The following is a 288,358-nucleotide window of genomic DNA, read 5'->3' on the forward strand; positions in this document are numbered from 1 at the left end:
TGTGCCAGAATCCTGTACCAGCTCCCTGTTTGTAGCCTGGAAAAGCAGTTGAGGACAGCTTAGATCATTGGGCCTCTACACCATCATGGGAGACCAAGAAACACGTAACCCCTGGCTTTGTATTGGTTCATCCCTGGCCTTTGCGGCCACTTGGGGAGTGAATTAACAGATGGAAGATCTTCTCAGTTTCTCCTCCTCTCTGTATATCTGCCTTTCCAATTAAAAAAAATAATAAGATAATCTCTCTGTATTGATATATTGATGTGCAAAGAGCTCCTAGCCACACAATCATGTGAAATAGGCAATATTCATATTAAAAACTTAAAAACACAAAATATCTACAAATCCTCTATATTTTCACCTCCAACTGATACTCACCTTAGTTCCATATGGATGGCAATTGCGAGCAGTTAAGAGGAGGTTTTTGTGGGTTGTACTGACATCCCACATGGCCTCCAGGTCTAGTCCTAGCTGCCCCACTTCCCTCCAAACCAGCTCCCTATTGATGCATCCGGGAAGGCAGTGCCTGGGCTCCTATCACCCACGTGAGAAACCTGGGAGAAGCTCCATGTTCCTGACTTCAGCCTGGTGTCCACTTGGGGAGTAAACCAGCAGAGGGAAGAGCTCTTTCTCTGTTTTTACCTCTTTCTCCATATGCTGCTTTTCAAATAAATAAATCCCTTTATAAAAAGGGACTTTTTCACTCTGAGATTTTTGTACATGGGTACTCACTAGAAGTTGTTTCACTAAAAACAAAGTGTATGAATAATTTCTCTTGAGCATTAACAATGACCTAGCTGTTATACAAAGTAGATGCAGGCACTGCCCAGTGGGAATGCCTAAATGTACACAATTTAAGGATCAATGCATTTAGAACTTAGGCACATAACTTCCAATAATCAACTGATCAGATAAAACTAGCAAATACAGTTTTTAAAAGGGTCAATTAGGATTGGATACAATGACCTTAAAATATTTTATACTTTTTATATTTTGTAACAGATTGTGTACATTTTTTAAAAGATTTATTTATTTACTTCAGAATTTGAACTGTTTGGCCCACATACTGTTTAAGGGCTGCCAAATCAGTTGGTCTATCCTTGCCAAGGAAACTGTGGGTGGGTGAGCAATTCAATAATTCTACAGTAAGCTCATTTCAAGGTTGATCATTTTATATGGCCCACAAATGATTTCCTAACATCCAATGGCCCTTTGGCAAAAACAGTTTCCCCACTCCGATTCACTTGAAAAGCAGAGACAAAGCAAGAGCTGTATTTGCTGGCTTGTTTCTTAAATGGCCACAAAGAGCAAGGTCAAAAATTAGGATCCCATAACACCACTTAGACCTCCCACCAAATAGAAGCACAAGCCCAGGTCACTGGGCCATTATCTAGGGACATTAGCAGGATGCTAGATGAGAAGCAGAGTAGCTGGGGGACCACAGTGTTGTGGCATATGGGGTAAAACTGCCACTTGCAGCACCAGCAACCCACTTGAGTGCAAGTTCATGTCCCAGCTGCTCTACTTCCCATCCAGCTTTTTGTTAATGGCCTGGGATAAACCCATGTGGGAGACTTAGAGGAAATTCCTGCCTCCTGACTGTAACCTGGCTATTGCAGCCATCTGGGAACTGAACCAGCAGATGGAAGACCACACTCTCCCTGTTTCTTCCTTTCTTTCCATAACCCCTTTAAAGCAATAACTAAATCTTACACAGAGAGAGATTATATAAAAAATTAAAATAAAATAAAAGCAGAGCAGTTGGAACTCAAAGTAGCACTCCAATTTTGGATGTAAGCATCTCACTAAGCCACAACGCTGGTCCCTAGTGGATTATATTCTAAAAGCTTATGTGTAGATTCCAGGTCAGAAAGCCAGAGCATTTTCTCACAGGAAAGAAAAACTGTTTAGATTTCCAAGTCATGATTTCTGATGTGCCAATTTTTTTTCATACGATACAATAGGAATACCCTAGGATGTGAGGGCGATCTGGCTGCGACATCTGTCACCCCATTGATCGCCAGGGTTGATTCGGCTGCTCTGGCTGGCAAGGCGCGTGTCCCCTTCCTCCCTCACCGCTCCATGTGCGTCCGTCCCTGCCGAAGCTGCGCGCTCGGTCGAAGAGGACGACCATCCCCGCTAGAGGAGGACCGGTCTTCAGTCAAGGGTGTACGAGTAGCTGTGCTCCCCTGCTAGAAGCTCCAAACAAGCTCTCAAGGAATACCCTGGAATAAAGGACCAAAGCATTGTTCAAAGGTTGCAGAGGAGCTCCCAAAAGGTAAGATGAAATTAGCTCTTAGTCCTAGGGGGCTTAGTGGCTGCTGGATCATCAATCTTTCCTGGAAGTCAGACTCTTAAAACAAGTGATCCAGCAGCAGCAAAGGATCAGCAAGTGCTTTGCTCTGACCATCCAGATTCCAAATACTAGTGAAGTACTGAATGTGAGAAGCTACTCAAGCCCAGAGACTGTGAAGACCCCATCAATTCTGCCAGTTTCTTTAATGCTTGCTATAACCTCACGGTCCCAAATCTTCTGTTGGATTCTGTATCCAACAATGCCCTGTTGGATCCTACATCTACCAATGCCCTACAACACCTGCTCCAACGCATGCAGACTGATGACTCCCATCCACCAGTCCTCTGAGGCCATTACATCCACCAATCCCAGTGGCTTCTTCCCTTAATACCTGCCCCCTTTCACTATAAAAGCTCATTGCTCCAGTCATTCTGACTGTCCTTGTTTCCTGTATGTGACTGCCCCTTCCTGCACCGAATGAAAACCTACATGACTCACTGCCTCTCAGCGTCTTGGATCTATGGCAGAGAACTGAATACTACTGAAAAGATCTAACGCTGAAGATTTCCCAAGTCTACATCGAGCTATGCTACTCAACATGCATCATCGAATAAGGTATTCAATCAGAACTCTCCTCATTGGTCAGTGTGAGGATTAAAGAGTAGCTAGCTCCCAGAGTTTTTGAGAGGACGTTTATATGTGAAATGAATAGCATTCAGCGTGTCTTCCATTTGTATTGGTTACAATTATGTTCTTTTATTGCATTTAAAAATATGTATTTAAAAGACAGAGAGAGATAGCAAAAGAGAGAAAAACACAGAGAGAGATTTTATCTACTGATTTAGTCTCCAAATACCTGCAACAACCTAGATGCTCCAAACTGAAGCCAAGAGTCAAGAACTCAATGTGGTCTCTCCTGAGATCAGATGAGACTGGGCATGTTCAGGGTGGTATGACTGCAGACTCAATGAGGTCCCTCACAGGAGTATTAGGGACACAGGTACTTGGACCACCGTCTGCTGCCTCCCCGGGGTATACCTGAAGGTGGCTGGATCACAGGTGGAGGCTGGGGGCTGATGTCATGGCTCAACAAGCTAATACTCTGCCCTGTGGCACCAGCATCCCATAGGGGTGCTGGTTCATGTCCCTGCCTCTTCACTTCCGATCCAATTCTCTGCTTATAGACTAGGAAAGCAGTGGAGGATGGGACCCTGACCCATGTGGGAGACCCAGAAGAGGTTCCTGGCTCCTGGCTTTTGATCAGCTCAGCTCTGTCTGACCTCAGCTCTGGCCACTGCAGCGACTTAGGAAATGAACCAGCAATTGGAAGATCTTGCTCTCTGTCTCTCCTTCTCTGTGTAACTCTGCCTCTCAAATAAAAAGAAATAAGTCTTTTTAAAAAGTGGAGGCTGGATTCCATTCAGGTACTCTATTTTTGCATGTGTCTCAAGCAGAGGTTGCACTTGCTGCACCACCATGTTCTCCTACTATGATTATTTTCTATTCATAAAACAGAAATGCATCAAAATGTCAAATACACATGATTTTGAATGAGTTTTTTTTTAAAAAAAGAATTATTATTATTGAAAAGCCATATTTATAGAGAGAAGGAGAGACAGAGAGAAATATCCTTTATCTAATGGTTCGCTCTCCAAGTGGCCACAACTGCTGGAGCTGAGCCCATTCAAAGCTAGTAGCAATGAGCTCCTCCTGGGTCTCCCATGAAGGTGCAGGGTCCCAAGGCTTTGGGCCACACTTTACTGCTTTCCCAGGGCACGAGCAAGGAGCTGAATGGGAAGTGGAGCATCCAGGACAGGAACCAGTGACCACATGAGATCCTGGCACATGCAAGGCAAGGATTTTAGCCACTGAGCCATCATACCAGGTCCCATTTATAATGTTTCTAGAATTTTGTCCTGATTGTGAAATGAAACATTTTTAAATTTCTGAATTTCAATAATCTGGTAGCTAGACAAGAGTAAAATCTGCTCTTCAAATATTTTTATAACTAATCAACAATGTGTAAATGTCTTTAAAAGAATTGGAGGACACCAGTGTAAAATGTTATCCATATCCATCAATAAAACTTTTGTGTCCAAAGAAAAAGTATATTTTTTCTTAAATAAAATAATTCTTTAACTGGAACTCTTAGTTATTGCCAAGTGAATTCCAAAATTGTGCATCTTGCTTTCTCCTTTTTTTCCTTGTGTTTATTCTTCATAATGGTTCTGTCTTGATCTTAAACAAACAAACACCAGAATATTTCAAAATACTGAACTGTCTTTCCTGGCAAGAAATACATCCCAAATGACTAAAACCAAAAAGGTCACAAGATGTTTCCCTTCATTTTGTCATTTGATCTTAGATATGCTGCTTTCGAAACACAAGCTACAATAAGTAGCTATTTCAAGACAAGACAGCCCAAATCTATCATTTCAAAGAGAAAATAAGTGGTGGGACATGGTATTCTTAAACTAGAACTTCTGAACTAAATGTTTTCCTTTGTTTAAAGTAATTCCATGAGACAAAGACTCATTAGGAGTGAAGCTGGCTTTAATGGCAGATAGGGAAAGCTGGCTGCCTCAACACTCCTCTTAACACCTTGCTAAGCAGCCTTGTCTGCTTGTTTGTGGGATAGAAGTTGCAATTCTTGCTCTTTTGAACTTTGTGGGATGGAGGTTGGACAGTCACGTGACTCAGCTCTGACCAATAAAGTATATACAGAAGTCTGCTTTGGTTGTCTCACAAGGCATTTTTAGAGTTTAGGCTGGAAACGTCTGTCATACTTTAAGCGTCCTTCTTCCTCCAGTTTCCTATTTGGAAGGCTCATAGGATCCCTGCAACAGAGCTGTCTTCCAACAACAAGAACTGGAGCCACACCAAGGCTTGGCTGAGCCACTGCCACGGCCCTGGAAGCTCACCCCTAGATATCCTGTTGCTTGGGGTAAATAAAACCCCTACTTATTTAAGTCTCTGCTATTTGCAGGCAAGCACACTAAACAATTGATCAAATTAATAATCAAGAAACTGCCCTGCTACCCAGAAAGAGCCATTGTTCTTTTTTTTTTTTTTCCCAGAGACTACAAAGCACCTGAGAAAAGATACTTCATCAAACTGTCCCAGGACAGTGTGAGAAATTTTAGTCACATGATCTGCCAGGCAAATCTCTCTCTCCTGTACTTAACTGCAGAATAAACTCTTTATTTTGCCCCCAGATTTTGGCTTTTTTCTTTTTAATTTTATTTGCAAAGCAGAGAGACAGAAAGAGAAAAGAACAGTGTTCTGTGTGCTGGTTTACTCCTCAAATGGCACCAACACCCTGGGCTGAGCCCGAAGCCTGGAACATGATCCAGGTTGGCAGATGGCTGGAAGGGACCAACACACTGGACCACCACCTGCTGCCTCCCACGGTGTGCATTAGTGGGAAGCTGGCCAGGAAGTGGAGCTGGGACTCCAGTATGGAGTGTGAGCATCATAACCATTGTACCAAATGCTCATCCCAGAATTTCCATTTTCATGGCAAATGACCACATAATTTCAGGGAAATTGTGACACAAGGATACCTTATAGAGTGAGCCTTTTTAGTTCTTTTTTCCTAACAAATAAAAAAAAATCCTTCATTATTGCATTAAAATATCACAGTGTAACAATTACACAATGTTTATCATTTGGGGGTAGGGGTGGGGTAAATGGTGAAAGTAATTGTATGAGTCTCTTAGAACCGAAGATGGCAGTTATCCAATTTCCACCACTCCCTTCTACACCCTTGTGCCCCTGGAGAGATTTCTCAGTCAGTTCTAATTTTTCTGATCAAAATGACTTCATTGGATCTTAGGCTGGTGAAGAGCATGTCAGTTTCCTCAAAATGAAAGAGAGTGTTGAATTATAAATGAGGTCTCCTGCCATGAGCGAGCTCATCAAAAAGTGAGTCTACTTCAAGGGCCCTGCATACCAACTGCATGAAAACTCTCATTTTCTTTGGAGTAAATCAGTAGTTGGTTACCCAATTGAGGGCAGAGGTCACTCAAGGGCTGCCCTGGGAGGAAAGACACAAGTGGAGGAAGAAAAGACCCTGTGAGACCACCACCTCCCCTCCCTCTTACATCACCATACGTGAGTCAGAACTAAGACAGAATTAAGGGTAAGAGTTGATTTCGTGGTTGACACAGAGGCACAACAAGCTAATCCCCCACCCTGTGGTGCTGGCATCCCATATGGGTGCTGATTTGTATCCCAGCTACTCCATTTCCAAGCCAGCTCTCTGCTAGTGGATTTAGAAAGCAAACGAGGATGGGACTTGGGCCCCTGTATCTGTGCCCGTGTAAGAGTGCCAGAAGAAGCTCCTGGTTCCTGGCTTCAGATTGGCTCAAGTCCAGCTAGAATAGCCTTTCAGGGAGTGAACCAGTAGATATAGGATCTCTGTGTCTTTCTCTCCTCTCTTAAAACTGCCTTTCCAATTAAAAAATTGTTCTAAAAAAAATGATTTCAGTACAAAAACATTTGGAATCCATGCATAGTTTTTTTAATTATACTCATTTTTCCACAAATTTCCTGAAGACTCCTTATGCTTAAGGGACTAAGACATCTCCTTAAACAAGTTAAAACAAAATACAGCAATAAATAAATTTAAATGTATTCTAGTATATTTATTATTTTTAAAATTTATTTTTATTGGAAAGACAGATTTACAGAGAGAAGAAGAGGAAGAGAAAGATATTCAATCCACTGATTCACTCCCAAAACAGCTGCAACAGTTGGAGCTGAGCTGATTTGAAGCCAGGAGCTTCTTCTGGGTCTCCCATGTGGTTCAGAGTCCCAAGACTTTGAACCATCTTCTACTGTTTTCCTAGGCCACAAGTAGGGAGCCAGATGGGAAGTGGAGCAGCTGGGACACAACTCAGCACCCATACGGGATGCCGGCTGCAGCGGAAAGAATTAACTAATTGAGCTGTCGCACCAGGTCCCATTCTAATACAGTTAATAAAAGCGAATTATGTAACTTGGGAGAGGTAGGTAATACATGAATTCATCGATATCCCATACACATTATATTTCACCTGAGTTAGCAAACAGGATCCATAAAGGCATCTTAGGTATTTACTTGACTGCCAGGCTGTTAATTCCTCTGTTGCATTAACTAAAAATAAGTGCAGCCCTTAAACTTGTATTTGTTTCCCAATCAATGTTTAATCAGTTACTTGACAGTATCATAAATGTGGATGAGTAAAGTTGTCTAATTTGTATACAGGAAGTTACTGCCTCTCTAGGTAGTTGTTCTCACGATTGCAGATGAGGCACCTGGGGGCTCAGAAAGCCACTCAATATTGGTAGCCTAGGCATGGGTATTGTCAACTTATCCTTGGGTGATGGAACAATTATCTGGTGTTTTCCCCAAATCCCACTAGGAGCTCTGTGGAAGCCTTCTTTTCAGCTCCTGTTGGTATACCTACAGCGATTGTCTTAGAGACCTTGGAGAGGGCTCTTTACTTCAAGACTGAAGCCCAGAGTGGATGTTTTGTGCAGCCCAGTGCTGCAGACACCAGTTGGGATGCCTGTATTCATACTGGAGCGTCTGGTTTCAAGTCCCCATTCTTCAGATCCCACTGAATGCACATTCAGGAAGCCAGCAGATGATTGCTCAAGAACTAGGATCCCTGCTGCCACATGGAAGAAATCTGTTGAGTACCCCAGCTTTTGACTTTGGCCTGCACCAGCCTCTGTTGTTGCAGACATTCAGGAAGTGAGCCAATAGATGGAAATTCTGTCTGCCTGTGTCTCTCTCTCTGTGTTTCAAGTAAATAAAAATAAAAGCAACAACAGCCAGCCTGAGACCCCAGTCACTCACCATTGTGCTGTGCTGGGTTGTATAAGGAGTTCTAGAGGATTCAATAGAGGACCATTCCCAAAGAAAAAGCATGCTTGCTGACCCAACCTTCTGCCTGACATGCATCTCCTGCTCAAGCTGGGCCAGAAAAGGCAGAAACCACAAGTGTGTCTCCCTTGTAGGCCAAGAGCAAAGCCAGGGCATCCCCTCTCTCAAGACTTGAAGTTCTTGGAGTGGAGTCACAGTCCAAGAAGGGAACAAATCCTCTCACTGTCCTGCAGGGATGAGTGGAGTCGACTCAGCACAGGGAAGATGTGCAGATGCCTTTGTGCCTCCAAACGAGGGCCCCGTTGTGCTACTCACATGTTTGATGTGTCCTTTCATGCTGGCAAGAGCAAAATGTCAGATTGGGAGGGTGGGTGGAGCCTGTGGGCACCACATGATTTCAAGCCTTGCTTTATTCCCAGCTCCTTCACAACCAGGGACATACAGTAGTGATCTCCAAGAAGTCCACACAAAGCAGGTTTTGGATAGAGCAGGCAAGTCACTGCTTCAGAATCGCTGGGTTTTAGTCCTAGCACCACATTCAACCCAGCTTCCTGCTGATGCACAGCCTAGCACACAGCAGGTGATAGCTCAATTACTTGGGTCCCTGTAAGACTTGGATTGAGCTCCATGCACCTGGCGTTCACCTGGCCCATCTTTGACTGCTGTGGGCATTTAGGGAGTGAGTCAGCAGATGGAAGAGCTATCTTTTTATCTTGGCTTCCCATCCCCTTTTCAGAAAGATTTATTCATTTAAAGAGATATATATATATATATACAGAGAGAGATCTACCTGCTGGTCTACTTCCCCAAGTGGCCACAACAGCTAGGGCTTGGCCAAAGCTAGACACCTAGAATTCTACCCAGCTCTCCTGTGTGGATGGCAGGGACCCAAGCGTTTGGGCCATCTTTTACAGCTTTACCCAGGAACTGGAAGCCGGGTCAGAAGCAAAGCAGCCAGGACTTTAGCCAGGGGTCATATGGGATACAGGGCATTGCAGGGGGCAGCTTATCCCTCCACACAGAATCCCGACCTCTCTCTTTCAAATAAATAAACCTTTAATGTTTTTAAAAGTTTGTGAAAAATGTCTAGTATGAAAAACTATGCCTGGGGTTCAAGGATTTTTAAAATATCATTTAATTATTTATTTGAAGGGAAAAGAAACACACACACACACAAAGATCTCTTGCCTATGGGTTTACTTCCCAAGTGCTATGAGAGCTGGGGCTGGGCCAGTTCAAAGCCAGGAATGTAATCCAGGTCTCCCCTGTGGATGGCATTCACCCACATACTGAAGCCAACAGCAGCTGCCTCCCAGGGTGTGCATCCAAAGGAAGCTGGAATTCAAAGCAGAGCTAGGACTCCAACCCAGGCACTTAGCCTGCATCAAACACTGTCCCTGAACTTGTCTTTAAATCTTGTGTTTCCAAGAACTTTTTGAAGTCTCCCCATGGGCTTGTCCTTTCCTTCTATGACATCTAGTGTGTATATTCTTATGTAAGGCTCCAGTGGTTTTATACTCAATAGCTTTTCTTCTTAGGTTGAATATAAAGGTCGAGGAGAGGATAGATAGATTTTTGTAGTGAGTGCACTGTATCAACAGCAAGCATTTGCTAAATGTTCCTAGTTCATAACCAAGAGGCTGAGTCTCTTCATTGAGAAAGTATTCATGCTTGACGTGAGCTAATGCCCCCAGTGGTTCAGAAGGCAAGTGGAAGCCTTCTTAGCAATCAAGAAGTGCCAAAGAATGCCTAAGGGTTTTGCTAACAAGGAAACTATACACCAACAAAAGAGGAAGTGGATTTAGAGGCCAGAAGCAAGGTTAGAGTTATGAGTGCTGCAGGAACAACCACAAGGAGTCATTCCAGCAGGGAGGGGTCTACAAGGCTACTCAATGCCAACCTGGCCACTAAGATAGATAGTTATGAGATAAGATAGATATGAGTCTGAACTGCTCCTTGGGGCCTCTTCTATGGCATTGGGAAGCACCCACTCTGGGCGGCGCTTGGCACCCCTGTGATTTGTCCCTTGCAAAACATATGTACATAGTTGTCTGTTTATCTCTAAATAAAACTTGGTTTTACTGCACTGTAATTATTGAATAAGCAAGTGTAGTTCATATCAGCTTCCTACACTACCCAGTGGATGCTTTTCTGGGGTTTTGGCCTATGCCAAAGAACACAGTTTCGATGGCAAAACTGTCACTTAAAATATTCGTGGCTAGTTCCCGTTCCTGAGAACAGAACCATTTCTCATCCTACCCCGCCCTATCAGGCATACAGTAGACACTTCAAGAATATTAGTTTCCTTCCTTTTTAATGTGATCAGTATAACTGGCAAGATGGGTTATAACTCGAGACATTAGTGCATATTTAAGCTTTAATAAATGTTTCCTGTAGGAAAGCAAAGGAAACAGCCTGAACTTTCAGAATCACTGGAAAAAAAAAAAAAAGCCCAGGAAGGCATTTAGTTACTTCGGCTTTACTTTTCCCAAGGGGATTAGCTGGCTGTCAGTTAAGCTTTCTTGGGACATGATGTGTTCAGCTATCATAAAATCAGTTCTGAGAATTAATTCCTTTTCAGAAGGAAATAATCTTTCAAGAAGTACCTATGCTTTTTTTTTTAATTTTGAATTTATGGTACAATTCCATAGGGTCTGGACTTCCTCCCTCCAACTTCTCACCTCCTGACTGATTTTCCCCATATTATTACAATAGTATAGTCCTTCATAAGCAGTCATAAGTCCACCATTCGGTTATTTAAGTGTGCCCTGACATTGCTGGTACAGGCAATGTCAGATATGTCCAACAGTTTCATTGGGAGTCCATCTTTGGATGTAGAGATGCATGCTGCATTGTATCTTCACATCTGGATATGATTGTTTCTATTATGCCATCATTATACATTCCCTTAAATGAGAAGCCACGAAACAAAGTCAACAACAGGTATGGAGTTAAAACAAAACAATTACAGCATCATGGAGTCAAAAAATGTGCCACTGAATAACCAGTGCATGGATGAAAAAAAAGAAAACATAAAAGCCCCTTGAATAAAATGATGGCATTGTGCAATCTGTGAGGCAGAGCTGAATTTGATAGGAGAAAAGAAACTATTTGGAAGAAATGAAAATAAAAACAAAACATCAAAACACCTATTCTGTGTGCTATATTTCTCAAGCATTACAGTTACTTTTTAATCTGCATCGTATATAAGTTTAAATACCATTCAAAAGTAATTTTAAATGACACTTTGATATTTGTAATCTTAGAAAACTAGCTAATTTTGCCTATCTTGGTACATCCATCTAGTTATATATTTAGATGTTCTGTTAGGAACTCCTCAAACATCAAAAAAGATAGGTCAATAAATATTTTTAAACCAAGCTGAGAAAAAGAGCAATCCAGTTTTGTTAGTCCTGAGAGCAAACATGAGCTTATCACATGTTCCGTGCATGAGATCATGGAAGTCTTTTTTTCTGTGTTTCTTCCTCTTTTTTTTTTTTTTTTAAGGCTTACTGATTTGTTTGAAAGTTAGAGTTACAGAGAGAAGAGACAGAGAGAGAGATTTTCCATTTACTGGTTCACTCAGTAAGTGGCCCTTCTAGGTCACCCCATGAGTGACAAGTGCACAACCACTTGGGGCATCTTCTACTTTTCCCAGGCCACTACCAGGGAGCTGGATTGCAAGTGGAGCCACCAGGACTTGAATTGGCACCTATATGGGATACCTGCTACATCCAACGCTGGCCCTTGAACCTATTCCCTTCCCTTCTCTTTTCTTCCCTTCCCTTCCCTTTCTTTTCCTTTCTGATTTATTTATTTATTTTTATTTGAAAGTCAGATTTTTTTTTAGAGAGAGGAGGGATGGAGGTCTTTTATTCATTGACTTACTCCCCAAATGGTTGTTATGAATGGAGCTGAGCTGATCCGAAACCAGGAGCCAAGAGCCTAGAATTTCTCCCAGGTCTCCCATGTGAGTGCAGGAGCCCAAGGACTTGAACCATCTTCCACTACTTTCCCAGGCCATAAGCATAGAGCTGGATGGGAAGTGGAGTACCCACGATACAAACAGGCACCCATATGGGACATTGGCAATACAGGCAGAAGATTAGCTTGCTACACCAAACTGTCAGCCCATCCTGAACATGTTTCTGATTAAAATAACAGAAGATATTGATTATATATACATTATATTAAAAATAGAGTGGATCCTAATCCCATGGTTAGGCATTATGATGCAGCTGATAAAACCACCATGTGGGATGCTTGAATCTCATATCAGAGTGTTGGGGTTCAGGTTCTGCCTCCACTTCCCTGCCTTCCCACTAATGCACACTCTGGGAGTGCTTGAGTCTCTGCTACCCATGTGGAAGATCTGACTGTAGTTTCAGACACCTGGCTTCACTTTGACCCAGCACCAAATGTTTGGGCATTTGGGAAGTGAATCTTTTTCTTTCTTTCTCTCTCTCTCTCTCTTAATTTTATCATTTTACCTTTCAAATACATTTCTTTAAAAAATAAATTATCTGGGATGGGAGTTTGGTCTTGCAGTAGAGACATCAGTTTATGATGCCAGGATTCAGCCACGGTGTGTCTGGAATTGTGCGTGATCCCATCTTCCTGCTACTGCAGACCCTGGGTTCCTGTCACCCAGGTAGGAAATCGGGATGGAGCTCCTGGCTCCACCTGCTGTGTCCCGGCTTCTAAGAGTGTTTGGAAAGTGAATCAACAGATGAGAGCTCGTGCTTCTCAAATAAGAAAAAAGAAGAAATTTTTAAAAATTACATCTAATCAGGCCCAAGTTACTATGAATTGATTAGCAATAATCACTTGTAAATAAGAAAATAATATATTTCAATCAACAAATATTTATCAAGCATGCATTACATACCTAGTATTATGCTAGGTCCTATATATCTGACCACAAATGAAAGCCCTTTTACTAGTTACAGAGCATATTCAATGTACATCAGATGATAGAATACTGCTACATTTTTGCTGTATGGAAAATATAAAATTAAAATTTAAAGCTATAAAAAATTACTTCTATCTTAAAAACAGATCAACCAAGAAGCCAAAGGTTATGCCAAAATGGAAACTCAGCTATAATAGCTTCTAGATTTATGACTGTCAAGCTATCTGGAAGCTATTCTCTTCTTTTAAAGTTCAACTAGTTAGAAAAAGCTCTCTCATTCCCATGGGGGATATTAGCAGTAGACATTGAGACCAGAGGCCGGGAGGAACAGAGTTTATACAAAGTGAAGCCATATGTCCTAGACAGAATCTTTATCCACATCCCTTGTATCCATCCATCTGTCATGTAAACCCACAGCACACTACAGTGGGTGGAGTGTATTTCCCTGCTCTTGATGTCACTCACGTAATTTGCCCTGATTACTGGAATATCACTGAGTATAATATGCACAGAGACTGAGAAGTCCTTCTGGTCTTGCTTCAGCCTCTGGTACAATTGGGATTGCTCTGAACAGTCTGCACCCGGAGCTGCTCTTCTGCCTCTCTTGGCCCCCAAGCGAGACACATGGGCAAGCCCTCCATTTGACTGAAGTCCAGAACCAAACAACGAGCAGTCGTTTTAGACTGACAGTCTAAACCAGAGCCACCGCAGTGGATCCACAGACAAGTGAGCAAAAATCCAACAGCTCATCTGGGAAGCTCCTGAGTGTCTGGGGCTGGAATATCACGACCTGGGGGATTGGGAGGAGAGCCACACCACTCCTGACCACACCAGGCAGCACATTTGTCTAGACTGTTAAACAGCAACTAATAAACAGTGTGAGGGCCTTTATGCAATTGCAGACAGAGACTCAACAGGCCAAGCAATTTGTTTAAAGCCTCTAATCGATGTAATAAACCACACCAATCTAGAGAATTATGGGATACAGGTGGGAGGCAGTAGAAAGTTTAGAACCAGGACCACACAGGAATAAAATAAGTCTAGTGCATCCCAGCCTTGTCTATTAAGTCACCAAGACTTTCACCTCCCGAGGGTAAGCTGACACAATCATTACATTTGAATTATTTTACTCTAAAAAAACCTACGGGACTGGCACGGTAACCTAGTGACTAAAATCCTTGCCTTGCATGCACTGAATCCCATATGGGTGCCGGTTCTAAATCCAGTGGCCCTGTTTCCCATACAGCTCCCTGCTTGTGGCCTGGGAAAGCAGTCAAGGATGGTCTAGGATCTTGGGACCCTGCACCCACATGGAAAAACCAGAAGAGGCCTTGGGTCCTGGCCACAGATCAGCTCAGCTCCAGCCATTGCAGTCACTTGGGGAATGAATCAGGGAACAGAAGATCTTTCTGTCTCCTCCTCTCTATATATCTGACTTTCAAATAAAAATAAATAAATCCTTAAAAAAAAACCCACAGCACTTCTCTTTTCCACTCTTCTTTGGCACACATTTTCACGAACCAAAGACTTTGGCTTAAGAAATTTAATAAAATGAGATTTTAGGGCCCAGCACGGTAGCCTAGCAGCTAAAGTCCTCACCTTGTGTGCAATGGGATCCCATATGAGAGCCGATTCTAATCCCAGTGGCCCCACTTCCTATCCAGCTCCCTGCTTGTGGCCTGGGAAAGCAGTAAAGAGCAGCCCAAAGCCTTGGGACCCTGAGCCATGCTGGAGACCCAGAAGAGGCTCTGGGCTGCTGGCTTCATATCGGCACAGCTCCAGCTGCTGCTGCGGCAGCTTGCGGGGTGAATCACCGGACGGAAGATCTTCCTCTCTGTCTCTCCTCATCTCTGTATATCTGACTTTCAAATAAAAAGTAAAAAAAATCAAATGAAATTTTAAGTGGTTATCAATAGAATTTGAAAGGCAAGCACAAAGACGTTCCTTTTTGCACTAGCTACTAAGAAAAGTACCAAAGCATATTTATTATGCAAATGACACATTCGTCCAAGGGGAGGAGGAATATTGTCACAGCCAGCTGTGTGAACGAAGGTTCCCAACAGTTCAGAGAAAAGCACTGAGGAAATGATTCATTTCATTGCACACATGTTACACGCAGCACAGAAAGGCCTGCAGAACTCAAAACAACCCATAACATAAGGTCGTCCTCGCATAGAGAGAGGAGAGCTCATTTCTAGTACAAATTACCCCGACTTTTGTTGATCTGAACTTTCCTGTTTTGGCAGTTATGTTGGGAATTAACATTTGAAAAGCATTTTTATGGGTATCCTGAGAGTAAGAAATTAAGCTGAGCTTTTAATAGTATCTTTTGCAGGACAGAGATCCCAACTCCAGTTCACTTTCATAGGGAAGAAAAATTTCTTGTTTGTGGAACAGACCAAGCTTGGGGTTATTTAGATCCTTGAATTGCTTGATCCAGGAGCTTCCCAAATGTAATCTGAGGTCAGTTTCCCGTAGTGCCCTGGCTCTGCCTTCTGCTGAGTCAGCTTCATTCTTGAGATGCATGTGGTAGCCTCTGGCAGCTCCAGGCTCACTTCTGCCTTATTGCTGCGAGTTCCTATAAGACCAGACAAGATCCCACAGCGCTGCTGTCTTCCTGTGGAGGGACACAACCCCTGCAGCCTGGGCCTCATGCTCTTGGGGCACACACTCTCGGGGCACGCACCAGCACAGCCTGACAGCTTTCCGTGGCAAGGGGAGGGTGCAGAAAGGGCTTCCAGAGGGAAATACCAGCTCTGGTCGTAAACCAAGCACTGACGTTGTGTGGACAAGGAGCAGAAAGTGTCTTCCACAACAGGAGCTGACACACAATGGTCCCCAGGCCATACCTGCCCTTCTGTCCATTCTTTTACAACCCATTGACAAATATTGGATTTTAGGTTTCACAGTGGCTAGAGAAAAGACTCAAAAGAATAACATGTGTGACACATGTAAATGAATTACTTTTAAATGTCAGTGTCCACAAATAAAATGTTAGTTTTATACAGCCCGTCTTGTGTTCTGCCTAGGACTGCTTTGGTTCTGCAATGGCAGGGTTCATCGATCAATGAGAGGCAGGCTAGCTGGCTGGCTGGCTGGGAGGGCCCAAGGTTTTCACTATCTGATGTACAAGGAAGAGCTTTCGGGGGCAGATGCTCTGGTGTAGCAGGCTAAGTCTCTGATTGTGTCATCAGCATCACATATGGGTGCCGATTTCAGTCCCAGCTGCTTCATTTTCTTTTTTCTTTTTAATTTTACTTTTGATGATGTTTATATCATTCATTAGGGTAGGAAGGATCAAGCGTTAGGGGAAAGTGGATGAGACTATTGTTTCCAAATTTTCTTTCTCATCTTCCTGTATCTAGGGGAGGAATATACAAAAGAAGCTATACCCAGGCTCCCAACCACATCAGTACCTGGGGATGGGAAGACAGCCAGCCACCTGATGTCATCCCAGGGTCCCGGTTTGGAGCATGCTCCGAGGGTTCTGCTCAAGTGGTTTTGATAGTTCTGAAATGCTGCTGATCTCACTGTTCCAAGGATAAGGAAACCCTTCCAAGATCCATTGGCTCACACAGTATACCTTAGAGTCTCCATTCACCCAGATATTTGCTATCAACACAAATTCTGTCCTCCATCATCTGCTTTGGTACCAGATGTCCTCTGCAGGCCCAATGGATTGCCATATCCTTCTTGTGCTCTGGGTATGCTGTACACTGCTCAGTCTAAACCACTGAGAAGGATCTGGCACAGGCACGCCACGGTCAGACCATAGCTGCTGCGTTTCTCTCCATGGTTGGAGTCCTGAGTTCAGCAGTTCAGTTGGGAGGATAACCACAGAAACCTCATCTGAAGTGCTCCCCAGACCTGACTCCTGTGTGTGCTTGCCAGTTTGGCATCGAGCTCATTCTGTCACCCACATCAGCCTATGCACATACCACTAGTAACAACTGCTGGGTCAGTTCTGTCTCCAGCCCCACCTCTTATATAAACCAATGGATGATATGGCCTAGCCAAATCCTGCCCACCACACACTTGGCCCTCACATACACCAGCAGGAACTATACCCTAGTCAGAGCAACCTCCAAGAACCCCTGCTAGGCCTGCGCAGAACTGGCTCCTGGGCTTGCCAGTATGTGCAGCAGACTGGTTCAATCTGTCCCAGATATCATTCAGCTTTTATACATGTCAATGGGTATTGAAGTCTAACTCAACCCATCCAACCCCACTATCCAGCTACCACCTGTCTAGCCAGGCTTACCCCCAGCCCTGATTCTCAGGCTCACCAGTGGAGCCCATCAGAGATACCCACAGTTTCCCTACTAGGCCCACTCCCAGTCCCTTATCTTGCACTCTCCAGGTAGTTCTGGTGTCTAGTTTTACAAGATTTGCCCCCCATCCCAGCATTCGACAGCTGCTGTTGCATCAAGCCCAACCTGCCTGCACTTACTCTGGCTCATGCATGCACCAGTGGATACACTCAGTTAGTCCAGCCTGGCTCTCCCCATACCAGCTCACATGCAGCTTAACAGGTGTTGTAGTCCTGCCGGGTCTGGTCTGCCTGTGGTCCCAGTTCTCACATTCACTCCTGGGAGCAGTGGCCCAGTGGAGTTGCCTGCCCACTGGCCCCTACCAGGCTCATATTCCTCACACCCAGGTCTCACAAGTATCATAGTGTGGTATGGCCCATTGCTGGAGTCCAGCTCCAGCCAAGTTCAGAACTCAAGAAGGGTACGTGGATTAGGAATAGAAAAGAAACGGACCACTACAATTCCAGGATCATAATGGACAATGCAAGAGAGCTGTCCAGCCTAATCTGCCCCATTTCCAACTCATGCTGGTGGGTACTGCAGCCTAGCCCAGCCTAGCCAGCTCCCAATTCTGGCCCTAATGTGAACTAGCTGGTACTGCAGCCTGACTTGGCCTATCTTTCATCTCGTCCTGGTTCTTGGATCTGCCAGTGGGTGTTATACAGAAGCAGTCACAAACTCTGGTACAGACTTTTTACATCACAGTCAAGTGGGTGTTTAAGGATAATCCTGCCATTTGTTTCACCTTAAAGCAGGATGTTATCCATCCTGACCCTGTGGTCAGGAAGTTCTCAATAGATGGTGCGTATCAATTAGTAACACATTCCTACTACAATCTTCATGGATCAGTTAAAGGAGGAAATGCATCACAGACAGAAGGAGGGAACTAAAGTTCAAGGATGGTCAATGAGGGCAGCAGAGACAGAGACAGCATGAATTGTAAAAGGCCCTTTTGCTAAAATGTTATCAGCCGCATCAACTTCCAAGCTCACATTGATAATAAAGACCAACTCCGCAGTGGCAGACAATGGCTAAATAGATTACAGAAATCTCAGCAGAGTTGTCTGGGTGTCCATGCATAGGGAGGTGGAAATGCCTTCAGGTGGATGCAGAGACATCCACCGGGCCCTGCCATGCAGTGGGAAATTCCTTGTGGCCCTGCCTGCAATGGAACATTACTCTTCACATCTTCATGTCTTCCATACCTACCGCACCAACACCAGCAGCCCACCTCATCTTGGCATTTGTCAGTGGGTCCTATAGCCTGGCCCGGCCTGATGTGCCCCATTTCCAACTTATGTTGGTGGGTGCTGCAGCCTAGCCCAGCCTAGCCAGCCTCCAGTCCTGACCCTAATGTGAACTGGCTGGTGTTGCAGCCTGACCTGGCCTGTCCTGCATCTCGTCCTGGTTGTTAGATCTGCCAGTGGGTGTTAAGAATTGACCCAGCCTGGCCAGTCCCCAGACCTGATCCCCATGTATACTGGTGGGTACCATAACCCGACCTGGTCTAGTCTGTTCCCAGCCTTGGTTCTGCACTCACCTGCAGGGACTGCGCATTGACAGAGAAGTTCTTGAAGCTTCTCTATCAGGTCTCCTCCAGCGGCAGATCTGGTGGGTCTTTGGCTCACGTTAACCCAGTCTAGCTCTTGTCCTAGAAGGAATAATGACCTTGCCCAACTGGCCCACACCCATCACAGTTTTTACCTTTACATGAAACAGCTCAGCCACACCTGGTCCACATCCAGACACAGCTCTCAGATGGTTCAGTAGGTGCCAAGACCTAACCCAGACCATCCTATACCCACCCTGAGTCACGAGCACCCACCTGGTACTGGAGTCTAGCCCAGTCTGGTGCACCCCAGACCCAGTCCACATCCATGATGAGGGACAGTGCAGTCAAGTCCAGCCCAGATTGCTGCCCCTATTCTGACTTACTTACTCTCCAGTGGGAGCCACAACCAAGCTGGGGTGCCCCTTAGCTCCCCAACGAGGCCTGTTCCCAGCCACAGATATTGGTTGCCCTGACCCAGCTTGGCATAGGCCATCCCATCTTGGCCTTTGCCATAGAATACTGCAGCCTAGCCTGTCCTGACCTGTTCCAGTCCCAACTCTTGCTGGCAGGTGCTACAGCCTAGCTCTGTTCTGTCTGCTCCCATCCCTGGCTCATGCAAACTAGCAGGTATGATAGCCTAGCCCAGAATGATCTGACTCTAGCTTGGCTCCTGCACATGCCAATAGACTAAGTTTTCCCCGGCCATGCCCAGTCCACCCACCTCCAGATCTAACACACATACTTGCCAATGGGTGCAGCTACCTTGCCTGACTTGGCCAACACTCAGGCCTGAATCACATGCTCACAGTGGCAGGTATGTCCCACCAGGGGAGTTTCCCAAGTTCTCCCACCAGATGCACTTCCAGACCAAGATCTCGTATGTGCCAATGGGTACCAGGCCCTTGCCCAGCATGGTCTGGCCCTCTCTGCCCCAGCCTTTGTATGAGCTGGTAGATGTTACAGCCCATCCCATCCTACTCCACACCCTATTCTTGGGTGTGCCTCTGGGTACTACAGTCTGGGCCAGTCCGACCTGCTTCCAACACCAGCACCCCAGAGTGTTGGAGGGTTCCATAGTCAGCCTGTCACCACCCTTCACTTCTTAAATAAACCAGAAGAAATCTCAGTTCCAAAGGGATGGGCCTATCTACCCCTCACAGAATCTACCCCAAAGCCTGGTTCTCTTATGTGCTGCTTAGTGTCATGGCCCAACCTAACATTACTCATCCTCTGTTCCAACTCTCACTGATGGGTACTGTGATTTAGTCCTGCCAGGTAGGTCCCCAGCCCTAGCTTTAATGCACATCGGTGAGCGATGGTTGGCAGTGATCCATGCTAACTTGCCCAGCTCCAGTCTACTATTATATACTAGTGCATCAGTCTGACCCATAAAGGTCCTCCAGCTCCCCTTCTCCAACTGCTTGGTCTCAACCCCCCTCAGTTACCTGCAAGTGCAGTGGCCTTATCAGTGGAAATGCCCCAGAAGTCATTCCTCAGCTGCAACATCCTCAGTGATCCTTGCTCACACACATCCCCTTGTCCCTTTTCCTGATCAATCCATAGTCCCTGTGCCCAGGAGCGTATGTGTCTCCCCAGCCTAGCCTTCTGAAGTTCACTCTTCTGGCAGAGTGGTATGCTGGCCTGGAGTTCTGCCCACCCACTGGGGTCCCAAGCTCCTGTTAGGCATGCTGACCTGGGACCTTACGCCTCCCCATATCCAACATCCAGGCCCTTTCAAAGTTCCTCAAGCTCAGAACATCAGCACACTATGCCAGCATGCTAACATAGGGCTCTCCCTTCCCCTCCCCCACCACCTAGGACCAAGCACCAAGCACGTGGGGAAATCTCCAGGCTCACTCGGCCTGCCTGGATGTAGGCTCCCAAGTCCCTGTACACCTGCTGGCTCCATCCCCTCAAACCCAGCCCAGCTTCAGCCACTACAGCCATCTGCAGAGTGAACCAGCAGATGGAGGATCACTCTCTTTCTTTGTAACTCTGCCTTTCAAATAAAAAAAAATACATCTTAAAAAAAAAAAGGAGGAAGAGGAGGAAAATATTTCTGACCCCTGCTCTCTTTGGTTAGACCTGTGTTTTATTTTTCTTTTAAGTTCATTTATTTACAGGCTCAGCGCAACAGTTCAGTGACTAAATCCTTGCCTTGCATGCACCAGGATTTGATTCCATAAGGGGGCTGGTTTGTGTCCTGGCTGCTCTACTTCCCATTCAACTCTCTGTAGCCTGGGAAAGCAGTAGAGGATGGCCCAAAAGCTTGGGACCCTACACCCACATGGGAGACCCAGAAAAGGCTTCTGGCACCTGGCTTCAGATCAGATCCAGCCATTCTAGCCACTTGGGGAGTGATCAGTGAACAGAAGATCTTTCTCTCTGTAAATCCTCTCTCTGTAGATCTGACTTTCCAATAAAATAAATCATTTTTTTTGAAGATCTATTTATTTTACTACAAAGTCAGATGTACAGAGAGGAGGAGAGACAGAGAGGAAGATCTTCTGTCCGATGATTCACTCCTCAAGTGAGCGCAACGGCTGGTACTGCGCCGATCCGAAGCCGGGAACCAGGAACCTCTTCCAGGTCTCCCACATGGGTGCAGGGTCCAAAGACTTTGGGCCATCCTCAACTGCTTTCCCGGGCCACAGGCAGGGAGCTGGAAGGGAAGTGGAACTGCCGGGATTAGAACCGGCGCCCATATGGGATCCCGGTGCGTTCAAGGCGAGGACTTTAGCCACTAGGCCACCATGTTGGGCCCAAAATAAATCATTTTTTTTAAAGTTTATTTATTGTTTGAAAGGAGAAGAGGACAGAAAAAGATCATGCATCTGCTGGTTCATTCCCCAAGTGACCACAACAGTCAAGGCTGGGTCATGAGGGAGCCAGGAGCTTCTTCAGGGTCTCCCCTGTGGGTTTATGGGCTCAAAAATTTGGGCCATCTTCTGCTGCTTTCCCAGAGGCATAAGCCAGGAGCTGCACTGGAACACGGCAGTCAAAGCTCAAACTGGTAACCATATTGAATGCCAGCACTGCAGACTGTTGCTTAATCTGATACACCAGGGTGCAAATCTGTATTTTTTATGTTTTTATTTGTTTTATTTTTTACTTTAGTATAACATAAGGTAGCATTGCTGTTGAATCATTTTGAGATCAAGGCTCTTCAGCAATTTGTCCTTTCAGAGGAAAGATTCAGTGGCATCCATAAGATACTGAAAGCAAAAATAACACCGAGTGCACATTTAATAAGATAGAGGAGACATTCCCATTAATGAGAGAATAAGGATTCTGACTCTAACAAGTACATTTTGCTTTTTCTTTTTATAAAACTGTATCTCTTTATATAAGAGGCAGATGGGAAGGAGAGAAAGAGAAACCTGTCTTTCACCTGCTAGTTTACTCCTCAAACCGCAGTGAAAGCCAGGGCTGGGCCGAACTGAAGACTGGAGCCAGGAACTTGACTCCAATGCAGGTGCCAGGGATTGGTGTCCTTGAACCATCCTCCCCTGCCTTCTCAGGTATATCAGCAGCAAGCTGGATTGCAAGCAGAGCAGCTTGGACTCAAACTGTTGCTCCAACATGGGATGGAAGAATGGCAAGAAGTGGCTTAACCTGATGTGCCACAATACCAGTCCCAAACAGAAGTACATTTTGGTATGTCTTGTTCCATAACCTCTAGATGTCTACCCATTGGATACAAATCAAGTAAAATATTTTTGAACCTGAGGAAATATTGTTGACATCTGCAGGACAAGTATTTAACTTTTTTTAGACATGTCAGTCTCCCAGGTTCTTTTCCCCTTCAAAAAAAAATCACCCTGCCCATAGCCCTGCTAATGAGTCATTTCTTACCACCTCCCAGGAGTGGCAAATCTATTGCTTAAACAATGATCTTTGAGCATTAAAAGATGTGATCTGGGCCTGGCACAGTAGCCCAGTGGCTAAAGTCCTTGCCTTGCATGCACCAAGATCCCATATGGGCCCCGGTTCTAATCCCGATGGCCCTGCTTCCTATCCAGCGCCCTCTTGTGGCCTGGGAAAGCAGTTGAGGACAGCCCAAGGCCTTGAGACACTGTACCCATGTGGAAGACCTGGAAGAGTCTCTGGGCTCCTGGCTTCGGATCAGTGCAGCCAGCAGTTGTGGATGCTTATAGAGTGAATCATTGGATGGAAGATCTTCCTCTCTGTCTCTCCTCCTCTCTGTATATCTTACTTTGTAATAAAAATAAATAAATCTTTAAAAAAAATTTTGTGATCTAAGCTGGCCTGTCACTTTCTGTGATGGTTAACTGTATATCTACATGACAGGTGAACTGGCTGCCTAGATATTTGGGCAAATGTTACTCTGAGCCTAGCTGTGAGGGTAATTTTGATGAGATTAACATTTGAGCGAATTATCTATCTTGTGGTTGGGCCTCATCCAATCTATTGAGGCATGAATGAAATGAAAAAACTGATCATGCAAATGAATGAGGATGTATCTACAGGTGGCCCTGGACTTTGCACCTACTGTCTTGGGGGTCTCCAACTTACCAGCCCACGTAGCACCTTGGGACTTGGCAGCCTCTAGATGTGGGTGATTTGATTGCTTATAAAACCTGCATGCTCCCTGTCACTCTTCTTCCTCTGGGGAACCCTCATGAACGTAGGTTCCTACAACTGCCATGATACGTCCCTGCATGCTGTGATTTAACAACGGAGATGAAATGTCTCATGGTACAGAAGGCTGCCATCAAGGCCTTGTCCAGGTTCTTTCCTTCGGAAGGCTTTCTAGTGATCCCAACCCATGCCTCTCTTCTAGTTTCTAGAGGCTGTGAGGAAGAAAAAAGGCAGAGGATGGACTGTGCGGAAGCCAGTGGGTAGCAGAAAGGCAAGCAGAGATGAGAAGTATCAGCGCAGTGGTAATGATACCCGAGCACTCGAGTGTGATGACAAAGTGCTGTCCCTGAAGCTGCCTCAGATACGCTGATTCTGAAGATGCCTGCAGGTATTAAATTTTGGTGCTTTTTATTCATGTCTGTTTGCCAATATGCATTTGCATTAGTTTCTATTACTAGACCTTGCTGAAGGATGCCTCTTTTATTTGAAACCGTATGCGCGTAATGACCATTTTAAAGATAAGTGTGGAATAAAATTTGTGTGGTTGTCCACTAGGGTCTGTGTCTGGTTATTCTAATTGATGGGTTTTTTTCTGTAAATACTGTTTGTAGAAAGAACTTCTTTCACTTATTAGAAAAGACAGACACCTGGAGAACTTTCCAGAATGATCAGAGAGAAGGAAGAGGAGCAATTGCTGCTTGAGCTGTGCATGGTACACATTCATTCTCATTCTTCCTCATTGGCCTCAGCCACTCACTGGCTTCAGAATAGGGTGAAATGGAACTGGTGTTAGTATAGGGCAGGTAAAACCAATGCTGGCATCTCACATGGGGGAGAGTCCTCGAGGCTCTGCTAGTGACTTAGAAAAACAGCAGGAAATGACCCGAATGTTTGAGTGCATGCTGCCCATGTGGTGTCCTGAGTGATACTCTTGGCTCTGACTTGCCTCAGCTCAGCCCAAACTGCTGTGGCCACCTGGGAAGTGAACCAGGAAGAGCTCTCCCGGGGGGGAGGGGGGTGGAGAGCAGGTGGTTGTGCGTGCGTGTCCCCTCAATCTATATCTCTGACTTTAGATAAGTCAGTAAATCTTTTTTTGTTAAGAATATGATGAAAAAAAATCAATAAGATGTTAGGGGATCAAATTGTATGCAATCATGGTAAAAGTCTTAGGGGAAACTAGTCTTGAAGTATCATTCTGACAAAAATCCAAAAAAAGGGGTGGGGGGCGGTTACCAGACTTCTCAAGTTTATAAAGTCTCTCTGCTGTGAAAAGGGAATTGTGGGGAAAAAAATAGCAGTGAGGGAAGATGGGACAGGACAACAATCAGTCCCACCAGTGAACATTTTTGATGTTTGGAATTTTTTTTTTTTGAGGGGGAGGAGGAAGAGAAAGGAAAAATCGTGTATAAGCTCTCACCTGCCATAGAATACAACAACAAATTACTTTGGATTTTGTGATGTCAATAAGCCAATTAGCAAATTCCTGTCCTATGATTTGTGAGGCCAGATGCATGAAATGAAATGAAATGAAACGGAATGGAACAAAACTCACTGGGCTGAGGTCAAGAAGTCAGCAGGACAGCATCTGTTCCAGTGGCTCCTGGGAGATGATAATGTTGCCATGCCTTTCTTCAGCTCTCAGAAAGCCACTCAGCCAGCAGTGCCAGGCTGGGTCCTTCCCTGTCTGCCTCTTCCTGGCTCTCTCTTCTTGTTCTCCTCCACCTGCAAGGCCGCTGGGATTACATTGGGCCCACCTGGATAGTTCAGGCACCTCTCTCCGCCTTCACATCAGCTGAGTAGCAACTCTGAATGGATCTGCCTTTTGGATTCGCAGGTTCATGGTGCATCTGGGGTTTGTGTATCTGTACCCTCTAAAAGTCACATACTGAACCGAGTGTGATGGGATTAGGATGGAGTCCTCAGGAGATGAGCAGGTAAGGAGGGCACAGCACTCACAGGTGCCATGAGTGCTCTTATGAAATGGAGCACAAGCTTCGGCCCAGCTGCCCTACGGAGACCCAGCAAGAAGGCAGCCGGTTGTGGAACCAGAAGTTCCTCTCCTCCAACACCAACAAATTCACCAATTTCTTGACCTTGGCTTTCTCAGCCTCAGAACTGTGAGAACTGGGTTTCTGCTGTTTGTAAGTCAACTAGTCTGCAACATTTTCCTAAAAGCAGTCTGCCTAGGCTGAGGCAGGGGTTATTACTCTGCACACCTCACCTGGTAAATTAACAACAGACCAAATGAGATAAAGGCTACAGCTGGCTTAGTGCAGTTCCGTGTCTCTGTGGCTGGGGATGGTCAGGGACTGCTTCAAGGAACAGGCAGGTTAATTCACGTCCTTAGAGCACAGATTTGGTTTTAAAAGTTGTATAAGGGAGTGCAGGGAAGAGGGGCAGGTGAGAGAAGGCATGAGGTCAAGGTGTACAAATGGAAGACATGAAGCACTATCAGGGGCAAAGAGTTCCATGCTTTGGTTGAAGTTCACACATTAGGAAGAAGAGGTAAATAGGTAACATGTTTGCCTAGTGGCTAAATCCTTGCCTTGCATCTACTGGGATCCCATGTGGGTGCTGATTCGTATTTCTGGCTGCTCCAGCTCTCTGCTCATGGCCTGGGAAAGCAGTTGAGGATGGCCCAAAGCCTGTGGATCCTGCACCCACATGGGAGACCTGGAATTGCCTAGATCCTGGCTTTGAATCTGTTACAGCCACCTGGGGGTGAACCAGCGGATAGAAGATCTTTCTCTCTTTATGTCCTGTTCTCTGTATAGCTGAATTTCAATAAAAATAAAATGAATCTTTTTTTTTTTTAATGTAGACAGAAGGGTTCGGTGCGATGGCCTAGTGACTAAAGCCTTCAGTTTGCAAGCACCAGGATCCCATTTGGACACCGGTTCTAATCCTGGCAGCCCCGCTTCCCATCCAGCTCCCTGTTTGTGGCCTGGGAAAGCAGTCGAGGATGGCACAAAGCCTTGAGATCCTGCACCCGCATGGGAGACCTGGAAGAGCTCCTGGTTTCTGGCTTCAGATTGGCTCAGCACCAGCCGTTGCGGTCATTTGTGGAGTGAATCATTGGATTGAAGATCTTTCTGTCTCTCCTGTCTGTATATCTGACTTTGCAATTGAAAAAAAATGTAGACAGGAATCATCATGAGAAGGACTGAGGATTTCAACTCTAGCCTCGTCCTAAGCTGACCCTAGGATGCACTGCAATATCACGATGGGCAGGTGCAGTGATATGATGGACAGCTTCAGTGCCATTAGGAATTACAAGCTTTTGAATAGAGTATCTTCCAGATGGAGTACCAGCAGATTGGGAAGAGGAGTGCAGCCAAAAATATCCCCTCAAGTCAACTGCAAGGAATGAACAATTTCTCTCCATTTTAAGCACATCTACCTATAGAAAAATCAAAACATTTACAAAAAAAATAAAACATTTTTCATTTTATATTTTTATTATTTAAAATAACATGCAAAAATATCTTACATGATGTGGCCTTTCCTCATAATGTTGCTTTTTATCTCTCTAAAATAAAACATTTTTAAAAAGATTTATTTTATTTGGAAAGGTAGGTTTACAGAGAGAAGGAGAAACAGAGATTTTCCTTCTATCTGCTGGTTCACTTCCCAAGTGGCCACAATGGCTGGAGCCAAGCAGATCTGAAGTCGGGGATCAGGAGCTTCATCCAGGTCTCCCATGTGGGTGCACGGTCCCAAGGCTTTGCACATCCTCTACTCCTTTCCCAGGCCACAAACAGGGAGCTGGGTGAGAAGTGGAATAGCCAGGATACAAACCAACGATCCTGGCATGTGCAAAGCAAAGATTTAGCCACTAAGCTATCACACCAGGCACATACATTTTTTTTTTCTCAAAAGTAATGTTATGGTGCTGGCACTGTGATACAGCAAGTTAATCTTCTACCCTGTGGTGCTGGGATCCCCTACGGGCACTCTTTTTTTGTCCTTGATGCTGCACCATCAATCCAATAATCCAGTGCTCTCTTTATGGCCTGAGCAAGCAGTAAAGGATGGCCCAAGTCCTTGTGGTAAATCAGAAAGAAGCTCCTAGCTCCTGCCTTCAGATCAGCTCAGGAAAAAAAAATGGAAATTTACAATGCCATGAAGTTAAATAGCATGCCATTAGATATGATAGTCTCCGTTACATAGTTACTATACATCCCCTAAATGAAAAGCCACAAAACAAAATCAACAACAGGAAGAAAAAAAAGAAAGAAATTAACAACACCATGAGGTTAAATAACATGCTACTGAATGACTAATGTGTCCCTGAAGAAATGAAAAAGAAAATCAAGAACCTTCTTGAAGAAAATAATGCTACTATATGATCTGTCAGTCATTGAAGAATTTAATCAGAAAACAGTATTTTGAAGAGATGAAACTAATATCAACAAAAAAATCAAAATCCATGACATACAGTTTCTACTGGTTTTTGTTGGTGAAATGTGTCTCCTGTAGGCAACCAATAGATTTTGTTTTTTTGTTTTTTAATCCAGTCTACTAATCTATGACATTTGAGTGATGAGTTTAAACCATTTACATTCAGAGTTAATGTGAATGGGTGGTAACTTTTTTTTTCTTTATTTTTGACAATCTTTTCATAGTTGATTAGGGTACGAAGGGTCAAAAGCTACAGGAAAGTAGGTAAGACTATTGTTTCCACATTACAAGTTTTTTTTTTTTTCCTGTATCTGGGGTAAAGGGGGAGATAAAGGGAGAAGTCCCACCCAGCCTCCATCCACCCCAGGTCCCTGATGTGAGGCATGCTCTGAGAGTCTTGCTCAAGTGGTTTTGATAATTCAACAGTTCTGAATTGCTGCCAATCTCGCCATTCCAAGCACAATGAAATTGCTGCAGAATCCACTGGTTGACATAGTCCACCTTAGAGTCACCGTTTGCCCAAATTTTCACTGCCAACACATGGCTGTGGTGGTTGATTGAGTTGTTTTGTCCTCTGTGCTCTATTGTGGTACAGGGTGTCCTCTGCAGGTTCTGATGGACTGCCACATCCTCCATGTGCACCTGGCTATGCTGTCCACTGCTCCGTCTGAGCCTCTGAGGAAGCTCAGCTTTGACACTTGCATTCCATGTCAGACCATGGAACCTGCACTTCTCTTCATGGTTAGGGTTCTGAGTCCAGCAGTTCAATTGGGGAGATCCCAAAAGAAACTTTGTCTGAGGTGATCCCAGTTCAGATACTTGTGTGTACTAGCCAGTACAGGGCCCTGCACAGTCTGTCGCCCCCCAATCAGGTGGTGGTTGCAATTGCTGTTTCCAGCCCTGTCTTCCATACGATCCAATGGGCGTTGCAGTCCAGCCAGATTCTGCCCAGCACACACTCAGCCCTCACACAAACCAGTGGGAGCTGCAGCCTAGTTGGAGCAACCTGCAATAATCCCCACCAGGCCTGCCCCTTGTCCTGGTTCTGTGCTTGCACATATGTACTGCAGACTTGTCTGGTCTGTCTTATCATTTTAGTAATGGGATGTTCATTAATTTAGTCTTCTATTGTAATTTTACTGGGATGTTCTTTGCATTTGCCTTTCGTTTTGGTGGGCACTATTCCTCTTTGTCAAGAGAACATCTTGAAGTATCATTTGTAGAGCAGGTTTGGAAGAGGCATATCCTTTTAACTTTTCTTTACTGTGGAAGAATTTTATTTTGTTTTCAAAGAAAAAGGAAAGTTTTTCTGGGTACGTTATCCTGGGCAGACAATTTTTAGCTTTTAGATTCTGGAATATGTCACTTCATTCACTCCCGGCCTGTAGAGCTTCCTGTGAGAGATCTCCTGTGAGTTTAATTGGCATTCCTTTATATATCAGTTGATTTTTTAAACATGCACATTTTATGATCTTTTCCTTATGTTCAATTGAAGAGAGCTTGATTATCATGTATGTCTTAGTGAAGATCACTTTGGTCAACCCTGTTGGGAGTTCTGTCCCCCTTCTGAATATTGTTTCCCAATTCTTTCTCTATATTAAGAAAATTTCCCTTATTATTTCATTAAATATATTTGTAAACCCAGCTTCTCTCTGCACCTTCTAGGACTCCCATAACTCTTATATTTGGCCTTTTACTAGTGTCTTTCAATTCTTGAATAGTTTTTTTTTTTTTTTTTTTTTGGCCTGATCCAGCTCTGCTTCCAGCTTTTTGTTTATTTCCTCCTGGTTACAGGAAATATCTTCCAATTCTGAGATTCTTTCTTCTGCCTCCTTCATTCTATTTTGGAGACTCTTCACTGTACTTTTAATTTGTTCCACTGTATTCTTCATTTCTGATATATCAGCTGTCATTTGATTCATTTCCTGTGTGACATATTCCTTAAATTCCTTGAATGCCTGTTTTATGTGCTTCTCATTGTTGATAAGTTTTATAAGAAGTGTTTTGAATTCCGTATCCCCCATTTTCTCAATGTTTTCCTCAGTTAACTCTGAGGCTGGCAAAGGCTTTTGCTCTTCTACAGGGGAGTCTTCAGTAATATTCCTTGTGCCTCTGTCTCTTCTTTTGCTCTTGGTTGTTGCACTTCTGGTTATCAGATTCTTCTCCTTGGGTTAGTTTTCTAAGCTCTGTTACCCACAGGTCTGCAATTCAATTTTACCTATTGCAGTTGGCACATGGCTCTTTGTTTGCAGTCACTTCCATTTGCCATTCCATCCAGCAAATTCCAGGTCTAGGTTCTTATGTTAGATGTCCACATTGGTCTTTGTAGCTCCAGCAGCTGACTCACCACTCTCTACCTCCTGTGATACCATGCTTAGGCTGTGCCATTGTCTCTTCAGCCATTCTCCCATTTCCGGTTGGAGCAGGTCGCAGGATTAGGGAGAAACCAGGTGTCCTATATAACTAGCTTGTTGGCGGTGCTGATCTTGCCGGAACATTTTGGCGATGAGGTCTGAAGGCTACAAGGACCTATTTTGACCCATACGATGCAATAGTCAGTATTATTTTCCTGTGGGACCAGTGCAATGCACAGAGCTCAGTGAGTTCTCACCAAGCTCAGCGTATGCGCAACTCACTGTTGTCCCCTGCAGTCTTAGATTCTTTGCCACACTGTAAGAAATGGCACCTAATGTGTCACTACTAGAGTTCTTGATCTGCTGGCCATCAGGTCCGAGGACTACCTGGAACTATTTTGGATGGAACCTGTAGAATGCCACGTTGTTGCAGTTTGCTGAACCAGTAATCAATAGAGAACTTTTGGGATCTCCCCAGTTGAACTGCTGGACTCAGAACCCTAACCATGAAAAGACAGAGGACAGAACAAGTCAATCAACCACCTCAGCCATATGTTGGCAGTGAAAAACAGGTCAAATGGAGACTCTAAGATGGACTATGTCAATCACTGGATTCTTCAACGACCTCATTGTCCTTGGGGTGGCAAGATTGGCAGCAATTCAGAACTGTTGAACTGCCAAAACCACTTGAGCAAGACTCTCAGAGCATGCCCCACATCAGGGACCTGGGGTGGTGGGAGGCTGGGTGTGGCTTCTCTCTCTCTCTCTCTTTTTTTTTAAGATTTTATTTATTTATTGGAAAGTCAGATATACAGAGAGGAGGAGAGACAGAGAGGAAGATCTTCCATCCGATGATTCACTCCCCAAGTGAGCGCAACGGCCAATGCTATGCCAATCCGAAGCCAGGATCTAGGAACTTCTTTCAGGTCTCCCACATAGGTGCAGGGTCCCAAAGCTTTGGGCTGTCCTTGATTGCTTTCCCGGGCCACAGGCAGGGAGCTGGATGGGAAGTAGAGCGGCTGGGATTAGAACCGGTGCCCATATGGGATCCCGGGGCATTCAAGGTGAGGACTTTAGCCGCTAGGCCACGCCACTGGGCCCGGGGCATCTCTCTTTATCTCCCCATATACCCCAGATACAGAAAAAAATATGGAAATAATAGTTTTACCCACTTTCTTGTAGCCCTTGAAACTTTTTGCCCTAATTAACTATGTAAAGATTGTCAAAAATAAATAAAAAATGGAAAAAGTTTTTTAAAAAACTGTGAAAATTGGGTTTATAAAAAATATGCATGGCTAATGCAATGGCTCAACTAGCTAAATCTCTATCTATACAGGGTACCAGCTCATGTCCTGGATGCTCCACTTGCTATCCAGCTCCCTGCTTGTGACCTGGAAAAGCAGTGGAATATGGCCCAAAGCCTAGGGACCCTGTACCTGTGTGGGAGACCCAAAAGAAGCTCCTGGCTCTTGGTTTCAGATCAGCTCAGTTCTGACCATTACAGTCAGTTATGGAGTGAACCAGTGGATGGAAGATCTTTCTCTCTGTCTGTCCTTCTCTCTATAAATCTGCCTTCCAATAAATATATATAAGTCTTTCAAAAGAATATACATAGATCTCAAAAAGGTTTGCATGAAAACAATTTATCTTTGAATTCCATTTCCACAGGCTTTATAAGACGCCCTTGCAGACTATAAATAATCGTGAAACACCCAGCATCTGAATATAGAAAAGCTCAAGTGAAAGCAAATTTTTCTCCCTCCTGCCTTGAACCTCCTGTCCTGAGCTACTCAGCTTGCCTCCCCAGGAACACCTGCTATTCTAGCACCATGGAGGTCCTTGCCGTGTCACACCCAAATGCTGGTACACTCCATGAACACCACTCTTGATCTCGCTTTTGTCACTCACCTCCCAGCTTTTCAGAAACTGCAGGGCCCATGTTCAACTTCACTTGGAAGTATTCTGAGATTTGCTTTCAGATTTAAAGCAGGATAAATTTGTTCTTTGCAGTCACCAATTCACAAGGAAAGTACGATTGGCAAAATTTCAATTACACTAGGCAGAATAACAAACACCACAGATGCATGTGGAGGAAGGAAGAGGAAAGCTGTGGGAGATTGCGTCTGGATCTTTGGCTGCTTGGCCTATGTGGAAGGTCATAGGCACATGGCACACCGTGCCCCCGACCATGGTTTCAACTAACCGAGCCCTCCACCTGGCCTGTTCACCAGGCATGCAGTGAGAGTGCTGGGCTGTATCCCAATCTCTTCTCTGTCCTTGGAAGAGCTGTGCTGGGACTTCCTTGCTAAGCAACCCAAAGAAGTCAGATACGACCTGCCAGCCACACATGGTAAATGTGGCCTGAGGCATACCTGCAAGTCTATGTGTTGTATGTGACCTGTGACTTGGTGGGAGGGTCCAGAGGGATAGACGTGCCTCCCAGTCAATCACAGTGTCATTGCTGGGTGAGAGGACAGTTAAGCAATGCCCTTCTGCCTTCCCCTTTCCCAGTCTAGGTAAGTTTGTGCTCACTTTACAGTAAATAGACATGCTTGATCAGACCATCTCCCGTGGATGAAGAACACCATTGCCTCGCCCTGTTGGTGGTTTCCGGGATCTGCAGGCAGGAAAACCCCTGAGAAAAAGCACCACCACCATCAGATCAGAGGAAAAATGAATATGTTTTTGGAAATGTCACCCAGTTTGCAGCTCAAGAGCAGAACATAGTATGCCTGGGGTTGCCAAGGAGGTGCTACTGAAGGGAGTATGGAACAGTTACCTCTCTATTCTGGGACAGGGCAGGTGCTTGGGCGGTCCCGTAGTAAAAACCTACATGGTAATTTTCCCTCTGAGCCTTGCTGTCCAACTAACAATATGTGGTTGCAAAATTCCTCCACCTCCTTACCAAGGAATTTGCTTGGACCTGCTTAGCGTGCTGGGCTAATGGCAGAGAGAATGGAGGGGACGCAATGGCCTGGAAGTGAGGAACTGTCCCATCTGCACTCCCCCCAGATTTCAGAGAAGGGTACCCAGATCCTACAAGATGACAGTAGCCCAGGCCAGGAGGGGACACAAGGCTTTGGGGGCACACTCCTGAGAGAACAAATATCAGGGAATGTTCCCCTGGTGGCTAAGAGTTAGACAGGACTCCCCCAATACACTGCCCTGGAGGGGTCCTTTCTGTGACTGTTTCCACATCTTTAAAATGTGGAAAGATGGTAGGGCTTCTCTACAAGCTCTGGTTTTGTTCAGTAAGAATGTGTGTGAAAGGCATAGAATTGGGCCTGGTGCAGTACGCTAGTGACTAAAGTCCTCATGTTGCATGTGCCAGGATCCCATATGGGTACTGGTTCATATTCTGGCTGCTCAACTTCCCATCCTGCTCCCCACTTGTGACCTGGGAAAGCAGCAGAGAAAGGCCCAAAGCCTTGGGTCTCCTGACCTGGAAGAAACTCCTGGCTGCTAGCTTTGAATTGGCTCAGTTCTGACCATTACAGCCACTTGAGGAGTGAACCAGCGGCTGGAAGATTTTTCTGTTACTCTGTCTTTCCAGTAAAAATAAATAAATCCTTAAAAAAAAAAACTTTATTAAAAAAAAAAGACATAGAACTGTGTCTGGCATATTCCAAGTGTGCGAACAAATGTCTACCCACCCACTGGAGTAGCGGTTTTCCAGGAGGCTCAGCACCTGCCCCTTGCTGACTCAGCTCTGCCAGGAATTCTTGTGCCTCAAGGTTTTGCACCTGCAGCTTCCTGTGTCGTCAATGCTTGCTATCCACAAGGTGCACTTTCTCACCACACCAGGTCTTGCTCAGATATTGCTCTCACAATGGGATCTGCCCTCCTCACCCAAGGACTCTGCCACCCTCCTTCTCAATCCCCTCCCCCTCTACGTTTTTATCACCATCTTTTGTACATAATATTTTTCTTTTTTTTTGGTTTGTTTACCTTCTCTCGCTCCCCCCACATGTACCTATACTATCCTGTGACGGCAGATATTTTTGCGTTCTTACTGATGTATCTCTAATACCAAGCACAGGGCTACCTACTACAGGTGCTCAAAACAGCCGACACCATGTGTAAATGATTAGCTTACAATACACCTAAAAATCTTCTATGAAGGCATATTTAGATATGAATGTTGCTTCAATTTTTGCTGAGATAAACAATTCTGTCATGAAGATTTATAAGTATATATGTCCATAGATATAACCATGTAAACATATATTTCCCTGTGCATGTGAATTTATCTAGAACTCTGGATTGTAAGCTAAGCACATGTTTAATGCACTAGCTATCATCCATGAACTCTCCAAACTAACATTTGTTTTTATTTCCTCTTGCATGGTATGAAGCTTCTATTTCACATTTGATTTATTTATCTGAAACAATGTTATAGAGAGAGGAAGAAACAGAGAGAAATATTCCATCAGCTGATTCATGCCCAAAATAACTGTAGTGGCCATGGCTGGGCTAAGCGGAAGCAAAACTGATCTGGGTCCTCTATCAAGTAAGCAGGGGCCCAAACATTTGGTCCAACTTCTGCTGCTTTCCCAGGTCCATCAGCAGGAAGCCGGAAGGACAGTGGAGCATCCAGGACTCAAACCAGTGACCATCTGGGATGCTGGTGTTTTTAACCCACCAGGCCAAACACCAGCCCCTCACATTCTTGGCAATGCTCAATTTCATCACATTTCAGTTGGTGCCAGTCTGAGTAGATGTAATTTTAGTTTTAATCTACATTCCTCTGATTATCTGTGAGTTTGAACATCTTTTTTGGGTACTTATTGATCATTATTATTTTCTTCTCTGTGAATTAACTATTCCCATTCTTTGTGTATATCTATCTATAGATATAGATATAAAGATTGATTCATTTGTTTGAATGGTGGGGTTGCAGAGAAAGAAGGAAAGACAGAGAGGGAACTCTTCCATCCAATGATCTACTCCCCAAATGGCAGTAATGGCTGGGACTGGGCCAGGAACCTGATATTCCATCCAGGTCTTCTAGTAAATGTCTTCTCCAATCTTTACTGTGTGTGTTTTTTTAAGATTTATATTTATTTTAATTGGAAAGGCAGATATACAGAGAGGAGGAGAGAAAGAGAGGAAGATCTCTCATCCCATGGTTCACTCCCCAAGTGGCTGCAACAATTGGTGCTGAGCCAATCCGAAGCCAGGAGCCTCTTCTGGGTCTCCCACATGGGTGCAGGGTCCCAAGGCTCTGGACTGTCCTGGACTACTTTCCCAGGCCACAAGCAGGGAGCTTGATGGGAAGTGGAGTTGCCGGGATTAGAACCGGCGCCCATATGGAATCGTGGTGCGTTCAAGGCAAGGACTTTAACCACTACACTATCACGCCTGGCCTGCAATCTTTACTGTGTTTTAACTTAAAAAAAAAAAAAATCAATTTCTTTGAAAGGCAGAGTTACACAGAGAAGAGATCGATCTTCCATCCATTGCTTCATTCCCCAAATGGCTGCAACAGATGGAACTGGGCCAGTCCAAAGCCAAGAGTGTCATCCAAGTCTCTTGTGGGGAAGGCCTTGGACCATCTTCCACTGCTTTTCCAGGAACATTAGCTGGGAGGTGGATCAAAAGTGGAGGAGCTGGGATTCAAAGCAGTGCCCATGTTTTAACTTTTTAGAAGTTGTTTTTCATTAAAACAAGTTGCCACTCCTTTCTTAGAGGCAAATTACCCGTGTTACTTATTAAAGGTGTTTAAAACTTTTTTTTAAGATCTATTTATTCTTATTTGAAAGGCAAAGTTAGCAAGAAGGAGAGAGAGAAATATCTTCTATCTGTTGTGTCACAACACACACAATGGCTGGAACTGAAGTGCTTGGGGTCTCCCACATGGATGCAGGGACCCAAACACTTGAACTATCCTCCGCTGCTTTCCCAGGCACCGCAGCAGGCAGCTGGATTGAAATTGTGCAGCAGTTGGGACTCCAACCGGCTCCCATGCAGCTGGAGGATTCATCTCCTATACCATGGTGTCAGGCCCTAGAAGTTTTCTTACATACAGATATTTAAAAATACATCCTTGGGAAGGAAGGAAGGAAGGAAGGAAGGAAGGAAGGAAGGAAGGAAGGAAGGAAGGAAGGAAGGAAGGAAGGAAGGAAGGAAGGAAGGAAGGAAGGAAGGAAGGAAGGAAGGAAAGAAGGAAGGAAGGGAGAGAAAGAAAGAAAGAAAGGAAGGAAGGAAGGAAGGAAGGAAGGAAGGAAGGAAGGAAGAAAGAAAGAAAGAAAGAAAGAAAGAAAGAAAGAAAGAAAGAAAGAAAGAAAGAAAGAAAGAAAGAAAGGTGTATTATTATCTTATACAAAATCAGTTTCCTGTGATCTAATCTGGAGCAACTTTTTTCCAATAAATAAGGGAGAACTAGAGACCTCTGAGCAAGGTATCGACATGACAGAAAAGAGCACACAAAAACGGAATAGTCTGGCCTCTTGTCATGTGGGGAATTTTACCTCCACCATCTTGAGTTTGCATAGTTGTTCAAATACTCTTAATTTGCTTACACAGCAGTTGCATTTATCACTCCATCTGAAGTTCTTGTTTTATCAAAACATTTGGCTGAAGTCATTCCTTTTGTGGCTCCACCATGGAACTTGGGAAACCCCCTTTCAGAAACATTTCATTGGGAATTCTCACGCCTAGTTTCATATGTAAAAGACTAGGTAGTTACAGTAGTCACATGATTCTAAAAGCTCTACCGGTCAAGCAGAAGGAATAGGATTGGGCCACCTTTGATGATCAACCATTAACTAGTAAGTACTTCAACTCTCCTGTGACAGAGAGGGAGGTGATGAGTTCAAAATTCCTTTCTCTAGACTGTCATGGAAACACTCTGTCTTATCAAGTTTGACCCTTTCAAGATAGGGACAGCAAGCAGGTGCTTCTAGAAACTCTCCTTCCTCCAGACTTAACTGCAGTCTCAGGTTGGGCAGCATAGGTGGTTTCCATGGCCCTCAACTTCCTCAGTGAGTTCCACCTGCAATTACTTTAAACTTGTGCTCATCTCAACACAACTGAAGAGCCTAGATTGCTGGAGTTAAAAGCAAGATTCTCTAAGCAGTGCTTGTTGAATAACAAATATAACTTATTCAGAGTGACCAAAAAGAATGCTGGGAGACCACAAAGTAATTCAACTTGAATATAGCTATCACTTTTTAAAGTTTCATAATTAGTGATATTGTTCCAATGAAATGAATTCATGAATGATTTCTAAGCAATCCAAATGAAATAATGTGAAATGCCTATGACAATATAAGAAAAACCATGGACACAATTTTAAAGCATCCAACTTAAATACTGATAGCTTCATTTGTGTCTAAGGAAAAATAATTTTATGATGAAATAATGGATGAACAATTAGGAGCAATGGTTTGTTCCACTACAAAATACTTACTTTCACGTTTTATCACCATCCTGTAAGCCTTCTGTTTTAGGTAATAAATTAGCAAAAATTACTTCCCTCTGTTGATAGATGCAGCTATTGAAGGACTTACTATAGGCTGTAAAGAGTCAAATTAGAAATCTAATTTTAATACTCCAGGAACATGTCTGGCTTTTTAAGTTTCTTTTCATCACGTTGTAATCAGAGACTGTGTCTTGGTTTTCCTATGCAGTTAGTGAACGTGTGAAACACTTGCTTTGCTTAGCAGGAAGCAAAGCCTGTCCAACAAGCTAGGGTCTGGCTTTCTCAGAAAGAATGACAGAGGCACTCCCATCCCCCACGGAGAGGCCAAGCGACGGCCGGCAGGGTCACGAAATCTTGGAGATGCACACGTGGAAAGTCTTAGATGCGCTGTATACTCTAACTAGCTTCACGTTAAGTAAACCTCCTCCTGAAAGTTGAAAACCTTCATGAATTTAGCAGTCTTTTTAAATTCCCACAAGCGCTCCCAGAACATCTTCCTCTATTCTGACTCCACGAACTGAGTCAACTTTGCAAAACTGGAAAACTAAACTACAACAGGTATTAGGAAAACACATACAGGTTTCCTTTTCCATGCTCTCCTCTTGCAGCGTGAACGGAAGAAATTACGTTTCATATTTATAAGTGATATCAACATTTAGGAAAACAAAAGCATGGGCAAGCGGAGGGGAAAGTCAACTTTTTTTGTTTTACTTTATAAAAGTTGAATGCATTCGAGAGGCATGATGTCAGTTAGGAAAAGGATGTCTTGTCCTATAGACCTGAAATAGCCGAGGCTCTGCTGGGACCAAAACCCTGAGCAGAGAATATAATCCAGGTCTCCCACAGGAGGAGCAGGGAGCCAGCGACTCTGAGCCAGCGTCATGGCCACCCAGGATATGCAGTAGCTGGGAGCTAGAGTCAGTCAAATGCACAAATGCACACTCCACTGTGGGCTTCCGGACCAGCATCTTAGCTGGGAGGCCGAGCATTGCCCTTGCCTCCAAGGTTTCATAAGAAAGGCTGTCAAGGAAATGTTTCAGTAATGTGCAGGGGGAAAAAAACAAAACAAAACAAAACCCGACTTTTTGTCTATGTCAAATATTAAGCAAGGTCACAATTATGAGACAGCATTCCCCCCTCTCCAGGGGAGAATGTTTATTTTGTACATTAATTGTACAGCTGGGGAGGACTGCAGGGGACTGTAGGGTAGCGGCCCCCCCTTCCCCGTGAGCAGCTCCCAGAGGAAGGAGTGAGGTGGGGCAGGGGGACTAGGCCGAGAGCAGCTGTTTACATGTGCCATGTGGGAATGCTGCCATCCCATCTCACAGTGCTGGTTCGAGTCCCAGATTCTCTGCTTCTCATCCAGCTCCTTGCTAATATACTTAATAAAGAGTAAGAGAAGGCTCAAGTTTTTGGGCCCCTGTCATCCATGTGGGTGACCTGATTGAAGTCCCAGGCTGTTGGCTTCTGCCTAGACAAAGTGGCCATATGAGAAGTGCCACTCACTCTTGCTCTCTGCCTTCCAAATAATCAATAAATAAATGTGGCTAAAATAAAATTATCTGACAATTACAGGTTATCTAAATAAGAAGCTGTGGTCTGGGAATGCATGACTGGAATTCAAGGCTAAAGGAGCTAAAAGATGACACTCTTTTCAGGGCTGATGAAGTAAACCCCTAGAGAGGACTCTTCCTAGCAGAGGAAACCAAACTCCTGTTCACCCTCTTCTGAGGCTCACCTGGAGTGGGCCAATATCCGGGGCATTGGCCGCTGCGACAGGCTCGCACCTGTGATGGCAGGAGCTTCCTCTTTTTGGTATAGGATCTGTCATGTGTTCAAACTCACACGTTCAGATTCTGGCATTTTCTCATTTTCTCTCCCTCCTGCTTGGGGGGCTCATCAGAACTTTTTTCCCAGCAGTAATTTAGACCTTAAGCATCTGAAAAATAGTGTAGTGTAGGAGTTGTGTGTGGTAGACGATAACATTGGGCAAACAACTAAATACAAAGCAACATAACACATTTTTCTCCTATAATTGACGATAGCTGGAAAGCATAATAACATCCAGTATTAGCTTCAACATGAGGCTCAGTGCACAGAGTTCCAGTTGCCAAAGAAGCTCACACGGGGAACAACTTCTCTGGAGGTGGAATGGCCACTACAAAACAAAAGCCTTGAAAAAGCACTTGCAGCTTCAACATCTCCATGGCTCATGGCTCTCCTAAGTAAATAAACATAAATGGCAGTGATGGTTGCACAAAGGCGCATCTGATAACATTTGTTAGAACAGTGAAAAGGCTAGAGTGACACCGGTAACTAACAAATAATTTTGTTACAACAAGCTACCATTATCATCATTAGTAAGGCTAAAGATTTTCAACTATTGAGTTGGAAATTATCTTTTGCTAGTGGGCACAAAAGCAGATTATAGACATAATGCAGATACGATGAAATTGTCCCTTTACCAGTGAGGTTTTTTTGGTTTTGTTTTTCCTAAAAAAAACTCATAGCATGGGCCCAGCATGGTAGCCTAGCAGCTAAAGTCTCACCTTGCATGCGCCAGGATCCCATATGGGCATCAGTTCTAATCCAGTGACCCCACTTGCCATCCACTCCCTGCTTGTGGCCTAGGAAAGCAGTGAAGGATGGCCTAGAGCCTTGGAACTCTGCACCCTCGTGGGAGACCCGGAAGAGGATCTGGGCTCCTGGGTTTGGATTGGCTCAGCTTCGGCCGTTGCGGCCACTTGGGGAGTGAATCAACAGACAGAGCATCTTCCTCTCTGTCTCTCCTCCGCTCTGTATATCTAACTTTCCAATAAAATAAACAAACATTTTAAAAACCTCATAGCCTTAGTCTAACCATGGCAAAACCACAAGATGCCAATAGAGAGGCAACCTGCACTTGAGCAAGAGTCTTTAAAACTGTGAAAATCATCAAAACAAGGAAATCTGACAAATCCTCAAGAGCAATCAAATAAGGCATGAGACCTGAAAGTTACATAAAATCCTGCATGGGATTCTGAAACAGGAAAGATGTATTCATCAAAAGAAAGGAAATCTGAGTGATCCACAGCTTTTACTCACTGGCCCACTGTGTGCAATGATGTGTCGCACTAGCATTAAGACTAATACAGATGATGAACACGGGGGCTCTGTAAAGTTTTGTGATTTTTATATGAATCTAGAAAAGCTACAAAATAAAGCATATTTGTTAAGAATATACTATGAAGTAGCTTTGCAAAGTGCATATTTACAATCAATGTACGATGAAGAAAATATGGAGGAAAATGCAGCAAGGTACGGATTATGCTCAGGGACGCTGAGATGCAATTTTTGCACGGTGACGTGGACTCTTGCAAGCCTGTATTTCTGCTTGTTAATTACCACCATGATCAAGCTATAGGACCTAGTCATCCATCCTTTTGCCTTTTGTGAAACAGTCCGTAGCTGCCAACCCCTACAACCTGCCTTTACCAGATGTCATGTAAATGGACTCACACAAGATGCACTCCATTGCTTACAATTATTTCTCCTCTAGAACAGCGGGTTAAGGATGATAATCCCCTTATTTTTGTTGTCTTGATTATCTTCATTGTTGAAATTCTTATGTAAACATTACTTTTGTAATTTCGATTAAAATAAAAATAAAAAGGAAGTGTGATAGACATTGCAACAAGTGAGAAGACAAAACCAGCAGAGGACATGCGAGAGAATTTTAATCTATTTAAGTTGCAGGATTACTTGACCAAGTTAATTATGAAAAGCAACGAAAAGTAGATTCCAGGATTAGAAACAGCTAGGCAAAAAAAAAGAAGGTGCTGGTGGAGATGGCTGTTTCCCATGCAGCAACACCTGGACTGGAGTCCTGGCACCAGCTCCTGACTCCAGCTTCCTGCTAATGCAGACCTTGGGAGGCCGCCATGATGGCTCAAGTAACTGAGATCCTGTCACCTGCAAGAGAAACCTGCACCAAATCCCTGCTGTGGCAGGCACTTGAGGAGTGCATCCGAGGCTGGGGGTCTCTCTACCACTCAAACATTTTTAAAAGGGATTGTAAGTTACTGGTATTGATTACATTGAAGCTGCTGAAATTACTCGATAAGGTGTTCTCATGCCGATAACAGTATCACTGTCCCCGCTGTCTCTGAGCAGTGCTTGGATAGAGTCACAGGGTGCCTGCAAGGACAGAGAAGGGCAAGTCGGGGCAGAAGTCACGGGTGTGGAGCTCACACTGTTCTTTCAGCTTTACTTCTGCAGCTAAGTTAGTGTCTGTCTGCTCTCCCCTCCCCATGCCAGCCAGGCTCCACACTTATCATCAGGCATTGTAACCACCTGTTTACAAACCTCCCTCTCCTTAGATTATGGACTCCATGACCCCCCTCCCTCACAGCCAGCCTTGGGGGAAGGTCCTTTACATACAGGAAAAAGAAGAGGCAGTACAGAGAGGTTCATTTTCCAAAGTATACGGCTTGAGCTAGAAATTGAACCCAGGCAAGCCCATCTGCTGCATAACATCGACAAATGAAGGTGTTTGAAATAGACGGAGAGTACATACCCAGGTCCTCTTCTCGGACAAGAACCACTGCTTGGCCACGAATTAGAAACACCTGTGCCATGGCCCTAGGTGCGTCATGATCACCCAGCCAAACCGCCTGCCTCCCCCAGGCGGGCTTTGCAACTGGAGCTTTTGCCTCTGACAGCTCTCCCGGTCTCTGAAACACCCTGGAGTAGATCCAATCACCCCTGGTTCCACATTTTAAGAATCAGAATTGGGAGTGTGAGGGGGATATGGAGGGCTGGAGTCAGAACTCTGTCAGACCCACATAAAACCTCAGTCCTCACTATTTCAACCCTGTTTTGGGGAGAAAAAGGAAGGTGGAGGGAGGGACCAGAGGCTCTTTCCTTTGCACAGGAGACAGGCATGTTGGGGGAGGGCCTTAGGCAATCTACCAGTGCCATGACTTGGTCGCTCACGAGCAAGTCGGGCTTGTCATCAATCCCAGCAATTTACAAACAGTAGAATGGGACATGGCTGCTCCACGTGCCTGCTCTTTTCCCTGCAGATAATCCTGTAAAGTTGAATCCTCTGCCCTTTTAGTTTTCCTTTTAGGTCTCAGCTCCTCCATTCCACTCCAGAAATCCTTACCACATGCCCACTCTACATGTATAATCTTTATTAACTATTACCCAGTGACCCTGGGAAGAGCCTTCTAGCCCTCTCTCATTCATCCTTTATTCCATTAACTCTAAAACCACCCTGTCCTGGTGAAGAAGCGCACAGGTCTCTCACGATAGAGTTCACTTCAGGGAAGGATCAGCTCCTCACTTGGAGAGCTACGCCAGGAGATCACAACCATGCCTGCCTTTAGACTAAAACCAGTCGACTCCTTCACCTTTTTCCCTGATGGTTCGTTCCATCCTTTACAGAAAGGAGTCTGGCGGGGTGGCCGGCAGCGAGTTTAGGCTGCTTCCAGTCCCACCTGCACGGAGCTGAGTGACTCAGGCCAGCACCTTTGCTCCAGTTTCCTAATCAGCAAAGGGGATCATAGTGGAATCCACCTCCCAGGCTTATTAGAAGAAATAAGAAGGCTGACTCTTACTAATAAGAAAGCATTTAAGATGACTTCTGGCCCAGGATAAAAGCAAAAACAAATACAAGTCCTTGATTTTTTTTCAAACAAGACGACCTAATATTTAAGCATATTTTTTTCTTTATTTCTTACTTGTTAAAATGCCATTACAGCAAATTTAAAAAGCTGTAGGGGGCTGTTGTTGTGGCATAGCGAGTAAAGCTGCCACGTGCCACAGTAACATATGGACACAGGTTGTTTCCTGGCTACTCCATTTGTGGTCCAGATGCCTGCTAATGTGCTCGGGAAAGCAATGAGGTATAGCCCAAGTGTCTGATCCCCTGGGACCCATGTGGGAGACCCAGAAGCTTCTGGCTGCTGGATCCCAGCTATGGCTTGACTGGCCATTATGGCTGTCTGGGGACTGAATCAGAAAATGGAAGAGATGGCTCTTTCACTCTCCTTCTCTCTCTCTTTCATAATACATAAAAACAACTTTTAGACTGAAAATACAGTATTTCAGCCACACAATATACTTTGACTAGATGAAGATCTGATTACCACCAAAAATATTATTTGATTGCAAAATTGAATTCAGAAATCTATTGCAAATGAAATTTTGAGGCATAATTTATCTAGAAAATAAAGAAGACTCCTATTTAGCATACTAGGCAAAAAGAAAAAAAGATATCCCAACTGATTCACTGGAACACTTTTTTAAACACTTATTTTATTTTTGTTGAAAAGCCAAATATACAGTGAGGAGAGACAGATAGGAAGTTCTTCCATTTGCTGATTCACTCCCCACATGACTGCAGCAGCCGGAACTGAGCCAATCCGAAGCCAGGAGCTTCTTCTGGGTCTCCCTTGTGGGTGCAGGGTCCCAAGGCTTTGTGCCATCCTCAACTGCTTTACCAAGCCACAATCAGAGAGCTGGATGGGAAGCAGGGCAGCCAGGATTAGAACCGGCGCCCATATGGGATCCCAGCACATGCAAGGCAAGGACTTTAACCACTAAGCTAACGCACCAGGCCCTCACCAGAATATTTTTAAAGTAAGATTTGTTTTGTGAACATTTCATCTCTTTCTATTGTTATAGCTGTGAGGCATCAGGCACCCTTGCCTGGACGTCCCAGTCAGGGGTGGGAGGCCCACGACTGCATCCATGCTCAGTATTTTGCCTTTGCAGCCACGCTCACAAGTGAGTGCTGTCAAACACGATGTTGTAAACAAATCAGCTGGGGTGGGTGTTATGGCACAGTGAGTCAAGCTGCCCCTTGGGATGGTTAAAAAAACTGGAGTGCCTGATTCAAGTGTTCACTCCTCTGCTTCTAATCCGACCCTTTGTCGGTACAGCAGAGTAGTAGATGATGGCCTGAGTACATTGGTCTTGTCACCTATGGGAGGGACCACAGTCACACCTGGCTGCTGGCTTTGGCCTAGCCCAGCCCTGGCTGCTGTAGCCTTTTGGGAAATGAACCAGTGGGTGAGTGATCTTTCTCTCTGCTTTTCAAACAAATAAATAAATCTGTAAACCACATAACTAGTTTAGGGTTTCCCATCCTCACTTGCTCTGCAGTTTGGTTTTTGAAGGTACGTTAGTCAGCTGAGCAGCTGGCATGGGCAGGTACAAAGAGCAGCAACATTAGGTATAGAAGGAAGCCTACACTGCCAGCTAGTTTTGTTGTTGCTATTGTTGTTTTGTCTCTCTATAAATAAGCACCATTTTGCCTTCCAGAGCTGGTAAATTGATTTGCTTTACAATGAACAATTACATATATTTGGAGGACACAGAGAGATGTGGAAACAGATTGCCCATCTGCTAGTTCACTCCCCAAAGGTCAGCCAACAGCCAGGACTGGGCCAAGACAAAGCCAGAAGCCGGGAACGCAGGGTCTCCCACGTGGTGGCAAGGGCCCACCTACTTGAGCCATCAGCTGCTGCTCGCCAAGGGTGAGCGCTAGCAGGGAGCTGTGTGAGAAGCAAGGCTGGGACTCACACCCAGGCCCCCTGGTAGGCGTGTGGGTGTCACACCCAGCATCGGAAGTGCTACACTGAAACACATTCCACCCAACCAAGCACTTGCTAAGGTTGCCAGCTTAGTATTTCAGGAAAATGCAGGCTTCTCAGTCACATTTAAATTTCAGATAACCAAGGCATGCTTCTTTGGTATAACTACGTCGCAAACATGGCATTGAGCATATTTACATGAATAAAATATTCATTTTCTGAAATTCAGTTGTTTACCCTCTGTTTAAACTGGCTACCCTCAGTGAAGAGAGATGGATCAGTTCCAGACATACAACTGCTCTCCTCCCGCCCTCCCTCTGGTTTTCATATGTTGAAGGAACATATGTCTTCTCTAAGCAAAATACTCCAATTTGGGGCCGGCAGTGCAGCGTAGCAAGTTAAGCTATTGTCTGCGACATCCACCTCCCAGGTGAGAACTGGCCTGAGTCCTGGTGTTTCACTTCCTATCCGGTTCCCTGCTGATGCACCTGGGAAAGCAGCAGAGCATGGTACAAAGCCCTGGGCTCCCACACCCACCTAGGAAAACCAGGACAGACTCCTGGCTCCTGATTTGGGGCTGGCCTACACCTGACTGTTGCAGCCATCTGTGAACTGAACCACAAGATGGAAGATCTCGGTCGCTCCCCTCTCTGTAATTTATCCTTTCAAACTAATACATAAATAAGTCTTTCCAAAAATACCAATTTGAATTTACCTCTAAGATTTTGGCAACTGCCAGAATTCAAGACCTACTGGTAATTCTCATTTGTGTTTAAATTGGGGAAGAAATCCACATTATAATTTTTTTTATTATTATCTTACTTGGCTTTTTAGTGAATCAAGCCAGAGAACTGAATTTCTAATTCTGCTATACTCTTCTCCAAACTTAAAGGGAATCTGGAGTATCAAAACCATTTCATATGAGAAAATACTGCCACCTAGAGTTGTAAGGCTGATATAACTACAATCCACCTGATTTGTGATTCTGGAATGAGAAGTCTGGGTTATGCTGGTTTATAAGTCTAGGTTATTCTGCCTCTTGCCATTCTATGAATCTAAGTTTTCCCATTTATTCGCTTATTTAAGAATATTTTTACGTTTCCGTTATATATGCCAGACAATATGATAAATGTTGGGGGTATAATTCCCTTCTTGAATAACAGTCTTAATGGGACAAGTAGGAAGATAAGCAGATATCACCCCAGGTACCCTTGCTTTCTTAAAGATTTATTTATTTTTGCTTAAAAGTCAGAGTTACAGAGAGAAAGAGGGAGAGACAGAGATCCACTGGTTCTCTCCCAACTGCACACAATGGCCAGAGCGGGGCCAGTCTTAATATGGCTGCATGGACCAAAGGCCTTCGGCTATCCTCCACTGCTTTCCCAGGTCATTAGCAGGGAGCTGGATCAGAAATAGAGCAGCCAGGACTTGAACCAGTGCCCTCATGAACTGCTGGCAGCACGTATCGAGGATTAGCCTGGTATGCCACTGCACAGGCTCCACTTTTGCTTTTAGGATTAAAATTCAATTAAATATAAGCCCATGGAGTAGGTGTTTGCATAATTTTTAAGATGTCTTTATTCTTTTTCAAAAAGATGAATTTGGTTTTTCTTTTTGGGGGGGGAAGTCAGATTTACAGAGAACAGAAAGATTTTCCATCTGCTGGTTCACACCCCCAAATGGCTGCAATGGCCAAAGGTAAGCCAATCTGAAGCCAGGAGCCAGGAGCTTTTTCCACGTCTCCCATGCAGGTGCAGGGTCCCAAGGCTTTACACCATCTTCTACTGCTTTCCCAGGCCGTAAGCAGGGAGCTGGATGGGAAGTGTAGCAGCCCAGACATGAACCGGCACCCATATTGGATTCCAGTGCTTACAAAGGATTAGGCAATGAGCCATCATTATGGGCCCTAAGATGTATGCACTCTTAACAAAAAGCCTAGTTCAATACCCACCTCTGGCTCTTTCTTAAAAAGGCACTGTTACAGACAGGAGAGACAGATCTTCTATGCTCTGGTTCCCACAGCAACCACCTCAACATTGGGTGGGGTGGTTTAGTCTGAAGCCAAGTCTCCCACAGGGGTGCAGGAGCCCAAGCACTCAGGCCACTTTCTGCTGCTTTCCCAGGTGAATGAGCAGGAAGGCGGACTGGAAGAAGAGCAGCGGAGTCTCAAACCAAGGCTCATGTGCGATGCCAGTGTTGCAGGTGGCAGCTTGGCGAGCTATGCTACAATTCTGGCCTCTCACCTCTAACTGTGACTCTGCTTGGCTGCAGTTATGGCCTCCTGTCAACCATGTGGGAGGCCCACCCACGCTGTACGATTTGGTGATGTGAACAGTGGATCAAAACTCTGTGTCTTAAGTAGATTAATACAAAGTTAAAAAGATTTAAAGTAGCCCATCTTTATAAGGTACAGAACTCTTGGCCCTACAAGATTGCAGGTGTAGCAGTATATCAGCCTAATCCTCAATCTATGGTGCTGGCATCCCATATAGGTACTTGTTCCAGTCCCGGCTTCTCCACTTCTGATCCAGTTCTGAGCTAATGGCCTGGGAAAGCAGTGGAAGATGGCCCAAGGTCTAAGGTCCCAAGGAGCATTTTGGGCCCAAGGTCAAATGCACCCATGTGGGAGACCAGGAAGAAGCTGCTGGATGGGCTCAGCTCCAGCTACTTCATCCATTTTGGGAGTAAGCCAGGAGATCAAAGATCTGTCTCTAGTTTTTTTTGTTTCAAGTAAAATAAAGAAATCATTTAAAAATACTGCAGGTATATAAATCTTATTAAAAAAAAAAAAAAGATTGTGGACCTGGAGCGGTAACCTAGTGACTAAAGTCCTCGCCTTGCATGCACCAACATCCCACGTGGATGCCAATTCATGTCCCAGCTGCCCCATTTCCCATCCAGCTCCCTGCTTGTGGCCTGGCAAAGTAGTGGAGGATGGCCCAAGGTCTTGGGACCCTGCACCTGCTCAGCTGACCCGGAAGACGCTCCTGCCTCCTGATCAGCAGCCACTTAGGGAGTAGTGAATAGTGGATGGAAGATCTTTATCTCTTTATAAATCTGCCTTTCCAATAAAAATAAATGAATCTTAACAATATATATATTGTAGGGTAGAAGGTGTTTTGCAATTTTCCTAGTCCCCCTGTACTCTAAGCTCCCAATTCAATATAGTTCAGTGTAGGACCACCATTTTGTTACACCCTGCTAGCCCCTGACCCCAAATAGTCTAAACACGTGCAGCGCAATCCCCTTTACCTTGATTTCCACAGTGATTTCTTTACGGAAACCTCTGAACTTGACACAGCTTATCTTTATTTTTGGAAACACCAAGCCATATATATATATATATATATAGCATGTGTTACTATATACATGTGTTTGTACCAATGCTAACAATTACAAATTGAGTGACATGATACGAGTGTTGGGTAACTCCAAATCCAACATGTAAGATTAGCACAAGGATCAAAGCAAAATGAGCACACCACACTGGGCCATTCCCAAAGCTGCAGGGGCATCCGACAGATGATGAGTATGAAAAATAAGACGTTGATGAAGAGTATTGACGTTTTATAGAAAAATCATCATTGTTGATGTCAAAAGCAAACCTGCATGCTTACTCTGTGGCGAAGCTTTAGCAGCCATGCCAAATGCCAGTCTGAAGCCTCCTTACACCTCACTTCATGCTGGCCTGTAGTGCTTGGGAGACCAGATGCATCTGGATAAAATTAGTGTTTGTCAGGGGCTAGGCTTTACTGTGACAGAGACAATATTATTCAGATGAAGCAAACAGTAAGGTAATCATCACAAGGAGATCCAGGCCTCACTGAGAGGCAGAGCACTGCCACAGAGTTAGCAGCACCAAAGTGTTGCCTTGTGCTGCTCTGTCTATGGGAATCATCTCGGATTACTGGATTACTGAATGCTAGTACAGATATGGAAAGAACACAGCAGGGGTCTGTAACTTTCCAATTTTTTTCCTCTGGCTTGGGACAAGGCAATGAACCGACCATTTCCTCCATGGGATAACTGTAGAGTTTGAGAGGAACTGTGATGCTGGACGCCACGCAGGACATTAAGGAGAGGTGAACACTACTTGTTGGAGAGAATTGTTTTATCAATGAAAAAACTTGACCTAATATTTGAAAATTGGCTTTGTTATAGATGAAGCTTCAACTGGGATTGAATTTAATGTCACCACATCACGTGCCAAGAAATTCTCTGCCTGATTGCTGCAGCTCGGCAGTGTGGCGTCAGCAGCGGTGTCACGTGTGACTCATCAAAAGCTGAGGTTCTAACAGCCTCCAGTTACGCTTACTGAATGATCTTGACTATGTTGACCTTGAAGTGTGGTGGCTGAGTTGTGGGAATGGCCTCAGGAGGTTTTACAGACTGCATGATTTAGTTCATGGAGATAAAAGGAAATCCTATCAGGCAGCTTGATGATAGCAACTGGCTGCTAGATCTAGCATTCCTGCTGGACCGACAAGCCACCTGTTAGAGCTGAACATCAATGGCAAGGCCGCAGCCAGCCTCGCAGCTCCTTGCTTGCAAATGTGAAGTGTCTGAAGCTAAATGAAGGCCATGCAACTTGGAAGGTGAAACATGGTGGAAGGACCTAGGCCTTCTGAAATGACCCTTACAAATGCTGATGACTGTGAGAGGCATTTTAATGCAAGATTCAAGGATATGGAAAGGGAATAAATGAATTGAGCATCTGCTATACTCCTCGATGCAGAACCCACGGATGTGCCTGATCACCTACAGCTGGAAATCCTTCAGCTGTCACACAATGATGAGCCGAGAGCTGGGTGCAGCCACCTCCCAGGACTTGGGGTCTACAGACGCTGCATGAGCAGGGCTGAACTTCCCACTGGGAGGAGGGCCACGCTGAAACAGGCATCCACATTCACCACCTTCCATTGCGAGCAGTTCTTTTCAGAACTTAACATCACAGAGCTGGCTCCGCTCCAGAGCCACGCAAATCTGGGAAGGCAGCTGTGCGTGGCACCATCATCAGTACCAGCTGTTATCACACGCCTCACCCAGGAGAAGTTCCCGCTACCACAGTAGGGGAGTGAATGAAACACTTTGTTAAATACAGCAAGCTAATTGTTACATTGATACATTTGTATGGCCTGTTAATGATGTTCCAAATATCCAAGAGGCCCTCAGCAGTTATGAAAGATGGGGAAAGGGTCTTGTTCACCAAAGCTCCCATTGGCTGAGCATCATCCTGAGAAGCAAGCATCTAACTCAAGTCAGTCACACAAGGTATGCTGCTCACGGCGACCGAGAGACAGGTGTTTGCAGGTTAAGGGAGATTCTGTGAACCTGAAAGCAGGACATTTCTTTCATGGGGGAATTCTCAAGTTCTAAATTTTAGATTTCTATCACTTCTTGGCCTTGTGGCCAAGATCAAGTGTAGTCAATTCTAGATTTCTAAAGAATTAGTGCTCAAAGTGTGCCCCTACAACTCTGTCTCGTTTGCCTGTCCCTGCTTCAGTACTATTCAACCATACTTACTGCACTAACCCTCTGCCACTCAAAGCACATCAAGCTTGTCTGTGTCTTTACACCTGCATTTAGAGGGCCTTGGCACTGTCATGCAGCAGGCTCAGCCAACACTGGCATCCTCAGTTACAGTGCCAGTTTGAGTCCACTTTATTTCGATCTGTTCCAGGGCTAATGCACTTGAGAATGCAGTGGGAATGGCCCACGTCCTTGGGGACCCATGACACCTGTGGGAGACCTGAGTGGGGTTTCACACTGCTGCCTTTGGTTTGGCAGCTGTGGTCACTGGGGAGTGAAGCAGTGGATGAAAGATCTCTGTCCGCCCCTCCTCTTGTCACTCAGCCTTTCAAGCAAAATAAATCTTAAAAAACAAAAACAACAGAACTACACTTTGGGTGTATGTTTCCAAGGATGATCCTTCCCCAGATCAGTCTATACTAGGTTGGTGCACTTCAAATGTTTAAAAATGCTTATTTATTTTAAAGTCAGAGTTGCAGAGAAAGGAAGATACACAAAAAGATTGTCCACTTGCCAGTTGCCTCCCCAGGTGGCCACAACGGCGGGGCGTGGCCAGATCAAAGCCAGGAGCCAGGAGCTTCTCCCAGGTCTTCACGTGCATGCAGGAGCCCATGCATTTTGGCCAGCTTACATTGCTTTCCTATGTGCCTCAGTGGGGAGCTGGAGCTGAAGTGGCACGGTGCTCCACAATGTCACAAGTAGCGGGTGTACCAGCTATGCCATAATTCCAGCCCCTTCACTCATATTTCAGGATCTTTTCAGGAATGCCTTCCCTGACACTCTTTCTGTGGCACCTGCTCTATACCATAGTGCCATTATGACCTTCAGTTGTAATCTCAAGGCACATGCCACTAAAAGCAATTTTCTTATTGTTACTCTTTCCTTTACTGAGACTTTAATATTTTTTTAATTTACTGGTTCACTTTCCAAATGGTTGCAATGGCCAGGATGAAGCCAAGAACTCCATCCTGGTGTCCCACACAGATCAAGCAGAGGCCTGAACACTTGAGCCATCACTACTGCTTCCCAAGTGGAGGAGCTGGGACTTGAAGCAGTGCTCTGAGACACCAGCACTGCAGGCTACAGCCTCTCACTGCATCACAGCGCTGGCCTCGGGAACGTACCTCTGACCATGGGGTTCTTCTCCATGCTGTTGGTTTCCTGTCCTCCTACTATGGTAGCTGGCCAAAACAGATATTCCAAAGAGCAGTCACTTGAAATATGAGCTCTAGGAAAGTATATCCCTTCATCATCTTACAGGTTGCAAACTCTAAACCCTACAGGGCTAAGGTGGCAAAGAACTTGACATCGCTTGGACCCATCTAAAGAAGCTAGCTACTGAAGCCAGCACAGTGGCCTAGCAGGCTAATCCTGCACCTGTAACATCGCATCCCAGACAGATGCCAGTCTGAGTCCTGACTGCTCCACTTCTGATCCTGCTCCCTGCACATCGTCTGGGGAGGCAGTGGACACTGGCTCAGTTCCTTATATCCTTGCACTCACATGGAGACCCAGAAGAAGCTCCTGGCTTCCACTGTGGCCATCTGCAGAGTGAACCAGTGGATGGAAGATCTTCCTCACTGTCTCTCCTTCTCTCTGTAAATCTGCCTTTTAATAGAAGTAAACTTCTAAATCTTTTTTTTTTTAAAGATTTATTTTTATTATTTTTTTATTGGAAAGGCGGATATGCAGAGAGGAGAGACAGAGAGGAAGATCTTCCATCCGATGATTCACTCCCCAAGTGAGCACAACGGCCAATACTATGCCGATCCGAAGCCAGGAGCCTCTTCCGGGTCTCCCGTGCGGGTACAGGGTCCCAAAGCTTTGGGCCGTCCTCGACTGCTTTCCCGAGCCACAGGTAGGGAGCTGGAAGGGAAGCGGGGCTGCCGGGATTAGAACCGGCGCCCATATGGGATCCTGGGCGTGCAAGGCGAGGACTTAACCACTTGTGCCACCACGCCGGGCCCGTAAACTTCTAAATCTTAAAAAACAAAAAAAAGAAAGTAGCTGAACAGCTTGAACCAGCTCTGACCCACTGCTGCCAGGCTTTGCTGCAAAGAGCAGTTAGCGCCTTCCCTTCATTGCTGGGATTTCAAAGATGCATTTTCTTTTTCATTTCAGTGTTAACTGTTAGCAATCAACTGAAGAAGTTAAAATAGTAATGTGATTATTATTTAGTAATCATTAATAAGAAGACAAGAAGGGATGAGTTAAGATGAAACACAGAATGAATGTTGACAGGATTGCTCCCTAGAGTTGTCTGCACGGGTGGGAATGGAAAACCAGACACCCCCACGAAACTGGGGTAGACGTGACAGGCTGGAGTTCAAAGAAGCCAGGTGCACGTGCTAGTGGTGACAGACCTCAGCACAGACCTGGTGGGAAACAGCACAGTGCAGACCAACGCATGCAATGCATGATCACTGTTACAACACTAAAGCCATCTGCTAGATTACGTACATAGCAAACACCCAGATCTAGTAACTAGGATTATCAAGACCTATTTCAAATTCACGTCCTAGGTATTTTTTTTGGGAAGGAAGGTGGTAAAGCTGGATGGGACTGGGGAGCACTCGTGGTATCTGTTGTGTCTTATTTCAGTTAAAATGTGAAATGGGATGGGGGGGGCGGGGACAGTTGCTGGTGTTGCGGCACAGCACGCTAAACTGTGACATGCAAGGTTGGAACTCCACACGACACCCAGTAGGCGTCCACATGACACCCAGTAGGCGTCCCTGCAGCTCCATTCCTGATCCAACCCTCTGCTAACACACGCATACAGGTGGGGAAGCAGTAGCAGGTGGCCCAGGGCTCCGGACCCCTGCTCTCCATTTCAGAGAGGGAAAGGGGGAGTGAACCAGTAGAAGGACAGTATCTGTTAGTGTGTCTCTCCGTTTTTCAAATAGTTTAGAAAAGTTTAAAAAAAAAAAAATGAAACTTTAGCCTAGTGGCAAAAGTCCTTGATTTTGCACGCGCCGGGACCCCTTGTGGCCACTAGCTGTAATCCCGAGGCTCCACTTTCCATCCAGCTCCCTGCTTGTGGCCTGGGAGGGCAGGTCGGGGATGGTCCAAGGCCTTGGGACCCTGCAACCTGCACGGGAGACCTGAAAGAGGCTCCAGGCTCCTGGCTTCCAATCGGCTTGGCTCCAGCCACTGTGGCCTCTTGGGGGTGGGGGTGAATCAACAGATGGAAGATCTTCCTCTCTGTCTCTCCTCCTCTCTGTGTATCTGGCTTGTCAGTAAAAACAAATAATCCCAAATAAATAAATAAATAAGTAAATCTCGAAAAAAAAAAGGCAAAAAACAAATAAAAACCCACCAACGTCTGCTTATTCTGGGTAGCAGGCACATGCGAATCGGCTGTGGACTTTTCTTTCCAAAACGTTGCAGCATTTAAAAAAAACGACTGAAGGAGTCTCCAGGAAATGAAGAAGCCGGCGGCGTTCCCCGTCGGCCCGCGGCCCGCAACCTTCCCCTCGTGGCCCCCGACGCGGGGAGAGGCATCCCGGCCGAGAAGGGGAACTCACGTCCTCCCCCGGGGAGGGCAGCTAGCTCTCTGTCACAACTCCTCTTCCTGAGAAGACGGGAAGAACTGCCTTCAGTCCTTGCGGTCACGGACACAGGTTCCTCGAGGCTCACAGCGCTAACGTTTTAAGATAAAGTCCAACCTGCACCGAACCGGACGGCCCAGCCGGCCAAGGCCGCTTTAGCCTTGAAACGACCGAGCGACCAATGAGAAACAATCAGGAAAAAATGTTGCCATGGAGACGGGCTGGTGTCCTCCGACAGCACGCTGGGATTTGTAGTCTTTGGGAGCGGACCCAGAGGGAGCCGGGCCGCTTCCGGGAAGGAAGATACATTTCGCGTTCTCGGCCCCACCGCCGCCCTTTCAGTTCTTCCCTGCCCAGGCACAGGGCCGGCGATGAAGCCCACGCCCGTCAGAGTTACAGGCTCGCAGCGGCCCAGCACGGCAGCCATGCGATGCCGTACGGCAGACCCGAGACGCCGGTGGGGCCGGAAGAGGAGGGGCTCCCGCAGTGCGCCCGGAGGCTCCGTCCCCTGCGTCACTTCCGTAAACAAAGGGCGCTGCGGAGGCGCGGGGGCGGGAGGGTGACTCGGATTGCAGGCGCGCTTTCGGCGGTGGCTTCCAAGGCCACCGCGACTTTGCAGACTGAGGGAAGGGACCGGGGTCGCCGCCTCCTTCGGGTATGTGGTGGGAGCTCTAGAAGGCCTGCAGGCTCCCCCTTCCGTCTCTTCCTGCTGCTGGCTGTGGTCCCAACTGGACCTGGATGAAGGGTCCTGGCCAGGAGGACTGCGGACTGGGGGTGAGGAGGGAGCCTGAGGGGCGCGCAGTGACCCTACCGGCCAGGACATGGCACTCACAGCCAGTGGGTGAGCTGATCACGTCTTTCTAGAACGTTCCTGGCTGCCTGGTGGATTGGAAGCGTTTAGGTGCTCCTGTGACAAGGGTTGGCTCCTCTCAACATCGTAGTTTGGACCGCTGTTGCGTTATTGGCCGTGCTTGATTTCTTGGGTTCCTTATTTTCACTTTTTTCTGGTGTCTGCAAATGTTGCAGGAGCGTTGTAAGATGTGAAGGCCATTGTGTTGGTATCACAAACGCGTACAGGTCCTTGCCTTCGTAAGAACCGGTCCCCCATTGTATCCATCCCATCATCTCTTCAAAGGCCATTGGGTTTGTATGGCCTGTTGCAGGGACTCCGGAGTGACTGTTTTATTACTGCTGACGCTTCTCGAAGGGACAGCTGCAAGAGCAGCTGTGAGTGGGGTTAGTGGTGTTTGCCTGAGATTAGGGAACCCGCGTTGGCTGCTTTCCAGAAAGGCGCTCATTTCTTCTCCGGAAGCCTGGTACCTCCAGCTGCGGAGTCAGCCTGAGTATTCGGAGCTCAGTAATCTACGTACTGCTAATAATGACCCAGACGATGGCAAATCATGTTTTCGCTGAAATTCTCTAGTATTTAGGAATGTCGGTAATAGGTCTGAATAGGTAATAGGTCTGAATCTTTGATTGATCACAGCATAACTAAACACAATATGGGAAAAAATGCTTCATACGACTCAAGCTGTTTATATTTTGATGTTGTAAGTAACTATATAAACATCTCACGATTCATGAGGAAATAGTTTTCAAAAACTGTTGAAAGACAGAGAGAAGCACTGATTCACTCCTCAAGTGACTGCAGCAGGTAGAGCTGGGCCACATTGAAGCCTGGAACTCTGCCCTGGTCTCCTGTGTGAGTGCCATGGGCGTAAGAACTTGGACCCCGGTCCGTTGCTTTACCTGGGGCACAGCAGGAAACCGGATCAGAAGTGGAGCAGCCAGGAATCAAAGCAGAACTCTGACAAGTGCAGGCTTAACACACTGTGCCACCACACACTGACCCTGAAACAATGCAGTTAATGTCACAGTATGCACAAATTTTAAAAAATGCAAATTGATCGCTTTGGAGATTGGTATTAGAAAAATAAAGTTGGCTAATACATGAAGGGAAAATTAGTGGCGTAAATCAACCTTTCATGTGCACCCCAAGGAAGAGCCAGCAAAAGTGGATGGAGTTTACTTTCTGATATGGGCAAAGCCAAGTACGTCTTATAATGTAGAAACAGGTGAGGGAAAGTGGATTGAGAATAGGCAGTTGGATTTTGTAGACATGGAACTTGAATCGGCCTCACACCCAGGCAGAATCAGTCACTTGAAAAAGCTTTGCTTGCTCTATGGATGGCTGAGGCCCCGGACGCTTCTGCATCTCTTCAAATCTAATCAAAATCTACTTCTTCCTGGGCGTTCATTTTGATCAGCATGTGCCATGGGCAGCCACAGCTGCGCCAGGCTGGGGATGTTAGGGGGCTGATGGGTGTATTGTTTGTGTAATAATGGACCTTCTGTAAGGCAGGACTTTGACATGTGTCCCTGATACCCACTGCAGTGCTTAGCTTGGGGGAAGAGTGTCCCTAAAGCTTTATAACTCTGAGCGAGGAAAGAAAATGCTGAGAAAGGAAAAGCTACCTGGCAGACAGTTTCACTGAGGGCCTCTGGGTACTCAGTAGATAGCATAAGGGGTCCCTAGGGCCTTCTCCAGCCACCCCTGCAAGCCTTGGCCCTCTGTGGCCTGTGAAGTGGGCCTTCGAAGCTGATTGCGCATGGCATAGCAGGTCTGTGTCATCTCTGATTTCCTTGTTCAGGTCTTGGGAAGCTGGCCGTGGGGCAGCAGGGAGCTGAAGGCGATGGAAGAGCGGAAAGCGAAGAGGAGGAGTCCCAAGTCTTTCAGTGCCCACTCGACTCAGGTCGTCAATGCCAAAAGAAATGCCCTTCCAGTTAGTAAAAGTACGGGCTTTTCCAACCCCACGACGCAGTCAACGTCACAGCGGCCAAAGTTGAAAAGGTGAGTTCCTCCCGTGTAGGTGGGTGGGACCTTCCTGAGCCGTCACTTGTTGCCTCCCAGGGTGGGTGGGGGGATCCAAGGCTTGGGCCATCCTCCACTGCCTTTCCCAGACCGTTAACATGGAGCTGGATCAGACATGGGGTAGGCAGGACACAAACCAGCACAATCACATGTGTTTCATTATTCAGTCTTTTGGTGTGCCTTAGTATGTTTCATACATTTGTTTGAGATTTTTGAACAACTGGTTCTTTTGGCTTCTGACTTGAAGTTGATGCTTTTGCTGAATATTAACTTCGGTCTTTTTTTTTTTTTAAGAATTTATTGAGCTAGTGCTCCACATTTCCTTCTTTTTATAGATTCATTATTTTTATTTGAAAGGCAGATTTACGGGGGGACAGATAGAAACATCTTCCATCCACTGGTTTACCCCCCAAATGGCCGCAATTGCTGGAGCTGAGCTGATCTGAAGCCAGGAGGAAGGAGCTTCTTTCCAGGTTTCCATGTGACTGCAAGAGTGCAAGCACTTGAGCCATCCTCCACTGCCTTCCCAAGCCATGAGCAGGGAGTTGGATGGGAAGTAGTGGAGTATCCGGGACAGAAAGCAGCACTTCTATGGAGTGCTGGCTCTTGCAGAATGAAGATTAGCCAACTGAGCCATTGCACTGGCCCCTGGTTTTTAAGGGAAAATCCATTTAACTTGCTAACAACAACAACTCGCAAACACACACACACGGCTAATCTAGAATAACTTGCAAAAATGTTTTAAGCTAACTACATTATCTTTGCAGGGTGATGAAAGAGAAGGCCAAACCTCAGAGTGGAGAAGGAAAGGGGGCCCAGACAACTCCGATCCAGCACTCCTTCCTCACCGATGTCTCTGATGTGCAGGAGATGGAGAGAGGCCTCCTGAGTCTCCTCAATGACTTCCACTCAGGGAAACTCCAGGCATTTGGTAAGTGGGAGATGGTTTTCATTGCTGTGAATCAATCTCTCTCTCTCTCTCTCTCTCTCTCTCTCTCTCTCTCTCTCTCGCTGTCTCTCTCACACACACAGATTGTTTGCATTGTGTTACACACATGGCAGCTTCCATACTCCTGTGTGTCTTGCTTTTCTCTCTTAGGCAGCATCTGATGGAAATCACGCCAAGTTGTCTGGCATAGCTATAATTCATCCTTTTGCCAATGGCTGCATGATACTCTAAATTATGAATATGTGAATAGATTGTAGTCTGTCCCACCCTTTCCCTGTGGAAATTGTGTGTGGAACATCCTTTTCATGTATTCTATACTGATGCTTTGTGTCCTTGGAGTGGATTTCCATGAGATTACGGAGTCAACGCATAAGGATAATTTTAATTAAAATCTAGCTTTAGCACTTTTTACTTTAAAAGACTTTATTTATCTGGAGGGCAGCATTCATCTGCCATTGCAGACACCCACAGCAGCCTGGGATGGAGCTGAAGCTGGAGCCAGAGTCTCCACTGTGGGTGGCAGGCATCCAAGTGCTTAGGCAATGATCTGCTACGTTGCAGGTGTGTTCGCAGGAAGCTGGATGAAAAGCAAAGACAGGACTCAATTCCAGGCACTCCGATATAGGATGCTGGAGTGAAGCAACAGCCTAACCCGCTCTACCACAGCCTCTGCTCCTGTAATTTAAATTGTTGTGGAAGTGTCCAGATTCCTTCCACCCTCAGCAGTTTGTGGAAGAATCCTCTACTCTGAATTTGCACAAGGAGTAGGCATTACTAGTGTTAACTTTTTGCCAGTGTAATTTTCATGTCAGTTCTTGGCGTAAAGTGAGATTGTTTTCTAGAAATTCCCTCTGTGAAGGAAGTTTGAATGTCCATTGGTTTGGTAAGCAGTTCAGTGGCTCTTTCCAGGACCCTGTCCCAGGTTCCTGCTTAAGTGTGTCTGCTTTTGTTATTGTCAGTAAATGCTAAGGGACCTTTGTATGTTTTATATAGTAACCCTCAGACCTTTATTGATTATTTATACTAGATTAATTGGGGGTTTTATTTATGGTTTAGTTAAGCTTACTTTTTCTCTACTCGCACCCGATTATCTTTGCTTTTATAGTCTCTGGGGATCCAGTCTGGGTTTCACTGCCATGTGAGAAGAAGTCATGAAAGGCAGTGGTTTTGAACCCAGCCCCTCCTCTGCTCAATGGTACATTCTAGACACACTCAGACCTGAGGCCGCAGCAGTCTGTCGGTCTTCCGCCCTCAGTAGGGATGACTCTCTAAGGGCTGGGGTTGCAGTGCAGCAAGTAAAACTGCTGTCTGCATTGCTGAATCCCATATGGGCACAAGTTCGAGTCCCAGTGGCTCCATGACTGATCCAGCCGATCCAGCTTCCTGATAAAGTACCTGGGGAAGCAGCGGAAGATGGCCCAAGTCCTTGGGCCCCTGCATCCCCATGGGAGATTGAGAAGGTGCTCCTGACTCCTGACGTCAGACTGGCTCAGCTCCAGCTGTTGTAGCCATTTAAGGAGTGAACCAGTGGAAGGAAGATCTCTCTCTCCCTCTTTCTCTCTTTAATTTTACTATTCAGATAAATAAATCTTTAAGAAACAAAAAAAAGCCCATGAACTTTATTTAAAAGATGGAGAGATTGGCTTACTAAGTTGAGGGAGGGGTACATTAAGTGCCTCCAGTCCCACAGGGTCCCAGGTCTTGCGTTCGTGGGGTCATTTCTCTATGCAGTGGCCAACATCCATTGTTAGCACTTGTCTCAAAGGTGAAGTTTTCAGAAATCTCTGAGCAAAGGGTCACAACTGCTTGCAAGTAGCCCCGGCACTGCCTGGAGCCCACTCGCCATCACTAGGAATGCCAGAGCACCTCATGGCCAGCCTATTGCTGACCTGCTGGGGAAGGATCCCAGCACTGCTGACCTGCCAGAGCTTCCACATGACCTGAGCATGCACCACTTAACCGCAGCTTCAGTCTGGAAGATTCCTTATCTTCACTGTTGAGGAGTCTAGATATTAGGCAAAAGCTGCTGGTATAACTTGTCCTTTGCTTTATAAAGCGAATGCCTCAAATGTGGAAGAGAAGGAGGGAGAGGGGGAAGTAGCAGCGAAGAGAGTGTGGTACTGGGGCAGGGAAAGGCAGAGAGATAGAGGGTGTAGTAAATCATTTTGTGACATTTGGAAGCCGCAGACCTGGGGCCATTCACTGACACCAGGGAGAGGCAGAGTTACAGTGAGGGTGAGAGACTGAGAGAATGAGAGATCTTCCATGCTCTGGTTCAGTCCCCAAATAGCTACAGTGGCCAGGGATGGGCCTGACTGAAGCTGCAAGCCAGGAGCTTTGGGGTTTCCTGGGTACAGAGGCCCAACCTGGACCATCCTCTACTGCTTTCCAATTATATACAAAACATATGCAGTCATTAAATAAAACAGATTTCTTTGAGAGCACTCTAGGTTTTCTCTTCAGGCTGTTGGTTTGATTTGTCCTAATCCTTATTAATGTTCTGGGATATTCTCCAGGAAATGAATGTTCCATTGAACAGATGGAGCATGTCCGTGGAATGCAGGAGAAGTTAGCCCGGCTGAACCTGGAGCTCTACGGGGAGCTGGAGGAACTGCCCGAGGAGAAGAGAAAAACAGCCAGTGACGCCAATCTCGATCGGCTGCTGTCTGATGTAAGGAGAGGTTTTTTTTTTTCCTTCATTCTTTATAAACAATTTTAGGTGTTAGTGCTTTAAAAAAAAAAGAAGCAAAGCTCACCTGTTTAGTCACTTTAAAGTGTATGTGTTTTTAGTTTACTCACAGTGTTGTGCAGGGAGCACTTTCTAACCCCAAACATTTCCATCATGCAGAGAAGAAACGCTTGCCAGTCCTTATCTGCTAGCATCCGCTGGTCCACTGTGAACTTGACAGATTTGCCTGCTCTGGACATGGCAGATAAATGCAATTCTGCAGTGTGCGTGTGTGCGCCCCAAGTGGATTCTTTGATTTAGTGGAGTGTTGTCCAGTTTTACCCGTGCTATTACTTTGTTAAAAAAGAATCGCATTCCAGGGAAATGCTTGTATTCTACAGACACTGGCAACTCTGAGAGGGGCATATCTGCACTTGTGCACATATGTGTACATGTGACGACATGTTCCGCCCCCAGGGCTGGGCCCTCGCTTTTCCTGTAGAACCAAGTTTGGTGTTGATCATCACTCAGTGCATGGCTGTCGGTATTGTCACCTGAGGCTGCCGTGGCCAAGTGCGCCATACCTGGAAGCCTCCACAGCCCTACTTCCTCTCATTTTGGAGGCTGAGAGTTGCAGATCGGGGTGTCCTGTTTATAATGGGCTCTTCCGCATTCGCATTGTGAGCCCCTCCATGGCATTATCCCCGAATGCCCTTTTGTCAGGATATTGGTCACAGTGCCTAGGGCCCACCCCAATGACATCATTTTGACCCAATGACCTTCTTCAAGGCCCTGTCTCCAGATACACATTCCAAGAGGCTAGGGCTGAGGATCAGCACATGCATTTGAAGATTTAGTTCAGTTCGTAACACCACATGTGATTATTTTTACAGAGAAGTGTTAAATTTTCCTCCTTAAATTCTTTTTGAAACAAATATAAGAAAGAATTGAATTCAGTACTCTTCAGATTGCATGCTCATGACAATAAAGGGGTAATTTCTGTCGCCTTTCTCTATCTTTTGAATAAGTAAATGTGAGAGAATTGTCCATACTTTATTATTTTTGTAAAGATTTATTTACTTATTTGAAAAACAGAGTTTGAAAGAGAAGGAGAGGTAGATCCTCTGTCAGTTGGCACTCGCTCCCAGATGGCCGGAACACCAGTGGTGGGACAGGCTGAAGCAGAAGCCTGTGGCCCTCGTGCGGCACAGGGATCCAAACATGTAGGCTATCTTCTGCTGCCCTCCCATGCACATGAACAGGGAGCTGCGCTGGAAGTGGAACAGCCTAGGCTTGAACTGGCCGTAACGTGGGATGCTGGTGCTGCAGCCACTCAGCCTGCAGCCCACAGCGCCAGCCCCTTGTCCCTACTTATTTCAGGCCTGGTATGATTAACCTATCAGTTATTTCCTTTTAGCAGTTCATGTTTGAATTTTATCCCTCTTATCAACTACAAGCTTCACTTGCTATAAATTTGGAGAAGTATCTTATGATAGGGTGAAAGGAACACTGATTTTGACATCACCAATCCTTTGGTGAACCCAGCATTTGCAGTTGAATAATAATTGGGTAGCACCGAATAATTTAGCTAGCATTTCTCCGGTTTGAGTTTCCCTTTCTGTAAAATAGGGGTGCTGTGATTTGAATGTTGTCCTCTTGGAAACCTCAGTGGCGACAGGAGTGAGACAGTCAAGAATGACATCTGTATAACAGAGGCCCAAGAGGGCAGCATTTGACACAGTATTTATATTGAGCTGCAGACATGGCATCCTTTATCAGAGTTCCTGGGTTCAAGTCTTATCTCCTCTGGTTCTGATACATACACATTTTTTTTTAAAGATTTACTGTGAATCTGACGTGATGGCCCAATGGCCATCCTTGCACATGCTGGGATCCCATATGGGTGCCAGTTCGTGTCCCAGCTGTTCCACTTCCCACAGCTCTCTGCTTCTGGTTCAGGAAGGCAGTGGAGGAAGGCCCAAAGCCTTGAGACCTTACACCTACAGGGAAACCCAGAAGAAGCTCTTGGCTCCTGGCTTCGAGTCAGCTCAGCTCCAGACATTGCAGCCTCTTGGGGAGGGAACAAGCAGATGGAAGATCTTTCTGTCTGAATCGCATTCTCTCTACAAATCTGACTTTCCAATAAAATAAGTAAATACAGTTATTTATATAGTAATTTGAAAGACAGTGTTATGGAGAGCAGTCTTCCACTTGCTGGTTCACTCTAATGTTTGTAATGACTGGAGCTGGTCTGTTCCAAATCCAGGAGCTTCATGGAGGCCTCACATGTGGGTGCAGGGTCCCAACTACTTGGGCTATCCTCTTCCACTTTCCTAGATTCATTAGAAGTGGGGTAGCCAGAACTTAAACTGACACCTGTATGGGATGCTGATGTCACAGGTGGTGGCTTTACCTGCTCTGCCACAAAGGAGGCCTCTGATCCTGCTGTTAATGTGCACCCTAGGAGCAGCAGATAATGGCTCAGGTACTTGGGTTCCTGGCACTCACATGGCAGATCCAGAATTTAGTCCTGGGCCCCTAGTTTTGGCCTGACCCAGCCAAACCTGTTCTGGACCATTTGAGTAATAAACCAGTAGAAGATCTTTGGGGAGAAGTTCAGAAGAGATTCCTTGCTAGCATTGTGGCACAATGACTTAGGCCATAGGCTGCAACAGTGACATGCCGTTAGATGGCCAGTTCAAGTCCCAGCAGTGCCTCTTCCCATCCAGTTCCATGTTAATGGCCTAGGAAAGTGCCTGGGTTCCTGTCACCCATTTGGGAGACCACGGTTGAGTTCCTGGCTCCTGGCTTTGGCCAAGACTAACTGTTGGGTCTTTCTGGTGAGTGAGCAAGTGGATGAGGGTCTCTGGCTCTCTGTAACTGTGTTTCAAATAAGTAAATATATAAATAAGAATATTTTTTAGAAGAGAGAGAATTAGAAGAATACATAAAGAAAGACGGAGAGGGCAGCTGGCACCATCAGCTCAACAAGCTAATTCTTTACCCTGTGGCACCATCTCATGGGTTCTGGTCTTTGTCCTGACTGCTCCACATCCCATCCACCTCCCTGGTTGTAGCCCAGGAAGGCAGTGGAGGATTGCCCAAAGCTTTGAGACCCTGGAACCACATGGGAGACTGGTCTTCGGATTGGCTCTGCTCCAGCTGTTGGGGCCATCTGGGGGGTGAACCAGCAGATGGAAGATCCTTTTACGTCTCTTCTCTGTAGATATGCCTTTCCAGTAAAAAGGATAAATCCTTAAAAAAAGAGAGAGAGAGGGAGAGAGAGAGAGAATCCCTTACCTCTCTGTCACCCTCTCTTTTCAAGATTGATTTTATTTGTTTGGAAGACCAAATTAGAGAGTTGGAGAGAGACTTTCCATCTACTGGTTCCCTCTCCAGATGGCCATAATTGTTAGGGCTGGGTGAATCTGAAGCCAGGAACTTCATCTGGGTCTCCCATGTGGGTGGAGGGTCTCAATCACCTGGACCATCCTCAGCTGCTTTCCCAAGAACATAAGCAGTGCTGGGTCAGAAGTGGGATTGCTGGAACTTGAGCCGGTGCCCATAGAGGATGCCGGAACCATAGGTGGCCACTTAACCCTCTCCATTACAACACCGTTACCTCTTCTACCCTGTAGAGACACAGCCTGGAGGAGCAGGGAATATTGTGATGTTATGCAGTGAGTTAAACCACCACGCCTGTATTCCAGAAATCCCATCTGGGAATGGTTAGCTCTAAGTTTCTGATCCTGGGCCTGGGGAGCAAAGAAGAGAGCTCAATTCCTTGAGGTCTTGCCACCCATGTGGAGAGGCTGTAATGGGGAGCGTCTAGCTTCTGGCTTCAGCCTGGCCCAGCCCTGGCTGTTGCAGTGTGTGGAATGAAGTAGCAGATGGAAAATCTCTGTCTCTCTCTGTTGACTCTGCAATAATTAAGTATGTCTTGGAGGGAAAAAGTGGCACCATCCTGTGAACAGAAGCAGGCCTTCACTAGGACACATAAGCTGCAGGCACCTTGGATTGCCCAGGTTTCACGGCCATGACACATTTCTGGTGCTTGTGAGTCACCAGTGTTTGATGTTTTCTTACAGCAGCCCTAACACACCAGGAAATGGTAAATTCTATTTCGTACTGAAAATGGAATGATGTGAAATACTTTTGTAATTCATAAGGGTTGTATATTACAGAGTTTGGTAATTATAATGTCTTTTTTTTTTCTTTTAAAAACTGCCATTAGAGATTTATTGTAATTATGTGTGGTTTTTAGGAACCCTTTGAAACTTACATTTTTATCATTTGACTTTCATTCTGTTCTGACAGTTGATTCATAAAGGCTAAAACACACCATAGTTACTTCTAAAATGAAAGATTTTTGCTACTATTGTAAATACTAAAGGATATTCTTTTCAAAATATTTAAAAGCATAGTTAGCAATTGCTGTTTGTGTTTAATCTTATGAAGTAAAATTTAAACTTATTTCTTTGTGTTACAGTTAGAAGAATTGAATTCTTCCATGTATCCTTTGTCTGTCAACAGAGCAAAATTTGGAATGTGTAATTTTTGGTGAATAATCTCAGTCATAATTTTCAAAGACGTCTTCTTTAGATAGCATGAACAAGGGCACACACGGTGCCATTTACCAGGGCCAACTCTCTCACCTTTGTTTTCCAGATGCGATTTTCTCATTGTTTTTGTATGCTGGAGTTTTATTTTTTATTTCTTCTGCTTTGCTTTGTATTTATTTAGAGTTTTTAAAGTAAATTAACATTTTTTTTTTTTCAAATCTTGGATTTGAGGCTAACTAGCCACTGAAAATATGGGGAAAAAACCAGTGTCATAATATGGGATATTTTAAGCACATAAAGTTGAAAAGTATCATTTAAATGCAGGCCTCAAGGAATGTTTACCTGGCTTGTGAAATGACATTTTCATAACTAAGTGTACAACATGCATTATTGGATTAGCTTAGGAAAATCACCAAGGCCCATGCAGAGTGTTCTGATGTTGACATTCTGGTTTCAAGCAATTGTTTATGAATGCTTCTGGATGTGTTTTGCACATGATGATGGGCTCAGAGAAGTACATGCTAATCTACTGGAGCCTGCCCTGGGAGGTAGCCGGTGTAATACTTCCCATTTTACAGGCACTGAAAATTAGGTTTGAAAAGGCTCATTATCTGTGGGATTCGTGTAAATTGTTATCAGCAACGACTTAGAAGGGGGCTGAGATTTGAGTTAAGGAACTTCTCTTAGAGTAGTTTCTGGTTCTTTGCTGTTTTCATTTTATTCTTATCTTTGCTTTAGATTCTTTTCTGTGCATAGGACTCCGAAGTATCTCCTATCTGTTTCCTGAGTTCTTGTTAAATATTTGCATGTTTCACCACATTGCTCAGGTCTGCCAGGGCTGGACTTTGTCTGTCACAAACAAGTCAACATGGCAGGACGCAGAAGCACAGACCGTGCTGTGTGGTGTCTTGGTAGGCAGCCGTCCCAGCTTGAGCAGGGTCTGGCGTCCTGGTTTCCTCATCTCTCAGGAATGTTCTCCTGGTTGTCCTCCCTGTCATCATGCTGGTGTTACCTGATTTCCCAGAATATTTCAAAATCCCTGAATGACAGGCATTGCTGATCCCTGAGCCTGGTTTTGAACATGGAATGGCTTTGCTCTCTCTCCATGTTAAGTTGTCAGGCATAGTCAGTTCTGTCTGATTCTTCCTTCAGTTCTCCACGTGGTCATTCCAGGCTCTTACTGGATTCTAGAACTTTCCAGCATTCTGTTCCAACTCCAGAGCTACACTGTCCAGTATGACGGCTGCTAGTTAGGTGGCTGTTGCACATGAGATGGGGCTAATATGACTGGAAATGTGCTGTGCAGGTAATGCACTCATTTGATTTCAAAGACTTAGTATGAAAAATAAAGTATTTTTATAATGACATATGTTATAATTATACTTTATAGGTTATGTTAAACCATACACTGTATATTATTAAAATTAGTTTTGTCCCCTTTTCTTTTTAAATGTAGCTACTAGAAACATAAAAACAGTATATGTGGCTTACATTATATTTCTTTTGGACAGTGTTCACTAAAATTTAGGCATGCTGCCATATTTATCTTACTAAAGCATCACTTTCTTCTTGCCACTCTAATTTCTTACAGTTTTTTAAACCACATAAAACCTTTTAAAAGTTCCTAATAATTTGATAACAACCTGCATAGTTTTCACACAACCTGTTACATCTCTTCATTTTCATTCTGCAATCATTACTCAAGCTGATCTTCTGGCTGTCTAAGAACACATTGTGTTCCTTCCCGCCTGTAGTCTCTGTTCAGATGTCCATCCTACCTGAAGTTGCTCTGGCTTCCCCTTCCAGGGATGGGGAACATGCGCTCTGTGGACCACATGAGGCCCACGAATCTCTTGACCTGGGCCTGTTGGTGGTACTCTGATAGATCTATAGTGTAATTATTTTTAAATTGACAATTTTGTGTGGCTCATGGATGATGTTACGAATATTCCAGTGGCCCTTGGCAGATAAAAGTTTCCTCACCTCATATTAACGAGTTACATGCAAGCCAATCATTTCCATAAAGTATTTCGTTAGTACCCTAAGACTAAAAGTCCGTTTCATCTGCTTTGGTGTGTGTTGATTTTTACACCTGTCTGTGATGGCTGTGATGTTTTTGTAACCTCTCCCAGATCTGTATTGCTAGCATTTCAGAAAAATTGTATTGAATAATTTGAATGGCAGATTAGGAAGAGGGAGAGGCAGAGAGAGAATAGTCCATCCACTAGTTCACTTCCAAATGGCCGCAGGGCTGACTGTGTCAGGTGGAACTCAGGAGCCGGGAACGCCCAGTCAGTCTTTTCTTACATGCCTGTAATCACCCCCTCACCTAGAAACTTCCTCTTGCTGCTTTAAAAATTATTCTCTTGGAACCTGGACATAGTCTAAATTCAGAGTGGGTGTCTATGCTACTAGTTGAATTGCCTGTGTCTGACATGAGAGTGCTTGGGTTTCATTGCCAGTGCTGGCTCCTGACTCCAGCTTTTTGCCAGTACAGGCCATGGGAGGTTGTGGTCCTTGCCTGCGCCGTGGGACGCCTGGAATGAGTTCCTAGCTCCTGGGGTTAGCCTACCCAACTGAAGCCTTTGGAACATTTGGAGAAGGAGCCAGCAGATGGGAGCTAGTACACTGTTTCTCTTTCTGTAACTCTTTTCCAACCATAGTATAATTAGCTATATTAAAAATTGTTTCACCACATCTAGTGTGCCATTAATAACACAGAAGGTTTTCCCTAGAGCGTATTTATTTTTTCCGGAAGTTCTGCCTCTTAGCTCCGGAGTGTGATTTGCAGAGATTTAAAAGCACTCATGGTGAATGGAAATCTTCTTAACCAATGCATTCAGACAGAAACTCCACTTGGCAGATGCGCAAGATGTTCCGAACACTTCTGCCAGCTAAGGTGAAATGCAGGGTGCTTGCTTGTGATGTGAAGAGAAGCAGCGGTCTTGACTTGTCCAGCTGAATCCAGTAGCAGAATCATCTTCCGCAACACCGAATTAAAGTGCTTAAAGTTCAAATGCAGGGATTGTTCTCACATACTGCTTTTAGTAAATCCAGCTTGCTGTCATTCACCCTAACTGGAGCCCTGGGCCTTGTTCAAGACTTGATCATGGGATGTGGTACCAAGGTCGTGCTGCTCTGCTTCTTGTTGCCTCAGGGGTTATACTTGAATGCCTTGTGCTGAGGTGTCTTGGTGGGGCTGAGGGATCCAGCCTTCCCGAGCTCGCCAAAGTCGTTCCGTTGTGGGGCCAAGTGGGTGGTGCCCAGGCCTTGGGCAGCCCGGTGTCGGTTTACTTGACAATCGGTACACGCACGCTGGTGTGTTCTCCAAAGGCCAGTGACTACAAAAATGTTCATTAAGTATTTGTGAGATTCGCTATTTTTTAATAAAGTGATCATTTGAAACTAGTCTGTGTCATCTGTTATGCTGAATGTGTATCATCTTCACTCTGGGACTACACAAGGGTTCAGCTTGCAAAGGAAATGTTTAAAGGCTGGACTTCTCAACTTCCTGGCAAACACTTCCTTGTGCACACCCACCTACTAGTATAGTGTAATGGAAGATTATGGGCTTCAAACTTTTTTTTCAAGATTTATTTATTTTTATTATGAAGATATACAGAGAGGAGAGAACAGAGGAAGATCTTTCGTCCGATGATTCACTCCGTAAGTGACTGCAACCACCAGTGCTGTGCCGATCTGAAGCCAGGATCCTGGAGCCCCTTCTGAGTGTCCCACTTAGGGTCCCAAGGCTTTTGGGCTGTCCTCCACTGCTTTTTGAGCTGGGGCTCAAACTGGTGTTCATATCGAATACCAGCATCACAGGCAGTGGCTTAACCTGCAAAGCCATGATACTGAGTCTCTATTGTAGATATTTTGTCCAAATGGATTTATTCAGCATAGTGGTCGTTTGTGACTGGCTTCTTTGGCCTAGCATGATGTTAATAGGGTCATCCACACTGTTGCATAGGTCAGCACTGTTGATGGTTCAGTTGTATTCCAGTGTGGAGACACCACATTTTGCTGATTGCAGCTCAGTCACCTATAGCTATAGATGTGCATGCCTCTGCTTCGTTGTTTCGAGGCCACAGAAAAACCAGAGACTGATAAGCATTGAATGATAGTTTCTAAAATCCCAATTTTAGTTATTTTTATTACAAATTTAAACATTGATCAGTTAATCTAATTGCTCTTTTTGTTGTTGTTGTTGTTTAAAAATGTAATTATTTGAAAAAGAGAGCTCTCCCAACTTCTGGCTCACTCTCCAAATGACTGCCACAGGCAAGGCTGAGGAACCCGGAACTCATTCTCTTTCTCCCAGGTGGATGACAGGGGCCAGGTACTTGGGACATCTTCCATTGCTTCCCAGAAACCTAAGCAGGGAGCTGGATGGGAAGTTAATGAGGATGCTCTGATAAAGAGATACTGGTGTTATAAAATGTTAGCTTAACCATTTCACACAATGCCTGCCCCCTTTAAAAGTTATAAAGTCTGGGGCCCAATGCAGTAGCGTAGCACTGGGATCCCATATGGGCGCCGGTACCTGGTGGCCTTGCTTCCCATCCAGCTCCCTGCTTGTGGCCTGGAAACACAGTCAAGAATGGCCCAAAGCCTTGGAATCCTGCACTCACGTCGGAGACCCACAAGAAGCTCCTGGCTGCTGGCTTTGGGTTGGTTCAGCTCCAACCATTACTGCTTGGAGAGTGAACCATTGGACGAAAGATCTTCCTCTCTGTCTCTCCTCCTCTCTTTATATCTGACTTTTCAATAACAATAAAATCTTTTTAAACAACTATAAAGTCCAAGCTGGCATGTGGTACAGTGGGTTCAGCTGTCACCTATAGCACTGGTATTGCAGATGGGCACTGGTTCAAGTCCTGGCTGTTGCACTTCCAGTTGCTCCCTGCTAATGCAGCTGGGAAAGCAGCAGGGGATGGTTCAAGTGCTTGGGACCCTGCATCGACATGGGCGATCTGGAAGAAGTCCCCGGCTCCTGGCTTTAGTCTGGCCCAGCCCTGGCCATTGTGGCCGTTTGGGGGGTGACCCAGTGGGCGGAAGCTCTGTCTCTCAATCTTTCTCTGTAACTTTGCCTTTCAATGAAGTAAATCTTTGTAAAAATCCAGGCACCAGAGCACTGTAACCAGCATTTAAAATGTCTCATTTGAGTTGACAGACGAGATTTGTCACAAGACATGCCTGTTTAGGTCGTGCAGAGATGTAGTAAAGTGAGTAGCTGTTTCCCGTGGGCTGGTGAGTGACAGCCGGAGACAGTGACAGCTCATACTCGCTTGTTTCATTTGTCCTTCATGTTAGAAGGATCCGTGTGGGTCACAGACAACAGAATTTTGGCTTATCTAATTGTTGCTTAAGATTTATTAATTAAAAGCAGCATTACAGAGGGAAAGATCTTCTTCCATCTGCTAGTTCATTCCCTGAATGGTTCAGCAGCTAGAGCAGGGCCAGGTCAAAGCCAGGAGCCAGGGCCTTCCTCTGCGTCTCGCATGTGGGTGCAGGGGACCCAACACTGTGGCCATCTCTGCTTTTCATTCTTCATTAGCAGGTAGCTGGGTTGGAAGTGGAATAGCTGGGACTTGACCCAGCGCCCATGTGGGAGAGCAGCATCGCAGACAGCAGTTTAATGTGCTGTTCCATAAGACTAGCCCCTCATCTGCGGTCTTTTACAATGCTGAAACATATGTTAAAGGAACAGGAAAGAAGCTGCTGGCACTAAAATAAACCCTCACTAGAATAAAAATTATTTCTTGTTCTATAGTCCACTGTAGAACAGTTTGAATTATAGATGATTGGAAAGCTTATTACAGAAAAGTCCTATAACCAAACCCTGCTTCCAGAGGCAAATGATTTAACATGTATGTACACTTGAGGATGCTTCCGAAAGTTTGTGGAAAATTGAACATTTTTGAGGCAAGAAGTTTTTTTTTTTCCTTTAAATTCTTGCAGTTCTTTTTTCATAGTACACATTTTCCATGTATTTTATCAAGCTTCTTCATTCTAAAGGATATATTTTTTTAAAGCTTTATTTATTTATTGGAAAGTCAGATAAACAGAAAGGAGGAGAGACAGAGAAGATCTTCCGTCCGATGATTCACTCCCCAAGAGCACAATGGCCGATGCTATGCCAATCCGAAGCCAGGATCCAGGAACTTCTTCCGGGTCTCCCACACGGGTGCAGGGTCCCAAGGCTTTTGGGCCATCCTCGACTGCTTTCTCAGGCCACAAGCAGGGAGCTGGATGGGAAGTGGGGCTGCCAGGATTAGAACCGGCACCCATATGGGATCCTGGCGTGTTCAAGGTGAGGACTTTAGATGCTAGGCCACCATGCTGGACCCACATTCTTCAGGACTTTTAAGATGTATTTAAAAATATTTATTTATATAAAAAAAAGATTATCCTGTTTGTATTGTTTTTCTGCACTAATTTTTAAAATATTTTTTGCATTATGAACAACTTCTTGTGGCCAAATAATTGTCTACAATTAAAATGGCCTTAAAAACTTCATAGTAAATATTAAAGGTATTTTGATTAGAACCATTAAAGACTAATTAGATTTTTGTCTAAACTAAGAGGTTTTTGTCTTTTCTCTTTGTTTAATTATGTATTTGAAAGGCAGAGTCAGAGAGACCCATGTGCTGTTTCAGTCTGCAAATGGGCATAAAGGTTAAGGCCAGGCCATTCCAGGCCAGGAGTCCAGAACTCAAGCCCAATCTCCACGTGGGTGCCAAGGACTCAAGTACTTGGGCCATCTCCTGCCTTTTTGTAGCCACTCAATAATGCTACATTTGACAGCAACAAGTATTAAACTTTGCTAGCAATTTGCTGAAGATAAACATGATAAATTATAAGAAATCCTGTGCTCCCCAAAACAGCTTGCTTGGGGCAGGCGATTGGCACAGGGGCTAGTGTTGGTCGCGCTGTCTACATCCAGTGTCATCCAGTGTCATGGTGACTGCTTCAAGTCCCAGCTCCTGAGCTTCCAATCCAGCTCCTGGCTAATGTGCACCCTGGGAGCCAGCAGATGATGGCTCAGGCGTAGGTACGTGACACCCTCGTGGGAAGCCCAGATTAATTTACAGGGTCCTGATTTCAGCAGGCATTTGAGGAGTGAGCCAGTGGATGCAAGCTCTATACCTCTGGATAAGACTGCTGTTGTGGAACCCTCAAGCACTTTTTCTCACTCCTAGTAAACAGCTTCTGAAGCAAAGCCCCCATGCTGACGGTATTTTAGGCTGGCTTCCCTATCCACTCTTCCTGCAGTCCCCCAGAGTCCTGCAGCCTTGCGTCTGCACCTCTGTCCAGCTCCGAGAGTGGGGACGAGCGGTTACTCCCCGAAGTGCACTCCCACTCCTGGCAGCTGGGGACTGGAGCGCAGGAGGGCGGCTGGGGCCAGGCTTTCAGACCAGCCCTCCAGGAAGGGCCAAGGCTGGCCTCCTCAGTGTTGTGGGTCCCCATGGCGACTGGGCTGTCCTCACCCCTCCCTGTCCCCATGTGGCGCTGCCAGGCTCCTGCTAACATTTCCGTGCGCTGGCCAAAAGGAGACGGCGGTCCTGCTGCCTGACCTGTCGGCTGGTTCCCTGAGGTAAAGCCCTTGGTTTTCTGGCTGCATCCTCTTTCCCTGCCACACGCAGCACCAGGCAGGACCGTGGGTCCATCTTGTACAACCTGGGAGGATCTTGGCAGCTGCTTAGCCAGGGTGGGGAGGCATGATAGCCGTGCCTGTAAGGATCAATACTCTTAAGATTTGGTCACTACCACATTGTAAGTATGCTCTTAAACATGTGTCTTTTTGAAAAGTAAGGATGCTGTGCCTATTAATAAACTTTGCCTTGGATGTCAGAACTGATTTCCTGATCATCCCTGTGAAAGTTGACGGCATCCGGTGCAGGTGGGTCAAGACCATCTTAGCCTGTTCTGCAGGAACTTGATCCTGTGCTCCTCAGAATCCTCAAAGATGGTGTTTGGAGACAATCCCAGTGCAATGTGAACCTTCCAGAACAGCAGCAGCAGCTTGCTTTTCCTGAGTGGAGTTAAGAACCCATTCTGTGTGTTCTAGCTTGACTTCTAGAGTTTTTGACACATAAATCAGACAACACATCTAAGCAAGTGAAAGTAGCAGCCGGTATGGTATTTTCCAACACCCACCACCACCTGTTCTGTCACCTTGATTCCCCATTGTTTCTTCATAGACATAGTGTAAAGAGTGTATGGGTTCATGTTGAAATTGAGTCAGATCTATATATGCTGTGAACTTTCAGTTTGACTGGAGTTATCTTTCCATGTTTTTTGCTGCTCTCGCTCACTCTTCGTGTGCCCCCATTCTCTTCTGCAGTGTTTGGAACCAAAGCCTCTTGGGAGGCACAGGTAAGGAATACATTTTCCAGGAGTAAGGAAACACATAATTATACACCTTGCTCATGTAAATTATGTCAGCAACCTTGTGTTCCTCTGTGCCAAGCAACGATGTCTGGTTTTGAGTTTTTGCAGCTGCTTTGTTTGCTGTAATGGAGCAGGACCAGGCTAGCTTGCAACTCTCTAGTTTGTCACCAGTCAACTGGTGGAAACAGAGCTCACCAATCCCTCATCCAGGAACTGAGGTAGCTCAGTGTGTGGACCGGTGACTGCCAGGCCAGCTCATCCCTGCACCTGGCTTTTGTTGTTCCCAGGAAAAATGCCAACTCTTTTCTGTCTCCTCTGACACATTTGCTCAACTCAGCCCTTGACGTCTGATCACTGGAATTCTGGGATTTCTCCCTACCAACAGCCAGTGTTTCAGAGGATACCAACTGAGTGTCCTAGAATTTAACTCAATTTTGACTCTGTCAGACCCCAAAGGTGAGGGACTCATGCCCTGGCTGTAACTTGTATTGCTGATGTACAGGCTATAAATCTGGCTTTACGGCCCCCTCCTCCTCGTATCTGATTCACCTGCTACAGCAACTCACAGAACTCAGGGAAGCACTTTACTATAAAGGACATGATCAGGTTCCAGTGCATTGGTGTTACAGGTAAAGCCACCACCTGCAATGCCAGCTTTCCATGCAGGCACCAATGTGCGTTCTGGCTGATTTGTTTCCCATCCAGCTCCTGGATAATGGGCTGGGAAAAGCAGCACAAGGTAACCCCAAGTACTTGGACCCTGCTATCCATATGTGGAGAACTAGAAGAAGCTTTTTGCTGATGGCTTTGGCCTGGCCTAGCCATGACCATTGCAGCCAGAAGGGAAGTGGACCAGCAGGTGGAAGATCTCTGTTGCTGTCTCTCCATCTTGCTCTGTAATTTTTACTCTCAAAAAGAAAAGAAAAAAAAAACATGATCAAGGTCACAGATACTAGGCAGGTGCCGAGATGCATAGGGACAGGTGTGTGAGAAAAGGTGCTAAATGCCCACGCCCTGCCCAGGTGCAACATGCTGCCTGCTACGCAGAAACCTCTGGAACCTGTTCTTTGGGTTCTTGTTATGTAGGCATGACCAATTCTATCATTGGCCATTGGCGATCAACTCAACTTTCATTCCTTCTCTCTTGCCTGGAGCTTTAGGTGGGGTTAGAGTTGAATGTTCCGATCCACTAATCACATGGTTGGATCCCCTGGCACTGACCTCTATAATTAGAGCAAACGATGTTCTGTTACTCAGGAAATTCCAAGGGACTTGGGGGTTCTGGGTCAGGAGCTAGAGTCAAAGATCAAATGTTAGGGGGAAAAAAAGATTCTCATAGCACCTTTTCTACAAAGGTCTTACGAGTTCTGTGTTCTGTGTCAAAAACAAGGACAGCGACCAACATTTATGTCTCTCTCTTTTTTTTTTTCTTATCTGTTGGGGTCCGTGCAGTGGATGTGGGGGACAGGAAGGTGTGAAGAGTATTGCTCCATTGCAGGCAGGGCCGCGAGGAACTTCCCGCTGTGTGGCAGGGCCCAGTGGATGCCTCTACAACCACGTGAATGCAGCTCCACCTTCCTTTGTATGGACACTGGACCACCCTGCGGAAGAACTCTAATCCATCCAGGCATTGTTTGCTACTGTGGAGTTGGCTTTTTTACTCAATGTGAGCTGGGAGGTTAATGTCAATAATAATGTCTTGCAAAAGGGCCTTCTATTATTCCTACTGTCCTGGCTGTCCCCATTGACCTTATGCTAATCAAGGGACCTGTATTTAGGCTTTTATTCTTTCCTTGATCTTTAGGTTCTGATTTTCTTTGTGATACAAGATTGAGTCGTAGAATAAGAATTGTAGCAGGAACTTCTGTTGCACTTAGGTAGAACAAATGGCAGTCATCCTTAGAAACACCCACTTGACAATGACTAAAAAGTCTGAGCCAAAGTTTGACTGTCTCTGTATAAATAAAGTGGACAGCTTTCCCGCATTGTCCATTATGATCATGAAATCGTAGTGGTACATTTCTTTCCTCTTTATGCCTCATCCACACACCCTTCTCGAGTTCTGAACTCATCTGGAGCTGGATTCTGGCACTTATCACTTATCTCATGGATTGTCACAACAGGCTTTTTTGTTGTTGCTGAGTGTGGAAGTTCCAGTTCAATTGCCCAAGTTCCTCGTTGATCTGCTAGTAGTGAGCAAGTCAGCCACACAACAGAAATTGTACTTCCAAATAAGTCCATAGCAGTGTCAAATGCTTAAAGCTCTACTCACACTATAGGAAAAATCCAGTGAAATTGTTAAACTTGACAGCCAATTACTGCCTGTGTCAGTCTGGAATATTTTTTAAAGGATTTTTTTTAAATTTATTTTTATTGCGAAGTCAGATATACCGAGTGGAGGAGAGATAGAGAGGAAGATCTTCCATGTGATTATTCACTCCCCAAGGGACCACAACAGCCGGTGCTGCTCTGATCTGAACCCAGGAGCCAGGAACTTCTTCCAGGTCTCCCACACGGGTGCAGAGTTCCAAGGCTTTGGGCCATCCTCGACTGCTTTCCAGGCCACAAGCAGGGAGCTGGATGGGAAGTGGAGCCACCAGGATTAGAACCGGTGCCCATATGGGATCCTGGCGCGTTCAAGGTGAGGACTTTAGCAGCTTGGCCACCATGCTGGGCCCGAAAGATTTTTAAAAAATGTTTATTTATGTTCATCTACTTCCAAGTAGTTAGGATGTGGCTTGGGACACCCATATCCTGTATTGGAGAACCTGAGTTCAAATCCTGACTCCAGTTCCAATTTCAGGTGTGTTCTGGAAGGCAGCAGTGGTGGACCAAGCACTAAGATCCCCATAACCTGGATCCTGGATGGAGATTTGGGCTTCTGCCTTCAGCCTGTCCCAGCCTGGCCAGTCATCTGGAGAGTAAGCCAGCACCTGGAAGGTCTTGGTCAGTCTGTGTCTCTCTCTGACATTTGAAATATATTTAAAAAAATATTAAGTGAGGGCATGCTGTTTTTGAGATTATGCCACACAAGCACTCTCACTTCCATTTTGGCTACCCTCCCCGGGTGAGAATGACTTCCTCAGCCGTTCTATGAGCTGAGGAAGTACCGAAAATGCTGACATGGAAGAAATCCTCCAACACCAGCAGGTAGAAGAGGCCCTTGTTCTCAAAGTCTGGGAGGAACTGAGTCCTGTCCCCGACTCCTTTTGTGAGCTTAGAGTTCAATGCTGCCAAGTCAAGTTTTGGGGTGATGACAGCCTCAACTGACCCGAGGACTGTGAGAGTTCCAGGACTCCAGACTCACAGAAACTGGGGGGCAATCAAGGGTTTGCTATTTTTAGGTCCCCAGAGTTTTGGAAATCTTTGCTACATAGCATGAAATGAAGCCCTCTGCTGCCTACCTTAGATGCACATGCTGTGATGGGCTGTGTTCAACAGTGAGCGAGGGAAAGTGCTGTGAGTCCCTTCCCCCTCTTGGAGGAAATTCAGCATGCTTATCAGCATAGGAAAGTTTCCAAAACATCCCACAAAAAAGAAGTGTAGTTAATGTTGTGCAGCCATTTCCCAACTCTCTTGAATCACAGAGCCTGTTTGCTGGAGACATGCCTGTTAATATCTTGTGTAATTATTCTTTGGAGAATTAAAGTGCTGGGATAAGAGAAGAAGTGATTCTATGGAAGAAGTCGGGATTGCCAGCCTGCCATTTCTTCCCGGTTTGAACATGTGCTCTTAGCTAGTTGGTGGGCATCATCTTGTGAAAAACATGAGTGTGGGAATATATGTGCACGTGCTGTCCCGCATGTGAGTCCGCCGGCAGAGACAGGGACTTTCTGCCGTGGTCAGCTCGTTGTGTAACTTGGTATTCCCTTAACACAGAGGGTAATAACTCTGCAAACTTGCTAAATCAGAATATTGGCTGCTAGAGGGATTTCATAGAACAGCAGCTGAGCATCTTAAGAAACAAAAGATTTGTTTTGGTTTAGAGCTCATTCAGAAAGAGGTATTATTTCCCACAATGCTATGAGGTTTTTATCTGAACAACACATTATCTCATGTCGTTTGCCAAGACACATTACTGTCTTGCTTTCTTCATGAGGAAACTGAGCTCAGATATTAAATTATAAAGCTTAGGTTTGGGGGATCAGACCGGGTCCAAATGTGGTGCTCACTATGCCATTCTGCCCCCACCCTGTAAACCTTCTTTCTTTTCTTTCCTTCTTCCCTTCCATTCTTCCAGGACTTGTCTGTTTAATAGAGTTACAAACAGAGGGCAAAAGATCTTTTATCTATTGGTTTACTCCCCAGTTGGCCACAATAATCAAGTCTAAGGCATGCTGAATCCAGGAACCTAGAGTTCCATTTGGATCCCCCACATCTGTGGCAGGGGCCCAAGCACCAGGGCCATCTTCTGCTGCTTTCCCAGGATATTAGCAGGTCGCTGGATCAGAAGTGGAGCAGCTGAAATTTGAACCTGTACCATATATGTAATGCCCATGTTACAAGCAGTAGTTTAACCAACTTCTCCATCAGCCTTATCCTTGATTTTATTTTTATTTTTGCCCTGAGGCCACTTACTGAGATGCTTGCCCACTAGAGATGCTCTGACTGACAGTCTTTATTTACACTCATTTTAACCTCAAACTCAACTGACCTTTCATGGGCCACGTTGATATTACTGGACTTCTTCATGTGTTGTCAAGAAGTCAGTCAGCACTTTGTGCATCCTAGCTTGGAATCTCTCTAAGAAACTCTCTGATTCATGTTCTGTCATCCTTATTCGTGGTAATGGAGGCAGAGGTGTTCCTGAACTTTCCACTGAGGCAAGACACAGAGCACCTTGCTCCTGGATTCCACTAGTCAGTCTCATCACCCTGTCAGTTTGTGCTTCTGCTCAGTTCCAACCACACTGCCATATTTTAAGTGGTATTGTGGCAAAAACTTACTTCCACGTACAATTTGTGTGTGTGTGATTGCTGACATTTAAAAAAAAAAAACCCATAATTAAGTGGCTTTAAAGCATAACTAGCAATTCCCTTGATTCTGAATCCCAGCTGGGCCCATCTGGACAGATGTTCTTCTCTGTGTGTTGCTTCCTGGAGTCATCCCTTTCTCACTGCCCTGGAGGGCCATCTTTGTCACAGAAGGGTCCATATATAAAACATGTATTTATGTTTACACATAATTGGGTCTATTTCCAGGCTCATTGATCCTTTCCCTTGCTTTGTCTATTCTGTGTCAATGCTCTATAGAACAAAGTTTGCTTATTAACTTATTGTTATTTCAAAGGCAGAGTCACAAAGAGATCACCACTCCAGTGGCTCATTCTTCAAATGCGTGTACCAACCAGGGATGGATCAGATGACAACCAGGAGCAAGGAACTACATCTAGGTGTCCCACGTGGGTTTCAGGACTCCAAGCACTTGAGCCATCACCCACTGCCTCTAAGGGTACACGTTAGCAAGAAGCTGGGGCAGAGACAGGAGCAGGACTTAACCCCAGGCACTCCATCCTGGGACGCAGGCATGCTGAGTTGTAACTTCACCCTCCATGCTACAAGGCTCACCTCCTCACTCCTATTTATACAGTTTTTCTTTGCATGTTTTGTGTGTATGTCCACTCTTATTTACATAATGTTTTGTTTTGCAGTGTGTGTGTGTGTGTGTGTGTGTGTGTGTGTGTGTGTTTAAAAGCCTGTACTATTCTTTCTAGAGTCCCCAATAGACTTGGATGTCTGGGCAATCCTGACTTCACAATACAACTTGGGAATCATTCCCACACTTTCTATACACATACACTCAGTGTGATTTCATACTTAGGTGCTGCGTAGATACAGAAATTGGTTCCAGGAGACAATGCTGCCACAGTAGCAATGAGAGCTGAGGCCTTCATTGCAACAGATCTTGGGGAACTGAGTCCTGCCACTGAATGAGTTCCAGGCCTTCAGGCCAGACTGCAGTGCTGGCTGACGCCTTGACTGTAGCCTTGTAAGAGACCTTGACACAAAGCAGCCTGTTATGTACAGACATGTAACCCCTCCAGACCCATGTGTTCAAGTCCTAGCCCCCACCTCCCACTGTGTGACTATTTTTCAGGAAAGCGGCCTCAAACGGGGCACTACGGATCGAGATCAAAGGGGTAGAGCCCTAATCTAAGCTAAGGCTGGCATGGAAAGAAACAGGTGCCTGACATTGCCCTCTCAGCTTGCCCGCAGGAGAAAGCTGTGTGAGGGCAGAGCAAGAAGGTAGCCCCCTGCCAGCCAGAAGGAGAATCCCCACAGAAACCAACAGGGCCAGATCATGGCTAGAAAGGAGGGCTCCTGGCTAGGCAGGGACGAGGAACCCTCCCTGCTGCAGGGGGGTAAGGAGCTCCAAGCCATGGCTTCTGCGCGCCATGCTGACCTCATGCGCTAGTCCTTGTATTCAAGGCTTTTTTATACTGTTGCAACTGATCCGCGTAATGAGAATTCTGTAACGGTGGAGAGGGGTAAAGTTTCAAGTGTTTTCTGTTGAGTCTCAATTAGAACCGTTGTCCAATTAATCAGTGAAAATCATTCTTTTCTGGGGCCCATCACGGGCACGTCCACTTTTACAGCCTTAAAACCCTTGACAATCAGTTTTCAAAATGGCTGCCTCCTGGAGGGACCTCAGTGCCGCTGGAAGTTGTTCGTTTGTTTCTTCAGTTGTTTTATTTTTTTAATATTTGAATTTATCTGAAGGGCAGAGATACACAGAGAGAAGGTAAGAGCGCAATCTTTGATTCTCTGTGCACCCTCTAAGCTGCTGTAGTGGCTGGGGCTGAGCCAGGGCCGAGCCAGGAGCATCGGTGCTCCTCCATGGGCGCAGCGCCCGAGCGCCTGCACGTCCTCCACCACTGTCCCAGGCGGGAGCAGACACTGCCAGGCAGCCCTCACGTTTGGTGCCGCTCAACTTGTTGGTTCTTCTGATTTACACGCCTTTCCTGATCCATGCTCCTCATTTTTCGTGAACTCAAGACGTGAGCCCAGCAGAGAAAAAGGAGTGGTAAGAACTGCAGGCCCCGGACACACCTGGATCTCAGGTTCCTGGCCTCTGAAAACCTGTGAAACTTCTTTTATCACTGTTATTTTCCATGAGGTGGTGTAGGTGTAGGAATTCCTCTCCTCCCCTTCCTGCCTCCCTCCTAATTGAGCTGTACACTCAGGCTGGGGAATTTTGTTCTGGCAGCCTAATGACTTAATACGGCACCCCTCTTCACTGTGCTTCACCAGCAGCAGTTTCAAGATAATACTATTTGTTGTATTGAACTGCTACATTGTGGGGCAATTTGTTGTGCTGCAATAGCTATTATGTTAGCCTAATTGCTTTCTCTGCATCCTTTTTTGAATTCCATTCTCAAAAAGTTAAGCAGGTCTGTATTCTTGGCAAGGAGTTATTGGCAATTTCTTTCCATTCTGTTAAAAAAAAAAATCTTTGAGAGAATATGATCTCTCCCATCCATTGGTGATGCATCAGTTTACTCTGCACTTGCCCCTAACAGCTGGGGATGGGCTAGTCTGAAGCCAGGAGCTCCACCTGGGTCTCCCACAAACAGAATCTTCCGAGGATGAGATGCAGCCCTGGGGAGCGTTCACAGCTGGGCCCCCGAGGTGTATTAACAAAGCAGCTGGGACTAGAAATGACACTGCAATATGGGATGCCAGTGTCACAGGTGACAGCTTAACTTGCCGTGCCACAATATTGACCATGCATGCCAGTGTCTGGGTCATTAATAGCACTTCCTGAATCTTTTTTTTTTTTTAATCAGCTTCCTATTTTTCCAGCTTAGTGAAATCCTTGTTTAGATCCAAATTTGAGTGTGAGTCGATGAGGACAGAATAACTACAATCATTTGCAGTCCATGGAGGTCTTGCACATGCTGCTATGGCGTGCCCTACGTCCTACATATTGACGCTGTGGTCGTTCTGTGTGTATCTGTTTTGTACACTTCTTGTAAATCCTTAATTCTTGTAGGGATGTTACTATAGTGGCTGCCTCCAGGTGATCTTAGTTATACATCTGTTGAAACAAGCCTGGGATTCCTAGACGTGGATGAAAATTTGCTAATCCGTCAGCTGGGAATTCTTTCCAGAAGACCCCAGAAATGGAGAGCTTCCACACCAGATTCAGTGCCTGGACTCCTTTTAAAAACAAGTCATTAAATGGACAGGTGAGTTCATACGCTACAATAAATGAAGTTTAATTTGTTGGGCTAATTTCACTGTTCTATATTGTCTCGTACTGCTGTATTTGGAAAGCAGGACCCTCAAAGAGTTTAGTTTTTGAGTCATAAAGAAGAATCCTGGGTTTGTCCCAAAGAGAATCTGCACTCGTGCCAGCCTCAGCCTTAGGAGAGGTTCAAGGTCGTCCTCCCCTTGAAGGTCCCTGTTCTGCCAAGCACATCTGCAGACAGGGATTTGCAAGAAGGCGCTTTGGGCCGTGATGCTATGGGAGCGCTCAGGCATATGTTTCTCCACTCCTGTCTTTTCTCCTGGACCAGTTGTACAGTTCCCTGTGTGTATGGACTACCCACCCTTTCAAAAGAGAATGCAGAGAAGAGTCACCGACAGGCAGTTGGCAGCTCAGCCAGGCCCTAGTAAAGAAACAAAACTGGAAACTCAGACCTGGTGAGGATTTGACCCCAGGTGGAGGAGGCTAGGCTGGGCTGGGGCTGTCCTGGGTGCACAGACTGTGAGCTTGTGTGAGCCAAGCTGAGAAAATCAGAGCTGCAGAGGACACTGGTAACAGTGGCTAACAGGCAGTAGTTAGGTACTTGGACGTTGGTGGACACTGTGAAGACCCAGGTCTGTGGGTTAAAGTCCTTCCTGCTGCACATGGTCCTGTGTGGGTGCTATGTATTTTCACGATGAAGTGTAGAGTCAGTTTCCCCAGGCTGCATGTGTGTCAGCGGGAGCAGGAGTTGGGGTCATCCGTCTTGGCTTTCCGGTGGAGCATCTTAGGCTTGTCTGTAATTATAGCTCCATGAGCCCATTCCACAAGCCCAGGCTTGTCCGTACCTGTGGATGGAAACAGCTTAAAGCATAAGGAGAGCCCCTTTACGAGCTGTAATGTGCTATGTCAATATTAGCTGTGAGGATCGTAGGAGATTGTCTGCTTAGCAACTAAGAACACACTGGCCTGTGCAGCCAAGTTATCTTTTCTTCTCTCTAGCTCTTTCAGGAAAGAGTTGCTCTTATAAGTCATTGGTTTGACCTCTGGACTAACAAGCAACGTCAAGAATTCCTGTGCACAATTTTTTCGCAGTGTACAAAATCACAGTTAAGGTAACCATAGCCATTTTCTTTGGTTCTTCGAAGCAAGAGAGTGAAATGTTATATAACTGTTGTGAATTTGTTTTCTTTTACTTTAAAGAAAAATAAGGAAATTTGTAACAGACTCTTTTGCTTGCCTGCTGCTGGAGGCTGATACAGCAGCCCTGGGGGCCTTAATGGCTTCATACCCTTGTGGGGCTGTTTTGTTTTTGCCAGAACTTGTCCGTGACTGCAGCTGGTGAGTTCTGAACATTCTGCTAGTATCTCAACCCCTCCTTGGAATGATCAGGCAAGTTGGCTACAAGTGAGTATCTGATAGACAGCTAGACACCTGGCTAATGATTGTTCAGTGAACACAGGGATCTGGAAAAAAAATGCACAAGATGTAACAATGGTAACAGTATTCAGGACATGGGCAAGACCTATACAGCAGCGGCCAGTGAGTACCAAGGGAATTTGTTCCTGTTCTGCCCCTGTCCACGGGTTGAGGCTATAATTTCCTTTCATATACTTCTGCATGGACAGTGTGACAGTTGTTGAAATTACACTGCGGAGCAGCCAGTGTTCCGACCAGGGGACACTTGCCAGCTCTAGAATGGAAAGGTTGCAGCACCCCGGTTATACCAGATCCCTTGCTAACAAGCATACAAATATCAATCAGTAGTTGTTATCAAAGCAACGGGTGGCGTGTTCATTAGCCGGAGGAATGTTAGTTACTTTGGTGAAAGTAAAGGTGTTTCAGAAATGTGCACTGAGATATTCTAAGAGGTCTCCCAGCACACCTGGAAATAATTGAGGGATACAGCTGGGCTGGTAGCAGGTGCGTGTAAGGATGGGTTTGCAGCTCTAGCCCCCAAACCATGGCCTGGTGTCAGTCTAGGGGGTTTCTGTGACCTGAGTCCCACCAAGAAGATAACAAGAGGAACATATCCTTTACCAGTGGACTGAGACTCAGAGGATGGATGGCTAGGACTTCCGCAAGCTTTCATAGACTCTAGAAGGGGCCTGGGCTTCTTCGTACATGTTTGCTTGCTGAAACTGTAGGTGTGGTATCCTAGGGCATTTGTCACTTTCATTATAACCTGGAGATGGTGTCGCTGGAGACACTGGCCTTCATAAGTAACAGCTACCAAAAAATGGTCTGAGATTTGTGCATGCTGGAATTAGCTTATTTTAGTTTGCAATGCCTGCCTCCCATTCTTTCTTAAAAGATTTATTGATCTTTTATTCAAAAAGAAGAATTAGAGAAAAAAGAGAGAAAGATCTTCCATCTGCTGGGTCACTCCTCAAATGGCTGCAATGGCTCAAGTAGGATTGATCTAAAACCAGGAGTCTGGAGCTTTGTCTCAGGTCTTCCATGTGGACTCAGGGTCCCCAGGATTTGGGTCACCCTTTTCTGCTTTCTCAAGCACATTATCAGGGAGCTGGATCAGAAATGGAGCAGCTGGGACACAAATAAGCACCTACACAGGATGCTGGCAATTCAGGCAGAGGCTTAGCTTACTACACCACAGTGCCAGCCCCACCCGTTCTTACATTTTCTTTTGTCGATACTTTTTATTTTTTGAAAAACTTATCTGAAAGCCAGAGTTACAGGGAGAGAGCGAGAACTTCCACTCATTGGCTCGTTCCTCGCATGACTACCATGGCCAATGCTAAGAGCCAGGCCTAAGGCAGGAATCGGGGTTTGGACTAGAAGTGGAGCAGCCAGGACAGGAACCAACACTGCTGCCTTTTCTTAGTGTGTTACATGCTGCACCACAGTGTCGGCCCTGCCCGTCTCGATCACTCATTTCTTCTGTCGCTGTCAGCTTCCCTTTGCATCTGTGGGGTGAAGCAAGGAAGGGGCTCTCAGGAATCGTCACTGGGAGGAAACCTACATCTTCCAGGCTCTGTTGAAAGAGGCTACAAAAACAGAAAAGCGATTCCTTAACCCTAAAAATCCTAGGAAAGGAGCGTTTTATGACAGCCATCGACTTCTTTTTACTTCAGCTTTGCAGTTTTCAAAATCAGAAAATAATAGACCAAATCATGTGTTTGTAACCTTTCATGCATTACATTCCAGGCTGACGCATCTTAAGCAAAGCAATTTTAGTTGCCACCACCAGAGGTCATCAGAGATCTTGTGTCCTTTGAGGCCCCTTTAATGTTGGGCCTGACTCTTGGTCAACTGAAAATTATCCTTTGTCTGGGATTCCTTCTGGGGAACAGGAATCTGGAACCAGCTTGTTCTGTGAATGCCTTCGTTTTGTTTGTTAATAGCTGACTTCTGCAGAGATTGCTCAAAACTGGCCAGTGCACTCCCCAGGCTGTGATTCTGGGGAGAAGTGTATGTGAATTTCTGGTCTGTAGGTTTGGCATCTGGAACCTATCTTTCGTTTGGTGGTGGTTTTTGTTGGTCAACATCAATCAGTTCATTCTCTAAAATCTGGATTAAGTCCAATTTCATTGCCATCTCTACTAGTGTCTGACCATGGGACAGAGGAACTGGCCAACTAGGTATGGGCAATCTAATCCAGTTTGGGCTCAATTTTAGTTAAATGTAAAAGCCTTGTTCATTGTTTTTAGAGTTGCTATGGTCATCCTTTCTTTATTGGGATGTAATTCATAGTTTTAGAACATTCGCAGAGTTGAGTATCACCACGACCTAAGTCTAGAACTTGTCATTACCCTCGAAATAACCCCCTGTCCCCTTGCAGTCGCTCCCTATCCTGTCCTCCCAGGTTAGAGCAAACTCTAATAGGCTTTGTCCCTCTTGCTTTTCTTATCCAGGGCTTTACCTGTAAACGGAATCATGTGTTATGTGATCGTTCAGAACTAGCTTCTTTCTCATTGCAATGTTTTCAAGGGTTATTTATTTTGTAGCATGTGTCAGTCCTTCTTTCTGTTACCAGGTAATGTGCCGTTGTATGCAGAGGCTGTATTTTATCTACCCAGTCCTACTTGATGGGCATGTGGGCTGTCTTCTGCATTTTGGCTGCTGTAAATGCTATGAATATCAATGTCCACATTTTTGTACTTGAATGTTTTTATTTCTCTTAGATATGTATCTAGAAGTGGAATTGCTGGGTCAAATGATGCCGAAATAATTAACTTTTAATGATTGTGTTTTGAGTCATGTTTATTCCTGTACTCTTTGCTCCTAACTGAATAAGCTTGTTAATAAATGACAGAGGTGATCAGTGACTTCAGTGCCTGGAATCTTTCTGTTAGCTGGGTTGTATTTGTGGAGTGCCTGTTTTTGGCAAGGTAGAGAGACCATTGTTGTATGCATTTTGTTTTCTAATTGGCAGGTAATTTTGTTTTCTTTCTGACAGTTGCAATTATGAACAGGGTATTGCCACATTGGTAGGAAATATGGCATCACAATTTTCTTTAGCAGTTAGATCTGATATTTTTAAATGTTTATGATTTCTATTGTAATAAGCTATTTCTATTGTAAAAACTTATTTTTAAGTTGTAGGATTTCCTTTATGACATTTAAAATGTTTTGGAAGGATTAGCTTCTTAAACCATTCTTCTGACAAGTTCTCCCACTCTGGGGAACTCTTCCCCACCCTGCCATTCTTACAAACCTCCAGGCTGGTATTGCCCTCCAGACACAATGCCTGGATGCCAGCAGGTCTAATGGTGTCCAGTGGTGCCTTGCACCTGCCACTTGACCAGGTTGACCTTTCCTGGGCTCCTTAAGGGAAGTTGGGCTATTTGTGTTGGTCACACTTAGAGATTACTGTTAGGAGTTTGAATCTTTCTCCTTGCCACACTGGTGGGACCGGTTTTGAGTTGCATCTGCTGAGCCTTACACAAAAACCTTTCATTCCAAGCTGGAGCTGTTCAAGCTTGTGGCCTTCCTGGTGGGTGGGGTAGCATAGCATTCATGCACCTGCATACACAAGCAGGGATGTGTGTCGTGTATGTATGTGGAGAGAGGATGAGTCACGAATGGCCCAGGAGGGAGTAGCTTCTGTTGTCTGTCTCCACGGAAGTCAACTGGAAATGGCACCGGAGGGCAGAAAAATGCTGACTAGTGTAGATTACAGAGAGAACACCCTACCTTCACCCTACTTCAATATACTTTCCCACCCCAGCCACTGAAAAGTCTCAGAGGAGGCCATCTTAGGTGCAGTTTGGTAAGGAAGTCAGTGTGTCACTCTACAAAGAGTGTGGACACTGGCTAATATAGCATACTGACCAGCTCCATTATTCTGAAGCATAGTCCCTCTGTGAGGTGCCTATTTCTGGGTGGAGATGGTGATGTTAGAGGAAAAAGCCATTGAATGTCGGCTGCTCAGCATGGCCAGGAGAGGAGTAGGGAGCTCTGCAATGGGATTGACGGTGGAGAAGAGAGCTGGGGCTTAACTCCAAGCACAGCAGGGGCAAGGGGAACTGATAGCCAGGGAGCTGGGTAGGAGCACCGGATGGGAAATGTCTGAGAAGAAATGAAGGAGAAGTCTGTCTAACCGACCTAGCAGGATTCCTGCATTAGATAGGCCAGTGTGCTCAGGCATCCCTTGAGGAGTGTTGGTGATAAGGAACCCAGTCAGATCTCCAGGGTGGTCATATGTGGCCAGTTCTTGCTCAATGGACTTTGCAAGTCTTGAATTCTGGGTTGCTGTATTTTAAGGAGTCATTTGCATTTTTTTGAGTGAAGATTTGGGGCCATGTTGTGGTACATCAGATTTAACTGCTGCTTGCAACAATGACATCCCATGTTGGCTCCTGTTCAAATCCCAGACTGCTCTGCTTTCAATCCAGCTACGTGAAAATGCACCTGGAGGGCAGCAGAAGATGGCCCAAGTACTTGGGCCTCCGCCACTCAAATGTACACGTGGATGGAGTTCCAGACTCCTGGTGTGTGGCCTGACCCAGCCCTAGGCATTGCCACCATTGGGGGGCTTAACCGAGGAGTGAAAGATCTCTATTTCTGTAACTCAGCCTTTTAGATAAATACATCGTCATCATCATTTTAAAAAAGAAATTAAGAGTGGTTGCTTGGGGGGGTTTAAACGGGTTCATCCAGGCTTGGAAGCAGGAGTTGCAGGCACTGAGCCCATGGGGAACCTCTGGTTAGCATCTGGTACGTATCTTGCTATCATTTCCAGATATTCCTTTGTCTTGGTCAGAGTGTGTTCAAGAAACAGTAACTGAAATGGAACTCAAAATCAGCTTGAGCAGATCATGGGAATTTGTTTTAAAAAATTATTTTTCTTTATTTGAAAGGCAGAGAGAAAATGAATGTCTTCCATCTGCTGGTTTGCTCTCTAAATGCAGTAGCCATGCCTGGGCCAAGCCACAGGCAGCAGCCTGGAGCTCCATCCAGATGTGTCCCATATGTGTCAGGGACAGAGGTACTTGAGCCATTCATTGCCTGCTGCCTCTTAGGGTGCTCACTAACTCGGGGTTGGATTGTAGGGAGTTTGATCCTAGGTCCTGCAGTATAGGATGTAGGTACCATACATTGAGCCCTGCCTGACCATTGTACCATCACTCCTCTCTGTTGAAATGTGTTGAGTTGAAAATTACTTGAGGGCATGCATCCATTCATTTATTCCCCACATGCCTCCAGCGGGTGGAGTAGGACTGGGTTGAGCTGCAACTGGGAGCTGGGAAAGACACCCAGGATTCCCTTGTGAGTGGCAGTTGCCTCCCAGAATCTGCACCTGCAGGAAGCTGGAATCAGAAATTGGAGACAAGTATTGAACCCAGGTACTATAGGTGGGACACAGGGTCTTCCCTGTAAGGTCAAATACCCGCTCCAAGAAATGGAAATCTGTTGGCATAGATCTAACTTGAGGCCTGGCTGGTCTTTAGGCCTGAACAGTGTCTCTCAACCCTTAAGTTCCTGGTTGTATTCTATAAGGCTAAAAACATTAGTGTGAGACTCCTAAGAGGAAACTATCAAACTCTTACTAATGATAGCATACAGCAACAGATGAATGCAGAGAAATAGGCCAGGTTAAAAGGTGTCAGCTCTCCTTGAATTAACCTTCAATTCAGTCCCAGCGAAGTCCTCAAATAGGGACCCTGAAAACTGGATTCTAATGGTAATCTGGAACAAAAAACAGACCAGAACTAAGCCAAAAAAAGTTGAAACAGGAAGTGTTTAGTCCAATGGGTGCCCTTGCAACCAAACGTCAGTGATGGCCAGGGCTGGGCCAGGCCAAAGCTGTGAGCTGGAGACTCAGTGCTGGCCTCCCACAGGGTGGCAGGACTCAGCTACTGGCTGCATCACAGGGCCTTCCAGAGTGAATGGGAGCAGGATGCTGCAGTGGGAGCCAGCTCTGGGATTCAGGACCAAGCTCTCTGGTGTTACAAATGGGCCTGTCTAGGCATGTGGTTTAAAAAAAAAAAAATTATATTTACTTCTAGGGTGTGTTTTTTTTTTCCTCCAAATGAACACTTAAATTTTACCTCTGCTATGACCTCAGCTTGAGTTTGAATATTTTAAATGTACCATGTTTGAGTCTATTTTGGGTGGTTTCTATTGCCTTTGGCTGTTGAGAGGAGAGGTGCCTTGTTTCATGCTGCCCTGTCGTGGTTCTGGATATCTGGGTTGTGAGGAACGCCTGCTTGCACCGTGTGCCTGTGTGGAATGTGGGCCGGAGTTGATGTCCCCCCAGGTCTCCTTTCTTCTTACAAGCCAAGGGGAGCCATGCGTTTGACCTCTCACCTGCTGGGATGGTGGAGATCTAGAAGCTTGCTGGTAGGGAAGCCCCAGGGCTCGGTTCCAGCTTCAGCTCTGCTCTCACTTGTCTGTCTCTTGTGGAGCTTGCTAATTTACTTCTTCATTGGTTTGCACTTTATCGCTGTCATTGCCTAGCATTTCTAGAAGTTAGAGTGCCCAGATTCCCTTTATCAGCTAGGTCTGCTGTTTTTCTGTAAAGATACATCATTTGTAGATGTATGATAATTATCTCAGTCACTGAGTTTGTTTCTCCTGGCTTTTGCTGCTATAAACAGCACAAAGATCAACATCCCTTAGCTGAAACCCAAGGCTCATCCTTAATCGTTGTATCGGGATCACCTCCGTGGAAGACGAATTGTTGGATCTCAAGGCACGTTTGCATGGCTGTGGGTGCTTGTCCCACTTGTCCTGCTTCTCCATGCAGCTCTGAAGTCGCACAGAACCCTTTGGGTCCAGTGGTGATTTTTTTGGCTTTCCTTTGGCATCACTGCCTCACAGCTCTGTTAAAATATGCACTGGGTACTAAAGCTGGACCCTGAAGGGCATTGTAGACCTTCACCGTGCCAGGTGGGGTTTGTAAGAACCCAGCAGGTGAGACTAAAAAGTGCTACTTGGATGACTAGAAGCCGGAACTTCTGCCACCATTCTTCCCCCGGCAGACTACTTCTCCAAGTTCTTATCCAGCCATTTCCCTCACAATTCTGACCAGAAATAAGGGCAGAGAATTAGATTCAAGACCCCTGTTACTTTGCTTGGTTATTTTCGCAAGGTACACATTGAACATTCAGCAGTACGGTGCAAGGCGTTATCATGAATTATTTAATGAAGCTGTCCCTGCTGCAATAAATGAGCTAAGCACATTTTGTTCAGTTTCTCCTTACGCGTTGTGATTTCTCTTCACGGATTTCTTACTCAGGAATGTTCCACTGTAGTGTGATGAGCCACGATATCATTACAGCAAAGTGTCCCAGTTCTGCAGCTCATGTACTGCTGCTTTATTTTATGTTACCAAAGGATTTTCCTCCTTTCTTAAAATTCATTACACTTGAACGTGTCCTCGTAGCACCACAGACTAGGAACAAATACAAAACATGTATCAAGGTTTACTTTGAAAAGTTACATTAATTTCTCACTTGCTTTGCTGGGGTGGAATAGTAGATGTTGGTGGGAAAGAAGTTTCTCAGAAGGAAAAATCTTTTTTTTTTTTAAGATACATTTTTATTTGAAAGAGTTAGAGAGGGGAGAGGGAGAGAGATCTTCCTTCTCTGGTTCACACCTCAAATGGCCACAACAGCCAGAGCTGAGTTGATCAGAAACCAAGAGGTTTTTTCAGGTCTCCCACATGGGTTCAGGGACCCAAGACCTTGAGCCATCCTCTATTGCTTTCCCAAACCATAGGCAGGTAGCTGGATGGGAAGTGGAGCAGTCAGGACATGAACTGGTACCCTTATGGGATGCTGGCACTACAGGCTGAGGATTAGTACACTAAACCACCATGACCTCCTCGATTCATCCTTCATGATTTTGAAGAAAGGAGAGAGTTTTATCTTTTTTTTAAAATTTTTGACAATCTTTACATTGTTAATTAGAGTTTTAAAGGTTAGTGAAATGTCTTGGAAGCATACTTTACAGTAAGAATTCTGAGGATAGCCCACAGGAGATGAACTGTTCCTGGTACTGGGATAGTCTCATTTGAGTCCAGCCTGTTCACAGGAGCTATCTGGAGCTGTCTGTCTTGAGTGCAGAACTTGTGGCCTATGGAATGCAGCTAACTACACTGTCTAAACCAGCATGGGGTTACAGCTGCTCTCATGTGTTTGTTCTCAAGTGGGATGTCAGTAAACTCTCATACAGCTGGGTTCAGAGGGGAGTGACACACGTAACATTGTGAGTCACAGAAGGCTCACTGAGGTGGTGTCTGTACATCTATAATAGGAACGAGTGATGTGGACCTCTCTTCATCCCTCATCTACTTTTCCCTACTTGTCCACTGATCAAGACCTACCATGTCCCCCATAGGATGAGTCCTGAGTTGATGAGCTCCACGGAAACATGAGTCACCTGAGTGAGCCCTCGGGAGGACAGAGGGTGGCTATAAACCCACCCAGGGCAAAGTTAGTGTCCTGATGTGTCTCCAGCTTTGCATTGCTGTAGCCAAGATGCTGGAGGAGAGCTCCTTGGGATGGAAAGGAGTCATGCTGGCTTACAGTTGTGGAGGTTCACACTTCAGGATGAGGCAGCACCAGCAGAGACGATTCAGAAGGCCGATCATTGATGATGAGCCTGGAAGCAGAGAGACTGCTGGACCAAATGCTTGGATAGGGCAGCCCTTTCAGGAGAACTGATTGCAGAGGGCAAACCCCTCAGCAGCCCGAAGACCTCTCCCAGGCCTACCTCTTGGATGCCACAATTCAATGAAGTCTCCATCCTTAATGCATCAGCCATCAATGTAAGGCTTCAGAGCTTGAACATATGCCTGATTTGGTAAAGACAATTCAGTCCTTACCACTCCATGTCTCCCATTGGAACAATATGAACTGTTGATCCATCAGTTAAGGCCAAGCCTGGCATGTGAAAGGAAAGTGTAATCTTTGCTCTTCTTTTGCCTACAAGCCCTGTTCAAGGAAAGCAGGGGAAGGAAGTCTGGAACTGTGATGCCTCCAGCTTGATTTTTATTCTTTAGGATACCTTTGGCTATTCATGGTCGCTTGTGTTTCCAGATGAACTTTTGGATCTCCTATTTCTGTGATTGAGAAAGTTGTGGGATTTTGATTGGGATTGTGTTGATTCTGTATATTGCTTTTGGTCATATGGATATCTTGATGTTGATCCTGCCAATCCAGAAACATGGTAAATGTAAGTTTCTCCATGTTTCAGTGTCATATTCTGTTTCCTTTTCAATGTTTTATGGTTTTCATCATAGAGATCTTGCACATATTTAGTTCAATTCCTAGGTAAGATTCCTCTCCACTATTTTATTTATTTATTTATTCATTTAAAGATTTATTATTTTTTTAAATTTTTATTACAAAGTCAGATATAACGAGGGGAGGAGAAATAGAGAGGAAGTGGAGCGCTGGGATTAGAACCAGTGACCATATGGGATCCCCGGCGCATTCAAATCGAGGATCTTAGCCACTAGGCCATGCCGTTGGGCCCCCTCTCCACTATTTTAAAGGGGACTGTACTTATAATTTCTTTCTCAGCCACGGAATTCTTTGTGTGTACTAGTGCCATAGATTTATGTTCATTAATTTTGTATCCTGCTACGCTGCCAAAGTCTCTTATGAGTCCCAATAGTTTCTTGGACTGAGTCTTTTGGTTCTCCTATGTAGAGAATCATTCCAGCTGCAAATAGAGATAATTTCAGTTCCTCGTTTCCGATTTGGATTCCTTTAATTCCCTTTTCTTGCCTAATAGCTCTGGCAAGGACTTGCAATACTGTATTGAGAAATAGACATCAGAGTGGACATCCCTGTCTAGTTCCAGATTTTAGTGGAAACGCTTCCAATCTTTTCTCATTTTGTATGATGCTAGCATTGGTTTTTTGTAAATTGCTTTGATTATGTCGTAGAATGCTCTTTCCTTATCTATGAAGTGGTGTTGGATTTTATTAGATGCCTTCTCTGAATTTATTGCCTTCTCTGAATCTATTTTATTTTTCAATTTGTTGATGTGGTATATCATAGTTATTGATCTGTGAATATTGAACCATCCCCGCATACCAGCGATGAATCCCACTTGGTCAGGGTGAATGTTCTGCCTGATGTGCTGTTGGATCCTGTTGACTAGTATCTTGTTTAGGATCTTTGCTTCTATGTTCATCAAGGATACTGGTCTATAGTTCTCTTTATCTGTTGTGCCTCTATCTCTCTTCGATATTAAGGTGATACTGGCTTCATAGAAAGAATTTGGAAGAATTGCCTCCCTTTCTATTATTTGGAAAACCTATAGAGCATTCAGGTCTGGGAGTATTTGCTATGGGATGAATTCTGTTTGGTCAGTGTTTCTTTTAGGAAAGTAGTGTGTGACTAGTAAGATCCAGGAACACTGGATTGCACTAACCATTGGCAGTTGGAGAAATTCCCAGTGTTCTCCAGTCCCAGTGGCCTGAGTCAGCTGAGTGGTGGAGGTTTGTTTTGCAAAAGCTTCCAATCAGCTATGAGATTGGTTGCAGATATCTGCAAATTCACTGAGTTTGGGGCTTCAGGGAAGAACCTGATTGCTTCCTGGATTTCTTCTAAACCTTCCTGCTGGAGCAATTCCTATTTAAATACGACCACAAATGTGGTGGCTGGGGGATGTGGAAGGCTTTTTTGAAATATCTACGGAGAACAATCTGGTGTTAAGAATTGTATTGAGTGATCAATTCATTTATTCATTCCAGTTGGTTGCAGGGCAATGAATTGACTTTTCTGATCAAAAGCTTGTAAAGCTCCCACAATAGGCTCTGTTAGTCTTTGATTTTGTGCACATTCAAGTCTCATCTGTGCTTAGGTGACATACAAGATGATTTCTTGATATCGTTATGAAAAAAGACATCACATTAAGCAATTATTATAGGATTTTAAAGGATTCTGCATACACACATATATGCATGCATACATACATACATATCTATCTATCTATATATATATCCACACATGCACTTGGCTTATTTATTTGAAAGGAAAACAGAGGGAGGTAAATAGAGACAGAATCTTTCATCTGTTGGCTCATTCCCTGGATGCCTTCGACAGCCAGGACTGGGTGTGGGCTGAAACCAGGAGCATGGAGCTCTGTCTGGGTCTCCCACGTCTACCCCGCGTACTTGGGTAATCACCTGTTGCCTACCAGGATATGCATTGGCAAGCAGTTGGGACAGGAAGTGGAGCAGTCTGTTATGGGATGTGGGCATCCCAGGCAATGTCTCAATACTGTGCCAAATGCCTGTCCCAGTATGTTTTAAAATGTCATTTTGGGGGCTGGTATTGTGGCATAGTGAATAAAACCATCAGTTGCAATGCTGGCTTCCCACATGAGCTCTGGTTTGTGTCTTGATTGCTTAATCTGCTATCTGGATCACTGTTAATAACCTGGGAAAAGAGCAGAAGATTGCCCAAATGTGTAGGCCCCTACCATGTATGTGGGAGACAGGCTGAAGATTTTGGCTTTGGCTTGGCTCACGCCTGGCCATCCCAGGCGATCTTCTCTCTTTCTATTCGCCCTCTTTGTGGAACTCTGATTTTCAATTTTTTTAATGTCATACATTTTTGGGACCCATATTGTGAAAAGCCACTGTCTACCACATTGGCCTTCTGTATGAAAGCTTTTTCAATTACTTCTTTTTTGTTTGTTTGTATTTAAAGAATTTTTCATCTTCTATTTTTCCAGGTCATTAGACAACAAGATCAAAAGGGGGGCATCTGGGACGTGAATTGGTGCCTATAAGGGATGCTGGAGTTACATGCAGTAACTTTACCCATTAAGCCACAACTCCAGCCTTAGGCTGCTTCATTTCTCATCCAGCTCAGGTCTTTGAGTCTCTGCTACTCATGGCAAGACCAAGATGGGGTTCCAGGCTGCTGCCTTAAGCCAGGGCCACTGAATGAACCAGTGGATAGTAGAGCTCTTTTTTTTAAAAGACTTATTTATTTTTATTGCAAAGTCAGATATGCAGAGAGGAGGAGAGACAGAGGGAGATCTTCCATCCGATGATTCACTCCCCAAGAGCTCTGTCTTCCCTCTCTCCATGTAAATCTGCCCTTCAAATACATAAATCAATCTTTTTTTTCTAAAATAGAATATCTTGTTTAGTGATTTAAGCCAAAAATTTGAGTAAAATGATTTCTGGGAATATACACATGGGGGCAGAAGATGGAAGTCATATAGCAGAAACCAGATTGGCTATGAATTGATGATTATTTAAATAGATTGGCAGGGTCAGAATAGTACTACTAATGTTTAAATGCAGCAAAGATCTTTTCATGGAAGAGGAAGTTGGCTAAATTTACTGTCAGAAAAACCTACACTAAAGAAACATCAAAAGAAGTTTTCAGACTAAGGAAATTGATTCCAGATGGAAATTTGGACTTATGAATGGGATGAAGAACACAGGGAGTGGTAAATGTGGAGGAGAAGATCAAATTTTAAACTTATTTTAGGATCAGATAACCGTTTAAAGTAAAAACAATGTATCCTGACATCTGTAATGTATGTAGGTGTGGTATATAGCAACAAAAACATAAAAGACGCAAAAGACTGTATGTTACAGTGGTTTTTTGGGGAAAAATATTTATTTGAAAAAATTAGAGGAAGAGAGAGAAAGATCATCTATCAACTGACTGACTTCCCAAATGGCCACAGCAGACAGGTGAGGCTGGGCTGGGCTGTAGCCAGGGGCTGGGAACTCATCTGTTCTTTCCTATGGGTTCAGAGGCCCAAGGCCTTGAACCATTTTTCCCTGCTTTTCCCCAGGCCATTAGCAGGGACCTGGGTTCGAAGTGAAGCAACTGGCACCCAAGTAGGATGCTGGCATTGCAGGAGAACTTTAACCTGCTATACAATGCCAGCCCCATATATTATTGCTGAGTTTTTAGATTTTATTTGAACGTTGACTCTAAGAAATAATGAAGTTAGACATACGCAGTACACTTTCTAGCTACAATTTAAAAAGTGCATGTCTCACAGAAAGCCAGTAATGGAGTTAGTGTGAAATACCAAAAGTACTTGAGTAATTCAAAGTGAGGCAAGAATAGAGCTGCGTAGAGCTGTGGTGCTGGTTCAGTAGAGAGGTGTGGACACTTGGACCACAGCAAGGTAGCTGGATTCTGGGATGTATTTTGGAAGTAGAGTTGACTGGACTTGCTGGATTGTTGAATGTGGGGAAAAGATAAAAGGGGAAAAATTAATGGCTTGAACAGACCAGTGTATTTTCTTTCCGTAATTGCTGTGAGTTTTAGATATCCTCCTATTCATCTTCCTCTTTAGAATGAATAATTGAAAATGGATATAGTATCTTTAATAACCTGGGCCTGTGTTATTAGGGCTCAGTTATTTTGCACAAGGAGGACTTTGGGGAAAGAACAATAATCAGTACTCATATTGAATGTTTGTTTCATTTTGCATATTAATGTTTTGAACTGAACTTCTATCTTTGTTTTAGGTTTGTCCAAGACTGGTTTTCAGAAAGGATGCAAGTAGCCAGAGTGGATTTCTCTACAGTGTTACCACGTTTCATTTCTCTCTATATTTTTTCTTTTCTGAATCCAAAAGACCTATGTGTAGCTGCCCAAGTCAGCTGGTCCTGGAAGTTTTTAACTGAACAGGTGAACTACTTGTCACTTTCTAGTAACGGGCGAAAATACATTTGCAACCTCGTTGAAGGAATCAGGGTAGCTCTCCTCCAAGAGAGTTATAGCTTGGGACATCTGAACCATAACTAAGGTATCTTTTTAAGAGAAAATAATGGAATAAGTTCAAAAAAATAGCAGTTTATTTTATAACAAAGGATCCATACACTATTCAAATAATTCATTTAGTTTTTAAAAAAATAATGTCGTTATTTGAAAGGTAGAGTTAGAGAGACCACTATCTTCCATCTGTGGGTTCCATCCTTAAATTAGACCAAAGCCAGGAGCTTCTTCTGAATCTCCCATGTGGGTACAGGGGTCAAGTACTTGGGCCATCTTCTGCTTTTCTCAGGCACATCAGCAGAGAGCCAAATCAAAAGTGAGGCAGCTAGAACTCAAACTGGCAGCTACATGGGATGCTGGCATCATTGGGGAGCAGCTTAACCCAGTATGACCACACTAGGCCATCTCTATGAACTTGTGACATTCCCTCATGTGTGTGTGTATTTACTCTGTGCTTCACACGGAGCTTTGATCCTGAGACTTAAGATCTTGCAATCATTTTGAAGTTTCACATGTCACCTCTTCAATTCTTCATGTGTTGCTTCTGCCCCATTCTCTCTGTCTTTCTCCTCCCCCAGGCCCCCATCCCTGCCAAGATTTTAAAGTGTGAATGTGAGATTGGTTCATCATGTCCTAGAATTTCTGTGTCTCTTATCTGTGGTTTCTGTCCTTTCGGCTTTCAGTGTTTCTACCCCGAGTTTCTTTTGCCCTTTCAATTTAGTGATTACTTTTTTAGCCGGATTTCAACCTGCTCGTAAACTCACACAGTTTGTTCTAAATACTAGCTTAGTTTAGTTTATTTTTCAGTTCCATGATGATGATTTGATTCCTCTGCTAACATTTTCTGCCTATCCATTTAATTTCTTAGACGTATTTGATGGTTGCTGCGGTTACGGAGGAGGGAGGTTTGTGTCAGAACAGACAGGTCGCTCGGACCTCTGGCGGGATGGGGAAGGGTCAGTGGGGACCCGCACGTCACCAGGGCGTGGAGTCCTGGCAGACCAATGACAGCTCAGGTCGGTATTTCCTAAGAAGGACTCCAGCTTTCGCATCAGGAGAGAGGTAAAAACCTCCTGCATGTTCCTTTGCGCTTCATTCCCGAGCTGCCCTCTTCCTCTCTGCCTCTCCATCGTGCGAGGGAAAGGCCCGAGAATGGACTCCCTTCCCCACCACCCCACCACCCCACCCCCGCCCAATAAAGTCCTTTTTTCAACAGTTGGCTGATGCTTTTTTTTTTTTTCCCTGGTGGTGAGTCTGATAGCATTAATGGCTGGAGGGTTTTTTGTTTGTTTTTTGCAAGGTCACATTTGATAATGATACCTTTATGGGTCTCCTGAAAGTGTCCGCACAGTTACCAAAGATCACAGGAAGAAACAAACCTTTCTTTTTGTCTTCTTTGTTTTTTTTTATGATTTATTTATTTTTATTGGAAAGTTAGATATATACAGAGAGGAGGAGAGACAGAGAGGAAGATCTTCTGTCTGATGATTCACTCCCCAAGTAACCGCAATGGCCAGTGCTGTGCTGATCCGAAGCCAGGAGCCAGGAACTTCCTCCAGGTCTCCCACACTGGTGCAGGATCCCAAGGCTTTGGGCCATCCTCAACTGCTTTCCCAGGTCACAAGCAGGAAGCAGGATGGGAAGTGGGGCTGCTGGGATTAGAACTGGTACCCTTATGGGATCTCGGGCGTGTTCAAGGTGAGGAATTTACCCACTAAGCCACACCGCCAGGCCTGAAACACCTCTTTCTTTCCATGTGTTCTGTTATTCTTGGTAGGGTATTGGCTCCTGAGTGTAAAACGCTTGCTGGGATCACTGGAGTCTCTGGGTGAGGCTGACTGTCCTTCAGAGAGAACCAAGCACACACCTGACGTGCTGTGAGGCTGGAACGGGTCGTGTTCATCTGCAGTCCTCATGAGGATTTGGCTGTCACGTACCCATCTCCCTTCAGCGGAGCTCAGATGAGGCTGATGTGACCCCCAGGCCTCTGCCTTTCAGTGGACCCTGGATTCAATGTGCCTCCCTTACAGCTTCCATGTCTGCTCAGCCATGGTTTTCTGCTCTGCTTCTCAGCCTACTGAGCTTGGGAACTGGCAGAGGCCTCCAGGGAGGATTGGACCCTGACTAGGACAGCTTCCCTCTCTGGGTTTCCTTACTCTCTGTGGCCTTGGCTGTACATGTCCTTGTTGTGTTGCTGGCTGAACAATGCTGCCAAACAATTGTCTTTATGATACTCTGTCTAGATACTGTTTACTTTAAGCCGCATGACATTTTCTGTTTTTATGGGTGATAAATGTGTTTGTGCTGGCAACATCCTATGTTTCCATCAAAACTCTCTCTTGGTGGGAGTGCTGGTTTGATACTGCTATGCCTCTGCTGGACATTGAATTCTCATAACCTAGGACTAGTGTTACGTATAGTGAATAAAGCCACTGCCTGTGTTGCTGGCATCACAAAGTGCTTACTTGAGTCCTGGATGCTCCACTTCCTGTCCAGTTCCATGCAAATCTCCCTAGGAAAGCAACAGAAGGCCCAGTTACCTGCATCCCAGCCACCTGTATTGGGAAACATCTAGATGGAGTTTCAGGTTCCTAACTTCAGGTTGGCCCAGCCAAAACTGTTGCAACCATTTAGGAAGTGAACCAGTAAATGCAAAATGTCTCTTTTTCACTTTTCCTTTCAAATAAGTAAAAATCCTTAACAAAAAAAAAAAAAAAACAGGGTCAAAGTTATCAAACACTCTAGGAAGGAACAGTGAGCAAGTTGCAAATCTGAAGAATATGTATATTCTATAATACATACACACCTATAATATATACACACTTATAATACATACACTCCACTCTGAAGTAAGATGTGCTGCTTCTTGGGGTCAAGTTCAGATGTGAGTCAATTGCACCAGCAATTTCAGTATAATTTTAAATATTACAATATTCCTGAAAGCATTATCATTAGAAAACTATCCTTTGAGATAATCTATACCTTGTCTTTCTCTCCTTTCTCTAAAGGATTGCTTATGGATGCCCAAATGTGTCAAGTTTGGATGGTTCCTGCCCTACACACCCACAGAGAATGAGTACGGAGCCTGGAAGCACCACTATATTGCTTGTGTGTCTAACCTGGACTGGCTGACTCCCAGGGAAGCCACAGCTGTGTATGGCACACTGAATGAGCCTAAAACTGAAGACGAGGAGCTGCAGGAGAGACGAAGAGAGAGGTGTTTAAGGAAAATAATTTGGGAGAAAATTGAGCTGCGTAAAAGTAAGTACTTTTTCAAGCTTTATATCTTATGCAAGTATTGCACAATCACATGTATTTGAGTTCAGATTTTTTAAAGACTTTTTAAACAGGAAAGAGGAGGAGAGACAGAGAGGAAGATCTTCTGTTTGTTGACTCACTTCCCAAGCAGCTGCAACGGCTGGAGCTGCGCTGATCTAAAGCCAGGAGCTCTTCCAGGTCTCCCAAGGCTTTGGGCCGTCCTCAACTGCTTTCCCAGGCTCCAAGCAGGGAGCCGGATGGGAAGCAGGGCCTCCAAGATTAGAACTGGTACCCATGTGGGATCCTGGCTCATGCGAGGCAAGGACTTTAGCCACTAGTCTACTGTGCTGCGCCCTTGTGTTCAGATTTTAACAAAGGACGGTGCTCTTTCCAGAATAATGTACAGGTGGCACTCTGGAAGAACCAGCTCTTCAATTCTTTATTACGCATTTAAAGTTAATAGATAATAGAAGCAGTACAGTCTCAGGTAGCATCTGTCAGGCTGAGAGTCAGTGCTTCCATGGCCGTCCTAGTTTCTCTTTGGTGTATGAGACCAAAACAGGGAGAAAGAAGTGTGAACCAAGGCAGAAGAATCATGACTAGTTTAAAAGGACCAGAAATGGAAATAGGAATATAGGAAGGAAGAATGACCGTAAGAAGTGTATGAAGGGAGCAGGGTACTTTACTTCCCAGCCTGGCTCTGCTTCTGATCCTGGCTTCCTGCTGATGTGCACCTTGGGAAACAGCTTCTGCTGGCTCCAGTATTTGGGTCCCTGCTGCCCATATGAGATGCCTGGATTGGTGCTCTTAACTTGGGTAGCACACCATGAAAGATCTGTTATGTGTCTCTCTGTTTTCCTGCCTTTTAAATTAGTTAAATACATTTTGAATACATGTTCAGTTAAGTCTTCTGATTTATATTGTGTGAAAGTGAGCAATGAAATTGATTTGGTTTTGTCCATCCTTTTTTTTTTTTTTACTGACTATGATGAATGAATGGGAAATTACTTGAATTTTCACTTCTCTAAGGAGAGGGGAAGGAATGTCTAGTCTACTACCTGATGAACTGTTCTCTCCAGAAAGAGTTGGTTGCTCTCTGACCTTTGTCCTTTGATCTGAAATGACTAATAATTTGTAGCTACTGTGCCAAGAGGCTAAGAAATCCATGCTGTGTGAAGATGGCTAGAATTATTCTTATTTGGCACACAGCCCTGTACAACTATAGTTCAGATGCTTTGGATTGTGTAGACTTGTCTGAGAGATGCGTGAAATAAGTAGACAAGCCCACACTGTGTGTTTTGCAGAGGAGTTATTCAAAGTGCGGCCCCCTTGGGTGAGTGGAACATGCTACTCTAGATGGTTAAAATCCAAATGCCAGCCATGTCTCCCCCAGACTGTGAGGGCCCGAGTGGGACTTCACGAAGCCCTGCAGAAGGAGCTACTTCTGGCATCGCTGGAAGCTTCACCCAAGCGGTAAGCAGAATTCCCCTACCTAAGACTCCAGAGCATCTAGTGACCCCAAGAATTCATGCTAGAATAATTCAGCAAACACACAACGGTCTTGCATAATTGTGTGGCTAAGTTAGCCTATAAATGAGCAGTAGGAATAACTGCTTAATTTTCAAGAACAGCAATCTTTAGCATGCCTTCTGGAGAGGAAAATGAGTGTACAACATTGACAAATTGTTTCAAATATTCTTTATCCTACAGTGAGGCTGTCTTGTGGATATAGTATATATTTCTGTGTAAAATTACTGAGCAAAAATAACAACTTTTTATGGAGTAAGAGTATCCACATGTAAATCTTCTTTATATTTGCATGTCCAAATTATTTCTGTTATCTACAGTAGGGAAACGTCAGTGACCAAATGCAATAAGTGAACAATGTCATACCATGTAATGAGATTACCGGCAATTCAGTTCCTACTCCACTGAGTCATTCCATGTGTTCATAACTAAAACAATTTTGTGAAACTTTCTACAAATGTAACTTTTTTGACTTTTAGAATCTGCAGCTCATATAATCTCACGTACTTATGTATCAGATAAGGGAGCTGAGAGCCTATGAGGTTACATAGCTTATCCAAGCATCATACTGTTAAACACCAGAACCGAAACCCCTCAAAGTCACAATTTCCTTTCTCTATCACCTGTGGACCCTCCTATGTCTCAACATCTCCTGAGAGACCCAAAGGGTGAATTTAGCTCACTCGGTGTGGGAGCCCCATTTGTTGCCATCATCAAGGAGGGTCTTGGGCACGGAGGCCCTGGGCTTGCGGAGTATAGCTGATACCCGAGGACATGTTGTTGGTACCTGTTACTGAAAAGCCAAGCTCAGGGCAGGTGCTGCGGATGGTGGCTACAATGCTCTTTGGTATCAGAGGGCCTGGGTCTGCATTTCAGCTCGACTCCTGATTCCAGCTCCTAGTTAATGCACTCCCAGGGGAGACAGCAGGTGATATCTCAAATGTTTAAACCCTGGATGGAGTCCAGGCTCCCAGTGTCAGCCTTCCCAAATGTGGGAGGCATCTGGAGGAAAGAGAGCACCAGATAGGCTTTTTCTCAAGTACATAAAATAAATATATATTTAAATTTTTGAAAAAAAATCAAAATCAGAGAAAATTAAAAATTTGCTGTTTTCTTTTTCTTTTCCTCTTCAGAAGCAATGTTTCTGGAAGCCATTCCTATCCTGTATTATCAAAGAAAAATTGGCAGGGAGTTCACAGAGATGACCAAGACTCTTCATCTGCCCTCCAGCCACACTTTATTTTGATATCGTCTCAGATTCCCGCATACGAGGTACAGACTGGGTGATGAGATCAGCCCTTCCCTGAATCGGGTTTTTTTTTCCATCTAAGGAGTCTGTGGCAAGCTTTTCACCATATGTGTATGAAAATGATTCATCTCCTAAAAGGAAAATCATGTGGTCAAGTGGAAATTTACAGACCCAAAGCAGTCTTAGCAATCAGAAGCAATAAAGGTGACCATAAATAAAAATAATTCTGAGAAAGCATTGAAGGCCCAAACTGCCATTCATTTAGCATTTGTCCTGTAAATTCTTGTTGAATTGGACTTGTTGCATGGAATCCAAGAGTACCATGGAATTAAAAAAAGTATTTCAATACTATAGAATTCACAAAGAATATTGGTATTACATAAACCTTGCTACTCTAAAGAAGAAAGCCAGAAATCCCATTTTGTCATGTATTGAAGGAGGATGCCATTGAAATGTGCTCTCACTAGGATGAAGTTATATGTTTTAATTTGTGAATATTAGAAAAATAAGCATGACAGACACAGGTAGAAAATATGTTTGAAAGACATGAGCACATACATGTGTATGTATTCAGAATTGGAAAGGTTTGAATGACTCTTTGACTTTAGTAGAAACACTGTTTTGAACTCTCGCACTGGGTCTGGCCCTGTGTGAGCTGGTCCTTCCTGGATGCTGGACAGCAGCTCCCAGTTAGGTCTGTGATTGTGAGGAAAACAACGATTCTACGATGTGCTGAGTTGCCAAGCTATGATGTTCTGTAGGTCAAGCACATTCAATGCATTTTCTGTTTATGGTATTTTCAACTGGGGGTGGGTTTATCAGGATATGATGAGTTATGAATTATTTTAAGGAGTATCCATTCACATAACTCCAAGGTGTTTGTAGAGGATGACATTCAGGAGGTGGTCCATTGGCCAACACAGGAAGCTTTTCCCGAAGTTCCTATTGGTAAGAAAGGAAATCACTTCCCAGGATCTGGAAATTGCCTGTAATGGTCAATGACTGGGAAACTCACAGGATACGCAGGACATCAGGGTCAGAGCTTTGATCTCTCTGGACTGCAGACAGCTTCCCAAATGCTTACAAATGCATCACTCAGGATAGCTGGTCACCAAATGTGGGCGATTGAACTGCCTGGATCCATCCTTCTATTGGCTTACTGTATTTAAGGTTATGATATAGTTACTTGACTATGTCTCTGATGGGGCTGTGGTAAGAATTAGGACACAAGCATGATAATTCTCTATTTAGTTGATTTATGACCTCCAGAGTAAGACCCAAGGTTCTGGAAAAAATCGGCTTCACAGACCTTCCAGCCTGTCCTATTCTGTGAATTGTTATGGAGAATTTTTAAAAATAGTAGTTTTAGTATTTACTTATATGGAAAACATTTGTCAATCAATGTTGATAATTTAAAAATTCATAATTAAGAGGAAAATTTTAAGTTTGTTATGTCCACAGTGAAGTTGTGTAATCTTGATTTTACTGTTTTTTGGAAGTTGCACATATGTCTCTCTGCTTAGTGTGTACAAAGATGAGAAGGTTGGGAGAAAACTTGTTCATAATACATACTTCTGATTGATGAAATTTTCTCCTATAATTAGACAAAATAACTTAAAAAGGAACCAAAGAAAACAGTGCATCTTCCTTTCATAATCTTTACAAAAATTCTTTAGAAATCACAATGTAATGTATTTCGTTGCATAGGACGCACTCTAAATGGGTGGGCCTCAGTTGCTTGGGTTTGGTTTGGTTTTCTAGATGGTGGTGGAGAGTGTGAAGGCAGCTGTCGTTTCCGTGGTGTTTGAGCACAGCGGCATCACTTTGGAGGGCCTGCTTTATCTTGTGGAGAAGGCTCTGGATGGACGGAAGGCCCAGAGCCTGGGTGTCTTCAGTGATGGAGATAGCAGAGAAATCCACTTGCTCCAAGGTAGGCCCGGGAATTGGCCAAGAAGAGCCGAGCAGCTTTGTAAGGTGTTGGCCTTTCACACTGACTGCTGTTTCAGTTCCAGTTTGGTAAGTGTTGGCTTGGTCCTCATGAGGAAAGGTTGCCAAGCTTTTGGTGCGTGTTTCTACTTAGATTCAGAAATGCTGAGCAGTCACTGTTTGGGCCCTTTAACTGTGCAGCTCACTATCATGGAAGTTATTTACATTGTTGTGAATCACTCCCCAGAACATTCTCATTTTGCAAAACTGCCTCTACATGGTTATTAACTAGTAGCTCTCCTTTTTCCCCTCCCCAGCCCATGTCAACCATCATTTTACTTTGTGTTTCTGTGGATTTGAGTATGTCATGTTTCTCGAATGAATGGAATAACATGGAGTTTTTTGCGCTTGCGACTGGCTTATTCCACCCAGTATTATAGTCCTCAGGGTCCACTCACATTTTTTTTTATAGCATTGACCAGGTTATCTTCATTTTAAAAAGCAGTAATATTTTGGTGTGTGTTGTGCACCACGTCTAGTCTATCCATTCAACCATTGATAAATCCTTCTATCAGCTCTCCCTTTGGGATGTTGTGGGTAGTGCTGCCTGTAACACTGGGTTTGAAAATGACCTCTTTGAGATCCTGCTTTCAGTATTTTCTGATAGATGCCCAGAAATAGGATTTGCTAAATCATAATAAGTAATCATAATAAGTAAATCATAATCAGTAAATCATAATAAATCATAAGTCATAATTAGTAATTCGACTTTCAGTTTCTTGAGAAACCTCCTCACTGTTTCCCACAGCTGTTACACCAATTATACAGAAGGATTCTGATTTTTCTACATCCTTGCTAACACTTACGATTTTCTTTGTGTGTGATTATAATAACCATCCTAGTAGAGACGAGACGATAGCACACTGTGGTTTTTGACTTACATTTTTTAATATATATGGGTGGCACTGAATATCATATTTCTTTGTTGGTTATTTGTAGCTCTTTTAAAAAAAAAAAAGGTTTGTTCCCTTGTTTAGGGTCCAACACCATGGCATAGTAGGCTGATCTTCTTCCTGATGTGCTGGCATCCCATGTAGGTGCTGGATCAAGTTCCAGTTGCTCCTCTTCTGATCCAGCTCCCTGCTTATGGCCTGGAAAAGCAGCAGAGGATGGCTCAAGTCCTTGGGCCCTTGCACCTACATGGGATACCCAGAAGAAGCTTCTGCCTGCTTGCTTCGGATTGACTTAGCTCTGGCCATAGTGGCCATTTGTGGGAGTAAATTGGCATATGGAAGATCTCCCTCTCTCTCTGTAATTCTGCCTTCCAAGTAAAAATTTAAAAACGAAATCTTTTTTAAAAATACCTTGTTCATTAAAAAAAAAATTAGATTCTTGGTTTTTCCATAGGTTTAATTACGACATTTCTTTATATTTTCTTGGTCTTTCCTCCTTATCAGACACACGGCTTTCTGTCTCACAAACACGAGTTCCTGTCATTTCATAGGTGTCCTTTTTGCTGTTGTGGCCCCCAATGCAGACAACTTTTATGAGGAAAGTGAAACAATTTTAAGAGTAGCAAATGCCAAGGTCAGTCAGTTGGGAGGCACTGACGGCATCAGTTGCGCTCACACTGGTTTATATCACAAAGGAAAGGAATGGCTGAGATGATTCACTTGTCAGAGTAGCTTTCACCAACCTTGGTGGTTGTGTGTGTGTGTGTGTGTGTGTGTGTGTGTGTGTGTGTGTGTGTGTGTGTGTGTGTGTTTTGAAGGAGGAGATAGTGTTTCAAAATTACATTTCCAGATCCTCTTCTTCCTTATCAGTAACTTGCAGTGCTCTTTGCTCTTACCTGAACTCTAATTGATATTCACTTACGTGAAATCTTCCGTCATTGTGGGTTCAAAGAAGAGAGGAAATAGACAACCTGGGCTCAAGCCAACAGGGAACCCACAGAATGGCAGAGTGAGTCCCAATTCACCTGTCAAGCTGCTCTCTTTGCAAAGAAAGGCCAGCACTTGGGATGCTTTCTGTGAATTGCATTATTGGCAGAAACAAATGTATTTTAAAATAAAGCTTTATTTTTGGCTTTCCTTGTGTAGCATACCCAATCCTGGAGCTAACTGTTCCATGTTCAGTTTTACATATCTCCCCAGAGGAAAGCACAGATGCTGACTGTGTGCGGGTTAAGTTTATAATGGATTGCACGGTAACTCTTTTGAATGGTGCACATTGCATGTTTATACCGCAGTAGTCACTGTGGCTTAGGTGGAGAGGATTATTAGTTTCCCAACTTCAGCCTTGCTGTCCACCAGATGAGAAAAGTTTCCAAATTCTTCCTTATGTAATGCTCATGGTCGTAAAATAGCTGAAAGAACTGACTTCCTTCTGTACAGTTGCAGTGTTTTCCCGAAAGCTTTTACCTTGGAAAAGCGCATCACCGGAAGAAGTCCTTTCCTGTGTAGAGCTCTCTGGGCAGGGAGCCGGACGTTGGAGTCCTTGTGCTTGCTTCCTTTCTCTTAACTGGGCCTTGGGATGCAGATCCGTGCAGCTGGGTGTAATCCACACACAGAATGCCAAGAGGTAGGAGCAAAGGGGCATAGTAGCAAGAGTCGCCACCTCTGGGAGCCTTATTTGTGCTCCAAACTACTTAATGTTTCCTCCCCTTCTCTCTCTCTCTCTCTCTCCGTTAAGATTTATTCATTTCTACTGGAAAAATCAGATCCACAGAGAAAAGGAGAGATCAAGATCTTCCATCCACTGATTCACACTCCAGATGGCCACAGCTGAAATGATCTAAAGCCAGGACCCAGGAGCCTCTTCTGGGTGTCCCATGTGGGTGTAGGTTCCTAAGGCTTTGGCCTATCCTTGGCTACTTTCCCAGGCTACAAGCAGGGAGTTGTATGGGAAGTGGAGCAGCTGGGACAAAACTGGTGCCAGTATGGGATCCTAGGGCATGCAAGGTGAAGATTTGGCCACTAGGCAATCATGCTGGGCCCGAGACACATTATCTTAAGCCTAAATCCACAGTGTCCAATTAATGTAGAACATGATGGTTCCAAGGGCATCATCTGTGGCCCTGACATGGTACAGCATTAGACAGACGCATCCTGAAATTTTGGTGTTACAGGTGTATGTTGACTTGATTTTGTAGTGGTGATTGCACAAATTGCTCAGAGCTTATGATCAGGACACTGGTAATGACATTTTGCTTCCTCCTTTTCCTCTGCCACTTCAGGCTATAAAATTGGCGTTAAAAACTTGCTGAAGCCTGAAGTGAGAGACTTCTGGGAGAAATTAGGAAGCTATGTGGCCACTGAAGAGGAAGGCGGACATGTAGACTTGTTCGTGCCACTTGGAGCATCAGGTCAGATCTGGAGTCACGGTGGAGAGCGCATGGTCCTGCCTACACTACATTATCCTGCGAATCTAACATTCTCAAATGACGACATTTTCTGAGTGTGTCAAATCATTCCGTTGTGTTTGGCTCTTTGTCACACTCCCGGGTGTTCAGGGAAGGAAAGCCTGGAATGGTGATTGGAGCGTCACCTCTACGTGTCTACACGCATGTGGACATCAGTGGGAAGACCCAGCAGTAGGAATTCTATTTCCTTTGGAAAACTTGATGCCTCCCTTACTGTTACTCTATCTTCCTTCTGTTCAATGGAGGAACTGCTCCTGCTCAAAGCACAGCTATTTTATTTGATTCTGTTTCCCATCACTTTTCACTTCAAACTTCATGCCTATGCTCAAATCCTCTTTGGCATAAACCAAGAACCTAAGACTCATCTGGATTTGGGAGGGGAGGATTTTTCTAAAAATGTTTAAGTGGCTTTATTGAGGCAATAGTTGATACACAACAAACTATGCAGATTTAAAATGTGAACAAATAATCTCATCTTCTCCCAGCTGGATCAATTCTATAAAATCATGTGCATCAGTAGGATCACCTGTTCATATGTACAAATATGCATGACATATATATGATAACTATCTCTGTGTAAGGATATCAGTGATCTTTCCCTCAAACGAAGCAAGTTGGTCAGACCCATGCTTCCAGGGCTTTGATCTGTATTTGGATTTCCTGCGAGGCTGTGGCAACACACCCTTGCCGGTCTTTTCCCCGGAGCTCCTGGTTGCTTGAAGGGAGGGGCTGCAGAACCTTCCTTGTTAGGGAGTTTGAAGGTGATGCGAAGGCTCCCAGGTGTTGCCCACACGTGGAGAACCCTGCTCTGTCCCGATGGCCTCTGCCTTCCTCGCTGCCCATACGTCTTCAGGGGAGGCTTCATGGGACATTTCTGTTGTCACTGAGAGTGGGTGTGACTTCTAGTGCTCAGGCACAGCAGTCTCATTTCCCTGCCTCCGACCTTGTGTGACATTTCAGAGGCTGCTGATGCAGATAAACACTCCCTCTCTCCGGCACATGCTCTGTTGGTCTCCTCCTACCCCAGGGCCCCTTTTCAGCTCCTGTGACTGTCTTTTTACTCGGCGAGGCCCCAAGACCCTGATGTGCATGCTCGCCTTTCCCACCTGCACACTGTCCGCTTGACCTTCTCAATGTGCCTAGGACTAACTTTCGCCCGCCTCTCTGTCTCTACCTCTGAAACCAGAGCTGCAGACTTTGTGAAACTCCATTGGACATCTTCATTTGAATGCTTAATTTGCATGTCTGATAAACATTTTAAAGCAAAGATACCTAACTTTCTCTCCAACATCAAACCAACTTTTTCCTCAACAACAATGGCATTATTCACTTAGTTCCAGCATGAACCAAAAATCTAAAACTCATCCTTTTGTTTTTATTTAAAACAATTTAAACAGCTCCATCAAGGTATGATTGGCATACAGGAAACCATGCATTTTTTAAATGATCAAATTTTAATGTAAGTATCTTGAAAAAGCATAAAGCAATTAAGAAAATGAACGTATTTGTCATTTCCAAAAGTTTCTTCTTGGCTCTGTATCACTTTTCTCTCCTGCTTCTCTTCACTGCCGACCTGAGATTGCTGTTTTACCTTCACTATGTCAAATTGCATTTTCTACCATGTTAAAAATGGAGTTCTTTTCTTGTCTGATTTCTGTAGTTAGAGTAGAGTCTTGTGATTCATCCATTTGATTCCTGTATTAGAAGGACTGTTCTGTGGCTGTGAGGATAGACTCTATTTTGTCAATTTATTTGGATACTCTCTAGTTTCTATCTTTTATGAATAAGTCTGCAGTGAACCTAACTGTGAATTTATGCATTTATTTCTCTTGGGAAAGTGTCCAAGAGTAGAATGCCTAGGTCTTATGATAGGTGTATGTTTAATTTTTTTTCCTGAACTGTTTACCATAGCAGTTGTAGCATTTCACACTTCCACTAGCAGTTTGTAAATGAATTGGAGATGACAGCCACCTGTGTGTGATGTTTCTTAGCCAACTCCATGGTGCTCTTGTGTGATGTTGAACTGTTCATGGCTCACCTTGTGAGTAAACTATTGCAAGTATTTTTGACTCTGCAGAGATGGGAAATGAAGTTCTTGCTCAGCTGTCTCAACTGACTGGCACATTCTTTACTGCCCCCACTGGGATTGCAACTGGCTCTTACCAACACAGTAAGTTCACTTGGATTTTACCCATATGCTCAGTAACTCATGCCTATGCCATAATCACTAAAACACAAGTACAGGAAATACACTGCTTCTTAGGGGATTTTAAAACAAATTCTACTTTTAGAATAAAAAGATAAAGCAGGAATGGGAGTTTGCCCAGGAATTAAGACACCTGCATCTCATGTCAGATCATCTCATACTTGACTTCCATCCCTGGCACTGACTTTTAGCACCAACCTCTTGGCTAATGCTTATCCCAAGAGGCAGAGCTGCTAGCTCAAGTTCTTCAATGCCTTGAGTTTCTGCTCTTGAGTACCGCTCCAGCCCAGCCTTGGCTCTCGCCTGTTGTGAGTGTTTGAGCAGGGAGCCAGCAGATAGGAACTCTTCTTGTCTCTCTGCCTCTCAAATCAACAGTGTTTGAAAAGAAGGTAAGGCATGGAGCATGTTCTTACCCCTAAGACTGCTCTACTTCCTGGAATAAACTGAACAGCTATTTCATTTTTTTATTTTTAAGAAAATTTATTTTTGTTTGAGAAGCAGATTTGCAGAGAGGAGAGACAGAAAGCTCTTCCATTCATTGGTTCACTCTCCAAAGGGCCACGATGGCCACAGCTGAGATGATCTGGAGCCAGAGGCAGGGAGCTGCCTCCAGTTCTCCCGTGTGGATGCAGGGACTTGAGAACTTGAACCATCCTCTGCTGCTTTTCCAGGACATAAGCAGACTTGAGTTGGAAGTAGAGCAGCTTGGACATGAACCCATGCCCATATGGGATGCTGGCAATGCAGCCAGAGGCTGTCTTCTAAGTCATGGTGCTAGCTGCTAATTTTCTTGTGTTAAACACCAGTACGTCAGCCTTGTCTAAGAGTATGTAGTTATTTGAAAAGTTTGTTGCGTCCTTTTAAAGATGCTAATTTTACAGTTTGGAAGCAGAGCACAGGTGTTTATTTTAGTCCTCCAAGGAAGGTAAACTTCAACAAATGCTAAGTTTCTGTTGTACTCTAATAAGTAGCTCTTTCCTCTAAGTGCTGGTCTGCAATGCTAAGGGGAAAATGATGTCAGTTCTCAGTGAGTGGCTGGGAGCGCCGTGGGAAAGGATGCCCCCTGCCATCTACTTCAATGAAGCCAAGCTGCAGCTATGGGCCCACTTCGCCGGCTCCCTGGAAGACACCTTGAGAGCCGTGAGGAAACAGTTAAGTCCTCTATTCAAGGAGCTGCGGAAGAGCGTCAGTGGCAGGATGATCGGTGAGAAACTTGCCTCTGGCAAGTGACTAGGAACCTAGACTTGAAAAAGTGCACTTCAGCCAATGTGTACCTTAACTTAACCCTTATGTTTCCCACACTTTTTGTCAAATGTGGGGAATATCCACTCAGAATAAGAGTGTCTATGATCAGAAGGCAGAGCTGCTTTATTTGTTGGCTTAGATTTTTGCCATCCAGGTGGGCAGTTAACCTGGCAGTGAAGATGGTGGCTAGGACCCCCAAGTCCTGCACCAGAGATCCCGGTTTTGTTATTCCGGGCTGGCTCCTGATTCCAGCTTCGTGCTCATGCAGGCCCTGGAGAGCGGCAGGGCCTGGTCCAACTAACTAGTCTCCACCACGATGTGGGAGATCTGGATTGTTTTTGGCTTCTTGCTTTGGCCAAGCCCAAAGTGTTGCAGGACTTCATGGGAGTGACCCTGTGGATGTGGGAGCTTACTCATGTTCATATGTATGGCTTCTCTCTCTCTCTCTCTCAGAAAAGTGAGAAAAAAATCCATCTTATTAATGCCTGGATGTCCATATCAATTAATTACAAGCTTAGAGAAAAGTTGCTGTTTGCTAACCCAGAAGGCAATGCCCTTTTCACACTACAGTCGTATATACCACAACACCCATTCTCCAAAGTGCTCTACAGCTTAAGCTCTATGAATTTTCCATCGAAAATGCTGGATTTGATGATGGACTTGGGAGTCCTTTGCTGACTCCTGTGGACATCACTGATTTTTTTCTCCCCAAGTTTGCATCTTTCCAATGGAACCTTTTGGAAGCAGTGCAAGATCTCAACTTTAGATCTTCACTGAAATCAGTCTATTTCCGATTCAGTATTTCCCACCATCTAGGTACACAGTGGAATTTCTCCCCAGCTGTAATTACCTCTTCATTCCCCACCCCCAGTGTATATCCCATCTGACTAGTCCCAATGTCTTCTGTCATTTTATTCGTGTGTCCATGCCTCGCCTCTCTCCTACTCCCTTGCCCCCTTTAAAAATCTGTCTTTCACAATGTGCATAGAGCTCTCATCTGCCCATGTATGTCATATCTCTTTACATAAATGCCTCCCAAACAAGGGTTTTTTTCTTTTGTATTTAATTTTTTTGTACTACCCTCCTCTACCACATTGAAGAGATAGTCAACCCATATTGGAAAACACTCACAATATTATCGACAGGAAGAAATTATTTCTACTGGCTATTTCACAGCTATCAAGGACTATGGAGAAGAGTGGAACAGTAAACTCTTCAAAGACAGAGGTTTTCCTATGATACATATAGGCAATTGAATATTAATGGAAACTGAATGGTTTCAGATAAATACATAGTGCCTGGAATATTTAAGACACCAGAAGATGTCTGTGTATTCATATTGTAGTATATTTCCTGTGGACTGAAAAAATGTCTCTTCTTTTTAAAAGATGATTTGTTTGAAATACTGAGTTACAGAGGGAGAGAAAGAGATCTGCTGGCTCACTACCCAGCTGGCTGCAACAGCCAGTGCTGGGCCAGGCCAAAGCCAAAAGCTTCTTCCAGGTCTCCAACATGAGTGGCAGGTGTTCAGGTACTTGGGCCATCTTCTACCACTTTCATAGGTGCATTAGCAGGGAACTGGATCAGAAGAGAAATGGGACTCAAACAGGTGTCCATGTGGAATGCATGCTGTTGTTTTACCTGAGTATATTTGTGGGATTATATGCTTTATGTGGCATACTTAACTTGTGTTGTACCATTTTATACATTTTCCCTAGTAGAAATCTCCACAGATTGATGATAGTTTATACACCACCCCCAGCTTTTTTGTATTTGTATCCACTGGAAAGCAAAGCTGAGAACCAAAAAAGCAAATCTGAAAACTCCTATAATTAAATTAATGCCTAGGCATATGGCTTTCTAAACACAGGGCAATTTATGTATGACACCATGAGCCTGACCAACATTCTGAACAACCAAGAAGTTGCGAGTGCTCTGACGGAGGGGCTGATGGAGCTGTCAAAAGCAGACTCTGTAAGTGTTGCTTTGAAGAAAGCAGACTCAAAGGCTAACAGTTACATAAGCTCGTACCTGGCATATTTTTGCCAGTTTATTGCTGTGAGGGAGAGATGGTTTTTTTTTTTCGTAGATATTATATCCATTTATAAAAAGAGCCATTGAAAGACTACACCCAAGCTATACTGCAAAGAGGTTTTAAATGTTCATGAAAAACTATGTGTGGATTAAAAAAAATGTTTGGCACTAGGATATAATTGTTTCATTCCACTTTTCCATTCATTTTTTGAAATACCCTCATAGCCAATATACAAAACAGACAAGTAGGAAAATCTTGATTTATAGTTTGGAACATTGTGCTTTCTGTTTTCAGCTGGAAGTACCTGCTTTAAAAAACTCCAGGACCTCCATTTTTTTAAATGTAAACATTATTCAACCATGAAAGCAATAATTGGTTTGAGGGGGAAAAAGGTAATGTCCAACTATAAAAAGGGCTAGGTGACAGAGAAAGGGCAAAGACCACACAACAATAGAAGATGATCAGCACTTGGGGCACAGGTGTTTTCTTGAGAAACTCCGTGAAGCATATTCATCAGGAATGAACCTCGGATGCCATCCCAGAACATGATGTCAGAAACAGTGACGAAAGGGCATTCAGTGGAGCCACGTTCCTAGTTCCAAAGATGATGGACAGGCATAGGAGAATGAGATCTGCAGCTGTTCATCTTGGGCAAGCTTGGAAGAGGATGCAGATGGTAACATACCATGCTTTGTGTGTTGGATTGTCCTCACTCAATACCTAAGGGCAACCTCCTGGCAAGGTTCATTTTTGGCTCCCGGTTTGAAATGGTTCCAGTGTGAAATCAGGCAGCCCTGTTTGGTACCTGAGAGGTTGGAAGATGGAAGAATGACCGCTTGAAAAACCAAAAAGCACGCTGGGCATCTAGACCCAAGTTGGTTCTATGATTGACCCTCTCCTAAGAACTGCCTTCTGTGGGCACACCCCAGTGACTTTGCCCTCCCATGGGGACAGCCCACCTTTCACATGTCATTTTAGATCAAATCTCCATCTTTAAACTGTTAACTCTTGGCATTCAACTTTGGGGGAAAAGCTCCTAGTACACGGGTTTTAGAGGAATATCCAAACTATTTTCCAAATTTAATACTATAAGAAGCCTTTAGTTTTCCAAGGGAAGATCTTCAAACCCCTTCTTTCACCGCAGTAATTCTATTTGAGGGAGTTAACATTCATTGCATGTGCATTCTCTTTGTCTACCTCTCTTTCCCCGTCTTTCCCCTTCGTTGTTGTCTGCTTCAGCTTCAGCCTCGCTTCTTGGGCCAACACCAGACATCCATAGGCTTAGCTGTTCTCTGTGCCATTTAAGTTGTCATGCTTCACCATAAATTGCTGTTTCTCAGTGGCCTTCAAGCCTTGGCAAACTTGGCTGATAAAACGAGTAGGGATGTTCACAACAAGAACTCTGTACTTTCTCCCCAAAACAGTTACATGTTGCTAAATGTGTTTAGTATAGGCTTAGTGTCCTTACTCCCACCCAATTAAAAAAAATGAAAAATAGAATTTTGATGGTGCTTAATCCATTAAAACATGAGAGGGAGCAAAGTAGAGGGCCTCCGGCTATTTTGCCTGGAATTCTGGTGCTGTAGCTCCTCTCCCAGATCCACTTCTTTCTCCTAAGAGATAAGATCCTTCCCTGTCCGCATTCCTCATTTAGCCAAGGGCTTGTGGTGCAAGCATTTTTTTTAAAAGATTTGTTTTATTACAAAGTCAGACATACAGAGAGGAGGAGACACAGAGAGGAAGATCTTCTGTCCAATGATTCACTCCCCAAGTGAGTGCAACAGCCGGTGTGATCCGGAGCCAGGAGCCAGGAACTTCCTCCAGGTCTCCCACACGGGTCCAGGATCCCAAAGCATTGGGCCATCCTCGACTGCTTTCCCAGGTCACAAGCAGGGAGCTGGATGGGAAGTGGAGCTGCTGGGATTAGAACCGGTGCCCATATGGGATCTCGGCACGTTCAAGGTGAGGACTTTAGCTGCTAGGTCATACCACTGGGCCCAACAACCCATTTTTGTACTGAGGATCTTGGGAGACCCTCTCCTGGGATGTTGGCCTCTGTGTTGGCCTGTTTCTCATCACCTTAATGAAATAGTTGAGGCTGATACTCATAAAGCAACTTTATTTGGATCAGTTTTGGAGGCAGAAAATAGACCTGTGCCTTCTGCAGTAACCTGCTCAGGAGAACTAATTGCCTTAACCCCTTTCAAAGGCAACCCCCAATGACCGCTTAAGATGGCTACCTGGGAGACTATCTACCTTGGAGTTTCTATCACATGAACTTTAGGGGCCGAAAATCACAGTTGAATTTTAGCATCCAGCTGAATTGTGACATGTTGAGGGCCAGGATATGTGTAGTAAATGGAATATGTGCTTGACCATCCCTTTTATTGATTCTAATTGAATTATCGCTACTTTATTAGATGTGGAAAAGTGGGGACAGCTGCATTACAATTTTGGGGTTTTTTTTTTTGCTGCACTTTTGATGACCTAAGTCTCAGAAGACTGTTCTAAAGAGACATGTTTTTGGTGATGGGATATTTTTTCAGGGCAACGCTCTGGAATTTTTATCCTGTTTTCTGCTAAAGAAATGTGAAAAGAAGAGTGAAGATTCTGAAGGAAATGTCATTCTGGCAAAACATGACTCAAAGACAGCCTTCGATTTATTGATGAAGGTAAAGTTGCCGTTGCATTTTTTAATGTTGTGGCTTCACTGTAGTTAGACACATGCTCCGAACAAATAGACAAACAACAATGCTAGAATACTTAGAAAGTTTCAGTTTGCCAGTAAGAACTTTGTTTTCATGACCTATGACTTTTTAAAGAGAGCTGTTTGTGGTTTCATAGTATGAGCAACATTTAAGCCACCTAAACGTGTAAGCTGGGGTGGGTGTCTGGATGAGCAGTTAAGCACCCGACTGTAACACCTGTGTCCATATTGGAGTACCTGGGTTTGAAGCCCACCTCCAGCTCCTGACTCCAGCTTCCTGCTCATGTAGAGCCCGCGAGGCAACAGGTGATGCTTGCAGTGGTTGGATTCTTACCATGTAGGAGACCTGGCTTGAGCTACTCATTCTCACACTCAGCCCAGCTCCGTCAGGCCGTGGTGAGTATCGGTGAATGAGCTAACTGGAAACAGCTGTCTCTACTTCTCTCTCCCAGCTCCGCCTGCACCACTGACTCACAAATAAACATTAAAAGCCCCCACGTTTATTGTAGTACACTTGCTTGGTTGTGGAGAAAGAGTTGGAAATGTGTATCTTGCTTGGCTACTTTTTAAGCCTGCAAGTAATGTAAATACAGCCCAAGACACCTTGGGGAGAGAAGAGAGCGTGTGAACCTAACAACAATTCTTTTTTTTTTTTTTTTTCATAGTGGAGATTCAAATTTGTAAAAGAACAAAACTAAGTTGGAAGCTAGTTCTTCAGGTGAAAATGAATTTTCTAGTGCTATATTCAGAATCCTCACAATCTTGGCTATATGACATAATCAGGATTCAGAAAATCCTAAGACCTGTGTCATCACTGAAGGAGCTATATAAGGATAAATGTCATTTTAGAACTATTTTCTGTCCCTAAGAAAGCTGCTGGTTTAAAAAAATTTTTTTTTAATTATTTGTTGGGAAAAAAATTTTTTTTTAATTATTTGTTGGAAGACAGAATTACAGATACAGATTTTAAAAAATAATTTTCTTTTTAAATTTTATTTTTATTGGAAAGTCAGGTTTACAGAGAGGAGAGAGAGAAGATCTGTTCACTGGTTCCCTCCCCAAGTGGCTCCAATGGCCAATCCGAAGCCAGGAGCCCGGAGCTTTTTCTGGGTCTTGCACATGTGTGCAGGGTCCCAAGGTTTTGGGGCTGCTTTCCTAGGCCACAAGCAGGGAGCTGGATGGAACTGGTTCCCATATGGGTTCCTGGGTATGTGCAAGGTGAAGACTTTAGTCACTAGGCTACCACGCTGTTCGAGACAGATCTTCTACCCACTGGTTTAATCCCTAGATGATCACAACAGCCAGAGATGAGCCAGACTGAGCCAGGAGCTTTCTCTCGGTCTCCTGTGTTGGTTTAGGGGCCCAAACACACACACCTTCCCCTAAACGCCCCATCCTTTTTCTTCTTCTCCCAGAGTATTAGCAGGTAGAAGGAGCGGAAGTGGGACAACCAGGACTCAAACTGGTACCCATGTAATGCCAGATGTTACTACCCAGATGTGATGTTACTACACATGCCAAGAAGCTGGTCCTTGAAATAAATGTGCAAGGAAATAAACATTGCAACAAAAAGAAAAAAAAATCTCAACAAAGAATCTCATTTGTTTCTTCTATTTAGTGATTGAGAGCCTGTGCATGGTGCCCATAAAACACATTTGTGAACCTGCAGACGGAAAAATCATAGCTTGAAACTAAGGGCTGAATTAAGAAAAAGTTGAGGGGTTGGCATGGTAGTCTCGTGGCTAAAGTCCTTACCTTGCACAAATCCAGGAACCCATATGTATCCTGGCCATTCCACTTCCAATCCAGCTCCCTGCTTGTGGCCTGGGAATGCAGCAGGCAACAGCTCAAAGCCTTGGGACTCTGCACCCATGTGGGAGATCCATAAGAAGCTCCTGGCTCCTGGCTTCAGATTGGTTCAGCTATGGCTGTTGTAGTCACCTGGGGAGTGAACCAGTGAATGAAAGATCTTCCTCTCTGTCTCTCCTCCTCTCTGTATATCTGACTTTGCAATAAAAATAAATAAATCTTTTCTTTAAAATAGAGAAACTGACTTGCTATATAGTTTAGGGTTTAAAACTGGAGTGTAAAGTTAATAGCTCCTCTGGAGCAACTTTTAATTAAAAAAATAATAATTTCATTTGTATTTGAAAGAGCAAGAGAGCTCTCTTCCATCTGCTTCTTTAATCCCCTAAATGCTTGCATTGGCTAGGGCTGGGCTAGGCCAGAGCCAGGAGTCAGGACCTCCATCCTGGTCTGCCCCAGGGGTGACAGGGATCAAAGTACTTGAGTCACCTTCCGCTGTCTCACAGGGTACACATTAGCCAGAAGCTGGGTTGGAAGCCACACTGGGACTAGAACCAAGCACCCTAGCACTTCCTGAACTGCTACACTAAATGTCCAGCTTAGGATAACTGCGTCTTTTTATTTGCTCGCCTTTAGACATTTGTTAACTTGAAAGGCAGGGTGACAGAGAAAGAAAGAGATCTTCCATTTGAGGATTCACTATCCAATGAATGGCCACACTGCTGGGATTGGGTTAGGTCTAAGCCAGGAGCCTAAACTTCATTCAGGTCTCCTGGTAGAATGGCAGGAGCCCAAGTACCTGATGCATTGTGGGAGGTGGATCAGAGGCAGAGCAACCTGGACTCGGGAGGAGCTGACACTGCAGCCTCTGGGCAACACAGCTTATCTGTCATATCAAGACTATGCTGTCTGTGCATCTGTCAGTCATCTGTTTCCTATCAATCATTTATCTTTCCCCTCCTCCTTCCATCGCGATCATCTTGCTGCCTCATCAGTAGTTCTTTTGGCTTTCCCTGTATTTACACTGATTCTGTCAACCATGGCCATGGGTCTTGACCACAGCCATGTCTTTGCTGAGCTCCACCTGTCATTGTCACCCCTATTTCTGGCCTCTAGTGCTGGCAGCACAGCCTGCGGCAGCTGGGCTGACTCTGGAACATTCAGCGCCTGCCTGTCTGTGCCCGCACCCTCTGCACGCTTATTTCTCAGGGTCGCTCTGCCAGGTAGGGCCTGGACAGAGCCATGGCAAAGGTCCATGAACCTCAAACTGAGGAAAATACTCTGATTCTGCTTCTGGCTGCTTTCCCTGTAACAGAAACCAGAAAGGACAGCATCTTACTCCAAATTCGGGATCCAAGTGTACAGTAAAAAGCAAGAGAAGCTGATTAGGTTCATCAATATCCTATCCTCAAAGATCAGTTTGTATTTTATTAATTGCTTAATTCGGAAAGGAGCGTTAGATCTCCTACTCCCCATGTGGCTACAATGACAGGGGTTAGGCCAGTCCAAGGCCAGAAACCAGCAGCCTCATCCAGGTTTCCCAGCTGGGTGGCAGGGACTCAAGCACCTGAGTCATCCCCTGCTGCTTTCTCAGGCCACTAGCAGACAGCTGGATTGGAAGTGGAATGGCCAGAACTCAGGCTGGAGTATAGGATTCTGCTGCTACAGGTGGTGATTTTAATGTGACTATACCACAATGTTGCCCCTCATGCACTCATTTCTAAGGAGGTCAAGTGAAGAAAGAATGAGCCACATTTAAATGTGGAAACAGGTCTGGAAAGTGTGAATTGTCGGTAACACATTTCCACTAGGTGAGTAAAGGGGTGGTGCCACAAGATATTCTGAGCCTCTCTTACTGGCATCTGCATCCTGAGATAACCTTTGTGCCCGAAGTGGAGGAGGGGAGCTCAGAGGGAGGCGTGTGCCTGGGGCTGCCTGGGAGCAATGGCTGCCTCTTAGGAAAGGCAACCTCCAAGGCTTTGGCTTCTCCGGGATAACCAAGTTTGAAAGACACTAAACACTCAGCTTGGGGAGGAGAAATACAAATCTTGATTTCAGAGGGAGATTATATTTGTCAACCAAAGAGTGATCAAGGCCAAAAGCAGGGTCTCAAGGCTTACCTTCAAGTAAGCAAGGTCTCCTTTTCTTCCCCAGGGTAGAGCTATTGCAGAAGACATGTCTCAGGACATGGCATCCAGTCTCAACTCAAACAACCTGAATCTCGAAGTGCTGCTTAAGCTGGTAAGCCGAGATTACATGAGGGAAACTTTCCTCTGGTTTGTTTCAGACAGGGAAGTTTCAATTCTTGGGTTTCCTTAAAAATTTCCATTGGGAAAGAACCAAGAACAGATAGCATTGAAAAGAACCCAGCTGGTTAATTTCTCCTTTTTTTGTTTATTCAAGAGAGAAACAAAGAGATAACTTCCATCAACTGGTTTACTCTCCTGTATGCCTGCAGTGGCTAGGGCTGGGCCAGGCAGAAGCCAGGAGCTGCAAACTCAATGCAGGTCTCCTACAGGGTAGCAGGGACCTTAACTATTGGAGCCTTCCCTGCTACCTACCAGGGTGCATTAGCAAGGAGGTGCTGTCAGGAGCCTGAGCTCAGACTCGAAACCAGGCACATGGGAATGGGATGCAGGTGTCTCAGCTAATGATGTCACCTGCTAGGATTTGTCTTTTTGCATAATCCCTGATTTGAAAAGCCATTGAAACTGAAGCATCTTGAGAACAAAACCAGTCTATGTGTTACTCCATGATTTTCCCATGTAACAGTAGGACATCATGTAAACAAAGAGCCCATGGATAGAGAGGCTCATGGTTTCTCATTGATCCACCTTCAAAGAGCCCATGACCAAAAGTTGAGTCTCCTCAAAGACATTCAAGCTCTGGCTATGAGCAGAGCTGAAGTCTGAAGCAGAGGCTGTTCCTTCCCTGCTGCCCTCTTAGTAAGTGGGTACTGTTGTGTGGTGTTCAACTCTCCTACACACCAACTATCCATTTTATTTTCAGAATCCTGCAGATAGTAATAACCACATTTTATAGATGAAAAACCGAGATAGGAAAGCTAACTGACATCCTTGAGATCAGACACTTGTGGTAGAAAACAGCATGGGTCTTGTGTAGCCCTGGGCTCAGACCCAAGACTTCCCCAGCTTACAACCCCCTGTGTACATTCACCTGCTACCAACAGCATAGCTCATGGACTTTGGGGCTATGGGTGTTCACTCACCGCTAAATCCATCACCAAGACTCAGCAAGGAGTACAGGAGGTTGAATGTATTTGACTATGGGAATGATGTATGGCGGTGGTTTTACAGCTAGGATCTTAAGCCACAGTGATCATAAATGTTGGGTAACTTGAATATTTAACAATATATGAATGCACATATTGTATGAGCTTGCAAGACAACTGCCAAGTAGAATGCAGATGGGTTTTTAGATGCATTGAGTGCTTCTATATGGACATTATATACAAACCATGTGTTTGATACACAAAATGTAAATCACAGGTACACAAAGATGCTGTTTGGAATGCCCACATTCAATATCAGTGCCTGGGTCTGGGTCTCAGCTTTGCTCCTAATTCCAGCTTTCTGCCAGGAGGCAGCAGATGTTAGCTTAGCTTGTCACTCAAATGGAAGATCACTGCTTCTAGTTTTGACCTGGTCCAGTGGGGATTTTGGAAATGAATCAGTAAATGGAAGATCTTTGTCAAAAATGAACATTTTATCTGTTTTCATAGTTTTTTTTTTTTGAGGGGAATGGATAAAGGTTTTGGTTTTTCTATAAATAGGATCAAGTCAACTGCAAGCAGGGGCAATTTGATGACTTATTTTTCAAATTAAATGTTTGAATTTCTTTCTCATTAAATTGCTCTGGGTAGCACTCTCAGTCACCTGTTAAGAGTAGTGAGAGAGCACAGCGTGCTACCTCAGTGGCTAATCCTCACCTTACATGCACAAGGGTCCCACATGGACGCCAGTTCACATCCCATCTACTCCACTTCTCATCCAGATCCTTGCTTGTGGCCTGGGAAAGCAGCAGCAGCAGACAGCCCAGTGTCTTGGGTCCCTGCACTTGCATGTGGAGATCTGAAAGAAGTTCCTGGCTTTGAATCAGCTTAGCTCTGGCCATTGTGACCACTTGAAGAATAAAATAGCAGATGGAAGATCTTTCCTTCTGTCTCTCCTTCTCTGTAAGTCCACCTTTCCAATAAAAGCAAACAAAAAACAGTGGCAAAAAGGATTTACTGACTGGGCAGCAGCATGTGGTTTAATTTCTATGTTTTTTTTTAAAGATTTATTTATTTTTATTGGAAAGTTAGATATACAGAGAGGAAGAGAGACAGAGAGGAAGATCTTCCATCCGATGATTCACTCCCCAAGTGACTGCAACAGCTGGAGCTGAGCCAATCCAAAGCCAGGAGCCAGGAGCTCTTCTGGGTCTCCTACGGGGGTGCAGGGACCCAAGGCTTTGGACCATCCTCGACTGCTCTCCCAGGCCACAAGCAGGGAGCTGGATGGGAAGCAGGGCCGCTGGGATTAGACGCGGCACCCATATAGGATCCCGGCGTATGCAAGGCAAGGAACTTCACCACTACGCTATCGCGCCAGGCCCACTTTCTAAGTATTTGTATGGTAATTTCCACAGTTCCTTTGATTGGTGACTATTTTTGTTTCATTATAGACTGAGGAAATAATGTAATTTCGATATTTAAAAATCTGTGAAGGCTTGCTATGTGGCCTAGTGTAGGATCTGATATGGAGAACGTTTTATATGTTGATGAAAGAAATGTATATTCTGCATGTGTCAAGTCTATTTGGTCTGTAATGTTTCATTGTTGATTTTCTGTAGAGATGACATGACCATTGCAAGTGGGGTACCAAAGTCCCCAACTTCTATTGTTGTAGAGTCTGTACTTCTCTGTAGATATATTTGCTTTACACATTTAGGTGATCCACTGGTGTATATATGCATTTACAGTGGTTATAGCCTCTTTCTGAACTGATTCTTTTACTATTTAATAGGTATCTGAGTTTTATCTAGGCAGCACTGAGTCTTGCTTCTCATCCGCTCAGCCAGTCTACATCTTTTTAAAAATGTTTATGCTTATTTGAAAGGCAGAGTTACAGAAAGAAGGAGAGACACAGGCATTTTAATCTGCTGGTTCATTCCCCAAATGACCACAGCTGCCAGAGGTGAACCAGTTCAAAACCAGTTGAAACCCAGAAGCCTCCTTCGGGTCTTCCATGTGGGTACAGGAGCCTAAGGATTTGAGCCATCCTCTGCTGCTTTCTCAGGATGTTAGCAGGGAGCTGGATCAGAAGTGGGAATGGCTGAGACTCAAACCAGCTCCCGTAGAAGATGCTTGTACTGTAGGTGGAGGCTTAGCCTACTGTGCTGCAATCTCAGTCCCCTGTCTACATGCTTAATTGGAGAACTTAAGCTGTTCACATTTAGGATTCTTATTAATAGGTGACAACCCACTTCTGTCATCCTGGTCACTGCTTTCTGGCTGTTTTATATGTCCTGTTATTTTCTTCCTCTTATTGTTAATCTTTGTGGTTGGAGACTCTGCAATGAAAAGGTTTGATTCTTTTCTGCTTTTTTCATTTGTGTATCTGCCAATGTGCTTATACATCTAAGTGTTTCTATGACGGTAGTTATTGTCCTACTGATTCTCAATGCTTCTTTCAGCATTTCTTGTAAGGCTGATGTAGTATATGTTCTCTGTTTCTGCTTATCTGAAAAAGACTTGACTTTTCTTTAATTTCTGAAGGTACCCTTGCTGAGTATAGAATTGCTGCTTTAACAATTCTGTTTGTGTCTGACTTCTAAAAATTTACTTGAAAGGCAAAGTTTTATGGGAAGAATATGTGGGGATTGGAGGGAGGAGAGTGGGAGTTAGGGACAGAGGTGTGGGGGAAGAATGAATCTCTTTCATCTGTTGGTTCACTCCCTAAATGGCCACCATGGCCAGAGCTGCAACAATCCGAAACCAGGGGCCAGAAGTTATGTCTTGGGTTCCCACATGGATGGCAGGGCCCAGTTACTTGCTGCTCTCCCAAGTCACTAGCAAGGAGCTGGATGAGAAGTGGAGCAGCTGGGAATCAACAGGTGCCAGTATGGGATGCCAGAATTGCAGGCAGTAGCTTTCCTCACTATTCCAGGCACCAGCCCTTGTCTCTTACTTTTGACAGCTTGATTACAGATATGCCTTCGAGAGAAGCTCTTTGGGCTGTGTCTGTTGAGCTTCATGGATTTAGATGTTTATCTCTTCCAAGACCTGGGATGTTTTCAGCTGTTATTTCAGAAAATATGCTTTCTGTATTGTTCATTTCTTCTCCCTCTAGAATTGCTCTAATGTGACTATTTGCTTGCTTAATGCTGTCCCATAGCTGTTGTAGGTTTTCTTCATTGCTTTTCATTCTTTCTTCTTTGTTTTCCTCTGACTGGATTAATTCAGAAGACCTATTTTTGAATTCAAAAATATTTTTTTTTCTCCTGCTTGAGCAAGTCTCTTATTGTAGCTCTCAATTATATTTACTTTGTTCCCTGAATACTTTGACTGCACAACTTCTATAGCGCTCTTTGCTGTGTTATCTTTCTCTGTGTCAAATGCATTATACCAATTATGAATCATTTTTTAATTTCCTCTTCTTTGAGAGCTGCTGCTACTGAAAGTTATTGTATTTCCTTGAAGTTGGTATGTTTGCTTGCTTTTTAAACTTTCTTGTCTGTACATTGTGCTGGTACTATGGAAACTTTTTCCTTCCAATTTTATAGATTTTGGGGGGCTTTAGGGAGAGACTAAGGTGTCAGTTTGCTATGGTTTGTTAGTTATGACTGTGGAAGGCACACTCTACTTCCTGTGTGGTTTCTTCAGCTGTAGACTGTTGGCAATGTCTCGTTGCTCCAGTAGCCAAGGATACAGGTGTTGATTACTGTAGACTGTGGTCCAGTTTTGCCAGGGACAGAGCAGCTGTCCTGCTGACTGTTGCACAGCACATACTCCAGTGGGGAGGGCCATGGGCTGGGCTCAGGCACTCTGGGTGCTGTGGGCCAGGTGGCTGTGCAGCAGGCTTACCAACAGGATAGGCTGCTGCCTGGCTGGACAACAGATTGGGTGCAGGCATTTTGCAGGTGTGTCAGGTCACTGGCTGTGTGTCCACTTCTCCTTGGGAAGGTCACTCTTCCTCTGGGGTTTACAAGCTGAAGTCTCAACCATTCTGCTAGGCCTTGATCTTGCTCAACTGTGGTTATGGTGCTGCAGTCCCCTGTGTGAACAGGTGGAATGACACGGTGCCTCAAGGGTGGAGCTGCATGGTGAGGTGCACTGCAGTAGTGGCTCCAGTTTCAAGATATGCACCTCTGAAGGTGCACTGCGGATGCCTTCTGCTTCAGCACCTTCACATTGAGATGATGCTTGTCCTCAGCCTTCCCTGGGCTTGTCTGCCATGGAGAGTGCCAGAATCCCTTTGGCTACCACTCCACAGAAGAGATACTATGTCCATGCCAAATGGGCACAGAGGCAGCTCAGGGAAGAATAGCAGGAGCAAGTTATGGTATAGTTAGGGCTCATGCAGGGAAATGAGGAGATCAAGTCCTAAGAGTTTTAATAATTCCAAACTCAAACACAAGGCTACTCAGATTTAAAACTATAAATATTCTACTTTTTTGCTATTGTAAAGATGCTCATTTTTATAGCTCTGGGAAGACACAGAGAAAAGAAAAAGGATTGCCTAGTTCTCTGTATATAAACTTGGGCACATCAGTCTGTGAAATTTCTTTACACCAGCTTTTGATTTTTTTTTTTTTTTTACATCTGCATCAAGATACAGAAGAGGACTTTGGACTATAGGAAACACGAAGCATCAGGCAACTTAGCTACCAGGAGACACGGACTCAGAGCTCACAAGGGGGAGACTTTTCTTGGATGTCCCTTGTGAGTGGCAGAGACCTGCTGCCTCCCGGGATGCACATCGGCAGGAAGCAGGGATTGGAAGTAGAGCTCAGACACCAACCCAGGCTTTCCAATAGGGGATGCCAGCACTGCAGGCAGAGGCATTACTCATGGTGCCATAGCACTGGCCACAGAGGATACAGGCATTGTAAGTGGCATCTTAACTGTGGTGTCAATACCCACCCCTAGATACTTTTCCCCAAACATTGGAAGTAGTGCATGAGTTCTAGCCTTTCAAAATGTGCCAGTGGGTAGTCAGTTGGTTAATAACAAGAATAGTGACTCATCTCAGATCTTTTCTCTGTATTGTAAGACATGGGGAAAAGAAGTGAGAAAACAGGTGGATTGCTCAAAGGGCTCATTTATAGTCTGTCCAGGAGGCGAGACTCTTTCTCAAGCTTATAATCACTAGCTAGCATGTGACATCTACACATACTGTTTGGATGGATCAGGGATAAATGAATGAGTGGGTTGGAGGATGCAAGGATATGTCTCAATCTGCCCAGTAGTGATCTAAGTTTAAAAATCCTCTCTGGCATCAGTCCAGCCTGATGTGACAGTATACTTGGTGGGACTGGAGACGAGGAATGGTCAGCAGCATCCCCCTTAGTCCCTGTCAAGATTCCTCCCACTCCATATGTCATGAACCAGCATGTGGGAATCTCTACGTCGGCCCCCTGCAAGATGCCCAATGCTTCCCTTTCTGTGGCTTCAACTCTGAGGCTTTGTGAGTGCTGAGCCCCGGGAGAGTCATCATGCTTTGCTTAAGACTTCTTCATACTTTTCTGCAGGAGAGAAAGCTCCAGATGGACTCAGCAGAAAAGCGAAGTAGAGTTGTCAGGGAGCTTGTGCAGAGTGAGAGAAAATATGTGCAAATGTTGGAGGTCGTGAGAGATGTGTACGTGAGGCCGCTGGAAGCAGCCTTGGCATCCAACAGAGCGATCCTGAGCACTGCGAACATGCAGATCATTTTCTCTGACATCCTGCAAGTTTTACATCTCAACAGGTAAACCTTAAATATGCATGTTAAGCAATTTTTATTGTGCAGTGGGAGGAGCCCATGCTTAATTGGCAAAAGCGTAGGGAGGGGTGGGCATTTGGTGCAGCAGCTAAGGCATGACTTGGGACACTTGTGTTTGATTCTTGGCTCCTCCTCTTCTGGTCCATCTTCCTGCTGGAAGATGCACAGCCTGAGAGGCAGAGGATGGCCCCAGGTACTTGGGACCCTGCATTCACTTGGGAGTTCCAGACTGAGTTTGAAGCTCCTGGTTTTGGCCCTGCCCCTGGTTAGCTGTTGCTGGCCTCTAGGGAGTGAAGCAGTGGATCAAAGAAAACCATCTTTTCCTCTCTTTCAAATAAACAAATCATTTCAAAAATTAACAATAAGGACAATTATAGAGAGCTCAGTCATTCTGTGACTGTGGGGGTCCCCGATCAGCCCACAAGGGCAGAGGTTCCCCCATCTCCCTGTGGTACTCACTGGGTCGTCACCGCTATGGATGCTTCCCAGGAACCATTTCTTTCCTTTTTTTTTGCTTAGCACAAAACAGTTTGTAGGCATAGGGATTTTTCTCTCTCCCTATCCTCTTTGCTTCCCTATTTTCCCCTCCTGCGATTTACCCCCTGTATTTTCCCAATGGCATAGTCCCTTGGTACACCTTACAAATTTAACTTTCTGAGATTTACATGTATCATGACTCCATAAGTCCAGGCAAAGGCAGAAAACGTAGTATCATACATGTGGAGGTGTATTCATAAATCTCATTGAGAGTCCTACTTTCATTGGGAAGTAGAGACACATACTGCACAGTACTTTTACTTCCTGCGACAGACAGACAAACACATTGTGCTTTGTGTATTGGCTGTCTAGTGTCAGAGAACTAATGATATTTGAGCTTTTGGGACTCATGTACTTTATTAAGCACAATGGTTTCCAGCTGGGACCATTTTTGTTGCAGATTACAAGATTTCTTTCCTCTTTATGGCTTGAGTAGTATTCCCTTGAGCAGATGTACCAGTTTCTTTATCCATTCTTCTGTTGATGGGTATCTTGGTTGATTCCATGTTTTCCCAATTGTGAACTGTGTTCCTATGAATGTAAGGTTGCAGACTGATCCCTTGAATGCAGATTTTATTTCCTTTGGATATATTGCTAGGAGTGCGATAGGTGGATGATACGGTAGATCAAGTCTCAGTTGTCTGAACACTCTCCATACTGACTTCATTCTGTTGTACTAGTTTACAGCAGTGGAAGAGGGCACCTTACCCCATATCCTTGCCAATAATTGCTTATTTCTGTGTGTAGGGCATTCTCTAGATTTGGGGGAACCTCATTTTAGTTTTTTATTTGCATTTCCTAGGCAACCTGAGCAATTTTTTTTTCATGTGCCTACTAGCCTTTTAAAATTTTATCTTTTGAGAACTATCGGTTTGGGTTCTTTGTCCATATTTTGACAGTTGTTTTGCTGTTGTTTCTGGAGCTCTGTAGATCTTGTGTATTAGTCCTCTGCCTACTGGGTAGTGTGCGAATGCTTTCTCCCATTCTGTTGTTTGCCTCCTCACTTTATGAACTATTTCCCTTGCTATATGGAACCTTCTTAGTTTGATGCAGCTCTTTTAATTTATTTTGGCCAGAACTTCCTGTGCTTTTCTAAGTAGTCTTTGCCTGTGCCTATTCCTTGTTGGGTGTTTGCCGTGTTTTCCTCTAGTAATTTGATGGTGTTTGGGCATAGGTTTGGATCCTGGATCCATTTAGAGCTGATTTTTGTATAAGATGAAAGGTAGTGATCTTGCTTCTTCTGCAAATGGTTATCCACTTCTACTTCTGTTTGTGATCATGGTGGAAGAACACTGTTCAGTGCCTGAGAACTCTGACAGCAGCCTGCCCCCGCAAAAAACCACAACAAGGAGAGCCACGTGGAGCTGCCCTTGTTCTTCGTGGCAGTATGGCTGAGCACTGGAAAGAAATGGAATGACTGAATGGGATCAAGCCTCTAGGAAGCTATGCTTACAGAGTTCGAGCTGGGAGTCGGTTTAATAGTTTAAGTTGTGAATGTGTAATGCAAGAGAATAGTTATTTCTGTATGTAAGAAAAAGACAAACTCAGTGTATGTTTCTCTGACTACAACTCTGGGCACTTGGAGCTAGCTCCTAGGTTGCAACTCCTACAAAAATGAAGCAGGTCTGTTGTAGTCCCTAAGACCAAGGAGGATGGATAAGGGGCCAGCTTAACTCCAGAGGCCAGGTTGGAGGTACTTAGCTACTGAAGCAAACGGAGCATTTCCTTCATGGACTCAGAGCCTTAGATCAACTTCGCCTGCTGCCTTGCTGAGACCAGTTTGGGGTTAAGATGAGGATGTGGGCTGCCACCTGATTGAGTAGTTTTAAGCTTCCTGATAAGTCTTTGTTTAAAAAAAAAAAACTAGCAAAAATGAAATGATAAAATTTTGCTGTAGGAATGGGCCTTTGGATCAGTATTTAAAATACTGGTTGAAACACACACTTCTACTTTGGAGTGACTGGGTTTGTTGCTGGTCTCTGGTTCCCAACTCCAGCTTCCTGCTCACGTAGACCCTGGGAGACAGCAGTGATGGTTTAGGTAACTGGGTTCCTGCAGTTCACAGGGAAATGTGAATTGAGTTCCTGGCTCCTGGTTAGTGGACATTTGGGGAGTAAACCAGTGGACGGCAGTTCTCTTTGTCTCTAACTAAATTAAAGTAACAAAACTTTGCTCTGAAGGGCCAGGTTGAGAACGGCTGTATTAATGGCAGTGGACTCATGATTTAAATTAATAGATTATCAGAGGCTAATGAAATTCTGGTGTTTTCTCTTATTGCAGGCAGTTTTTAGATAATCTTAGAGACAGACTGCAGGACTGGGGCCCAGTTCACTGTGTGGGGGAACTATTCCTGAAGTTTGGAAGCCAGTTGAACACATACAGCAATTTCTTCAACAATTACCCTGTGGTTCTGAAAACCATTGAAAAGGTAAATGATTTGAGTTGGTGCCTTTTATTTCTTTAGAACTTCTGAGCTTGCAAGAAGTCTTGGGTACAGTCTAAAGGCTGGGGGTTATAGCACAGGCTGCTCATCTGCTTTTAAATCTTGGGCCCCTTGGCTTACCCCGTGAGCTCTCCAGAACAAGGTGCCCGACTTGGGGGCCAGCACAGTGCCTTCAGTGTCCTGGAGCTGGCTGTTGAACTGAGCTATTCCTCAATCACCTGCCTGAATACTATCTGTTCCTGATATTCTGGGACTCAGTGGCAGGGCTGTTTCTCTATCCAGCCAGACTATAAGCTCTGACTCCATTCTGCCACTGGCAACAAGGTCAGCTCTGACTCCATTCTGCCACTGGCAACAAGGTCAGCTCCCTGGACTGCTGTATTGCCAAAAAGCTGTGTGACTAAGGCAGTTTCACAGAACTGACTCTGAGAGAAAAGAATTGAGGTGCAAAGTGTCATGTATCATTCGGAACAAAATACTGTGCAGATGTTTATAGTTGATGACACAGCACTAGCTACCACCTATACATGCCAGTGTCACACATGAGAAAGCTGACACTCAGAGAAGGTAAGCAGCTTGAAAAGGTCACATACTCAGCTTATTCTAATTCTGATGTCGGCCTACCTGGTTGCAGAGCCCATTATGTTTGATGAGTGGGCTAGGTCTATAGTATGACTAATCCACTGCGGTTACTGTGTTAGTAAGGCCTGAGTACTATGGCCGGGAGTGTTTGGGGGGTGCTGCTTGCTCAGAACACAAAGCTTCACAATGGGATCCTCTAGAGAAGCCGTGCCATGTCATTCTGACCTTTCAGTGCCGAGAAGCGACTCCAGCCTTCCGAGCTTTCCTGAGGCGGCATGATAAGACGGTTGTCACCAACATGCAGAGGTAAGGCCTGCAACCTCGCCTCTTCCCCAAGGTCAGGCATGCCTGACCTTCAGGTGGAGACCTGGTTTCCTTCCCATGCTTCCTGCAGCCTGCCAGAGTTGCTGCTGTTGCCATCCTGGAGATTTCAAGAGTACCTCCAGCTGCTCTACGCACTCAGGCTGCATACTCCTGCAGAACACGTGGACCGGGTGCACCTGACCACTGCCATTGACCAACTCAGAAAATACCAGGCTTATATAGACCAGGTGGGTGGCCACCAACAATCACGCCCTTGCAGAATGTCACAGTGCTTCTGGGGCACTCTCACTGTGATGTTCTTGATTCCCAAGTCATTTCAATGCTAAGCCAGCAGCTGTGTTCACTAATTCTGAATGCTAAGGTGTCAATCCTGAGCCAAGGCATATGAGCTAGAATGCTGTTGGGTAACTGTGCAAATACAGTGAGACCTTTGTTAATATGATAGTTCGTAGAATTAGAGATTTGACTTTTCTACAATAACCAAGAGAAAACCCAGACATAAAAGACTTCAGTTTCTAGAAAGACGTGTTGAAATGTGTTAAGTAGCTTTTCTGCCTTAGTGAGTACAGCAGCTGTAATCATTCAGACAGAATTCAGGATCTTGGAGTCAAGTGGTGTCCCTCTACAGCTACTACCACTGTGTGGGGGTACACTGGATGCGTGGGCCCCATGTGAACTGCCCATGTGGTGCAGTTTACCAAGACAAGCTTCAATCGTCTTGTGATTTTCCTGTGTTGTAAAACCTCAAGCATTTTCCTGTGTTGTAAAACCTCAAGCATAGAAAACTGGGGGTGTTTTATTGCAGTTAATGAAGGTACCCAGCCCTGTATCAAGTGATGTAAAATATTTAACAGATTTGTCATGAATAAATATCTCACCATTTTCATTTGCCTGAAATCACTTTGCTTTCCAGATGAAGCAACGTATTCATATGGAGGAGAGGCTGTCCGATATACAGAGAATCATCTGGGGGTGCCCCGTAAGTATTCGGGTGTGCTTAATCTCATGCTTAGGAATGTTAAGTCAAAGTTACTGGCACGAGGACATGCATAGCTCCAACTTGGCCCATATTTGCGCCCTGTCTGCTGGGAGCCAGGCACTGCCAGGATGCACATGTATACTGCTGCTTCCAGGGAGGATGCTCTCTGCAGGGGCCCAGGGTCTGATCATCCTTGTGGCTTTTTGACTCCTGGGATTGATGTGCCTGCTGTCATGATGCTCCTTGAGAAAAGAGGCCCCATGTTCCGCCTGGATTCTCTCCCTGTCACCCAGAATTTGGTGAGGGATTTTCTGAACAACTTTAAGAAGTCCTATTAGCTGTTCCCTACAGAATACCCTCTGCTTCCATCCACAGTCCACCACACCTTCTTAGAGCATTCCCCTCCTACCTTATGATCCCCAAACCCAGGCTTATTGAGGATTCCTTAGTAACCTCAGCCTCTCCTGGCACATGTATGCTTTGTACATCTTGTTCCTTCTCTGAAATTGCTTGCCTTTTCTGATTGATGAGTGAGCTCCTGTGCACCCTTTAGAAGTCCAGCTTGTTCATCGTCTTGGCACAGCTCCCCTGCACCTGCAGCCAGGAAATGTTCCTACTTTTGTCCTGCAGCATCTTGAACATCCTGGCTATGTGTTTCTGCAGCTCTTGGGTCCCTAGTGTCCAGTACACATCAGGTCCTTTCTATGGAAATGAGGTTGAATGAAAGTACCAGTGGACTGGCCATTTTCCTTTTATAGGGTCACTTTAGGGGGCAGTTGCATCATAATTTTGATCTGTACATTTTAGTGTGCTGAGAAGTGGACTTTTACCTCCAGATTGGTGTTGCCATCAAGAGATCGTTTCATAGGTAGAACAGCACAAAGGTCTGGCTTCTTAGGATCAACCCAATCACTTCCTTTTCTTCTTTTAATGTATTTTTATCTACCTGGGACAAAGATCTACCCACTGGTTCACTCCTGAAATGCCTACAGCAGCAAAGGCTGGGAGAGGTCCACGCAGAGCCCCAGATTTCATTTGGGTCTGTCATGTGGGTGCCACCGACCCAAGCACTCGCGTCCTCATCCTCTGTTGCCTCTCAGTAGGCGTTGGCAGGAAACTACATCATTAGTGGAGTAGCTGGGACTTGCACAAGCCGTCACGTATGGGATGCTGGCATTCCAAGCAGTAGTTTAGCCCACTTGACCATCTGCTTCCTTTCTTTGACAACTCCTCACCCTCAACTGATACTGGAAATGCATTTACCAATGAAAAAACAATTTTATTAATTAAGATCTGACAAGTTACAATGTAATTTCATTGCTAATTCTGTGACCTTTCTAAAATGAAAGTCATAAACAATGAAAACATTCACTTTTTCATAATTGAACTGAGTTGAAGTCAATACTTTTTCTGATACATAAAATCATAACATGATTATTCAAAATTGGGATCTTTTGTCATTCTGAAAATTTATATATGCTTCTAATTTTGTTTTTAATTTTCTAGGCTATATCGGAAGTAAGCAGGTATCTGATTAGGGTCCAAGACGTAGCCCAACTTCACTGCTGTGATGAGGAAATAAGCTTCTCCCTAAGGTAAGCAATGAATAAATCCCCTAAGGCTATGAAGTATCTAAATGCATGTCCATTTTCAGTATAAAAAAGAAGGGAGAAATCAAGGAGAGGAAGAAGAGCAGGTAACCCAGTTGTCTTTGTCCCTGGCCTTCAGTACCCTGTCTGCCAGACACTCTGTTCACTTAGGGTGATTCTCTGCAGTAAGTGTGAACAGTTCCCCAGAATCCCTAGGAGACGGTTACTTTACCATCTTGCTTGAAGTCTAGGCAGGTACTTGAAGGGATGAGAGAAAAGAAATGGTCTCTGCCAAGATCACCAAGTGCATGCAAGTGGAAGCTGAAGGAGCACCCCTTTCCTGCTCAGACAAGAGCAAGTGGTATGGGATTTCACCCCCAAGGCTGATGCAACTGTAGGAAGAAAAGGCCTGGTTTGTGTTAAGGACATGATCGTATCCAGCATGCACTGCACAAAGAAGCGCAAACACTGGCCAATGATCTCTGTAGATCTCTGCTGCATAGTTCATAAAACAAGCCAGTCTGCAGCAGGCAACACAGACGTGAACAGCGTGTCTGTGCTTCAGTGGGCAGTAATAATGCTGGTAATAATAATGGTAAAGACAATGACTCAGTAAATAGTAACCAAATAAAAAGAAGTTAACTCATTTAGTTTATCCAGCTCCAATTAAACAGAATGAAAAATTTGTTACTCCAATGAATATTTCCGCAAATATTTCCTAAAGGCACAGGGCAACAGTTTATATGGAAAACATCAGTCCCTATTGCATCTGTCCCCATGTACAGTCAATCTTTTATTTATTTACTTGAAAGGCCAAGTGATACAGCATGGGCCGGGGATGGGAAATGAGATTATTTTCATCCACTAGTTCATACACTAGCAGCCACAATGGCTGTGGCTAGCTCCATCTGTGTCTCCGATGTGAATGGCAGGGGCCCAAACATGTGGGCCATCTTTTGATGCTCTCTTAAGTGCATTAGCAGAGTTGGATCAGAAATGGAGCGGGGGCCAGCACTGTGGCACACCTGGTTAAACTACTGCCTGCCCTGCCCGTATCCCTCAGGACACCAGTTCAAGTCTCATCTGTTCCACTTCCAATCCAGCGCTCTGCTAAATGTGCCTGAGAAAGCAATGGAAGATGGCCTAAACATGCAGGCTCCAGCACCTACATGGGAAAGCCCAGAGGGGGCTCCTGGATCCTGGCTTTGGCCTCGCCCAGTCTTGGCTGTTGCAGCCATTGGGCAGTGAACCAGCATATGGAAGATCTCTCTCTCCCTATGTAACTCAGTCTTTCGAACAAATAATCTTTAAAAAGTGGAGCCAAGATTCAAGCTAATAAACCATATAGGATGTCAGCATCACAGGTGTTGGCTTAACCTACTACACTACCGTGCCAGGCCCCAAGGAATTGTTTTTAAGATTTAAAACAATTTTGTTTGTTTATAAGGCAGAGTGATGGGGAAAAAGAATTGGGATCTTTCTGGTTCTCCCTCCGAATGCCTACAATAGCCCGGCCAAAGCCATGAAGCCAGAACTCAGCCTGGGTCTGCCATGTGGGTAGTAGGCATAGACAAAGTCCTCATTTGCTGGCTCTTTCTCCAAATGCCTTCTACAGTTTTGCTCAGGCTGGGTCTAAGTCCACACAGAGCCCAGGTGGGTGGGAGGAACCCACAGACAGGAGCTGTTACTACTGGTCCCCAAGGTTTTACATCAGCAGGAAGGCAGCTGTCCGGGGCAAGAGCTGGGTAGTGGCTGTGACATGGGACCAGGAGGTCTTAACCAAAGCACCCAAAACAGCGAAGCTGCTATGCTAGCCACCCCTCCCCGCCCTGGCCAATCACATCCACCTGGCAGGAGTCCGAGCCAGGTGTGGAGCTGGCACTCTGGTTAGAAGCACAGGTGTCTTAGCCAGTCTGCTCAGTACTTGACTAGGTTTTCATCTTTTAATAAGCTGCTGCTTGTAATACTGCAACAAGGTGGAGGAATCCACCATGGGAGGAGGGCTGGGGAGGGTTGGGGGAATCCCAGAGCCTATGAGACAGTGTCACATATTGCAATGTAATCAATAAAAAATAATATAAAAAATAAATTAAAAGTAATAAACCAAACAACCAAACAAAAAAATAAGCTGCTTCTCACCTGATCCTTTATAAGTACGTTCAGCAGTAGTTTTTTTTAAACCTCTAAGGCAAGGATGGGAGGTCAGGCAGGGGTGGGTGTGGGTGGTGTTGGAGTATTAGGTATCTCTTCTCCAGTACAGTTAGGTTATGGTTAAAAACCCAGTTTGGGGGTCCAGCATGGTAGCCTAGTGGCTAAAGTCCTTGCCTTCCATGTGTCAGAATCTCATATGGGCACTGGTTTGTGTCCTGGCTGTTCAGCCTCCCAGCCAGCTTCCTAGTTGTACCCTGGGAAAGCTATACGAAAGGCCCAAAGCCTTGGGACCCTGCATCCGTGTGGGAGACATGGAAGAAGCTCCTGGCTCCAGCTCAGCTCTGGAGGATGTGGCTTGAGGAGTGAACTGTTTTTCCTTCTCTGGAAATCGGAATTTCTAATAAAATATCTTTCAAAACAACAACAACAAAAACCACCCAGGCTGGTCTGTTGCTCACACAGATGCTCCTTGTGGGCAGGGTTTGGGTAAGAACTCTGGGTGCACTAAGGGCTAATCTGTCCTCCCTGTGGGAAGAACCTTCTTAGCTCTTCAGTGAGCACCTCGTAGGTTCCCGGAGGGCAAACTCGGAGCCACACGGGAGCCGCTCAAGTTTAATCATTCAAGTTAGTCTACACTGAATCTCCAGCATTGGCTTTTACTTCTTCTTCCTTCTGGCTGGCTCCAGTGGGGCTATTCCTGTTTCAGATAGGCTGTGATTCGATCTCCTTGATCACATAATAACATGACTTCATCTTGATTCCAGAGTAATTTTTTTTTTCATTTAAATTGTGAATATCTGCTTGTGCTGTGTGTCCTGGCTCCTGTTTGCTGTGTTTAGTAATGGCCATATGCAGGTGGGTTCCTAGCGGAGGATCCTGCTGGTCTGCGCAGCTGGAGCAGCAGCAGTCATGGAGTGGAGAATCGCAGAGTAGGATTTGTTAGTTCTGTGGCCTCGGGCACCTTCTACCAGATTTCCTGCGCTACCTGCCTCCCCAAATGTAAGGAAGTTTTCAAATGAGAGAAGCTAATCCATACAGTAAACTAAGGCCAGGACTGTGCATAAAAATGTAAGCAGTGTTTTCTCTAAGGAAACATTCCTTACGAAAATCCTGCAAATGGCATTTCTTGGGTTTCATGAGGTTTTATGCCTTTACCTCCTGGGTGGTTAATACAGTAAACAACAAGAAACTAGAAGGTAGTGTACCAAGTAGCTGTGTTCCACTTTGCTGAGTCATTGGACCTTTTTGCAAATAAGCAGAGAAACCCTGCTCAGGGAAAAAACCCAACAACCAGGCAACTCCCCTTGAAGCTATGAGCTACTTGTGAGCAGAAACGCCAGTCAGGCCCTGGCTTTCATTTCAGCTGCTTCAATATGTCAATGCTTGAACTTCAGCCCAGAAATTAATGTAAACTTCTGGTTTTGGAGATTCAGAGAGCTTATTTTAGTGAGTGGTTTTTGGAATTCCAGATAAAAGTTTAATGTTTTTTAAAAGATGTATTTTATTTTTATTACAAAGTCAGATATACAGAGAGGAAGAGAGATAGAGAGGAAGTGGATCTGTCAGGATTAGAACTGGCGACCATATGGGATCCCGGCACATTCAAGGCAAAGACCTTAGCCACTAGGCCACGCCGTCGGGCCCAAAAGTTTAATGTTTGCATATATATTTATAACATTCTCATAAAGAGTTGCAAATGAGGATGTTTTTGTATACCTATCTTCCTCACTCATACCCTCAGATTACAAAGGAGCTCATCTCCAAGTTCAAGTTTGTGTAGCCAACTCTCCACTCACTGGGTCACAAGCAACAATTCTCTCTCATTTGCTTCCACTCTGTGTTGTCCCTTATAAAGATAAAAGTTGAATATCCATATTCTAAAGCCAAGTACTCTTAAGACATAGCAGTGTTATTAAACACTTTTCTAAATTTGCATGAGGAAAAAGCAGCTGTTCAAATCAGCAGTCTGGTTACAATAGTGCCTCCTTCCTCCCAAGCCAAAAATAGAAAGCAAGGTAGAACTCTCTTGCCTGTGTAAGGTGGACATTCATCCCATACTGTCACATTCACATTTCCAGTGCCCCCCTTGCCTTTATGTTTCCCTGATCCTTAGTCTGTATTTCTATTTGCTCTATTATTCTTAGAATCATCTGTCAACTTGCCTGCATTACTTCATGCAAGGCATCAGTGAATGTAAAGCACCCTGCTCCTTTGAACCTGAATTGTAACCAAAGGCAGAAGCTGGATCTTACGGTTGGGTCAAACCTTTGCATTTCCATTTACCCATTATTTATAACATTTAAACATTTAAAATAATTCCTACTTGAACACTGGTCAGATACCTGAGCTTAAACCATAGCATTGCTTGAAATTTTTCAACTGCCTCATCCCAACCTACTCAACTCTTACATATGCTTGTGACCAATAAAGACCTGCATACCTTATATCTCCATCTGTAGCCAAGAGATCAGTGGATTTGCAACACCACTGATCTTCCCAGGAACCCTGCAGAATCTCAGGCCACCCTAACTCTACTCCATCAGAATTTGCATTTAAAAAAGAAATCTCCAGGTAATTTAGATGCTCATTAAAATTTGTATTATGTTCAACTCCTAGACATTATCATTTCAGGTTCATAAATGTCACCTGTTACAGCCCCCCAGAGAACAATCTGAGTCCTTGATAAAAACACTCACCCTCTGAGCAGCCATTCTACACCTATTTGACAGAATCAGCATGGACCCTCTACAAGTGGTACTGAATCCATTTAAAGTGCACTTGAATGGGCACTCTTGGAGTACTGTCTGCTCCACTTCTAAGCTAGCTCCCTGCGAATATCCTGAGGAAGCAGCAGAGGAAAGCCTAGATCTTTGGGCCCCTGAATCCACATTTCAGACCAGGAAGAAGCTCCCTGCTTTGGACAGGCCCAATTCTGGGGTCACAGTAGCTGGTATTGTTAAACATGGTCCGAACATCAGGAAAGCAGTATTCCAAAATCCCACAGGAGCGAAGACCAGCACAGTTGTGTGGGTTTTTTAAAGCAGTCTGATGGAAGAGCTGGGGCCCATGGCTGATCACACGGCTTAAATTTTATTTAGAAAACTGATGGATATATAACTTAGTTATTATCCAGTGAAAACGAGAAACTTAGTTCTATGAAGCAACTGCTTTTACTTTTACTTGAGATACCTAATACCATATCACCTGTTTTTTCCAACCCAACCAGTTAAAGGTGAAACAAAAAACCTTTTTCATTGGGTGACCTAATTACATTAAACAGAAACACTAAATTTGATAAGTGTTCAAAAGACAGGTTTAACATGATTCATTTTAATGAAGGAGGGGAAGTTCATTTTTCCCACATGTATTCTGAAAGATCTGTCTGAGCAAGGTCAAACCACTCTGGCATGTGATGGCCCACAAATGCAGCAAAGAGGAGGAAAGTAACAGACTGCCGAATGGAGTATGCCAAAGGCCTTTAGCTAGTAAACGCTTGGGCAATAAGATATCTTATCAACTCAGAGATGGTTAACTGTGTATGAAAACACCAATCTGTTTGGTATTAAGACTGCCTCTTTCTCCATCTTGAACACAGGCTCTATGAACATATCCGTGACCTTAGCCTTTTCCTCTTCAATGACGCCCTGCTTGTGGCTAGCCGGGCCACAGCTTACACTCCATTCGAAAGGACTTCAAAAACCACCTACCAATTCATTGCATCAGTGGCCCTTCACAGATTACTCATAGAAGACATTCCAGACTCCAAGTGTATGTATGCCTCCCCTTCCCAGGGACAAACACTTGCACAGAACTGTATTATATAGAATTCTGCAGCTGTTATTTGCCAACTCACAAATAACTCCTCACGTACTAAGATTTCATTAAATAATGCTACACTTTATCTCTGAAACAAGCAAAAGATAGGAAGGCAGATATTGCTAAACACAGTACAGAAATTAGGAACGCAGCTTTCCAAAATCCCAAAGGAAAGAAGGCCAGTTGTGTGGTTTTTTCAAGCAGTCTGACGCGAGAGCCTGGGGCCTTCCTCTGGAGTGACCATCTCAATGGAGCACTAGCTTAGGCTTTTATCCATTACTTTTCTATTTTACTAGGACTAGGATTTGAGGCAGCCACTTACATTTGCATTTAGGCTGGGAATTTTTCTATAAAGGGATCAACAGATTTGCAAAGGATAATTGGTAACTTGAGTACTGCATTCATAGTATTTCTGAGAAAAAGATCTCTTGGCACAAAAGGAAATACTGTTCCTATTTTAGTGAGCCTACATCTGACTTCCCAAGCGTAAGAGGATCTGTCTCCCTTCTTTATTTGTTAGGCACATAATCTGAATTTATCTGTGATGACAGCATTTCTCAATGCCATGTGAAGAAGGCACTTAAGATTCAGGCTGGAACCAAGATCTCAGAGAAGGGACTGACCTAGATGAGAGCTGCTTCCCAGTATGTTCACACCATTCTAAAGTTGAGCCAAGAAACCCCAAGTGTGGGAAGAAGTATTTCCACCTAGAAAGCAAATTAAGTTAAACCAGGTTAGTTCTATATAAATTGTGGATGTATTTCAATGCAGTAAAACAAGTCTCAATACTTTGAGATAATCAGCCACGCCCTACATAAAAGCACTGTTACAAAAGCTAGTTAACACTGGGCAGTCAGCTAAGTGCAGCAGTTACCTCAGTTCTGCCTTTGGCTCTCACGTCAGGTTTGTCTAAGTCTAGATCTTAATATCCGTCTCTGTTGAAGACCTTTATCGAGTCCAGTTTCCTCTGGTGTGACTGAGACTAGGAATAAAAATGCACCAACTATCATTTAGAATTTGTTAATTAGATAATCCTAGAATTACTCGTGAATTTTATGAAATTCTGAACTGGATCTGTCCTAGTTTGGGAACAGTTATTTTGAGCTAATTCTTAAATTTAAGAACTATTTTCTCTATCACCTGCAAAGATACATTAGCATACCCTCGCAAATGCCTTTACAGATGTCAGGCATGCCTTCATTCTCCAAGGTCTGCGGCGGGAATGGATCTGTGCTGCGGAGGAGGAGGAGGAGAAGGCCCTGTGGCTGTCGGTACTCCGACATGCAATCAGAAGCAGTATGGACAAGTCAGACTGAACTTACACAGACGTCAGGGGTGTCAACTCTCCCTGGCAGTGATGCACGGATTTCCCCTCAGAATGTCCAAGAGGCAGCAGGAGGACCGTCATGGATGACGACAGGTTCAATGGGGACGACCCTGGAGGTTCTGTCCAACTTTACAACCATATTATCTGTGGCCAATTACATCAACAACGTGAGAGAAATGCGAGTTCAAAATTCTGAACCATTTCTTCTGGCAGTTCTGTTTGATAGTATTATTTAGAACAACTTGACTGATGCGAAGAAACCCAAGACAAAGCAAGCACCCTGCGTCAGCTTTTGTTTAAAGATATAATGAACATCAAAACCGGGATGTAAAGTGCTTGTTAAATGACCTATCAAAAGACTTTAATTTGTTGGTGATATACCAGTCATCTTCAGTAGCTTCATGAAACAATGATTTGAAAATGAGCTTAAGAAATAAGATGAAATTTACTCTAACATATCACTGCATATGAATGGATTCCTGTAGAGTGTATTAAAGATACACCACCAAGGGCTGGCACTGTGCTGCAGCACGTAGGGCCACCGCCTGATAAGAGCATCCCATGTGGGTGCCTGCTTCAGTCCCGGATGCTCCACCTCCTAGCCAGCGTCTTGCTAATGGCCCGAGAGAGCAAGCTAGATGGCCCTAGCGCTTTGGTCTTTGTACCCACGTAGGAAACCCAGAGGAAGCTCAGTTTGGCCGAGTCCCATCCGCTGGCAGGCATTTGGGGAGTGAAGGAGCATGGGGGAAGATAGCTCTCTGCCCCTGGATCTGCCTTTCACACAAACAGAAAAAGAGTTTTCTCTAAGATCCCCTCCCCACTAGTTGTAGCATTAAACACCTAGATCTCCCAAATAAGAAATTCTAACAGTATGTGTGATATTGTTAAATTAGAAGGCTCTGGGGGGAAAAACAACTTAAAAAAAGTAAATGGAAACCTGACAAATCGAGTGTACTGGAATTGAGCTGACTGAAAATGAAGTAAGTGGGACAGGTGTCTGGCTTCGGCAGGACAGTGTCTCGGGGTCCCTGGTTTTGCTGCCTTCCTCTGGCCCCCGACTGCAGCATCCTGCCACAGCAGGCCATGCAGTAGTACTAATGGTTCAGATAATTCAGTTCCCGTCATTCACATAGGAGAGCGAGCTCCTGGGTCTCGGCGTCAGCATGGCCCAGCCTTGGACGTTAGAGGAACTGGAGCAAACCAGTGGCTAGAAGCATTCTGTCAGGAAAATAAGTGAATATTTCAAAATTGATATAACAGTTCTGTTTAAACAGCAAAATAGGCATCAAATAGTCTCCAGGGCCATTAAACCCTCTGGCTGATTAAGATACTGAAACTATAACCTGTGGGCCGTGTGGAAATTTTATAGTTGATACAGGTAGCAGTAGTGAATACAGGCTATTTAAATTTTTTTTTCTTTCAACACTGAAGCTAAATTTCTTCTAACTTCTAAAAAAATGAATTCTTGTTAATATGTGAAAGTTGTGAAAGTTAATATTATGCTGTTTTTATTAGTATAACACTTTTGATTCTGTGGGTAGCAAGCAGTTGAAAATCCATGATTTCAGAGACTGAACTTTAAAGTGAATATATCTGTCATTAGTAATGAATGCAAATTTATAAATATGGTCGAAATGAATACAGCACATAAAGCAAATTCTGAAATGACGTTATCCTGAGTAGGGGACACGCCAAAAGGCTTAACAGAAAAAACTGGTCCTGTCTGGTAAATGACAAGATGGCTGATGGTCAAACTAGAAACCTTACGGAGTGAATAACTGATCTCAGATGTCTCAAACACACGGATCATCTCTGGGAGACTTCTAACAGTGAATGCGCTGCACGAACCGTAAAAGCAGCAGCATAAAACTCTAACCCTCTGCGCGGCTAACACTCAGCTTCACCTTCTTCCTGAGGGACGACAGGACGACAGTGAGTGCACAGGAACCAAGAAATAAAAACTCAACACAAAAAATTCCAAGTCACTGTTGCAACTGATGGGATTTGGCGAGAAAAATGTAACATCTAACCCCCACGGTGACATGGAGAAGCCATCTGAAGTATGCTGTAACTGCTGCACAGTGCTGACCCCAGGAAGACATTGCTTATAAACCAGGAAAAACTGGCGAGTGAGAACTGTCTACATTCAATCTAGTGTTTTAAGAAAACAGAAAACTCACTTCAAAGTTTTCTACAGAATAAAGGTGCTTTATGTAAAATATTAAGCCTCAAAGATAAAAAAAATTAAGAATTTAACTGTTAGGCTTTCAAAGATTTCTGCATCTGCTCGAGATGCAAAGGAGACCTCCATCCTGTAAATCCGCCCAGGGCGCAGTGTGGTGACAGAAACGTGAAAGAACAGTCTTCCATCCTGTGCTACGGAGAAGCGGGTGGGGGGTGCCAACAAACACAGCATATCCTCCAGAAAAAGTCATCCTGACCCTTTTATTGTTGAAATTAAAAAATAAAAGATACTTAAATACAATGGTGAACATGTAGGGCAAAACAGAATCATAAAATTTAATGTGGACTTAAGCAGTAAGCTGAATGTTTGGGTTTCCAAATTGGCTTTTGATCCCAAAACTGCTTAAAAATGGGTATGTTCACAGTTAACGGCAATTGGCTTATAGGTGAGAGAATGGTCGAAGCTGTTCCAGTTGAACTTCCAGGGAAATTCTCTCCTCAAGGACATCCTGAAAAAGAGACAGAGGCCACTGACGTTTCAGAGCGTACGTCTGTACCAGCAGTGTTGGGGCACACGTAAATAACAGGCTGATGGAATTATAGCTCCTTATGGAGGACTGTACTGTTACAGGCAGCCGGGGCTGCGAATTTGGAGGGGGGCGGGGAATCCCAGACTCTCAAATTTTGAATTTTATAATTTTGTTAAAAAAAAGAAGGCATTTCCAGTAGGAACTCTGCTTCAAGACACCAATGTAAAAATTACAGGCTACTCATTTAGAAGCATGTTTTCAAAAAGCAGCCTTATATGCTCATAATATTAAAGCATGATTCTAGCAATCTACAGTTTGTTATTATGTCAATCTGCAGTAAAATCATCTTTAGTTACTAGGTAACCCAATAAAACCAGCATTTGCAATGAATGGTTAGTATTTAATGTATGGATTTTGCATAAAGCCTGTTTGAACAAACTATAAATGAGTTAACTAATGGTTATCATGAAATCCAACTCAGATTTCATTTGGAATTTTGGTAGCACAAATAAATGCATTCAGCAGTGTGATTCACTGTTGGTTTTATCTTTTCAGACAATCACCAAATTCTGATTTATTCATTTTTCTTCTTCTCATACTGATATAATCATGTCTTAACTGGAACCTTCTATTTGTCACCTGAATGCCTATTCTTCCATTCTCAGAAGTATGAGAACACTACTTTTCAAAAGCAGCTCCCGGGGGCTGGTGCTGTGGTGCAGCAGGTAAGGCTGCTGCCTGTGATGCCAGCATGCCATATGGCTACTGGTTCATATCCCATCTGCTCTACTTCAGTCCTTGCAAATGGCCTGGAAAGGCAGTGGAAGATAGCTCAAGCACGTGGGCACAACTATCCACATGAGAGCCCAGGATGAAGTGCCTGGCTTCAGCCTGGTCCAGCCCCTGCTTTTATTGCCTCCTGGGGAGTGAAAAAGCTGACAGAAAATGTTTCTCTGTCTCTCCCTCTCTGTGACTTTCAAATCAATAAATCTTGAAAAAAAATTAGTAGCACTGAGTGTTAAGCCACAACTGTGGTGATTTAACAGAAACAATAGCTCCCATATATTCATTTTCAAGGTATCTCCACATTAACAGTTCCATATTCAACATCTAGGACTAGGTAAAAATGTACCCATAAGTTTCTTTACAATGGATCAAATACAGGATCACACAAATACCTCCTCCTTCAACCACAGAATTCTACAAGAGAAGAATCCACTCACCAGAAATACTATGATTTGGGGATGGAGACAGGTGGCCATAAACTTCTCTAGGACACCTGATATGTTGGCCTAAATACTGACACAACCCTCCTCTTTCCCTCAAGTCTCCTGGTTTGGACAGTGCATTATGTGGTCATCCTGAGCAGAGAGGATTATGATTTACTCCAATGTAGTCCAGATTAGCAGGGCAAAGACAAATGTGGCACAGCACCAGAATAGAGTGAACTATGACTTCCTTCAACTCTTCTCATCGGGGGTTAGAATCTTGCTAGTCAAAGTGAGGCCAACAGTGACTGCATCTCTGCCAACTTATTAGGAAGCTTCTTAGGAATGCAGAAATCTCGGGGCCCATCCCAGATGCACTCAATCAGAATCTACACTTCAACATGACCCCAGACTGTAAGTATAAACATTAAGGTTTGAGAAACACTTCGTAAGACGTAAGTGCTTAATACTGTGAGTGAATCATAATTCTGGATGTAATTCCTATTGATAGGGATTCAAATAAACCATCATTAACACAAGAGAATCGAGTGCCTCAGCTCTGAGATGGCAGGCAGCACGCCTGGCACGTGCCCCACTTCAGTAGTAGGTCAGGCTTTGCTTTTTCCACAGGCAGGTGAACATAAACTTAAATCCTTCAGCCCTAAGTTTCTTTAACAGAATTTTCATTTTCTTTGATAAAGAATAATGTAACTTGGCCATTTCAGCTAAGAATTAAACAGAGACTCATGTATGTTATCTTGGAAATACCTGAGAACACAATTTTCATTAAGTTACACATCTTCATGAAAGCTAAACAACATTGCAGGAATAATGAAGCCGTGTGTGTGCATGTGTGCCAGATAAGTCATTTGAGAACTAAGCATAAACAACTCCTTTTAAGAAAATAAAATTCCATGAAACATTGTAGGTATACATTTTTACTGTCTCACGGAACATTTTGTACAAGCGTAAGAATTCACAGGATCACCTTCTAACTTTTCCCTTCAAGTCAAACACTTCCCAAACACAGATTTGGAAACTACATTACCTTTAATTGTTGCTGCAACTCACTATTCAATCTGGCCAAGACTGTGTTGGTCTCCTTATTTCGTCTAATTGATGCTTGAATAGCTTTCTTGTCTTTCCCAACAGACCTGAGAAGATAAAGAGAAAAACCACACAACCTTCATTATTTATCTTTAAATTCTCTCCATTCTTCTCTTATCTATTTCTAAACATAGAAAGCTCCAGAGAAAACATTTTCCCTTACCAGTGTAATTCAGCCTCACCTGTTCAATTCCAATGGTCAACCAAAAGCACATGAGTTTCAGAAAGTTAAGTTTAATTTTTACTAATTTCAGGTCTACATCATTTACTTTGCATTATAGCACTTCACAAATATTAAGTTTTGCTTTTGCTTTTAAAAACAATTAACGGCTTATGGCAACTCTGGATCAAACAAACCTATCTGGGGTGGGCATTATGGCCTGGTGGTTAAGCCGCTACTTGGTAATCCACATCTGCTCCTCGTGGCGCCTGGGACCCAGTGCTGCTGCTGTCCTGCTCCAGCTTCCTGCCAACGGGCTGGGCGGCAGCAGATGGCAGCTCTAGCAACCAGACTTCGGCCTTCCACCTGGGAAACTCTGCTGGAGTTACTGGCTCCTGGTTGGGACAAGGCCCAGCCTTGCAGTGGATCAGTGGATGGAAGACCTCTGCCTCTTCTTCCCTTTCAAACACATAATCTTACAAAAACGTTACTAGTACCATGTTCTGCTCTTTTTTTTAAAGACATTTATTTTTATTGGAAAGTCAGATTTACAGATAGGAGATGGAGAGAAAGATCTTCCACCTGTTGGTTCACTCCCCAAGTGGCCACAACGGCCAGAGTTGAGCCGATCCAAAGCCAGCAGCCAGGAGCTTCCTTCAGATCTCCCACGTGGGTGTAGGGTCTCCAAGGCTTTGGGACATGAACCAGCACCCATATGGGATCCTGGCGCATGCAAGGCGAGGACTTTAGCTACTAGGCTACTGTGCTGGACCCATGTTTTTAAGATTTTGTGGTTATTTGGTTTGTCACATTTTGGAAATTCTCACCATTTCAAACTTTTTTCATTATTACTGTATCTGCAGTGATTAGTAATCTCTGAAGTTACTACAATTGCCTCGAGAGTCATGAACTACGGTTATGTAAGGATGCAAAAACTTAGTCCACAAATGTGTATATTCTGACTACTCTACTGACCTCCCAATACTGTCTTTCTGACCTCCCAATACTGTCTTTCTCCAGGGGCTGCCATATTCCCTGGATATAATGATCACTCCAAATGCGTCAGGCAGAGTGAGCATTTGCTACTCGGAACGCCAGCATCCTGCATTAGAAATCCTGGGCTGGAGTTCCAGTCTCTCTCTTGATTCCAGCTACCTGCAGTTGCACTCTCCTGGAGGTAGCAGAGGATGCCTCAGTTAAGCATGCAGGTCCTGTCGCCCAGGTATGGGACTTGGACTGAGTTCCAGGTTCCTCACTTTGGCCTAGCCCAGACCTAGGTGTTGTGGATGTTTGAGGAGTGAACCAGAAATTGAAGGTCTCTTTGTTCTCTAATAAAAGTAAAAATCAGTAAGATACTAAGATACTGAAAATCCCTACAAAATGTTCAAATGAAGAGTTCCACATCTCTCACTTTAAATCAAAAGCTGGAAATAAATGACTGAGGTTAGTGAGGAAGGCAATTTGAAAGCTGAGCCAGGCTGAGAGTCCCATCTCTTGTCAGGTTGTGAAGCAAAGAAAAAAATTCTTGAAAGAAATCAGAAGTGCTACTCTAGCAAACACACAGATGATAAGAAATTGAAACAGCCTTATTGCTTATGAGAAGAAACACTTAGTGTTCTGGCAAAATACCAAAGCAGTCACAGCGTTCTTTAAAAGCAAGCAAAAGCCCAATCTAGGGAAAGGCTCGGATTCTCCTCAATTCTGTGCAGGCTGAGAGGTGTTCATGATGTCTAACGGGAAGAAGTCATCTCTACAGTTAAAACGCAAGGTGCAGCTCCAAGTGCTGCTGTAGAAGCTGCAGCAGGTTTCCCAGTAGGTCCAGCTGAGCTCCCAGATGAAGGAGGCAACACTCAAAAGGCTTTCAGCATAACCCAACAGCCTCTTACTGCAAAAGCTGCCTTCTAAGACTTTTACAGCTACAAAGTCAATGCTTGGCTTCAAGCCACTAAAGGCCAGGCTAACCCTTGTTAGGGGCTAAGGCAGATGAGGCCTCGAAGTTGAAGCCAATGTTCATTTACTGTTCCAAAAATCTTTGGACCCTTAAGAAATACACTACATTAACTCTGTCCACTTGCTATAAATCTATACAAAGTCTGGATGACAGGCTATCCTTCACAACATACTTTATGAAATATTTTAAGCACACAATTGAGGCTTAACTACTCAGGAAGAAAAAGGATTCCTTTAAAATATATATTACTATTCCCCGATGACACACCTGATTAGCCAAGAGCGCTAATGGAGATGCACAATGAGATTCATGTTGCTTCCATGCTAGACGGGAGCAACACTGAGGAATCTAATTTAAGAAATGCATTAAGATTATAGCTGCTATAGGCAATGATTCTTCTGGACAAAGTGAACTACACAATGTCTGGAAAGAACTCACCATCTTATACACCATTAAGATTATTTGTAATTTATTGGTGGGAGCAGGTTAAAATATCCACATAAACATGAGTTTAGAAAGTTGGTTCCAAACTTCAGGGATGACTTTTAGGGGTTCAAGACTTCAGTGGAGGGAATAACTGTAAGCATGGGGAAACAACAAAGAGAACTAGAACTAGAAGATGCCTAAAGATGTGAATGAATCGCTGAAATAACCCAACAGAACTTCAACAGATGAGCAACTGCTGCCTATGGTTGAGCAAGGAGAAAATGGAATCTAGATGGAATCCATGGCTGGTGAAGATGCTCTGAGTGTGACTGAAGTAACAACAAAGAAGTCAGATTATTACAGAAAGTGAGGTGATAACCACTGTGGCTAAAAGGCCAAGAGCACTGTATGCTACAGAGAAGTCTTTTATGAAAGTGTCAATCAATATGGAAAACACTGTTATCTGAGTGTAAGAACCTTCCGCTGCCACCACCTTGCTGAACTGGCAGTCCTCCACACTGGGACACATCTCTCCCTGACCAGCAACAAGACTTCAACCTGCCAAAGGCTTAGAGGATCTTGTAACTTTTAGCAATGATGCATTTTTAAATTAAAGCACTTTAAAAAATATATACCAGGACACCAAAATTCCATGTCATTCACTTTACAGAGGTGATCTGAAGCAATCCACAATACCTGTGGGTCATGTCTGCTTTCTCTTTTGTAGAACCACCCGAGTTTAAATGAAACTTGCCATTGGCAAACTTTTTATAAATGGTCAGATAATAAATACTGTCAGCTTTGTGGGTCATACAGATGGCAGGGTCGCAATTCCTCCGGACATTACCTGCTCCCTCCCACGTCTGGAGCTGAATGATCTGGAATTCAAACCTTGCACTTGGATATGAGATGCTAGTGTTCTAATCAGGCAATTTCTCTGCTATGCCTGCCCCTATACTATCCACTTTAAAAATGGGATTACAACAGGGTACTGTTGACAGGGTTGATTACCTGGGAATAGAGGGCTGTGATGCAAGAACAGCAGCTAAGACACCTGTCTTTTGTGTATGCTCATCAACTTCTGGCCTTAATTCATCTTCTGATTTTAATCTTCTTCGAATAGGCTTAGGTGGTGGAGCAAGAGGTGTTGTGCCTTTGCTCTAGAAGAAAAGAATTTCATTAGCTAAGAGCATTTACTGAGGACATTCATAGTTAGCTAGCGCTCTGGCAACTAAGCTATTTGCTTTCAGAAAACTGAAAGTTGATTAATGTACTTAGAAGAATATTTGTGCTAATAGCAAATGGGAAAGGAGGCTTCTAGTTGATATCACAATCATAAGAGTTCAATAAAAATTAAAAAACAAAAAAACTAGCATAAGTTTCCTTGGGATCTAAACCAGCAAAATGTGGTAATAGTCAGTTTTAATACCAGTGATTCAGGCTTAATTCAATAAATTAACAGGTTCTTTAAAGAATTCATAAATTCTCATCGCTTCTCTTCTTTTGGCTAACATCAAGTGCAGAATATATAAATTCTACGTATTCAATAAACAAAGGAATTCTACAGAAACACACATCCATTATCACTATAGCAATTCTTATCCAAAAAGATAAAAATATATTATCCTAATGAATAAAAATTCACTGTAAAAAAGCGAGGAAGCTAGAAACTCCTAAATACCATCAAGTTACAGTAATTGTAACTTTTGAAAACTAGTAGACATTTATTGGACATTGTGCACCTGCTTCTAACAGAATCAAATATAGTATGCTAGTTTAGTCTTTACCGCATACGATTTGACCCATAAATAAGAAGCAACTACCATCTCCTTAGTTAAATACTGTTTTTAACTTGTTGCCATAAATTGACAAAAATAAAATCCGTTATTAAAAAAATTACAGCACTGCTAATGTGTTAAAAGGGTCCAGAAAACAGAATTCAGGTATTTTTAGAAAAATGTATGCTGCACTAGTGATTATTGGAAATGTCTGGAGCAATGACAAAAATTGCCAACACTGTTTTCCAAGGGGCAAGTATACTAATATATCAGTGTTATAAACCAAGGAAATGGGTTCATTGATATAGAAAGGAGTATTCTTTCACCTTTTCTGTATATTTAAAATCTTTCATAATAAAATGTTCAGGAAAATATTATCCCTAAGACATTTTAAGATCTCAGAGAACAACATTATAGGGCTAAGTTTTTTCTATCATACTTAGGACATCAACAAAGGTAACTAAATTGAACCTGAAAGGTCTCCTTTATGTTTTGAGAAATGCAGCACCACATAAATTTTGAGAACCTATGACATTAACTAAAATAGACTATCATCTTGATTAAACTGGGAGACCTTAATGTGACACAGACATATTACAACTAAAGCCAGTGGAGTAAGTGGATGACTTCTAGTAAACTTTATTTCTAAAGATGCACATTATCTTTCATATTTATATAACAAAAGGACTGCATACCACACTGGCTGGAGTACTAGCAGCTGTCTTGTCTTCGACTTTACTCTCTGTTTTGGCAACTCGAAGAGAAACTGCAGGATCTGAAGCCTTTTCAACCTAGAGATAAATATGTGTTCACTGTTAATTACATGAGGGTACTTTGAAAGATAAGTTATCAAAATATAAATTTATTTGGGCATAAATTGAACAACGGAGAGGAGGGACCTTGTACCCCTCTCCCTGCCCCCTGGGATGAAGACCCAGCAGCCTGCACTCACTCCCAAACCCCCACACACCTACACTCACCCCCACACACCTACACTCACTCACACACCCCCTCAGGTCCAGCCCTGCAACCCACTCCCCTAAGCAGCCAGAAGAATGGTATCAATTTGAACTGGCTATCAGAAAGTGTTTCCTGGGGCAAAGTAGGACATCTAAATGATGTCAATGAACATGGATTTTTGGATGTTATGCTCAATAGGGACTGAAAGCGTCAGACCAGCTTTCTGATTGCCTCTGGCACCCCCAAATCCTCATTTATGCTGGAGGTTAAGGTAGCTAGAGGGTTCCTAGAGGCTTTGCTGCCACTAGAATTCTAACTGTCTCTTGGAATACTGTCTGCCAATATTACATTTTGGCACCATGTAGTCTGTAGGACTTTCCAACTAAGGCAGCTCACTGTCACATAAACAGAGTGTAGCTACGGTAACCAAAGCCTCCTACCTCAGGGAAATATTTAGCAGCGCACACACTCAGATGTGCAGCATTACTACGAACCCTATCCACCCATCCATGACCAGTTCATAGTCAGGATTAAGTTCTCTTCATCCTGAATTTAATTTTGAGTAATTAGCATTCTAGCACAACCAGTAGGTACTGGAGGGCAATAAAAAAAAGCTGGAAATCACAAACCCAGGGAACAGAAACCCTCCACGGGGTAGCAGCAGATACTTGAATCACTGATGCACCTCTGATACCTACTTCTCTGCTTACAGACAAGCTTATAAGCATGGTATAGGGAAAGATTGCCACAAATTAGCTAAGACTTTTAAAACTGACCGGCAAGACTTCTGGATGTTTCTCAGATTCATCATCTTGTTCCTCATTTACATTTGATGCAGCAAGTACTTCAAACTGGCTGAAATCCGCAAAATTTGGTTGCTCTGGGATCTGCTGTGGTGAGGTACTAGTGTGAGTTATCAGGCCATCAGCATCTACTGGGCGATGCACAACGGGACCAGGACCCTACACAATGGTTTGAAAAAGGACAAACATTTTAATGGTGTATTGGTTTAACAGCAGCTTTCTTTTCTCTGAAAATGTAAAGATGCCTTGTTTAGTATCTGCAAATTCCCAGAGCGGGACTATATGATATTTAGTTAGAAATAAATGCTTAAGCCATAAACGAAAATCAAAGATACTCAAAACAACAATTGAATTTTCTTCTATGTTTCTTTGAAAGATTATTTTTGGGCCTGGCGGCGTGGCCTAGTGGCTAAAGTCCTCGCCTTGAACACGCCAGGATCCCATACAGGCGCCAGTTCTAATCCCGGCAGCCCCACTTCCCATCCAGCTCCCTGCTTGTGGTCTGGGAAGGTAGTTGAGGTCAGCCCAATGCTTTGGTACCCCGCACCTGTGTGGGAGACCCGGAAGAGATTCCTGGTTCCCGGCTCCGGATCGGCGCAGCACCGGCCGTTGCCGTCACTTGGGGAGTGAATCATTGGACAGAAGATCTTCCTCTCTGTCTCTCCTCCTCTCTGTATATCTGACTTTCCAATAAAAAAAATAATAATAAATAAAAAACCAAAGGTTATTTTCAAAATGTGAAAACTATTGTTCTAATTCCTCTCCCAATACAACAGTTATGTGTTGCTTCCATCCCTTCTTCAGTCCTTTGCTAGACAATACTGCTAACAGGTACATTTACTCAGTACCTAATGTTGTGCCAGGCACTATGGATTCAACAGTGAACTGAACAAAAACCAAGCCATTACAAAGCTGACCGCTTAGTGCAGAAGAAAAGTAAACAAGGGTCTAAGCTGTAGTGTGGTGAGCTTACCACTAAAGCAGTAAAGGCAGTTACAGGAGCAAGTCCGAAGTCTGCTCCAACTCCCACTTCCTGCAGGACAAGCTCTGTCCTGGCCTATGCGATGGAGCAGACATTGGACCTCCTCCCCAAATTCGAAGCTTCATTTCTCTTCGCTCCACATGTCCACCCCATTTGTGGTAAACACCTCTTTCCCTGAAGAATATTCCAGGCTTACTGCACACTTTGAGAGCTGTGTAAATGCCACAACTGTTTGGAATGCTCTCTTCCTCAATAAATATTTTGTTTTTCAAGTCCCTCAAGGCCAACTTCTTTCATTTCACTTGGGGGTTTTCAATGTGGCTCTTGATTTTATTAGCTGTGAAGACTGTCCCTAACCATATCACAATGTCTGGGCTGTAGCACTTCCACCCTGACGTGCGAGGGATGCAGCAGTCCACTGATGTAGTAAACCACCTGGAAGGATGCGAGGGGCCAGGCTAAGCCTCTCCCCATCCAGGACACAGACATCTCCTCTTCCAATTCACCGTTCTTTCTAACCTTCCTTTGCAGAGACACGGTCATTTGTTTCACTTCTAAGGTTCCTCCAAAAGGTAACTCAGACCATTGTTGAAATCCTTATCTCCAAAACAAGACTTAACTTCACTGAATTAAATGCTCATAAGGTACGATCTGTAGATAATGTCTGAGCTCCCAAATAATTCCAGAATGGAATTCAATACACAGCAGGTTGTACTAACGGACTGTTGGTCATGGAAACCTTGGAGAATTACCTGTGAGGGCTGTGGTCTTGGAGGCACTGCAGGAGGATGGGCAACAACTCCAGCCTGTTGTTGTCCTACGTAAACAGATACATCTTTTTAATAAACACAGAATCATTCTGCTAGTAGAACAAATGGCCCAAAGGAACAGATGTGATCACAATGTAAAGATCTGTAAGCCTATCTGTAAGTATTTAACATGGTTGTTCTGGACCAAACGCCTTCTCTTGGACCTCATTTCTCTCGCTACCCGTTACTTGAGGCCTTCCTGCCTTGTTTCTGGGCAGCTTGCTCTCTGGGCTGCCTTCCCTTGCTCTGACTGCTCCTGAGCTATGACACATGGAGCCTCCCAAGTTGTCCCTGGCCCTGCACGCTCCACCCTTTCTACATAAATGCTTCGCAAGTCAAACATCAATCTTCCTCAGCTGAAAAAGCTTACTGCCTTGTTGGTTCCCCTCTTCCTCACCATTCCACTCACTGGCTAACACACTCATCCTCTTCCCTAACCTTCTCCTAACTCTCTTACTAACAATACTACGAGTTCTGCAAAATAAGAAACCTTGCAGTAAGTTATGACTGCTTTCCCTTCCTGCCAAATTAAGACCTATTAATATCTCCATGTTGATGCCACCACATCTTTCTTACAAAATTTGCTGTCTCAATTTTTGTATCCCCATCTTTACTTTCTGCAAACACTGGACAATCACTAAGAAAAACAAATTCTATCTCATCTGATATCTTTTCCATTAAAAGTTGTCTTCAGATAGATTTTTTTAGAAGATATATTAAAATTTAAAAATAATACTTATTATGGTCCCCTAACCCCTACCTGTGGTAACTGCAAAGGTCCGATTCATATCGAGGGATGATGATCTAGAATGAGAGGGCTGTGGCCGTGGAGGGGGAGGGGGAGGTGCAGGGTTATCAGGCGATGTTCCTGAATGAGACCTGCAAAATTCACCCCATCACAACTAGTCACGCTACTGATAATTAAGTTTTTTTTTTTTTTTTTGCTCTAAAAGCATTCAAATTTGGCTGAGCAGCAAAGGATCTTTCTAGCATGACATTTTCTCAAGCAGGCATACACATTTCACAATAAATCAAGACAGCACTATTTACAATGTACCTTGAACAAATGGTATTTAATATGGCAACAAAGTTATACATGAAAAAAAGTTGGACACTTTGAAAAGAACATTAGTTTCTGACATGGTATCAAGACAGACTATAAATCTAGTGATGATTTCCCATCCAAATTAAAGGTAGTATTATTCTGAAAAACTATTTTCAAAAAAAGAAAAATTACTTTCTGTGTGGATAGCTTTAGCTTATTTAGGCCCGGAGTTTGGTAAGCTAAGCTACTGGAGCAGCCATTTAGGCCATCCCACTGCAGAGGGAGGTCCATCTGGTTAGAGTTCATCCAGATAATCATTTTTTTGCTGCTAAAGTATTCCATGTGCCCTCTGGCCATGTGAGGTTCATACACAGAGATAAGAAGCAGAGTGCTAAGAGCTGGGCATGATGGCTCAGTGGCTAAATCTTTGCCTTGCATAAGTCGGGATCCCATGTGGGCAAGAGTTCATGTCCCAACTGCTCCACTTCCGATCTAGCTTCATGCTTGTAGCCCAGGAAAACAGTGGGACCCTGCTTTTCAAAGACATGGGACCATGCACTTGCATGGGAGACTCAGAAGAAGCTCCTGGCTTTGGTTCAGCTCACCTCCGGCTGTTGCAGCCACTTAAGGAGTGAACCAGTGAACAAAAAGATCTTTCTATCTCTCCTTCTTGCTAGAAATCTGCCTTTCCAATAAAAATAAATAAATCTTAAAAAAAAAAAAATCAGAGCTCTAAGGAAATAGGAACCTGCTTGCGTAGTCAAAAGGAAGGATGGCTCAGCTACTTCTTTGGAGACTTCTGAGTCACCGTTCTCAACACCCTCCATCATGTGGCAAAAGCAACTTACCACTTACAGAAAATGCAAGAGGAAGTTGCTTTTCTCTGGTACATGGCTTTCAGTGCATGGTGATGCCTTTGTGGATCAACCTCCAGGCCTAACCCATACTGGTTTGTGCATGTGTGAGAATGGCTACAGGTCACGCAGAGTTTCAGAGCGGGCTGGTGACCCATTACTGGACTGCACTTCCAGATGGCATATGAATGAACACATGGAAGTCTCTGGGGACTTGTTTTAAGTCTACAAAAATGGAATTCTGCTGTTTGGCTATAAAAAGGAATATACTAAATTCCTATCATATGGAACTTATCAGCTCTTTTTAGAACTTACAGAAAATATAAAGGAAATAAAGGTTTCTTTCATTTTTTTGCTCAAGTTGGAAAGAACCAAAACTATTTGTCTTTTATACAAATTCTTCTCATTGACAGAAATACTGACCTTTGACGAGTAACATTACTCCCGATCTGCTCCGGGTCAGAAGTGAAGGAGTCTGAGCTACTATAACCATCTGCTGATAAGGGAGAAGTGTCCAAATCAGATATTCAGAGCCCGGCTGATAGGTTAACAGTTTATTCCAGTGCTAATCATAAGTAAAATTGTTAATCAAATAAGTCTTGACACTTAATATAGAAGACAGAACAAGTTAAGGAGTCTAGAAAAATTAGTATTTAATGACATAGAAATATTCTAAATAAGCCATAGTACACATTGTCATTTCACATTCTTGTTTTGATGCTCCTACAGTCTTCCTCTCTCACCTATACAGGCCAAAAACTGAACTAATGCTTGATTTCCTCTCTCACATATTTTATTGCCCAAGTAAAAATCTTGTATTTTTTTCCTACAAAACGTACAAAATATAGCCAGGAATCCAACTATTTCTCAATGTTTCCACTGCCATCACTCTAGACCAACATGTGACTTCTCTTGCTTGGACTACTGTAATTATCGTCTACCTCTCTCCTGTTTCAATTTTTGTCCTCTTCTAGCCTGTTATTAGTAGACCAGCCAGAGAGTCTGTTTAGAAGGAGGGTCAGATCATGTCACTTCTCCATAAACCTAATGGCTTTTTATCTCAGTCACTCTGTCAATCTTACCCTGCTCATTGCTACTATACCACCACCAGCTAACTTCTGCCTGGCAAATGTGTTACCTAATTGTATCCCAGGTGTCTTTCTGTTCATCCAGGAGAAGTGAGCTTCCTGCCTCCAGGTTTTATGTTCACTGTTTGCTGTGCTTTAACTGCCCTGCCCTCTGGGTACCCGCAGCTGAATCCCTCATCTTCAAGCCTGAACCCAGATGTCATCTTCCAGCCAGGCTCTCCTTGATCACCTTATTTACAATATAAAATGGCACTGCTCCCTTTACCCAACTTTACTTTTACCCATGGTATGAATTAATTCTAATAAAAGGACCACTTTCCTCTTTTTTTTTTTTTCTGTTATCTAAACTGTATAGGGGCAAAGATTTTGTGTCTTTATGCTAAATTCCCACTGTATAGAACAGAATGTGGCCCACTGCAATGGCTAAATGAACAGATATATCCACAATTTCCTGTGAGAGATAAAGAAAGGAGCTAGTGGGGAAGAACCAATGAACTCAACTATAGCTATAGTGCGAAACACAGCAAGCCAGAGGCCTGTCTCAAAGCAGATGGCAATGGCAACGTGTTCGTTCATAGACAGTGTAGAGTACGTGACACAGGGAAGAGCTATCTGCTAGTTTATTCAGTGAAGACAGTATGAAACAGCTGGATAGCTGGATTCTTCAGATGCTAAATCCATGCTTATTAAATTTCAAATGCAATGTTATCTTTCACTTACCTACAGTATTTCCAGAAGCAAATTTCACTGATGAATTTATCTTATTTTCTTCTGAAAGGTCAGATGGTTTCACTAACAAGGGGCTCGTGGGATTAGTGTGATCTGGTAGAGAATCAACAGGTAAATACACAAGATTATTATAAATTAATAAGCCTCAGAGTACAACATAAGACATCATTTAGATATTCCAAAGAAACTGTAAGAAAATACACAAGATATAAGACAAAAGCATAAATCTCCTTTAATAGAATTTTGTTTTCTGTCCCTAAAGGAGATACTTTACAATTAAAATTCATTTGTGTTAGCATTTTGTAATTTTATTCTTGTAGTACAATTATTAAGCAAAATACCACACCTATAGGTATAAATTACAGGAAATAAACTGCTTTTGAGAAATCTTAACTAAAACATTCAGTCCAAAGGGAAAAATCTAAGCATTTATGTGAAACATACAATTTCAAAATTTATTTCAATCTAAAGTTTTGAACATATTTTAAAACAAATTCACAATAATGCTTCAGGATGTTAAAAATGTCACATTTTTACATGTCCTTATTTAAAACCCAATCATTTAAAATCAATAATTTCCTTTTAAGAACATCCACCTGCACATACATACCCACACACACGCACAGTAGAAAGAACCAAGTTCACACAACACAGCAACAGCTTGCTTACCACTGCCAGTTCTTTTAAGTTCCATTTCCTGCATGTGAATTTTGCTTGGAGTCATGCGAATAGGAACCGGGTGAACAATAGCAGTATCCTAGATACAAATGAAGGGAAATACAGAATTTGTATTAAAGTGCCAAGTAGCTATCAGGCAATAATGAAAATTAACAATGTAAAAACTGGTAGGCAGACTTTCTCACAGTAAGAGATGCATGAAATTAAAAAAAATTAAATTAAAAGCTCTAGAATTACACTTATATATCAGGTTTGCCATGTCTAGATGAATAATCTATTTTATTTTTTAAAATCCAGTTTAAATTGGACAATTAAGATTTGCATGCAAATGTTCATATAAAACCAGTTTAATATTTTAAAATGAGGTATGAAATTATCTCATGTCAACATGAAACTTCAAGGTTAAAGTAAACTATTTCATGACAAACCTAAAAAATAACAGACTGAAAACTCGTTTTCATCATAAACTGCTTTCTCTTTTTCACCTACCAAAATCGGGCACGATGGGAGATAATTAGTTTGAGTGTTCCCTCACACTGAGGGTGAGTGCAGGTTGTATAAAGAACCAGGACAGAAGCTGACAGGTCCCAAACACAAAATCAGATTCATAAAGCTTCTAATGGCTGGAAATACTAACTAGCATTTTAATATATGACTATGTTATCTATATCTATTATCTACTCTTGATTTATCTGTAAGTGAGGAATGCTTTAAGACTGTTCTCCAACTGAACTGCTGCTGAAAGCTAGATTTCCTACAATCCACTTAGTCACTCACTACAGGCTACCTCGGACTTGTGACGCTTTAGTGCAGCGCACCTGCTGCTGCCAGAACAACGCGATGATGTGCCCAGTTTGAGACGGCTCAGTCAGGACTAACCTCCTCTGCTCCTGTGACTCGGCGCGGCAAGCCAGAGAGCTGCCATGTTAGGCAATTCAACATCCAAATGGAGAGCTAAGATGTTTCAGGTTCTGAATCCCTTCCCACAGAAGACCAAAGTAACATTTTCTTTGCTCTAAACTAGTACTCTCAAATTAAAACCAAACAAAAAGACAAAATCCTAACAGGTAAATTTTGCTCATTTTCTTCTATCTGTTTAAATCACCCAAAGCCTTTTGAAAATCCATTCCTAATCACTCATGACACTTTTTTGACTGTAAACATGTCAGTACTGTACTGAGCATCGTTTATGATCTACATGCATTAAATTCTTTTACTTTTATCCAGTCACTCTTTCATGTAATCCCTACTTGCTGCTAGCATTGTTCAGGTACTCTTCATCTTTCCAATCTCTCCAGACCCAGTCAATCCCTGCCACTGATACCTAGGCAGTCTTCATCACCCACCCTACCATGGCAAACTGCACATGCCAGCTCCTGCTGCCTGTGAGATGAGCTTCAGCCCCTCATGTCAGCACACACAGAGAGCTTACCAATGGCATTTCAAGTACTTTCTTAGCTTTCAACACTCTCCCATATGGTGAGTTTTCAAAAGTTTGTGGAAAATATGGATTAAGAAAAAACTCCACATGGATTTCTGTTGGATTTTCTCATGGATTTTGTTACATCAAAAATGTTGACCTTTTGGTTCCATATTTTGCGTTGTTTGAAGCCCCTTTCAATCCATACAATCTACAGTATTACCACATTGAACTGACGCTTTTTCTCTCTGCTTAGCTTGTCCTGTCCGCTTGTCAATTCAAATCACCATTCAAAACTCAGCATATAATCTTTTGTGAAAACTTGTCTGAATATTGGGCCCTTTCTCTATTCACAGCTTTGCTCACAGATGTACCATGGAGGCCAGCACAATCTGCGATGATGCAATCATTAATTTTGTAAATTAAGTTGTATCCTACCAGAGACAGAACCTTGTTTCTGACATCTTATATTTATAGAGAATGCACAAGTACCTTCAGGGGGTGCTAGTATTTCAGGTAAACTGGCTGGCCACAGTCAGTGATCAGTCTAACTCTCAAACACTAAACTTTTCACATGTTCATTCTATGGCATTCAAGACCAGGCATAATCTGGCAAGGACAAGTGTGTTATAGTTCCTATCATTCTAGAATGTCCCTGGTGTTTTGATTTCTGTGCATATTAGCAGAAGCAATTTTACCACTTATTAACTGCCTAATAAGCAGTTCAAGAAAGAAATTAAATTTCTAGAAATGAAAGCATGAGACTCAAATTTTTAAGAATTCTGGGGGCTGATTGTGTCCTGGGAAAGCAGTGGAGGATGGTCCAAAGCCCGAAAGAAGCTCCTGGCCCCTGGTTTTGGATCAGTTCAGCTCTGGCCTTTGCAGCCACTTGGGGAGTGAACCAGTGGATGGAAGATCTTCCTCTCTATATCTCCTGTTTATTTTCCTTTCCAATTAAAATCTATCTTAAAAAAAAAAAAAAGAATTCTGGGAGCTGAGTATCTAATGATGGAGTATGCACATGAAATCACTGCACTGTGTAAGGGATGTCTCTAACCACGGCAGAGCAGTCTGGATCTTCACGCTCTCTTAGTTTTTGGAGTAAATGACTACCAAAAATTTTCATTAAATATTTCTAATATTGTAAGATACTCTAAATGCATAATGGAATTAAGAGTGATTATTTGTACTATCATTTAAGGGTTAGTTTCTTATTACTACATCTAAATTTCCTTCTCATTATGTTCTTTTACTGGTGCTCTGAATGAACAGAAAATATATCTAGTGTTGCTTTTTTAATTCTACATTTTTCAGAGATTAATATCAAACACATATGCTCAGCAAAAGCCCTAGATGACACATATGGTTTTTAAGTACTTAAAGACTATAAAATAAACATTTTTAAAGTATCTATACATTTTGTTTAAATTCAAACCCACCAATAATTCATTAAACCATGGTAGGAATCTGATCTTTAGTACCTCTTCTCCAATATTCACATGAAATAACAAGACCATTTTTACATTTAATTAATGAATGCTGGCTGTTTCTGATCAGAAATGTTTTGATAAAACACTGTCCCTTTTCCTCTATTTTTTTTGCACAGTTTGTTTAAAAAGCCCTACTTCTACATTCCTCTCTTGTTCCCTCTGTATTTACTTCCCCTTTGAAAAGTGCCTCTCAGTAGGTCCTTAACAGGAAACAAAGCACAACAGAGAAAAGCTGGAGAGAGAACAGCAAAAAGAATGATTGAACCTTAAGCTAAGGCCTTGGATCTTCAAGCAACCTGAGGGCCAGAGGCAGCATATGTGCAAATAATTTTCTGGGGTTAGAATTTATTTTTTTTATGTCAAGATGTGAACTTTGTAGCATTTTCAAAACAATACAGTAAACCACATGAAGACAAGACAGGCTCCTATGCACTCAGGCAATCTTTGACCAACAACTCTTTTTGGTTTGTTGAACTTGATTCTAACAGAATGCAACGTACTAAATAAATAAAAGCTGTATTATTTAGAGTGAAATTAAATGGTGACACTGCAAAAATATTTACATATGAAGTACATATTACATGATGTGCAAGCATACAAATAAATATTGACTTGTAAGCGTCACTACGTTGAAATAAGCAGTATGTGCTCAACAGAACATATACTTCATTAGCAATGACAAGGTTAATCAAATCAATCATCACAAAATGCTCCTTAAGACACAAGTGCCAGATTTTTAAAACATAGCTTTCTGTAAATTCTAATTAGAAAATGTAGAGTGATAAAAATGTTTTTTCCACAATAAGCACAAAAAAAATTGAAAAGTTTGCCACAATTTCCCTTCACACACTCCACTGAATCATGCATATCAGCTAAAAACCACAATGAATGGAAATTTGGGTTAATAAAATTAATTTCAAACAAGCAAGCTAAGTGATTGACTTACAGGATCAGCTGGTGCAATGTTAGAATCAAATTGGGTCAGAGTTTGTGAGCTTGAAGAGCGTTCACTAAATGTCTCCCACTGCTGAACAGACAGAGGAGAGACAGGTCAGCATGATGAGAAAGCTGCAGGAGAAGACCACTGGGGAAGATGGAGCAGAGTCATTCAGAGGCTGCACGGCAAGCTGTGTTGCAAAGATCTAATAAAATCCCATAATTTTTACCTTTCCATAAACATACTTATCTATGCTGGATCATCATGTAATGTAAGGAGAACAGTTTCACAATCAAAAATATGGTAACATTCTATTGCAATCTCTATGGAAGAGATCAAGCCTTGCAGAATCACAACTTAAAACACAAAAAAGGAACAGAGTGTGGCCACCAAACAAAAATGTAAAGAGTAACTTCAAACCCTTGTTTAAAATTCAGATGGTAACGGTAAATTTAGTAATACCAATGAATCAAAGTTTTGGATAGAACAAAGCAAGTCAGGGTGACTTGCCAGTGCGACCCCTGAAGGATGGTTCTATTATGTATGCGAATATACCATCTACATGTATAAATATCTAATGAAATATCATGAAGATAAAATGCAAAGAATTCTGGACTTAATATATGTCTTAGATTATGCCAATCTATAGCAAGTCAAGCCCTGCAGTGAGCACTACCAACAGGGCCATGCCAGACCACAAGATAGAGGTGCCAGCCACCCCAATCCCAACCCCATGCTAGGAAAACCAGAATGCAGCCACAAATGAGAGCAAATCAAGCATCTGAGTATGTGTTATAAATAGAGGATGATTTCTGATATGAATTCTGATGATTTTCTTCAAAAAGAGGTACACAAAGAAATAACATACCTCTTAAAAAGGGTGGTGATAAATCAGCATTAATTAAATTAAAATGATTTTGTTTTTGAGATCAGTAAAAGAATACAGAATTTTTATACCAAAACTACATTAAAATGACTATTTGAATCTGATATTATAGAATCACCAGTTATCCTCTGAAGAGGGAAAAAACATCTACACGTCAAACAACATTTACACACACAGATGTTCTCACAAACACAAGCATTCCGACTACTTCCTTTAACCTTTCAGGTAAGTGCACTGCTGATGCTTCAAAGTTCAACTTACTATTTAAAAGAGTGATACACAATTTGAGAAGACATGTAGAAATTAAGTATTAGCAAATGAGTACATTGGTGAAAACAATGTACAGAAATGGCTAATATAATCAACAGTTTTCTCTAATAGAGGAGTTAATACGAAAATTGATATGAAAAAATTCTGATTTGTTAAATGTCCCACGAATAAAAAAAAACACAATACACTTGTCATGGGATAATACTTCATAGAACTGTATTTTCAATATAATTTTCTTTGATAATCACTGTTGCCTAGATGCAATATTAAAAATATTAAACATTTTTAAATATATTATAAATACTTTTTAAATATTAAAAGTCCTAATTTTTCACTGTGTTCATGCAGAAGCAACTGGAGGTCAGAGAGACACACTTGTATCTCCATGACGTAAGGACTATGATTAAGAGCACAGGTCTTCAGAATCAAACCACTGGAATCCTGGTCATGATATGCAAACTTAAGTTATGTAACCTCTTCATTTCAGTTTCTCCAACTAGAACATGCGATCAATCAAACCTACCTCATGGGCTTGTTCTAAGGATTTAAGGAATAACTTTGCTGCAAAGTGTTGGAGCTGGGGAAGGTGACGCAGCAGTTAAGATGCTGCTTGGAATGCCTGCATCCCACACAGGAATGCAACTCCACTCTCGATTTTAGTTCCCTAATGAGTGCCCTGAGAGGCAGCAGGTGGTGGCACAAGTGGCTGCTCCCAGGACTGAGTTCCTGGCTCCTGGGTTTGGCCTGGCCCAGCGCTGGTTACTGCTGACGAAAGATCTTTTTCTGCTTTTCAAATGAATTACTAAGTAAAAATCAGAAAAAATGAGTATGTCAAGCAGTTTTCTGTTTGCAGTGTTCTCTGATATTATTAGCTCATCCATAACTACAGGTGCTAAATAATATCTACAAGAGTAGTAGTGCTTTGTGGCAGACAAAACCTAATCTTATATTCTAAGTAGAAATCTTTTGCAAATAGAATTAAGGCATCTCAAAGCTGTCTTTTCAATATTTTAGTTTTTTCCACCTAAAGTTTAAAAAATTTCAAAACTCATGATGTTATTTATAAAATATGAAAAAAGTGATAGGAGTATTTAGGTAGAAAAAATATAACTATTGTAATCAGAATTCAGAAAGGAATTCTATTCCCAGTCTATAAACCTGGATTTTAGCTCTAAGATATTTTTGGAAAAGCTGTTTTTATTTACAAATTGATACCCTGGATATATGTATACAGATATACATATATAAAATATATAATTGTTTCAATCTGGTTATTCTTTATATACTCTCCATAAACATTGTTTACAAGGAATCTTTCAAGGTTGGAGTCCCTCCCTCCCTCCCTCCCACGACACATGAGGTTATGGCAGGATGAATGGCATGTTGTTAGAATGCCTCAGATCAGCCACTAATTACGATTATGTCATAAAGCAGCAGCAAGTAGCATAAAATGCCAGCTCCTTTTGTTTTTTAATTGTTCAAAACTAAAATGCTTTTTAACCTAGTACTTTCTGGCTACAAAAAGACATGGAAAGCACAATAGCTTAGAACCTTCTTCTGAAAGTTAACAAGCACAATCTAAAAGTAATACAAAATATAAGAAAAAATTGTGACTAGTTCGCATAGGAAACTGCTCTAACGGGACAGTAGAGGGGTTTACAAATGGAGTTCTCCAAAGCTGGTTTGTTTGAGAGGCCACAGGGCACTGGAGTTGTGACTTATTGCATGACTTCCAATGCTAAGACCCCAAATGCATTATCACATACCTTGTTTATTGGACCCAAAGGCAGTGAATACAGTGGATGTAGCAACTGACCCAACATAAAAGGACTCATGCACAAATCTTAGTTCTTGTCTGATACTAAATATGAGATCATGGCCCAATCATCCATCTTTCTAATGTCCACAGTGTGCATCTGCCCCCTTGTAACCCACAGGGTTGTAGTGTGAGTAGTGGTAGAGAACCCATAACGGTAGCTGTACTGTGAAGTCCTCAAAAAGACTCACATTTACACATTTATTATATTTTATATGCTCTTTCAACAATGCATGCATGCTCAAAAATCTATAGGCTGAATTTGTTCTGCTTGGAATTCTTACCTTAAAAAATTAATTTTTTAAGAAGAAAAAGGAAGCATTGCTAACCTCACTGCTCTGATTGAGCTCAGGCCAAGTCTGGTTTAGTGATGGCATTGACGGCGACTTGCTTGGAGGTGCTTCTGCAGGAGAGCCTGAATAACCTACCTCACCTGGCTGGTCCCCCACATCTGCAATTTGAAAACAGAGAAATTCTCTAAAGACAATGCATTTTTGTGTAAGAACATTTACTCACAAAACATCGTGACTCACAAACAGTAGTTCTAAAATCTGAAGTTCTCTTCCTCATATTCCCAAAGTAAAAAGAGTAACAATCACAATAGAGTACTTCTTACTGCTCAGGGTCTATGTAAATCCACGGCTCTTCACAAAAATAAAATCCAGTTAGGAATAAACAGAAGGAATAACATTGTCCGTAATAATACCGCAAGAGGACATGTGCTCTGTAATTGCTCACAACAGAATGGATGTGGGTCAGTTTTCCAAAGTGTAGTCCACAGAATACTGATCAGGTGGCTTTGAAAAATTGGGTTTTTGGCTCAAAGAAGGCTGGGATAGTCCAATTCCCTGCTGCAGCATTCTGTAACAGGACTTGGCAATTTCCCACAGGAAATAAACTTTCAGTCTTTCTAAAACACAAATATTTTTATCACATTAAAATCCCTCAATGCTCCATTTTGGAACTAACAATTTATCTTAGTTAGCTGACTGATTGTTACTACTCATATTTTCTCACTATGTAGCTCACTTATAACCAAAAAGCAGCACATTACTCCCCGTCGTGGGTGACAAAGCCAGTGAGCCCAGATAAACCTGAGCTTTCAACAGGCTGACTTCAATGAGCTGGCTACAAATCCAGCACACAATTTCAAACTTGTGTTTTTAAGATTTGTTAATTGTTTTTAATTGAAAGGAAGATTTCCAGAGAGAAGGAAAGACAGAGAGAAAGGTCTTCCCTCCCCTAGTATACTCCCAATTGGCTGCAATGGCCAGAGCTGAGCTAATCCAAAACCAGGGACCAGGAGCTTCTTCAGTTTTTCCCACATGGGTGCAGGGTCCCAAGGCTTTGGGCCATCCTTTATGGCTTTCTCAGGCCACAAGTAGAGAGCTGTATGGGAAATGGGAAGAGCTGGGATACAAAGTGACACCCATATGGGATTCTGGGGTTTGGAGGCGAGGATTTAGCCACTAAGCTATTGTGCTGGGCCCTCAAACTGCTTGTCAAAATAAGTGAAGTATCATCTACTTTAAGTTACAACTGTCTTGGTTCAGGCCTTGGGGTTGGGGGCGGCTTGCAGCTCCCTGCAGTGTAGCAGCTGTGGGGGTGCCCCTGCCGGGCCAGACCCAATGCTGGGTACTCAGGACAAAGCCACTGCTGAAAGGCAGTGAACAAGTCCTTGGCTTTATATGTAAAAAACTGCCTGAGCAGGCCCTCGGAGTGTGCCTTACATCGGGGACCTGGGATGGGTAGGAGGCTGGGTGGGGCTTTTCCCTTTATTTCTCCCCTGACCCGAGATACAGGGCGAAAAATGATATCGTGTGTAAACAACGGTATTGCCCACTTTTCTGTAGCCCTTGACCCTTTGTACCCTAATCAACTGAGATTAAAAAAAAAAAAAGTTACAGCTGCCTTATTTTAAAACACCTGCAAATTATATTTAAAAAGAATTTCAACTAACTAAAGTTTTAATCCAATTTTCCATGGCTTTGAATATAATTTCAGTCAATAGGGAATACTTGATAAGTTTAGAATCCATATCAAAAATATGATTGCATTATTTGTTGCCATCTCTGTCTCACCAAGGACAAACCGAACAAAACAGCATCCAAGTTTCTCCACCAGGAAGATATCTGACATTCAATGTTAGCAAACTACAGCTGTCAACTTTTCAATCTATTCAAATCTAACTTTTAGCATTAAAATTCAATTATTTCTTAATTTCTTTTTACTCTTCCAAACTCATTCTCCCTTACTATCATTTTCATAAAACCTCAACTATTGATAGTTTGAAAAGTTTCTAGACTTTCCTTCTACCCGTTATGTTACATGACTAAGAACTATTCCTTTTGGATCACTCTGATATCACACTTTCATAATTAAATCACACTGTGTGTTTTCATTAATTGTTGTTTCCCGAGATCAGGAATTGTTTCTTTCTTAGTCCTGTATTTTCGCAATGAAGCTCAACAGTTAAGACACTGCATTGGGAATTTTGTGCACCGTAACAGAGAGCCTGGACAGGCACCTCAGTCTGCTTCCAAGGCCAGCGTCCTGTGAACACACAGCCTAGAACACTACCTGATGGCTCGAGCAGTAGGATGCGAGCGGCCCGTACTTAAGACCCAGCTGAGCTCCAGGTTCCCGGCCTTGGCCTAGCCAAAGAACATGCTGTTTCCTGAGATCAGGAATTGTAAATTGTAAATTTGTAAATTGTAAATTTCAAAGAACATGTCAGGGGAGTTAAAAACCAGTAACAGGTAGGAATGTTTCAGATACTATTAAGTGAAAAACTCCAAATTATCTTAGAGAAGTAATGAAAATATAATTAATAATAAATAGTTGCGGCAACTTTCTCATTGGATAGTTTGGCTTTCTGTGGAAATAAAATGATGGCTCTTGCTCCTCCCCCTGACCTGTCTACCTTGTTCTATCAACACCCTGGCAGAGAGCTTTAGACTGCACCCTTCTGGCAGCAGCTGCAGCTTTCCTCTGGCCCAACACAGCGCACAACCTGGTCTCCGGCTGCGATCCTGCATTGCACCTGAGGGCTCTGCTCAGCCCCCAACACCCTCGGAGCATCAGGGTGGAAAAAGAACACAGGCCAAATCACTTGTGACAGTTATCCTCCCGCCCAGGACTACTTTATAAAAATATTTCCATATAAGAAGAAGCAACTATTCCCATACGTAAGAAGAGACAATTCGGTATGACCATGCTAACATTCAACTTAATTCCAGCTTTATTCTAGGTTTATGAAAACTGGTCCTTTAAAGAATATGGCAAATTCAGAGATTCAGTGTAGAACAATGAGAGTATTTCATAAATTTCATGGAAAATTAGAACTAAAAGTTTATTTTCATGCAAAACATTTTTGGAACTCTATGCACGTTTTTTTACAATACACATTCTCCATGAATTTCCAAAAGATTTCTTATGTCTGCTGAATAATCCTTTTCTTAAACAGCTTTATTTTTTATTATTATAAGGTTGTACATCAGAAACAATTATACATATCCCAAAGTTGTGTGATTTAAAACTAATTTTGGTTTCAAGCAGCAAAAAAATCCAGAAAGCTTTTTTTTTTTTTTTTTTTAAGATTTATTTTTATTATTGTTTCATTGGAAAGGCGGATATACAGAGAGGAGAGACAGAGAGGAAGATCTTCCGTCCGATGATTCACTCCCCAAGTGAGCGCAACGGGCCGATACTATGCCGGTCCGAAGCCAGGAGCCTCTTCCAGGTCTCCCACGCGGGTGCAGGTTCCCAAAGCTTTGGGCCGTCCTCGACTGCTTTCCCAGGCCACAAGCAGGGAGCTGGAAGGGAAGCGGGGCTGCCGGGATTAGAACCGGCGCCCATATGGGATCCCGGGGGTGCAAGGCGAGGACCTTTAACCACTTGCGCCACCGCGCCGGGCCCCAGAAAGCTTTTGATTGTGAAAGGTCAAGGCTGTTTTATTTTTTTATTTTTGAAAGTCAGATATACAGAGTTACAGAGAGGAGGAGAGGCAGCGAGGAAGATCTTCCCAAGTGGTCACCACAGCTGGAATTGAGCCCATCTGAAGTCAGGAGCCTGGAGCTTCTTCCTGGTCGCCCACACTTTGGGCTGTCCTCTACTGCTTTCCCAGGGCACAAGCAGGAAGTTAGATGGGTAACAGGGCTGCCAGGACACAAACTGGTATCAATATGGGATCCTGGAGCATGCAGGTGAGGATTTTAGCCACTGGGCTACTGCACCAGGCCTGAAGGGTCAAGGTTCTAATCTCATTTAATAGCTTCATCAAGGCAAAAGCAACTATAACTTCTACCTAGTTTGGAACATTAACATTATTCTTGAAATAAAAAGTATTAAAAATAAAAAAAATAAGTGAATTTGGATGATCTTTCAGTCTTTAAAAAGACTACCAATGGTAATTTTTTCATTCATACTTAGACAGGGATAAGCACAGGCATAGGCAGAAAGACATCAACACTTCATTAAGGGCTGGCCTATCAGCTTAAACCTCTGACTGCAACACTAAAATCGCATATGAATGCCAGCCTAAGTTTTCAGCTGCTTCACTTCCAATTCAGGTTCCTGCCGGTAACCTGGGAAAGCAGCAGACGACAGCCCAGGTACCTGGGCCCCTATACCCATGTGGAAGACATGGAGGAGGCTCCTGGCTCCTTACTTTGACTTGGCCCAGTCCTGGCAGTTGCAGCCATTTTGGGAATGAACAAGCAGGTGGAAGATCTCTGTCTCGTGCTCCTTCTCTGTAACTCTGCCTTTCAAAGAAATAAAATAAATCTTAACAAAAAAACAAAACAAAAAACATATAGAGACAACAGAATTTAAAGTTTATTTAGATTCTTTTAATTAAAAAAAAAAAAACTTAATTTAGAACACTTTGAGTATTACTGTATGCACCAAAACCTAAAAACTAAGTTCTAAGACAGACGTCATGGTGCGGCAGGTCACCCCTGCTGAGGATGCCTGCATCCTGTATCAAGAGTCAGCCTGATTCCCAGGAACACGACTTCCACTTCACCCAAACGGGATACCTGAAGTTTTCAGTTTCCAGTTTTGACCTGGCACAGCCCTGGCTGTTGTATTTGGGAGGAGTAAACCAGCACAAATGAAAGGTATCTTTCTCTCCTACCATTCTCGTGTAGTTTTTCTCTTTTAGGGATGATCTAGATTTGTCTGGCCAAAGTCTTTGCCAGCATTTGAGTAGTTCTAATTAGCATGACCAATTTCATTAATGGCACATCCTTGTCAGTATTTGTAATTCAACTGTACTGTTTTGCTATCTGCAATACCCAACTATCCTGAAAGAAATGACCCTAGTGTTATACACACAGAGAGGAAGGGAGAACCTGTACTTAGTACAGCATTGTTTTAAAGGTCAGGACAGAAAATAATCCATCAATAAGAAACCAGTAAAACTAAAACATATATATGATATGATGAATATTATAAAGAATGAGACAGTGTACTGATGATGGAAAAGGTATCCAACACAATGTAGGTTTTCATAGGCTAAACATTTTTGCATAAATAGAATAGATATTTAACAGTGATTTGCTTTTCCCATTGTAGTCTCAAGCCTGAATTCACAGTGCCCTGTGCAGAGCTCTCTTCCCTGACTGACTTCTACAAACATTCCTGCTGGAAGTTCCTCTCAGGCGTCACAGGGTGTATGCTATGGCACCCTATAAAACAATGACACAGACACCCTCATCTGTTTCAAAAGAATGCTTATAATAAAGCAGAGAAAAGAAACACATCCTCCTTTCCCCTCACTCCACATCCCAGACACTGCTGAGCTGCTGAAATAAGCAGTATGATGTGGACATAGAAAGCAGCAGCTCATTGTCAAAATTTAAAAAAAAAAAAAAAAGAAAGAAAAGAAAAAAGAAAAAAGAAAACAGCAGCTCAGTCACTTAATCACTCAAAAATGCAGGGTGGTCGTTTGGGACAGCAATTAAAATGCCATCTGGAATGTCCGCATCTCACATCCGAGCGTGGTTTGAGTTTCAGCTTCACGTTCAATTCCAGTTTCCTGTTAACTAGACTCCACGGGAGGCAGCTGGTGATGGCTCGAGTACTCAGTTCCAGAACGGGAATCTCCTCCTGCAACTGGCTTGGCCTGCCCTTGGATGTTGTGGACATTTAGGGAATTAACCACGAGTTCTTGATCGATCTCTCTCAAACACAAAATACTTTTTTTCCTTTAATGTTGAAGAAGGAGCAGGAGTGTGGCCTGGTGGCTTCTACTGGGTGTCCAGGCAACCATTAGCATGGCTGCATCCCAGTTCAGTTACCCAAGTGCAGCCTCAGCTCTGGCTGACAAGCAGAGCAGTGACTCAGTCAGATCTGTGCACTGAGTTCCTGGCTCCTGGCTTCAGACCCTCAACCTCTGCAGCCACCTGGGGAGTGAGCCAGGGGCTGAGAAACTTCTGCTTCTCTTTCTCTCTGCTCTCAGATTAAAATAAACAAGGAAATACATAAAAGCAGAAAAGTAAATATACATACTCCATGTGTATGCTGCTAAGTACTAAGAAACAAGGAATAAAATCAATCTAGCTGCTGTCTAACCACAGGTGGGTAGCTCAGTTTAAGACAAAGCTGTGTATCAATCTGAAAATAAAGTGCCAACTCTGTTACAAAAGGTAAGATTCTTTGGAAAATGAATTTAAGATACAGAGCATGTCAATATGTTTTCCAGTGAGAAAAAAGTATCACTGTGGAATCGGTCAGCTTTTCTAAGATACACATTCTTTTTAAAAAATTCATCTTCAGAAACAAATTCTGCCAATTTTGTATGCTTTCCTTTATAACAGAACCCAAATTTCCCTTTCTATTTACTTTAGCTACCAAAGTCACTGCTGCTGCTATAAATACATTGACTCAGCTCTATTTAATTACTTCTGCTTATGATCTTTAGTTGTTCTGTTATCTAATAGTTAATCCCATGATAAATCTGTTTAAATGAGTTATTAAGAAGATCCATATTAACCCCTCCATGATTGCATGCCTAGAAAAGCCTAGAATTCAAGTCACAACTGCTACCCATCTGTCTCTAATAGGTATCTGTTAGAATACTTGTCGAGTCACATTGTATTATGTTCCAACATTACAAATCTAAGATTTTGTATTTTCAAAGGCAGAAAAATATGCAGAAAAAAATGTACTTTTAAATGGCATACATTTAGCATTACTTCATCCAATGACTGTCTACTGAGCAATTTAGTACATGCCTGGCACACGGCAGTGTCTCTAGGGCACTACCAGTATGATACATAAACACAGCAAGCATGAGTGATGCCATGAGAAGACAGCAACCACCTGTGCCCAGTTAGAAAGCTCTATAAGCAAGCAGATACTCGAGCAAAATTCTACTCACCCAGAACACTATCTGAGAATTTTTCCCTCAACTTAAAACTGTTAAAAATAAAGCTACTTACAATGTTTTATAAATACTGACTGACCCAAAGCATCAAAAGATAAAGTCTATATTCAGACATGAACCTCAAGTTTATGATAGGTAAAATCAAACAATTGGTTAGGTTGTACCCCACCCTCCAAAAATAGTATTGCAGGGGCCTGGTATGGTGGTCTGGTGGTTAAAATCCTCACCTTGTATGCACTGGGATCCCATATGGACACCGGTTCTAATCCCAGCAGCTCCACTGCCCATTCAGTTCCCTGCTTGTGGCCTGGGAAAGCAGTCAAGGACGGCCCAAAGCCTTAGGATCCTGCACCCGTGCGGGAGACCTGGAACAAGCTCCTGCCTCTTGGCTTTGAATTGGCTTAACTTTGGTTGTTGCAGCCACTTAGGGAGTGAATTAATAGAAGATCTTTCTCTCTGTCTCCTCTATGTACATCTGCCTTTGCAATAAAAACAAATCTTAAAAAAAAAAAAACAGTATTACAAAAATTTTCACTTACAAAGCAAATTTGTATGTGACACTGTGTGGTTGAATTGCTTATAATAAGTTCTATTTAAAAACTACATGTTATGTCAAGATGAAGAAAAAATTGCCTAAAATTTGATACCTTTAAAATTACAGTGCAACAATACATTACACATAGGCAAATAGTACTATCGATATAAAATTGGACAAAACCACAAATGCCCAGAAAAGAAATTATTTGTAAACAAAGAAGTTTACAAGGAAACTGATCTTATTTAAATTGCATAAAGGAAAAACAAGTCCAATTATTACATGTTAAAAGCAGTTTTCTGGATCTCAATGTAACAGATGGCCAAATCAAGTTAAGTCTCTACAAGAAGAAAAAAGCTTAAGCTTTGGACAAATATTTGAACACCATGGTTAAGATACCATGTGGGGACCCAGTGCAGTAGCCTAGTAGCTAAATCCTTGCCTTATATGTGCTGTGATCCCAATCGGGCTGGTTTGTGTTCCGGCAGCCCACCCAGCTCCCTGCTTGTGGCCTGGGAAAGCAGTAGAGGACGGCTCAAAACCTTGGGATCCTGGACCCACATGGAGACCCAGAAGAAGTTCCTGGCTCCTGGCTTCTAATTGGCTCAGCTTTGGCCATTGTGGCCACTTGGAAAGTGAAGCAGCAGACGGATCTTTCTTTTCCTCATCCTCTCTCTAAATCTGCCTTTGCAATAAAAAATAAACCTTAAAAAATCTTAAAATCATAAATCTTAAAAGAAAGAAAAAAAACCAATCCATTCTGGCATGCCTGGAGTCATGGCTCCACTTCCCATAGCAGCCTTCCTCCTAAGGGCATCATGGCAGCAGTGGTGCAGGTTCCAGCACCCTAATTCCTGTCGCCCTGCCGCCCACAGGAGTTCCCAGCTTGCCCATCAGTTTAGTCTAGAACCAGCTGGGCATCTGGGAAGTTAACCAATGCACGCAACGTTCCCATCTCTCTGCCTTTCAAGTACAAACTAACACTTTAAAAAAAATAAAAAATAAGTTTGGAGCACAATGTTGTGGCAGGCTAATGCTTCACCTCTGGCACCTGCGTTCCAATGGGGGCACCGGTTCAGGTCTCAGCTGCTCACTTCTGACACAGCTCCGTGCAACAGGCCAGGGAAAGCACAGGAGGACAGCGGAAAGGCTGAGGCTCCTGCATTCACATGAGACACCCAGAGGAGCTTTTGGTTTCCAGCCTCACACAGGAAGAGCTCTGGCTAATGCAGCCATTTGAGGAGTTAACCAATGGACTGAAGATCTCTCTCTGATACCCTGACTTTACAGTGAAAAAAAAAATCTTTTTTAAAAAAGGACTAAGTTTGATTTAAATTATTTTCTTGCATTACCATGCTATCAGTTTTCAAAAGATTATAACAAAGCTATTAAACTTTATACACACAAAGCCCCATTTTCAAAATGACGATACTGAAAGCATAAGGAGTTCCATAATTTCATCTCAGATTAGCTATACAAAGTATGCCTTTTTTTCTTCTTAAGTACCAAATCAAAGCACATGAAGCAAAGTTACTTAACAAGTATTTCATACTTCAGTTCAAGACTGAGATCTGGAATGATCACAAAACCATAGGCTTCTCCTAGAAAAATGCTAAAAAAAAAAAAAAAAATTAAAGGTACACTGTAAAAATGAACCTATTGGTAAAATTCAGTGTGCAATTCAGGTGTTAAAATATGAATGGCACACAATGCATATTTCATATATAAGAACAGTAAATGGTTAGAATTTGCCCACGGACACAGGCTAATTAATTAGCAAAACTAGAAGCACATTCAAATTCTTGCCTCTTCCTGACAGTAATTTCATGTATATGACTCCATCTGTATAATTAAGGTAATAAAGTCATAGCATAAACATTTCTGTTAAAGGGATGCTGCCTGATACACCTGCTCTTATGACAGACAAACGGGGTTGTAACTTCCCCTTTAAAAGAATTAAGATCTCTATCATTGTACCGAAAAGAGAATTTGTATATTTATATACATATTTCATATATTAAAACCAAGATAGTCACTGGGTTTTAAAAAGGCTCATTAAGAACTTAATATCAGACTTCCTTTTGTTCATCTGGAACTTAAGAAAACCAATATAATTTTAGCCTTGACATTGTTTTTTCTTTAAAAGAGAGCTACTAGTAAATAAGAACATAAGTGTTCTTGTTAAGAAAATAGCATTATCTATAATCAAACACAAATTCCCAGATTACTTTAAAGGCTCCAGAAAAGAGTTTGTGTCCTAAAGAAAAACTTTGCAACTGCAAAGACATAATGAGGAATCAGGTAATTCTTTTCAACAAATTAAGTTAAACAGAAGGTATGTTACACAGGGGGAAAAAAAAAAGACGACTATACTGCAATTAAAACTCTTCAAAACCCAACAAGTTGCAAGTATAAACATGAAACTTAAACTTTATTTGTAAAAGGTGACTGAAAAAGACATTAAAATTCTGCTTATACATCTATTCTTATGGCAAATCAATGTGCTTGATGAAATGGCCACACTATTAAGCTAAGTCTTAGCATCTTTCTTGATTTAACTTCCAGAATCAAGTGTTAATGCTTAGTGGCTTCCAGTCTTACCTGCTGAATCTTCCAAATCAATCAGTTTGGGCATTAAGCTTTCGGGGAGCTTTTCTGGTAAGTCATAGCCATTCTTCCTGGCCACCACCAGATGGAAAGCAGCACAGAATTCATCAAGGGTCAGTGCACCATCTTTATCAAAGTCTGAGAGTTCCCTAGAAACAAACCTACTATGAATATTGCCACATCGTAAGCTGAATTCCTGCATTTCTCAAGAAAAGAAAAATAAATTACTTTCTCACTCAAAAATGCAGATTCAGTAAATCTGAAAATCTCATATAAAGTTGTATAATTTAACCAATAATAAAATACAGAATCCAGATGTTTGGTATACAGGTGATCATGTGTGTGACTCTTTCAATTTTCCTCTATGGTTGAAAACCTTTATAAAATGCCCCAAAACCCTAGTAATTAAATTCACACACACACACAAAGACCTCATATACAAAGCATTTAAAGTAAGGTATAAGACATTAAATTTTAAAACATTTTGTTTTACAAATATTCAGTAGTATACATTTTAAGCTTCAAAGAGCACTACAAAGCTTGATATAAAATAAAACTGCCCCACTGAACTGTCAATGCCACCTTCTAGATGCAGAGGTCACCACTTTTATATTGCCACTTTAAACTACATAGAGCATGTATATCCTGATCTTTCTGTTTTAATTCTACATCATATGCTAACAGTTCATGTTATTAAAAATTTAACAACAAAATAACTAAGACTATATAGTAATATAAACTATAAATATATGTATTCATCTGATTGCAGCTATTCCAAGTGTTAATACTTTATGTTTCAAAGGTACTGAGGCTGGTGTTATGGCAAAGCTGGGAAGCCACTGCCTGTGGGACTGGCATCCCATGTGCATACCAGTTCAAGTCCCAGCTGCTTCACTTCTGATTCAACTTCCTGCTAATACACCTGGGAAAGCAGTGAGAGATGGCTCAAGTCCTTGGAGCCCTGCAACCACAACGCAGACTTGAAAGAGGCTCCGGGCTTTGGGTCAGCCCAGCTCTGCCTATTGCGGCCATTTGGGCAATCCACCAGGGAACATAAGATCTCTCTCTCTCTCTCTCATTGTCTTTCAAATAAATAGACCTTCAAAAAATTAATAAATAAAAAGAAGCAATAACTATGCTTTTCAAACTTACGGCTTGGACTTATTAAGCCTGATAAAAATCGAATGAGTAAACATAACCATGTATAAACAACCTAGGTTTTATTTCACACGTAATGCTAATATTGCTTTAAAAATTTTAGCACATTACAAACATGCACCGTTACCAGTGTTACTAACTGCTACAGTATGAGAGAAAAGCTGGCTACTTCAAGGTAGTACTGGGGTCATCAAAACATTCTTGAGGCAGTCTAATGGCTTAAGTTTCCGTAATGTATATGCTGTAATCTCCTTTGGATTAACCCACATTACCCAACTAATGACATATCACACTTACCAAATATGAGAAAGTTCAAGAATAGGAAGTTTTGATTTTGTAAAAAATTCTTTAGCTGCAGATCCTGAAATATTAAAACAGTTCTGTTTAATATTATTCTGAACTTTTAGATCAAAGGGTAGAATGCAAGGTTAAGAGTCTCAAGACTTTTCATAGGGAAAGTGTCATGTTTCTGGTCTCCAGTGATTGATAAACCATTTAACACAAATAATTTGAGAATCATCTTTCACAATTAAAATCTAAGACCAATGAAACTATATCTTTGGGACTATTAAACTGAGACTTTGTCCTTTTCCATCAAGAACTTCTGTTTATAAAAACTCACCTGGAATAAATCCGTTTAGATCAGGCTGAATGGTTTTAAACTGATTTACATAATACTGTCTTTGTTCATCTGTTATTTTCCAGGGATCATCATAACTACTGGATTGCCTACGAATTTCATTGGCAGTTGTAGCTGATGCTACAGTTCGTACTGTTGTCTGGTCCTGTAATGAAACATTTTTTCCTCATTACAATATCTATCTATATGATTAAATGGACCAAGATTGCTCGGTTACTTTTCTTTGAAAGTAAAAGTTACTTTATATGGACATTCAACATGTAAGAAGGCGTCAGCAAACGACACATTTGTTACAATCAGGCTACTGGATATGATTTTTCACAATGATTATGTAAACATGTAAAATGATATCAATTATGCAAGCAACACAAAGTCACGAGAAATGTGCTAAGAAAGCCAAGCAAGCTTATTCCCAGATGCAGAAACGTTTAAAAACTTTACTGGGGAACTAAAAATTGAAACAAAATCAATCAAACCCTTAAGTAAAGCATTCCAATGACAGCACACTTGAAAAAAAAAATGCACAAAAATCACAGTTTTGCAGTTTTTCATAAAAGAAAAAGAGCAAGTTTGCAACAGTAAAATATAAAAACAATAACTGCAGTAATACTCTGAATGAAGCAAACTAAAATGCAATACCAATAAAATGTCACACCTGGACAGAAGCAGGATGCATGGGTAAAAGAGTACTGGTTGGTGGAGTATCTGCGAAACTGACCCAGTTTTCTTGAGGCGGAGGAGGGGACTGCCCAGACCACACTGCATCACCAGTGGAAGGACCTAAAGGGAGACAGGGCAAACACTCACTCCTAAAACTGTGCCAATCCATTGTACTTCTAATCTCAAAACTTTCTGTAAAACTCTGACTCTGAAGAAATATCACAACAACAGAATGTTTTAATTTTAAAACTATAGTTCATTGAAATTTTTAAATTATTTTATGCTCTCCTTGTCAATACTAAAATTTATATAATCCTCGTACATACCTAACATCCTGGGGAATAATAATTACTCATTTTAGCATTAGATCATTTGGTATGATAAATTTCTGCCCAAGTAGTAGAGATATAACTCACTTTTCAAAACTGTGTATGAACTTAGAATAGTTCCACGGTTAGCATTTGCTTCTTTCTAAGTTACCTTACAATTAAGAGCTACAATATTTTTAGGTTTCCTTCCACTTGCAAACCTAAATCACTACTACATCTAAAGTATCTCCAAATACCTGATTGTGCTTCACCAAAGGGAGCCCAGAAAGGCCCGGGTCCTGCCAGAGGCCTCTCACTACTGCCCCCACTGGGATGTCGGCTGTGCTTCCGCCACGCGTGTGGAGAGGCTGGTGGGGACTGCTGCGGTGAAACCACTGGGGAGGCAGGTTCCTGGAAAGGGCATGACCAGGAATGTTAAGGAAACCTTTTTTATTTACTATAGCATCAATAAATGTCTTGGTGCTAAATTAAATTCTCAACCAGGACATCTGGTCACAATTGCATCACATGATTTACCTGCTGCTCTGCAGGTGGACGAGACTGGGTCACATCAAGGCTGACGGATCCCTTTTTCACTTGACCCCTGCCAGGTGGTGGGGGAATAACACCAGAATATGACCCCTGGTTTTCAGAATCTGAAGAATAGGAGGCTGCATGACGAGATTCCTGTTCATTCTTTGAAGCAACAAACCTTGGCAAAGGAAGATCCTTTACTGTCAAACAAAAATAATGACAAATTAATGTCCTTTATCCAGAATGTTTAGAAACCAACCTGCTTTAGATTCCTGAGTTTTTCCAAATTTACATTATTTGCCTACATTATACTGATTGTTACTACTTGGTGTGACAATTTGGATCCAAAATGCTCCAAATTTTGAAACTTTTTCTATGTCATCTCTACACCCTTCAGATTTCAAATGGTCAAATTAGAGTCCCTGAAACTTGTTTTACTTAAAATTCTATTTACGAGGAAGAACAAAGACAGAGATCTTTTATTTGCTGTTCAACTGTTCATTCTCCAAACGTTTGAAATAGACAGGGCTGGTCAACCCAGAAGCCAGGACTGGGAACTCCATCTGGGTCTCACATATGGGCAGCAGGGACCCAAGGTCTTGGCTTTGATTTCACAATATCAGGCAGCTAGAATTAGAAGTGGAGCTGGGGGCTTGCACCCAGGCATTCCAATATGGAATTCAGAGATCTGACATCTTCCATGCTGTGCCAAATGCTTACTCCTTTTTACCCAAAAGAGTTTCTATACAACAAGATTCCAGAGCTCTAAGTAAACCACCAAATGGGCCAATAACCTTGAGACTAGAGTAATTTACACATTTTTATGTAGAAATTCCTTAAACTGCCTTTCTTAGTCTACAAAGGTCATTGACCAAAGCATTCTCTCAATCCATACTTTATCTAGATTCTCTTAAAGATATTCTACATTCTGTTCAATCAGAAAGGAAAAAAAACAACTGAGTACTTCTCAGCAAGTTAATCTTAACTTATACTTTTAGACTAGAACAATACAGCCACAAACTCATTTTCAGAGGAAAATGTACACCCCTCCGTAGTAGGCTCGCCTTCATCCATCTTCAGAATCTTCACATGAAGTGGGAAACAAGCTGATTCAGTGCTGAGGTACTTCAACAAGCTTATGGAAAAACTGGAATTAAAAGGTGTACATATTGGACACAAAAATTTTAGGAAGTCCAGATACACCTTTTCCTGGTACATGTTTTTCCCATGACTTTTTGAAGACTCCTCATACTCATGGATGTACATGGGTAAGAATTCAAAACGGCCTGCTAAGAAAGTCAGTTCTGTGCTCTGGGAAGCATGCAATCCAGACACACAATATAAAGCTGGATCTTATTTGTAAAAATTGTTACACAAAAAGCTTAGATTTGTTTTTTTTTTCCTTTTAAAAATATTATTCTTGTTTATTTGAAAGGCAGCCTTACAGAAAGGTGGAAAAACAAGCAATCTTCCATTCACCAGCTTAACTCCCCAAGCAGCTGCAATGGCCAGGAAAAAGCTAGGAACCACAAACAATTTCCGGGACGCCTCTGTGGGTTTAGGGGCCCAAGGACGTGGGTCATCCTCCACTGCTTTTCCAGGCACATTAGCAGGGAACTAGATCAAAAGTGGAGCAGCCAGCCCTTCATGGTGAGTACACCAAAGGGGGAGGTCTGGAGAGCTGGGTAGGCCCAGGCCGAACTCGCCACCATCACTGCGCAGTTGATGGGATTGGGGAGGGAGCAAACTTGGGGTCTGGGGGTTAAAACTTCCAGCAGTCTGTTGGCTGCTGGGGGTGCCAGGATGGGATTGTATAAAAACTAAAAATGTAAAATAAATAAATAAATAAATAAATAAAGTGGAGCAGCCAGGACTAGAACCAGTGCCCATATAGGATACTGGTATTACAGGCAGCAACATACTAATTTTGGCCCCGCTTTCTATATTTCCTATGACAACGACAGAAACTTCTGCATTTATGTGTCTATTTTTACAGAACTTTCATATTCTTTCACATAAACAAGCCTATAAATAACTAAAAACCAAATTCTTCCTATAAAGAATGACACTTGTGGACCAATGTGGTGTTATAATAGGCTAATCCTCTACCTGTGGCACCAGGGTCCCATAGGGTGTTGATTCATGTCCTGGCTGCTTCACTTCACATCTAGCTCCCTGTTTATGGCCTGGAAAAGTAATGGAGAATGGTCCAAGTCCTTGGGCCCCTGTACTCACATGGGAGACCTGGAACAAGCTCCTGGCCCCCGGCTCTGGCAGATGCAGTCACTGGGGACTAAACCGGCAGATGAACGATCTCTCCTATCTCTTTAACTATGACTTTCCAAGTAAAATTTAAAAAGTAAATCTTTCAAAACACAAACAGAAAAGAATTATACCTATAAGGTGATACTATTTTTTTTACTTCTTTTATTATTATTATTATTATTATTAGTTTATGATATAGTTCCATAGGCCCTGGGATTTCCCTTATACCTTTCCCAAATCCTGCCTCCACCACTGAGTTCCCACACATTATTACTATAGTATATTTCTTCATAAACAGTCAAATGCCCATCACTGCAGGCATGGACAATGGCAGAGAGTCTAGCTTCCTATTGTTAAGATATAGGAAAGAGTTTCATTGGGAGTCCATCTTTAATCTGGAAGTAGGAATACCATATCCTCACCTCTGGATATGATAGCCTCAATTACACAGTTACTATACATCCCCTTAAATGAAAAGCCACAAAACAAAATCAATATCAGGAAGAAAAAGAAATTAAAAACGCCATCAAGTTAAATAACATGCTACTGAATGACAAATGTGTCGCTGAAGACATGAAAATCATTAACCTTTGCTGAAGAAAATGATGCTATGGTATGAACTATGAGTCAGTGAAGTATTTAATGAAGAAGAGTTTTGAAGAGAAAAAATTTTTAAAAAAATCATAAAAATTCATGATACACTTTCTGCTGATCTTTCTTGGTGAGATATGTTTCCAGTCTACTAATTTATGACATTTGACTGATGGGTTTAAGCCATTTACAGTCAGTGTTAATATGTATGGGTGGTAATTTGGTCCTATCATGTTAGCATGGGTTATTCATTGATTTAGTCTTCAGTTGTTATGTTACTGGGATGTTCTTCGCATTTGGCTTTGGTTTGGTAGGTGCTACTTCTCATCTTTGTCAAAACATTTTTAAGTATCATTTGTAGGGCAGGTTTGAAAGAGGCATATTCTTTTAACTTTGCTGTGGAAGAATTTTATTTCATTTTCAAAAAAAAAACGAAAGCTTTGCTGGGTATATTTTCCTGGACCAACAATCTTTTGCTTTTCGAATCTGGAATATGTCACTCCATTCTCTTCTTGCCTGTAGTTTCCTGTGAGAGATCTCCTGTGAGTTTAATTGGCATTCCTTTATATGTCAATTGATTTTTTTTCACTTGTACATTTAAGGATTTTTTCTTTATGTTCAGTTGAAGAAAGCTTGATTATCATGTGTCTTGGTAAAGACTGCCTTTGGTCAAGCCTATTGGGAGTTCTGTGCCTTTCCTGGATGTTGTTTCCCAATTCTTTCTCTAGATTAGGGAAAATTTCTCTCATTATTTCATTAAATACAGTTGTGAAAAGAGCTCTGCACCTTCGGGGACTCCCATAACTCCTATATTGGGTCTTCTAATAGTGTCTTTAAATTCTTGAATACTTTTTTTAGCTTGACCCAGCTCTGCTTCTAGCGTTTTGTTTGTTTCCTCCTGGTTACAGGAAATATCTTCCAATTCTGAGATTCTTTCTTCTACCTCCTTCATTCTGTTTTTTTTTTTTTTTTAAGATTTATTTATTTTATTGGAAAGGCAGATGTACAGAGAGGAGGAGAGACAGAGAGCAAGGTCTCCCGTCCTATGGTTCACTCCCCAAGTGACCGCACCGGCCAATGCTGCACAAATCTGAAGCTAGGAGCCAGGAGCTTCTTTCCGGGTCTCTCACATGGGTGCAGGGTTCCAAGGCTTTGGGCCGTCCTCAACTGCTTTCCCAGACCATAAGCAGGGAGCTGGAGGGGAAGTGTGCTGCCGGGATTAGAACCGACATCCATATGGGATCCTGGAGCATTCAAGGCTAGGACCTTAACCATTGCACTATTGTCCTGGGCCCCCCTCATTCTGTTTTGAAGACTCTTCTGTGCTTTTAATTTGCTCCACTGTACTCTTCATTTCTGATATATCAGCTTTCACTTCATTCATTTCCTGTGTGACATATTCCTCAAATTCTTTGAATGCCTGCTTTACGTGCTTCTCGTTGTTGACAAGAAGCTTTATAACAAGTATTTTGAATCCTGTATCCCCTTTTTCTCGATGTCTACCTCAGTTAACTCTGAGGGTGGCAAAGGCTTTTGCTCCTTTGCAGGGGAATGTTCAGCAATATTCATTGTGCCTCTGTCTCTTCTTTTGCTCTTTGTCACCGTACTTCCAGTTAAGAGATTCTTCTCCTCAGGGCAGGTTCCTAAGCTCTGTCATCCACAGGTCTACAATTTGATTTTACTTATTGTGGTTGGTACACAGCTCTTGTTTGCAGTCACTTGTGCCTCTTCCTCCAGCAACTTCCAGGTCTGGCTTCTTATTTTAGATTTCTACAATGGTCTTCCTAGCCCCGCTCATGGCTCACCAGTCTCCACCTCCTGTGATACCATGCTGAGGCTGCACCATTGCCTGTACAATATTTCTCTCACTTCTGGTTGGAGCAAAAGCAATTTTTAGTGAATTCACCAAAACCGCCAATTAAATAACATTTGTGTGTACACACAAATACATATCATCAAATGTGCAGGACATGGAATTGTCAAGTTATAAGACATTTAAGGTAAACATATTTTTCTAATATTTTCACATGAAAGATGCTAGTAAAAATAAAGTCCTAACATTTCATTCAAGGTCATAACTGCCTAAATTAGAAACACTAAAAAATTCTACAAACCTTATCTGATTGGTAATTAGAAGACTATTTTGATTATATTTGCCAGAATATTCTATACTTACCTGTATTTATACTCTCCACTCTTAATGGGAAACCAGATTGGGCAACAGCTACTAGTTTCAAAGCAATGTAGAATTGACTTCTTCCAAAATATCCAAGTCTTGTGGCACCACAAAGTTCCATAATCTATTAAAAACCAGACACAATGTTAACATTAAGATTTATAATAGAAATTCTTTACCCAAAAAATAAGTAGCTATTCCCCTTGCTCAGAATATCTCTAAAACATATATCCACTATATGGTAATAAAATATATTTTTTCAATATATAGATATAATAATATGAAACCAATTTCCCCAAGTTTCAGCATCATGTTTGGGAAACAAAAGGCACAGGTTTTCCATTAAAAATGACCTTTTTATTTGGGGGAAAAAAAAAACCTATCAAAATCCATGTGATGAGCAATTTTATTGGAATTTTTTTTCGTAAAAGTTACATTTTGAAACATTATACCATCTAGACTGTCATAAGCACTGCACCTGCAACAGGGCCATGTGACCAGGGCTTCTTTACTATATGACCGTTTAAAGTAACAGTCATAAAAATATGAGAAAATGCTGAGGAGAATACATTAAAGTATGCAAACAAAGTATATAGTTTTGGCTACATAATACATAATTTCTGAACTATATCAATATTCTACTAATTTTATCAGATGAGATCATTCTCTGATTTGGTATTTAATTGTATTTAATGTGATTATATTGTTGACTCACTTGTCTTTTTTCTTTAATCATGAAAACTAAGAAAACACACTGAGGCATTCTAGCCACTTCATCAAGTATTCTGAGACTGGCTAGTACATGTAAGCACCGGACTCTAGAACGAAGATTCAAGGTTATAAAACTAAATCACCATGGGGAGGGGAATGGGGAACATCAGAGCCTAAGAAACGTTGTTGTAAAATCAAATGCAATAAAAAATATATGAGAAAAAAAAAACAACAACAAAAAACGAAATCACCGCAAAAGCTAGAAGGTATTTCTACTATATAAGCATGATAAATTTATCTTTAAACAAAATACAGATCAAATATTTTTGTCACATATTGTGAAATAATACAAATTCTGCTAAAAAAGGAGCATACTTATTCATTTTCCTCAAAACACTCAAAAGGAAGAAAATGACTTGATGTTGTGGTGTTCAGTCTGAAGAGTCATTACAGTTTGCAACAGAACAAAAAGGCACCTTTCAGTGACTCAGCCATGTAGTGAGACAATAACCACTTGCTTAAGTACACACAGGGTAACATTTTATGTTTTTGTTGTGGTGGGTTTCTTTTTTTTATTTGTTTGTTTTGATTGACCAGTACTAGAAGAAAGCCTTGTTTCTACACTTCTGGGAAAATTTCAATGGGCAAGAAGGTTTAGAAACAAGTGAAGAACCCATGAGGAAAAGAGAGGCAACAAAAGCAGGCCACCCAGGGCCTTGCTGGCAGTGCAAGCATTTCCTGGGCTTTTGGCCCCATCTTTACCTTTTCCTACCCCCCTCACATCTCTCTGGGTATCCCTGCTCACGTTAACATTTTTTGTTTATAAAACAAAGTACCTAACAAGTGTCAGGAATATGTTATATAAAGGGAGATCGGCAAGTAGATCACAGAAGCTTATTCACAATCAAGGGAGATATGCAAGGAATGATTAGAAACCTTTTGGTAAGGATCGAAGTTGGGGTGCAGAGTCAGGCAACTCACAATACCAGTACAGGCACTAGTTGCAATCTCAACTGCTCCACTTCAACTAACTTCTCTGTTCATGTGTTTGGGAAAGCAGTGAAACTTGCCTAAGCCCCTGGCACCCACATTGCAAACTAGGATGGAGTTCTGGGTTCTTGCTATCGGCTGGTCCAGCCCCAGTTGGGGAATGAACCAGTAACATTCTCTCTCCTCTGTTTCTGAACTCTGTCTTTCAAATTAATTAATTAATTTTTTAAATATTTATTTTATTTTTATTGGGAAGGGAAATCAGATTAACAAAGAGGAGAGCAAAAAGATCTTCCATCTGCTGATTCACTCCCCAAGTGGCCACAACCACTGGAGATGAGTTGATCCAAAGCCAGGAGCTTCCTCCCACTCTTCCACACAGGTACAGAGTCCCACATCTTTGGGCCATCATCCACTGCTTTCCTAGGCTAGCTACAAGCATGAAGCTGGATGGGAAGTGGAGCAGTTGAGACACGAACTGACACCCATATGGGAACCTGATGTGTGCAAGGCAAGGATTTAGCCACTGAGCCATCATGTCAGACCCAATAAATAAGTAACCTGAAGAAACAAGCAAATGAGTTGGTAGAGGCAGGTTCTGGCACAATGGTTAAGAAAATAGCAGAGATGCCAAAAACCTATACCAGAGTGCCTGGGTTCAAGTCCCAGCTCCATGTTTTAAATCCAGCTTCCTATGAATGCAAACTGGGAAGTGCAGATGATGACTCCAAACAGGTCCCTGGCCAGGGTGGGAGACGCTGATTGATTTCTCAGTGCCTAGGCTCCATCGGAGGTATTTTGGAGAGCATCAAAGGAAGAGTGTGCTCTCTCTCTTAATTAAAAGGTTTTACAAGAATGCTGATTGACAACTCCAAAACTCAAAAGAGAGAGAGAGATGAGGAGGAATTATTCTAGAAGGGGATCAGGTTTTAATTTGTATTTATTAAGTTTGATATTGGTTAGTCATTTACATTTCTTTTCCTGAGAAGTACTTGACATGGCCTCTACTGCCTTTAAAGTGGTTGTCAGTCTTTACGTTTTATTACATTATGAATATTTACTTATCGGTGGTCAGGGAAATCATTCATTCTGTGATAATCTATTGGGCACCAACCCTACCTCAAGACATGCCTTCAACAGGCAGGGAAACAGGGAGCGTGACTGCACGGGGTAGGGAATGGAACCAGAAGTGATGAAGCTGAAGACTCCAGCAGAAGCCAGATGCTGCTGCACCTGCTGCTGTTTCCTAGGTCTGTGGCATGAGCAGCACTCTTTTCCAACATATTTTCAGTAGTACAAGATTTTACAAGTATTACAAAAACAATTATGCCCTTCTTATTCTCCCCTTTTTATGGTTTTTTGGGTTTACCATTCTTAGAAAGGCTCTTGTATTTTTCTTTCCTAGATGGTTCATTAAGATTAATAAATCCAACTAGACTGTAATGTTTTTGGAATGAAAACCAAGTTGGGTGTTTTCCCACTCCTCCTTTGTTGTTGACTACTGAAAAAATTGCAAGTATGAGTTTAGTTTAGTGATTAAAGAGGCCCATAATCCACATTAGCATGCCTGGGTTCCAGTCCGAGTCTTGGCTCATGATGTCAGCTTCTGGCCAAAGTGGGACCCTGGGAGGCAGTGGGAATAGCTTAAGGAAATTGGGTCTTGCCAGCCGCGTGGGAGACTTGGACTGCCTTCCCATCCAGGCCCCAGCCCTGGGAGTCAAGGCTCTGAGTCAGTAAGCCAGAGGACAGGAGATAATCTGTCTCTGCCTTTCACCTAAAAAGTGGAAATAAAACCTTTAAAATACAATCTTCATTAGGTATTAAAGTTGGTGTCATGCTGGCATTGTAAACTAATCTGGCAAGTCTTTTTTCGGTTTGAAATATCACAAATAGGTTTTGAACTGGATGTGCCACAAAAATTTGAAAGAATTCACCTATGACTAGGGTTGGGTTGACATTTCTCGGTTCTATGTTATGTAAAGTAGGCTTCCCATCTTTAAAATAAGTAACTGATAATTCCACACAGAATCATTTGCCACACCTAAATTCTGAAGTCTATTAGTCTGGCATCATTCAAGAAAGACTCACTATTTTAATTTCCTCTCAGAAGTTTAACACAATCTTGTGCATATCCGTGGGAGTGTCCACTCTAGCACAGCTCCCTGCCAAGGAGGAACACCGAGCCAGAGCTGGGCTGTGACTCCCAGAGTGCATCCATCAGGTTCCTAACCCACCTAAGAATGCCAGGAGCAGTCAGTGCTTGTTGGCACAAGAACACTTACTCAGACCTACTGAAAGCTACAAAGCTTCATTATCTCAACATTATAAAATTTATATGCTCATGGTAAAATAAAACAGTACTTAAACTTTCCTACAGTCCTCACCAGAAACAAAAACTCCTTTCCTATGTTTCAATGTTTTTCTACATGTAATCAAACATGTCAGCACAGAGATCTTCCAGGTTACCTAAGATCTACAAGCAACTGAGGAAAACACATGGAATGACAGAGAACTGCCACATTTTCAAACTAAAACACCCCCACCACCAGAACTCTGAAAATTTCTAGAAGAGATAGTGCAGGGGGAAAAAGCAATGACTCCTAGTATCTTCTGATAGATTACAACAATACTCTTATCACAAAACAAGAAGAGGTCACTATGAAAAACAGACAGGATGTCTTGAAATATACAAAGTACAACAGAAATACTAGAAAATAAAATAAAAAGGGAAAAAAATCTCTTCAGAAGGCGATAGAATGAAGGTGAATCTTAAAATCCAAGACCAGATAAACGAGGACTAACCTAGAAAACCTAAAGTAACCAGAAGTAAAAGAGCAGAAAATGAAGAGCTTTCCCAAAGCTGAAGGCACAAGTTTTCAGACTGCAGGAATCTAAGTCCCCAAGCCTTCAATACACGGCCACGGCACTTACAACAGCAAGGACAAGACACAGATGCAGTCAACTCCCGGACAGAGAAGGCAGAAAGAGCAGGTGGGAGAGAAGCATTGATCACTTCATAAATATTCACGAATCTAGACTTAGGCTTTAACACTGAATATCAGAAAACAATGAAGCAGCATCCAGAAGTCTTAAGGGAAAAAATATTTGTAACCCATGAATCTGTACACAAACTATCGTAAAAGTGATGAAAATGGATCCCTTCTTACATGCAAAAATAGCCCATTCTTGGGAAAGCTGGCGAGTTTAGCGGACAGAGCATTCAGGAAAAAGTAGATCCATCCCCGCAAAGCAGGCAGGCAAAGCTGGAGAGTGTCAGCTACGCAATCCAAGATGACAGCCAGTCAGAGTGAAGTGACGGGGCTCCATGAGGAAGCCTCACAACATAGAGGAAGGAGAACTCTACGAAGGCAAACAGTGAACGGCAAAATGAGAGATGGCTGCAAAACCTCCAGGGAGAAATCACCGTCCTCAGTAGCACAATACGAAATACGAGGATCTGCAATAAAAATGCTTATTCAGTCCTAATGTAAGGGCTTCCGTTTTCAACTTGTACAGTTACCCTAGACTCAAACCATTCTACACAATTAATTCCACTGAAAGAACAACATGCAAACTAAATATGTAAAATATACAGAAAATGAATTAAGATGGGGAAGAAGAAAGAAGAGGAGGGGCTCGGCGGCGTGCCCTAGCAGCTAAAGTCCTCGCCTTGAACACGCTGGGATCCCATATGGGCACTGGTTCTAATCCCGGCTGCTCCACTTACCATCCAGCTCCCTGCTTGTGGCCTGGGAAAGCAATCCCAAGGACGGCCCAAAGCTTTGGGATCCTGCACCCGCGTGGGAGACCTGGAAGAGATTCCTGGTTCCCAGCTTCAGATCGGCATAGCACTGGCCATTGCGGCTCACTTGGGGAGTGAATCATGGGATGGAAGATCTTCCTTTCTGTTTCTCATCCTCTCTGTATATCTGACTTTGTAATAAAAATGAATAAATAAAAAAAAAAAAAGAAAAAAGAGGAAAGGCATTGGCTCATATCCTCAGCATTAAGAAAAGGACGAGGGCACAATGTGGTAGCCTAGTGGCTAAAGTCCTCACCTTGAACACTCAAGGGTCCCATATGGGTTCCAGTTCTAATCCCGGAGGCCCCACTTCCCATCCAGCTCCCTGCTTCTGGCCTAGAAAGCAGTCGAGGACGGCCCAAAGTCTTGGGACTCTGCACCCGTGTGAAAGATCCAGAAGAGGCTCCTGGCTTCGCACTGGCACAGCTTCGGCAATTGCAGTCACTTGGGGAGTGAATCAGCAGATGGAAGACCTTCCTCTCTTTCTCTCCTCCTCTCTCTGTATATCTTTCTAATTAAAATAAAATCAATCTTTAAAAAAAAAAAACAGGACTATCTAGACAAGAAAGGAACAAATAAATTTTTCAATGTAATAGAGATTCAAAGAATATTAAATTTGAGGAAAAACAGGAATACAGAAATAGTGTAATGAAATTCTCATTTACTGCTGCAGGATAATATCTGCAACTGCTAAGTCCCAATAATGTGAGAGTTTTAAAATAAATGACTAAAGAACAATGTAATAAACTCAGAGATTTCTGCAGAGGAGGGGAGGAAATGCTGCTTGTTGTGACAAGCCTCTCTGAACTGCCAGGAGTAGAAACTGCTCTAACGAAAACCAAAAAAACATACCTTTAAAATATATACCAAGCACTGATCCTTATGCATTGCACTACACTGCAATTATGTATTCAGGACCTTCAAGAAAAAATAAAATGGTTTTCTTTCACACAATTATATAACAGTGTTAGCAGAGTTCTGCTTTATTTTCTGTAATGATCAGTGGTTTTCCCCTTGTTGCCAAACCATCTTTTTTTTTGCTCTATCAGCAGCCTCTGGCTGTTACCCTTGCCTGTGTGCCTAGGACTTAGAAATACTTCAATAACTGTAGAAAAGAAGAAATGGTCGCTAATAACAACTCAAAGACCCTTGCTCCAGGAAAAACATGTAAGAATCATTTGCAGATGCACAAATATGGCAGTGAGGAGGGGGCAGGAAGAAGGGAAGGACTTTTTTGAGCATGCATATGTTAAATACGGTACTAACTACTCAAAGTTATCCCACTTAATCCTTCAAAATAATGGAGAAGAAATTGGTAGGACTATTTTTTTTTAAGATGAAGAAGAAGGCTGAACAACTTGTCTATGGACAGGACCCAAAAAAGGGCAAAATTATACTTCCTGTGTGACTTTTTTTCTTGCCACACATTTGTACATAATCCCTTTGCTTTGCCAAGATAATGTTGGTGTCTACAGGGCAGGCACCCTCCAGAAGTCCAAGACCCTAAAGTGGCCTGTGTCACCCAGCGCACTCTGGGAGGATTTCCTCAACCTTGGAACAACAAAATCAACAGCATCTCAGAGCCGTTGAAACCATGAAAGCAGTACAGTACCCTCGGGACATGATCCACACTGGGGACCCTAGGACGACACCCAGTTATCCCTGGGTACTTGATGTGGTTAGGCTGCAGGGAGTGGCCCTCTCCTCTTCTCTTTCCCCTTCCCCCAGATACGGGAAGAAAAAAAACTTGGAAGCCACTGTCTCATCCTCTTTCCCCCAGTGCTTGATCCTCTCCACACTAATCAGTGGTCCTGTACATCCTTCTCAACTATGTAAACATCAACAAAAATAAATTTATAATAAAAATAGAAGCTCTGAAGCAGCTTTGTCTTCCAAAATGCCCAGTACACAGTACTCACACACAGGAGGGGACAGGTGCTGCAGCACTGAATGCAGTCTCAGCATCCCAACTCCACATCTAAATCCAGCTCCCTGCTAATTTACCTGGGAAAGCAGCAATGGATGGCCCAAGTGCTTGAACCTCTGCACCCAAAGACCCAGATGAAGCTCCAGGCCCCTGGCTTCCACCCAGTCCAGCCCTGACCTGGCAGCTGCAGCCATTTGAGGAATGAACCAGCAAATGGAAAAACACTCTAACTCTTTCAAATAAATAATAATGACTTTCAAATTCGTATGCTCGGACACAAAGGTGCAGAGAATAACAAAACAAGAAGGCTAATGGAAGTTGTTTCTTACAGCGGTGAGAAAAGATCAAAGCAAAGCAGGTTCTGTTTACAGGTATGACCTTCATGAGCTGAATCAGAGTGTAAGAATTCAAAAAACAAAACCAAAACGAATGAGGAATATACTAGAACTATACCCAGTGCTGTGAAATGATCACCCCAGGAAGTTGCCACAGTCTTTTCACAATGAAATTCTATGAGTCAGTTTAATACAGCATGACAGAAAGCAGAATCTCCCTTTACAGAAATGACAGATTAAACATGAAAAGATGACGTCACTACTTTATTTTCAGAAAAACTGCTTGTCTTAAGTGGAAGTGAGCCAGTGGTCATAACTTTTGCCACCTTAAAAGCCCAGGCAATTTGGTCCATTTACAACACAGCCGGCCAGTCCCTGCACCGTCTATTGTTCTACTAACTTGTTAGACTAGTCCCTACAACTTTGTGACTCAATACCTTAAGTAACACGGGAACACTTGCAATGGAGATTCTCATCTACTGGAAAGTAGGAAATAATTACAACAAGCACTTACTATTAGGATGGGTGTTTGTCGACCATTCTATCTATTTAATATTTGGAACAATCTTCTGATATTGGCTACTATTATTCCCAGTTTGCAGGAAAGAAAACTAGGGCTAATAAGGGGCAATCTGAGTCCCCAAACGACAGTGTCCTCAGCTGCCTCCAGGATACAGCCAGACTGAAACCCCGCTACAGAACAGTAGTAGTTTGAAATGGAAGAGACTGCTATCCAGTAGTGAAGTGAACTGAAGTGTATGGGATTTCTTTTGGTGATTCCAGAATGCATATTTAGTCCATAAGCACACTAACAAAAACCCTACAGTCCACAAACAAGCCTCCATTAGTACAATTCCTACAAAAATGCTGTGGAACGAGCACTCCACATGGCCGGCATTCTCCTTAACACACTCTCAGAATCAATGTTGTAGAACAACAACTCTCAAATTTTTTGGTGTCAGTATCCTTACATGCTTTAAAAAATAACTGAGAACGCCTCAAAGAGAATCCTTTGTTTTTGTGATTTATACTCATTGGTATTTACCTTACTCAAATAAAAAGCCAGTTGAATTTACATAATAATTTTATCACATAACATAATTTTTAGGAAAGTAACTAAAACCACCAAACAAGAAGAGTATATTATTTTACCTATGTGCACATTTCCTTAGTTAATCTTTGGTTTAGGAGACCCCTCTGTTTCCAATTCAGTGAGCTAGACTGCCTTATTTAAAATACAGACATGAAAAACTCACAGCATGAGCTTAACAGACATGTATATTGGAACACGAAGTATTTAAATAGCCTTTTAGGGGCCAGCCCGCGGCATCAGCATCCCAGCTGAGCACTGTTTGGAGTCCAGCTGCTCCACTTCAAAGCGGCTCTCTGCTAATGAAGACCCAGAAGCCCCTGGCTTCAGACCTGTCCAGCTCTGACCCTCATGGGGATCTGCAGCTCACATTTTGAGACAGCCTAAAAACGAAGAACAGTGATGGAAGGAGTCTCACCTGAATGCCACTGCTCTGGACCCCGTTTCTCAGAGCAGTCACTGCAAACACAGTTCCATTGGTTCAAACAAGTTACAGAAATCAGTGAAACTAGCCAAGTGAACTAACGAGACCCAGTGTCAATGGAGCAAATGCTGCCCACTCTGTGAGAACAGAAGCACCCTGCCCAATGATGCCCTCTGGATGCCATCCAGAGGTTCCTAAAGCTGGATATGTGAAATAGTTTTCAATACGTTTCTACGAAAGTGCTCGTGTGGGCTCAAAATAATTTTCAGAAAAATGTAAGCCAAACAAAACACTAGCTGCACATTCTGTCCCATAGGATTTTCTATAAAACTAGGAAAACTGCCATAAAAGAAATGGAAACTAGCAATCATATTCCTTCCTGACTATAGCAAGTAAGGAAGGGCAAGGTGGCAAAAGCAAAACTAGACTTCATGTTCATCTATACAGACAGCATATTAACATGTCCTGTTTATGCAACAGTCTTAGAGCGTTCCAGCTAAGAAAAAACTTAGTCTCAAGCCATCAATGATTTTTTTTAAAAAACATTTATTTTTGTTTGAAAGGTAGATTACAGAGAGTAGGAGAGACAGGGAGACAGAAAGAACTTCCATCCTCTGGCTCACTCCCCAAATGGTCTCAGTGCCCAGAACTGAGTCGATCCGAAGCCAGGAGCCAGGTGCTTCCTCCAGGTCTTCCACACAGGTGCAGGGTCCCAAGCACTTCAGCCATCTCCAATGTTTTCCCACCATCCTTCCACAAGCACAGAGCTAGATTGGAAGTGGAACAGCTGAGACATGAACTGGCACCCATAAGGGATGCCAATGCAATAGGCAGAGGATTGGTCCATGATGTCACCATGCTGGCTCCTATTAATACATTGTCATATAAAAAGTTTTATATAAGATCTTGTTATCTGGCAAAATGACTTAAAATTTCTGAGACAACTGAATGGTAAAAGGAAAATCAGTATTCAAGAAAGCACTATCTCATCCTTCACTACTACGTCAGACCCAGGCCTTAACCACACAATCCAACTGTATAAATTCTAAAAATGCCACATCCCTTCTTCAGTAAGTCCACAACTCCTGACAAACACTGTCGTTGCACGTGTGCTGGCTAGGAGGCAGGGTAAAATATTCCTCATGGATCAGCTTAGCTGCTCTCTTCACTCCTATACAGAAAACCAGCTCAGCAGGTCTCATGTATAGCTCCTAAGTGTTGAACTGCATTGTACAGAACAAATCTCTGCATCTAACACTAAAGGCTCTTCATAAAAGAACCCCAACCTTCTGTCCCAAACTTTCTACGTCGAAGCTAGGCTGTGCTCTATTGCCACTGTTTTTGTTTTTCTCACCTACATCTATTTATGAAAATCAAACTTACAGGGCCAGCACAGTAGTAGAGCATGTTAAAAGCCTACAGCACTAGTAGCCCATATGAAGGCCAGTTTGAGTCCCACTGCTTCACTTCCAACCCAGTGCCCTACCAATGACCTGGAATAGCAGTGCAGGAAGACCAAGTGCTTGCACCCCTGCACCCACATGGGAGATCCATGTCTCTGCTCCATGGCCTCAGCCTGGCCCAGAGCTGGTTGCTGCAGCCATCTGGGGAATGAATCAGCAGATGGAAGACTGCTGTCTCTTTGTCTCCCACTTTCTAACTCAGCCTTTCAAAAAAAAAAAAAAGAAAGAAAATCACACTCTCCCTTTATGATCCACTACCTTAAGACTACTATCTGTAACATGTTCTATTCCTCCCACACCATAAAAGACCATTTCTTTTTTTGTACCAGTACTCTAACTTCTACCATTTGAGTTATTAAATTCATCTGTATAAGCACATTAACGGCATCACCTGCTTCTGGCTTCAACCCTCTCCACTAAGCTCTCTGAGGGCAGAGCGCTCAGTCCCACAACAAGTCTCACACTGCTCCCTGTGCATGCTAGGCACCTGATGTCTGTTAACTAGAGCTGTTTTCTAACGTGCAGCAGCAAAGAGGGCATAGGCATGCATTCAAGCCCAGCCCCTCCAAAATGGCTTAGCTTCCCTTCTGCTCCCAACAGAGAACATGTTTCGCTCCAGACAAGCTAATACCTACTATCTCCCTTTGCTATACATACACACATACATACATAAATCATTTCAATACTTAGCACAATCCAATAAACAAGCAAGCAACTCATATTCATTACTAACCCATGTTTGCATTCTGAAATGAATTGCTATTCCTGGCGATCAACTACACTGCCAATTCAATTTAGGTCTAGAGTAAACGGTAATCTTACCACCCTTATGAAATATTCACTAATAGTATTTGTTACAAAAATTGTATTTATTTGAGAGGCAGAAGGAGAGGACAAGCGAAGAGAGCACACACGGGGTACACCTGCTTCCCTATCCACTGGTCCACGTGCCAGATGCCCACAGCACTTCAACCTAGGCCAAAATCGGGGCCAGGTCTCCAGGTGGTTGGCTGCAACCTCACTATCTGAGCCATCACTGTTTCCTTCAGGGTCTGCACCAGCAGGAACCTGGAGTCAGGACTGAGAGCCAGGAGTTGAACTCGGGCACTCCAGTGTGGGACAAAGGCATCCTAACTGCTCCATTGAACACCGAACCCCCTAATCAGCTCTTTCAGAGCACAGATCTCATCGCAAATTCTCTGCATTTCTCATCCCAAGCCTTTAATTACTTATTGCTTTGTTTACGCAACTCAAACAATCTTTGATTTCAATATAAACATCGCTGCAGGGCCAAAATTATATTGCTTCTTTCCTTTCTCCTACAATTTTACTTAAACACTGCTATATAAACAAACAGGTATTCCCGTAGTTGTTTGCTTATTTTAGCTCAAACTTAAATTCTTAAGTTCCACTGCAAATGTCAAACACTTTACCCAATACAATGTCTTCAAGTAAAATAAACCATCTATGAGCTGTAAGATTGACAAATTATATTTACAAAACATCACAAACATAATAAATGCACAAAGTTTATCAGAGAAAATTAGTTAACCAACAACCACCTAATTTTCTTGAGCCTGTACTATAAGTCAGGGACTAAAATATAGAAATATTAAAATCACAAAAAAAATTATGTGAGGTAATACACAAAACAATTAGCTAAATTTAGCCACTCTATTATAAACACATTTCAAAGGAAAGTCATACTTGTTTTATCCATCAATTTAAATAAAAGAGGAAAAAAAAAAGAAAAGCAGACACAGAAAAACTTGGTAAGTGCCAGATAAGTATTCATTTTCTTTTAATATTTATATAAAATACAAAAATACATTTCTCAATTCAAAGAAAAACTGAATGTATCTTCCATAACTTTTATACAGAGAAGGCTCAAATACATCATAGGAAGATACTTTAGGAGATTTGTAGAAAAACGTAATGAAAAGATAAGCTTTGGGCTAGCACTGTGACATGGCTGGTGAAGCCAGCGCCTGCAAAGCCAACAGCCCCTGTGGGCACAGGTATACACGGGGTATGTACCCGTCTGACACGTGCACCTGACCCAACTCCAGCTGAGCAGACATTTGAAGAGTGACCCAGCACATCAAAGATACTTCTCCAACAATGCCTTTGAGAAAAATGTATTTTAAAAAGGTAAGCATTTAGGTACAAAAATCCCTTGCAATCCACGCACAAGTTTCTCATAATAAATATCTTTCACCAACTATTTTACTTTTTAAATTTTATTTTGCAAGGGAAAGATACAAAGAGTGAGTGCCCTTCTGCTGGCTCACTTTCAAAATATCTGCAATGGCCAGGACTGATGCACGAGCCACGAGCTTGATCCAGGCCCTTCCACACAGGGGTCAGGAACCCAGCTACTTGAGCCATGATCACTTCCTCCCAGGGTCCGCCTTACCATGAAGCTGGAGCTCAGAGATGCGTTCAAACCCAGACACTTCCACATAACTTGCAGGTGTCACAACTGAGATAGAATTGCTAGACTACAAATGGCCATCCCTCCACGACGCCTTTGGGAATCCCTCATACATATCCTTTACCCCCTACTAATATTATAAACACATCAGAAGAACTCACCATCACAATACAAGATACTGCTAAAGGACCTACGCACTTCTTAATATTTGAAACACAGGACTTTGTTCTATCTGCTAAGGAAAGGAACCAGAAACAACACGTTGAGTCAAATGAGCAACATAAAAGAGGACTGAGGTAGTTTTTAAAAGTTTCTGGAGTTTCTGGGGCTGCAGCAGGGACATGCACACTAACATTCTCCTCTCATGCCCACATTTTATACGGGTTCAAGTCCCTGCTGCTCCACTTTCCATCCAACTCCCTATTTATATCCTGGGAAAGCAGCAGACAATGGGCCAAGTCCTTAGGGTCCTGTACCCATGTGGGAGACCCAGAAGAAGCTCCTGGTTCCCAGCTTCAGACCAGTTCAGCTCTAGCCAGAGTGGTAATTTGGGGAGTGAACCAGCAGATTCTGTCAATCTCTCTCTGTAACTTGAGATGAACAAATAAATCTTAAAATAAATCTTAAAACAGTTTAAAGTTTCTGGATGAAACTCCAGATAGTTCAGGTAGACAGACTCCCTTCAATCGTATCTGGTTTCTAATTCTTAAATGACAAATTCTACTTGCTTTTGGCAAAATGAGCTCTTGTTGGCAGTCTACCAGGGTAAGAGTAATACATATAAACTGTAAGGTTTACTGCTTATGGTCATTATCACAGTCATTAGTTCTCGACAGTGTAAGAATTTTGACAGCTTCAAACACAAGGACCATGATATGGCAAAGTACATAACTAGTAGTTCAATCCAACCTCCAAACTGTCAACTTGAATAATGCTTTGTATTATTTACACTACTAGAAATGTAGACCAAAGAAGTGAAATCACAAGATGAAAAAGTGGTTTCAAAAATACCTCAAAGCATTTCAATTTTACATTTAACTTATCTGTCTTTCAGAAAATATGACTGGCATATGGACATAGTTCAGTAAAATGAATCTGGTCAATAACCTACACTTAGAGTGGCCATCAACTTCACAAGTAAACTAGGACATTAGTAACAGTGGAAAGGGGCCAGAGTCCTCAGCCAGGGTTCTCTTGGGCACAGACCTGCAATGGTCCTTTGAAAACTCCGCTGCAGGCAAATGGTTCAGTGTAACCCCTGAGGTGCATCGGGAACATGAAGAGCAAACACCTGCAGTCTCCTCCCTTACTACATGCCATGTGCAATAGCATTGTTTGGACTCAGGAGTGGTAGTTCTGAGGAACAGGTTAGGAGCAATCAAACTGGTTTTCTCACACTGAAGCCTGACTATCCCAAAGGCACAGCAACTCTAAATTTAGAAAAAAAAAAAAAAAAAGAAAGAAAGAAAAAAAAAGTGTTCCAAAAAAAAAGTTTCTGAGGTGGCACAATGGCTCAATGGCTATATCCTCACCTTGCAAGCACTGGCTCCAAATGAGTACTAGTTCATGAACTGGTAGCTCCACTTTCCTTCCAGCTCCTTGTTCATGGCCTGAAAGCAGTTTCTCCCAACTTCAGAAGAGCTCAGCTCCGGCCTTTGCAACCATTTGGGGAGTGAACCAGTGGATGGAAGGTCTCTCCTTCCATCTATAAATCTGATCTGCCTTTCCAATAAAAATAACTAAAAGTTTCTATTTTTTTTAATTATAAAGATTTATTTATTTTTATTACAAAGTCGGATATACAGAGAGGAGAGACAGAGAGGAAGATCTTCCATCCCATGATTCACTCCCCAAGTGACCGCAATGGCCGGTACTGTGCCGATCCGAAGCCGGGTACCAGGAACTTCATTCCAGGTCTCCCACGCGGGTGCAGGGTCCCAAGGCTTTGGGCCATCTTTGACTGCTTTCCCGGGCTACAAGCAGGGAGCTGGATGGGAAGTGGAGCTGCCGGGATTAGAACCAGCGCCCATATGGGATCCCAGTGCGTTCAAGGTGAGGACTTTAGCCACTAGACCACGCCGCTGGCCCTAAAAAGTTTCTATTGAAGACATTCAAATACAGTGAGCCAGGCATCAGTGCAAACACATCAGTCTTGACAGCTATTTAACCAACCCTGGCAACAGCTCAGAGAGTGAGGGATGCTGGGCCCTGTTTTAAGCACAGGCAGGTAGGCAGCCCGCCAGCCACAGTAAGCAGCAAAGCTGAGGGCACTGCAGGATATTCCCACCAACTGTGCTGGGCCACCACCTCAGCTCCTCCAGCAGCCAAGACAGAAGCCCGAGAACAGCCAAGCCAAGGCTTCGCAAGCACACATGTGGGAGCAGGGCCTGGAATGGTGTGTGATCAGCAAGCACCATCAGGTTACACAGAATTACAAAGCTATGAGCTCATTTCTGGTTATGCTTGTTACAGCGGTCACACAGCAACAATCATGGACCTGGGAAATTACCAATGAAGAAGAGAAGCCTGTTTTTCCCACTATTGGGATAATGAACTAATGTGTGTTATTACACAGGTTGTTACAGAGTGAGAATGCGGACAAAAGAAATGACAGTTAGGATGATTGCTTTAATTGTGTGTACACAATGTTGAGTGGCCAGGCACAGCAACACACCTAACCACCCTGTGAGGTATGAATGGGAGCACGCTTCGGGGGGTGGGGGGCAGTAAGATGCCACTCGGGGTGTCTGAATCTTGTGTCCTGGAGCCTGAGTTCAAGTATCAGCTTTATTCTAGCTCCAACTTTCTACTGTCATGTACTCAGAAAAGCAAATAATCAGGTCCCTAATACCCGAATGGAAGGTCCTGATTGAGTCCCTAGCTCCCACCTTCAAGCTGACGCTGCCTCAGTTTCTGTGGGCCTTCAGTGGGTGAGCTACAGGATGGGAGCTGCCTTTTCTTTTGCCTGCCTCTCAAATACATAAATCAACAAATTTAAAAAGAAAATCAGCCCTCAAGAACACACAACTAACAGAACCTGGATGGAAATCCAAGCTCTTCCTCACTACATGATTTTATCAGGGTTATATTTACCAATTTATTCATATAAACTGTTATCATAACACAGTTCTATGGTATATCATAAAGCAACAACTGTGAAATTTTTAGTGGGTAGATCTCAGAACCCAAATTTTGATAGGTGGTTGCCATGTAAATATAACTCTCCTTTATCTCAGGTTCTAAAAAAAGGTTAGATCTCTCAAGATCTATCTAATGCATAATTATTTCCTTGAATTTAAATTTCATATCAAGTCTATAATCACAACAGAATCAAGTTATAAAAACAAACTTCAAAAGTATGTTTCTGCATGAGTGCCAGGTATAGTTCTTTAACAATAATGACAGGGAACAGCACTGTGGTGGGTCACGTCAAGCCACCATCTGTAGGGCTAACATCTCATACTCCCCACAAATGCACCTGGGAAAGTGGTGGTACACAACCAAGTTCCTAGACCCCTAGCCACATGTGGGAGACTTGGATGAAGCTGCCAGCTTTAACCTGACCCAGTCCCAGCCGATTTACAGAGAGAAGGAGAGACAGAAAGATCTTCCATCTGCTGCTTCACTGCCCCCCCCCAAAAATGTGATGAATCCACTTTTAGTAAATTGATACTCTTATAATAGAAAAATTAAAACATAATAAAAATTAAGGTACAGGAATTTTTCATGATCAAGATCTAATGTAAGCATACAGTAAAATAGTGGCAAAATATAAATGCTGATACTTGGATTTTTTTTCTGTTTATTTCCGCATCTGCAGAATTGGTTACTTACTTTATTTTTGTGAGGCAGAAAGATAGAGGAACAGAGAGAGTTCTATTCTGCTTGCTCACTCCCAATGCTTGGCTCAAGGTCTCCCAGAGAAGGGCAGGGAGCCAGCCGTCTGAGCAGTAACTGCTGCCTCCAGGCATCCATAGCAGCAGGAAGGGAGTAGGGAGAGGGGCCCAGAATGGATCCAAGGAACTTCAGGATGGCACATGGGCATCCTGCCTGGCATTAGCTGCTAGGCCAAACACCCACCCTTCATACTTGAATTTCACAGCAAATATTGCTCCTTTGGAGTCAGATTTATCGGACAAAGTTTAGCAGCTGGATTAATTATTCTTACATGAATTTAACTCCTTGTGTATTTGAAACAATATCTAATTACACATCTGTGTCATTTTTCTTTTTGTCTTTTGAAGGTTTACTGGGGCTGGTGTGGTGAGACAGTGGGCTAATCCTCTGCCTGTGATGCCAGCATTTTAAAAAAAATTTATACATATATATATTATTAATTACATTGCATTATGTGACACAGTTTCATAGGCTCTGGGATTCCCCTGACCCCTCCCCATACCCTCCTCCCATGGTGGATTCCTCCACTTTGCTGATGCCAGTATCTCATACGTGCACCAGTCCTAGTCTTGGCCATTCCACTTCTGATCCATTTCCCAATGGTCTGGGAAAGCCCTTTTAACCATGAGAGACCCAGAAGAAGCTCCTGCCTCCCAGCTTCAGACCAGCTCAGCTCTGGCCATTGCCAATTACAGGCACTATTCCAGGTACTTTACAAATTTATTTAATCCTAAAAACAATCCTACAAGGCAAGTGCAATATTACTCTCAATATGCAGATGAAAAAAGTATGCAGAGAACCAAACACTCCTAACAATAAAGTACTTGATGGTAACAACTCCCAAGAATTAACTTGCAACTTCAAAACTCTTAAAACTCGATCAAAGATTTTAGTTGATGAGAAAATATACAAGATAACAAAATGGAAATTTTTTACTTACTTAAGACAATTTTAAAACTGTAAGCATAGTTACTTTCATTTTATAATCAAAATAATGAAGGACTAGAATAGAAAGTTCTTGTCCAAGGGCACAGACTATAAATCAGCAAGGTCAAGATATGAACTTGGCTCTATATGACTCCAAAACCTGATTTTCTTTTCCTACGGCAAGGTTTCTGAAATCAGATACTTGCAAGCCACCTTAAAAAAATGCTACCGTGTCCTTGCACTACTAGAATTATTATACTCTTAATTTTTCTTCTTTAAGTGAAGACTTTTTTTTCAAAAGCTAGTAAAATTATCTTAATAGAAACTTTGCATCAATATAAATAAAAAAATTTTGCCACTTTAAAAGATAAAAAATACTAAAATAAAACCGTTACTTAGTTTCAGCTACATAGCACTGATTTGCTACATTTGTTTACAGCTATTTCAAGTCCTTTATTAAAACAGTAAACAGCAGCAGAAAGATGTTACAAATCTATTAGTACTAACTTGAAAATTTCCCCTTAAATAACCAGGTTTGAAAAATTAAAATGGGACTAGCGGTTTTCTCTCTTCCACCTCTTGCTGGGCATAAGCTCCACTGAGTGGGAGCTTAGACCCTTAGACTGCCCTGCTAGGACGCTGTGATTCACCGACACAAGCCCCACTTGCAGGCCTTCTTCTGTTCTCCACATTTTAAAGAACACTACAATGAAAAAAAAAAAAGGTAAACTGGGTCTTATGTGAGGGCTCTTCAAAAAATTCCTAGAAAATGAATAATGATAAAATTATGCATGGATTTCAAAACATTTTTGCAACAAAGTGAACTCATACTAACTTGTTATATAACATGTCTAACCAGGATCTAATCTGAGGCTAAGACCTCAACATGAAATGTTGAGCAAAATGTATTTTGACACTGAGAACAAACTCCTGGAGAAGCCTGAGTAGAACAATGGTGAAAATTCTACCAGGACACTACCCCGAAAGGCGGCGGCAGGTTACAAAGGGTAAGTTGTATGAAGGAGTAACAGCAAAACAGCAGCCAACACTAAAACATTTCAGAGGGTTCCAGTCAACAATTCTGATTAAAAAATTAAAGCAAAGCAAGGTTTTTATTCAACACAGGCCAACCCAACATGCCCAGATCGACTACAGATGCAAACAAGGGCTAAGCTTTTAATGCAAATATTCAACAAGTGAGATCTTGGGGCTACAGCATGATAGCCTAGTGGCTAAACGCTCAGCTTGTACATGTGAGGATCCCACAAGGGTACTGGTTTGTGTCCTGGCTGTTCCACTTCCTATCCAGCTAGCTTCATATCTGTGACCTGGGAAAGCAGCAGAGCATGGTCCAAAGTCTTGGGGCCATGCTCCCATATGGGAGACCTTAAAGAAGCTCCTGGCTGCAGACCAGCTCAACACTGGCCACTGTGACCACATGAGTTCATGTGAGTGAACCAGCAGATGGAAGACCTTCTCTATCTCTCCTCTCTCTGAAACTCTGCCTTTCTTTTTTTTTAAAGATTTATTTTTATTATTTTTTCATTGGAAAGGCGGATATACAGAGAGGAGAGACAGAGAGGAAGATCTTCCGTCCGATGATTCACTCCCCAAGTGAGCGCAACGGGCCGATACTATGCCGATCCGAAGCCAGGAGCCTCTTCTGGGTCTCCCACGCGGGTGCAGGTTCCCAAAGCTTTGGGCTGTCCTCGACTGCTTTCCCAGGCCACAGGCAGGGAGCTGGAAGGGAAGTGGGGCTGCCGGGATTAGAACCGGCGCCCATATGGGATCCCGGGCGTGCAAGGGGAGGACTTTTAACCACTTGCGCCACCGCGCCGGGCCCTGAAACTCTGCCTTTCAAAAAAAAAAAGGAAAAAAAAAAAAAAGCCTGCTTTAAAATTGAGGAAGAAAAGTCTTGTAGAAAAACTAAAATTAAAAATTAAAAATTTATTTAAATAAGTGAAGATTCTGAAGCACTTCGTGGAAAACTTGGAACAGGAAATGCAGCATACCACAGGTTCCTGAAGATAAAGCACAACCAAAACAATGGCTACTAAGAGGTCCATGCGGGTCAGTCAAAGCAAAAGATAACAGATCAACAGCAACTGTCATAGCAAGGTTTTGGGAAAAGCTCTAAGCATTTTGCTTACTTTCTAGAGGACCAAAGAATGGTAATATCTGATGTTTAGGAGACTGCTTTGAGAAACCCAAAGCATTAGCAAAGAAAACAACCAAAAATTCTTCCTAGAGAGTTCTACTCTGGGGCCAGCATTATGACACAGTGGATGTAACCGCCAGCCGCGCTGCAGACAGTCTGGTAGGGCCAGTGAGATTTCCAGCTGTTTCCAATCAGCTTCTTGATAATGTGCTTCGGCCCTTGCGACCCAGAAAGAGGCCCAGTTGGAATTCCTGGCTCCTGGCTTCAAGCCTGGCGAACTGCTTTTTCTCCCGCCTCTTCCTCCTCCTTTCCCTCGCCTACCCAAACTCTCTGATAATCTGCTTTTAAAATAAGGAGGAGAATTAGTTCTCTACTACAGCAATGCTCCTGCTCGTTCCTCATCAACCAAGGGCAATTTTGAAAGTTCCTGATGGGAAATCATTAGGCATCCACCATATAGTTCTGATTTGGTACATTCTAACTTATTTTTTCCTAATCTTGAAGAAAATATTAATCTATTTATTTATCTTAAAGATTTATTTTTATTGGAAAATCATATTTACAGAGGGGAGAGACAAAGATTCTCTATCTGCTGGTTTACTCCCTAAGAGGCTGCAACAGCTGGAACTGCGTCAATCCGAAGCCAAGAGCATTTTCAAGGTCTCCCATCTGAATGCAGGGTCCCAAGGCTTTGGATGGTCCTTGATTGCTTTTCCAGGTCACAAGCAGGGAAGCAGAGGAAAGCAGAGCAGCTAAGATACAAATTGGCACCCATATGGGATCCTGACACAGGCGAGGCAAGGATTTAGCCACTAGACTACTGAGCTGGGCAAAAACAAGGTATTTAAAGAGTACCTATTTTGGATGGCTGGTGCCATGGTACAGGTTAAGACTCCACCTGTTGTGCCAGCATCCCATATGAGTACTGGTTCAAGTCTGGGCTGCTCCACTTCCTATCCAGGACTCTATTAATGCATTTGGGAAAGCAGTGGAAGATGGCCTAACTCCCTGGATCCCTAGGACCCATGTGAGAGACCTGGAAGAAATTCCTGGTTCCTGATTTTGGAACAGCCCAGCCCTGGCCTGGCTACTGAGGCTACCTGGGAAGTAAATCAGTGGATGGAAGATACCTCTTTCTCTCTCTCCATCTCCTTTTCTTGATTCTTAAAACAGCACCTATTTTTTTTCTGTTGATTATGTAAAAAAAAAAAAAAAAAACCACTGCACTACTGCACTGACATGGTTGAATTTCCAAGACTTTCCAATTCTTCAATTCTTCAGAGATAAACAATTAACTGACTACACAAAAGCCTGGAAGACACAAAGAACAACACAATATCAAAAAAAGAAAGATGGTAAGAAAAGACTCAAGGAGAAGTCTCTGAATTTGATGAGTAGATAAAAGTGAAACTTCAGAGATTCCTTGTTAAAAAAAATAGGAATACAAAACTTACATTTACTAGTGCTTAAGGAGAGTAGATAGGGCATGGGTAGTAGAGAAGAAATGTGGGTCATTTGTTATTTTACAGTAGCAGAAGGAAGAAATAGGAAGGCCAATCTTTGTGCAAGGTCAAATGAATAATACCAGAAGCAAACAGGAACACTGTAGAAAGTAACCACGATACAATGCAATTAGTAACTATGACAATTCTGTTTTTGCCATTTGCTAGGCAGAAGTAAGAAACACTAAATTTAGATTCACTCCAGAATCAAGTCTAAGAGAGAAACATAATTTTAGGAAAGTAAAAGTTCTATCTCTGGGAGTTCAAAACTGGGCAGCACATGGAAAACCGAACACTGGTCCATTAAATCAGCATCTTGCTGAAGGCAGGCAGGGATCATCGTAGGCTGTCTGATTTCAAAGGTGTAACGAATGCAGTTTCTCCTGCTTCTGTGAGATGTGCACAAAACATAGCAGGCAGCACAATGTGTAAGCTTGATGTGGCCAGGTCTCGATGACCTGTGCTGGAGAATGTGCGGTCCCTGGGTGACACCCCGTGACAGTGCACCTACACCTCTAAATTGATTTGTAGTCCTGCACTGGCTGCCAGGTGCACTGGAACTCCATACAGAACTTGTGCTTAACTACATCTAGTAAAAGAAAGTGTATGCTACCTTATCAAGATATCCAGATGTCTACTAGTATTTATTTTTGGTTGTCAACAAATTTTAAGGTTCTTCTTTTCTTTAAAAAAGAAACACACACACACACACACACACACACTTCTTGCCCTTCTCTGCCAGAGGAAAAGCAGCACGGAAAAAAAGCATGTGAAAGTAAGGAGGAGGGGAACTGGCAATGCCCATCAGCAAAGCAGCAAATCCGAACCCAGAGAATGCATGTGGTCCATTCCGGTTCTCACTGCCTCCTTCTCCTGTCCAGGATGCTGACCGGGGTGCAGAGATCCTGCACAGCATCAGGTCGCAAGCATCCACAGAGGTCAACTTCATTACCCCCACATTTACCTTCCCTGGGTGAGCAGCCAGAACTGTCATAACCCACCATACCAAGCACAAGCGGAGAGTAACAGATACACACAGCAAACAGCACAGCAAAACTGTTTTCTGAACATCTACCATGTGCTCTTATTGTTCCAAGCATCACAAGGTCATAAATTTTATTCACAATCTGTTTACAACATTGTTGGGATGTAAATACATGAGAGCTACAGCGAAGCAATAGTATAAATAAGCAACAGCAATGCAGGGCAAAACAGACACAAAAGGTTGGGCTAGAGGCAAAGAAAGTCCCAAGAGCGAGTGGGAATTTTCAGATCAGGATTTCCAAAACCTGTTTTCTGAAAAAGGGGGAGTAAGCATGGATGCCAGGAGAGAATACTGCAAAGAGTAGAAACATAATAGGAACCGATAAAGAACAGACAGGCTGCAAGAGAAACAGAAAACAGATCTGCCCTGCGGGAACACCAAGCTGAGATGTGAGGCTGAGCAGTGTTTAGGGCTGAGGAGGCCTGACTGCCCAGTTCTGCCATGCTCTCCCTGTCACCACCAAGTTCCTTCCAACTTTGAAAAGCAATGTAGTGATTATACAAGAAAAATATAGTGAAAACTGGTCAAAAGTTTAAGTTAGACAACATTTTGAAATCAGGAATACACAAACTTTTTCAATCTGACTTTCCTTCGCCTCCATTTCCTGCTTCTCTGGGCCTATCTCCCTCTGACGCTTAGGGCAGTGGCCTCGGTCCTTCTGCTCCCTTACTTCTACCATTCAACAAATCCACCCTGCCTCGTTCATTTCTATGGCAGACTGTCACCTAAATGCTAAAAATACCATGGAACTCTCTCTCTCACTTCTTTTTTTTTTTAAGATTTGGTTTTTTTGTGAAGTCAGATTTACAGAGAGGAAGATCTTCCATCCACTGGTTCATTCCCCAAGTGGCTGCAAAGGCCAGAGCTGAGCCAATCTGGAGCCAGGAGCTTCTTTCAGTCTCCCATGCAGGTGCAGAGTTCCAAGGCTGTGGGCCATCCTCTACTGATTTCCCAGGCCACAAATGAGGAGCTGAATGGGAAGTGGAGCAGCCGAGACACAAACTGGCGCCCACATGGGATCCCGGCACATGCAGGGCAAAGACTTTAGCCAACACGCCATCATGCCGGGCCTCTCTCCCAAATTTTTATCCTCTGTGGAGATAAGCAGCCCTTCACAAAAGTCAAAGAAATAAATTTTACCTAGATGTGCTAAGGGAGACCTTGATTAATTTTATATTAGTAAAAGTATTTGTAATTAATGTTGTAAACAATATCCCTTTAAATAAAATTATTACTTTTCTTAGCAAACTACTCAAACAAATCAGCATCTAAACAAAAGCCAATTTTACCATTTGTCTCCAAGTGTTCCAAGACAAGCTAGAGCAAGATCAAGTGGCAAGGACATATTACCGGTGTCTGTCTACGGCCATGCCACCCTGAACATGCCCGATCTCATCTCATCTCAGAAGCTAAGCAGGGTCGGGCCTGGTAAGTACTTTGATGGGAGGGTGTATTACCAGCATTAGATACTAACAGAACTCAACAGCACAGGGAGGCACAAGCAGATGCTAACAATGCTACCTTATCCAGATGAGAGCCCTCAACACGGTTTGTGTTAGGTGATTTTAAGGAAGAAATTTTCTTGAAAGTTTCTATTATTTTTATTGGAAAGACAGAGTTACAGAGAGAAGGAAAGAGAGAAAAAAAGAGACCTTCCATCCACTGGTTCATTCTGAATGGCTCCAACGACTGACGCTGTTCAAAACTAGAACTTTCTCTGGGTCTCCCATGTGGGTGCAGCAACCCAAGGACTTAAGTCAACCTCTGCTACTTTCTTAGGTCATAACAGCGAGCCGGATTAGCAGTGGAGCAGCCGAGACTTGAACTGGCACCCATACCCCTCCCCCTGCAGATGATTTTAAAGACACATAGAAGGCAGAGACATGATTCAGAAATAGAAGTAAGTATTAATCACAAGATATTTAGGAAACAGAGAATGGCTAAGAATAGGTAACCTTACATCCCAGCCTGATCACTTACTTATTATCTTAATAACTCTTAGAGAAATTACTTATCCTTTCTATATCATTTTAAAAACATGGATAATAAACTGTACCCACATCACTTACTTGAGAATGAAATGAATGAATAAACTCATAAAGAGCTATGAACAATGCTGGGCAAACAGCAGGCACCACAACAGCATTAATTATTACTGCTATTTGGATTTACAGGCAATACATAATAAGGTTAGTGCAAGCAAACATTTTTGGAACAAAAGGAAACAAATCTATGTCCATTCATTCAACACTCTATATTCACTACTATTCACAAGCCTGGGATCTAGTTATGGACAGACACAGTGACCTTTCCTAGATCCTTGGCACTAACAGAAAACATTAGGCTTTCCAGAAGGCAGAAACCCTGTCTCCTCTACTCATGTCCGCATAACTGGTGCCCCTGGGGCACAGGATATGCTTAAAACTGCTTGTTCAGTGAATGCAGGACACAATTATAGAGTATTAAATAGAAAAAAAAATTCTGATTACAAGAAGAATGGGAAATTAAACAATCACCCCTGAATAAAAGAGCAATGCTACAGGGTACTAACCCCCAGGAAGCTGTCCACAAACCTTTTAGCTCTTGGCTGCATCTTCCCATTAACGAGATAAGGAACAACACCTGGCAAGTATACTCTAAGGGTTAAATAAAAGCCCCTGTAAAATGGGAATCACAAAGATGCAATGAGATGTTGACGTCAAGGAAGAGACTCAACGTCATAGCTCCAACACTCACCCTTCAGCCAGAAGATGCAATTCTCAGGTGCCCATGGGTTTACTAGACACATGGAAATACTTCACACATCAGACATTAAATGTGTCAATGTTCTTTGGGCCTAACATGTAAGTTGCCTGTCATGTTTAACATCCAAGATTCACCTCTTGGTGGCTGGACTAATTTCAGGTAAAGAGACAATCACTCTATTTCCACATCTACCATACCTTACAATTTCTGAGATAAGTTCTGGGGTCATAGCAAGAATACAAATCTAAATTATCTATTCCAAAATATAATTTCTTGTGAACTCTGACAGGATAGTTGAAATATGATGATGTTACAACTGAGGCCCTCATTTTTGGTGAATCGCTTCGTTCAGGCCCCTGACCCCCTACCCCGACAGAGTCTGCCAAGCCTCAACAGCCTCCTAAGCTTTCACATGCCCTCCCACCCCTGCTGTCCACGTGGGGTGATGTGCAGGTCAGTCAACACCCCTCAAATCCAGCTCACTAGTACCCTACAGAAACAGCCCTGTCTCTTTGCTTCTTCATTTCTCTCCAGTCTCAAAACCTTTGAATCACCCTTTAATTTGGGTCTTTTTAGTGGTAACCTTCAGAATTGTCAAATTAAGTAAAAGGGCAAAAAAAAAAGGCATTACTGGTGGGATCTAAAGTTTATAGCAACATTAAGTTCATGCAAACACACACACACACACACACACACACACACAGCCTAAAGCTAGGTTTGTAGAAGGATACTTTTTGCTATTATCACAGTCAAAATCCTACAAATCAGAGGTTTTTGTCATGGAGAGCAGAGCTGCCATACATTCGACCACCTTCCAATAATCACGCACAATGCTAGATATGTACATGTTACTTCGGTTTGATGAAACAAAAATCTCAGGATCGGTGCCCAGTGTTGATGGGTCAGTGGCTAAATTCTTGCCCTGTACATGCCGGGATCCCATATGTTGGCTGCTCTATTTCCTATCCAGCTCCCTGCTTGTAGCCTGACAGCAGTCGAAGATAGCTTGGGACCCTACACCTGCATGGGAGACCTAGGGTGGGAAAGAGGGGACCTCCTGGCTGCTGTTTCGGGTCAGCTCAGCTCCTGCCATTACAACCACTTAGAGTGCACCACTGGACAGAAGACCTTTCTCTCTGCCTCTCCTTCTCCCTGTACATCTGTCTTTCCAATAAAAATAAGTAAAGTTTTAAAAATAAAGTAATAATTAAAAAGGAAAATTTCAGGATTGGTATCATCTTCAGTCTACAGATGAAGTGCAGTCTCTCCCTTGGGGTAAGCAGTTAACAAGCACCGAGCTGAGATGCCAATCTAGAACTGTCACATTCCAAAGTCTTATGCTATTTTGATTAACCTCAAAGCTTACTGATGCAGAAAATTACAAAAGAGTCATAATTAAATACTTTTCTTTGGAAAATAATAAAATGCTCTAGAAGAAAAACATGAATTCTTCTAAATGAACTATTAATGACATAAATGGCATGTAAGTAAACACTCTATTTGGTCAAACCTCTGATCCTTCTAGTAACAAATGAGACACCAAGAGAAACAAGTTTAACACTACTAGTTTCCAGATAATTTAAGATATAGATGTCAAAGGGATATAAACGTTTCCTGTTGTAAATTTAGTCATTTATTTGTTTGAAAAATAGACAGATCTTCCGTCTCTAAGTCTGCTCTACCTCAAAGTTTAACAGCTGAGAACTGGGATTCCAAATGCCCGACTCCCCCAGGTCTCCCACCTAGAGGCGGAATCCAAGCACTAGGGGTATTACCTCTTATCTCCCGGGGTGTGCATTAGCAGGGAGCTAGAACGGGAAAGGGAACCACAGAGTGGGGGTGACTCTGACAAGGGAGGTGGGCACCCCATAGAGTATCTTTTTAACTCCTCCACATCTAGCATTTCATAAAACCTGTGGGCAAAAGGAAGCAATAATCACTCTTAGATTAGAACTCTACAAAGCCACTTTTTGTCCAAGAAGGCATACCAACAGAGAGGACTGAGTCCAAAATCTAGCTCTTTGGGCAAACCAAGACTGAATAGGGCATTTTTAAAAATACAAAGACATCAAATTAGTCCTTCTAATAAATATTAGAAGATTTTAGCTCAGAAAAAGCCACGGTATTCACAGTAATTATATCAGTGGAAGAAAGTAACTCAAAATAGTCACATATTTTGAAATTATTTTTCCTTCGAAATAATTATTGTTGGGCCCAACTCTTTCAAACTCAGATTATTTGGAAGTGTCATTTTGTAATTTCTCACAAAATTAAGATATCCAGGCTACAGGTATACAAAACCAGGGCACCAATCAGATCACTGTCAGTCAACTTTATACCACACATATAGCATAAAGTAAATAAACACATGTAAAGCCTTCACAGAAGCAGTGTCAGACAGGGTGATTTCATTCTTACATGTCACAGAAATCTACTGAAATACAGTGCGTCCTCTATCTACAGAGCCTGTCAGGTGCACCACCTTTCAAAACCCAAGCCACCCAACCAAATGCCAGACTACAGAAAACTATGTTGAGGCTTTATAATTAAAATTACATGTGGGACCCAGTGTAGTAGCCTAATGCCTATAGCCCTTACCTTGAACAAGCCTGGATCCCATTATGGGTTCAGGTTTTAATCCTGGCATCCCCGCGTCCCATCCAGCTCCCTGTTTGCGGCCTGAGAAAGCAGTTGAGGACAGCCCAAAGCTTTGGGACCCTGCACCCATGTGGGAGACCGGGAGGAAGCTCCTGGCTCCTGGATTTAGATTGGCTCAGCACCAGGCCTCGTGGCCAATTGGGGAGTGAATCATAGGACAGGAGAGCTTCCTCTCTGTCTCTCCTCTTCTCCATATATCTAACTTTGCAATAAAAATAAATAAATAAATCTTTTTAAAAATTCATTTCTTGGGCCTGGCGGTGTGGTCTAGTGGCTAAAGTCCTCTCCTTGAATGCGCCGGGATCTCATATGGGTGCCAGTTCTAATCCTGGCAGCTACACTTCCCATCCAGCTCCTTGCCTGTGGCCTGGGAAGGCAGTCAAGGACGTCCCAATGCTTTGGGATCCTGCATCCCTGTGGGAGACCTGGAGGAAGCTCCTGGCTCTTGGCTCAGGATGTGCACAGCATCGGCCATTGCGCTCACTTGGGGAGTGACTCATCGGATGTAAGATCTTCCTATCTCTCCTCCTCTCTGTATATCTGACTTTGTAATAAAAATAAATAAATCTTTTTTAAAAAATTCACCTGAGTTATAACTCATGTACTATAAAATTCACTGGTCGTAAGTGTACATTTTTTTGAGTTTTAAGATGCTTGTACACCATCACAATAGCCTAATTTTACTTTCCCAGCATCCCAGATGTTTTCCTCCAACTATTTCTCTTGCCCTGTCCTCAGGCAATCACGGTCTGCTTTATTCCATGATACGCCTTTTCTGAAAGCATTTCATAAAATCCAACCAGACAGTATGTCTACTGTCAGCATTTTTATACGTTCCTCTGTGCTACAGCATCTACCTGTAAATGTCCTCCAACCAGAGGCTGTATCGTATTTATTCAATCATCACTGCATGGACACTTGGATTGTCTTCTGATTTTTCACTCTTGTGAATACTTTGTAAAAGGAACTCTTACACATAATTCATTGCTTGCACATGTATGTTTAGTTCTCCTGGCTACATTCTTTAGAACTACTGCTTTCTACAACTGCTTGGACCTTTGGACCCCCATGTGTGAGACCCAGAAGAAGCTCCCAGCTACAGGTTTTATTCTGGACAAGCCCCAGCCATTACAGCCACTTGAGGAGTGAACCAGAGGACCTCTCTCATCTTTCTGTAACTCTTTCAAATAAGTAAATTAAATCTTACAGAAAAAAAAAAAAATTTTGTGGGACCAGTGCAGTGGCACAGCCAGCTAGGCCTCACCTGTAATGCTGGCATCCCTTATATGGATGCTGGTTCAAGTCCTGGTTGCTCCACTTCAGATCCAGCTCCCTGCTCATGGCCTAGGAAAGCAACAGAGGATGGTCCTAGTCCTTCGGCCTCTATACCCAGGTGAGAGACCAGAGAAGACTCCTGGCTCTTGGCTTCAGATCAGCCCAGCTCTGGCCACTGAGGTCATTTGGGGAACAAACCAGAGGATGGAAAATACTTTTCTCTCTGTCCCCTCTGTAGTTCTACCTTTCCAATAATTTTTTTTTTCAAAATTAAAAAAATTTAAAAATTTATAGGGCAAATTGCCTACTTTGTTCTTTTTTGGAAATTGTTTTGGCTAGTCTAGGTCCTTCAGTTTCCTTAAAAATTGTACAATTTCTACAGAAAAATCATATTGGGATTATGACAGATTTTGTTAAGCCTATCAATGAATTTGCAAAGAATTACCATCTTAACAACATTCAATCTTCCGATCTATGAACACAGACCAACTTTTCTTTCATTTAAATCTTCCTTGATGTTTTACAGTACAAAATCTTGCTGCTTCTTTTGTTAAAATTATTTGTACATGTTTCAGATATTATTATGGATACACCTTTTTTGCACTACCGCATTCTATTACCACAACACTGTTAATCTGGTCCTAATTTATAGAGGAAAAAAAGTTATTATGACAGAGCATTCTACTCGGTTCCCAACACACTAAATATTCATGCCTACTTGCCTCTGTCCCAGTCAATGTTCCTTCCTCCCATTTGGTAGAAATGGGGGAACAGCCTTTTTCCTGCCAAAGGCCTCTCACTGGCAGGTTAGGTCTTGACCATTCTTTGCTTCTTCCAGGACGTTTTCCAGCCTTACCAAACCTACCAATCAAAATCAAGCTACAGTATTCCTTACATTCAAAAAACCAACATCATCTACATTCTCATATACTTTCGGTTTCTATCCCATATGTATTCCCTTTCAAAGGCAAACTTCTTCAAAATATCTATGACACAGCCTTTTTCTAGTTCCTTTATCAATTATTCCTCAAGCCATTAAAGTCTGTTATCCATCTTTATCAGTCCATAAAACAGGCTTATGTAAACTACCACTAACTTTTAGGCCACTAAATCTAAAGGCCATATTTCTGCTCACATCTTCGCAGCCTCACAGACTCAGCACAGTGGACTTTCCTTGAAATACATAAACGGGTATCCCTGACATGCTTAACCTTCCCATCTCCCTGCAACCTTCTCAGCCTCCCACCCAGACTTACCAGTCGACCACACAGAAATGACTGCAGAATTCAGTAGCATTGCAGTTCTAGTCACACCTTCTCTCCTCTTCAGTCTTCTTTACTGATTTCATCCATTGTCAGTACCAAAATACACTGACAATCTTCAAACTGAAATCTCTAAGCCAAACAGAAGTTCTCAGGTTTGTAAATCCTCCCTGGTGGAGGCCTGCTTGAAACCCTCACAGGCTTCTGATAGAAAAGAGGGAGGTCCTGAATTCACTAACACCATTCCACCAAAAACAAACAACATCCAACAGCGGCAACTTCTCCGGGATCTTTCTTCTGTAAGTTACCCATCCAATCCACTATCATGCCTTCCAATTCCTACCACCTAGAAGATCTCAAATATGTCTACTCTCCATTCTACTGGTACCTAGCTAAGCTAGGCCACTGCAGTCAGTCTGGACTCTCTACATTCTCAGCCAACCAGTTTCCACTTGCTCCAGCATCCCCCCTGCTTACACAGTAGTCAGAGCAATCCTTAAAAGGTCAGTCAGACCCTGCTGCTCCCCTCAATGCAAACTCAGTGTTTTTCCATTGAAATCCACAATACACACTGTATACAAGGCCTCAAGGTTTTCTCTTTCTGCCTCACTCTCCTCATGTCCATTATGCCCTAGCTTTTCACTTCCATAAACACATTAAACTCGTTACAGCTCCAGGCCCTTCACTTATATGTGTAACATCTCATTCTCCCTATCCAGCCCCCGCCCACGCAGTCTGAGAGGCCCCTGTTCCGCCCAAGTAAGTCCCCACTGCCTCCTCACCCAACTGCTCTCTGCTGCTGCACACCCCTCCTCCCGTTTCTTTAACATTAGCACAATATAATCTAAGAAGACAAGGAAAACAACTGATCGTTCATCACAACATAAATGGGAATACTTAAAAATGAGATCAACAGATGCATACTTTGGTGCAAAATAATTGAAATTCACAGTTTCTTTGATAACATGCATGAAACATTCCATGATCTTTCTAAAGCTCCGTTCTACCCTGAATATAAAAGTAGCCAAAGAAATTCTCACTGAAAATGTGTCAAATGGACTTTAAAAAGATATAAGGGGCAGGTGTTTGGCTTAGTAGTTAAGAAACCTATATTGCGGATCAGAGTGCTCAGGCTCAGTACCTGTGTGTAGCTCCTGAATTCAGCTTTCTGGGAAGCAGGCAATGATGGCACAAGCAACGCAGCTCCTGCCATCCCCACAGGAGACCCACTCGTGTCTTCAGGCAGGCTCCTCCCCAGCCCCAGAGGCTGGGAGCATTTAGCCAGAGAGCCAGTCGATGAGAACTCTTGTGTGTGCACTCTTATTTAACTACTTATTTATTTGAAAGGCAGATCTCACATAGAGAGGAAGGCAGCAGTTCACTCCCCAAATGGCCACAACAGAACTGAACTGATCCGAAGCCAGGAACCAGGACCTTGTTGTGTACAGGAACCAGGTCTCCTACGTTGTGTACAGCAGAGAGCTGAACTGGAAGCAGAACACTGGGACATGAACCAGTGCCCATACAGGGTGCTGGTATCAAAGGCAGAATATCAGCTTGTTACACCACCATGCTGGCCTCCTCTCAAAAATATTTTTTAAAGGTATGCAAGGATGTTCAACTTTTCAGAAGTTAGTATGTTTTTTTCCCAAAAGTTACCTTAACACTCTATATTCATTTTTTTAAAGATTTTATTCATTTGAAAGGCAGAGTTGGAGAGAGGGAAAGACAAAGATTCTTCATAGAGAAACAGAGCTCCTCCATCCGCTGATTCATTCCCCTAATCACAGGAACTCAAACCAGTGCTCATATGGGATGCCAGGATCACGGGTGGCAACTTCACCTGCTACATTACAGCGCTGGCCCCTGCTGTGCTCTTCTTAAAAAATTTCTCCGTGTAGAGAACCGTAAGATGAGGTAGACTGGGGAAGGCTGGCAACCTCAGAACACATACACAATTTTATTTCAGAATATATATCTGGAGACTGGGTGTGTACCAGTCTCAAAAAAAAAAAAAATCAACAACCCAAGAGATAAACTCGTCTTTATTATTTAACAAGATAAACCTCAAATTTCAACATAGAATCAATTCTTGAAATTCAATGGAAAGAGATGTTTTTATTTTTAAAAAGCCCAAGTCCTTTCATATGTGCAAATTAGTAGTCCCTCAAGTTTCTTACACGTACATTAAACAGGAGAAAGGAACAAAGATGCTCTTCTTACAGCAAAAGCTATAGAATACCCAACACCAATGAAGGGAATCTTAAGCAAGCCAAATCTGAGCACACTTCAGGTCCTCACTGAATGCACACCTTGAAGACATCAAGCACCTCCCACTGAACAGCCTTTGATCAATTTCTCCTCTTCAAATCCCTGCATCCAAACAGCGGAGCAAATGAATCACAAGCCAGTGTGCTACCTTCTTAGAGGTGTGGCCAGACAGGTGGCTGCTCCTACTCAATGATACTCCCACTGAGTCCGAATCACTCAAATCCCCACGCTGGCTGCTGCTTCTGCAGCAGAGACCTCTAATGATCTGTCCCAGGTTTCCATGCTAGCTCCAATCACAACTGCATCTTGTTGCTGAGCCCAGGGCTCCTCATACCAGCTTCTTGCGAGGCTCACCACGAGCTCCTGGGATCCTCCAACTCTGAGCTAATGTCAAGATGGAAAGGAGAGGGGGAGAAAAGACCAAAACTAGCATGATCTGAAATTGGAAGGTCAAGAAACTAGTGCATGACACCGCAACAACTTCTTTCACAGAGTGTACGGGTTTTGGTTTTGTTTTTTAAAACTATTTAATTTGGAAAGGCAGATTTACAGAGAAGGAAAGACACAAAAATCTATCTGTTGAGTTATTCCCCAAATAACTGCCAACAGCCTGAGCTGAGCCGATTCGAAGCCAGAATTCAGGATTCAGGAGCTTCCTCCTGGTCTCTCACATGGGAGCAGGTTCCCAAGGCTTTGGGCCTTCCTCTACTGCCTTCCCAGGCCACAGGCAGGGAGGGGAAGTGGAGCAGATGGGATTAGAACCAGTGCATATATGGGATGCTGATGCTTGCAAGATGAGGACTTAGCCAATTGAGCCATTGGGCCAGGCTCAAAGAATGTATGTTTTTCAACTATGTGTAGAAATAGTCAATTAAGCTAAGCTATTATTTATAATCTCTTATAACCATTTCATTTATTCAGAAATTATAAATGAAAAACACCACAGTAAAATAATCATTTCATTTCTAAGTTTGTAACTTTCAGTGCCTAAGAGAGGCTCTGCTTCCTATTTGTAAACCTACCAACTAACAGATCTAGTCACTGAAAAAGCCTCAGGAGAAAACCAAAAGACGTGTCCTTTTAGCTTCCCCCCAGTGAAGTTATGTATGTTACTCAAAGACACACTGTTCTAAACAAATGATCTAGAGATTTTCAGCTTCATTAACAGGGCACACTTGTTACAAATTTCAATGAAAGAACAGCTAGTACTAGCACCTTTTATCAAGCTAGTTGGCATTCAAAATCTGTACAAGTTTTAAGATATTCCCCAAAACAGAGGTTTAAAAGTGAAAGCTAAGAAAATACAGTGATCAGTGTGGTAAATCATGTAACTTCCCCAACTTTTAAAAATTAAACTGCTAACCCAAAAGTTGATTTTTAAGCCATAACACCGGACAATTTCTTGCTCAGCAGATGGCAAAACTCCTCATGATTAAATCCCATGAAACCATATTTTACTTCCCCATTCCCAAACTACGTGGCATGAAGCATAATTTTACAAAGTGTTAACTCCTCCCTTTGTATGCTGACACACTGCCTTCAAAGGCAAGCCCTTAAACCCAAGGTAATTTTGACTCTGCTTCCAAAGCAAGTATAATTTACCTTACGATGTTCAACAGTTGTGGTGAGCTGTAATTGCGACTGTGCGTACCTACAATCACCCACAACAATCCCTACAAAGGGCCTGGGCTTCAGACCTCCTCACACATTAAACTTTTTATAATGAAAAGGAGAAAAGTGCACATATGATTCAAAATCAAATTATACGAACTCCTCACTCTTCCCAAGAGCAATGGGCAAACCAAAATCTAACTGAACTTTCTGCTGACCTTGCACCCCAACCACGTGGGCAGTAACCAACACAAAGGGCTGGGCCCAGGGAAGGAATATAAGCAAGACATGCACTAATTATAAGCTTGTTATTTAACTTCACTGCCTATCAAGTTCCTAGTTCATAAACTACAGTAACACCCAAGGCTCCAATGAGCTCTTGCATGAAAACGATTTGCTTGGTAAAACATAATAGGCACTCAATAAATGCCAGCTTCTTCCTCCTTCAGGCCCCGGCCCTCTGTTCTTTGTTCTCCGGATGAGTCAGCCCTCACTCTCCCGACTTTCATTAACAAATGCTGAGAACTCATCCATGCACCAAGGCCCTGCCGTGGATGTGCATGCTCATGGATGTCCCAGGACACTCAACTGAGCAAGAGAGAGGCAGATAACTCCACTAGCTCCGCTTTTCAAATATAAAAAAAAAAAAATCTTTTAAAAGCTCAGGTCTGCTTTCTGCTCTTTTTCTAATTGACAGTGTGCTCCACTGTCTCCCACCCAAGTCATGTGGACACGTGGGCCAATTAGCAGTTCATCTCCCTAATCTCTTTCTCTCTAGCCTCATTTTCTGGCCCTCTGCTTTCACCAAGAGCTGGTGAGGATTGCTCAAGCTCGGCCTGACAGACCCTGGAGCCCTGTGCTCTTGTTCAGGGGGCTGCCACGCGCCCCAGAGGAAGTTCCCCTACAGCCTGACCTCTACCCACTAGGTGCCCACAGAACTTCTCCCTTCCCCTACTCTTCATGACAACTAGAACTGTCTTTAGACATTGCCACATCTCCCAAGGGTCCAAAACCCCCTTTCCCAAGGTTCTCCTCACCCCATGTCTGAATACACTGGCCCAGTTCCTCACTGCTGTCTATCTGCAATACACAAACAACCCCAAACCAGGTCTCCGGCTTCTTCCCTCCACCTCCTGCAGCCCTGACAAAGGCCGCTTGAAGCGCTGCTTTCATGAGTCATGTCTCCTAAATCTATGACTCCCTTTCGCCTTCACAGCTAGTTCAAGGCCCTCCTCAAAGCCTAAATAATCCAGCTTCAACTAAACATTACTCCATAAGGCACTTCCCAGGGCGACTGCAGCTGCCCCTCAGCCACACACCAGCCCCTTCCTCGCTGTTCTGCTGCCCTCACCCTCCTTCACCTGCCCACTCCAGATGGCTGCAAGAGCTTCCTGCCTTAGCCTCTGACATCCAAAGTCCAGAAAGTTCAGGGGGTCTCCACTCCCTGTGGAGATGTGCAACCTTCGGTCTAGCCTTCAGTCTAGCCTGAGATGGCTTCTTCCTGCTTTGCTAGCCCCAGTACACTGCAACCTCAGCAAAGCATCTTGTCCTGGAAAGGCTCCTGCTTCCCACTTCTGGTCCTGTGTCTCTCTCCTTCCTCCCCAGTTCCTAGTCCATCTCTCAAAGCCGCCTTGCCCGAGCACACTTCCCTGTGCTCCTGCACCGCTGTCCCCTGCTGTGAGTGCTCATTCTCCACCTGCTGTCACGCGTGACTCGTCCCAGAACTAACAAAACCTCTCAGGATTTCTTATTCTACCGCCCTGCAATGCCTCCCCTAGGCCAAGGAGAAAACAGCATTGTTTGTGACTTGCCCCAAATGCTGCCCGCTTAGAAATCAATGGAGGACTGTGTTCAGACCATCCCAAATTCCCTTACGGGAATTAAGCCCAAATTCCCCTTCTTTCTCGTATTTCCATGCCCGAGGCCAATTTTTAAGTAAGTTGCCTTCCAGAGAATCCAGCCTGCTACTTAGGACAGGTTGCACATCTCCTTTAGGGATACGCTTGAGGCCAGGGCTGTTTTGGAGTCCAGAGTTTTCTGGATTTTCGAGTATTCACAGTCACATAGTACCTTGGGGATGGGACTCAAGCCTAAACACAAAATCCGTCTATGTTAAAATATACCCATATTTAATATCTTCAAGGTAATTGTATAAAATATTTTTAATAAGTTTCTGTTGTAGGGTGTGGGATTCTCCCACGTGGCTTCATTTTGAAACATTTTCAAGTCCAGGTTTTTGGGGTTTTTTTTGTTTGTTTGTTTGTTTTTAAGATTTATTTTTATTATTTTTTCATTGCAAAGGCGGATATACAGAGAGGAGAGACAGAGAGGAAGATCTTCCATCCGATGATTCACTCCCCAAGTGAGCGCAACGGGTCGATACTATGCCGATCCGAAGCCAGGAGCCTCTTCTGGGTCTCCCACGCGGGTACAGGGTCCCAAAGCTTTGGGCCGTCCTCGACTGTTTTCCCAGGCCACAAGCAGGGAGCTGGAAGGGAAGCAGGACTGCCGGGATTAGAACCGGTGCCCATATGGGATCCCGGGCGTGCAAGGCGAGGACCTTTAACCACTTGCGCCACCGCGCCAGGCCCTGTTTTTTTTTTTTTTTTTTTAAGATTTGTTTTTATAGGAAAAAATTTCCAGAGAGAAGATGAGAAAGATCTTCCACCCGCTGGTTCACTCCTCAAGTAGCCACAATGGAGGGAGCTGTGCCTATCCGAAGCCAGGAGCTTCTTCCAGGTCTCCCACGTGGGTGCAGGGATCCAAGACTTTAGGCTGTCCTCCACTGCTTTCCCAGGCCACAAGCAGGGAGCTGGATGGGAAGTGGAGAAGCTGGGAAGAGGGCGCTGGTGTGTGCAGGTGGATAAGCTCATTGAGCCACAGCGCCAGGCCCCCAAGCTCAGATTTCTAAATTAGAAACATTCAACCCAGGGGCCAGCATTGTGTTGTAATAGATCAAACCTTCACCTGGGACAGCAGCGCAGCTTTCTAAGCAGGTGCCAGTGTGTGCTGACTGCTCCATTTCTGATCCAGTTACAGCCTGGGACAGGCATCCTACTTCCGCCTGGCCTAGCCAGGGCAGACGCAGCTGTCTGGGAAGTGAACCAGCAGACTAAGGACCTTTCTCTGTTTCTCCCTCTCTGTGATTCTGCCTTTCAAATAAATCAAATCTTAAAAAAGCCCTGGAACAATCCTGCTTCTGCTGACCTCATATTTGTAACTGATGCCTGAATAGTTATACTCTATGTAAGAGGACAACAAATTTACTTTTCGTTATTAATCAAGTGAAACATACTAACAACTTGGATTGGACTAAACATACTTAAGGTAAAGATTGTTTCAATTTATCCTGTGGGGCCTAACACCTTCATTTAACAACACAGAAGGTGAGAAGCAGGTTTATGTATCTCAGCTGTCTCACCCCAAAGACAAAAACCCAAACAACCGGGCGGCTCCCTGCTAATGCTGCCCTGACGTGGACCCAGCTTGTGCTGTTTGCACAGAAGACCAGAAGCACCGCGGACCGTGTTCTGGCCAGACCTCTCTCTCCAAGTCCTCCTCCACAGCCCAGGACCACCATCATCACTCCTGAGCAGGGGTCAGCAAACTCTTTTGAGAGTCTCTGGGCTAAGCACGGTATCGCATTTTTAATGGATCGTAAAAAGAAAAACAAAGACAGGCACATTATGTGGCCAGCAGAGCCTGACATATTTACACTTTGTCTCCCAACAAGAGCAGGCAACCGGGACTCCTTGTCTCTCATTGCTGTAGAAGACACCCAACTTCTTTGCCCAAGGTTTAAAAAAAAAAAAAAAAAGCAATACAAACCAAACCAGGTTATGCAGAGAGAACTCAAAGCAACTTGACCATGGCTTGTATGCTTGTGTGCACAGTTAACTTCCACAAGACTGGTCCATCTGTAGACATTTTCATACGTCACGGAATTTTTGATTAGCTGGAACTCGACTCCTAGTCTACAGGTGAAATACCTGGGCCTGAAGAAGCAATGTGCAGGACCCCAAGTCGCACTGCTGGTTAACGAACGGCAGCAGAGCAGAACACCCACGCCCCACTTTACACCCAGGCACTGGCTTTAAGTTCTGGGGACCTGGAGACCCGACTGGGATCAATAGAAAGATAAAGGCTTAAAATATATATATATATATTCCTGCTATGTTTTGCACCAGAGGCTATATGAATCATTAAACACAGCAACATCAATGCTGGCCGCTTACACTAGATAAGAACTTCTAGGAAGCCTTCTGTTTACAATAGAGATAATGACAAGGCTGGAAGCTTGCTCCTCCAAGGCCACAGATTGGGGCAAACAGGCAAGTCTGATTTCCAGGTGTTTCAAACTTCTCCCAACCCATTTCCACAAGTTCCCCAAATGGTGACAAATGTGCATAAAAAAAAAAAAACACTAATTCCCATCAGCCACACGTCCCATAAATACAAATCATCTAGTATCCACATGCCAACTATTATAAGTTCAAATTCCTTAATTTCCCTAACAATCCAGTCCCCCAGTCAAAAACAAAAAGCACCCCTTCTGTTTCTTCGATTCCTAAATGCTTAAACCTCAACTCTACCGGGTCCTCTCGGTGAACTGAAGAATGAAAACCTTGAACCTATGGTGGGTAACTTTAGCAGCTTGTAGGACCCGAAGAACTGAGCACACTCCAGGACCTGCGATTCAAGCCCATTAACCAACCAGCCAGGAGCCTTGCCCTGAAGTTGCTCTCCCAGGGTTGAAAACACAGATCCTCGAGGGGTTTTTTTCAGCCCTCCACCCTCCCTCCGCAGGAGTTTCGTCCTCTAGCAGCGACCCCTTCCCCCCTCGTCCGGGGCCGCTCGGGCACCTGCGGCCCCCCAGCCCGCGGCTCCGGAGCCCGAGGGAAGCTGCCTCCGGCCGGAGGCCCCGGGACGCGGCATTACCTGGAGGACCACGTCGTTGGGGAGCTGCGCGGCCCGGAACAGCTCGAGCACCCGCCCGTTGACCACCACCTTCTTGGTGCTCTCAATGTCGCAGTAGGAGAAGAGATCCGAGTAGTATTTCTGCTCCGCATCGCTCAGCGTTAAGCCTTCCATCTTCGCCTCCGGTTCGCGGCCGCCCCGCCCCGCATGCAACAGCCGGGGCCCAGCCCCGCGAGCCAGGGCCGGCGGGGGCTGCGCGTGGCCCGGCCTGCTCGGCGCCCCCCGAGGCCGCCCGGAGCCCCGGCCTCCCGCGCGCCGGCTGCGCCCGAGCCTCCCCGGGCCCGGAGCTGGGCGAGCAGCGGCGGGGACGGGAGCCCGGCTGGGCCCCGGCTGCAGGCAAGGAGGCGGGGGCCGCGGCGGCGCGAGGTACCGGCCGACTCCGTCTCCGCCCCCGCCGCGGGTTCGAGTCTCCCCGGCTCCCCGCCGCTTCCTTTTCCCTCCCTTCCCCTCCCTCCGAGACTTCCCGCCTCGGCTTCCCCTTCCGTCCACGCCCCCCACCCACCCCGACCGCCTCGGAGCGGCAGCACTTCCCGGAAAGTTGTGGGGGTGGACGGGTCTAAAGTTTCGGGGGCTCGGGGCTCAGCGTGGCCGCCGCTCCGCCTCCCTGCGCCGCCATTTACTGCGCCCCGGCCCGCACCGACACTGACAGCGGCGGCCGCGCGCCAGACCCGGATGTGAGGCCGGGAGGAGAGAGCGCGAGAGGGAGAGAGCAACACCCACCGGGCGGCTCGGCCGCTCCCGGGAGAGGGCGCCGCAGCGCCCCCTGGCGGCGGGAGCCGGGCCGGGCCGACCGCGCCACGGGCCACCTGGGCCCCGGAAGCTTCTAGCACCAAGCGTGCCATAAATATTCCATGGCAAGGCGGGGGAGCGCTGTGGAGGTAATGACTTCGGGATCAGTTTGCACCTTTTTGTATCTGACCAGAGGGCAGTGGACACCCGTCTTGTACCCAGGCTCTAACCCAGAGGTGCAAACACACACACACTCCAAACTAGGTTTCCCTAGGAGATGAAGGGACGAGTTCTTGTGCAGTCCGAGCCAAGGTGTCCCCTGTAGGCCCGTATACCGGGTTGGGCCCTCTCACCTGAACACCAACCAGGGCGATGAGCTGTTTTCCTCTTAACCTGTCTTGTGAGGGATTCAGAAAGCTCTCTGGAGAGCCCATCTCGACGTGTGTAAAACAAGGCACAGCAAAAGGTTGCAAGGAAGCAGATTAGAAGTTTATGCGAAGATACTTTTTTTTAAAAAATGCACACATAGCTGTGTTGTGATAATGCCTTTTCCGTGAACTTTCCTGTACTTAGAAGACAGGAGAAAGTTCCAGGACAGCAGCTCAAGTACAGTAATGCCAGAAAAGCAGTGGCAACCCAAAGGTTTTTTGTAGCACTTTGGCAGCCCAACTTGCCCTGTCTTCTCTGGAGACAAAAATCTTAACTTTCCGGATGCTGTGGATAGCCACTGTGGATGCCAGCTAGTGTAAATATTACTTCATTTCACTCCAGGCCTACAGATAGGCAGCTATGGACACATGGACACAGTGTTATCTTTTTCTTTTTAAAGAAAAGATGGAAGATTATGGGCTTGTAAAATCTGTCCCAGCTTGATGCATAATATTTTGCAGAGATAACCTTAATTGTTTGCTAAAGTACAAGCTCCCAGTTGGTGAGCATTCCCCACGGCCCCAGCAGGATGGCCCATGCACCTGCCAGAAGGGATCAGAGGCAGAGGGTCTGTCCAGCAGGACAACAGACTTGCGATTGGCTCATTTCCACATCTTCTCTGCTACCCTTCCAGGCCCTGAACTGCTTTCCTGTCGCTGTGTCCCACACACCTGTGCATGGCGAATACTGCCCCCACCTCCATGTGTGGGTAGGTCCCTGTTACATCATCCTTAGAGTGGCCTTCCCTCAGCAACTGCTCTAAAATACTCCTGCCGCGTTCTGTTCCCATCTGTGAATTATTTTTTCTATGTGACAATTTCACTACTTGCCATTAAAGTAGATCTGTTTCTATGTTGAATAGATAATGATTTCTGAATGCCTACCACATCGGAGGCACTGTCCTGAAATGGTACACTAATTATCACAGAATCACAGCCCTGTGAGTACTTGTGGGGGTGGGGAGAGCAGGCTAGGAAACTGAAGCCAAAACGGGGTAAATAGTTTGTCATTTGGGTTGTTATTAAGTATCTGAATCTAAGATTCAAAACTGAGACTGGACCAACCCTAACCTTCAGGTTCTCTCTCTATCCCGATATGTGGTTTACATATTTAAAAATGATGCTTCAAGCATCTTGTGCCAGGGGAAAACATCTTATCCTGAGGAAGCATACAGTTTAGGGACCTTGTTGTCAGCTAAGTGTGTCCTGCTAGTGCCCTCAAGCCTTCGTGCCTTGTCCTTCCTGCCAGCCTTGCTGATGGCTGGCAGTGAATTGACTAACCTGTCTGTCACAGGACGTTGGGAGGAACTCTGCCCATCAGGCTTTCCTAACATGACAGGCTGTGCAACAGCAGGATTCCTCTCGCTGACACCCAAGGCCAAGCCACAGAGAAGCTGTCACGAGCCCTACACATCCTACCCTGGGCTCAGAGATGTGTTACAGTGACAGGGCTTAGGGCACCAAGATCAGAATCATCATGAGATCATCTCCCACGCCTCCCCCTGCCACCCGTACTGCTGCCTTGAAAAGATGGAGATGAGAAATGAAAGTCGGCCAGCGCAGAAGTGCACTCGCTCCCTTCTGTGGTAAAAACCACGATAACTGTGGGGGTTGAGCCCTGTGGTTCCCACATGACACAACTTCCACCTTGCAGCCGTGCCCACTGTCAGAGGACAGAAAGCATTGGAAGCCCGACAGAGAAGCACCACCTTTTGAGCCACAGCCTAGGTAAATGGGGTGATTTGTGAAAGAAGCAAGAAGGTCAGGTCTCGTCTAAAAACTTACTAAGCAGCAGCCAAATGGGTCCTACTGGTGCCCCCGCTGCCTGTGCCCACTGCCCTGTTTCCAGGTTGGCGGATGGCTGTGCTGACTTCGGGGAAACGCCAGGTCTGTGTTACAGCCTGCGGCTCACATGCTCTTCCGTGGCAGCAGAAGCTTGGAAAGATGGAGGAGTCTGCAAGAAGGGCAGTCTGCCTTCACAGCCCTGCCTGGAAGCTTACTCGGTGGGCTAGTGACGGAAGATGTAAAGGTTCCACGAGTGAGTAAGCTTGTTCTCTGTTTCCATCACTTCAACTGATATTTCTGGGTATAAAGGGAAAGAGATACAATAGCACACAGACCCTTGGTGCTCAAGTCTAGTTTCTTTCCTATAACTTTCCAGACATTCCCATTTTTAACAGTGACATCATGAGAAGGCTATTTCGAAACAGCTGGTCTACATTATGCAGCTATAGATTCAAAGCCTCTGGCTTTCAGGTAAGATCAAACAGTTGATGACTGCCAGCAAGAACACGAGCAGTGCTTAAAGAACTGGCAGCTCTAAAAAAAAAAAAAAAAGAACTGGCAGCTCAAATTTAGTTTTTAGGATATATTGCATACATTGAAGCCCACTGTTCTGCTAACCAGTTTATGAGTTTGACATATGCACATGCTCACACAACCATCGCCAAAGTCAACATGCATGGCCATGCCATGACCCGAGGATGCCTCCATGGTGCCCCTTGGTACTCAGCGTCAGTCACCCTTGCCCTCTGGCAGCTACAGATTCATTTTCTGTTTCTGTTCTTTTGCCTTCTCTGACACCTCAGATAAGAGGAATCGTGTAGTATATGGTATAATGCATTTAAGAATCTTATGTGTCCCTGTTACTGTCAATAGTTGATTTTTTAAAATCAGTGAGTTATATTCTTTTGTATGGATTGTTGCAGTTTTTGTCCAGTTGTGTGAATAATTACAGAATTCTATCAGATCATCAGTGGAAAGACATTTGGATTGCTCCCAGTTTGAGGTGATGATTTAAAATACATCTAGGAGGGCCCAGGGAGGTGGCCTAGTGGCTAAATTCCTTGCCTTGAATGCACCAGGATCCCAGCAGCTCCACTTCCCATCCAGCTCCCTGCTTGTGGCCTGGGAAAGCAGTCAAAGACGGCCCAATCCTTTGGGACCCTGCACCCATGTGGGAGACCTGGAGGAAATTCCTGGCTCCTGGCTTTGGATCAGTGCAGCACTGGCGGTTGCAGTCACTTGGGGAGTGAACCTTCAGTTGGAAGATCTTCCTCTCTGTCTCTCCTCCTCTCTGTATATCTGACTTTGTAATAAAAATGAATAAATCTTAAAATAAAATAAAATATCTAGGAGTAAAAGTTAGGAGGTCAGTGGTAAGTGTATGTTTAACTTTATGAGAAACTGAAACTGTCTTCCAAAGTGTCTATCTCATTTTTCATTTTCACAAGTGGCCTGTTAGAATCTTTTTAAAGGTTTGTTTATTTATTTATGTATTTATTTATTTGGAAAGTCAGATGTACAGGGAGAAGGAGAGAAAGAAAGAAAGAACTTCCATGTGTTGGTTTGCTCCCCAAGTGACTTCCACAGCCAGAGCTGTGCTGATCCAAAGCCAGGAGTCAGGAGCTTCTTCTGGATTTCCCACACAGGTGCAGGATCCCAAGGCTTTGTGCCGTCCTCTGCTGCTTTTCCAGGCCACAAGCAGGGAGCTGGATGGGAAGCGGAGCAGCCAAGGCATGAACCAACACCCATATGGGATCCCAGTGCTTGAAGGGGAGAGGATTAGCCAATTGAGCCATTGTGCTGGACCCGATGTGACCCCCATCTTAATTATTTTTACTACATTATGAATGATCTCAATGTCATTCTTGCCCACATATTGTGGCATTTCACTGTGATTTATGTCTGCATTTTCCTGTTGAAAAAGGTATTGAGCATCTTTTAACAGTTTTAAATTTCACGTATTCACTTATTTGAGTGAAAGAGTACACAAAAGTCACAGAGCAGGGGAGCATGAGTTTGCATCCACAGGGAACTCTCATCCGCTGCTGCACTCTTCAACACACCTAGAGTAGCCCAGCCTGGCAACCAGGCACTTAACCCATGCACTTGAGGGATCACCACCCCCGGCAAGGGTCTGCTTGAGCAGCAGCTGAAGTACAGAGGCAGAGTGAGGTACCTGGCCCAGGCACGTCGGCATGGGCATGCAGGATGCAGGCTTGCCAGCTGGCAGCTTGAACACCAAGACAAGTGCCCATTCTGCAGTCCCTCTCTAGCTGCTTGGTACAGAGGAGACCATCCGAATGTCTCCTTTGGCGAAGAAAATCTATTCAAATGTTTTCTCATTTTGAATTGTTCGTTTCCTGATGGTTGCATTTTATTTTAATTTAATTATTTCCTCATTCTTGATACAAATCCTCTGACAGATATGTGATTTGTAAGTATTTTCTACCCTGCATGGCTTGCCTCTTTGTATGCTTAGGAGTGTCTTTTGCAGACAAGTTAAATAAGGTTTGAGTTAAGCCAATATAATGGTTGTCCTAAAAGACATTAATGAGGGAAAACCCACTGTAGAGAGTTTCAGTTAGTGACCTTGTCATTCACGTGGTCCACAATAAGAACATACATCAAACACATGGGCAAGGGCCACTGCTACAGTGTAGTAGTTAAGCAGAGGCTTGCGACACTGTATCACATACGAGCTCTGGTTCTAGTTCCCACCTGGATCCCTGCAAATGCACCTGGGAAAGCAGTGGATGATGCTCTTAGTATGTGGGCACCACATGGGAGACCAGAGTGAAGGTTCAGGCTCCCAGCTTCAGCCTCCCCAGCTGAGGCTGCTGGGCCAATGTGGAACATGAAATAGAGCACAGAAAGATCCTCCTCCTTCTCTTCTTCTGTCTCTATAACTTTGCCTTTCAAATAAAGCAATAAGTAGCAAATGGTTTGGCAGGAAGGAGAGAGTTGGGAGGATGTGAAAGAAGGAAGTCTGAGGGCTAGCCTGTGGGTGCATCTACGGGAAGGGTTATGAAGTATAGTTATCATTGGACTGCATGCTCGTGACTGTGAGAAAGCATCTCTTGTGGCAGGAGCAAAGACAGTGACAAAATGATGGGCAGTTAATGTCAAACAACCCTCCAAACTGCCTCCCTTGTGGTAACACACTGGGATCAGCAGTATCCATGGTTTCCACTGACCAAAACCGGATGTCTCACCTTTGAGCCACAGAGACCCCAAGGAGTTCTTGATCCAGCACGATCCCTCCCTCAGGAGACTAGTGGGATACTTGGTGACAAGTTGATTCGTCTGTATGAGAATCAAATCTATTCTGGGTATATTTTTGCCTTCCTGCCCATAGGGACTGAGTCAATACCACTCTCTGAAGGTTTAAGGGTGGACATTTGGTGTAGCAGTTAAAACTCTGCTTGGGGAGCCCGGCGCAGTGGCGCAGTGGTTAAGGTCCTCACCTTGCACGCCCGGGATCCCATATGGGCGCCGGTTCTATCCCAACAGCCCTGCTTCCCTTCCAGCTCCCTGCCTGTGGCCCGGGAAAGCAGTTGAGGACGGCCCAAAGCTTTGGGACCCTGTACCCGCACGGGAGACCCGGAAGAGGCTCCTGGCTTTGGATCGGCATAGCATCGGCCGTTGCACTCACTTGGGGAGTGAATCATCGGATGGAAGATCTTCCTCTCTGTCTCTCCTCTCTGTATATCCGCCTTTCCAATAAAAAAATAATAATAAAAATAAAAAAATAAATAAATAAAAACAAATCCTGGCAGGCTACTGTGTTCCCATTAGGTAGAATGACCCAGGGCAACAAGGGACAAAGTAATACTGTCCCCACTTCCCTGGCCCTCAGTGACCCCCACTATGGGATGAGGACTCTGCACTTTCTGTCTCCTCAATCCTGGGCTTTGAGGGTCTGAAGAATTTTTTTTTTAAGATTTATTTTAATTATTTTTTTAAAGGAAAGGCGGATATACAGAGAGAAGAGACAGAAAGGAAGATCTTCCATCCCATGATTCACTCCCCAAGTGAGCGCAACGGCCGATGCTATCGATGCTATGCCTGTCCGAAGCCAGGAGCCTCTTCCGGGTCTCCTACACGGGTGCAGTGTCCCAAAGCTTTGGGCTGTCCTCGACTGCTTTCCCGGGCCACAGGCAGGGAGCTGGAAGGGAAGTGGGGCTGCCGGGATTAGAACCGGCGCCCACATGGGATCCCGGGGCGTGCTAGGTGAGGACCTTAACCACTTGCACCACTGCGCCGGGCCCGAGGGTCTGAAGAATTTAATTCTCAAAGAGGATGGCTTCTGCTAGAAGGCCTACTAATGGACCTATTGAACTTAAAGCTACCGATAGTCCCCAATCATTTAGTGCTTTTCACAAATAATGTAGTTGAAAGAATCAATATGCTATAGGATATTTTAACTTATTCATCAAGAGAAAATATCACGTATTGTACACAATCAAAACAGGAAAGAATAGATTTCTCACTCAAAATACCCTTGGGTAGCTATTGGTATTTCTTCATCTGGCCAAACCTAGTCAGGTGCTTGGAACTTATCCTAGTCCTGTCTGTGCACTTCCTTGTAATATCCAGTTTTCACAAAGAACCTTCTAAATCAGTTTAACAGAAGAATCTCCCATGCTTGATACCTACCTGATCACAATCATTACCTAATCATGCTGCTGCCTGCCCATCCTCTGGGTGATTAATGGGTGATTAATGACCACACTGCCTTGTCTTCAGCAAGAATTACGTTAGGTCAGTTTAGCGAAAGTCCTCCTTTCCTTGATGTTTTCTCTTAGAAATTTTTTCACCTGTTGGCCTCCCCAACCTGCTTCTTAGTCATGAATTCCCACTTGGGGATACTGTAGTGAGAGTTGAGGCCAGTCTCTCCTCTCCACTGTTAAGTTCTATTGCAGTGTCAGCTGGCAGAAGCTGACACTGGGGGCTAGTTCTGTCAAGTCAAACCACAGAACTATCTGGAGAGTGCATAATCTGGGAGTGGGAGAGGCCTGGGAGGGAAATAGTAGGCTCCTCCCTCTTGGGTTACCACTTCCATGGGAGGGCACGAAAACCAGGATAGCGGTGGCTGGGGTGGAATGCGGTGTGGGACAGACTGGATTACTGCTACACATACTGGCAAACCAGGGTAGGGGGCGGGCCTGGTGGGGGTTATTGTGGGTTGCTCCAACCAGGCTGCAGCTCCCACTGGTTTATGTGAGGGCCGAATATGTGCTGGGCAGAACCAGGCTGGACTGCAACACCCATTGGTTCCAGTGGAAGTCGGGAGTGAAAACAGAACCAACCCAGCAATTGCAACCACCATCTGATCGGGGCAATGGACTGTGCCAGGCCTTGTACTTGCTAGCACATACAAGAATCTGGTTTGAGAACACCTCAGACAAAATTTCTTTGGCGATCTCCCCAATCAAAATGCTGGACTCAGAACCCTAACCAAGAAAAGAGAGAAGACAGAACAGGTCAACCAACCATCTCGGCTATATCTTGGCAGTGAAATACGGGGCAAACAGAGACTCTATCATGGACTATGTCAATCAGTGGATTCTTCAGTGATCTCATAGTGCTTGGAGTGGCAAGATTGGCAGCGATTCATAACTGTCGAAATATCAAAACCACTTGAGCAAGAACCTCAGAGCATACCCTACATCCGGGACCTGGGGAGGGTGGGAAATTGGGTGGGCCTTCTCCCTTAATACCCCCCCTTTAAACATGAAGGAAACAATATGGAAAAAATAATAGTCTTACCCACTTTCCTGTAGCCCTTGAACCTTTTTACCCTAATTAACTATGTAAAGATTGTCAAAATATAAAAAAAAAAGACACACAAAAAAGTTCTATTGCAGTGGTCTCTATGCCTGTGGGAAATGGTAAGTGAGTGAAGGGACCTACACTGCCATGCTTTACCCACCAGTGACTTTTTTTTAAGACATTCTGTTGCCCTATGTAAATAGATTCATGTGCTGTGATGAGAAATCACAACAAGGGTTCTCAGATCACTCAGGAATGAAAGACTGGGTCACCCTACAAGGTCAGCTGCCATAGCAGCAGGAGAGGGCTGCCCCAGAGTCAGGGGGGGGGGGGGACTCTCCAACAAGAAGCAGAGTGCAGTCAGTGAGTAGCAAATATGGCTCTAGGATGAGCTGGTGTGGTGGCAGATACAGTTCATTCCACAAATGTTCCTCTGGTGAAATTTCCTGGGCAATGAGACCGCTCAGATCTTCAGCAAGGAGTTGTCCCCCTAGAAGCATTTTTTTAAACTTTGTGGAAAATAGAGTTAAAAGATAATTTTGTTTTGGTGCAAAAAACTTGGAAATCCATGTGTAGCTTTTCATGATATACATTTTAGACAAACTTTCTGAGGACTCCTTGTATCTATGAAGCAAGTGGATCCGAGGGCATAAGCATGGACTATTGTGGTTCCTGTGGTTGGCTATCTAGATTACCATCTCTTTCCCACAAACCCCAGGAATGAGACACTCAGTCCTTAGGTTCCTGGGAGTGTTAACAGGCCAGGATTCCAAGAGAATCCCACTCCAGGAATCACCCTTGGAAGAAGGAAGCTTCCTTACTCAAGCTACATCTCTTCCTCTTGGGAACAGACCACATCCAGTGTCCAGTCGGTGAAGTTAGGAGTTTAAAGGTCCTTGCACTGTTTAGGGAGAATCTCTATGATTCATCTCAGCTTCTGAGCGGGAATTGCTGGAGGAACCCATTAATTCCACATCAGAATTTTCTCTCTGCCCAGCTCTGGATTTCCTTCATTTTCTTCTGGATGTTCTTGACAATTAACCAATTAACTTCCTGTCTCCACATCTCTAGTTCGAAATCTGTTTCCTGGGGAACCTGGCCTTGGCCACCTACACGTGTGTGCTCCCATCAGTTATGCTTATGCTTACCAACCTCTGATACTTATCACAATGATTATAACTGAACTAATTATTATATCAAGAATTTAATTATGAGAACAGAAAGATGGCTTTTGTTTCTTTGTTAAAAATCACTAAGAAATGCTGTTGAATTAGATGAATTAGATGCTGTTGAAATTATGAAGAAATACTCGGAGTTGGAAAGTACTTGTTGGACACATGGTATGTTTAATGTATAGTCTAACTGATGCCGTTTGGAATGGAGCATAAGTTCTTCTAATTTCTATTTTTAACTTTTGAAACATCTTCATTATTTTTGTAAAAACATGCACACTTACTTAAAAAAACTCAAGACATCTCTCAAAATTATGAAGAAAAAGAAAATTAAAATGACCTGGAATCCTGCCATCTACAGGCAACCACTTCTGTTCTCCCTTCTCTTCCTCCTACTTTTTTCTCTTTACTGAAAATAAATTTTAACAAGTAATTTAAACTTTCAGAATATGGCTCAGACAACCTCTATTAATATTTCAGTGACTATCTTTCTTGACATTGTCTGCTTAAAATACACAAAAAAACGTTCTGTGTTATGGCACAGTGGATGGAGTCACTGTGGATGTGACACTGGCATGTGGTGTGAGCCTGGCTGGAGTTTTGGCTGCACCACATCTGATGCAGCACCCTACTGTTACCCCTGAGAAAACAGAAGAAGGTCTGAATGCTTCGGCTCCTGCTACCCCTGTGGGAAAGCTGGTTGGAGTTCCAAGCTCATGGCTTCTCCCTGGCCCAGTTCCAGCTGCTGTAGCCATTTGAGGAGTGAACCAGCAAATGGGACAACTCTTATTGTATTCTCTGCTTCTCCTTAAATCATTCTTCCAATAAATAAAGAAAAATTATTTAAAAACACACAAAAAATGGATGCAGTATAAAAGTATATATATAGACGTATATCTGTAAGTATATATGTAATATATGTATAAATTACTACATACAATGTAATCAACTATATCAGTAATAATACATTACGTTTCTATATTGCAGTATATAAAGTACATTGATTTATTTGATATTGTTTTCTATTTCTTTGCAATATCTTTCATAGCAAGACTCGTTTATCCAACAAGATAGATTATATTTATAAAGGAATTTTCTTCTCTTTATCTTAACTTGAATTCTGTTTCTTCTCCTCTTGTGAAGTTATTGTAAATGTTATAGTCTACCCTGTACAGACCCACATGGGGCTACATCCCGTATGTGTTTCAAGTGGAATTTACTTTCATTGCCTTACTACAAATTATCATTAATCATTAACTCTTTGCTTGTTGCAGTTGTAAATCAGTAACTTAGTAACAAGATAAAGTCAGATACATTTAAAATCCTGTTAGTTTCATCAGACAGGAAGGCAAAGAAACCTAAATAAAATCAATTACTGTTATAACTAGGTTTTTCATGGGAATTCGGATAAAAAAAATTGTTTTCTTCTAAACAAAAGAAATATTTGTTTTTTCTCTATTCAAAGTAATTTTCCTCTAAATTTCTTTTGTAAATATTCTCAAGTTAGCTGGCTTTCAGGATTTTGAACTTTTATCATGAAAACTATCAGAATAATTTCCTATGTTCTTTATAATGTTGAAGCTAAATTCCTATCACTTAGTATAAATAATGTTTTCTCCAGGAAAAAAATTGTATGTGGGCAGGGTTATCTTGAAATACCCCAGCTTTTCAAACTAACAACCTAACAAAAATAAAACAGAGTAACTTGAGCTTTGTTTTACTTCTGTAGCCTTTAATGCTTCCTTTAACTGCCCATTACTCTGCCATGAAAATATTTTACAGTCACAGATTCTATAGCATGGGCCTTCAGAGCTATTAGTTTTCTGCTTTGCAGTCTATTACTATTTTTTAAAATGATTTATTTATTTCTATTGTAAAGTCAGATATACAGGGAGAAGAAGAGACAGAGAGGAAGATCTTCAATCCAATGATTCACTCCCCAAGTGACCACAATGGCCCGAGCTCTCGATCCAAAGCCAGGAGCCTGGAGACTCTTCCAGGTCTCCCACACGGACGCAAAATCCGAAGGCCTTGGGCTGTCTTTGACTACTTTCCCAGGCCACAAGCAGGAAGCTGGATGGGAAGTGGGGCCACTGGGATTAGAACTGGCGCCCATATAGGATCCCAGTACGTTCAAGGCGAGGACTTTAACTGCTAGGCCATCGCACTGGGCCCTGAAGTCTGTTACTATTTTATTATTTTATTGTTATTATTATCATCATCATCATCATTTGATGATACAGTTCCATAGGCCCTTAGAATTTCCCTTATCCCCTCCCTTAATCCCCCCCCACCGAGTTGCCCTATATCATTACTAAAACATAGTTCTTCATACACAGTCATATGTCCATTATTGTGAGCGTGGACAATGGCAGAGAGTCCAACATCCTATTGTCATATAGTAAACAGTTTCATTGGGAATCCGTTTTTGGTCTGGAAACAGGGATGCATATACTACATTGTATCCTCACATCTGGATGTGTTAGTCTCCATTTCACAGTTACTGTACATCCCCTCAAATGAAAAGTCACAATACAAAGTCAACAATAGAAAGAAAAATAGAAATTTACAATGCCATGAAGTTAAATAACATGCTACTGGATATGAGAGCCTCCATTACACAGCTACTATACATCCCCTTAAATGAAAAGCCACAAAACAAAATCAACAACAGGAAGGGAAAAAAAAAGAAATTAACAACACCATGAAGTTAAATAACATGCTACTGAATGATTAATGTGTGGCTGAAGAAATGTAAAAGAAAATCAAGAACCTTCTTGAAGAAAATGATGCTACTGTATGATCTGAGTCATTGAGTAATTTAATCAGAAAACAGTGTTTTGAAGAGATGAAACTAACAACAACAAAAAAAATTAAAATCCATGACATACAGTTTCTGCTGGTTTTTGTTGGTGAAATGTGTCTCTTGTAGGCAACAAATAGATGGGTTTTGTTTTTTAATACAGTCTACTAATCCATAACATTTGATTGAGCTTAAGCCATTTACACTCAGGTTAATATGTATGAGTGGTAATTTGGTCATGTCATTTTAGCAATAGGTTGTTCATTGATTTCGTCTTCTGTTGTCATGCCACTGGGATGTTCTTCACATTTGCCTTTGGTTTTGGTGGGTGCTATTCCTCTTCTTTGTCAAGAGAATAGCGTTAAGTATCCTTTGTAAGGCAGGTTTGGAAGAGGAAAATTCTTTTAATTTTTGTTTACTGTGAAAGATTTTTATTTCATTTTCAAAGACAAAAGAAAGCTTTGCTGGATATGTTATCCTAGGCCGACAATTTTTTCTATTAGAATCTGGAATATGTCTCTCCATTCTCTTCTTGCCTGTAGAGTTGCCTGTGAGAGGTCTCCTGTGAGTTTAATTGGCATTCCTTTATGTATCAATTGATTTTTTTCACATGCACATTTAAGGATTTTTTTCTTCATGTTCAGTTGGAGAGAGCTTGATGATCATGTGTTGTGGTGAAGATCACTTTTGATTAACCTTGTTAGGCATTCTGAGCCCCTCCTGGATGATATTTCCCAATTCTTTCTCTAGATTAGGGAAATTTTCCCTTATTATTTCATTGAATACACCTTTAATCCCTGTTTCTCTTTTTGCACTTTCTGGGACTCTCATCACTATTATATTTGGCCTTTTACTAGTGTCTTTCAATTCTCCAATACTTTTTTTTAGCTTGATCCAGCTCTGATCCCATCTTGTTGTTTGTTTCTGCCTGGTGACAGGAAATACCTTCCAATTCTGCAATTCTTTCTTCTGCCTCCTTCATTCTATTTTGGAGACTCTCCACTGTACTTGTAATTTGCTCCACTGTATTCTTCATTTCTGAAATATCAGCTTTCATTTGATTTGCTTCCATTGTGATATGTTCCTCAAATTCCTTGAATGGCCTGCTTTATGTGCTTCTCATTATTGATAAGAAGCTTTATAACCAGGGTTCTGAATTCTGTGTCTCCATTTTCTCAATATATTCCTCAGTTAACTCTGAGGTTGGCAAAGGCTTTTGCTTCTTTGCAGGGGGTCTTCAGTAATAGTCATTGTGCCTCTGTCTCTTCTTTTGCTGTTGGTCATTGTACTTCTGGTTAGCAGAATCTTCTCTTCAGGGCTGCCTTCTAAGCTCTGTCACCCACAGGTCTGCAATTCAATTTTACTTATTGTAGTTGGTACACGGCTCTTTGTTTGCAGGCAATTATGCTACTCCCTCCAGCAAGTTCCAGGTCTGGGTTCTTATGTTGGATTTTCACAATGGTCTTTGTAGCCCCAGTTTCTGGTTCACCACTCTCCACCTCCTGTGATACCATGCTGAGGCTGCACCATTGTCTCTACAACATTTCTCCCACTTCTGGTTGGAGTAGATCCCAGGATTAGGGAGACACTAAGTGTCCTATACAGCTAGTTTGTTGGTGGTGGTAATCTTGCCAGAACCTGTTGGACGTTGGGTCTGAGGGCCACACAGATTTATTTTGACCTGTACAATGCCATAGTTGGTATTATTTTCCTGTGGGGCCAGTGCTTAGCACATCCCCAGCTGTTGTCCCCTGCAGTCCTAAGGCTTTTGTCACACTGTGCAAAATGGCACCTTATGTGCCACTACTAGAGTTCTTGATCTGCTGGCCATCAGGTCTGAGGACTACTCAGACCTGTCTTGGGTGGAACCTAGAGGATGCCACGTTGTTGCAGTTCACTGAGTCAGAAATTAGTTCATTCCCAGTTCAGTGTATGATCAGTCCTTTCACTTGCCTTTTCCTCCTTAAACAAAATGGCACCCAATTCGGCTCTAGGGGGCTGAATGGGCTATGAAATCCACCCTGTTCTTGCACTGCCCATCTTGGATCTGCTGCTCTGTTTCTGCTCTTGGTCAAAGCAAACAGCCCAGAAGGATGAACAGTTCTTTGTGTGGGTTCAACTCCCAAGCTCCCAGTGAAAGTCCCTTCCCACATGATTGCTGGTGGAGTTCTGGCTACCAGTGGAGTTCAGATCACCGTTTGCTGAATGTCACTGGGGTATCAGTCACTGCAACACCACATCCATTGTTTTTGCTGCTTTCCTGTGTCTGTCAGTCTCCAGGTGCCCCTCTGCTGTTGTTCTGTCCTCTCCTATTTCCTGGAATGTGCCCTCTGTGCTTCATACTTTTTAATGTTTCTCCATCCATTTAAATGTGTCCTTACCCTATTCTGCCATCTTGATTCTCCTACTATTTTAATCATATTGCATGCTTTGCTGTTGTTAATATTTTGTTTCTGAAGATACTTAGAAATTTCTTTTGTGTAATCTGAAAAAAAATAATTACGTGGAAAGCAAAATGAGTATACATCTTGCTAGCTGTAGCAACAAGGCAGTGAGTCACAATAGAAATAGATTGAGCCTAGCTGGATGTCAAACACACTTTGCTTTGAAGCCTGGTTTTGACATTATTGGCTGAACAATATAGAACAAGTTTAACCAGTCTCAGACTCAGTGTCTTCCACTATAAAACTGGGTGACTTATTTGGTCAGAATAGGAAGAAAGGCTGATGTATGTCAAAGGTTATTATCTAACTGGTGTTTAACAATTGGGATCGTTATCAAAGACAAACATGACCAATTAAGTTCTGAAGTCTTTACTCTTTACTCTTTGTTCAAACATTCTGAAGGAAGTCTTTTATTAACATGTAATTATTTACAGCATGTCATTATTACCTGTGATATCATTTCCTCCTAGTCTTTGTTACTGTTCTATAAGACCATTGGACAAAGAAAAGAAGGCTTCTAACTATAAACAAATGTAATAACCAATTAGCATTTAGTGCTTATAATCTGCTTGAAATAATAATCTTCATTTTGATAGTGGCATGCAAATGTAGTGGTGTTAAGCATTTTAAAAATTATATATGGCTTTTTAAATTTTGTTTTTTAAGACTTTTTGAAAAAACATTTGTTTATGTTTATTTGAAAGGCAGACTTATAGGGAGGGAAAAGATCTTCCATCTGCTGATTCACTCCCCAAATGGCTGCAACAGCCGGAGCTTAGCCAATCCAAAACCAGGAGCCACAGCTCCTTCCAGATCTCCTAGGTAGATGCAGGAACTCACAAACCTGAGCTAATCCTCTGCTGCCCTTTGAGTCCATAAGCAGGAAACAGGATGGGAAGTAGAGCAGCTGGGACATGAACCCATGCCACTGTGGGATCCCAGTGCTGCAAGTTGAGGACTAGCCTGTTGAGCCACAGCATCAGCCTAGTTTTTTTTTTCCTTGTAATAAACATAATGCAGTTTGAAATGCATTTCAATTTTCCATAATAAAGAATGAATATATGCAGGTTGAACTTAGTTTTGTCAGCCCTGACAGTCCAAGATCTTTCCATTTGAGTGTAATCATTTAAGCAATTCAGTTTCTTCTACTTACAAGCTCAACCTTTCATAACACTTCCTCTTTTTCCTGCTCTCCTCCCACATGCCACAGGAGTTACAGGGGCTTCAGGGGTACATACCAATATCAAAATGAAGATTATTATTTTATTTCAAGTAGATTATAAGCACTAAATGCTAATTGGTTCTTATATTTGTTTATATTTAGAAGTAGTTAGGCTTTCCTTTGTCCAATGTTCTTATAGAAGTCAGCTGCAATGACTTCTTTGTTGTCAGGGTGAAGGGACCACAATTCTGTAGTCAAGGGTCTTTGCCTGTGCTCTGGTTCCACATCCACAGGTGGCCGGTCTGATCTCATCCCCAAGTCCATGTTGAGGTGTCCTCAGTGCTATGGATTATGGGGGCATCAGGAGGGTTTCAGGAACGCCACTGGTAACCATTAATGCCAATCGTTAAGTCTCTGCATTTGATGGCCGCTTTTATCTACCAATCCCCCCATTGCAGCTTTCATTGCCTGTATAGTAGTTTAGGAAGCTGCTTCTTAAAAGTAGAAAATTTAGTGTAAGCAGTTGGTTTGGTTAGCTATTACTGAATAATCCAGCACCCCCAAATTTAATAGCATTAAACAATCTGTGAGACAAGGATTTGGGAAAGATGTGACTAGTTGATTGTCCTCGTTTGTGTCATCTGCAGACTTGACTGGGCTGGGTATCCACAATGATTTGCTCACAGGAGTGGCAGTAAGTGTTGCCTGTCTGAAGGCTTCTCTGGGACATCTCTCTTACCGTCATTCCCACATCTTTGTATTCTTGGCCAACTGTGTTTCTTCCTAAGTTATTGATCCATTTAGGTTTTTTGTTTTGTTAAATAACTTTGTTTCTCAGAAATGTATTCATTGCATTGAGATTTTCAAATTGACATCTTTGCTTTTTTAGTTATTGTTTTTTAAATTTAATTAATTCATTGATTTTTTTATTTGAAAGGCAGAATGAGAGCAAGAGCAAGAATGAGACAAAACGTCTCTTCACTGGTACACCTCCCAAATGCCTGCAACATCTAGGGTTGGGCTGGGCCAAATCAGGACTCAGGGACTCCATTTAGGTCTGCACACAGTGGCAGGAACTCAAGGCCCACCTGCTGCGCCCCAGTGCAGTTACAGCGAGCCAAATCAGAGATGAGGCTGAGACTTGACCCCAGGAACTCTGCTGAAGGTCATAAGCAGTGGCTTCATTGCTGCCCCAACATGTGCCCCACAAAATGACTTCTTCTTAACTACGCCATGCATAAGACAGAAGACCTGCTTATCTACTTTTTCAATTTATTGAGCAATAGATTTATATTTTAGAGGCTTATTTTATATTTTGGAATAGTTAAAGAAAAAAGAGAGAGAGAGAATCTTCTATCTACTGATTCACTCCCCAGTTGCCCGCACGGTCAGGGCCAGACAGGGCAGACATCAGTAACTCGGAACTTCCTCCAGTCTGCCCTGTGGGTAGCAGCGCCCAAGCACTTTGGGTCATCTCCCACTGCTTTTCTAGGCCATTGGCCTGGAGATGCATCAGAAATGGAGCACCCAGGATATGGACTGGCGCCCATCTGCAATGCCAGCATTCCAGATGGCTGCTTTACCTGCTCTGCCGCAATATTGGTTCCTATACTTTTAATATTTAAAAAAATTCTCATTGTGAAAATAATTGGGGGCAATGGTTGTTATAATTGTGTCTATAAATAGTCTATTTCCACCATCCTAATTTATGTGATTTTCTCCTTTTTCTCCCCCTCACTGTACTTCCCATCCTCTTTCCTCCTTGCTCACTGTATCTCTTTCTTCTCTCTCCTTCTGTTTTTATCAATTCTTGGCTGCCTAGTGCATGTCAGCTCTGTGCTAAACTTGAGGACTGACATGCAAAGAAGCTTCTGAGGGTGTCACTGTGTGCAATGTGGTGCATAATCTAATACGTATAGGCCTATGTCTATATTCTGTATAAGTGAAATATATATAAACACACACACACACACACCATTTGAGAAACAGACACAGACAGAGAAAAAAACTGCTGGTCTACTCTCAAAATGCCCAAAATGATTGGACTTGACCTGGGCCCAAGCCAAGGACAAGAAATTCAACTCAGGTCTCCCACATCAAGTGAGAGACCCAGTCAGTGCGCCCTCCCTTGCTTTGTCCCAGAGAACACGAGCAGAAAGCCGGAGCCAAGAGGTAGAGCTGGAACATGACCTTCAGCACTGTGACAAAGGATCTGGGTGTCCCAGCTTGTGCTTTAACCACCTTTACCACTAAAACCTTCAGAAAATTTATCCTATGCAGATCTGAAGTGGTCAGCCATTCAAGTTAATCTTTAATAACAACTCCTCCTTCAGGAGAGAACAACAGCATAACTATCAACACAGGACACAGGAGAGTCAGTGATATTAACAAGATGACATTCCAAATGGGTCACTGGACATGGCGAAGTGAATGGAGTTAGGGGTAGTGTTGGAAGCCCAGGGAAGTAACGAGAAACAAAGGGAGAGGAAGAAAAAAAGAGATAAGCAAAATAACATTGTCACAGCACAGGTTGACCAGGCTGAGCCTTGGCAGGGAGTGAACTTGACTCCTGCGCCAGCTAGGCTTTGCGGCAGACTCAGCATTCTTCCTTTTTTGCTCCACTGCCTCCATAATTTTGAGGAAAAAATGGCTTAGGGAAATCAGACTACCATTCCATACTGTTAGGTCTTCTCTGGTTAGATGAACCAGAGTTTGTTGAAAGGGGCTCTGGCTTTGGAAAAGGAGAGTTGTCATTTCATTTGTTCATACACACGTGCATTGTTGCCCATTTGTTTTCTCACAGCTCTTCTTGGGACTCAATATGTCCACTACATGTTTCAGTATATCTTGAGTTCCCTAAATGTTCAGGGATTATCTGAGGTGTGTGCAAGGCTCTTAAGAAATACTGGGGGCTTTGCACAAATCCCTCCCATGAAAGCAGCTGGGTGGTACAGTTCATTTCACAAACATCAACTCAGCACACACCCTGTGCAAATAAATGTAGGAGGGCCAGCGCCAGGGCATGACAAACTAAGCTTCCCCCTGTGGCACCAGCATACCAGTGCTCCTAATTCCAGCTTCATGCTAACGTGCAGTCTTAAAGGCAGCAAATAGTGACTCAAGTCCTTGGGCCCTGCTGCCCAGGTGGAAGGCCCAAATGGAGTTCCAGGCTTCTGACTTTGGCTTTGCTCAGCTTTACTGTTACTGGCATTTGGGAAATAAACCAGCCTGGGAGATCTTTCTCCATTTGTTTCTAAGTGTTTCTTCCCTTCAAATAAAATGTTTAAAACAAAGCAAAAATGCTGACGTGGTCTGCAAAGACAGTGAGAGAGATACCTTTAAATTCCAGAGACTCGGACTACCCTGGAAAACCTTCTTCAGGGTCTAGGATCAAAGAGTTCTTGTCCATTCATGGGGCCAATCTTTTTTTAGCGGGAGGTATTTAAAAAAGTTTATGCAGGGCCCAGCATGGTGGCCTAGTGGCTAAAAGTCCTCGCATTGCACACACCAGGATCCCATATGGCCGCCAGTTCTAACCCTGGCAGCTCTACGTCCCATCCAGCTCCCTACCTGTGGCCTGGGAAAGCAGTCAAGGATGACACAAAGCCTTGGGACCCTGCACCCATGTGGGAGACCTGGGAGAGCTCCGGCTCCCAGTTTCGGATTGGCTCAGCTCCAGCCATTGCGGCCACTTGGGGAGTGAACCATCGGATGGAACATCTTCCTGTCTGTCTCTCCTCCTCTCTGTATATCTGACTTTGCAATAAAAATAAATAAATTTTTTTAAAAGTTTATGGATATGTGTATTATTAAAGAACCATGTTTTCTGATAAATAAGTTTAATTCCATTTCTGCGATTTATATATATGTGTATATTTATATATATACATGTATATGTATAATATGTATTGTGTTTTATAATACAGTCCCAAAGGCTCTAAGATTTCCACTCCCCCTCTTCCTAAATTCCCTCCCCACCACTGATTTTCCCTATGCTTTTACAACAGTGTAGTTCTTCAAAAAACAGTCATAAGTCCATCATTTTGCTATTTAAGTGTATCCTAACATTGTAGGCATGGACAATGGCAGAGTCCAGCATCCTATTGTCCATCATTGCGGGCATAAACATTGGCAAAGAGTCCAGCATCCTATTGTCAAGGTATAGTAAACAGTTTCATTGGGAGTCCATCTCTGATCTAGAAGTAGAGATGCACACTGCCCTTCATTCATGTTTCTTTCTTGTTAAAATATATTTATTTGAGAGGAGAGAGAGAGAAAAAAATTTTCCATTTGCCTTCCCAAGTACTTGGGCTGCCATCTGCTGCCCCCACAGGTGCTTTAGTTCAAACTTGGGCCAGGCTGAGTCCGATCTTAGATCAGGATCCTATCACGCTGCTTTCTCCCCTCTCTCACCACAAGGAAAGGGAGATTGAAATCCTGTTCTTGAGGCTCAGACTAAAGTCTAGGTGATCAGTATTAGGGAGGACTACCTTACAGGTCCTTTTTTTTATTACCACACAAATCAATTTCCTGAACCTTATTCAATTTCCTAAAATTAAAACAAAAACAACTTGAAAATGTATGTATCTATTTGAAAGTCAGAGTTACACAGAGCAAGAGAATAAGCAAGAAGAAAGATGTTCTATCTACTAGTTCACTCCTCAGATGGCCACAATAGCTAGCACTGGATCAGGCTGAAGTCAGGATCCAGGAGCTTCACTGGGTCTCCCACACAGGAGGCGAGGATCCAAACACTTGGAGCATATTGTATTTCATTTTCCTAGCCATCAGTAGGAGTTGGAGCTGAAGAGGAGGAGTATTTAAGTCTTGAACCAGTACCCAGATAGCATGCTGGTGTTGCAGGTAACTGTTTAACCTACTATGCCACAATGTGGTCCATGAAAGAACTTCTTGCACTCTAAAGGTTGGAAACTGGGCCCTGGTTAACCTGCTGTGGCCAGGAACATTGAGAGCTCAAAGCTGTGGGCTGTGAAATCCATCCTTCCCTGTCCTCTCTGGCATCTGATCCACTTTGGCAAGTCCTGGCATCCTCACCCAGCAGCTAGAAAGAAGTTCCTGGTGGAATGTGGGAGGGGTGGATGTTTCTGTATGCCCTCAAAAAACTGAATTACAGATGAATGCATGTATAACTGGACAGAAAATTGGGTCACCATGATCCCACAAAATCAGAAGCTTCTGTTGCTCTAGCCCAGTGATTCCCTTCAGCCTCCAACAACCAGGGCTGGGCCAGACTAAAACCAGGAGCCCAGAGCTTCATCCAGATTTCCTATGCAGGACATAGGGGTCCAAAAATACTTGGGCCATCTTCTGCTGCTTCACAAAGTGTATTAACAACGAGCTAGGCAAGAAGCAGGATGCTGGGATTTGAACTGGTACCCATATGGGATGCTGGTGCCACTGGCAATGGATTTTCCCACTTCTACCATACAATGGGCACTGAAAGAACTTTTGGTAACAAAAATATGGAGAGAATAGAAAAGCTACAGCAATGTTCTTACTTGAAACATTTGCTTTAAAACAGAAATCAATGCATATGCATAGTTTATGTGAATTAAAACAATCTATGGGGTTGATCTCTTGCTGGTTGGTTTAAGATGTCACTTGGGACACACATATGCCAAGTGCCGGGATTCTAGTCCTGACTTCATACTCTGGGAAGTAGCAGGTGATGCCTCGCGTGGCTGGTCTCTGCTACCACATGGGAGACCTGAATTATTTCAGCACTACAGGTTGACTGGGATAATATAGTAAAGGTTCCCATACAACAAATATAGTGTTTTTAGTGCCTCTTTTCTGGGGAGTGGCTTATTGGAAATTTAAAAACCCAAATAAGACTGTTGCAAATATACAATGATACATATTCAGTGAGTAATCCAATAAGTAACATTGGTTGTTCAAATACTATTTGCAATTAATTGTACTCACCTTTAAACATACATCTATGATCATTAAAAAGCAGAATAACTGTAGCTGAGAGCAATAATTATCACAAGACAACACCCATGCCTGCCTGATAACAAAATGGACTTCCTATTATGGCCAGAATTCCAATCCTTTGCCAGTAGAAATAAATGCAAATGGATTCTTAGAGATAGAGCCTAACAGTTGGTGATCCTAATAGATCTTTCTCACCCCAAATTGGACTGTACTAATGGTGGCCTGCCCCATTATATGTTTAATGCCTTTGTATACTTTGTTGGCTCAGAAATCAGCCTGGAGTTAGCTTATCAGGAGCTCTATGTTCTCAGGGGAGAATACTATTGAGCAAATAGAAGACACAGCTTCTGGTGATCTTCTGAAATGACTGAAAGAAGAGGGTCTGATAAGAGACCAATAGAATCTCAGTCAAGCGTTAGGAAGCAACTATTTCCCCAACAGAGTGAGGAGTCCTTCAAATCAGACCAAAAATCCCTGTTTAAAGATGCAGCCACCCATCAGGTTCATAGCTGATACTCAATAAATATTTAACAAATGTTGGTTAAATAGTCATAATTACCAGTGACAAATATAACCACTTGAGCTGCCAAGACATAATTATTAAATTCTTGTGTTACTGTAATGAGCTGGTTCATCTTCTTCTCTCATGAGATTTGGATCCTATTAATGTGCTGGGAATTCGATAGCCTCCAGCCTGATCCAAACTATTGTATCTGTAATTCTACGATCATTAAAGCCACTTTCGTGAAAATCAATCTGAATTTGCATGGATAGCACCACTATTTGTAATTATGATGTTCTTAAGTGGATAGCCTAATTTTTCACACAGTTGTTATACTTATTGTTTCATTATTGACATTCCAAAACACAATTTTCTGTGTATCTGGCTGACAAAAACAATTTTCCCAATGTGTGTCATACCTGGAGGAATAGCTGGAAGGCACCGAAGTACTCAGAAGAGACATCTACGTAGAAAATCAGAATTTTTTAATTTTAAAATTTTTGGTTGACATATAATGACTGTAGGATGATTGAATTTTAAACTGAAGTCTAAATGTTTGAGTGATATAACCTGTTAAACCCAAGGCAGCTGTTATAAAGAAATCTGTGGTGTGCCTGGCGGCGTGGCCTAGCGGCTAAAGTCCTCGCCTTGAATGCACCAGGATCCCATATGGGCACCGGTTCTAATCCTGGCAACCCCACTTCCTATCCAGCTCCCTGCCTGTGCCTGGGAAAGCAGTCGAGGACGGCCCAGAGCCTTGGGACCCTGCATCCACATGGGAGACCCGGAAGAAGCTCCTGGATCCTGGCTTCAGAACGGTTCCACTGCTGATCTGTGCGGCTACTTGGAGAGTAAATCATCGGGTGGAAGATCTTCCTCTCTGTCTCTCTTCCTCTCTGTATATCTGCCTTTATGATAAAAATAAATAAATTAAAAAAAAAAGAAAAAGAAATCTGTGGTAATAAAACATGTGTCTTAGGGTAGGTGTCATGGCACAGAGAATAAATCCACTAGTTGGACTATCCACATCCAATCTGAGTGCTGAGTTCAAGTCCCAGGACTCAGTTTCTGATCCAGCTTCCTGTTAGTGTATTCTGGGAGATGGCAAATGACAGCCCAGGTAATCGGTCTCTGTCGTTCATGTAGGAGTTGCAGATGGAGTTCCCGGCCCGTGGCCTTGTCCTGGCCCAGTCCTAGCTATTGAAGACATTTGGGGAATGCCTTTCAAGTTAGTTCATCTATAAAAATAAACTAGGGACTGGCACAATGGCGAAGCCTTGCTCTGGTGTGCCAGTACATGTCCTGGCTCTAATTGTGATCCTGTTAATGGCCTGGGAAAGCAGAGGAAGATGGCACGAGGCCTTGGGCTCCTGCACCCAAGTGGGAGCTAGGAAGAAGCTCCTGTCTTTGGATCAGTTCAGTTCCAGCTGCAGCAGCCATCTGGGGAGTGAACAAGAAGATGGAAGATCTCTTTGTCTCTTTCTTTGTCTCTCCTTTTCTCTGTAACTCTGCATTTCAAATATAAATAAATAAATAAATAAATAAATAAATAAATAAATAAATCCTAAAAAGGTAAATAAAGTAAATCCTTAAGAAAAATGTATAAAATGACAAAAAAAATTCCCATCCATATTCTGAGTTCTTAAGAAATCAGTGAAGAAATAGGTTATTTCTACAGATCTCTAGTTAATGAAGGATTTTTACATCCTATTTACAGCATCCCGAATGGCTTTAATCAACACTGCTAAAATCAAGAAAAAATTGATATATGTACCTTCCCATTATAGATGTGTTGTTATCCTTTAATTAAATATGTAGATAAAACTGCCAAGAAGAATGTAAAAATATATTCATAGATAAATGTAAAATTCATGTATGCAACACAGCAAGCTGTATTTCTGCTCTCTAACTAAAATTTTTCTCAAGAAGGGTTAATACATGTGTACTATGAATACTTACTAATAACAGATTACCAAAAGGCAGCCACTAATGAATAATTTTACATGTGATGAATATTTAAACTCCACAGCACATTGCAAATTAGAATATCAATGAAGTTTTCATTGTGAATTACTTGCCACTTTAGTCCATTAAAAATAGATGTGACTATTTGTTACATATTTTAATGGCTTATTTCAATAGAACATGCTCCAGAGGCAGCAAGGGCAGCAATACTAGAGATTAATCTCATGAATAAAAGAACAGAAATGGAATATAAATGTTAATCATTAGAGGTGCTCAGTACACACTAATGTTTTCCACCAATCATTTTCAGATTTTCCAGATTTATTCACTTATATTTATTTATTTGAAAGGCAGTGAGACAGACAGAAATCTGCCTTCTGCTGGTTCATTCCCTCAATGCCTGGAGCAGCACAGCTCAGAGCTGAACAAGGACCCAGCCAAGACCCAGGAACTCAACTGGGGCTCCTCTCTGGGCGGCAGGGACCCAGCTACCTCAGACAGGAAGTACTGCTGGTGGGTGCACACACACACACACACACACACACACACACACACACACACACACACACAGCTGGCACACTGAACACAGACCAGCCAACACAGAATGCCAACCCAGGCACTCTGACGTGGGATAAAGGCATCCCAAGGGGCACCCTCCCATCTACTGCAGTTTTCTAACATTATCTCCTCCTTAGGAACTTGTTAAAAGGTCTGTGAAACTGAAAAAGATACTCAGTTTCCAATGGCTGAAATAAGTAAAACAAGTGATTTATCTGTTTAATTTTAAACACACTAATGAGAGTAGTGGACATTGGGTTTAGGGGGAATGGGATTTGATGCATTGGTTAAGACAATGCTGGGCTGCGTTGTGGTGGGAGAAGTGAGGTCTGAATTCCTATTCTAGGTCCTTGCCTTCTACCTGGAGAAGCACTTTAAGTTCGGGCACATGTACCATGCACAAAGTGATAGCTGTTTCTTTGTTCTGTTTTTAGGTAAGGAAAACACGCATATGATAGGCCAGGAAGGGAAAAGGATGGGGGAGGGGAGCAGAAAGACGGTGCATGAGCACCTGGCCTTGTCCTCCTCCATAAAGAGAGAGAAAACCAGAGTTGGAAGCTCAGCCATTCCTGAGTCCAGCTTTTGGGATAACGGTAGATCTCTGAAGGTCTCTTGCTCTCTTTTGCCGGAGTCCAGCTCCAGCTGAATTTGGAGCTCAAGAAGGGTGTATGAAATAGGCATAGAAAGAAGAAGAGACAGACCACTAGGATTCCATGATCATTGCGGGCCCTGCGAGAAAGCTGTCCGCTTTATTTATACAGAAGCAGTCACAAGTTCTGGCACGGACCTTTTGCGTCATGGTGTTGCTTCCATGCGGCCCCAAGCAGTACAATTACAAAGTTTCCTTTAGGGGCAGTTTGACATAGCTTCGGCAGGGGTGGGGGCACAATTTACAACTTCTTGAGAGAGGATTACACATTCCTTGTTTATCTCTGCTTGCCAGTCCCCACCTGCTCTCCTCAGGTCTGGGCTCTAACCTTGGCGCCGCCTATGACAACCAGACCCCTACCTTGAATTACGTATGGGTTAAAAGGTCTGGGGCCTTGGTTTATGGGGATTGGGGTCATTGACACCAAATGTCATTAGGCCTGCAAGCTCAGCCTTTAGGGTCACAGCAACAGGATAGCCTTTATGGTCCCAGTAGCTATATTTTTTGTCATAGCAGTTTCAGCTCATACTCTCATCACTTCCCTTAGTTTGTAAAAATTCTTATCAAGCCATTTCCCAGAAAGCATGCTAAATGTCTGTGGGCCAGATTTCAGAGCAATGGGTAGGCACACAATAAGGTGTCCAGAAACAGCATGGGCTTAATTGTACTTCTGTGTGCAGTTAAAGGCCCACTCACCAAGACATTATCAGTAACATTAACTCTTAAGCTCATGTTGGTTGTAAAAGCCATCTCATGGGGCAAACAATGCCTCAATAGATAACAAAAATTGTTAGTGGGGTGGTTGAGTGTCCATGTGAAAGGGGGGTGAAACTGCATCAAGGTGGTCAGAGAGAAATCCGCCGGGCCCTGCCCAACAGCTGGAAGCTCCCCTGGGCCCTGCCAAGCAGGGGAACTGCTCTCTTTACATCTTCGTGTTATTCACACCTACTACATGGACTCCAGCACTCTTTCAAATCAATAATAGTAAATAAAGAAAAGTCAAGACTCAGTACATATATATTTTAAAAATGAAGTAAACAGGGCCTGGCGTGGTGGTGCAGTGGTTAAGGTCCTCGCCTTGCACGCCCTGGGATCCATATGGGCACCGGTTCTATCCCAGCAGCCCCGCTTCCCATCCAGCTCCCTGCCTGTGGCCCGGGAAAGCAGCTTTGCGACCCTGCACCTGCGTGGGAGACCTGAAAGAGGCTCCTGGCTTCGCGGATTTGCATAGCATCAGCCATTGCGGCCACTTGGGGAGTGAATCATCGGACGGAAGATCTTCCTTTCTGTCTCTTCTCTCTGTATATCCGCCTTTGCAATAAAAAAATAATAATAAAAATAAATCTTTAAAAAAAAATGAAGTAAACAGCCCTGGAGTAGGAGTGGGGGCGTGCATGAGTTTAAATGATCAACTTTCAAGTCCATGTGCCTAAACAGTTATTGAGCACTCACCTCCTGCTAGGCTGGCTGCCAGGCACTGCCAAGGATACAAAATGAATAAGACAAGAACTCAAGAACTTCACAATATAAGAAGCGGAAATAACTGCGATGAAATTTCCAACACAAATTTAAATGTGTTATTTAAAACTATGGCATGTGGCAACTTCTGTCTTTCAAGAACGTTGACATAATTCACAGCACTGAGAAAATAAATGTCTAGAAAGCTTACTGTCACTGATAGAGATTAGCGGTAGCGAGACAAGGGAATAAAAGGGTGGGAGAGAAAGGGGAAATGAGACAGATTTTCACACCCCTGCCAGGTCGTTGAACGGTCAAAGATTAAGGTCCCTTTTTTCACAGTAATGATTTTGGATTAGAAAGCTCAACTGCTCTGCCTAACAATGGAGGGAAGAGGGCTGGGAAGTTTCTAGAGCATACCTAGTAGGGCAGTAGGGAGGTGCCAGCACAGGGCCAGGCAGCAGGTGGGGGCTGGAGTTCCGTACTGCATGAGCAGCTCCAGAGATGGAAGTTGCTTGCTTAGCTGTGATGCAAATTGCCTTCATCTACGCACCTTTAATGCTACCTGACTTCACCATATTCACCAAGTATTAGGGGAGCATGGGAGAAGGAACTCAAAAAATGAAGCTCTTCGTTCAAAAAGCCATGGAAAAGCAAACGGAATCAGATTAGTTTATTCTGGTGCATAACTTTGGAAATCCATACACTTCCTCATAATGTGTGGTTATTTTCTTCTTCTTTAAATCTTTTGAAGATCCCTGGTAGGTTGGAAGAAATTGATATGGGATGAGTGCCCAAGCAGCTGGCAACATCTAGGCAAGCTGAAAGAAATGTAATCTCTTCACCTATCTGTTGAAAACGCCTGCTTTCCCAAGATGCACCTGTGTCTCAACTAGGACCAAAAAGTGAGACACCATGATTACATGGATCTCACATACCATGTTGTGGTGCCATAACATTACAAATGGCCTCATGAATATGAAAATGCCGATTCACTCAGAATGGGGGCGAGTCCTCGTTTTTGGCCTCAGACCACAGTTGGAGGCTATTGAAGCTTTTCTCTCTCTCTGGGCAACGCCATGGCTCCTTCCTGGTGAGCGTTTCTGCATACTGGGAGGCCCACACCCAGGTGTGAATATGCTTTTTCTGTCACTGCTAGGTAAGTCCTGTGCCAGTGATGCCTCCACCCAGAATTCTCTTCCTCAGAAGCTGGAATCTAGAGTGGAGAATTAATACACACATGCCTACCTCAGATGGTTGCTCATCCTGAAATGCGACAGGGGATGGGAACGAAAGAATTCTGAGCCAGCAGAAAACACGAGAATACAGCCTTCCAAGATTCTGAAAAAAAAAAAAAAAGTAGGTGTGTGGGGGGCGGGGCTGGCATGGTGACTCCTGGTACTCCACCTGCAAGTGTCAGTATCCCGTGTGGGTGCTGGTTTGTGTCTCAGCTGCTTCACCACGTCCCATTTAGCTGCCTGCTTGTGGCCTGGGAGATGGCCCAAAGCCTTGAAACAAAAGGAAAAAAAAAAAACCCTCAGGAAGTGTCCTTTAGCTGTAGAAAACTGCGTAGGTTGCCTTGTACCTAGCTTGTACCCAGGCACATGTTATATAGCCAGTATCTGGTGGGAAATCTGGGCCTGGTTAATGCCAACTGTGTTTTAACTAATTAGTTTGCCAGCATAGTTGCTTTTTTTTTTTTTTTTTAAGATAAGCAGAGAGGGTAGGGAACTTAGGCTGGAACACACCACTCATCCCTCAGACTGGGGGGTGGAGGGAACTGCAGATTGCTTGGGAAGGGGTCTGGGAATGTATTGGAACAGGAACAGCTAAGGGCATGCAGGCAACGAATAATTTCAGCTGTACTCAGGTAGGCGAGGGAGCTGAGACTGTTAGTTATTTTTAAAAAGTTAAAGTTCTAGTTACTACGATATTATTACGCGCAGCGAATTCTCGCAGCCTGGTTCTTTACCATGAGCCGAAAACACCAGATGCAACCAGGTATCTTAGGAGGTTTATTCCAGTGGGGCAGGAATAGGATGGGGTGGTGGGGAGGCAAGGAGGAAGGGACGGCAAGGAGGAAGGGGAGGAAGAGGAAGGGGTAGGCAGGGAGGAGAAGAGAGAGGGAGAGCCGCACCTGGGGGCCTTTTTGTCACTCAGGTGAGCCTACAAGGTGCGGAGGCGGGGATTGGGAGGGATTGAGGGCAGGCCCCAGGGGATTGGTGCCTGAAACTGTCACAGATGATTGCCTAAGAATGATTGGTAAGCAGGCTGAGTTGGGGGAAGTGGCTGGAAGATTGGGGGTGGGATTCTCAGGTGAAATGGCTGATTGGTGGATGGCTGGACTGGCGTGAATTTCGTGAGCTGTGAGGAGGAGGAAATGGCGCCGGGTCGAAGGTGGGATATTCGAATAACTCCTTACAGAGACAGAGCAGTACAGAGAAGAACTAGAGGGCACGTCTGTGTCAGGCCAGGGCGGCACCTGCCCATGTGGGAGGCCTGGGCTGGGCTAAATAGCATCACTTGCCACTTGCTGGGGCTGGGGAGCATCCCTGGCTGGATTAGGCTTTAGTACTTGCCTGTGTCAGAGCAGGGGGGTGGGCCATGCCAGGCTGGACAGCAGTACCCACTAGAAAGCAAGAGAACTGGATCTAGCGGCAGATTCTGTGGAGGCTTGTGGGCTTGCCTCTGTGGGACTGCGGATAACTAGGACAGGGTGTGGGCCATGCCTGGCTGGGCTGGGCTTCAACACCCACCAGCAAGAGCTGGAACTGTGGGTGGGCCATGCCAAGTTGGGTCAAAGCACTCACCAGCATGCACAAGACCCAGAGCTGGGAATGGGTCTGGTAGGGGAACTATGGGGATGCCTCCTCCCCCTACTGGGTTGCAGCTTCCAATGGTGCATGAGAGGGGGCTGTGGTCAAACCTGACTGGGCAAAGCTGCAGTACCCATCAGCATGTGTTTGGCTTGGATCTGGAGGTGGCTCCAAACTGGACTGCACTCCAGCACACATTGGTGCTCATGAGAGACAGAATGGATGTGAGACAGACCAGGCCAGGTCATGGCACTCACTGGGTTATATGAGAGCCAGGTCTAGGGGTGGACCAGGCTGGGCTATGCTGTAGCATCCATCGGTGAGAGCCAGAATGGTTATAGGCCAGTTGGGCTAGGCCACAGCACCAGCTGGCAAGTGCTAGGACTTAGTGGGAGTTGTGTCAGGCTGGACCACAGTACTCTGTGACAGGCTCAAGATCCAGGCTGGGAACAGGTCTGTCGGGGAAACCAGGACCATGCTTCTGTTAGGCTCTACCTATTGCTGGTAAGCATGAGAATTAGGGTTGGAGATGGATCAGGCTGGACAAAGCAGCAGCACCTGTTAGCATATGTGAGGGCTGGTTTTGGGGGCAGAGTCAGCTAAGCTAACCTGCAGTGCCTGTGGATGTGCATGAGAGCTGGATAGGATTTGGGCAGTTCTTGGCTTCAGTAGAGGCTGGCATGTACAAAAACTGGGGCTGAGGGCGGGCCTGGTGGGTTTATTGGGAGTTGCCCCAATTAGGCTGCAGCACCCATTGGTGTATGTGAAGATTAGGTCTGTGGTGGGCTGGCTGGACTGGATTGTAGCATCCATTGGTTTGTGTGAGCTATGGGCTGTGGCAGAACTGACCAAGTTGCAATCACCAGTATGTGTGTTGGCTGGTGCAGGTGACAAACCTGACCCTACACTGGCTAGTGCACGTAAGAGTCAAGATGAGGTTACCCCAGGCAAGGTTTCTTGGGGGACTCCCCTAGTGGATCACTGGACTCAGAGCCTCGCCGCAGGGAGAACCACAGGATGCATGATCTGACATTGGAGTACATGTATCACAATTGGACCAGTTCATCTAGGCCAGTAAGGGATGTCAACTGCCTCATCAGAAAATGGAGAAAGTACAGGTGGGACATTTCTCTTGGCCAAGGTTTGCAGCATGTTCCTGGGGGTGTGGATGCACTATAGTGGACCTTGTCAACACATAGACATTGGAAAGAGTTTCTTAACCCTGGAGCAATGAAACCAACAATGTCTCAGGGCTATTGAAACCATTCAACTAACACCTTCAGAACACTCTTCCCTACATCAGGGTCTCTAAGGTGTCATCAAAGGACCATGTCCCATCCCCAGGTGAGGATGTAGTTTGATAGCCAGGAGTGGCCCTCTCCCCCTCCTCCCCTGCAGACACAGGAGAAAAAAGAAGCCCACTAATCAGAAGCCGACTAGGGCTTGCATCCCTTTCAACTATGTAAACAATATTAAAAGTAAACTTTTTAAAAATAGCATGAAAACAAAACAAAACAAAAGTGCAGTAGCCTGATTGGAGGAAGTCCCCAGAAGTCACCCGTTACTTGTCTCATTCTCCCACACATCTCCCGACCTGCTTCTCTAAGTAATCCACAGCCCTCAACCTCCCCACCCCTGCCATGTCTCATGAATATGCAGATCCCCAAGCTTGGTCCTCTGGTGGTATGCCATGCCAGCCTGGGGCCCTGTCTGTGTTCCCAGGGTCCATGCATACTACAGCATGGGTCCTGAGACCCTGTCTGCTAGCCTTTTGGCATCTGCTCGCCACAGATATAAAGAAAAAAAAAAGGCAACCATGCCGACACACTGGTCTAGTTAACACAATTCTAGCATTAACCATGTGCAGGATGCCTGCCAGCTCTTAGCTGTTTTTCTTCCAATCGTGTAACACTTGCCTAGGTACAAGGCAACCTAGGCAGTTGCCTGCAGCTGGGGGGAACTCTGCATTTTGAACAAGCCCTCTCTTGAGATTCTGACTCTTGGGGAAGCTGGGGTAGGCTTAGAAGACACTTAGGGGAAAAGCTAGGAGGACTTCCTTTGTCTGGGGTTTCAGGGCAGGAGAATGGGCTCTGCTGGAGTTAGGGAGGAAACTGCTATGGGAGCAGCTTGGCGGGAGCTCTCACCTACTGCTCAGTGCAGGAATTGGTCTGGGCTGGAGTGCAGGCATGTCTTGGCTGAGACTTCTGTGCACGGTGTCCTGGACTCTCTGGTTGTCCCACCCCTCCCCCACGGGTGATTAAAGGCAGCTGGGACTGCATGCTTCCAGCCTCTCTCAGAGTCCCCCTTCGAGGCAGGGGTCCATTCCGCTGAGCAAACTTGAGCAACTCCTTTGCAGAGTCATGCCCGTTGTGGGTCTGACCCCTGTCTCCCTGCTCGTCCCTCTCCCGATCCCTGCCTATCCCGATACCAGGCAGCTGTCTGGATCACAGTCTGCTGAAGCGAGAGGGTAGAGGTCAATTTTCTTCCATAAATGTTCAGTTTTTCCTGTTTGGTATGTGCTAGGCCTATGCGCTTGTACTTTCTCTCGCAGGTTTTGAAATGTCGAGTTCAGAACCCTGACTGTGTAGTGGCTTTGGCTGGGTTTTGGACTCAGCTTTAGCCTATCACTGCCCTCCAAGAGCCCCGTGTCCTGTATCACACTCATCCTCTCCTAGGTTTCACACTCACCCCAGTACTGCACTCAGGCAGTCTCAATTTCCCAGATTTCCCATGGCTGACTTGCCTAAGCTGTTTACTGTCCTGCCAGGGGAATGATCATGAATGTAGGGATGGTGACAGTGTCAGGCGTCACAGGAAGCTGAGGACAATGACACTTAAAACAGACCATTGTGTTGGCCCTGGTCAGTCATGACTGACCTCTGACTAGACAGCAGCTTAGAAAGCAGAAGGCAGGGCCCGGCACAGCAGCCTAGCAAGTCCTTGCTTTGCATGCACCAGGGTCCTATATGGGTACTGATTTGTGTCCCAGCAGCCTTGCTTCCCATCCAGCTTCCTGCCTGTGGCCTGGAAAAGCAGTGGAGGATGACCCAAAGCCTTGGGACCCTGAACTTGTGTGGGAGACCCAGAAGAGGCTCCAAGAGGCTCCTGGCTCCCGGTTTCTGGCTTTAGATCAGTGCAGATCTGGCCATTGTGGCCATATGGGGGTATGAATCAACAGGTGGAAGATCTTCCTCTCTGTATCTGCTCTTCTCTGTATATCTAACTTTCCAATAAAAAATGTGATAAATCTTTTTTAAAAAGGGGGGGAGGGGGAAGGCAAAGTGGTTTTACAAATAGTTGGGGAGAAAAGCAGTCCATTCTTAAACATTCTCTGAAGAAATGGGTTGAGAGAAAAAAGAGAAGATGGAAGTTGCAGCAAGCAGCAGGGTGAAGAAAAGAATTTGTAAATAAACTGAGAAAGTTCCCTGAGTTTTGGAAACAGAAAAATGAACCCAGCAGAGGTCTGAGGAGGGAAGGCCTCTGTTGCTACCCAGGCTCATGAACATGTTCGAAGGGACTTTTGCAGTATATAGAAAAGTTCCATTCAGCCTGGACAATCTTTCAGCATGCGTTAATGAGATGCCTCATTTCTTTATTAAAATTGGGAAATTTTGTTTTTGGAAAAAAATTCTAGAATCGTATCTTAAGTCATTCCAGGTATACATTTTATTTTTGTAAGATTTATTTTATTTTTATTGCAAAGTCAGATATATATAGAGAGGAGGAGACACAGAAAGGAAGATCTTCTGTCTGATGATCCACTCCTCAAGTGACCACAATGGCCGGTGATCTGCTGATCTGTAGCCAGGAGCCTGGACCTCCTGCAGGTCTCCCACACGAGTGCAGGATCCCAAGGCTTTGGGCTGTCCTCGATTGCTTTCCCAGGCCACAAGCAGGGAGCTGGATGGGAAGCTGGGCTGTCGCGACTAGAACCAGTGCCCACATGGGACCCCAGCGCGTTCAAGGTGAGGACTTTAGCCGCTAGGCCACCATGCTGGGCCAGGGTGCACATTCTTATGTGCACCTAGATAGTTTCCAGAAGGGATGCTCAGCCAGGTTTGCCTCCCTTATATTACTTGCCTATCTTTCCAAGCTCTCACTTTTGCAAACTCTGTACCAACATATGTATATGTGTGCATTAGATACATACATGCTAGTAATATATACAGTCATCTTTACAAGTGGGAATTCCAGGTGTAAATCATGATGTATTTTTATAGGTAAAGAGGCCTTTCCAAAATCTTCACGTCTGGGAATATAGTTGGGTTCCTATGTTACTCATGCATTAAATTGTCCTCTACTGGTCCTAGGAAAGTAATAAAACCCACGGAGAGACCAGAACAAGCCCTTATGTTCCAAAAATAAACTCAAAAGACATCACTAAGCTACTGTCATTGAAAAACAGTGGCAGTTCTTTCAAATTCTTAGGAGCGCTTGCTGCTCTGAGATCTGCTTGTCTGTTGGTTTGACAGATTCATCTAGACAGGTGAGTCTCATCTTTGGCTGCCCATAAGGAATTCCTGGGGACTTTAGGTAGAACATGGGTATACCAGAGATTTTGAATTAATTCAACTGGGTGAGTCCTACACTTAATTTTTTATGCTTGGCAGGTGATTCCAAGGTGTAGCCAAGTTAACTAGCACTGCCATGCTTTCTGGCATGAAAGCTACCCTGGAGCTCTGGACTTCCTAGGTAGGATGTTGGGCTTTCAAATGAAGAACTGTATTTCTTAGTTCCCTCCTTGACTCCTCCCTGTGACCATCATGGCTTTCTTTCTGGTTGCTCTTTGCAAATAGCATTTGACCTCTCATGACTGAATCCCGTGATCTTAAAACGTTAACTCAGCTGGCAATCCTGACCATCTGGCCTAGACTGAGTAAAGGATAAAGTAGCTTCTCTTTTGTAAGAACTGCCATTTATAGTCAGAGGGAAAAAGTGGAAGAAGTGAATAGCAAATGCAATAAATCCACAAAGTGAAACCTGAAATATATAGGCAGGGTGACCAATTGTTCTAAATTGACCTAGGCAGTCCTAGAATTTATTGGGTTAACCATTTTAGGATACTAACAGGCCTAGTAAAGCAATTTATAAATATGTCCGTTAGAGAATTGTGAGTGAAGGAAGAATTGTAACAGTTAATAGTGGGTATCATCGTATTTGGACTCTTAGAAAATTTCCAGTTTTTGTGGATTTTTTTAAACCCATGTGTGATAGCTTTCTATTCAGTGGAACTTCCTGATAATCGGAAAGTTTTGTACTAACCAATTCAGTAATTATTAACCATTGTGGCCACTGAGGTTCTGACTTTTCAGCATTATTACATTTCAGTTCATGGAAGTATAAACAAACCAGGTCTGGAAATCTGCTGTCCCCCATGGTAGATATATTTTAGGGTGACTCCTCTCCCACACCCCCTTCATAGGCAATCTCATTTACCTCTTTTGGAAGGAGGAACTCCAGCAGTGGGCATGGTGGATCTGATCGGGAATAGTACTTAATCCGAACCAGGCCAATTAGATTGTCTTCTTTAAAAAAGAAGTGGAATTAAGTCCCTAAACAACTATATGTATTTGGTAATGAGGAGTTGAACAAGCAGGGTTGACACTAGAGACTGTCTCAGGAAACCAAAGTCATATGCTGATTTGTGGGAGAGCGGGTGGATATGCAAAACTACATAGTGAAATCGGAGACAGAAAAGACCATGTTGTCTCACGACGGAGGTCAACACTGAGGTTTCAACCTTTCCATTCTAAGCCCAAGGTGAACTGCATTAACTTTGTTTTTAATCCTCAGATGTCCATGAGATTTTCTATTGTAATCATTCTGTAACTCAGTTATTGGAACTGCTTCATTAAGTTTCTATTGCTTACAAGCAAAAAAAGAGTTTTGTTGAAGCCAACAGCTGGGAGCTTCATCCCTGCCTCTCACACGGGTAGCAGAGGCCCAAGGCTTTGGGCCACCTTCTGCTGTTTTCCTAGGCCATGGGCAAAGAAATAGGTGGGAAGTGGAGCAGCCAGGACACAAACTAGCACCCCTGTGGGATCCAGGCACTTACAAGATGAGGATTTATCCACTGAACCATTATGCTGGACTGTCTCTCCCTCTCTCGTTATAACACTGTCAAATATTTAAAGAATTAGTGCCCCAGATGCACAGTCACCATCACTTTTTTTTTTCTTAAAGAGTTATTTTATTTTTATTGGAAAGGCGGATATACAGAGAGGAAGAGAGACAGAGAGGAAGATCCTCCGTCCGATGACTCACTCCCCAAGTGAACGCAACGGCCGATGCTATGCCAATCCGAAGCCAGGAGCCTCTTCCCACGCGGGTCTCCCACGTGGGTGCAGGATCCCAAAGCTCTGGGCCGTCCTCGACTGCTTTTCCAGGCCACAGGCAGGGAGCTGGATGGGAAGTGGAGCTGCTGGGATCAGAACTGGTGCCCATATGGGATCCCAGGGCGTGCAAGGTGAGGACCTTAACCACTTGCGCCACTGCGCCGGGCCCCAGTCATCATCACTCTTAAGTGTAACATGAATACAAAGTGATGACAGTCTGGACTAGCATGACTGCTCCTAATGAGAAACCTCATCTTATCCTAGACAACACTGGTCACATGGGATGGTTATATTTCCCAATGTCATCGAGTAATATTTATGTTTTTGGAAAATGCCATGATTAATCAAGATCCTTTATTTTCTATTTAACACATTTTAAATTATATATCCACAGAAAAATTTATCATAAATGTTCAGCTTAATGAACTCTTAAAAATAAAACACCTATGTAACCTGTGTAATGGTCACAAATCTGAACACTGGACTCAGCACTATGATTCAATAGCTAAAGTCCTCAGCTTGCAAGCACAGGATCCCATATGGGTGCTGGTTTGTGTCCTGGCAGCTCCACTTCCCATCCAGCTCCCTGCTTGTGGCCTGGGAAAGCAGTCAAGAATGGCTCAAAGTCTTTGGGTTCCTGTACCTATGTGGGAAACCTGGAAGAGGCTACTGGATTCTGGCTTCAAATCGGTTCAGCTCTGGCTGTTGTGGCCATTTGGAAGATCTTTCTGTATATCTGATCTGCCTTTCTAATGAAAATAAATAAATCTTCAAAAATAAAAAAGAAGCTGAACATTATCAACACCTGACACAGCCCTCTTGTGTCCCTTCTTAGTCACCTTCCCCTACTAACAAACAAGGACAGCCACTATCCTAGCTTCTAGCATTTTGAATCAGTTTGATTTGAAAACTTTCTGTAAAATAATAGTCAAGATCTTTTCACACAGTACTGTATTTGTGAGATCATCATGTTGTAGGTAGTTATTGTTTCATTCTCATTGCTAAATAATATGTCATACTATTACATGGCACAATCTATTTATTTATTAAAGATTTATTTATTTTTATTGCAAAGTCAGATATATATAGAGAGGAAGACAGAGAAGATCTTCTGTCCAATGATTCAGTCCCTAAGTGACCACAACGGCTGGAGCTGAGTTGATCCAAAGCCAGGAGCCTGGAGCTCTTCCAGGTCTCCCACATGGGTGCAAGATCCCAAGGCTTTGGGCCACCCTCAATGGCTTTCCCAGGCCACAAGCAGGGAGCTGGATGGGAAGCAGGGCTGGCAGGATTAGAATTGGCGGCCATATGGGATCCCGGCGTGTACAAGGTGAGGACTTTAGCCAGTAGGCCACTACGTTGGCCCACATGGCACAATTTAACAATTCATTATTTGAGAAGCACACACACACACACACACTCAGAGAAAGAGGGAGAGAGAACATGCACTCTTACCAATTCATTCCTCGAATACCTGCAGCAGGTGGGAATGAGCTGTGATTGGAGTCAGGAGACTGGCACTCAATCTAGATATCTCATGTCATTAGTGGGAATCCAATTACTGTTGTTAGGCTCTGTTTGCCTTGGTGAGCAGTCAGAATCAGGAGCCAGTGACTTGAATCTCCTCCAGGTAGAGTGAAGGAGGGCATGACATTTTAATTGCTAGGCTAAAGGATCACTCCTATATGCTACAATTTATTAATGCAATCTCACCTTGTTAGAAGTGGAGTAACTCTAGTTTAGAAATGGGAACATTGTTGCCCTGTGTGCTCTTGTGCTTGTCTGTGAGTGAATATGTGTTTGTTTCTCTTAGGTGTACACCCAGGACAGCATTGTCATCCTAGAGATTCTACACATTTCTTTTCCTATTCAATATGATGGAGATAATAGCAATTTTAACATGACTTCTGCAGCTTTCTATTTTTAAGTATCACATTATTGTCTTTTTTTCCCATTCCGGGATTTTCTTAGGTAAAAGTTGTTAGCATATAATATCATATTTTTTATTCTAGGTTTGCCTAAAGCTAACTTATAGGGTTAGCTGCTAATCATATGAAGCCATTGAGCACCTGAAATATACTATGAGTGTGAAATGTATACAAACTTTTCTAAGACCTAGCATGAAAAATAGGAGGTACATGTTTTATTATTACAAACAACTAATAATTATCATTAACAATTATTAATATTTTATACATGTCAGTTACTGCTTGGAATGATAGTGTTTTCTATATATTGAGTTAAGTAAAACATACTAGCAAGCTAATTTTACCTTCTCAAAGAATTTTGCAGTACGAAGCCTAGATGAGGACATTTGACTACCGGTTTCGCTGAGGGTTAGGTTGCCCGTGTCCTATGTTAGAGTTTCTGGGATCAACACCTGACTCAGGTTCTGGCGTCTTGTTGATGTGGACTCTGGGAGGCAGTGGTGATGGCTCGGGGGCCTGGTCCTAGCCACCTGCGCCAGACATGGGGCTTGAGTCCCTGTCTTCTTGCGTTAGTCCCCTCGCTGTGGTGGGCTTCTGGCAGTGAATCTGTGGATAGGAACTATGCCTCATCTTTCTGTTCATCTCTCTGCTTCTCAAGTAAATAAACTGTTTAGTATAAAAATGTAATGAGGCTACTAGACAATTCTAAATGGCGTGTGGTTCACAACTATATTTCTATTGGAAAGCGCTGGCCTACACCCTATAGTTAAAGAAATGGATATTGTCTTAATATTTTGTATGGACATTACTGTAAGTTCTTTTGGGCAAAGCTCATCTCATAGACTGCTGTGTACTTTTCAGTACTAGCACACCCTTTTGTTTAATAACTACTAATTAACTATGAAACACCATTATTTATTTTTCAGGCTAGACTCTCAACCTATTATTTATATTGTAGGTAAATGATAATATTCCTGAAAAAAAAAAAAGATGGCAAGAGTCTGTGGAGAGTGAAGGAGTGAAGACTGTAGATGAAAAGGTTAGTTGACAGAATTTTTAGTATTTCCTTCATCAGAAAGAGTTTTCATGGCATTGTGTTTGGCATAGCAGTTGGCATGCTGTTTGGGCTGTCTGCACTCCATGTGGCACTCCAGCACCAGCTCAGCTTCTTCTTTTTTTTTTTTTTCTTTTTTAATGAGTTACCTACCTTTATTGGAAAGGTAGATTTTACAGAGAAAAGGAGAGACAGAGAGGAAGATCTTCCATTTGATGATTCACTCTCCAAGTGGCCACAATAGCCGGAGCTGAGCTGATCCCCAGCAAGGAGCCAGGAGATTCTTTTGGGTCTCCCATGCAGGCACAGGGTCCCAAGGCTTTGGGTCGTCCTCTGCTGCTTTCCCAGGCCACAAGCAGGGAGCTGGATGGGAAGTGGAGCAGCTGGGACACAAACTGGCACCCATATGGGATCCCGGCACATCCGGGGAGGGGATTGGCTGATAGAACCATTGCAGGGGATCCTGGCTCTGCTTCTGATTCCAGTGTCCTGGCAATGCAGACCCTGTGGAGGCAGCAGGTGATGGCTGAGAAACGGTCCCTGCCACCTATGGGGGAGACAGACGTTAATTTCTGGGCTCCTGGCTTCAACTGGGCCAAAGCCAAGCCATTGCAGCCATCTGCAATGAACAATGAGAGTGAACCAACAGATATTTCTGACTTTTAAATAAATGAATCAATAATAAATATTTTTAAAAAAAACTGTCATCACCATGCCCCTAGATCTGTGTGTATGAAATACATGTAAGTTGGGCCCAGCGGGATAGCCTAGTGGCTAAATTCTCGCCTTGCTGGGCTCCACTTCCCTTCCAGCTCCCTGCTTGCAGCCTGGGAAAGCAGTAAAGGACGGCCCTGCACCTCTGTGGGAGACCTGGAACAAGCTCCTGGTTTTAGATCGGCTCAGCTCCAGCTGATGTGGCCACTTGCAGATTGAACCAGTGGACAGAAGATCTTTCTCTCTCTCCTCCCCTCTGTAAATTTGCCTTTCCAATAACAATAAATAAATATTTAAAAAGAAATGCATGTAAATTGTTCACCATATAGAAATAACATTGAACTTTTAAAGCACAACTCCCTTGTAGCTCTTAATTAATATGTAGATTATTATAAATTTGTAGGTTAGTATAAATTTGGTTATGCTTAAAGTAGCACATTATATAAACATGTTCTTAAATAGTGAATCCATTGTCCTATTAACCAAGACTTCTACTTGCTTAGTAAGCCTGGTTCTTTTCATTTGCTTGGCAGAGAACTGTGAAGCACTACACAGTCGTCACCCATGCCACTGATGTGATGACTGTGACAGGCAGAAAGGGCTGTGTCCTGATATGGAAATGCTACATGTGATTTTTTTTTTCTTGCACCATGATTTTGCAATATGCAGACTTTGAAAAATGCAAAATACAACACCTTAGGTTGCCAACGAAGTTGGTGCTACCTTAAATTCTACCCAGTATGAAGAATCACACCTGAAGTTTACAGAAGACACACTCGGCCACACCCAAGTGGTAGGTCTTCACTCTCAAAGGGCCAGGAGAAGGCAGGTTGCAAGGTGGATGGATCCAGCACAGCCCGAAGCCCGAGGTACTCCAGCCACCCCGAAACAGGCCCTCCTCTGTCACCCTCTCTCAGCTTCTCTCAGAGGCTGCCTCCCTCACTTTTGCTTCCACCCAGTTTGGACTTCGTGTTCTGGTTTCTCGTTCCCCGGAGGGGTACCTCCTGGGTGACCACCGCCCTGTGCCTCAAGCTTTCTCTCGGAGGGCTTAGTTCTCTGTCCTTTCTTTTTCCATTTCCAAGGGAGAATTCCATCAGCTTCCCAAAGATCTCAGTTTTATTCGAGAGTCGCCTGCTAGGTGAGAACAGTGGAATCCAGGTCACCTCCGAAGTGATTGCCAGTTTGGGGATTTGGTGTTCTCTTAGGTCATGCAATAACGCTTACTTCAGTCAAGTATTAACTGACTTCACTCCTCTATTTGGGGTCGTGGGTTTCCTTTCTAAATGGATTCTGGGAACTGCAGGCATCTCTCTCTCTCTTCCTAGCCCCCCCCCCCACACGTGTGAAGATGAACAAGGCAGCGGCTACACTACAAGGAGAATCCATAAACGATGAAACTCCGGAGTTAAATGTAGCATGTGGTGAAAGAGGGACAAGCTTTGTCCAAGAAAGGACAGATTTGTTAGCGGTAGTTTTCTGGGGGCTCCCGCTCCTGGACTTAAAGAGGCAACGTCATGCTCTTCCTAGGGAGAGAAACCCTGGCCTGGGATCAGAAGCAGGGGCCGGGGACCTGGAGTCTGGGGACCGTGGAGACGGGTGTTCCCGGAAGCGCCGCGCGCCCCGCCACCTGTCTGGAGTCGGCCCCCTTCTGGCGCGTCTCCTCCCCTAAGTTTGCAGCTCATAGGCTTGTCCTCGGGAGAGTGGGCGGCCCCTTTCCTGAGCGAGGAAACTCTTCACTTCTTTCCCCCCAGCCCGCTCCTCCTCCCTCTCCTCCACCGCGGGCTTCCTCTGGGCCACCTCCACTTCCTTCCCCTCTGGTGCACTGCGAAGATCGCCGGGGTCGGGACCCACGTGGCGCCCTGTTCTTCACCGCAAAAAGAGAAGGCTGCGTAGAGGTGCGTGCGCCCCCGAGGCAGCTGCGGGCATGGCGGGGAGCGGGTTTGCGGCGGAGGCGGCGCCCAGGGGAGAGCCGGGCGGGCCTGACACCTGCTGGGCCGAGGTGACGCCGCCGGACCCGCCTGGGCGCGCTCGCCCCCGCCCACCTCTCCCGCAGACTTCCGCACTCAGCTCACGTGAGGGTTTGCCAGCCGGGGTCGGACCGGGAAGCAGGCAGCACTGTCGCGATTTTCACCGCGGTGCGACCTGTCTGTTCCCCAGCCGGTGCCCGCGGAACTGGGTGGGGCAGGATTAGGGGGCAGAGGAGAAGGATGTCCGCCCCCTCCCCCTGGAATCTACTGGTCCCTGGGCAGCGACTTCTGCGGTGCCAGAGGGGGTGGTGGCTCTGGGTCCTCGATGTTAGGGCAAAGGGGACAGGCAGGAGGACAGAAGGAAATCGGGAAGTGGGGCGCGTGTCCATCTCGGTTTGGGGCGTTTGCTCTTGCGGCGCTGCCAGCAAACAAAGGCGCCCGGGACTCAGCCCCCCCTGCCCCCCGGGATCCCACCCTGCTGTCCCGGGCTAAGGGCTCTCTGGGCGCTCTCAGTCGGCATCCGTGACCAGTAGTGGTGCTGACCGCGGGGTACCCTGCAGGGCGCTGCATTTGGGGACGCCCCACGCGGAGCCGTGATGACCGTATATGGAGCGCGCGCGCGGTTGGAGCGGAGGAGGAAGGAACCCAGCTGTCCAACCACGCCGGCTGCTCCCGAGTGACTGCGGGGCGGGGACCGAGGGGAAAGCTGGAAAAAGTGCCTAGCCCCACCCAGTGTGTCCATCTGGCGTCTGATTCCCAAGCCCCCCACTCCAGTGGGCTTAGAGAAGCTGTGGGTGGTGTCTCCAAACTTTCGGGGGCGGGGGGACACAGATCCGGAGAGACTTCGAAAAGTTCGTGGAAAATGCCTGGTGATTCAATGCCGATTGTCCACTGACTGTTTCCAAGGGTCCTTAAGGATTGCCTTTTGTGTAGGGGCGGTGGCAGCCCCCTGCAGGCCTAGTTCTTTGTGATCCCCATGCACAAAGCCTAATGAGATTCAGTGACAAAGACAGGGGCGGGTCAGCAGCTGCCGTCGCCTCCCTCACTGCCTCCCTTCCTTTCTTCTGGGACGGCTTCTCCCCGCGGAGCCAGTTCTCTGTTAGCCCTGGATTTTCAGCCCTGGCTGCTCATTGTTCTTGATCGCTGCAGTCCCAGAATCCTGTTACAGTGGGTGCTTTCCGAACGCGTTCCTCTCCTCCCCTACATGATAAAATAAGCTAATGAAACATGTGAAATGATGCAGGCAAACTGTAGGTTTTTTTTTTTCCTGTTGCTATGTTGTGCTGGGTTATGAAATCCCAAGATAATCATCAAGTCTGAAGTCAGTGCTAAGGCATAAAGGTGGTTTATTCAGGTTAACCTAGGTCTCCCAGCCACCTCCCCCAGCTCAGCCATGCTGGGGGAGGGGCAGCCGCAGCTGAGGCTGCTGCAGGAACAGCAGGGAGGACAAAAAAGAAGTGGGAGCCAAAAAAGAAGGAGAGAGAGCCCAAGCCCCCCAGTTCTTATACATTTCAGGCTATTATTTATACAGTCATGATTTAGCAGGCTTCTATTGGTGGGTTTGAAACAAGCAACTTTCAAAAAGTGCAAATCGATGAGCTATTGGGCTGTGAATCGTATCAAACACCAGGTTACCTCCTTCCTGAGGAGTCCTCTGCCTACGTGTCCTGTAGACTATCAGGCCTGGAGTTCACACAGTCCCCGCCAAGCCAAGCCATTAAGGCAGAATCACAAAAGGCAGAAAACGCCTGGCTCTTCAGCTGATAGGGGCCTGAGCGTGGAGATGGTTCCAGCTCTCTAAGTGGTTCTTGACAAGTCCTCAGCCTGTAAGGTGTCAGTCAGAGGCAGCTCACTAGTAAATTAGGCATATTTGCATATCAAAAGGAAGGCCAGGCGGAAGGATGTGGAGGAAACTGTGTTTATTTGTGTATTTATTTGCTTAATGGGGATAAGTGATGAGTACTTTGCCAGGTCATTGACTTCACAGAATAAGGAACCAGATGTGTAAGGAATTATAAAGTGGTGGTTTCCTTCTCTTAAAATTGGATGAATGGCCATCTGTTTAATACAATACAGGTGTGTCTTCTGTACACAATGCAGTGATACTGCACAGCGTGTCAAACCACTTCTTGCTGTGCTGACGTCTCAAATCTGTGTGCCCCCAGCTGCTCCATTTCCCACCCAGCTCCTTGCTAAAGCAGCTGAAAAGGGAGTGGAGGATGGCCCAGGTTCTTTCATGCCTGCCGCCCATGTAAGAGACCTGGATGGAGTTCCCATCTCTCGATTTGGAGCTGGCCAACTCCTGGATGTTGCAGCCGTTTGAGAAATGAACCAGAAAATGAGAGATCTTTCTCTATCTCTTCTTGGCTTTCTGTTGCTGTGCCTTTTTTTTTCTTCATTATTTTAAGATTTTTTAAATTTAAAAGCAGAGTTACAGAGAGAAAGGAGAGACAGAGTTCACCCATCAGCTGGTTCACTTCCCAAATGACCACAGTAGCCACAGTATCCGGAGAAAGAAAGTAAGGGTTAATGCTTTTGTTGCTTCTGTATGTTGCTTGGCAAAATAAGAAACAAGAGCAAGGCCATGACAGGCCTGGCTGCAGGAAGGAGGTCTGGGTTTCTGACAAGCAAGTTCCTTATCCTGAGAAATGAGCCCAGAAAGTCCCGAGTTGGTGTCAGAGTAAGGCCATAAAACTTAAGACCTGTCACAAAAATATGCTAAGCTTGTAGTATGTGCCTATAAGATGGCTGTACTCCCGGAGTTCGGGGCTTCTCTCCGCTGTTGGAGTAGGGGCCCGTTCACGAATGCCAATAAAGTCCTCTTTCTTCTTGTAGCCTCTGACCTGGTTCTTGGGCTGTTGGGCTGCAACTCCCGGGTTCCGTGACCATTGGGCCCACTCCGCCTCCCCCCCCCCCCCCCCGGGGTTTAACACCGGGACTGTGCCAGACCGAATCCAGGAGCCCAGGATTCTTCTGAGACTCCCATGCAGGTATAGGGACCCAATCAATTGAGCTATCCTCTACTACTTTTTCCAATGCATTGGCAGGGAACTGGATTAAAAGTGGAGCAGCTGAGAATTGAAACAGTCTCCATGTAGGATGCCAACACTTCAGGTAGCAGTTTTATCCCCTAAGCCACAGCACCTGTACCTGCTTTGCCTTTTAAATAAGCAAGCAAGCCTTTGGCAAGTAAATGGAATTTGCTCTTTGATTCTCATTATTAAGGAAATGTTACATCCGAAGTGTGTGGTTGAGTGTGGGTGGAAGGAATGGAGAATGACGTTTAAGATATATATTTCAAAGAGATGTTGCGGCACTGTGGGTTAAACCGCCACTTGGAATGCACATATTGACATGCCAGTTAGATTCTTGATTGCATGCTACCACCCAGGTGGGCAACACAGATGGGGTTCCAGGCTTGTTTTTTAAACCTGCTGTTTTTAAGCCCTGGCAGTTGTGAGCACTTGGGGAATGACCCAGTAGATGAAAGATCTTTCACTCTGTGTGTGTGTGCGTGTACACACACGCATGCTTCCATTCAGTTACTCTGCTGCATTTTCAGGGAGAGGGAATCAGAGAACCTGAGCTTAGGGGAGGCCATTGACATTAATCTTGAACATTCCACTCTGCCTTCTGCCCAGCATGGGTGAATGTTCTCATCCCCAGAGATCCTAACCGCTTCCGCCTTAATGCATCAAAGGACTCAGTGCAATCTGAATTCATTGTTAATCACTTTGCTTTATTTCTTCCCGTCCTTCGCTCCCTCCTTCCCTCCCTCTCTTCCTTTCTCCAGCCCTCCCTCTTTACATTTCTGCTTCCTCTCTTTCTCCTTATCTTTCACTTACTTATTTACTTGAAAAGCAGTTACTGTGAAAGAGAGAGGGAAGATCTTCCACCTCCTGGCTTACTCCTGAAGCGGCCACAATGGCGGGGGCTGGGCAAGGCTGAAGTCAGGAGATGTGCACCACCTTCGGGATTCCATGTGGCCAGAGAAGCCCAAATACCTGGGCCATCCTCTTCTGCTTTCCACAGTGTGTTCGCAGGAGCTGGAGTAGAAGTGGAGCAGCCAGGACTTGACTTGGCACCCACATGGGATGTTCACATTGAAGGTGGTAACTTAATCTGCTGCACCCCAATGCATTCATTCCCTCTTTTTTTAAATTTATTTTTTTAAAAAAACTATTTATTTGAAGGAAAGACTGCATTAAGGGGGGAGGAGAGAGAGAGAGTTGTCTCCCATCTGCTAGTTAATTCCTCAAATGACCACAGTGGCTGGTGCTGGGGGCCAAGACCTCCACTCACATCTCCCATGTGGCTGGTAGAGGCCAAAGTAATTGGACCATCGTCAGCTGCCTTCTGAAGTGCACTTACAAGAAGCTGAGTTGAAAGCATAGCAGCTGGGATTTGAACCAGCCCTCCTTTAGGGGATGCCAGTGTGTACCACGAGGTTGGCCTTTCTTAGGGATTATTGATTGTTATAGAATTTTTAAAACATGGCTTCAAGGCCTGATGCAATGGCTCAGCTGGCCAATCCTACTCCCTGGAAATGCCAGAATCCCATATGGGCACTGGTTCCTTCCCATCGAGCTCTCTGCTTGTGGCCTGGGAAGGTAGGATGGCCCAGGGACTTGGGACCCTGCATCCGTGTGGGAGACCCAGAAGAGACTTCCGGCTTGGCTTTACATTGGCTCAGCTGTGGTTGTTGTGGCCATTTGGGGAGTGAACCAGCAGATGCAAGATCTTTCTGTCTCTGTATCTCCTTCTTTATGTAAATATGCTTTTCCAATAAAAACAAAGCAAATCTTAAAAAAAAAAAGCCTGGCTCCAAATCTCTGTGTGTGTGTGTGTCTCTCTCTCTCTCTTTTAATTATATTCATCTATAAAGGAAGACCTATAAAAACCACTTTAGATTACAAAAAAGGAATTGCAAATCTTTTCTAAACTAACCTTAGGAGTCAAGATTCTTTAGAGTGGAAGTAGCTGAAACACACTTAACTAAGCATAAAAGCATAAACAGAAGCAAAGGAAAGCTTCATGTTCGTGTAAACTGAGAATTGAGGATTTGCACGTGGGCTCCGTGCTTGTGATCTGGCTACCCTTCTCTTGGTGCTTGTTCTTGGTATGCACGTGGTGGCCATGTGCATCAAGACCTGGAAATATTCATCAACGATTCCAGTGCAGTTCTCACAAAAGACCAGGGCTCAGCTTCCTTGTTCTGGATGGGGTCATCCACCTGATGCTTAAATACTCATTCTGGTTCTGCATTGCTTCTGGAACCCAGAATGAGGCATCCCCTTAAGGAAAGGCTCCATGCAAACAAAAATTAGACAGCGGGTACTGCAAGGGGAAAGGATGTTGGGTGGGCAGATCTGAGCCCAGGTCACTTTTCTCTGGGTTTAGCATTCACGTCCTCAGCTGTGTCCCCTGTGTACATGTTGGCTCTTTGATGTCTTGCTTCAGTTAGATTTTGAATGGTACATGATGATTTATGTATGATTTCACCAATGCAGTCCCCAATATTTCAACATTATCATTTTTAATAAAATTTATGTAGACACCTTTCATTAGAGATTCTGCACTTTATTATAGCAAAGGCTCCTTAGATTATAATATTCACACAAGTGGCGTAGCAGATGGCAGTGGCACTTTTAATTATTAGTTGATAGACAATCTGGCATCCCAATCAATATTGTTTGAACAGGTGGTATATAATTAGAGATGTCAGTCATATTTTCATAAGTTACTAGGCATTGGTTACGATCCATCTGGATAAAGTTGTTTCTTCCAAGTCAGTACTCTAAAGAAAACCATATATGCAAACCCACTTATTTTAGTCCCTTATGCAAATACTTCCAGAAATTCATGGAAAACAGATTTGGAAGATAAGTCTATTTTGGCTCCAAAAAAGTTTTGATTTTTGAAATCTATGCTTACAAGGGGTCTTCAAAAATAAAAACCATGGACAGATTTATTTTCCTTCGCACGAAATAAACTTTTAATTCCATTTTTAAAAAATCTAATTTATCTGAAAGGCAAAGTTAGAGAGAAATCTCTTATTCACTTCTCAAATGGTTCACTCCCCAAAGGGCCACAATGGCTGCTTCCAAGGCTCCTACAGGGCTTACGCACTTGGGCCATCCTCTGCTGCTTTCCCTAGCACATTGGCAGGGAGCTGGGTTAGAAGTGGAGCTGCTGAGATTCAAACTGTTGCCCATAGCAGGATGCTGGTGCTGCTGGCAGTGGCTTTACCCCTTACACCACAGCAATGACCCTTAATTTCATTTTCCATGAGCGTTTGGAAGTACCTTTATATTTAATTTGGAGAATGTATCATTTGAAAACAACTCCTAGGATAGTGTACACAGTTGCTGTAAATGTCTCTTTTTCTCTATGGCTTTTCTTATTCTTTTTATTTCATGAAACCAAAGTTTGAGTCACCTATGCTCTGGGTGTTAGAGAGGGTGCTGCAGTGAGCATTATGGGGGAGGGCAGCACACAGGAGCCGCCCATGCATTCGAGAAGGAGTGAGAGCTCATAGCACTGTGGAGGACAGAACTGTTCCAGAAGGAAGTTGTGTCTGAGCTGGGACTGGATGTGTGGATGTTAGCCTCAAGCTGATAGCCTGGGTCTAAGAAGCAGTGTGTGGGAAGGCTCAAGATGCGAGGGAAGGGCATTCGAGGGATGCTGAGAAGCCCTGTGTGGCTGCAGTCCACAGTTCTTGCGCAGGGGGAGGGTACTGGAACAGCAGTGATGGATAACCCAAGTCCAGGAGGACTTAGTGAGCCAAGGGAAATCTCAACTGCATCTGTGTCCTAGCTCTTCCGTAAGGATGCATGGTTTTTTGTTTTGTTTACTGCAAGAGTTCCCTGGTGCAATCATATTTACCAGGCACTGTATGTAAGCGGAAGTGATCACTGCCTGACTTGACAGTATCAATTTGCCTTTACCTCTGTCGGCTCCCTCCACTAGACAGTAGGCTTCTGAAAGACAGGAAAGGTGGCCATTTGTCTTGGTATCCCCTGCACCCATTACAAGGCTTATCTCAGACTTACTACATGTTTTCCCTGTCACTTGGGTGAGTTGGCCTGTGTCTTCCCCATGCACAGAAAAGCTCTACCCATTGGCTTCCCTGACAGCCTCAGCCTTCCTCGATGCTGTGGACATAGCATCATGAGGGCAGATCACCTTGCCATTCGTTCTAGGCCTTTCTGGACTTTCAGAAGGTGCATTCTCTGATGGCTGGCAGATCTGTGTGGCTCATGTTTGTATTTTGGAGCTCAACAGAGCTCTGTTTGGTGTTTACAATGAGTGCAAAGAGAATGACCGCCTGCTTGCTGCCCTGGAAATGAGGGAGTTAAGAGGTAGAAGACACGTGGGGACACATTACTGGCCCCACACACCACACAGGAATGGTAAGCAAGAGGTCCATGGGAAGCTAATAGCTACAGATGCCACAATGAACAATAGTGCTCTTCGGTTGGCAGGTACTTGGTGGAATGTAGACATGGTCATAATATCTGCTCACTTTTTCTCTCTCAGGTAACAATGAATGTGGACCATGAAGTTAACCTCTTAGTGGAGGAAATTCATCGTCTGGGTTCAAAAAGTAAGTGTCCAATCCTGAGTATTTCTCAATGGTTTACTCAGAGTGGTAAGGTCAGATATTCTGATCCGAGGGATCACCCAGGCTAGCCTTGTGGCAGCTTTGCCCATACCAGAATAGTGAGTGCCCACAGCTGGGCAGTGATGTCTGGAGACCAAGAGCTATTGGGATATTGGGAATCCAGTGCTGGGAGAGGTTGAGATATTGAACAGCCTTTGATGAGAAATAACAGCTCCAAATTTCTTTTATTAGGTTGTGTCAAAGTCTAGGAGTTGAATCGAATTTGAAATTTTTTACCTGTCATGCTATCAAAATTCATGTTTTCCTAGCTTCCACATTATCTAGCCACCAATTTATAAATTTCCAAATGACTAATGACTTAGACTTAAATGATAATGAAGTTCTCTTTATTTCACATAAATTCTTGAGTATTGCACAAAAAAGTATTTATGTACATGTAAATGAAATAAAATATACCAGGCTTGAGATATGTATTTTTTTAAAAGTCACCCTTTTCTTTGGCAAGAACTAGACAACAACTGTGAAGAAAGTGACGTGTAAAATTGGTTAGTGTCTTTTTCCTAAGTTATAATGGAAGTTACTATTATTGCTATAGATATTTGGCACATTTCAGACAAGATATACAAGAATGTTGAGAGTGTTTTAAAAATATAGGTGCAGGGCCTGGCATGATAGCCTGCTGGCTAAAGTCTTCACTTTGCATGTGCCGGGATTCCATATGGGCATCAGTTTGTATCCTGGCTGTTCTACTTCCCATCCAGCTTCCTGCTTATGGCCTGAGAAAGCAGTAGAGAATGGCTCAAAGCCTAGGGATCCTGCACCTGCGTGGGAGACACGGAAGAAACTCCTGGCTTCAGATCAGTTCAGTATTGGCCATTGTGGCCACTTGGGGAGTGAACCAGTGGATGGAAGATCTTTCTCTGTCCTCTCTGTAAATCTGACTTTCCAATACAAATAAATAAATCTTTAAAAAAAAAAAAAAGAAGAAGAAGAAATTAGGCAAAAAAAGAAAAAAAATACATAGGAGCAATAGATACATTCAGCAACAAGGATTTGGGACTCCTTTTTTAAACTACATCATGTCCATAACAACAGCTTTAATTAAATGACTGTGTTGGTACAGCTTGGCTTGCCTTATTTAATGCCTCCTTTGCTTGTTAATCACAAAGCCTTAAAAATAGCAGGACATAGTTGGAAAATTCCTTGGAGCCATCACATTGGAGCCAACACATTAAGTATCTGTAACAGTTCTACAGATTGGGAATCGGAGAAGGATCTTGCTAGGCTGCGATAGACAGCCGAAGGTTCCTTTCTGGAGGCCGCAGGGACGAGGATTCTTTTCCTGGCCCTTTCCAGCTTCTGGCTGCTGCCATTGGTCCTTGACTCATGACATCCTGTCTTCATGGTCATAGTCATTCCTCTGACTCGCCTCTTCTGGATCTCACATTTTTCAGGACCCTGTGGTTACATTCGATTCACCTGAACCATCCAGGACACAACCCTGTTTCCAGAGTCCTTAATTGCATCAGATTTGGAAAATCCCTATTTGCCATCTTTCATAGCACAATCACAAATTCTGGAGCTTAGAACATAAATATATTGTTCAGGTCATTATTTTTTCATCTACGCTTTTTAGTCTTTCTCTAGATATATTATTTCTACATCATACCTGAGTTACCATTACTGAAATGTACAAGGACAAGATAAGGACGTATACAAAAGATGGTATGAATTCAACCACTGAATCATATAGTCAGTTAACATTTGTTACACATCTCTATTATCTATCATCTCCCAAGCACTGAGCAAGTGTAAGTGACAAATGTTCCTTTCCTTCAATGATCTTGTTAGTCTGTTAATGAAATTGGACAAAAATTCGTGAGGCAATTGTGAAAAGAAGCTATGGTGACCTTTGAAGTGCTGACATTCAATTTAATACAAACCCAATGAAAATGATTATTGAAAGTTGTGGTTGGTGACATTCATGAAGCCTTGACTCTTAGTTGAGTTTCTGAAGAGTGAGGAGGGCGGATTAATGAGGTACGCCATCAGAATTTGGAAGGAGAACACACTCCACTTTCCTCCGACCCACTTCATCTCCATGTGATGGGAGTTTGAGAGTCTTGTCTTCAGGAGTGATGCCCGGTGCATTTCTCTTGCTGGTCTTGTTATTTCCTGCCATGTTGTTCTTGCAGTGCCGTGTTTGGAGTGTTAAAAGTTCTATTTCCAAAGACGTGTGGGATTTTCTCCACTTTCATTCATTTCTCCCTAGAGTTATTAACCTAATCCTCAGCCTGCTGGAAGAGTGTCATTATTGTACCAAGACAAAGCAAGCAAACCAGAAGACTCGAGATGATTATCCTAACGTTTACAAGTGTGAAAATATTTTTGCATGTGCAGCGTCACCAGGACACCTTGGTTTGTTTTTTTTCCTGCTGAAAATGACTGTGACCTGAAAATCACACATGGAGAGAAGTTATGCACTGACATGTGATGGTTAATTAGTTAAATTGTATCTGGAGCAATTTTGACTCCTCTGCATAAGATGTATGAATTTTCCCTGGGAATGGGCAGGTTCAGTTTTATCTCTTTTTTTTAAAAGTCAAATTCTTTAAAGTCTCATTTTCCATTCAGTGACAAGGGATTGAGAAAGATTATTTGGAAATTGAGATTCTGTCAACAAATACTGCAGCAAGAATTTTTGAATGTTCCCTTGGGGCTCACGTGTCAGGGAAGTAAAAAGACAAAACAAAAATTCCATCTGAGCCCTGGGAGTCTCCTGGAAGAAGCTGGAAGACAAGGTGCAAGTTGCTGGGCACATGGCAGCTACAACACACTTTTTGCACAGGAAGCCCAGATTCTTTGTGTATCGGCCAAGAAATCATTGGCATGTTACTTTCCTTTTCTGTGTCTTGGTTTCCTGATTTGAATAGTGTAATAATACTACTTCATTTCAGTGAATCAAAGATAGCTTTTTGTGGGTTTTTTTCCAATTTTTATTTTTCATGCTACAGTTCCATGGGTTCAGAGACTTCCCCTTCCACTCTCCTCTTTCCCCCTCCTTGCCACTCATTTCCCTCATATTGTAATAGGATAGTCCTCCAGCAATAGCCACAAGTCCATCCCTTTGCTATCCAACTGCGTTCTGACGTTGTAGATATGGACAATGGTAGAAAGTCCATTTTAAAATCTCTAAAACAAAGCCGTAGGGGGTTAAGGTATGCTATAATTCAATTGGCAGTTTAGTTGAATGTGAAATAATAATGCTTTTTCCAATCAGAGGTGTTTTTGCTTCAATGAAGTAAGGATTGAGTGACTTTTAATGACTGAAAAGTATAAGGCAGCTCTCAGAACACGGCAAGCACTCAGTAACTGTTGGCTGTTATTTCTATAATTCATGCTGAGTGCTTTGATAGATGTGCTCAGTTTTATAAGAAGAGGTATTAGCTCAACCAGGGGTGGGACTTCCCTTTCTTTCTTTCTTTTTCTTTCTTTCCTCTTCTTTCTTTCTTTTCTTTTCTTTCTTTCTTTCTTTCTTTCTTTCTTCCTTCCTTTCTTTCTTTCTTTTTTTTTTTTTTTGGTAAGATTTATTTTTACTTTTATTGGAAAGGCAGATTTCCAGGGAGAATCAGAGACAGAAAGATCTTCGATCTGCTGGTTCAGATGGAAGCTGAGCTGGAGCTGAGCCAATCCAAAGCCAGGATCTAGGAGCTTCTTCCAGGTCTCCCATGTGTTTGCAGGAACCCAAGGCTTTAGGCTATCCTCTGTTGCTTTTCCAGGTCACAGGCAGGGAGCTGGATAGAAAGTGGAGCAGCTGGGACACAAACCTGCACTCGTGGGATCCTGGTACTGACAAGGCAAAGATTTAGTTACTGGGACTGCACCAGGCCTTAGAGGGGTGAATTCCAACTCCATTCCTGCAGAAAAACTTACCTAGGAACAGGAGTCTGGGGTGTGGGCAAAATTAATAAGGAAGATGTTTCCTGCCACCTTGGCAACAGCAAGCAGTTCCTTGTGAAGGCTCAGACATGAACTTGGATAGGAGAGCAGCAGGTGAAGGGCACATGGCCACAGCACCAAGAACCTCGTCTGTGAGGTAGTGGACTTCTCTTGTTCCCTGTGTTGAAGGTGATAGGGTGCCATTGTCAGATTTAAGGAGAACAGTATCAGTGGGGTTTGCATCTGACCAAGTGTCTCCCACATGTTTTGTTCCTTACCAATCGCAAGGATATAGTGGGGGGATGGCGAAGCGGAAGAAGGGGACACCCGAATGCGGTGTCAGTTATTAGTGCTCAGGGATCCAGGTGAAGCACTGTCTTGGAGGAGCAGAGGCAAGAGCTGCAGAGGACATCAGAGAGGTGGAGCCTTGTGGCTGTTTGACAGGTTGGTGGGGAACAGATGGAACTCAGGATTGCACCCCAGTTTTGCCTTGTGTGTTTTGAGAATGTTCATCAACCTGATCATTTCTGGGTGCTGGCTTTACCCCTGCACCTGTTCATTTTGGAAGCCCTCTGTTGGGGGATGAGCGAGGTCACCAAAACCCAGACAGCCTGTGGACCAGCCTAAGGTTGCTCAGTGACAGAGTCCCATTGAAAACAGAAGGCCACTCTGCTAGCAGCTGGAGCATCGCGGAGATGTGTCTTTGCTTTCCAGGCCCAGCCTGGCCAGATTCTTTGTGTTTCCATTTCAGATTTCTTTGTTCTTCTGCCAGTCAATGCCTCGCCCTAGCCACTGCTCCCCCAGATGGTGCTGCCCCTGTTTTCTTTATGCATCTAGCTTGTCCACTCTGCTCCATGGCCTCACTCTTCGCATGGCCTACTGTCACCGAAAGAGTGCTCAGTGTGTGCCGGGCCCTGTGCAGTGTGCATTAGAACTGCTCCCCTACAGGCTGAGGAAGATACAAAGATTCCCATTGTATAGATGGGGAGCCTGAGATTTAGGGAGTTCAGGCAGGATGCACAGAGCTAAACCAGAAGGTAGCAGAGATGTCCACAGAGGACTAGGAGTGTGTGGGGGGTGGCTGGCACAGTGGCTCAGTTGGCTAATCCTCCCCTTGAAAGCACCGGTGTACCATATAGGCACCAGTTGTGTGCTGGCTGCTCCTGGTTTTATATCGCCTCAGCTCTCATTGCAGCCATTTGGGGAGTGAACCAGAGGTTGGAAGATCTGTCTGTCTCTGTCTCTCCTTTGTAAATCTGCCTTTCAAATAAAAATAAAAATAAATCTTAAAAAAAAAAGCACCACGTTGCACTTAAGCCCAGAACCGGTATCATGTCGACCATCAAGTCCATCTAAAGTTAAAGCCCAGGGTCATCTCCTCTCCCCCTCCCCCAAGCTGAAGGGTGTGTTGCCTTTGCCATGCCTTTGGCATTCAGTGCACACTGCTCTGTACAATTGCAGACTGCTTTTTGCAACGGCATCCTGTTCTGTTGTTTTAGTGATGACTGTGGTTCTCTCCCCCTGGGCACTGAAGAAGCTACTTGTTTGTAAGCTGGAAAGTCATTCCCTACTGCTTTCTGTCTGACTCCAGTGCTGTGCTTACTGTAGGAGTTTACAAAACATGGGCACTGGACGTTCTAGCACAGGTCAAGGAATGGTCCTCCTGTGACTGTAATGGCTTCTCCTCCTCTCCCTTCTCTTCTCACTCTTTAACATCATCCTCTTTACAACAGATACAGCTATGGGAGGGAAGCACCTGCTGCTTTGGTGTAGGAAGGGGTCAAGAGTTCAGCCAGGTGGCTCACTGAAACGAACAATTGAGAGATATCTCAGATTACATTTATCTCCAAAGGTTTCCTTGATTATTTAATTTTTAATATAATTTTGCAGAAGAAAGGAGGAGGAGAAAAGGGCGAGTGCTGGGACAGAGAAAGAACCACTGTTTCATTCTCCAAAATGTGTGCAGAAGGATGCACTTGGGCTGGGCCCAGAAATAGGAGCCAGGAACTCGCTCCAGATTTCCCATGTGAGTGGCAGCTGCCCAAGTGGTTGAGCCTTTACCTGCAGCCTCCTCCCACGGTCCCACTGCCAGAAAGTCAGAATTGCAAATGGAACACAAACACTCTCTCATGGGATGTTGGTGTCTTAACTGCTGGGCAAAATGCTGTGTAAAAACTGGCCTGCAAACCAGATAATCTAGGGCTCCTGTGAAGTACTGGTGTCTGGGCCTTCCAGCTAGAGTTGCAAGTTAGTAATCATGCTGCATGGCTGAGGACAATGAAGTTTTTAGGTCACTCTTCCTATTCTGAGTGTAAGAACACAGAGAAACTTTGCTCTTGACCCTGATTTTCTGTTTTGCTATTTTCATCAGTTCTGCAGCTAACATGATAATAATAATAATAATAGATAAGGAGAGATAATTATAAGTTCATCCACAATAGTAGGAATTATAGAATATTTTCCTTTTTTCAATGTTTTGTAGTGCTTATTCAGTCTTTGTCTAGATAAGGCATATACAAACCATGGCATTTGTTTAATCACTTTTAGATCTAGGAAGCGACTACATTGAATTTATGACTGTTGAAAGTGTTCAGCTTTAATCTTGGTGAACTCAGTTAGTTGTTTTTTGTTTTGTTTTAAAGATTTTGTAATTCTCCCATACAGAAGGACAAGAAACAGACTTTGAGTGTCCTCACGTTGTGTTTTCTCCAACTAGATGCTGATGGGAAGATAAGCGTGAAATTTGGGGTCCTCTTCCAGGATGACAAGTGCGCCAATCTCTTTGAAGCCTTGGTGGGAACGCTCAAAGCCGCGAAGCGAAGGAAGATTGTTACATACCCCGGCGAGCTGCTCTTACAAGGTGTTCATGATGATGTCGACATAACACTGCTGCAAGACTGATGTGGTTGCCTGATTTTGTGCATTGTCCCCTTTTGTTTCTGGTAAACTGGAATATGCGGCCAAAGGATCAAGCTAGGAACATGCTTGATGTATTTTTATAGAACTTTGTAAACAAAAGGAGACTTGCATTTTATCGATCTGTTCGTTTTTATATCTTGAAACAAATTGATGTATCACATGTATTACACTGTAATATAAAAGCCTATTATTTTTCTCAGGAATCTGGTAGGGAAATTGTAGACACAAACTTTTTTTTTTGGTTGTGGGGGAAGTGTGTTTGTTTCATAAAACATTCTTAGAAAATTTCTAGAGATTTTGGAGACTCTCTCAAGGAAGCCCACTGAGGACCAGTTCCCACAAGGAATGTTCTGTTTATGTAATAAAGACATGTGATGTCGTAAAGTGATCTCATTGCTTCATTTTGTTGTTTAAGTATTTATGTTGCACTCAAAATGAAATTTGTGCTGCAAGACTAGGTACCTGCAAAAATTTTGTTTTAAAGATTTATTTTATGTTTATTTGAAAGATAGCATTTCAGAGTGAAGAGACTAAAAGAGAGCAACATTTTCCATCCACTTGTTCACTCTCTAAACAGCTGCAATAGCCAGAGCTGAACCAATCTGATGTGAGGAGCCAGGAACTTTATCTGGATCTCCTACATGGGTGCAAGAACTCAAGGACTTGAGCCATTCTCTGCCGCTTTCCCACGGCGTTAGCATGGAGTGAATCAAAAGTAGAGTAGCCAAGACATGAACTGGTGCCCATGTAGGATGCCAGCGCCACAAGCAGAGACCCAGTCCACTGTGCCAAAGCACCAGCTTGAGTGCCTGCAAATCTGATAGACATTTAAAAAAAAAACACACAGATTTTTAAAAATTGGGATAGTTAGGGTTACAGTTGGAGTCTATGAGAATACTTACTTGATACCAGTTGCAGAATATGCCAGAAGATGAAACCTGAACATGTGACTTCCTCTGTGGGCTTTGGACTATCTGAGCCAATCGAGAATCATCTATGATTGCATGTCATGGCCTGTGGTATAGAACTGAAGATGACCCAGAATGTCTAAGAGGGTAACATTTGAGAAAGCCATGTCAGCTAGAAAAGGCAGCATGGAAAAGGCAGGTTTTGTATCAGGAGGTGATTGGAATTATAAGGGGAAAAGGTGGGACAAGAGAGAGCAGTGGGGGAAAGGAGAGGCAGAGGGCCATGAACTAGAAAGGCATGTACTTGGGAAAGGTAAGAAGGCAGGCTGAGCAGTATGATAGTTAGGGAGAGGGGCAATTCAGATGACACAGTTCATGTGGACACTTGAAGCCTGTCTGGAGCAGAAGTGGGAGTAGCAAAACTATCTGTTCAGTGCAGGTGATCTGACCCTGGTGACTCAGATGGATCATACAGAGTGATGTGGCAGCCAGATGAGTCAGCACCTGCAGCAGGTGGGGTGGTGCTAATGGGAAGGCAGAGGAAGGATGCACTCAGAACCCCAAGCACATCTCCCAGGAAATAAAAACTCTATCATCGGTACCCTTTTTGTGATGAAGGGCCCTCCATTCCAGTGAGATCAGACAGTAGCAGAATGCACTGGCACTGTCTAATTCTAGGTCTCAGGGGACCCTGTGAGGGAGGTGCTGTTTGGATTTCCTGTTTGTTAGCTGAGAAGAGTGAGGCACATTAAACTAGCATAGGTTATCTGTGGCACCTTAATAGCAAGTGGTAGAATTAGGATATTGGCACTCAACTCATCTCAATGGCAAGTGCAGAGAGGGGACAGACTTCAGGAATGGTTGCCTTCAGACTTGATGTCATCGAGGTCTGCTTCTCCAAGGTGGGTGTTTGACCCACCCGGCAGATGCCAGTTAAGACACCTGCAGCCCATAACTGACTGCCTGGGTTTGACACCTGACTCTGCTCCTGCTTTAACTTCCTGCTGATGCAGCCATAACACGGGTCATCGAGGTCCTGCCACCCTATTTGGGGAAGACCTGGACTGAGTTCCCAGCTTAAGGCATTGCCCCTCTGACTGCTGTGGGCATACAGGGAATGCCCCAAGATGAAATCTCTCTCTCTTTCCATCTCTCTTCCTCTCTGTCTCTCTCTTTGCCACCCAAATAAAATAAATTTGCTGTTCCAAATTGGAGCTAATGCTTTCTTTGGTTCCATATCATTCTCTCTACTTAATAGACTTCCTGCATAAAACTGGGAAGGTGCTTGCTGGTAGTATGTATTCATGTACTCCCAGGTTAGCAATCCTAGTGGAGAGGGAATTGACCACAGTGTCTGTGTATGAATTCCAAGAAAGGAATGGTTGGTTCTACTTGTGGCATAAATCTACCACCTATACCAGTAACATTGCCAGGGAGATGAGATACCATGACAGACAGACCTGGGTCACATGCAAGTTTCTCAGTGAGATTAGAGATCCTCAGCTTACAAGCCTTACTTCAAATCAGAGAGCAGTTTTCCAGAAACAGGGATGCATGGGAACGGATTCACTCCAGAAGCAGTAGACCTGATGAAGAACGTGTCTGTAGAACCGTGTGACTAAAAGTAAGAGAAACGAGGATGAATGATCAAAGCCTCAGTGACTGAGAGAATAATGCACTCAGTAGGAGGAGAGCTGGGGGGAATAAGGGGGGCTGCACTGAGGGACTCTGATTTAGGTTTGGTGAACTTGACGTGCTCACAATGGAAATGTGGAGTCAAGCAGGCGGGGGTTTGGATGTGGAACCCAGGTGAAGGTTGGGGAGTCCCGGTTCATTTCTCAAACACCCACAGTGGTTTGGAACTGAGCTATGGCCCAAGTGGAAGGAGGAACGTAATGCAGCTCACCCCCGTTGGTATCAGTTACCTGCTGTAACAATTGCCTCCCAGGAGCTGCGATGGGGAAAGGCAGAGTCAGGGGCCGGAGCCCGGAATCCAGCATGGGCACTCAGATGTGGAAGATTGGTGGTTTAACTGCTAAGCAGAGTGCTCACGCTCCTGGAGTCACCAGGCATGGGGACTGACTGCTCCTGGAGTCACCAGGCACAGGGACTGACTGCCCCTGGACACGGCTTTCCACAAATTCTCTGATTTATGGTAGAAGTTGAAGACAGTCTTCCAATCGGAAGGCTATGACAACCCATTTTAATCACAAAAAAATGACTCCCCAAGTTAGCTGTACTTTCGGTATCTATGTTTAAGAAAACACATAATAAAATGTATTATACAGAAAATGCAAATTACAAAAAGCAACTTTAAATTCAGTGAAGATTTTTTTTAAGATTTATTTATTTTTATTGGAAAAGCAGATTTATAGAGAAGGAGACTGAAAGATCTGTCCGCTGGTTGATTCACCAAGTGACTGCAATGGCCAGAGCTGAGCCAATCTGAAGCCAGGAAGCAGGAGCTTCTGAGTTCCCGACACATGTGCAGGGACCCAAGGCCTTGGGCCATCCTGTACTGCTTTCCCAAGCCACAAGCAGGGAGCTGGATTGGAAGAAATACTCACATGGGCTCCGGCACTTAGTAAGGGTTTAGCTACCGAGTCATCGCACGAGGCCCTTTAGTGAAGATATTACATGTGTTTGCATCTTAGCATGCATATATACATAGCATGTATATTTAGGTATTCAATCCACAGAAAAATGCTTGATGCACACATGGTTTCCTGGATAACCTATGGCCCCTCCATGAAGCTCTCCGTCCCTCAGGCTAGGAGGCATTGTATGGACCAATAAGCACTTGTGCCTGCAATTGAGTCCAAGTCCAGGTTCGTTTGCAGGGTTTCCTCTGCTCGCAGCCTGGGCTATTCTGCAATGCCTTTTCTTGAATCTGGGGAATGCCTGTGGCAGCCTAACTAAGTGCCGCACAGCAGACTTTCCTGTGATGGCTAAGGTAAGGCCACAGATGGCCACAGAGCAGCTGCCCGGCAGGTGGCATCGGGAGTTGAGGAGGGAGGGGCATGATTTCATCAAGGTACATGGGTTGTCATCAAGAACCTGGTTGCTTTGCTTTGCTTTTTTTTCAAATGACGTCTAGTTTTGAAAAAATTTCATTTCTATGTTGAAGTGTATCTTTGTTGGGTTATTTTCTCAAATATCCAGAGAGCTTTAGTTCTTTATTAACATTTATCTTTTTTTAAAAAAAGTAGGAAAATAGTGGGAGAGGAAAAAGGGAACGGAGAAGGGGGAAGGCAAAAGGGAAATCCATAGACCTGTAAAAATGCTTCCCGGACGACAATATAAAACAATAATTTTAAAAAGCCGATAGGACGCTCTGTATTGATGCGCGGTTTCTGTCAATGTGGACTGGTGAGCTTTGCTCTGTGCTAATCACCTGGAGGGGCAAGCTTTTCATTGTACAATACCAAACTTCCAAATTGTTGGGTTTTGATTTCTTCTGAAGCTGATTTGGCTTCTCTTGAGAAGGACCAGCTGCCTCCTGCTTGGACATATCTTACAGATATAAGATTCTGGAAACAGATAGGCGAGAACAAGGCCTTACTTTCCATCACAGACTTGATGTACTCCTCCGATTTCAGCTGTGCCTGTCATGTGTGCTGTCCACCATGCCTGGCCTTCTCTGACATGGTCTCTGTCTCTTGAGACTCGTTTCTGTGTGCAGTGGTGAGTATGTTCTGAACTCATGGGCAGGGAGATGAGGTCTGGAGAAGCTCTACCAGTCCATTGTGCAGATAATCAGGTCCTCTGCTTTGCTTCTCACATTTATTCCTTCCTTAAGGAAATAGGTTCTGAGTTTGGTTCTCTGCTAGAGTGGGCTGGCTCAGTTCCTGCCGATGGCCTTGGCTGTAAGAGCTGGCAGGGCAGCTTTCTCAAAGCAGTCATGTTTCCAGCCTCTAATGGCCCTTTGGTGTTGCTCACCAGCTCTTGTCTCCTCTTGTCTCTTTCTGCTTGTGAATTTATGACTGTATTTATTTGTTGCAGTTCAGAACAAGTTCAGCAGTGAGAGATAAAGTTGACTGACTTTCCCATAGTTAGTTGGAAAACTTCTCTTTTCCTTATTCCTAAATTATTTTCTCTAATCATTTGGCTTGAAAGACTTTCCATGGCCCCGGCGCGATAGTCTAGTGGCTAAAATCCTCACCTTGAACGCGCTGGGATCCCATATGGGCACTGGTTCTGATCCCGGCAGCTCCACTTCCCATCCAGCTTCCTGCCTGTGACCTGGGAAAGCAGTCAAGGATGACACAAAGCCTTGGGACCCTGCACCCGCGTGGGAGACCTGGAAGAAGCTCCTGGCTCCTGGTTTCAGATAGGCTCAGCTCCAGCCATTGCCACCGTTTGGGGAGTGAACCATCGGACAGAGGATCTTCCTCTCTGTCTCTCCTCCTCTCTGTATATCTGTCTTTCTAATAAAAATAAATAAATCTTAAAAAAAAAAGACTTTCTATGATGAAATTGCAGCATACCTCAGAGTTATTTTTAGTTCCTCTTTGTCATCACCCATGGTGAAGCTCACTGTCCTGTAGACTCTGCAGTACTTGATACATTGGTAGCCCTCTCAAGCAAGCTTGCCCGACTTCCATCGTCTCTCAATCCATCAGGCTTCAGAGCATCCAGGTAGAGAGGAAAATCAGGGAAGAAGTTGCGATTCCCAAGAAGAAGCCCAGAAATGTCTTGTTCCTGGAAAAAGTGGGATTCAGGCCATTGGGGATCATATTCTATGCTCATCATATTCTATTTCCTATGATTGTGTTCTGACAAAATGGAAGATGAGTAGGTGCTGGGAGAAAATGAGAAGAAATAGCATATCATAATGGGAAGTGCTAAATCTTACACATTTTTTACAAATAGAATGAAAGATATGTGACAATTGGGGACTGACTTTGTGTGATTGTGATGTAATTCAATCACAATTATAAATCTCGTTTAATACTTATCACATTAACCTTGAGGAATGCACTATCTGATGAGTTAGTGCCCAGCCTGCATGTGAATTTGAGATTCATTGTCTATTGTTGTTGTAATTGGCAGGAAAATAGCTTTACTAACAGCTGGCCACAGATGGAACAGTGTTCTAGCACAATGGGTCGCGATCAAGGTAAGATATTTTAGGAACTCGAATCATCCTGAGAGTCCAAGGCTGGGAGGCACCTCTGCCTGCCAAGGAAATAGAACCTTACCCAGGAGTGGTGGGCAGATCTAAATCTTCTACCTTCCTCTGTGAAGCAGGGAAAATAATAACACCCAACTTGGGACAATGGAGGATGAAATGCCTGAAATTTAGTTATTATTCAATTAAACTTAATTGTTACTACTATTTTATGTTTGCCTAGAAATAAGCATTGTCATTGGGATAATAATTGTTACCATTATTCACTTCATAAGCAGTCGCAGTAACCTGAGCATCAGAAATGACTGGCCACATCCAACTTCCTTCACTGTCAAGGGCAGCTGGAGTTACTGAAAGCCTTAGGCCTAAACACAATTCTTAGTCTCCCCCTTGCACTTTTATTAAAGGGTAAAGCTCTGTCTCCCACGACACACCATGTTTTTGACTTTGTTTTTTTGCTTGCTGACGAATCTTCAGTGGCTACATTGCTGGCACATAACAGGTGTTTAACTAACAGTTGTTGAATGAATGGATAAGTGAACAGATGGATGAATTAATTTAGCAGAAGGACTTGATGCTGTTCTGAGCATCAGAAGGTTATGTACACCATGATTACTTACAGCTTAAAATAATGAGAGAAAATGCAGGTTGGCAAATATTTGTTCTGATTAGGGATATACAAAAAAACCGAAACCTTAAAATCAGTGTTTTTGTGGCTTTGTTTTGCTGTGGATGATACTGCAACACATGGCTCCTAAATTTGAGGGAAATAATAAGCCCTATACTTCATTGCTGGATTATTAGAGTATATTTCACAATTAGAGAAATCAAAATGAGTTTTTTTTTTTTTTAAGTCAGTACCAAAGTTGAGAATTTTGTTTTAAAGATTTATTATTTACTTCAAAGACAGAGTGATGATAGAGAAAGGGAGAGATTCCACCCACTGGTTTATTCTCCTAATGGCTACAACTGCTGAGCTGGTCCAGGTCACAGCCAGGTACCTGGAACTCAGTCTGGATCTCCTATACAGATGGCAGGGACCCAAGCATTTCACCATATTCTGCTGGTTTTCCAGACCTTTGGCAGGCAGCTGGAAGGGAAGCAGGGAAGCTGGGACTGGAACTGGCGCTTTGACATGGCATGCCAGCATTACCAGTGGTGGCTTACCCTGTTACACTACACTCTCACCCCTGTTTTTAATCACTTGGGTTTTTTCTGATTAAAAAAATGAGACTTAGTGGTACTCAGGATCATTTTCCTTACTTAAAGAGATTACAGGACAAGGAGTTTGAGATACAATTTTTAAGAAAATGGCTTGATAAAAATTTTAAAAGTTTACTATATTAATTCGAAAGAGAAAAAAATGACAGTGAGAGAGATAGCTCATCTTGTAGTCTACAATAGCCTAGGCTGAGCCTCGCTGATGTCGGGAGTCAAGAATGCAATCAGGGTCTGCCAGGTGGATGGCAGTAGTACTATTCCAGCCGCTGTGTTTCTAAGGGTGTACACTGGCAGGAAGCTGGGATCAGGAGAGGAGCCAGGACTTGCACCCAGGTACTCTGGCACATAAGATGTGGGCACCTAATCACTAGACGAAACATCTATGCCTTGATAATTTTTTTTTAATCAATGGACAGCTACTCTTTGCATGTTGATGACATCATGAGAGATGTCCTGAAATCTAAGATGTCTTTGAAAATTATTAGATTATTAGAAGAGTACTAATTTTACTTCTTTGTCAAACACTTGGAAGTATAGGCATTTGTGATTCAGAGGAACTTTATTGCAAAGTATGTTCATTGACCAACATCAGATAGAGGGAAGGAACAAGCATGAAGCCGGGAAGCTTGG

The 288,358-nt window shown here is 43.6% G+C and overlaps 4 protein-coding genes and 1 long non-coding RNA gene across 11 annotated transcripts; 3 read left to right on the plus strand and 2 right to left on the minus strand.

Moving 5' to 3' along the window:
* Positions 1-52,995: 52,995 nt before the first annotated feature.
* Positions 52,996-66,606, minus strand: LOC121146101. Its single transcript, XR_005882147.1, has 3 exons — positions 66,594-66,606; positions 55,703-55,708; positions 52,996-53,413 (listed from the first exon to the last, which is right to left on the minus strand). It is a non-coding gene; the product is annotated as an uncharacterized LOC121146101 (long non-coding RNA).
* Positions 54,927-68,900, plus strand: CCDC28A (coiled-coil domain containing 28A). Of its 2 annotated transcripts, none has more exons than XM_040965391.1 (6): positions 54,927-55,037; positions 57,034-57,233; positions 58,022-58,185; positions 60,720-60,874; positions 65,361-65,383; positions 68,277-68,900. In XM_040965391.1, exons 2-6 carry the CDS (start codon positions 57,076-57,078, stop codon positions 68,329-68,331), a joined length of 555 nt encoding a protein of 184 aa, XP_040821325.1. In that variant the 5' UTR covers positions 54,927-55,037; positions 57,034-57,075; the 3' UTR covers positions 68,332-68,900. The 2 variants fall into 2 exon arrangements, with proteins under 2 accessions (XP_040821325.1, XP_040821324.1); XM_040965390.1 differs by lacking the exon at positions 54,927-55,037 and adding an exon at positions 55,460-56,457.
* Positions 68,901-81,949: 13,049 nt separating this feature from the next.
* ECT2L (epithelial cell transforming 2 like) lies at positions 81,950-141,519 on the plus strand. Its single transcript, XM_040965495.1, has 20 exons — positions 81,950-82,015; positions 83,017-83,129; positions 96,947-97,109; positions 100,205-100,457; positions 101,759-101,927; positions 103,115-103,253; positions 104,992-105,160; positions 108,392-108,520; positions 110,655-110,747; positions 111,805-111,987; positions 113,899-114,002; positions 120,731-120,817; positions 127,331-127,545; positions 130,378-130,525; positions 131,355-131,428; positions 131,517-131,673; positions 132,360-132,425; positions 133,932-134,020; positions 139,761-139,933; positions 141,164-141,519. The coding sequence occupies exons 1-20, from the start codon at positions 81,950-81,952 to the stop codon at positions 141,295-141,297; spliced, it is 2,724 nt and encodes a 907-aa protein (XP_040821429.1). The 3' UTR covers positions 141,298-141,519.
* A 2,209-nt stretch (positions 141,520-143,728) lies between these two features.
* Positions 143,729-223,963, minus strand: REPS1 (RALBP1 associated Eps domain containing 1). 6 transcript variants are annotated; one of them, XM_040965498.1, is made up of 20 exons: positions 223,749-223,963; positions 184,284-184,407; positions 179,255-179,451; positions 178,975-179,128; positions 178,468-178,529; positions 177,732-177,894; positions 177,407-177,470; positions 175,946-176,100; positions 165,749-165,870; positions 162,457-162,537; positions 158,592-158,679; positions 157,914-158,015; positions 156,529-156,601; positions 154,967-155,085; positions 154,150-154,214; positions 152,389-152,574; positions 151,348-151,443; positions 149,886-150,034; positions 146,279-146,384; positions 143,729-144,001 (listed from the first exon to the last, which is right to left on the minus strand). In XM_040965498.1, the coding sequence occupies exons 1-20, from the start codon at positions 223,899-223,901 to the stop codon at positions 143,933-143,935; spliced, it is 2,328 nt and encodes a 775-aa protein (XP_040821432.1). In that variant the 5' UTR covers positions 223,902-223,963; the 3' UTR covers positions 143,729-143,932. The 6 variants fall into 6 exon arrangements, with proteins under 6 accessions (XP_040821432.1, XP_040821431.1, XP_040821430.1 ...); XM_040965497.1 differs by having other exon boundaries at positions 156,529-156,598; positions 178,405-178,529; XM_040965496.1 differs by having other exon boundaries at positions 178,405-178,529.
* A 41,793-nt stretch (positions 223,964-265,756) lies between these two features.
* ABRACL (ABRA C-terminal like) lies at positions 265,757-280,852 on the plus strand. Its single transcript, XM_040965410.1, has 3 exons — positions 265,757-265,914; positions 273,526-273,592; positions 280,266-280,852. Exons 2-3 carry the CDS (start codon positions 273,532-273,534, stop codon positions 280,448-280,450), a joined length of 246 nt encoding a protein of 81 aa, XP_040821344.1. The 5' UTR covers positions 265,757-265,914; positions 273,526-273,531; the 3' UTR covers positions 280,451-280,852.
* The last annotated feature ends 7,506 nt before the right edge of the window (positions 280,853-288,358 follow it).

Source organism: Ochotona curzoniae, unplaced genomic scaffold, assembly GCF_017591425.1.
Source record: "Ochotona curzoniae isolate NIBS_2020 unplaced genomic scaffold, NIBS_Ocur_1.0 scaffold_3890, whole genome shotgun sequence".
NCBI lineage: Eukaryota > Metazoa > Chordata > Mammalia > Lagomorpha > Ochotonidae > Ochotona > Ochotona curzoniae.

Coding starts and splice junctions, on each gene's coding strand:
- REPS1 (XM_040965496.1), bottom strand. CDS start 223,901: ATGGAAGGCTTAACGCTGAGCGATGCGGAGCAGAAATACTACTCGGAT. Junction 184,408..223,748: donor CCAACGACGTGGTCCTCCAG/GTAATGCCGCGT, acceptor GGTTTTTAATAG/ATTATGGAACTTTGTGGTGC. Junction 158,680..162,456: donor ACATTGCACCAGCTGATCCT/GTAAGTCAATCA, acceptor ATTTGTATCTAG/GATACTGCTATTGTTCACCC.
- CCDC28A (XM_040965391.1), top strand. CDS start 57,076: ATGGAAGAGCGGAAAGCGAAGAGGAGGAGTCCCAAGTCTTTCAGTGCC. Junction 58,186..60,719: donor AGGGAAACTCCAGGCATTTG/GTAAGTGGGAGA, acceptor GATATTCTCCAG/GAAATGAATGTTCCATTGAA. Junction 60,875..65,360: donor TCGATCGGCTGCTGTCTGAT/GTAAGGAGAGGT, acceptor TTTGTGTTACAG/TTAGAAGAATTGAATTCTTC.
- ABRACL (XM_040965410.1), top strand. CDS start 273,532: ATGAATGTGGACCATGAAGTTAACCTCTTAGTGGAGGAAATTCATCGT. Junction 273,593..280,265: donor TCATCGTCTGGGTTCAAAAA/GTAAGTGTCCAA, acceptor TTCTCCAACTAG/ATGCTGATGGGAAGATAAGC.
- ECT2L (XM_040965495.1), top strand. CDS start 81,950: ATGGAGAGCTTCCACACCAGATTCAGTGCCTGGACTCCTTTTAAAAAC. Junction 105,161..108,391: donor AGAAATCCACTTGCTCCAAG/GTAGGCCCGGGA, acceptor CTGCCACTTCAG/GCTATAAAATTGGCGTTAAA. Junction 114,003..120,730: donor AGCTGTCAAAAGCAGACTCT/GTAAGTGTTGCT, acceptor TTTCTTCCCCAG/GGTAGAGCTATTGCAGAAGA.